Here is a 288358-nt window from a genome sequence, read left to right as displayed (position 1 = left end):
GGATGCTGGGAAAGGAGCCCTGCACACACAGCACTCCACATTCCATTCCCATGAAGCCATGGCACAGGGCCACCAGTTAACCCTGCGAGCGCTGGACGGGAGAGATAGAGGGGCAATACAGACAGTGGACGGCAGGAGTGTGGAGAGGCTGATCCCAGTAACCCTAATACAGTCATGCTTTTGTCTGAACAGATTAAATTCAAAACAACATTGACCGATTAATTGGGGCTTTCAAATGCCCTTGCCAGGAACGGAGAATAACTTTGATTATATTTATTACAAAGCTTTAAAGACTACAGATGTGCCTAAAGTGACTATAGAGGGCACACTTACATCATTTACATGTCTCAATGTCAAAACATAACAAATTTCATTAATCAGCTTTGACACTCATTTTGCTTCTTTTGCCGTGCTGTTACTATGCTATGACATCACCTGAATACGTTCTACTCTGGCAAGAGAGAGATAATGCTACCCATATTAGCTTAGATAATGAGCCATGATGCGTACAGTCACATGAACTGGAAACATTTCAGTTTTATTCTTCCTTCAACAATTTGGTAACTTCCAGAAAGGGTTATTTGTGGAATTTCAGTTACTATAATCACAATAAGTCTAGAGCAGCAGCAGCAGCAGCAGGAGAAGCAGTGGGCCGATGCCACTGTCATACAGTAGTTTGTGTGAAAACAATTGCACCCTTCTCCGGGTAACATGCTCCTTTATTCCTCTAATGAAAGCCTGTCTGTGGTGCTGTTAAAGAGTGATAACAAGGAAATATCACCGCTGTTTAGAGCCATAGGGCGTCCCAGAAACAGATCAAATTAGGTGCCTTCCAAATAAGAGCCGTACCATTTGAATAAAGGGAGGCTGGAGTGCAGACATGGGGGCTATGGATCGTGCCGTAAACTGTGGCACAGCAATAACGCCGGGCTGCAGAAAATGTGCTCTCTTCTGTACTTTGCCTTGACATGATTGAAAGACAATGGTCCCTTGGATAGGCCATTTCAACATCAAATGTGCATGCACATCACAGGGTAGGCCTGTGCTATCCATCACATTCAGAGAGCTGTCAGGGAGGCCTCTCTGCTCAGCCTCATCCACTCTGCAGCTGGATGGCACTGAAGATTAAACCGAGTGCATATTCCTCCACTGCACTCTGCACCCTGTATGCCTTATGAGTGTGAGGTTTTAGCCTCGCCTTGCTTTAATCCAGACAGCACATTTGCGCACACCTGCAACATTTGCTCATTTTAAGTATAAAATGTAGAAGACAATTGATGACAAACAACACACACGTAGGCACTTGTTTACTCATAGGAATTGAATCTGTGAATATGTTAAAATGTGAGAGTTAAAAGCAGCCGTTGGAAACAAATACAGGCTGCATTGGATGCCGTAAGAGAATGTGCAGATGGTTCTTTCCTTTGTAATGTAAATCTTTGCAACTCAGTGTTTTTTTTTTATACCTTTTGAATTAAAAAAAAAAAAAAAGAACCATCAGAATTGTATACATGCAAAGCTGTTTGAGGCCGCATCCAGCCCAAACAGACGCACTGACATTCAATATAATAGGCCTTTATCAAACCATTATTCAAATTACTCACAGATGATTTGTTGCCGTCACAAGCTGGTGATGGCAATGCAGAAAAGAATAATGTTTTGAGATTTACTTTGTCATTTGAAATAATTCTTCAAAACTAAATCACGTTTTCTCATGACATTCCCTGACAAATCTTGACCCGTGACGATTTGCCTGGACAAGGTTGTCCCTAACTGTAAAACGAGAGGTCTGTGAAGAGAGGGCATTGTGTGCCGTGGCCCGGGACACTGGGCTTTGCATGAGCAGGTGAAGTCTGCAGTGCACATGACATGTCCAGGTAAAGTCATGCAAATGTAAGGGCTGCAAAACACCCACTGTACACGCGCCTCCTCCCGCCTGCCCCGCCAGAAGAAGAAACCCAAATGGAGCCCTTTTTCTTTTTTCTTCTTCTTCTTTTTTTTTTTTTTTTTTTTACGATGCACTCTGATGGCAGCGGCTTCATAATGCGCAGCCGTGCACACCGCTACATTTGCAGCTAATCAGGAGCGCGCAGTTGCAGAAAGGAGAGTGGTTGCCAAGGCAGCCACCAATCTCCCCTCCCCCTTTCTCTGCCTCCGTTCCTCTCTCCCGTTTATTATCGGCAGAGGTCGCATGGCAGAGAGGGAAGTCCGCGCACTTCTGTACTGGAGCCAAGAGAATATGCAGGTCGTCACGGAGTTCTGAGTTCTTTGCGTTTATCCCGCGTAAACTACCAGGAAAACCTCGGGGACATCTATTTGGAAGGACGCTTTTGTTTGTTTTGGAGCCCGCGAGAGAGTTTGGCCAACACGTGTTTGTCCGAGCGTTTGTGTTGGGAGTGAGTGTTTGGCACTGTGGCATCCCGGTCTCGCATCTCCTTGAGTTTGGGGGGGGGGCTGGTTATCTGGAAGTTTATGAGAGTGGATGTGGAGGAGAGAGCGCGCACCGAGTAGAGCAGCACGTTTTTTTTTTCTTCTTCTGTTTGTCAAACTGTATTGAGTCCAGGACGCGCGGAAGAAGTGGTGGTTTCATGCCTTCAGTGTCGCTCCGCCTGCGATGGACGTGAGGTTTTACCCTGCACCCCCGGCTAATGTGGGTTCATGCGCTCTACCGACTGACCCGAGTTGCCTGAGCCCGTTGGACTATTACCACTCGAACAAGGTAAGGGTTAGGGACGAGCTGCCCCTGTATGGTCTCTCTCACCTGTCATTCCCACCCCCCACCCCCTCCGCGTTCCGTGCGAGCTGCTTTTACGCACCGTGCGCCTTTGACAGTTAGTCCAAATGAACACTTTAGTGAAAATTGTAAAAGTTAATGACTTTAATTAAGGATCTTTCATGTCTTTTGGTGATGATTCCGAGAGCGGCACTTTCTCACTCTTTCCCCCCCCTCTTAGAACTAATTGGACACTATAGCTTCCATAGCCTACAGTGTTTCTATACCACAAGATCTGTTTTGCGCATAACAGGTGACGTTTGTCCAAAGATCTACTCTCTAAACTCAAGCAAAGACATTCAATTCACCAGTAATTATGAAGTGTTCGACGAAAGCTGCATCTCCCACTGTAAACAACATCCCAAGTGCAAGTTCATTAATGTAGAGGAGAGGTCTTGCAATGAAAAAAAAACAATGCAGTCCCCTTGACAGCGGCTCATGCCCAATCAAGAGACTTAAATGTCAAACAATCTTTGGTGAAATATAAGCGGAGACAGGAATCAATACGCACTTTATGGGGAGATGCATTGTGAGGGGTAAAGCTATTAGTGGTTCAAAAAGATGTTGAAATAAATGGCATTAAAACATGTGGCTTTTTTATAGAAACTAATACGAGCCAAGTTATTGACTTTTATTGGAATCGAGGCTGACGACCGCTGCCCAGTCCAGCTTTAATCCTGAAACATGCCACAATTACTGTCCACCCCTCTGTTGTCTCTTATTTTTCCTTCTTTCCGAGCCTTTCCTCGTTCCCCTTGAACCTTTTTTTTACATGTCTGTCATTACTCCCCTTATGATTGCGCGCAGTTGTGTTGTGCACAAAGCTGGCATTAAGTGTCCCACCCGATGTGGAATACCAAGGGCTGTATAGAATCCATACTGCCCCTGTGTGCTCTGCTCTGCTCTCCTAACATTATCTCCCCTCTCAATGATTTCTTATGGCTTACATGCCTCTCCTCGGGGAGTTCAGCGATTAAATAGATGTGTGTCAGTAATGTAGCGTTAATTACTTTGTAACGAGAAACCGCGTACCCACACCGCGGCTTGGCGCAAGTCATGCTCCTTTCTCTGTCTCTCTTTTAAGTTCTGATACCCGTGAGGCTTTTTTGGCTTGTGCCGGTCCCATTTGAGGTGGCATTTATAACTCCATTGAAAGTGAATGGCTGTCCAATTACACTAATAACTGAGAGAGGAGAAAGAGCGGATTCTTGTAATCTTACTGTAAAGACCAAAAGGACTCTGACTTTGCTCAAAGGGCCGTCTAGTGTTGAATAAAAGTTTGTTGCAGATCGCACAAAGTTAGGCTGCACTCAATCAATTGCACACAAAAAAAGACTGATCTATAAGCATCATGTTCAACAGGTTTTGTCTACACTGATTGAATGAAGTACCTTTTTGCCTCAAAGAATGTCTGGCCTACGCACACCTGTTAAGGGTTTTATTTTTCTTCCTCCAATAATGTTAGAAAAATGGAAATGACTAAATTATGTATTTCAATTTCATCATGCAGTCTGAACAAAAGGATTCAATTAGTTAGCAATAGCGCTCAGTGTCTGTAGTCGTACGTTTGTTGCTGGTTTAGAACCAAAAGTTTGTAATGCTGTAGATCAGTGGTTTCCAACATGGTCCTGTGTGCCATCAGGGATAATCGGTGTGCCTTGAACAAAAAGTGAATAAATCCAAGCTCAATAACTGCTTCATTTACAGTCATTTATTTAAAAAAAAAAAAGCCATTGTGTCCAGAACAGTGACCAATAACAACTATTCCATCATCCAGTGAGTCTACACGGTGGAACTGAAAACAGAAGTCTTTCTTTAAACTAATGAGAAGAGATTGATTGAACCAGACAATAACAATTGCAGTGAACCGTCTAAAAACCCCCTAAAAACAATCGAAATGGAGGCCACATTATTTAGCGTTACTTCATACCCACAATGTCCTGCTCAGTCCATTATGTAGCGCCACAGTCATGTTCTCCGTTGCCGAATCAGATAGCAGCAGTGACTCACCTGAACAGGCTTGCGGATGAGAGGGGAAGCGTACCTCTTACGGTTTCTCAGATGAAATGGTTTGGAGTGCTTTGGCTGGTCCTTTCTGAGAACACGAAGAAGAGAAAATAAACCGTTGGGTATGTTTTCCTTTCATTGTGTGGGCAATGGAAAGTCTCTCTATCTGAAACGAATCATTCCACGACTCGACATCAAAACAGTCAGACCCGCTGTGCGTTTCCAGAGGAGTTCATTGCAAAGGGACGTTCACAAGGCGCATAGGTCAAGTACGAAGTTCATGAGCAATTACTTAAGTACTTAGTAAAGAAATTAGACTGAACATACTTGTATTGGTGTAGTTTTTGACCAGACGTGTATCTGTACTTTGCAAGCATTGTTCTCTTCCACTTGGGGGATGTCCCTTGAATTAGTTTTTATAGTCAGCGACTCCATGTTCGGTCAGTGACCAAAGAGCACTGTCTCTCTACATGACAATTGTTCACTTCAATTATTGACATGTTGGAATAAGTGGGACGAGTACAGGCAGTCACAAAAAGGGGGGGATAGTAACATGTAACATTACTCTGCACTCGAATTGCAAATGAGTAGGGGGCTATGGTGTCTCAGTGGGATTCGGTCGGCTGGTGTCCTGTTAACAAGGGTCAAGTCTAACTCCTGGACAGCCTTTCTTGTTGTATTAAAAGTCATGGTGTTGTACATTCACCCCGGGGGCATAAACGTCTTTGTACTAGTATTAGTGGTAGTAACAGTTGTAGAAGTAGATTCAGTTATTGTCCCTTATTTGTATAATTGTACCTTTGTCCAAAGTACTTTCAAATTCTATGTAATTGAAATGTAGCTTCCTGTAGCTTCTAATTTGCCAAAGATGATGTATTTTGGATAACTTAAATGCACAAACTAATGTGTTTGTATTGTAGATTTATGCTATTTTTCCAAACGCCTTTTTGTGGAGCTCTGAGTCACTGCGCCTCGCCACAAAGTATCCTTTCTAATTACCGACTCTGAGCTCCTTCAACTCTAAGCCTGTGCATTTCCCTCTATATACCATGCAAGTTAATTCACCCGTATTTGTCATTGGCTTCCTTATGTACAATCCCATTCCCTGCAGCCACGTGACCTTTACGGTAGTTGAAGTACTGCACCGTAAATCACAAAAAATGGTAAGAAAAAGATCTGGATGAAGCGAGAAAGAAGCGAGAAAGAAGAAAAAAACAAAACACCTTTCTGAAGGAAACTCAGATTGAGCCGATTTCCAAACAGCCATAAATAACCCTGAAGTCGTGTTTGATGGGTTGCGTTCAATGCGATTGTGTACGTGCAGTCCTTTTATTACTTACTCTAGGTGCTCTTCGGCAGCCAAGGAGAGATGATGATGCTTGATAATGATATTACAATGGCTTTGTGCTACTTAATGTTTACTCTAGGGCTGCCCGACGATATCACTGTAACATGCAATAACTACGTTTAATATTGTGATGTGATTATTGGTGATGTTTAGAGACACATGGGTTTGTTGAGGCCAAAGTAAATGTTCGATTTGATTTGAGTAAAGACACAAGGTGCTGAACTCATTGAGTCAAGAATAAAACTCGTTTGGACTTGAAAATAATCAGGAGGACTTCATTAATTACATATTTAAGTATATACATTACAACCAGATGCCTCTGTCTGATACTAAACCAGGCCAAGTCTCACCCAGGACCGACCAACCTCATTCATCTGAAATCTAGGGCTGATTTATTAAAACCAAGCCAAGAACTAAACTGGACAACAATAAACTGAATTTCAAAACCGATTTAGACCTGAATTATAAGACGATAAGATGAAGAATTTACTTGGTCCTACCTTACTTTATGGCCCAATAAAAACATGGTAATTGGATGGAAATATAGTGTGGCACCACTGGATAATGATCTATGCTGTAATAAAAAGAGTAACGGAGCAGGTGAAGCCACTGCACACAGTTCTTAAAGGGGCTAGACGCAAGTTAGCCATTTTATACTCACTGCTGCCACCTCAGGTCATACGTGTAACTGCACCTTCTATATTTAGCTCGTGCATGACGGCAATTCGGACCCGAAGTAACACCGTTTTCAGTGACAGTGCAGGATTTTAGAGGCAGTTGTGGTGAACAGGTCTGGGCTCATTCTACACATTAGGACATTGTTGGAACATGTAGGGGGAGGAAAATACTTAATTTTAGTATTTTTAAACTCTGTATAGTCCCTTTAATAAGTCCACAATGAAAGGAAACTAGTAATCGAGCGTGCATTCTCTTCAATGCATTTGCTATAGATTGCACACAGCCTTATTGCTCCACTCTGCACATATAGAGTGTATCAATTTGGGCCGTATTTAAAGCACTCCCTGTCATGTTCGGCTATAATTGCAGTGTGCCCAGGCTCTTGTCCGGGCGTCTCTGCGGGTTTGCTCTGTGAAATGGGAACGCTGTGTCTGCCTCCTTTATTTGAATACCTTAATCAAACAGACACACCGCCGCTGGCCAGTGCAGGGCAATACCATAGAGTAGTCCCTGTGTTTACCCGGCGTGCCCCACCCAGCTCATATGATCTCCCCCGACCGCTGATATGTGCCGCGATAGGCCAGGCCTGAAGAGTGCCTTTGTGGGATGGTGGTCTCTCTTTCTCTCTTTCTCTCTCCAGATAAGTGCAGAAAATGATGCGCTCCATTTGAATACCTTATCGGCCCTGTCGGTCTTTTATTACACCGCTGCATTTGTTTATGCCGAGCAGAGGGCTGATTACTTCATATTAACATCGAGACTGTTTCCGCACGTCAACATACTGTAGAGACGAAGCGGTGTAATAGATACGGAGAAACTTTTTACAGTGGGGAAAGTAGCAAGTAAGCAGGCTATGTATTTATTTCATTAGTTTCTGTATCTTTTGTCTCAGTTCAGGTTTGCCTTCATAATGTTTTGGGACTTTTTTATTTCGTTGTTGCTGCAAACTAAGGTTTCCTGACTGACTATAGCATTATAAAATAGGCCAGCAAATGTGCAGCAATGTAAAATGTAAAAAGAGCCATCTCTCTTCTCTGTCTTCTAAGGAGCACTGGTCTTTTCGCAGCAAAGAGAAAGCATGAAGGCTCATCGCTTCGTGGCACAAGCGGTTTATAGCCTGAAATTATCCAAAGAGGAGGCATGGATTAGCAATATTGAGTGTTGAAACATGTATGGGTTGAGGTTACAACAACTATCCTTCATCAGATAGAGTATTTATTATCAGATGCACAGCACACAAAGTCTTCTTTTACACTTAGATACTGAAGGACAGAATCATGTATTTTTCTATACTTTATTACTTTAGAAAATAATCAGGTACAGGGTATTCAAGGTGTATGTACAAAAACGTATTGTAGGATATATTCGAATGTGTGGTCTAAGCAACACTTTACATGCAATAAATTACTTGATGATATAAATGTATCATTGAATTTGAGGCTTAAAGCAGAACTAAGTAACTCATTCCCTTGGAGGCCATAAGCACCACTGCAAGTGTTGTAGCTTGTTTTTTTTTTTACACGTTGATTATCCGTGGGGGTAAATACTTCGCAGACAGAAAATACAACAGAAGAGAGGGATATTGTGCCACAACTCAATGACACAATGGGGATATTTATCACTCAAATACGGCTAAAGTGGCGCTAGCCCACAGTTAGCTTAGCCTGTTAGCCTGTTATCTTCTTCTTCGTGATTCCATTAGTGTGTATTGCACCTCCGACCCAGAGGCAGGGAAGTTGCAAGTGTGGCTTTCTGGACAGAGACACCAGGGGGAGATGAAAGACCCCCCAATCATCCCATTAACACTTGTATTACCCCCACAGGGACTACGAAAAGCATTTATTAAGACAAGCAAGTGACTTATTTCTTCTTTAAATGGCGCAGTTAACAAGCTGTTTGGTTCTTTAATCCCAGTTTTGTCTCATTTCTCATTTGAGCAGGAACAAAGCTTATTCCATCTCGTCTTATCCATCTTAAGTCCTTATATAAGGTTTAGCAGTGTGTTTGACCTGCTGCGTTATTATTTAATGAACTGTATGGTATTTGACAGCACAACACACAGGAGAATGAGAGGATGGAGTTGAAGTCAAAAGTTGTTGCAGTAATCAGTGTCCCAGTAGGACAGGGGGGCAGAGCCTGTGTGCATGTTAACTATTCAGGCGTTCTGCTGACTCTAGGTCCACGGTCACAAAAGCTTTCATAGACGTGTGCAGGGGAGGGCCATGCATTCCACAGCTCGACCAGTGGACACACACATGGGGTGGAAGCAGCCTGTAATGGTGCCCTCAACCACTTGAGTTCATCTCTGGGATCGGCTGAGTCACCCGGCTCACATGAGATTTTTCTATTTTGATCGGTTTGGATGACTGTAAAATTGAATGGATCTATTTGCAGAATTGTTTTGACAGTGCTCTGGAGGCAACAAAACAAAAGCATTAATCACTTGATCAGATAATCTAATACTGAAATGGGCGTCTAAGTCAGTCGGTCCCAAGCTTTTTTCTTGAAACCACCCATGTTGCATGTGTTGCGTCAAAATGTAAAAATAACGGCCAATGACTTTTTAAATACAACAAATAAACACATTGTGAATGTTTTCTGCACCTGTATCCCCTTCCCAGACTGCTTTACTACCACTTAATTTGCTCAAATGATATCTCCTATGACCTGACCCCCTGACCAGACAAGGCTCCAGGGACTTTAGACTATAGTTGCCAGAAATCCTACGTGCCCCCCAGTTTGGGAACCACTGGTTTAAACATAAAATAGCTAGCACTTACAGAGACTCAAAATTACATCAAACCTTTGTTGCAAAAAGACAGTTTCACCTACAGAGCAATATTATCAAACACACATATTTACACAAATAGGGGGCAGCAGAGGAAGGGCAGAGGAGAGTTCAGCTTTCTGGCTGCCTGTTGGATGAAGATGTTCTTCGGTCAATTAGACTTGGCACAGATCGAGAATCTACGGTACTCTCCATGAGGAATTGCCGTCATGCACAAGCTTAATATAGAAGGTGCAGTTACATGTATGACCTGAGGTGGCAGTAGTAAGTATAAAATGGCTAACTTGCATCTAGCCCCTTTAAAGAGGCTGTGAGGTGGGCGTGTTAATTCAGGGGATATCTCTGTCACTGCAGGAAAGCCACTCAAATGGGCCCTGTCCAGGTCATTGTTGTAAGATTGTGTATGACTCTTCTCAAGTCATACACGGTCCACTTGTGAAGATCTAGCTTGATATTCAAATTGGATTAACCTCGGATATGTCCATTGTTCACTTGTTTTTTATGTTGGACAATAAAAGTTTGGCCTGTTCTAGAGTTAGACGTGACTAATCATGCAATTTCGAGCCTTAGGGAGGGTGCATCATGGCCGGAGACCAATACTTGCTAACCACTCTGCCACTGTGCAACCCTGCAAGTTGTTTATCTTTACTGTTTGTTTAATGGAGCTTTTATGTGCGTATGCTTTTATTTAACCACCAGTAGTATTCGAGGGTGGGGGGCTTATCCACGTGCTAATTATTGGCAGCGGCAGTCCCGGGACGCTCGTACTGCGGTGGGCTCCAGTGCACCCCCCTCGGCGTCTGCTCCCGTAATTAAGAACAGCCGTCCCACTGCAGCACGCGCATTAGTCAGGCCTGGTGCTCCCATGGGGCGCTGTGGTGGCATTTTCATTCTCCCCTGAAAAAGCATCTGAAGAAGAGCAGAGGCGAACAGAGCACCTGCGCGCAGAGGGACCCATGGGTGCAGCTAAATGTTGATTATATTTGTTAATGGCTGTGAACTCTCAGAAGGGGCCTGGAAAGTTACAAGTAAAGCACTAATAATATGTGTATGGGGAGGAAGTAGTTATGCATGCAGTGCAAATAATGCAGGCCATGCAAGTTGCTGTTTTTCTTCGCTGAACTGAAATAGTGCAGTAAATGTGCGTGTAAGCTCTTAAGACATTCACAAGTTTCAGAAAGTTGTTTTTTTTAATTACATATAAGTTGTCTCTCATTTACATGTTTCATTTGAGTCGTTATTTCACCTGAGGGTTTCGTCTCACAGCAAGAAGGTCCTGTCTTTGACCATGTGTGACCTTTCTTTTTGGAGTCAGCGTGTTCTCCTTGTGCTTCCCCTAAAGAGATTTTGTAATTTCAGTGGGACTTTCCTGGTTTTCATAGTAGTCAAATATATAAATACATTAAACTATCTGGGCCGTAACCAACTGTGTAATAACACAATAGGAATTTGACTCTGTTTTGTCAACACTGTAACCTTAAAAAGGCTACCTATGAACACCAGCAGAGTGAGTGGTGCACCTGCCTGCAACTAAGAAGTCTGTGGCTGATTGTGCATCCTGTCCAAAGCCCACGCTGTAAATGATCAGTAATCTGATTCAAATCTACACTGTATGTAGGAGGTTGCAATTATTTTGTAAATGTAAAAATTATGGTACAGTGGAAACCTCAATTAACCCTATTGAACCTTTTTGCAAAAGAGCTGTACTTTCCATTCAAATCATTCCATTTCTCATTATTGCATGTACTGTAGCCTTCTATATAACTTGCGTTATTCACTAGTCCCCTCTGTGTGTGAAATATGTGTCTGTTTACAGTGCTGTATCCCTGTCTGTACAGCGTCTCCATACTGTGTGCATGTATGGCCGCGTGTTTGCATGCATGGAAGAGGCTGGAAGCTGGACAAACATTCCCAGTTGTCAGAGCTTCCTGAGGTATGTCCTGTGCAAACATGATGGGCCTGACTGAGCTTCTTACCAGGGATTCATTCTGGCTGCCTCCCCTTGTTCTCGCTGAATATCCTTTACAAATATTATGGGCTGCTATAGTGTCAGTGCCATGTTTGAGCAGCAGCCTGAGGGGACAGTGGGCAAATGAGCGCTCAATTAATGCGCTAAACCGTGGCCAAAGATGTGGCTGTGGAAGACAGAGAGGCACTAACAGTGTTAAGCACCAGCTAGACCCAATTGACACGATTACTATCAGTATTTATCCTTTCCTTTTCATATGAATTAAGATATTGGCTGTTTTTGCATCCCATATGCTTAACTAGAGAGGTGCTGTTGACATAGTCATGCGGCTATATGATCACACAGAGGGTATGCACTTGCATCATTCATACAGAACCCTCAATATCCCAGACGCAGTGTCGAAACAACACATTTTATAACTCATCATTCACTCATTTTGCTTCTGTTGCCATGCTGTGACATCATCCGCATACCCTCTATTTTGCTGCCATAGATATTACACATTAATTGCATGATGGGGGGAAAAAAAGATGTGTGTGAAAGCTCATGAATAGAACACAAAGCCCTTGCCATATAGCAGGGTCTTGTGATGCCAGAAGTAGATTCACAGTAAATGTTATTAGATTAACAAGAAATTGGAGGTTGTTTTGCAAAACCTTTTTTCTTTTTTTTACATGTTACAATGTTGTTTCTCTCATCAAAATCGTACCTGGAGCGGTGATTTGACCCACTTGCACATCTTTGAGTAATCTTTGAAGCTTTCCCAGGGGTTATTCTAGCTTATGGGGGGCTGACAGTGAGAATCAGTAATGAAATGAAATTAATGTTGCATTTCCTAAACAACAAAGTGTTAGATTACACTTTGTTGTTTAGGAAATGCAACACTCCCTCTTTAATACAAGTAGACTCTTAGTGGCTATGACCCCAAGACATTCCATAAGTTGAATTTCCTTTTAACAAAGTCGCTCCATCAGAAGTGCCAAAGAAAGACTGCAATTTGCCTCATCTCTGGACCTCTATTACACTTTATTATTTACTTTGCCTATTTAATCTTTGATCCATTCACCTTCACTGCGCATCTCCCCCCGCCATGACGCCCCTGATTAATCTACACACTCCTGACTCCGCTCTTTCCCTCTCCTCTGCCTCCTCATTCACGCCTTCTCTCCCTGGGCCTTGTCTGTCAGGAGCTTGTATTTATTACGTGTGACATATTTAGCAGGCAGATATAATTGCCCGTGCGAGGCTGTAATCGGCTGCAGTCAGCGGAGAGCGGAGGAGCTAACGGAGCGATCACACTGTGCCCTATTCATTCAGTCCGTGAGTTGATGATGGGATCGCTAACAGCGGGCCGGCGAGGGAATATGAAAACAAACAAAGCGATTATAGGAAGGTGTAAAGGTGTTAAAAGACCGGGCGCTGATTGATTTTTTTGATTTTTTTTTCAGTGGAAAGTTTGGTGATTGAAATAGGCATTAAAGCTGTCAAAAGCGCAGTAACAGTAGCCTCTGTCTGTGGTTATTTTTTTCGGCATATTTTTCAGTCAAGTGCGATCGAATGTCTCTAGAAGTCTCCCTGTGTAGACCATGTTCAGACCCTGATCCACAAACAATAGCCTGTCTCCTGCAGCAGCTCGATTTAAACATGTACTTCATTCATGCTCTTGTGTTCTCACTTCATGTAGAAATTGCGGGGGGTTGGAGTCTTTTCTGGCAACTATAGTCTATAGGCGGGGTGAGTCCTGGACAGTGGCCAGACTAAACCACTGAGTAGCATTTATTCCATTTTTGTGTTCGTTCTTTGTCATCCTAACATCAAAAATGGAAATTAACAAGCTTTGCAGGGTGCCTCTTTAAAACAAGGTTGAATTTTCACTTTTAAAATTCAAATAACAAAAATGAAAAGAGACTCGACCTCTGCTTCTCGCGTAGGCAATAAATTGAAAGCTGCATGGTTTTGGCCACGAGCCCCGATGATGACGGATGTCGCCAACAATAACAAACAAAGGGAAAGAAAAGTCGGATTTTTTGGAAACGATGACAAATGGTCCTGTGCTTCTGCGCTATCGAGAAACTCGTCCAAGTCGCTGTACGAGCACCGCGCTGCTGTTAACACCACAATTACACAGGAAAGGAAAACTTGAGTCGATCTTTTTATAGATTTGTTAATAACACGGTAGACAGTAGTGAAAACCCATAGCCTAAAGCGGCACTTACTGGCACAGCCCACACTAACCAACCAGAGAGCCTGCATTTGACTGTGTTTGAGTGGTGCCATTCTGTGTCTGCGCTTAAATAGACTATAGACATCAGAGCAGGAGGTACAGTACGCAAAAGATGAAGCCCAGACAATTTGAATAGTTTAAATAAAGGTCGAGCTTGACCGTTTCAGCAGCCTTTATTTCAAGATGATTTTAATGTAAAACAAATTATTTTTCATATTTCAGATGAAGAACTGCGTGGATTTAATTGCGAGGTATAGGAGCACTGCGGCGTACTTCAACAGCTTATTGCCTATATGTTTCTTTTTTCATGCGGCTTTGAATCTAAGGCTAGCGTGCAACAATTTGCATTTCTGTTTAGGGGAGTACAATAGTAAAACGAGACACTCTCTACATGGGATACATTTACAATTGCCTGACATGAAGAAGATGAGATTTTCATCCATCCAAGACATCTAGTACAAAAAAATGTTAAGAACAAAGACATCTGGGCACATCAAAGATAGGTCAATCCTGGATTGACAAAGTCCGTTGGATCAGAGGCCAAATGTCCTCCACCTCTAAAACGCTGTCTTTGTCCAGATGTCTTCTTTTTAGACATTTCATTAAAAAGAAATGTGTGTTGTATTGAGCTGCAATTTGCAACCAAAGCTCCGATACATGCAGGTAATTCTAGCTCCCTCTGTCATGTCATTTGCCCTTCATACTGACTTTGCTTTTTCATTGCCTATTACAAAAAAAAAGCATTAACGAATACAAAAATGCTTCAAAACAAACATTCCTTGAAAAGATTTTTAGTTGCAATCCAAATTGTAGCCTTAGCTCTCTTTTTTGTGCACCTCTGCTGCTTAGACATACAGTATCACACCTTGAATTGTGACAGAAAGAGCAAGTGCAATGAAGCTTTGTCACCTCACCATCTCCAGCATGAAGCCTGCCAAGTCATCCAGGAGATTAAACTTTTTGATTGTGCTTTAATCTCACTGTGAATCCAAATGAAATTGCAACATTAATAACATGTTCCACAACAGCTGCTTTATTGTGTCGCCCTTGAGGTGAAAAGTCTCTGTAAATGCTCTCATGTGGTTTGATAGTTAAGTGATAAACTATGTCCACTGGCCGTTTTCGACGCCTGATCCGTCCGTGTTGGCCTAATTACCCAGAGATCAGTGGGGCTTTGGGGACTCTACCTGTTGCTGGAGCTGTAGGCCACTTACAGCGAAAACAACAGTGTCGGTGTCAGAGCCGGAGCAACAGTTGGTGTGAGCGGCCAGAGAAAGGAGTGAAACTGAGAGACGCTCATGTTTTATTAAGCCCCGTAATGCAGCCTAATCTGTGGCTAGGGTTACACACGGCATTGTGAGTAATTAGAGATCATGTCAGAGGACTGGCCCTGTTGAAAAATTGCACTCCGCCCTAATCCCTACCCCCGTCTCCCTCCTCCCTGTTCCCCCTCACACAACTGTACACAAAGGGCAAACATATGCAGACACATTTCAGCTGTCGTAGAAAGTTATTCGACTTTGATTGGAGCGATTCAGTGCCGTCTGCAGTGTTTTCTTCAACATTTACTGTAATTTCAACTACTGATAATGTTACATCAGTTTGTTGTCGTTGGAGTAAGGTGAAACTCGGAAAATTAGAATATTGTTAAAAAGTGCATTCATTTCTAATATTCAACTTAACCTGTGAATCCAATATATGATAGACTCATTACATGCAAAGTAAGATATTTATAACCTTCATTTGTTATAATTTTGATTATTATGGCTCAACTTGTCAAAACCCCAAATTAAAAATCTCATAAACTAAGAATATTTTGAAAATGGACTGCAAGCCATAATCATCAAAATGATAGCAAACAAAGGCATGACATATGTCACATTGTAATGAGTCTATATCATATATTTGCTTCACATTTTAAGTTCAATGACAGAAATAAATTAACTTTTGAATATTCTAATTTTCCGAGTTTCACCTGGAGGCTATTCATCATGACAGACATGTTATAGTAGGAGAGAATAGAAGCTATGGTAGTAGTAGTATTAGTAGTTGCCATAATATGTTGTTGTGATGTGGCGGGTCAAGTACACTTGAGTTACTTGAGTAACTGTGCCTCTTTGTGTAGTTTTATCACACAGTACTTTTCCTTCCTATTACTTGAGTTGTGATTTGTCCATTAAAAGTTTGGACATAGGAACATTTTGAATAAAGTTTAATTGATCAAGTTATCAAGTGTATATAATGTGTTTGAATGTCCATGTTATTGGTACTTTGTGTTTGTCATATTATCAAAACTAACAATCCAGTTCTTCAATAGTACTTTCACCATTTAGTAGTTATTTAGTTCACTTTGTTTAACCTCTTCCTATAAGAAACATAACATTAATTAAGATTACTCTGCATGCACTCAAGTAATGTCACTTCCTCACTATAATGCAGTAAAGTGTTTTAAATGTGATCTTCCATATTTCATCTACTTCTTTTTTTTGTTCATTGACAGGAGTAGGTCTTTTACATGGAGGCACTTGTGGTTGTATTTGTGGAGCACGTTGGCTGAGTGGCTGAGGCTGCTGTCCTGGCGAGTGCTGCGGGTTTACTGTTTCACTAAAACAATGGTACTTGATCCGCGGCCGCGGTGTGCGCTCCTATAGTTTAACACAGACAGGAGCTCAGGCTGTTTGTCTTCTGTGGCCTAAACACTGCCCATTCACGCTCCAGTACAAAGGAAACTCTCATCTGACACTGCGCACTTGTTACCTCTTTCATGCCTCATTGTGCAGCATTTTTGTTCGTAGTATTCATCATTACACCGCCTGCATACATCACTTTGTGCTTTTAGTTTGACAGGAGATTCATCTAACTGTCTGTGTATCAGGAGAAAAGAAAGGGGAAAATGATGCAAGCATGTTCCATTTTAGGCGGCACAAATCAGCTGCCAGTGAGATGCCGAGGCAGACAGTAAAACAGGTTGGAAGAGTAACTAACAGTGTCCACAGGGCTTCCTTTACACCTTTGTCAAACCTGATGGTTTTACGCCTGAAATCCACTTTTGTTTACATGAAAACAGAGATAAAAGCAATTAGGTTATAGAAAGAATGTGTGTGTCTCATATTGGCATCTTTCTTTAAAAAATAAGCAGTATGTATTATAATGTTCTGCAGGAGAGCGTTAGCATTAGCACAGGTGAAATTTCAAACACCTGCGCACTGTCTCACGTAACCGCAGCTTTTAGATCTTGTGGCGGCTTTTAAGTAAAAATTATCTATTTGGTTCAATTCATTGGATTTAAACAATAATCAATCAATGAATCGACCCACATCTATTTATGAAGCCCTTTACAAAACTCAAGGTGACCAAAGTGCACATTCTACATTTCTGAGTTTACAGTAAAATCAGACAAAATGAGAATAAAAAACAATTAAGTGAACAATAATAAAATATGTAGGCTATCAACAATAAGATGATATAAAATGTCACCGCATTACTGACTATTAAAAGCCATTCTGAAAATAAATAGGTTTTAAGACATGCCAAAGTCAGTGAAGGTGCACATGTCAGGGGGCAGCTTGTTCCAGAGTCTGGGCCCAGCAACTGAAAAGACCCGATCACCCCAGTGTTTGTAGTTGACTCTGGAGACTTCCCGCAGGAGCTGGTTTGTGGACTTTAGCACCCTTAGTGTTTCGAACAGATAGAAGGTCTGACAAATAAGGAGGGACAGGGCTTGTTTTGAGTCTATGAAGACTATAAGGTCGACCTCATAGTGAAGGCCATGTTTATGAAATGTTTGTGAAATGTCAATCATACCTTTAATTTAGTGGAAAATATTCATTTTCTGTCTTTGAATGTCCAAATGAGATAAAACATATCCGTACCTATTTTAACGACAATTGCAGACAGTTGCATTTCTAACACTATTTGGTTGTAGTATTAATCCTTTGAAGCAAGTTTTAGGAAGTCATTGTTGTAGTCAGTTATTAATCGTTTTACCCACGGCTCCCCAGGCGTGCACATAAGGTTAGTTAAATTCTAACCAAAGCTGTGAAGGGCTGGACTATCGTGCTGCTTTCATGTAGCCCTGAAAAAGCTCATTTACGTAAGGCGCCACATTTGCATAAAACATATCAAAATGCAAAACCGTGTTGTGTTCAAAGTCCTGTGTGGAGAGGTAATTGCAGCGCTGCGGGACGTGTACATGTTGTGTGAGTGTGTAGGTGTGAGGTACTTCCATATTTAGGCCATTGTTGCTTTTCTTATAACACGGCATTTATTGGGCAGGCTAGTATTAGTCATTACACCTGGTATGTTATTATGGCACACACATTTTAAGGCACCGTAAGGAGTTTTTGCCTTTTGTATTTGACATTCAAGCTTACATTAATAGCCCTAGGAGAGAAATTTCTGTTGTTAAATGGTTTAAACCTGTTCCCGAATGATTTCTTTATTTTCATTTCAGTTTAAACATACCTCGGAGGTAAGCCTCAGGCTCATGATCTATTAAATTAAAAGCATTGCTCTGTGCTTGGTTTTAGAATAATGTCCCAGATATGGAAAATGTTTCTTTTTGCCTGTCTCGGGTATTTCACATCCTTTCAATGTTACATGTGTCCAAAGTCCTGTCTTTTGCATTCTTGGTAAATCAGATAAAGAGGGAAATAATTTGCAATAATGGGTCATTTGTTTTTTGTTTTGTTTTTCACAGCTTTAACTGTAATATTAGAATTCCAAAATGTAAAAGTCTTGTATGTTATACCCAATAGGAATAAATTCTTTGAGATACAACCAGGCAACTTTAACACCTCGCTGGAATACCCCTTTTCGTCACATATTGACTATTTGGGACAAATCATAATGTCTATTGCAAATTTTACGCGTTTTCCCACAAATTACTACTTTTACGGGGCAAAAATGCTGTTAACCTACAAAAAGAAAATCACGTATTGGGCCTTTAAGAATAATATATACTGCGAAAGCTGAATTACTCAATTTATCTGTTTTTTTTACCACCTCACGCAGCAATTTATGAAAAAATAAGTCACTGCACATAGACTGCATATGTAAATATTGTGCATTTTTATCAGTCGCTAACACGGATGATGTAAGAGTCTAAAATAGGCATCATTTATTTCTGTGCTGGTCTGCCCTATTTCACTTCACCATCAAATAATCAGGACGTAAGAGAAGTATTCTGAGAGCTAGAAACGAGCAGTTTATCTTCAATGACCTCCTTCTTCCATGGATTGAAAACAGGAACAATCTGGTGCCACAGCTCTACAACGTACAACGTGACAAGAAAATATCCCTATGTTTAATGATGTTATAAAATGCAGTCTTTCTAATGGCCAACAGAGGGCACACCTTCTCCTTCTGCACACCATTGACCGGTTCAGAACAGAAAAAAACAAAACTGAGAAAAAGATAGCGCGGGGGGGAAAGAACAAGCTTTGGTGAAGGTGACTCGACCCAGTTGCATCTCTGACGGTATCGGCGTGTGGGCTGGCGTTTTGAGCGCGGAAGAGGGAGACGGACTGAATAAGCAGGATTACCGAATCCAGCGAGACACATTTTCTCTGAAGCCCTATGATTTATAAGTGATCCATTGAATACCAGCGTAACAAGCCTGTCTTTTACGCCGCTGCTAACCCCACCCCCCTCCAGCCGCACAGAGCACATAGCTGCGAGCCATTTCATTTCCTCTCCTCCTATGACAACATCACAATATAATGGGACATGGATCACGTGACCGGAGCGAGTACACAGGGCGATCAAATCTCCCTGTGTCTCTCTGCTGAAGGGCACTGCGGTCAGCCGTTACATAAACTCCACTCGCACAATCACAGAAATATGCTTTGTGCCATTGTTACAGGGGAGTTAGTTGGCCCCCTGCACTGCTGAAGACTGATGACACGTTTCAAGTTAAGCATTTTATTCGTGCTACTGCGTCTTTGCATAATGAGATTTCAAAACCCGTTAAGAATCTAGTCCGGCAAAAGCAGGCCCTTGTTGTTGAAGCAGATGTGCTGAAGTGGTAGAGTATTTGTTAAAGAATAGAAGTAGTGTTTTGTAGTAGTATTAGCAGCATTTGAAGCAGTGGTAATGAATGTCCTTTGAGTTTTAGAAGTGCTTGTATTAATAGAAAAAAAAGCTCCGCTACACTGGTTGTTTTTGTTTAGTAGTGATAAAGATGTTTTGCCTCACACCTCGAAAGGCTCCATTAGCAACTTAAGAGCCTTTTCTCTGCAGGCTGGACTAAAAAGATCGTTAGTTTGCTGATGATCCCTCTTGAGGCCAGAGGTAGAACATTCATAATGTTATAACAGTCCAGTGCAGAGGACAGCTTGAGAGAAATCTAAAACTCCTGCAAGCTTACATGGTTATTACATGGTTATAGAGGAGGTGGCAAGTACTGTATGTTAGCTGTATGAAGCCTACTTATTCCTACATCCCAATCAATGCAGTAAGTTGTTAATAATAGTAAGTTTTTTATATGAATACGTTAAAAGATTGAGGGCACAAAGACCTATATTCTAAATTGTACATCTTTATCAGAATGTATGGTTTCAAATGATTTATAACATAAGAAAATGGCCTTATAGTCAGCTTCAATAACAACCTCATTGTTTTGCAAGTGTTATTTTGGTCTTTTGTCAGTTTCTGTGAACTGTGAAAACCACAGTTGGGTAACATGTTTAGAATGGGGGACAGTCCCGACTCCTTTCACCTGTTTCAGCTCTTTGCCTCCAGCCTCAGAGTTTCACATTTTCATGCAGAAAAACCCTCACCTTCATTTTCTCTATCATTTTCTATTTCTTGGTCATGATACCAAAAGACTTCTAAACCCCGCTACTGATTTAAAAGTAGTTTGTATTGACTAAAAAAAAATCCTTCATTGTCATTTTCAGGGTAACACTGTCATGAAAAGGGTCCATTGAGTGGCTTGGAGTCTCATGAGTATACAGTATTTTGCATATGGGTCTGTTAGTCTTTGGGTTAACACACACAACATAACTACTGGTATGTTTTTGATGAGGGAACTACACTGTAACATGGTAAACAGGCTTCAACGGCTTTGTGTATCAGCTAGTATGATATTTGTGTGATTTACAGTATATGACATCAATACCTAGGCTAAAATAAAGCATAAAATAGTACATTTGACGAGATTCATTATGTGCTTTGGGTCATGTGTATTTATTTGTGCGCCGACTCTCATCCACTGCCCAACGGCCATTGCTGTCGCTCTGTGGAGAATCCCTGTTCTCTCTTGAGCCTGTAATTAAGTCTTGAGAGATGCAGACTGTAGTTCGCCGAGCTGAGACCGATCGGGCGCTAATTGTCCTGGGTTTTAATTTCTAATGGAGTGAGGGCCGCGGGGAGCGTTGCCTAACGAGCTGCACTTAGTGTCTTCTTCTGTGTGAGGAGAGCTTTATCTGTTTACTGTAACCGCGCTGGTCCGGGCAAATACAGAAACAAGAGCAAAAAATGTCCCTAAAAGGGGATGTATGTCTGAATTATCTAGGAATACAAGCCTGGGTTTAAAGCAGTACTAAGTAACCTTAATAAATTTAATAATTCCGTAGTCCGTAATACAAGTGTTAATGGGATGATTGGGGGGTCTTTCATCTCCCCCTGGTGTCTCTGGCCAGAAAACAACACTTGCAACTTTCCCTGCTCCTAGTTGGAGGCGCAATACACACTAATAGAATCACGAAGAAGAAGCTAACAGGCTAATGGGCAAAGCTAACTGTGGGCTAGCGCCACTTAAACAGTATTTACAGCCAATTTTGAGTGAAAGAAATTATCTCCATTGTGTAATGGGATGTACAATATCCCTCTCTCCCTTTGTCTTTTCTGTCAGCGTAGTATTTACTCTCACCGACAAGTAATGAGTAAAAAAACGTAACATGCTACGACACCTGCAGTGGCACTTATGGCCTCTAGGGACATGAGTTACTTAGCACTGCTTTAAAAAGAAACATTTCCAGCCTACAGTGTGTCAGTATGGCTAAAAAACTTGATTTAAACCTGGAAAAGCTGTTTACATAGTTTTCAGTGTATGATAAGATTTAGATAAGAGTTCAACAGCCAAATATATCAGTTTGGACTTCTCAGGCAAGCAAATATATTGGAAGATATGAGGGCGTAGGAACGACAAGAAGCGTAAGCATACATTTAAAGGTGTGGACCACTTTTGTCAGCATTTTTATGATGACTTATGCAAAATCGACTTGTTTTTGTAAAGTTCGCGTAGGTGGAGTTGTATTTCTGCTTCAGTTTTGACAGTTGAATAATTCTGTTCACTTGACTGGTTTCTTCTGCTGAAGCGCTCCGATCTGAATTTACTGGATTTTGTTGCGTCATAGATGAAACACAAAACTGTCTCCCAAATGTTTAAATTCCATAATCCATCACCAGACACGTTCTGTGCTGTGTCTTCTCTACGGCGCCGCCTTTTTGTTGCCGTTAGGTGAAAGTAAATTCAAAATCCTTTAGGGAACCACACAGTTGTTATCTTTTTTAGAGTGGATTAGTTGCAAGTCTTGTTTATCTGTTAAGAAAACAAAGTTGGCTCTGATTAAGAGGAATACCGGCCACATTTCTGATAATTTGCTTGAAAAAAAAAAAAAGAAGTCACATTTCTACATACAGCCCCGGTGACTTGAGAGTAATCCGTTGCAGCTTATCTGTTTTGAGTGCAGTTTGCTTTTGCAGCGACTCAAGCCCTTTCCTCTTATTGTTTCAATATGTCAGAGCATTGTTTGAATGAGGTCACCCATTACCCATGTGGCTCGGGGCCAGTTCAACTTCAGCTCGTTTAATTGAATCTACAACATGAGTCAAACTAAACAGGCCCAGACCCTGCACTGACAGCCTCATTAGTTCACATTAAGAACTCATTCCACAATGCACTGTGACTTTGACCAACGCCGTGCAGGGAGAGCATCAAATAAAGCACCACTGCTGAAAATACAGAGGGTTCAGATGTTTTACGAACCTCTTTTATGTATTTCTGTTTCATTTTGTAGCAGTTTTTTTTTTCTTTCCCTTTTTGTATTGTGTTTCTTGTGACACTCCAAGTCAAGTGTCTTCCTCAGGAGACCAATAATGAACCTGAAACCATATAGAAATTCAAAACTTTTGGAGAAAAATATAATAAGTGAAACACTCTTGAGACATTTGTTAACCTTTTACTGAAGCTTCAAACTTATTCCATTGCTTTCTGTCGTTCTGCTGTTTGTGAACATTCATAAAAGTTCGGGCCGGTGGTAATTTTCCATCCACTGCCGGTTAAACAGAAAGGTACAGCCCCTATAGAAGCCTGAATGAATTAAAAAAGGTAATATGGTGAACATTTCAAGTATCAGACTTCAACATAACAGGAATAAATAAGGGTAAGTAAGCATACATACTGAACCCACTGTAGACTGGATTTTCAAGCACTGCTCTTGAAAATGCATTATATATAAGCCGCAAAGTCCCATTTTCCTTATTCTGTACAAGTTAATATGAATGCCTCTCGGGTTAAAGCATGCCTCTGTTTGCTGGGTGCTGTAATGGAGTGACATTTTCGTTTTTAAATGGGATTTTGTCAGAGCGTGATGAATCCAACCTGCCTGTCATTCACAGCAGACAGTCTCTAGTGCGCCGAAATATTCAAGTGAAACCTTTAGGAGAAATTTGACTGTAGCACACTAAATAATGAGGGCTTTATCAGAAGGCTGTGAAGCAAACAAAGGGGCCTTTTTATGTCACATACCACACTGCTGATATCAGAATGACTTAGGTTTTAATGCAGAAGCAGCATTTCTCCCATATATCTGCAATTTTCTAGCCGCATTTCGTACAAATTTCTCAATTAAGCACGCATTCTATAAGAGCCGCCGGCAGCTCGGACACGGTGCACATGGGGAATCGTGCTGCTGTGATACAATGTGGTGCAAAGGGGGGAAGGAAATGTACAGAGTGCTGCTGCAGAGTGGAGATAGGGCTGTTTGCTTAAGGCTAGGTATCGGGCACCAAAACAAACATGGCCGCTCGTAATGAGCCTGTTTGCCTGCCCAAGGTAAAGACAGCTGTTGTCTCTCAAAGGAACAAGCCCCGCTGCCATAGTAACACTCGCCCCTGTGGAGGCAAGAGGCAACTTACAGTATAGCACACTCCTGATTAACCTACATGATATAGGAAAAGATGTTATATATTGTGATAAAAGTTTGTAATGTTTTGATGTATAACCTTTTCCTGTGCAGCTCTTGCTTGTTTATAAAATGTGCTATAAAAATAAATTGGATTAGATTGAATTTACCTCCAAATAATCCTCTCGAAGGTCCATTATCTCAGTAATTGAATTATAATTTGTGTTAAATTAGATTTTCTGATCACTAGTGACTTGTAATGCACTGTACATGTTTCTAAAGCTGCTATTTCCTCAAACATAGCTATTTACTGTAAATAAATAACTACATTTGAGCTCCTGAAAACAATGATATTCACCATTGCTCTTAAATGTACAATCATGAAGCCCTCCTTTAATGCCTCACAGTGAAATAGTGTCCACCACAGTGTAAATGTGAGCCCATATGGCACATAAGGACTTAGCGAGAGATTTGTTCAGTCTTTAGTGCTGAAAGTGAAATAACTGGTGGGAGTGTGAACCGGCTGTGCGCATGTGGACATTTGACTTACTCTTAGCATTATCGAGTGTTTGTAAACCTTAGCTTTGTTTGCTTTTGAGAGCACATGTTAATGAAGTAGAGCAGTTTTATTAAGCATCTGCCACAAAACAAGAGATGTCTGTGCTTAAAAGTGTCTCTTTTTTTGAAGGGCACTATTACAGGGATGTATGTCGGAGTGACTGCAAAAGGCATGTCAACATTGTCTGTCTGAAGGACTGAGAAAACGGCATTGGATATAAAGGTATAGTAGCTTTTGAAAACATACAGTAAGCCTTTGTGTTTTCATTGCCATAGCAGTCCACAACCCCTGCTCTTTCCTGGCTTTGTTTATTTTCTCTTTCACTCGTTGTTCTAACAAAGTAGTTTTGATCAAGGCAATCGTTCAGAAAACTTGAATAGACATTGAGCTGAATCCTATATTGTTATATTAATAAAGTTCAATAAGCAATAATTTTGGTTTTACGGCCATTTCTAAGGGAAGTTGTGCAGCGGCTTCTGCGCTGAGCTAAAAAAAAAAGTCCTGACCACACGATTGACACCTCAGCCGACTGAACAGCGGATAAAGATCACCATAACCAGAAAGATCACAATAGTTCACACTGTAGGACATCATACTCCCTTTTTATTCAGTTCCCTTATGTAAATGTGTCAGAACAAAAGGATTAAAACACTTTTCTGAATGTGCAAATTAAATTCCTGATTAATTTAAGTTGTCCACACTTCTTTTTAGATTTTTTTTTTGATAAGTAATTTCTAATTTCTCGGTTGGTTTCTGAAAAATGTAGCCCATATATGTTCACAAAACATCCATGTTATGCCATATACTGTAAATAATGTATCATACCAATCTGCAGCAGGAATCCTAGAAATCCTAGCAGTTTTGATGACCCAATCCTCAGCTATATTCACCTTTGGACCAATCATTTTCTACAAAGCTGAGAAAGAAAAATAGCTTGCCTAAAAGAATGAACGTTTGTTGTGAGAATGCCATTTGTCCCAGGACCCCACTAAATCCCACCTCCTTGGCCTTCACATGTGTCATTTATTCTAAAGCAGCTCCACACGGTTTCCTAAAACAACACGGCCCTAGGTATGACTCTTGTGGGACCCCCCCCCGCAACCCCCCCTCCCCCCAGAGAAACAGAGGGGAAACATCTGTCCTCTGGAGACCCATTTTTCTTTTGTGCTTGTTCTTGCTGCGGCGGGAAGGGATGCCAATACCCATTTCCTCTGTGTAATGTGTTTGCTTTGCGCCCGATGCCAAGTGTCAACTTTATGGACTTATTTTTCATTTAGGGCTTTTGCCTAAACAACATCCATATTTCTCCTCCTCCCCTTTTTTTTATTGTTTTTGTTTTCAATTTTCGAACATGCTTAAGGTTAATAGTGGAAGATTATAGCTTAATAGCCTTGGCGGGTTGTTGATTGAGAATAAAAAGGCAATTATCTTAATAGGATATGGGACGTAATGGCAGAATTAAATGAGTGTGACAGACTGCACAATAGTCGCGGTCGCCTTAGCCCTTGTTATAATTAATCTGGTCTTATTAAAAATGCAAATGCGCAAAATCATTGATGGAGTTTGCATGTTTTGACTGATTCAATTACATGGAAAATGAAATGCTGGGATGTGCAAGAGATTTTTTTTTTCTTTCTTTCTTTTTTTTTTTTCTTTTTTTTTGAGAGAAATGAATATTCTCTCATGCCAGGAAGCGGTAATGAGATTAGCACTCCTTTCTTAGCAGGAGTGCACAGTTAGCCGCGCGGTTTCATTGTTCTAACAGAGACATTTTATCGGTGAGAGCACCTACTGTACTTGTGTGGGCTGCAGCTTCATAATGTTTAAAGAGTTTCCTCCTACAGCGGATCAGTCAGATGTTCGTTTGGAGATGGAAAAAAAAAAAAAAAAACATACTGAGCGGTTGCTTCCTGTTCAGGACATAGGCCTACACACAATGACCTAATTATGTAAGGAGCGGCCTTTTTAGATTTGGAAACAAGACTTTAATTGACAATAGACAGCTAGACAGATACTTTTCATTTGTAATCGCGTTAAAATGTTGCCGTAATCTGATTTCAAGAAACATCAGTGTGTTATTGCATGTGTCTTCGGTTGTAAAAGGGTGGACAACATTGCGTGATGGAGGAAATTGATTTGGTTTTGGTTTGCTCAGGACAGACAGGCGACATGCTCTGTTTGCACACATCTCCTTTGTTCTTTACAGATCGGACTGATGTGTTTATCTGTCAATATAGACATTTTACCTTTACAGCGGTTTTGACGATGTTTTATTCGTGACGCAGGTGGAATATGAATCACCGGAAGGACATAACGAAAGAGGCTGGTATTCATTTTGAGCCTCTTGTGTGAAAACGGTGCGCTCAAATGAATGACATGACTTCATTGCAGCTGGGTGAAGTCGCTTTTGTCAAACATAAATTGCTGTGTCGGAACTGAAGCCTAGACATTGATAGTTACAAACGACTGTAGCATTTTGTCCTCACGAGATAATGACCACAGCTCGTTTTGTTTTGTTTGTTTGTCTTCACAATCTGCCAATTAGGAGAGAGCGTGATAATGATTCAATTATTTGCACTACGCTCATTCTTGTCCAGTCAGCCTTGGTCACACACACATACACACACTTGAGTGACAGTTACAGCTAGGGCTGCTCGGTTATTGAAAAAATAATAATCACCATTATTTTAGTCATTATTGAAATCACGATTATTCAAACGATTATTTGTTGCCTTTAAAAAAAGAGTTAATTTAATTTGTATATTTATTGATAAAAAAAACTATGCTGAATATTTTCTGTTTTCTGAACAGTACAAATGAAAAGTACAAATGATTTCAAGTTTGCCTCGATTAAGGAGAGGTCTCTGTTTCACACCTGCCCCCTGCTGGCCAGCCCTCACACCTGCACAAGTAAGCTGAGCAGTGTGGCCTGATGACATCATCACACAGCACTGTTTGTTTTAATGTCAGGCAAAAGCATGAGCCATGGCACGTGAAATGCAAAGGGAAAATAATCCCAGCGCCATGAAATAATGCAAGTCTGCTTTGCAAAAAAAACATTTTTTGCGATTTTGCTAATTTTGTAATCGCTTAGTGTAATAATTGAAATTGTTGTCAAATTTCAATTAATTGCTCAGCCCTAGTTACAGCTCTTTAAAGTGTGAGCTCTCAGAGGAAGCAGATAGCCTTAGTCATCTCTGTAATTTAACACTTCTGAATGCAGATGAATTGTGATTAGCGTATTTTCCGGACGATAAGTCGTACCAGCCAAAAAATGCATAATGAAGGTGAAAAAAACATATATAAGTCGCTCCAGAGTATAAGTCTCACATGGAGGCGTAACTGTGGCATTCACAAGCCTCTCCCGGCAGCACGCTGTTAAAGCACCCGTTTGCGAACTCGTTCCTCCAGCTGTGGCCATCGAGCTTTTTTTTTGTTTTCTTCATTGCAGTAAGAGTAACCTCCGCTTTTCGCCAGTCCCTCACAAGTTTCTCGCTCCCTTCAATCTTTCTTTCTGCTGCTCGATTACCGTTTTTAAGTAGGTTTTTGTAAGTAAGTGCTTTATTCATTGTCTGACCGTACAGGAGTAGCAGAAACTGGTACACAAGCCTAGAGTTCCCTCTTGTGGGGCACTCTAACAAACGTGAAATTATATATTTTGATATATAAGTCGCACCTGTGTATATGTCGCACCCCCAGCCAAACAATGAAAAAAACTGTAACTTGTAGTCCGGAAAATACATTAAATTGTAATCAAGCCTCTTTTTCTCATTGTGCCCACCCGTTTAGGGAGAACATATAAAACTCTTCACAGAAAGGCCTCTGCTCCTTTGCACCGCCCAAGGAGATAATATGCCATAAACAATAGACATTAAATTGTATTCAGCTGTTTTGATCAGTCTGATAGAAGGTTTCTCTCTCAATACGATTCTCGCTTGCCTTTGACACCGTTTGCCTTCAAGCTGTTGCGTCTTCTCTCTCCCTTCACCGCCTCCGGTTATCGTGCCGCTAATACAGACATGTCAACGCGCCGCTGCCGAGGTGCTTAAACAAGCTCAGATGAAAGGGCCTTTTCATTGTAAAGAGCATTTATTTTGAGGGTAAAAAAGAAGACACAGCGCCGTAAAAGTTTGTGTTGACAGGAGGAGGATCAATCAGCTGAGCGCGTTGAAATGGAAAGTATGCTATTGATCGGCGTGCATTAGTGCTCTTCAGTAACATAAGCAGTAAGTGGCAGAACAAAAGCGCGTCTGTCTGAGCTACAGAGGGGGGGACAGTGGACTCCTGCAGTCTATTGGCATGTCATTGTTTATCGCGGGGTCCCGATGTATATTTTCATAAAGGAATTCCACGCGCTCAAATACATCTGGAAGCAATTTTGACATTGAAAAGTAGAGCCGTTTAAGTGTGTTGTGGGTCTGATCGAGCTAGACATGACAGAGAGTCAAAGCTGGGCTATATTAAGTATAGTTGTGGAAAACAGTTTCTCTTTATGGGCAAAGTCTTCCATGTAACAACCATTTCTCCTGAAAACCGTCATTGATATTTGATATATTCTTAATTCAGTGCAAACTTTCATAATAAACACCAAATCTAATCTTTCATTTATCTTCTACATACTGTTGTGGGAAAAGAGCATAGACCTCTGCCAAGGCATGAGCTCTGTCTTGCAAATATTTTGTGTCCAGACCTGTATAGAGATCATACTAGATCTTCCAGTTCAGGAATAAATGTTCATAATAGTGTTAGGCCTGTCACAATAATTACTATATCGACTTATCGTTTAATAAATAACAGATAAACAATCCATTTTCGGGCTCGATATTTATCGTGTGTACATTTATAAGCATTTTCCCCCTATTTTTTCTTGTAAAACTTTGATTTCTAACTGAAGCAAGTTGAGTAAAATTATATTTCATCTTTATTGCAGCTTGTGTGGTATTTTAGGACATGATACACTTTTAGAACAAAGGTTTACTGTCATTTTTATGCCAAGAGTTGACAGTATCCAGTATTGTTAGAGTCAATAATATTGTTTATCGCAATACTTTCCTGCCTCAATATATCGAACCTCAAATTTGTTATCGTGACAGGTATTTCAGTTCTTTCATGTTTGATTAACTGTTTATAGAGACCCTTCTTTTGCAGGATAAAATACTCTGGTTTTGGACTTCCTGTGTTAGCCATTTGTTGCCATTTTGCACTTAATTCACCTTTTGAAAATGAGCCTATTACAGTATAGGGTCTGATATATATTAATGAGAGAATGCTGCCTAAGGAAAAAATGTGCTCTGCCGCTGATCCACTTTTGCACATGCTACTTGTTTTGCACATGAGCAAACGCTTGGAAAATGACTCCCATGCATAGCGTGTTGTTAGCATGCCATTAGCTACAAAGTCAATCAATACTATGCAAGGTTAGTAATGTTAATAAAATACAGTATGTTGTTGCAACCAAGCTAAAGAAACCTATTTACTGTTACTATAATAAGCAATCAAGTTGTATATTTATGTCTGAGGGCTGGAAAAGTATACGCTCTCCAATGATATGTCTCCACTCCGTACTCTCATTCTCCCTGAAGGGACAAAACACAATTACTCTGTTGTGGCGCACTGTACTATATGACATTGTGCACATTTCAGATGGAGGGAGAGAGAGAGAGAGGGGCAGCATTGTGTCAGGGCATATACAGTAGTGATGAATATGCCCGGGCAGCAGAGGGTACAGGCTGGGCTGGGGGTCACTGACAGGGCATAAATCCAGTGAACTTTAGCGTGCTGATTGGATTAGCCTCCTGTAAACAAAAGGTTATTTCTGTAAATATCCAGATCCCAACGGGGCAGGATTAAAGCAAACAATGAGAGTAACATGAACCGAAAAAATGTGTCCAATATTTCAACACTGTGATTCAGTGTAATGGAAAGCACATATACAAGGTTACATAGTATAGAGCAGGACATACTTTGTAGAAGGGTGTCATAGTGGTAAATGCTGTTTTGATTGTGCTGCATACGCCTCAATTGTATAAAGTAAGGGTTCTATGCAAGTTATTATTGTTGTCCCTGCCCCTAAAAGTGCAATAAAACGGAATTAACTGTAGTTATGTAGTTACAAAACACATATTTGAACCAGCCATTACAGACTTTGCCGTTTGCCTAATGGTGTAACCAGCCAACGAGCAAACCTTTCCCGTGTAAAAAAAAAAAATACAGTTGAAGTAATAACTTGCTTGACTTGTACAGCAAAGATGTCAGGCCAGCATCATCCGCGTTGACAACATCTGTGACCACATCTGTGAGCCGAACACAGTAAACGTGTCAGTTACTGCTCTGTACAGTAAAAACAATGGTGACAGGAAGAGAGGTGGTGACAAGGAAAACCCAGGGGGGGGGGGGGGGGGGGGGGGGGGGGGGCCCAGAGAGATGAGATAAAGATCTGGACAGTTGTTGCATGTACAAGGTGATACTTTACAAATACTTCGAATGGTAGTTGTTGGTTTAGTTCTGCAGTGAGGAGGCTGTCAACATTCTTACACTAAATCCTCCTGTCTTTACTTGAATATGAGCTGGTTTATGCCACATATCTAACAAATACCAAAATAGAACATGTAGTAAATTAGTGGAATAGTGCACTGTTGTGGTTGATGCTTTTTTTTATACTATATGTACTGTATATATGCTCTTAAAGCCACACCGCGTAACATTTCACCCAATGAAATGAATAAAATAAAAGCTTTATTTTTAATACAGATGTTTTAATTGTTGAAAAACTCCTAGAAAATGACCTAACAAACCTGTGTCTTTGATTTGAGCGGCTCACCTCTCCTCAGACCGCAACTTTACTGGGAGCGGGACGTCTCCAGCTCGTCTCGATGGAGATGTTGACTAAAGGCAGCCACATACTAGATTTAAATAAGTTAGGTCCTCATCCAAATCCATTCTTTGATTACCCACGGCTAAAAATAGCATTTCCCTGTGTCGAGTTAATCATGGTGATTTTATAAAGCTGCCAACAAAATGTTACGCAGTGTTCCTTTAACTCAATTAAATAATCACTTTAATCAAGGTTGCCTTCGCCTAATCTCAGTAGATATGGAAATGTCATGCACCTGACTAAATTGGCTTTAGTCCCAATACATGATGGTCATTCTGCTTGATTGGGTTATAATATGCCAATATAAAGAGTTGTTTGATTATGAGAAATGTTTTTGTCATCAGTCAAATCAATGCTAGATTAGAAAGTGCAATACAAGGTTTGCATGAAATGATTGTGTTGCAAATTTCCTCATGATTCTCTTGAAAAACAGATATACTGTATCTTAATGGGACTTTGTTTCAAAATTGATATAGATATAGGTTTTTCCATGTTTGCTCCAACATTGTTAATGACATATTTAGAAACATTTCTGCAAAAGGAGGTGTGGTTCAGCTGGTGTCAAAGTGCATTGTCCTTTATACATTGGTGAAGATTTGGGTGATCAGAAATATCCCATGAAGTGAGTTACTCAAACAATCTGCCCTATAAACCGCCTGTGATTCCTCGTCCAATCAGAATGTCACTTCACGCCCGTAGTTCCCCCTTATGGTGGGAGTATACCACCCAGCAGGCCTTTAAGCCATTGATAAACGGTGTGTGCTCAGGCTGCCCTGCTCTGTGTATCAGCTCATTCATCTGCGGTGCTCGTTACAGGGTCATTACCTGTAATTAGTGAATCATGTCGCTTTAATGAACACGCTGGAAGCTGCTGGAGCAGAGGCCTGACCCTGAGAGTCGGAGAGTCGGAGTCAGAGTCAAATGTGGCTACAGACAGGAATCCAATAAACCACCTCCGCTTTATTTTGTGTCATACTTCGTTTATTCAAGTTTCGTGCATGACAGTGCTGAACATTGGCTATGTGTATCTGGATCACGCACACACACACACTAGACTAAACTTTTTACAAGGGAAAGAATTAGCGCGGAATCCCCATGAATCACTTTTGGAAAAACAGTTTATTTGGATTGTTGCTCAGTCTTGTAAATCAGTGGTTCCCAACCTTTCTTTCATTTCTACTCAAAAGTACCCCTTATCTCGAGGATGCCGACAATTATTCCTAAAAAGTGTTCAACTAAACTCAGATTTATTAGTATTTAGTAATGTGTTGGGTTCAAAATAAGGCTAAAACACTCAAAAGTGCAAACATTTTTACAGGAAAATATCACTAAGATTTTCTTTTAAATCACATGGAAATGCAATTCAGTTTCATCTTCTTTTTGAAAATCATTCCAAGGACCCCCAGCCAAATGCTCGCGTATCCCCTGTGGTCCCCGTATCCCTAGTTGGGAAACATTTTTGTAAATAACAACACAAAGTTACCCACGTCAAGTTTTAGCTATATATTTTATACTGTTTTTAGGCAATCCAGTAAAAAAAAATCCCACAGTCGTGATGTCAAAGCCAGGCTTAGATCCTAATAAATGCACTTGTCTTGTTAGCTGATATCTCCCATTAATTCTTGCTGTGTCAACACCTTGCTCTGGAGTGCGGTAACATCCTAATCGGCGCTCATGACCAGGCGCTGTCTCCCGTGTCGCTGCCTCTACTGTAAAAGCGTGTGTGCGTCTGCAGCAGTGACTGTGTGTCTCCCTGGCGGCGCCTGGTGAGTGTTTAATCTGGCCCGGTGGCGCGCTGTTGGCCCGGCTAATCACAGTTGTATCTGTGGGAGAGCGCGGAGCCAAGGGGAGCGCGGCGTCGCTAACAGTGCCTGACAGACTCATTAGAGAGACCTGGCATTGAGCTAGCACTACCACACACACACGGCGCACGCACACACGCACGCTCACACGCTCGCTCGCAGGCTCTCGCGGCAGCAGTGTGGGGAAGTCACACCAGTGTACGCCGCAGACAGTGGCTCGGATAAAAATGGCACGATCGTTGGTATTATCGCCGGGGATCCTCGTGTGAGAACAAGCAGGCGGTGACCCCTCGCAGACGCAGCCCAAACACTGACAAGGGCCCGAGGAGAGAGAGACAGGCGGGGGGGGGCAGGGAGGAGGGAGAGACAAGTGTATGACATAGCAATACAGGCTGGAGAGCAGATGCAGCAGAATTAGGAGTATAGGAATGGATTTAATGTAAAAAATGCTGCTTTTCTTTCCCCAAACATAGTACACAACACTTTATACAATACCATGCTGTAGTATTTGTTGGAAACCAAAGAATGACCTGCACTGAAATTGATCTGGACATTAAAAACACAGTTATGCAAAGAGGAAATGACAAGCTTTTATTTCCCCCAAGAGATACAGTGGGCCTGTTCAGGAACGCTCACAAAGCGTCACGTTCAATCTCGCCGTGAGGGAATACAAAGCATTATTTTTAATCCAGAAGAGCTGCTCTGTCATCTACAACTGCAGTAGCAAATGCAGAATTATTACTTAAACTCCACCAAATAGAGATACAGAAACATGGAGAGGAGCAAAGTGGTCCAACGTGAGAGATTTGTACTAATATGTAATACTTTAATACATAGGACTCAATATTAAATCCACTTTTTTGAGTCTGCTTAATTGTTTTAACGCCGTCTCCTTCAAGGGCACTTTGCTAAAGAACTAAAAAGAACAAAACACATCAATACATAGGCTCCAATTTTTGCTTTATATATGTATTATCCTAAAAAAAAACAAATTCTCGAGGTGACGTTTATCCAAGTCTGCCGCACTTCGTAGACAAATTGCCCCGGACAGGTTTTGCTGCCGCTGTGGCGAGGTTAATTGGCGCTCCGCTGCAGTGGAAGCATTAGGCATCGCTGAATAACAGGTGAATGTAAAGCAGGTCCGAGTGTAGTCAAGTGTAGGGGCTGCCAGCTGCTCCTGCTTCTGCTGCCACTGCACCACAGGGAACCATACATCAACACTTCAGACTCACGAAAGTAAACAAACCAGGCAACAAATCCCGATGTGTAGATCAGATCATGACCACCCGTGGAATCCTGTTCTACAGTTTTTGATAACTTTTCATTTTTAAGGTTGCTTTAAGAAAATCATCTGCACCCAAGTGGTCCATGCATGGATACATTAATTGGTCTTTGCATATGTCCAGGCTTGGGAGTTGTACTTCTTGGCTGCATAATCCAAATCCAGCAAATATATTCATTTGAAGCATAAAAAAAATCAAATTAGAAAAGTTGGGCTCAAAATGGCTCATACCTGTTCATTTGGGAATCACTATTTTCTCAAACTATGAACATATTAATCACATATAAATATAGTCAAGTCAAAATCGGGTCCTTTGGATGTTTTCTCACAGCCTATTGTCCAGTAGAAGTAAAAGAAAACTGCAATCTTAGCTAGCGTTAGCAAGTGGCATGAGGCTAAAGTTATCTTCATTGTTAGCATTATCCGTTTCTTCTGTATTTGTTTATTGGTTTATTTGGTAGGGAAAAATAAACCAGTGCGCTCTCTCAAACACACTCTCTTTTATCCTGGCCTATTGTACATGTTTTTAGTGGTAGGGGAAACCAGAGCACCCGGAGGAAACCTTCGCAGACACGGGGAGAACTCAACACAGAAAGGCCCCCGTCCCAGGTGGGAATCAAACCCGGACCTTCTCGGTGTGAACACGAGCGCTAACCGCGGCACCGTGGGGTGTTGAACCGCTTTGCTCCACCCCATGTCTCTGTCACTTTATCTGGTTGAAAAAAATATTCATAATTCAGCATTTATTGAAGTAGTTTTGGAGTGATGGGAGAAAGTTTATATATTTTCCCTCTTTGACGGCTTCGAACATGACCATATATGGGCGATTTCAGAGATGCCGTCTATTGTGAACTTAATGTATGTCGAAATCTTGATGATAATGCATCTTTTGAACCATTTTTGACAACCGCCATAAACCAAAACGAATGCCTTTACATGCATTCATAATTTAGTTGTAGTTTTTTTTCTCCATATAGATCGGCCATCATGATCCTTTTGAAAATGTAAGTAGTTGTAAGCAAGCACGTAGGTCCAAACTTTAACACCAGAGAGAGAGAAGACGTGCCAATGAAAGCTACAGCGCCATGTTTCTCATTACTTTGCCATTTCAATCCACTTTCTTCTGTGACTGTGCCAACCTTGTTACACCTGAAAGCCAAATCCAGCCCTCTGTAACTCCCCCTCTCTGTAGCCTAACCCTCTCCCTCTCTCTCTCCCTCTCTCTCTCTCTGCGTTTCGTCTGTGACATTGAGGGGATGTGATGTGATGTATTGTGGTGAATAATGTATTCTGTAGAGAGGAGCAGAGCAGATGGAAGCAGGTTGATCGCGAGGACTGTGTGTGTGTGTGTGTGTGTGTGTGTGTGTGTGTGCGTTTTATAATGATGATCATGTGTGTGACGTCCAACGCGCTGGGGGGAGGGGCATTTGAATATGTGGAGTATAGTGGGGGTGGTGCGTCTCTCTTTGTCAGATAAAACATGGGCGGATTATTATAATGCTTTTTTTTTTTTTCTTCTTCTTCGTCTACAGACCTAATGCTTAATCCTTAAAGCAGTGGAAATGAAAAATAGTATATGCGTTCGCTCAAACTTGACTCTTTCTGTTTTTATGAAGGAATTTACTACGACCAGCTGTCGAGGAATAGGCTTTAATTTGGCTGTGGTGGAGTTACAGCTGAGCACTCGTGATTACATTCTCACAGTGTGCAACGGAGAAGAGCTAGTCAATCCCAAACTGATCTGTTTTGCGTGAGGAAAATGCATGTGAAATTGTCTGCAGGGTTTTTAATCAAACACTGGGAATAGAGTGAGGTTATTGTACAAAATGGTAGATTGGAAGGCAAACCTGTAGAGCCCAATCTGTATAGACCAAGCCACTCAAAGGGCTGCACAGAACAAGGAAGTGTTGAAGTGCATGGCATTGAATTAACAAGGCAAACTAATGTTAGGAATATGGCAATGTTTGTGTGCTATACAGGCTTTATCAGGTCAATGTAAAAGTAACCTGTGACCTGGTTATGGAATCTGTATCTGTGTAATCTTATTGTAATAATACCGTTACTGCTTATTTGGGCAAATTGCACTTGTTTTGCAAAAAAAATGAAGCACTATTTACTTTGCTTTGATAGTTTGAACATGTACAGAGGAGGGATGACGAGAAGATTAAAACTATTATGCTTAAAACTGGAAGGTCTTCAAAAAAAAAAAAACCTGTATGGATGAAGAGAAAGTTAACCGCAGTGTTTTGTGTGAGAGAAGAGGATGATGCACAAGGGTAGAAGGAGGAAAATGTCAAAAAGGAAAAGACAGTGATACACCTGAGCATTTCTTGTGAACATTTCTTGAATTACTGTTATAGTTTGCTCCTCTCTCTCTCTCTCTCTCTCTTTCTCAGAAGCACTGAGAAAAAAACAGCCCCTATAGATCTATACTAACAGATGGTGGAATGTATTTACATTCACTTTGGTGATGAGTTTATACAGGCAAGGTTACTCTCTCTTTCTCCTCTCTCCCTTTTCCTTCTCTCTCCTTCTCTCTCTGTCTCTCACACTTATTGGACTCATGGTAGGAGCACATTATTTTGAGGAGTCTTTGCAATGATTCATTTTGTGACACTGAGAGATTGAATTATTGAGTTAACAAGTCTTGCAGGAGCACATGCAGTATAAAGCTAAATCTAACATGACCTCACTTTAAACATACAGAAGCCTATTTAAAGTATGACTTCCTGTTCAGCTTGTCCCGCCCCCCATCAAGAGCCTTTGATTTAAAGATAGAGGTGGTTTGAGGTGAGCAGGTGCAAAATAACATGTTAGTCTCTCCACACTTCCTACTGTTGTCTAACATCACTACATCATTGATTCTCAAAGGCATGGTTTACGTTGTAACTATCCATAAGTCTCACGTTCTCCATAGCAAGTGACACATTATAGCATTCATATATGTTGAAAGGTCAAAAATCCTGGGTGAATACATGCGACTGAAACCCATAGATACAGAGCTTATATTATTGTATGGATTCAATTCATCACTGCCACTCTTTTGGACTTGAGTCTTCGCCGTCATGTCTTCCTGTTATATAACGTCATGTGTCGGTGCTGCTTTTCTTTCCCCGCTCCAAAAGGCTCATTGTTGATGTGGAATTAGAGCAGTACTGGAAGTGGCATGTTTGGCGGCAAAGTGCAGAAGACAGGTGGATGCTTGGCAACTGGCACATGCTTTCCACTGTTAACCAGAGGCAAATGCGACCTATTATTCCCTCTCACACACACTGAGAACACAGTCAAGAGCCTTATTATGTTTTTGTTTTTTTCCCCCAGTGATGTAAATAATCTTGTGTAATATCAAGGCTATATCTACAACAGAGACACATGTGCTTGTACCAAACTGTGAGCATTTAGCGTAATCGACTGCCGATATTTAACCATTGGAATGCGCTGGGACGGTTTAGACGAGGGCTGCGCTGCTTTTCAGGACGAGAATCGGGCCCACAGCGATTCATTAGCGGTAAATAATTGAGAGGTGGAGATAGTGCCAAGGTGGAACGCTGTTATTATTTTATGGAGTTTGTTCTCGGGACTCTCCAGTTTAAGAATATTAAAAATGCACCAGGCTTCTTCGCACAAATTACTCACTCCACAGTTTCACAATGGGCCCTAATGACGAACCATCCATCTCCCTTTGTTTCCGTGCGCAGTGTAGCTCTATACACGCCATTATCGAGACTCTATTTCTGCTGCACTAATGTTCAGGCCCTTCATAAAGGACGTTATTGTATTCTAATGTATTCTTTTCCTCTAATGCACTTTTTGTGTGGAATAATTAACAGCATTACATAGATATCGAACGCTGACATTTAGTACATTTAAAAGTAAGGCAATGGGTGTATTTTAGCTAATATGAGATTACTTCAGAAGTCCTCCTTTGGGATCCACCTTCAACATATTATGACAAACCACGACCCAAATTAAAATATTAAATAGTAAGGCTGCGCAATGTATCGCCAAAAAATATCGTATTGCGATATTGGGTGATGCAATATAGTTTTGCAAGAAGCCACAATGTATCGCAACATCACTAACGTCTTCATCTGACTGAAATCAACACTTTTTTTTTGCAAACTCTGCCAATAAGTAAGTTAAGTTTCCTTTTGACACAATTTGCTGAAAAAAACAGTTGCTTACGATTTAGAACATATCATGCTGAAGCGTTTTAGTGAAATATCGCAATAATATCGATATCGTAATATTGCACACCCATATAGCAGATCGCAAGTTACCTCCATCTAGTTCAGCCCTATTGAATAGTTTAAAAAGATTCAACATGTTCTTTTTTAGTTATATCAAACAACAGTATTTCCTCACAGAGATCTATTGATTCAAGCATCAATCATAATCAAATCAAAAACAAAATAATGGACTAGTTTGGCAGAGTCCCTATGCAAATGGACTCTCATCCACCCGTCGAGTATCCCCGCACTACATTTGTTCCTTCTTCTTCTCAGTATTTTAAGTTTAGTTTCATTGTACGCGAGTAAAACAATAGGCCTATATGTAAATGTGTCATTTATGGTTTGCTATTTCATAAGCCGTATTCCCTTCTTCGTTACATTTTGAGCTGCATTTTCATACAACCCACATAAAGCGTGAGTATTTGCATATTTGCAGCTGTCTTCTTGGCCATGATACTATTAACATCAGATGTTAAAACGGTCAGCTTTATTGGGTTTACACTGATGCAACAGTGAGACCTCTGAGGTGTGGATGAAAGTCTCGACGCCCACATAACGCACGTGACAATCAAGAAACCGAGCGTTTCTCAGAGTGCATTTGCATTTCGCACCTCTGCAAGCGTTTTATTTTTACTTACTGGTCTATGGTTCGGGCACATTGGACCTTCACAGGACAGCTTGTATGGTGAGACGTTCGCACGTGGTAGGACTAGTTAAACCAGACTTCAAATCATACTCAAATCATATCCATTTGATTGTAAAGAAAACATCATTCAATTTATTTTTATTTATAATTTTTTTTTTGCAGATTCACAGTGAAGTGAAAGTAGGTATAATATTTTTGCTAATTTTATCCATTTTTAACTTCATTGTCCATGCAAAGACCTAAAAAAATGTTTCTTTATAAGACATAGAAGTCTATAATATCGTTTGCTCAGACTGATTAAGGCGAGTTATAAATACAAAGTTCGGTATTGTCTTATGCAATGAAACTTTTACTCATAAGCTGGTACTCAGTGGTTTCTAAAAATGATCCCGTACGAGGTTTAGAGGTTATTTCCAACACATTCTTATTTCCAACTTCACATTACGTTTATTTTTACATATTTATTTACACTTCTAATTAACGTCTGACTCCCACGCAACTGCTGGCTGCTGTATTTGTTTTTCCGCCATTTTTCCTTAAGTGGAGTTCACAGTGTTAGAGTGTATTGTTTACAGGTCATGCAGTATCTATAATAAGTAGATTAGATAGAGCACGGGGGGGTCACTGATTGTTGCACTTTTGCCGCGCCGGGCCGTGAGCCGTGATCCCAACGTAGCGGCTGTAAAACGTGGTCGTGATCCTGGTTTAGTCTCTGCTCCTCTGGCTCCACTCCAGTCTGTGCGTTTTGAGTCTATCTCTGTGCGAGTGTATGTATTGTAAATGTAAATGTGGACTAAACAATATTTATTCTACTGCACTGCCTGGAAATAACATGTCTAAGTCGGGGTAAGGGGGATAATGCATTATGTTTCTACATTATTATCGAGAAATTACTAATGTTTCCTCATTGGCTCTCCTTATCTTGGGTTAGATTTGCAATGAATCATTATACCGCAAAGAAGCAGTGAATAATTACTGTCAGGTACTGCGTTATTGTCATCATATTTCCACTCTACTGCTGTAAAGCACACATTGGAAATTGAAGAAAATGAATGACAAATACGGCTTTATCTTTAAATGTTAAATCGTGTACATTTATAGACACTTGTGTAAATGAAGGGATGGAGACGCGAGGGCTGAGGAGGCTGATGGTTCTGCTGCTACGGTGGAGATGAAGCAGAGCGGCGCGTTAAACAGCAAGATAGCGGCCGGGAAGAGAGAGTGTCATTATGTGGTTGGTTTGAAAGGTGGATGTTTGTCAAGGATAGGCCAAAGGTAGCAGTCACAGTGACTCACAATGGCAGGTTAAAGGAAATTAACCTTCAAAGATGATGCTAAATTATTTTGAGTAGACAGTAGCGTCCAGTTACTTTCCAGTGCTTTTCATTTGTCGTTTTAAATGTCTTAATTGAAGCAGTGAGAGCAGTCTGACTAAGCTGTCATGTGTGTGTGTGTGCGTGCGTGTGCGTGTGTGTGCGTGTGTGTGTGTGTGTGTGTGTGCTGTTGCGGCATGGAGGGGGTTGGCAACGGGGCGCTTGTACATGGGACGGGGGGGGCGTGTTCAGGGGTGGAGGGCTCTGTCAGCTCATTAACCTCCATTCTCCCCGTGGCTCCCAGTCACTGCATAAGCCTCATGTCATTACTCCGCCCCTGCACGCGTTCCTTGGGCATGATGGGAGGGAAAAAAAAGAAAAAAAAAAAAAAAAGAAGAAGAAGGAAAAAAAAACTGCGTGGGGAAAAATGATGCGGAGGGTGCGGGGGGGGCAACACCTTTGACATGTCTCTTTACAAATGCTCTGCTTGTTTTACCGCACACTAAAGTACCCAAATGTCTGGCTCTTCCCCGCCCCCCACTCCCTCCCCCCTCCTGTCTGTGTCTCTGTCTGGCTGTCCCTCTGACCACAGGCGCGGTACACTGCGAGGCTCCACTCTGACCCCACCTCTGCCATCAGCCCCGCTAGGAAAAGACTGCCCGCTGCCCTGGTGAGATACAGGAGCCCAGCATTTCATTCACTCACTCTGTATTTTTCAACCATGTCATTTGGAAAAAGCGTACTTCAAAGGGCTGAACTCTTGGCTCAAAAGAAAATTGGGATTTTTCTTCTTTTTTTGGGGGGGGGGGATGAAATTGCTAAATGCATGCTTTTAAATAGGTTTCGCGGAATAGTGGGTCAGGAATGGAGTCAGGTTTTTTTTCAGAATTTTGTGTTAGTTGCATTAAATGGTGAACATGCTTCATTCATCTGCAATTCTAGCTTTTATTCCTTTGAATTAGAGATTGTTTCTGTTTTTGAAATGCTTTTAAATTAGGTGGTTTAAACCGAAATGCTATTTTTGCAGCGGGTAATCAAAGAATGGATTTGGATGCGGACCTGTTTAAATCTCAAATTGACTCTGTGCATAACTTCAAATCATAACAACGCCGTCCAAGAAGTGACTTCCTGCTTCGATCCAGCACGCCAAAATAAAAGCACAATATTGTAATTAAATACACACATTATACGTGTTTTGTCTGTTAAGGACGAAAGTTGAACTGCTGAACTCATGAATAAGATGGTGCTTTTTTTGGTGTGCTTGATCGAAACAGGAAGTCACTTGAGTTGTGCATAACTTATGATTTGAAGTTATAAACAGGTGAATTCTGCTGCCTTTAGTCGACATCCCCACGGAGACGAGCTAGAGACGCACCCACTCCCGGTAAAGTTAAAGTCAGGTCTTAGGATGGATGAGCCGCTCACAGCAAAGGCACATGTTTGTTTGTACATTTATGAGCAATTTTTCAATGATGAAAATATCTGCGATAAAAAATAAATGCTTGTATCTCAACATTGTTTAGTGGGTAAACTTTTATGTGGTGTGGCTTTAATTTTTCCCCACAGTAGTGAATCTCGAAAGTCACATTTGCGATACTGTGTTTTGATTTGTGATAGTTATTAAAATACCAATGCTAAAATAGATTATATATTTGGTTCAAGGCTTGTCCTGATACGACGAAAATTGGTCTTGAAGCTACACCAGTTGAAAACCGCTGCTATGATTCGATAAACAAAAAGTAGAATCAACGTAATTAGGATGAGCTTGTGTATAAAACGTTTTCCAGCCACAACAACAAAAATAAGCAATTGGACTTTTTATGCCGTGCACTTAGAGATTGGAGCTTTATTTATTTTATTTGTTTTCTAATGCTGATGCACTTGGCTAAATCTAGCTGCTAAAAAGTCTCAATTTGCAGTAATTCACACTCAGCCATATATTTACCATAACAAAAGTCTGTGCACATGAAAGTTGCTGTTGCTTTAATTACATTTAACACAAAGCACTTCCCGGAATTCGCAGAGGATGTCAGAAGTTATGTTTCTTAATTTCGGCGACAAAAGTGTGAAAACTCTGAAAGGTGTGAAGTACGCCTCTGTGGCTGCTACATCAGGTCACACACGACGCCAAAGAAACGCTGAATCTGAACGTTAAGGAGTCAACAAGTACTTTTTCCTCTGGCTTTATCACACACATCTATTGAAGGGCATGAATGAAAAGAAAATGTTTCAGGTTAGATATTAGACTTTATACCATCAAGGCTATAGGTTATATGTTTACTGCATAACTTTTGCAATCCTTTGTCACTCAAACTGGAGTGCATGATTTTGAACTGAGTTAAATAATCTGCAAAGTGTCGACCAAAGTGCCGAGTCTTCTGTGGGACAAGTGTGACATTTAAGTCCATGTTTCTGCCGTTGGAATACAAGACTAACCAAAGTTTCAGCCACACACACCCCCTCCTGTGATGGTCTCTGTGGCGGCGCTCTTAACCAACACTGAGAAACAGCAGAGATCTTACGCAATACATTCAAAGTCAGGTCAAGACAGCTGCTTTTTGCACTAAAGGCCCTCTACCGGATTTTATTTCTTTGGCTAGAAGTGGAATAAAAATGTGTTTTGTCCTTGAGTACATTTTCAAAGCAGACTTCTGTGGTAAACATGTGCATCTAACTAAAAAGCTTTTTTTTTTAGCCTTCATGCACGAGATTAATATAGACGCTGTAGTTACATGTATGACCTGAGGTGGCAGTAGTGAGTATAGAATGGCCGAGTTGCATCTAGCCCCCGTAACCTCTTCACCCTTCACCTGAACCGAGCACGTTTTCTCCAGTTTGATGTTGCTGCTGCTGTTCGAATCCCAGCTCCCGCAAATGCGCACTGTTGTTGTGTCCTTGGGCAAGACACTTCACCCTACTTGCCTCCAGTGTCTGCGTACATTGGTGTATGACAGAGAGTTTGAATGGGTGACTGGTTCCTCACTGTAAAGCGCTTTGGACCTGATAAAGGTAGAAAAGCGCTATATAAGTTGAGTCCATTTACCATTTACCAAAATCTAAAAGCTTCTTCTTCCACAAAAAAATGATAGCAACAAAAATAAGAAACAAAAAAGTGACAAAAATGCGCCGGAAAAGCAACAATAACACAATAAAAAAGTGACAAAAACATGACTAAAGAGTGATGAAAAAGTCACAAAAAATGTGATGAAAAAATGACAAAAAAGCAAAGAAAAAATCCACAAAAGAGCGGCAAAAAAGGCGACAAAGCGCTTCAAAAATGTGACAAAAATGCAGCAATGTCTCAAAAAAGAATTTAGAGATCTTGGCTTTCAAATGAGGCGTTACACTAGCCTATAGGCTGTGAATGAACTCTTCAGTCGAGAAGCTTTTAGATTTAGCTAAAGCCGGAGTTAAAGTGGGGGGGTAAGCGGTTAACTTAACATTATTGTGACAGTAAAGCTCCACTAACTTCTGAAAGTTATGAAACACACTTATAAACTCATCCATGCGAAGAATCGGGATGTCAGGAGAGCATTAGGAAACTTTGTCATGAGTTTGAACCTAACAGGCTAAATTCGACTCGCCCTCTTCTTGTTTGTTACACAAAAACAATCAGACGCAGTGGTTTGAATAAGATTAAGGAAAGAGAAAAAGACTCGGCGCTCAAATACATCATCCTGCCGTGACATTATTTGCTAAACATAGAAAACAATAGGTAAAGTATGTGTGCTCGGTGAAGGTTACGCCCACCATACCAACTCCACAATGACCTATTTACAGTGTTTGTAAATGTGGTTTGACATTGTTATATCAAACTGTCAAACCTATGCTAAAGTGTTCATTTTATTTTTTGCTATGGCAGACAAGACAAATGATCAGTTTGTAAAATGTGTCCTGTTTTTGGAGTCATCCCAAACATTATCTTATTGTGCATCGAAATGGGCTTTGTTTGTCTGCTGTGCATCTAGCTGAGGCCGGAGAGGGCGCGACCACTTCTAACTGAGGTGAGCAGTGAGGAGAAAGATAAACGTGACATTACCGTGTGCCTGTTCACTGTACCATCTGATAACTGCAGCAGGAAGACTGAGAAAAAAAAAAAAAGAAGCATTTCCTCTTGCATAAAATTGCCTATCTTTGTGCAATCTACTGCTGCATTACTTCTATGCATAATAAAGAGCAATAAAGAGCAATGGAGTGTTTTGTGACTAAAATAATGAGCATTTAGAAAACAACTGATCTAGACTTGGATGCTATTGAACTGGAGATTGCATTTGTAAGGCTGTGTTCACATTTGGGCAACCAGAAGCGAATTCTGGTGCATTTGGGGAAAAAGGCAAACTAACTCTGGTGTTAAATAGCGTAGGAGACATAAAAACATACAGTACGCCCATCTAACTGGAGTGTGTTAGTGAAAGTTAGACTATAAACGTGCGGATGAAGTGCAAACATGTAAATGTACGCCAAGAGTAATCGCTGGCATCGCATCAATAATGTTTCAACACCAACAACTCAAATGTCAAATAAATCTCTGGAGAGTGTCGCCTCCAGTATCGCTGCTCTAAACTTTATATTAAGTTAATTCCTTAAGAAAGTTGGCAGTAATCTGGCTGTCATTTCAAGGTCCACTTCCTTGTTTCTAGCAAACATTGACATACTGCCCCCTGCTGGCAGTTGCTGTCATTGCGCCCTGTGGACTGACCCACAGACGTCACTGTGCCTTTAAGCTCTTAACCCTCACCTGAACTGAGCACATTTGATATTGCCAAAATCTAAAAGCTTCTGAAAAAAAAACGTCAACATAGCGACAAAAAGTTGGGATCAGAGTGCAACATAAAACATTTTAAAAAAAGGGGAGGGAGTGACAAAAAAGTGATGGAAAAAGATGCAAAAATGTGACAAAGTAGCAACAAAAGACTGACCAAAGAGTAAAAAAAAAGTGATTAAAAATCGACAACAACGCAAGGAAAAAGATCCTTTTAGATTCGTTTTGTTGGTCTTAGCTTTCAAGTGAGACATTACACGGGCCTATGCAGCTCTCCAGTCAAGAAACTTTTAGATTTGGGTAAGGCCGGGCCGAACTGGAGAGAATGCACTTGGTTCTGGGGGAGGTTAAGAGGTTAAACATGGCAACATTATGGAGCCTTAAACACAATTAACATCTACTGATATTAATATACTGTACTGTAAATCCACTAATCAGTAGCCATTCCCAAACTCCGGAGCTTACCCCCCCCCCCCCCTATCCATATGGGACTCCCAATAATAAGGATTCACTCAGTGCAAAACAATTTGTCATGCTTTACATCTTAAACTTACATATAAAATCACAAATAACACAAACCATGGAGGCAAAAACCTGGGATTTAAGTAGTACATTTAAAGACTCGTATTCATTCAAAGCCCCAGACCCCACTTTGGAAACCACTGAGTTACTACACTTTTGCATAGAAACCTGAAGCCCAGTTTTCCATTGTAGTTTGAGCGTTTAACCTGCTGCTAAAAGTGTCCTGGCCACCTCGAGAGTCTAGATCGTTATCCTGCTGTGAACTCCCAGCTCGCAGTCGAACCACCTTAGCCTCATTTAGCCCCACGGCCACCTGCCTCCTGCCCTCAGCCTGCGGGCTCTTCTTGTGGTTCAACAGACACAGATGAACGAGCCAAAGGTTTTGTGCTGTATTTTTACTTATGGGTTGATCGTCAGCGTGTGTGGAAGCCTGAAGCAGTTAAAACCGTATCTATAATCACCATGGGCATTTCCTGATGTAGCTCAAACTCTCAGATCAAATACGTGACATTTCTGGACAGACTGATAGTGTATGGACGGAAGGCATTGTGGGGCGGCTTTGTGTTGTTGAGTGTGTGGTTTGCATACACTAAAGTTGTATGGAGGGTTAGCCCTTGACAAACGTGGTTAGCCTCTATTGTGCTAAGAAGAGTACTAATCTACACTTAAAGTTGCTCTTTTGGGACATATTAAACAAACTAACTTACCAAAAGCCTATTTAAAGCAGTACTGAGTAACTTGTTTACCTTAATAAATTATTTTCATAGTCCCTCTGGGGGTAATACAAGTGTTGATGGGATGATTGGGGGATCTTTCATCTCCCCCGGTGTCTCTGGCCAGAAAGCCACCCTTGCAATTTTCCTTGCACCGGGTTGGAGGCGCAATACACACTAATGAATTACGAAGAAGAAGCTAACAGGCTAACAGGCAAAGCTAACTGCGGGCTAGCGCCACTTTAGCAGCATTTACAGCCAAGTTTGAGTGACAAAAATGATCTCTAATCGACAATTAATGAGTAAAAAAAAGACGCAACATGCTCCGACACCTGCAGTGGTGCTTATGGCCTCTAGGGGTATGAATTACTTAGTTCTGCTTTAAAGCAAAAAAAAACAAAAAACTTTTGACGATTAAGAATTATATCCAAATAAGAAATACTTTAAACATTCCGGTCTATTGTAGCACTTTACTCTACAGTGCAGTAATAACATTGTGAGTGGAAAAAGCATGATACCTAAGAGTGCAATAACATGGTCATTATGGTAATGAGATGGAAACAGGACCCACACCGATGTATTTCATTGCAATATGATTAACATTCCCCTAACCCGGGAGAAATTCTTTAAATTATTCAGTGTTTTCTTGTGGAAAATATGGAAACTGTGCTGCAAAATGTTTTACATTACGAGATAAGAACTTTATCTATTACCGTGCTATCACCGGGCTTTACACTAAAACCCGACCGACACTTTTATTTTGACTTCATCTGCATTGACAAGTTAGCTTTTGGCTTTACCTTACATTGTGTCAATAATGTTAATACATACTGTTTTAGTGTCCTGTCTTTATTTATATGTCACCAGGTGTAGCCAGCACTAACAGCCATTTCTCTATAGTATTGCATGCTGACACGCATTAACCAAGGTTGTCAAAAGAGTCATCATAAATCCGTTCATCCAGTGATTTTTTTTTCCACTTGCTAAATAGACTTAACACAATTCCCGTATAGATGAGTCTTCCTGAAATGTCAGAAAAATATCAACATCTGCTTCTTCGGTATCCTGGACAGTGTTACACAGACCATGAGCTTTGTGGTTTTGCATCGCGCATAAATGAGACTGCTGATAGTGGATTTGACCTGTGCTGAGCTCCCCTATAATGGACCGTAGAGGAGGAGGCCCCCGTCCCCTTATCTAACTCTACAGAGCCGTGTCGCCATGGCCACGGGCTGCACTGCTTTTTTATGGGATATATGTGTGTCAGAGCGAGAGGGAGAAAGAGTATGCCATCCTCATTGTTTGCCTGTGTTCATTGTTTGCTCGGGGCGTGGTGCAACTCCACAATTGTTACTGTACTCTCTCTCTCTCTCTCTCTCTTTCCGCCCCTCAACTAAAGTGAGCCCGCACACTGACCGATTCTGAAATGTGGCTTTCTCAACAAGAGGGCTTCCGAACTCACCACACTTATGCAACATGTGCAGTGCAGAGGTCAAGACACTGCAGTAAAAGTAGTTTGAAGAAATGTCTGACTGTTGTAGTGTTTTTCCCGGGCGATATACACTTAGCTCATCAGGGTGGTAGTGACAATATGTAGAGTCGGTGGGTCTATAAACGCACTGAACCTGCTACGCCTTAAAGATGTCATTGCTTTGTTATTCCACAACCGTGCCATCTTAACGTTTGCAGAATAAATATGTTGGCGGCTTTTATTCTATAGAAGCAAAGAAAGTAAAACGCCTAGTCTATTTTCCATTTGTCTTCCTTCATTATTTTCATTTATTGTATCCCATTCTCTTTTTTTTTTTTTTTTTTTTAAGTTATTTCCCTGTTTGTGGCCCCGGTCGATCCCTCTGTCTGTCTCTGCCTTTGAACCAGCGCTGACACTGTACACCATCAAAATTCAGCCGACTGTCTCGGGTTGAGCTTTGTTAGGCCGCTCCGACAGCTTAATTGAACAGAGGAGATGAACAGAGATGTAAAAAAATGCACTGGTAAAGAAGTGTGTGTGTGTGGGGGGGGGGGGGGGGTTGGGGGGGTATACATATTGCATGAGACCCCCAGCACACCCTCTCTTCAGCTGTGTACCATCGGCCTTATTAATTCTGCCTGGTGAGAGAATTATTTTTAGAGACTGGGTGTACCGGCAAAGGCTTTTAAAGTCACTGTGTTACAGTGGCTGCTTATGGATTCTCTTTTATGAAATAAAAAGTCAAAAAAGTTCAGGGTGGTTGTTTTTTAAACCGTGGCTTCCTATTTAAATTACACTCCCATTGCAGCCCGCTCTGCCTCATAGTAACAATGTGAGTAATGCTGTATAATAGGGCTGCACAATTTTGGGGGAGAACAAAAGGCGATTTCTTTCTGACAAGTATTGCATTTGCCATTCAATTTCAGACTAAAGATGCAGTTTACGTTTGAATCATTTCCGAAGCATTACATTTGTGTGACGACTGAAGTATGAACTGCTAAACTAATTCAAGTATATATACATTAAAATGCATTTAAACAGAAAATCCAGTCGATATTATGACAAAACAATGCAGTTCAGAACATTTGGTTGTCTAAACCACAGTGCTTTATGCAAGACAAATCCTTATGAAGACAGATTTCTTGCAGTTTTTGAACATATTGACACATATTACTTAAATAATTCAGTCTTGGCAGTTTTCAAACTCATGAAGCTTGAAGCTCGTCATATATTTCATCCTACATCTCAGGATCTCATCAATCAGGGTTGCTAAATTTGAAGCCCAATTGACTAAATTAGTTCTAAGACCTGCAACTCATTTTGTGCCAAATAGCAATTTGAACTATTTTGTTTTGTAGCAAAGGAGCTCTTGAACTTGACAGGCCTGGGAGCATTGCATTGAACGGTGACTCTATTGTCTTGTGATGAAAAGGAAATATAGTTAAAGATTCTGCCTGTTATACCCTATGACTGACGGGGCGCTGTCCTAGGATTAGAAGTGGTTGTGTCCCTAAGCAAAGCAAAGCAAAGGCTTACAGCTCTTTACATAAAACTAATCTCCACATTTTTTTTTCTACTATGAGCAACAATACAAGATTTTTGCAGAACAATAAAGAAGCATTTCAAATAGGGCTATAAACATCCGAAAAGTCATCTTCAGTTCTTCCGAGACAAGATTTATTGTTCGAAAACACCGACATGTTTTGGTTCATTTACCCGACTGAAAACACATTTATTTATATGACAGTTTTGGTCTTTGAAAAACATCTTTAAATACACACAGCTTTATAATGGCTCATGTCAATCACTTTTTCCCTTTGTTCTTTTGTTTGTTGGCAGCATAATGATTGTTCTGTTGATAATTGCAAACTCAAAATGTTTATGAGTTGCGTTTTTTTTCTTCTTCCAGATTGAGTTTTTATACCACTGTCAGGTCATTTTTCTCTTTAATTACCGGACATTTATGCCATCCCACACATGCTTAAGCACTGTGCCGGCCCCCTCCCTCTCTAACAGATGTTGCCTTCAAGGGCTTTATGAGGATCTGATGTGAATTGTCCATCAATCAAAGACAATCTTGCGTGGAGTGTGTGTGATTTCTCTTCGCGCCTCGCATCAGCCGCTGTGCTTTCGAATAAAACAATCGCACCGTCGAGTGGCACTGCAAACACTGTGTAATGCAGGAAGTTACTGTACACCATGTTTGACTCGTTATTCTAAGAGATGTGCAAAACGATGCCGCAAAACTGATCATTTCATTCATTTTAAGATGTTTGTCTTGAATGGATTTGCTTGATGGGTTGAGATGCCAAAAACACTTTGTGATGACAGCAAAATAAAATTGCTAATATGACAATTTCTCCTAATACCGTGTTGCTGGTATTAGTTAAATGATCTTGGTGTGGCTGAGGTTGATGTTTTGTCTTTGTGGCTTCTAAATCTAATTTATCTTGAGTGAAAGATTGTGAGAGCTTGTGTGTGCTTTAATATTATTTCTAGAAATGAGCTCTGTTCATAGGCTTGTTCCCACGTTCATTGCTGGGATATCAGTACAATTCAGTTAGCTTTATTGCCAAGTCTATCACACTTTATCATTATGCAAAGACCGGCCAAACCTCTAAAAGACAATATTTGATGCTATAGCAATAAAAAGGAGAGGCGTTGTTCCGTTCGTCCGTTAGCCTGCTCTATGTATTTTCCCTATAGCTGTTAGCATTAGCCATCAATCATCATAAACTATGAACGGTCCAGATGTTTTCAGCTGTAGTCAACCCATCGACCAGATACAACTGAGGTCAAAGACTACTTAGAAGTCATTAACGAATGTACTTAGGCCTTTTCAGATTTGACTGTAGATACAAATCATTATAAAAGTGTCCTGTGAGGTAAATGCAAACTTAAATTCCGTGAAGTGTTGTGGGGTAAACCGTCGTACCCGGAGGAAACCTGGCTGCCTGCCTACAGTCTCCTCTGATCCTCTGAAACGGCGCAGCGCCTCCTGGGTTTGTCCCTGTTTCAAAGCGTGGTGTCCTGCACTGGTCAGCTCCTCCTCCTTCCTCTTCTTCCTGTGCAGCTTCCTGTGCAGCTCCCTCCGCTCCACAACAGTCTTTCACCACCTTCTGGAAAGAGCTTAGCAGTTCATCTTATCTTATCTGTTTTATTCTCCAGTGAACTTCCATTAGCTGTGAGTCTTCCCCGGATACCTTCTCCTTTGTCCCTTTTTTGTTTCCTGTAGCGCCTCTTGTGACGCCTCCACTGTCTTGCAGGTGTGGGGGGCTCCTGGTACCTTTTCAGTGTTTCAGAGGAAGAAACGTGTAGGTCTCAAATGTCTTTAGCTCATAAGCTAGCTGTTTGTTTACTTTTAAAAAGCTGCTTTCTTCAGGACCATTATGGACTCTTTGCAGTAAAAAAATATATATACCGAACCGCAAAAAAACACGGCAAAGACTTACATCCAGCCAAACAATGTGAATCACAGAAACAACAAATGCAGTTCACAGAAAAAACAATTAAAAAAAAAAAAATGCAGCTGTACCACGGGAGAGGGAGGTTGCTGCTATGTTAATAACAAAGAAACTACAGAAATTCTAATATAAATGCCAGGAAAAGGACAAAGCATACCTTCCCATGCTAGTATTGCGCCTGTCTTCCCTATTTATTTTTATGAGGATCGATCATTGAATTTGTACGCATTTGTAGGAACAGGCTCACATAGCTAAAGGCATGTCTGTGATTTCTATGAGCAACACAACTGAGCAACTCCAACCACTATTTTCATAAAAGAGCTTTTACAATTTTAAGAAGTAACACAATGACTGCATATTTATCCGATGATTGAAATATTGCCTCACCCCTCAGATTTGCATTCATGATTTTCTGTTTTATTCCGTTTACAAAATCCCCTTTTTTTATGCATTTCTTTCCATGCATACCATCGATTTACTGCTAACCCTCTGGCATCGCTCATATTTTCTCATCGCTCCTTTTTTTTCCCCCTTGAACATCCTCTCTGTGTTTGGTTTCCCGCTGCATCACGTGTGTCACAGAGGGAAGCTTTGTGAGCAGTGGTCCCTGCTGAACAATTACCATGCAAAGCAATCCAAATAGAGATGTTTGCCGAAAACAACATGTGTGTAATTACTGCCTAATGAGGCCCTTGTCTGAGGCAGAATGCCCAATTAGACGAGCGATGAGACTCAGATGCCAAGGCCTGCACTCAAGAACAGGGGGAGCAAATATATGGAGAAATATGTGTAGAGTAGTTACAGAATGGAGTGATGCAAGCAAAAAAAAGCAAAAAAATGTGCGAACCAGAAGGAGGGGAATCACACTGCACTGGCGGAGAGCAAGAGGAGCTGATTTTCTGCTGTAAATGTGGAGTAATGGCAGAGCTGATAGCATTGAGCGCAGGATAAATTGGCATTTTAAGTGGGAGAGTGTGGCGGTGCAAAGAAGAGGGCCATTGAGAGGAGAGAGCTGCAAACGGCTTTATGTCGAAATATATGATGAGCAGCCATGTTGGAGCACAAAATGGCTGACCTTTCTGAACGTTTTTGGCATTTCGAGGCCGGGACATCGTCATGGGCGGCGCTGTGGTGGTGCTTGTTTTTGTTTATAGATTGAAAGGTGCACCGCGTCACATAGTCCTCGCCCCTTTGTTGAAATTTGCATTCATCTATCTTACAATGGAAAATAAAAGCAGACAATTAGATCTACAGCTCATTCACTTTACCATAGCATTTGCGGTGATGAGGATATTATTCGTTTTTGTTTTAGCTTGCAAATTTTTCAGTTGCATGTAAGTGTTAATGGGATGATTGGGGGGTCTTTCATCTCCCCCCGGTGTCTCTGGCCAGAAACCCACAATTGCAACTTCTCTGCCTCTGGGTCGGAGCCGCCAATACACACTATTGGAATCACGAAGAAGAAGCTTACAGGCTAACGGGCAAAGCTAACTCCGGGCCAGCGCCACTTAAACAGTATTTACAGCAATGTTTGAGTGAAAAAAATATCTCCATTGTGTAATTGGATGTACAATATCCCTTTCTCCCTTTGTCTTTTCTGTCAGCGTAGCATTTACTCTCACGTACAATTAATGAGTAAAAATCTGCAACAGTGGCGCTTTTGGCCTCTAGGGGCATGAATTACGTAGTTCTGCTTTAAATTAGATTTGTACTAAGCTCCTTGTTTTCAGTGATTTTCTGAAAGTAGTTCAAAGAAATTTCCTCTTGTCCTTAAATTTGTTTCCTGGCAACTTTTGTTTTATGATATTTTGGCTCGGCGCTGTGGCTCACCCGACCCACAAGCCAATCAGCTACAGAAACAAACCAAAGTGCCAGTAAAAACTGGTTACCTGTTTTCTAGCTCAAGTCTGAGTGCAATCTTTCACTCACCATCACTGTTTGCTTTGGTCGACTCGAGCTGGCATCGCTGCGACTGCCTTGGAAAAGCACTGTAACATAGCTCGATCGTGGCACAGCAAACCTTTTCACTTAATAGACCTAAGATGTACAAAATGAAACACATATTTAAAAAAAAAAAACATGAAAAAATAATTTACTCAGACTTTGTTTATTATGAATAGTTGGCATAGGGAATATGCCTAGGGCACTGAAATCACCTATTGCTCCCTTTTCTCCCACAGAAATCCCCTCAAATCATTTGTCTTATTCTTCAAAACCTCCTATTGGCCAACAACTACTAGTACAAGGCCTCCAAAAAATGACCTCATAGATCTTTACAAAATTACTTAGTTATATTGCATATTAAGACGTAATATCTATGCCACAAGAAGCCACAATATATCGCAAAGTCACTGAGGTTTTCCATCTGACTGAGATACTTTAACATGTGCAAATGTTTCACTTTCCTACTTTAGATCCATGGGAGCCTTTTTTTGTCCTGATTTAGTTTTTTTTTTAAGATTTTTTTTTTTTGCTGTAAAAACGAAACAAAACCCTAAAGATGTCTGTTTTAAATTTAATGGAAAGTTTTGTAAAATATTGCAGTGATAATGTTACTGCAATATCAGCAATTTTTTTCCTCACCATGCAGTCATGATGTTTTTCAATAAATTGAATGGAGAAATGTCTCTGAGGTCACTGCCATTTCATCCTCTTACGTCAGCGACATTGTCGTCTTTCCTAGCGTTGCAATGAGTAATTAGCACTCATTCAGGTTCAGCACTTAATCAGCGCCAAGACAGACGGTTGTGGAGTAAATAGACTTCAGAACGCTGTAACATGTTTGTCAATGTGCCTCACGGTAAATGTAATAATTACAATAACTAAGATCTTTCATGATATGCATCATTAGCCGAGCCATGCCTCGGGAAAACACTTATCTCCAGGCCTTTCTACCTCAATAATGTGCCGCCATTTCTCTTTCTCGCCACTCTCAGGATCATTTAGCCACTTCGACTTTTACAGTGGACATATTCTGTTACACCCAGAGGAGATAGAACCATTTCCGTCCATTAGTTTACCTCATCCAGTAATGTTTGCAGTAGGTTCATTTGTTTTATCCGCATGTGTTGTTATGTCATGGTGTTTGGTCAGGCTTTCAGTAGCAGCAGGCCACACTTAATGGAAAAATGCAACATTTGAGGATTGTGATCACGATTGTTATGAAATATATCAAGAAAGTGATCATCAGTAATGTGTAAGTAACAAAATCTCTGGGATGATAAGTAGAAGTTGTGTTTTATTTCAGAATTAGACATTTAATATCAGTTAACAATCCAGTATCTTTGAGTTTGACTTTGTCCTAACCTTGCAACAACATTATTTTGCCAGCAAGCTGAATTCTCGCAGTATTTGTGAGTTTACAAACACACACGAGAATCCTTCTTGAACTGTCCCCGCCTTCACCGGTCAAAAATCACTAATTAAAGACACTAACGCAGTGATCATAGGTTTGCTACAACACATACAGTAAGACAAACACACATATGTTTTCGCAAAACAGAACATTGAATGGATTTACGGTGTTCTTGATCCAATCAGCAGCAAAGGCTGCTCCAAACGTGTGACCTCTACCCGAACAATTCAAGCTGGCGCCGTCCCAGATTGATGTCAGTGCAAATGTTATTGGCACTGGAATATCAATCTGGCTCTTGCCAGGTTAGCAACGATAGCAATGTAAAAAAAAGCAAAGCAAATGGTGTCTGATACCGTCTAGAGTAGTGTTTCCCAACCAGGGGTACGGGTACTTGAGCAGGGGTACTTGGAATTGCATCAGATTTTTTTTTAAAAGAAGGTGAAACTGAGTAGAATTTCAATATTACTGAAAAAACGTTTTTCAGAAAAAGGTTTGACTTTTACAGTATTATAGCTGTTTTCAACATAACACTCTACTAAATACTGAATAAACTATGTTTAGTGGCTCACTTTGTTAACATTTTGAGTTGGGGGTACTCGGAGTAAATACTCGTATAAATTAATGCCTCAAGCAGTACGTGGGACTGATTGGGGAAGATTGGAAACCACTGCTATAGAGGACAGATCTGATAAGATTAGCAAACTCATCTTGAATGCGGAGTTTGTATGTTTTCGCCAGACCTGTGGGTGCTATGTTTCCCCTATTACTTAAAACATGTACAATAGAGTCTCCTCAGTGCCAGGATAAATCAGAGAGTGTTTGCGAACAACAATAAACAAATACAGAGTGCAAATTATTGAGTGAAAATCTGCATTCTTGATTGCTGAATACACTATTATTATCCATTGTTTGAAGTTGAAAATACTGTATGAGTGCGAACAGTATAAGCTACCAGAGATCTCCACTGTTTTCAAACCACTCCTAATTTATAAACCACCAGAGAAATCTTCACATCTGAGGAATCTGAGCCGGAATGCTGTCTAGTTTGATCATGTTACTGTATCTGCGCTGTATCTCACAAATGACCTCAGAAACTCCATTCGCTATTTGACATGTTGGGATTTCTCTGTGCGGTTTTCAATAGTGTTATTATCCAGTCCAGTCAGTATTCCCCGTAAGCTCGCTCTGACAAAGGCCGATTCTTATGAAAGCCAAGGGCGTTTCATTATACGGCCCCTCTCCGCTCCTCAGTCACCTTGACACTGGACAGGTTCAGTTACCGAGTGGTTTGTGAAGTCGAATCTCATTTTCTCCATAGAAATCACCCATATAAACTCTGAATTGACATGTGGGGCTGTAGACTGGGTTTATGGAGTTAGAAGTTATTACACAGCCTGACGAAAATGTGAAAATGCTGAGAATTACTATAGGCCTTTTTTATGGTCACTTTTTATTCCTGGGTATTTCAGTCTTTTGCTCGGCTTTCGTCGTTTAAAAGGATGCAATAGTGGTACAAGATGAGGGAAGTAGGTGGTTTGTGGTGAAAATTATGAAGTTTGTTCTTTGCTTTTGGTGGAACATTATTAAAGCTGTTGTATTGGTGAAAAACTCCAAATGATGTATTGTCAAAGTATGCCAGTTTTTCCAGTTGTGTGGTTGCCTGAGGGTGCTTGCAATTCCTTAGAAATGTCTTAATCTCTTACACATCTGGCCTCCAAATATCTAATATATAGGCAACTGTGGGCTGTAAACCGTCCGCAAGTAATGGCAACTTAGTCTCAGAGCATAGTTCTCATTTATAGTTGTGCAGCTGCCAAAATGTACTGAAGTTTCATATATTTGCCCACTCTTTTGCACATCTGTCAAAGAGCCTCCCTCTGGTTAAAGAGCCTAGATCCAAGTTCCAAGTTGGTAATTTTATGCTCACTACTGCCACCTCAGGTCTTACGTGTTCTGCAGTTTCTATACCTAAACCCGAAATAACAACTTTTTGAGTGACAGTGCAGTTGTGGTGAAAAGGCTCATTCTACACCTCAAGACATTGCTGGAACATGTAGGGCGAGGAAAACACATAATATTAACATTTTTGGTTTTAAAAAAAAGTCTGAGAAAAGACTACGTTACATTAAAGGTGCATTATGCAACTTTTTGTGTGGGGAAAAAAAAAGGCTGACATTTGTGCATATTTGACCTTGCAGTGACCCAGTTGTATGAGTGGTCAGAATGGCGCCTTTACTTTCCATCACAGTGGTCTCTAGAACGCTCTAATCATTTGTATGGTTTGCACTGCTGACGGACCCTCTCACCAGAAAGCCTACTAAACAAGTGATCTCGGAGCGTTGTAGAGACAAGTAAAGGCGCCATGCTGACCACTCATACAGCCGCTGAGTCACTACAAGGTCAAATACACACAAATATCAACTTTAATTTTCACCTAAAAAAGTTGCATAATGCACCTTTAAACACTCCAATTTCAGTGCATCTGTTTGAATTGAATACTTATTATTAGCGTACAATTTTGGACTGGGGGGGGGGGGGTGCGGAAAAAAGGTTGAGAACCGCTACAGTGGCACAGATGGTAGAGCGGGTCGTCTCATGATCGGAAGGTCGGGGGTTCGAATCCCACCTCCTGAAAGTGCACATTGTCGTTGTGTCCTTGGGCAAGACACTTCACCCACATTGCCCCCAGTGTCTGCGTACATTGGTGTATGAATGAGAGTATGAATGGGATCCTTGCTGTAAAGCGCTTTGAGTGCCTAATGTAGGTGGAAAAGCGCTATATAAGTTGAGACCATTTACCATTTACACTCGATCATCAATATTATTATTATCAAAGAATTTACTGCCCAATTGTCATGATTCAAAATACAAAGGACATGGAATAAAAGACCGAATAGAGGAATACTGTAGGTCTTGCCCTATAATGCGGCTGGGTTGCGTTGCCTTGGCCGGGACCCTTGGCTCTGCACATGACAGATCTGCACACAGCACATGCCACTTGTTCGCCGTGTTGCACTCCTCCTGCTAAAGGTCATGAGCTGCTCGCACGGGGCCTAACCTGGTGTTAAACTGTGCCCCGGCTCGTCATCACTCTCTGCCTGATTAGACAGAGCCACACACACGGCTCCGAGGCAGAATCCACTCAGACATCCGTTCACACTCCAGCCCACAGGGGAAGCCCGTCTCTCAGCCGTGTATTGCCTAATTACCGGCCCGCTGACGAACGGTAATTACCCGCTCTGCCGTGCCACACCGCGAGGCCTAACCAAAGTGACAAAATCATTACGCTCGTGCTTCACGCTGCCTTGAAAGAGTCCTCCACTTCTATTTCTAACGCTGTTTATTTTCTCCCTCCGCAGTTTGATGGTGACAACATGTACATGAATGACAATAACCAAGAGTTTCGGTCGCCAAACCAGGTAAGACGTCCATTTTTTCCCCCCCTCTCTGTGAAGGCCCACACACGCTTACAATAATAAACACATGGGCTGGCAGCCGTATTATTAGCCACAATATCCAAGGTGTCAGCGAAAAGTAGTTTATTAGGACTAGATGTCAGACTAATGCCGGGAAATATTGAATGCACTGTATGGCTCAGTATATTTTCCAGGAAAGGTGCTCATTAGAGAAGGGAGGAGCTGGTTGTAAATGATTGAGTCAAAAGTAAATTTGGAAAAGGCACAGTTATAGATTTATGGAAGTGGAAAGCATATGGCAGTGAGGTCTGCGCGGCCTTCTGGATGCTGTTAATTGTTGTGGATATTTTGAAATGATATGGTATACGGTCATTTGGACGTATGGGTTTGTTTTATGTTTGCATTTGCTGAATATTTTATGGGGAGTGCTTTTGGAAAAATCTTGAGAATGCAATTAAATAGTAGACCAGATGAGGGAAGTTGATAATGATGTGAATCAAAAGTTGTAAGACAGAAATAATCTTCTTTAAATGTCTCAAGGTTATGCTTTTGAAAACTTTTTTTTTTTCATTTACATCTAAATACCATGTAAACCATATGGCATTCCAGAGCTGTTGTTTATTGGATCGAGCCCTTGATAGTGTCACCAGAACCCCTATGATTTGTAGGATTCCTGCCGCACTTCATAATAATTAGCCATTGGGGACTTTCAAATGTAAAGAACACGAGTTATTGTTCACATTAAAGTAGGGATGCTCTGATCTGATGCTGGTAGGCCAGTCGGATATTGGAGCCTATACCAGAAAAAATACAATATTGGGTATCGGCTGCAAATATCCGATACTGAACCGATACCAGTTTTGGCTCTCACCGCTTTAAAAACACAACTTTAACCGACTAAATCTAAGTGAATATAGGCATGTTGTAGGTCATTTTGAAGGATCACGTTTTGATCGTCGCGCAAAATTCCACGGCTAGCAACAGTATGCTAAAGCTAGCAGCAACGTGCTAATGCTAACGTCAACTGATCAAGACTGGGACAGAAACTATGATTTGATCACCTAAAATAGCCAAATAAAAATAAAGTGTTCAGTGTTCAATCAGTGTTTGTATTTTAGTTCATGAAATGCTGTTAAGGAATAACTGATCAAGCATATTTGTTATGCACAAGTTGTAATGATCAGATTAATGTGAGTCAATGTTAATGTAGCCTAAATTGCTGGGTTGCAGGTGACATCACAGCATTCTAAAGGCCTATACTATTATATAGAGGAAAAATTATTTTGTTTTTGAGGACATTTTTGGTCTTGTCCAGAGAGATCATGGACCCATTGACTGATATTAATGATCATTTTTCTAATTCATACATTTTCTTTTTAGCTTTGACTTGTGAAAGTGTATTGCTGTTAATAGGAAACACTGGCTTTTGCCCCCCGTTGGGTCCGGTGACATTATCATATTCTAGAGCCTGCAACCCAGCAATAGCAGGTTATATCTTTAATGTATAGAAATATCCAGTTATTCCTGGTTAATGTTTTTCCATTACAGTTTGCTAATAGATAGCCTATAATTGATAACATCTTGTTTGCAAAAGAAAAACTGATTTTATTAATCTCACACTAGAGAAAAGAGGACCAATTTTTCCATTCACAGTAACTTTCAAGAAAGTTAATACCGGATATCAGCAGGTACTCAAACCCCCAGTATCGTATCGTAAGCAAAAAAGTTCGATAGGCACATCTCTATTAGACAGCAGTGACCCGGCAGGTTTATTACATGGCTCCTTCCTCTACTGTAGCTACATGTTTACTCAGATTTCTATGGTAATATTTGATTTGAAACATTCAACCCCAAACTCAATCAGTACAATTGTTCACGCATGGATCCAAAGTGATGGAACATGAGGACCGTTACCATGAAATATATATATTGTTCAATCTTTTTAATGGTGAAAAGTCATGTGATTGAAACCCATCCATACTGTAAATTCTCCACTGGTGTAGTTCAAAATAAGAACAAAAGGTTGGGTAAGTCCCAGGGTGACCCGATTTTCTATTACGAACATTTATTTTTGAATATGCCTGATATAAGTGCATTACCGAAGAGTTATGGTTATGTGCCTTTTGTGCTCTTCATAAGAATAAGTGCCGTCAGTTCTGCCATAGCCTGTGTGTAAATCTGTAGTAAAGCCTGTCTGCTCTCTGTCACGTCACACGGAGACAGCTCTGACACTACATCAGCGCATTATCCTGAACAGGCGAGGACTGGACCTCATGTCTCCATCGCAGACTGCAGCTGGGACCAATAAAGACCTGCCACTGCCCCGCTGCCATCTGAGCTACTCACTCCCAAGCTGATCACAGACACATGTTCGTGTTTTTAGCTCATGTAATGGGAACATAACAGGAAGTGTTGCCGGGACAGTTCTCAGTCCATAGTGAAGCAATACAAACTGACTATGCAGCTTCATTTTGGGCATAAAGTTGTCTTTTCAGTCCACACTGGATCCTGATTGAGGTGTTTCTAAATGTGGCAACTGAGGGGTTAACAGACTATAATATAATGATAGTCTTAGAATGGTATTGATTTTCCAACAACGCCACCCCAGACTTCCTGGGGAAAAGAGAGTACTACAGCTTAGAGGCTCGCAAGTAAGTATACTGAAGCAAAGGCACTGGTTCCATTTAGTTTACAAAGTTTATTTTGCATCAATAGGAAACATTTCATTTAATTTCAGTTGTGTTCAATGTGTTTACAATGGTTAATAAAATACCATGGGTTTAAAATGAGCTCACATTACTCAAATAAAAAGAGGTTCAGGCATTTAAAACCTCCTGCCTACCTGGCAAACAGAACCCAGGGCATAGGCAGTGGATGCACTTTAGCGGTCTGGAGTGCGGTGCCAATCTCCAGGCACACCAGAGATCTCAGCAGGACGTGTCCGCTTTAAGACACCAGTGCGTAATGCGCGAACAAGCGCACAACGGAGCAGAACAAATCAAAAACAAAACACAGAAAAGAAACAGCAAAGAAACAGCGGAGGCAACGTGCCAGTGCCACTGCAGACCACTGAGGACACCTACAAAAAATGAATTTGGATTACTAAACTAAACCTAAGTGGAAACAGGAGCTACAAAAACAACTAAAGGAAAAACATACCGCTGAGGATGCGTGGATGCGCACGGACCACGGCTGGTTGACGTGGAGAGCAGCGTGCTAAGCCGTCGGCTGGGCCTCCAGCGTGGCTATGACCAAAGCGCTGGTTAGTAGTGACTTAAGACTGTTTGAAGTCCGCATGGACGAGTGAATGGGCAGAGGTGATAGTTACCTGCACGAAGGCGTCACGCTGCGCGCACAGAAATGGTGCCAAGCGATAGAGCGCAGCGATGCGGAGCTCACGGCCAACAGCGGCACTACAAAGCGACACAAAGCAGCTGCTTAAAGAACGGATTTTGCTTCAAAAGCGTTATGTTAGGAATTTGGACATGGATTGGAAACTACCTGGAGCTGGAGGACAAGGCGGCCAACACAGAGAACCCGGAAGAGCGTGTGGGGCAAAGACGGAGCGAACGAGAATGGGAGCGCTTATATAGTCCACCAAGCCAGCGCGACGGGGCGACAGGTAAGAGCGCACCCAAACACAGGCCTCCAAAGCCCGTCTTACCACATTCTACCCCCCCGGTTTGCATCGTCGCCCCGACGATGGACATACTCACCTAACACCATGGCCTGAAGACTACACCCGCTGCGCTGGACGAAGAGGAAGCAGACTGTCCTCCCCTGGCCGGGTGGTGTGATGACCGTGGAAGATGATGAACGTTAGCATGATGTCCAGCTGTTGAGCGGGCGGATCTACGCAGGGTCACCTCATTAGGGTCAACCGCTGGTGCAGGTTGACGATTTGTCGCTCCAGAAGTAGAAGCCAAAGGTCCCGAAGCTGTCGGAACTGGGCATGAAAGCTGCAAGGGCTTTGGAGCGGTCCGAGTCACAGCAACATGTTGATTTGGAAGAACAGAGGGAGGTTCCTGAGAGGGCTGTGGCCTTAGACACAGGTCACCATCCAAGGACTCCAGAGAAGATTCATCACCTGTTGGTGGCTGCTCACCAGAACCACCAGATGAAGTCTCAACAACAAGGTCATGTCTGTCAAGGCTGACCAAGGCCTTAAGCAGAGAGCGATGCACCCGCTTAACCTTACTGTGATCATCGACAGGAGCCACCGTGTAGACAGGACCCTGTTCCTTCGGTGCCTGCATGACCCGATAGGTCACCGAACTCCACCAGTCCTGAGTCTTCTGGCGACCACGGAGAGCACAGTCACGCAAGAGAACAAGCTGACCTTCCTGCAGGGGTGCGTCCCGCACATGTTTGTCGTGGTTGGTCTTTCGACGATGGGCTGAAGCCCTCAAGCGCTCACGAGCCCCTTCGAAAGCTACTTCTAGTCGTGCTTGATGTTCTTGAACCCACTCGTGGACACTCCCTGCCACCGGTTCCTGCACCTGACCCAGAAAGAAATCAACCGGGAGCCGAGGTTCTTGCCCGAACATCAAGAAATAAGGCGATTCCCCTGTTGACTGGTGAGGGGTGGTGTTGTAAGCGAACAGAACCTCCGGTAAGCAGGAGCTCCAATCTCGTTTTCGCGAGGTGGGCAAAGCACGCAACAGATTGTGAAGCGTCCTGTTGAAGCGCTCGCACTGCCCGTTACCAGCCGGATGATAGGGCGTAGTGCGAGACTTCGTGACCCCATACAGACCGCACAACTGTTGAATCAAGGCACTTTCAAAGTTGCGGCCCTGGTCCGAGTGGATACGAGCAGGGACACCAAGCTTCGTAAACCACTCGGATACCAGAACCTGAGCTACGGTGGACGCACGTTGGTCCCTGGTGGGGATGGCCAAGGTATACTTACTAAAAACATCGGTCATCACCAGGACGTTTTCCAAGCCGGATGGAGTAGGCTCAAGCAGGGTGAAATCAATGGCAACGATTTCATTCGGCCGTGAGGCCAACAAGTGACCCAAGTAACTGTGAGTAGCAGGGTGGTTGTTCTTGGCGAACTGACAACGCTCACAGGCATGGCACCAATGAGCTACCTCTCGTGACATCCCGGGCCAGTAGCAGCGAGAGTGCAACAGGGCCAGGGTTCTGTCCACTCCTTGGTGCCCGTGTTCTTGGTGCACTTGTTTTAGGACATCCTGGATCAAGGCCCTTGGCAACAGAACTTGATAGATGGCTCCACCACCATCCGAACGGAACACCTGCCGGTACAGGAGCCCGTCCAGTTCCGCTAGACGGTCCCACTGTCCGAGCAGGGTGAGAGCAGATTGGGAAAGCCCTTTCCGCTCGTCAAGGGTGGGCCGTCGTTTCTGTCGCCAAAAGGCCATGACTTCCTGGATGACCGGGTCTCCCCGTTGGAGAACATGGAGGTCGGCAGGAGCACAGCGCGGGAAGACCGCTATCACGGACTGTGACGCCTGTGTCTGCTGACCCTGCAGGGCTTGCTGAAGTGGAGAAGGCAGAGAAGTACCTGGCGCCAGTGGTGCCAGTGCCTGCGAGGACCAGGGTTGCCGAGAAAGGGCATCAGCGTTCTTGTTGCTCTTCCCTGACCGGTACTTAAGCTCGAAGTCGAAGGAGGCAAGCTGAGCAGCCCAGCGCTGTTCTACGGCCCCTAGCTTCGCAGACAACAGGTGGCTCAATGGGTTGTTGTCTGTGTAGACAACGCACTTGTGCCCCAGCAGGTACTCCCTGAATTTCTCTGTAAGAGCCCACTTGAGACCCAACAGCTCCAACTTCATCGAACTGTAATTCGACATGTTCCGCTCAGTCGGTCTTAACCCACGACTGGCGTAAGCTATTGGTCTTATCCCGCCCTCGTGCTCTTGCGAAAGCACAGCACCCAATCCGCTGTGGCTAGCGTCGATCTCCAGGATGAAGGGATGGGAGAAATCGGCGTAAGCCAGGACTGGAGCCGAGGTGAGCTTGGCCTTAAGGGCTTCAAAGCTTTGTTGGCACTCCTCGGTCCAGTCCCCAGCAGTGATAGGGGCCGTCTTCTTTCCTTTAGAGGGCTTACCAGTGAGCCCTGCTACCCTGCGGTGCAGAGGAGCAGCCAACTTTGCAAATCCCTCCACAAATCGCCGGTAGTAGCTAGCAAATCCTAAGAACGATCGCAGCTCCGTGGCCGTGGTGGGCGTGGGCCAATCAGCTACTACCTCGATTTTGCGCGGGTCAGTGGCTACTCCTTGATCAGAGATGACATGCCCAAGGTAGTTCACCTCTGTCTGGAAAAAGCTGCACTTACTCATCTTTGCCTTCAGACCTTCCTTCTTCAGCCGACCCAGCACCACGGCCAGCCTCTCCAAATGTTGCTGGACGGTGGACGAGTACACCACAATGTCGTCCAGGTACAAGAGGAGAGACTGGCACTGTTGGTCCCCAAAGATGCGTTGCATCAGACGTTGGAAGGTGCTGGGGGCATTACAGAGCCCGAAAGGCATGCGATTCCACTCAAATAACCCGAACGGCGTACAAAACGCCGTTTTGTGCCGATCGCTCTTGGTGACGGGTACCTGGTTGTACCCACTGGCTAAATCCATGGTGGAAAACCAGCGGGCACCCGTCAGAGCATCAAGGGATTCCTCGATACGGGGTAGTGGAAACGCATCCTTTCGGGTCTTGTTGTTCAGTTGACGGTAGTCAACACACAGTCTGAGGCTTCCGTCCTTTTTCCGGACAAGAACGATGGGGGAGGCGTAGGGACTAGAACTTTCTGTAATCACCTGCGCCTCCAAGAGCTGATGGATGTGCTCTTTAACGAGCTCATACTCGGAGGGAGGTATCCGACGATACCGCTGCCGGACTGGCACATCATCCGTGAGAGGGATGTCGTGGGTGACCAAGTTGGTGCATCCCAAGTCCTGGTCATGGGCAGCGAACACGGACGTATACCTCCTTAAGAGAGAACGCACCTGGTCCTGCTCCTCACTGGACAAAAGAGACAGATCTAATCCCTCAAAAGCATCTGACACTGAGGTGGTGGCAGTCTGCGATGAGACGGACGCGGCTGCAGCTGACACCTCCGTCACACCCGCAGGCAAGCTCACCACGTTTACTAGATCCAGTGTACCTACAACGGTGCGAGGATGCAGCAGGACCTCAGTGGTCCCTACGTTAACGACTGGGACATAGGCAGTCCCACGATCCACCCGGACCAACGATGGAGAAACCAGCAGTCCAGCCGGTAAGCCAGACTCTGAAGGCTCGAAAAGCGCGGATGTACCACTATACTGCTCCGAACATGTAGTAGGCACTATCTTCATCATACCAGCCGGAATGCGGCACACTTGCTTTCTCCGCACCCTGACTCTACCTGGTTGTGTTGGGGTTGGCCTCTGATAAGCCGAATGACACTTCTGAAGGGCATCGACCAAAGAGTTGGGGGACGCAACTACGGGAGCTGTATCAAACAAGGAGGGCCCGTATTGCCCGAAAAGCTCTCTGTAGCACTTCTGGATGACATTCATACCAAGCACACCAGGAACCTGCACAGGCATACTGGGTGGATCTCTTACAACCAGTACACCGCACCGAGGCATTAACTTCCCACAAAGCTCAACGTCTAGCTCTAAATAGCCTAGATAGGGAATGGCCAAGCCATTGGCAGCTCTGAGCTGTAGCCAGTGACATGCCTGAAGACGCTCTTTACCCCAAGACTCAAAATGCTCTCGAAAGAACCCCTCTGTGATGGTGGAAACCATGGACCCGGTGTCAAGCAAACACTGAACCTTTATGCCAGCCATGTCTACGTCAATGTGTGGGCAGGAAGCTATAAGTTTGGGAACTGCAACAGAACTAGAGACACTTCCTGAGCCAGTAGGAACCCTACCCGAGCTGTGGCTCTGCAGCTCGGTGGGCGCTAGTTTTCCGACTGTTGTTCCAAACGGGGGTGACCCGGCAGAGAGGACTGTTGATGAGCAGGACCATGTGATCCTCGGCAATTCCTAGCAATATGTCCAGGTCGGCGGCACCGGTTACAGATGACAGGCGCTGAGTGACGAGGGGAGTGACTACGTGATGACTCAGTCTGCAGAAGGGCAATGCTCTGCGTGAGCCGATCAAGTTGTTCTTGCTGACGTTTCAGGAGCTCTTTCAGTTCACTTACCTCTGACTGGGAGGGGTAGGTGGCTCTTGGTGGTCCACTGTGCACAGCGTATTGGAGGCCATATGCTGAAGGCACTGAGTTACTCCGACCCCGCGCGCTGGCCGGAAGACCCTCGCGCTCCCATCTCATTGCTTCCTCTCTGGTCACAAGCAAGGTCGCTGTCGGGTTTTGACGAACGTGTTGTTTTAGCATACGACGCAAAGCACCATCGAGCACATGCTCGATAAATTGATCGCGCAACAATATTTCAGAATTGGGCATGTTGTTTGGAGCACGTGCTTTCACTTTTTCCATTAAGCTCAACAAGGCGAGGGAGAACTCTTGCAGCGTCTCCCCCTCCTGTTGCTTGCGAGAGAAGAAAGATTCCTGCAAAGCTACATAGGAATCGGAGCACCCGTATAAATCTTGCAAGATAGAGATCAATTTGTCTGGGTCCCTTTGCTCTTCACTAGAGCGATACCTAATTTCATTTCGGGCTTCTCCCTCCAAATGATCGTACATGAAGTAAGCCTGATCTGCTCGGGACAGGTGACGCGCTCTCGTGCAGGCCCCTACCTCCTCAACCCATTCACTCAAACCGATGCCTGTATGACCCCTGAACATAGGACATTTCCTGTCCCGGGGTATGTACATAAGCCTCTCTGTTACAGAGGCAGTTGACGCAGCAGGCCCAGCCGAAGACCCCGCACCGGAGCCTCCAGGGATAGCCCGGTCTGAACGCAGCCTGTCATTCTCAGCGGTTAACTGGGCCACCTGATCTTTAAGAACCTGAAGCTCTTCTGCCATTGGAAAACACGTAGGGGGGAAAACAAGGGGGGAAAAAAAGAAAAACCCTACACGTTGCCAACCACTGCTGCTTTGCCTGAAAACTGTGCGAGTGTAAACAATTGCAAATTTCACCTTGTAAAATAGGTGTCAACAACATACAAGGGATCCAGCTGTAGAGAAGTAGTAGTTTAGTTTAAGCTTTTCAGCTCCGCAGCAATACCAAACCAGTTAGCAGAGTACCAAATTCCACATAAATAATATGTACACAGCAAAAGAAAACAAATGGTTAAATCACAACAAACCACTACATGCAGAAATCAACAATATCTATAAAAATAATCATGCATTGAATTGGCACAACACAAAACCAGTAGGTTTAGCTTAGGTAGTGAGAAAACCTTTTTGGAACTACGGAACCTCCGTAGCTAGACATTCATTGCATTTTCTCAAAACGTAAATGGAAACCAGGCCTTTTTTTTTTTTTACTTCAATAATCCTGCCAACATACCGACAGAATGTGGCAACTGAGGGGTTAACAGACTATAATATAATGATAGTCTTAGAATGGTATTGATTTTCCAACAACGCCACCCCAGACTTCCTGGGGAAAAGAGAGTACTACAGCTTAGAGGCTCGCAAGTAAGTATACTGAAGCAAAGGCACTGGTTCCATTTAGTTTACAAAGTTTATTTTGCATCAATAGGAAACATTTCATTTAATTTCAGTTGTGTTCAATGTGTTTACAATGGTTAATAAAATACCATGGGTTTAAAATGAGCTCACATTACTCAAATAAAAAGAGGTTCAGGCATTTAAAACCTCCTGCCTACCTGGCAAACAGAACCCAGGGCATAGGCAGTGGATGCACTTTAGCGGTCTGGAGTGCGGTGCCAATCTCCAGGCACACCAGAGATCTCAGCAGGACGTGTCCGCTTTAAGACACCAGTGCGTAATGCGCGAACAAGCGCACAACGGAGCAGAACAAATCAAAAACAAAACACAGAAAAGAAACAGCAAAGAAACAGCGGAGGCAACGTGCCAGTGCCACTGCAGACCACTGAGGACACCTACAAAAAATGAATTTGGATTACTAAACTAAACCTAAGTGGAAACAGGAGCTACAAAAACAACTAAAGGAAAAACATACCGCTGAGGATGCGTGGATGCGCACGGACCACGGCTGGTTGACGTGGAGAGCAGCGTGCTAAGCCGTCGGCTGGGCCTCCAGCGTGGCTATGACCAAAGCGCTGGTTAGTAGTGACTTAAGACTGTTTGAAGTCCGCATGGACGAGTGAATGGGCAGAGGTGATAGTTACCTGCACGAAGGCGTCACGCTGCGCGCACAGAAATGGTGCCAAGCGATAGAGCGCAGCGATGCGGAGCTCACGGCCAACAGCGGCACTACAAAGCGACACAAAGCAGCTGCTTAAAGAACGGATTTTGCTTCAAAAGCGTTATGTTAGGAATTTGGACATGGATTGGAAACTACCTGGAGCTGGAGGACAAGGCGGCCAACACAGAGAACCCGGAAGAGCGTGTGGGGCAAAGACGGAGCGAACGAGAATGGGAGCGCTTATATAGTCCACCAAGCCAGCGCGACGGGGCGACAGGTAAGAGCGCACCCAAACACAGGCCTCCAAAGCCCGTCTTACCACATAAAGTAGAAGTCAGACATGTAATCATAACTAAAAGATTCTGTGTACTATGAATTGTTTAAGGTTTAAGTCTAGACCTACCATTATAAATAAAACAAAATAAAACACACAAAATGATACAACATCTGATCTTAGTCACCAGCAAATTTCCTGACCTTTTTGCAGGCCCCTTGTCAAGCTCTTATGTCTTTACAGAAACAAGCAAGAGTAGAAATGAAAGCTACAGTACATTATTGAGTCACTTATCCTTAGTTCAGGGGCGCCAACTATAAAGTTAATGCTTCCTCACACAAACTCCTCGATAACTTCTTTCTTCAGGCTCTGCCAAAATATGGATTTTAAACTCACTCCATATTTCATGAGCCGACCACTCTTGACCGGTTACAACATCAGAACTGGCATCCTCTAAAAAAGTGATCTAAAAGAGCATTAGCAAGTCTCTTTCACACAAAGCTGGGAACATATCTAATTCCTTTTAAGCCGAAAGATCCTTTTAACCCAGCAAAAACATGAGCAGTTTGATATTTTTATCCACAGTAATATATCTCGTATCTATAACACATGGGGATTAGGCCTTGCGGTATTACAGAACCATGTGAACTCCTTTGGGTTTTAGCGAAGTTTCGCTGTGAGGTGAGGAGCAGGATAGTCCCACCGAGGAACTGAGGTGGGCGTGTTTTAATGGGAGGCGGTCCAGCTGTTGGGTGCTGGCTCAGGGTGGGACATATGGTAGAGTCCAGAGCCTACAGGGCATGTTGATTTAGAAATGTGGGGGGATTCACATTACGAGAAAACATGTGGAGGTCCATATAAAATAGTAACTTAAATACTGGTAAGTAAAGATTAAATATATATGTAGAATGCTTTGTATGAAGTATGGAATATGAGGTATACAAGTAATACCATGATTTTTGTCTGTTGTTTGATTTGTTTTTTATGATAATAGTTACATATTCAGTAGTTTAATGTTGGCCTGTGCACCTGTGGAGCTAAACAGAGCTATTGTTGTCTTTGTTGATGATTTTATGTGCAGCTTTGGAAAAAATTTGGTGTTTGAGATTTGCTTTATAAGTAGGGTGGATAGATGTTTATGTTTTAAAGTCCAGATTCAGACCAGTAGTTTAATTCACTACTTTCCCTTCTGGGCTCTACTTGTACTGAAAGTAAATGGGAAAAATCCATTACACATACAGTATGTAAATGTGAAATGACTCTTTGTGAATTTACAGTATTCAGATGAATCACTGTCTGTGTTTTATAATCATAAATGTTCTTAATTTGACTTTACTTTTATTGTGGGCTGACAAGACCAAAGAGGAACCGCTGAATCACCGTGAGATATTTCTGAAACTGCGCCATCGCACCTTTTTCTTGTAACTTCACACAACATTCATTTGAGAAGCAGAACCATGCCAGGCTTTCGACCTATAAATACCTCTGCTCCATCACTGAGCACATGTTCTTTAAAGCATCATGTAAAATTCATCAGGCTGACCGCTCGCCGCGCACGTGACTCCGGCTACCTCCGACACCTAATCACATGCAGCAGTTTGTTCATGCACTTTATTAGACAAATCAGAGGTTAACACCCGCCTCATTTTCTGCACACGTTTGAGATTTGGCTTAATGAATATGCAGCGCTGTCTTAATGAATTCAGCGTATGTAAAATATTGAGCTAAATTTTAACTTCTCCAGCTGTGTTTACAAGAGGCAGGGATGTGAGAGGCAAAGCAGCGGCAACATGCGAGCTTCTTTATTAATTTAAGTGTAGAAAATTGTGTTGTCTTAAGACCGTACTGAGCTACAATACTGTGTCAAAATCAATGAGTGCGTATACTATACAAAGCATTTGAAATTAAGCACTGTATTATTTACAACAGCAGACTGCATTTCAATGTTTAACACCACAGAACTTATTGTTAAGTCAAAAAATAGTTACCAGGGGGCGTGGCCTAGCTGAGCGGGAAGAAAACCTCTCATGGGAATCACAATTTTTCTCTCTTTTTAGCGGTTTTCTAACGGACATTAAACATATCATCACACACAAAAGCCAAATCCAAATCAGGTCCATAGATGGACGGCATCGCATCATAGAAGGGGGCGTGGCTTCGCCCGAGGGGGAAAATAGAATTTTTTGGGAAACATGATTTTCCACTCTTTTTAGACATTTTCTGGTGGAATATGAATTATTTATTTTCCACAAATAAATAAAGTCAAGTGTAAATCGGGCCCATATGGATATTTTCTCACAGCAGATTGTTCAGTAGAAGTGAAAAAAACGGCAGTCGTAGCTAGCGCTAGCGAGTCGTTAGCATTAGCACGATGCTAACACAAAACATATTATTTATTTATTTATGAGCTGTTGAACCACTTTGCTCCTCTCCATGTCTTTGTATCTTTATTTAGTATAAAACTATATTCATAATTCAGCATTCGTTAAAGTAGTTTTTGAATAATTAAAGAAAGTTTAAATTTTTCTTTAAATTGTTTTCCCCTTAACTGTTTTCAAACATGACCATATATGGGCGATGGATGTTTTTCATTGAAAATTGAATGAAGCTAAAGTTAGCTTCCTGGTTAGCATTGTCTAATTTGTATGTACTTGGGCTGTTGAACAACTTTACTCCACTCCATGTCTCTGTATCTTTATTTAGTAATATATATATATATATATATATATATATATATATATATATATATATATATATATATATATATATATATATATATATATATATATATGCATTCATAAATCAGCATTTGTTAAAGTAATGGTGGAGAAATGGGAAAGCATTCATTGTTGTCTGTATCCATAGGCATCAGTCATTGGTGCATGAGTTAGCACTCTCGGCTTCTCCAAGCAAGAAGTTCCCCAGTGTCTTTATGTGGAGTTTACATGTTCACACCGTGACTATGTACAGTATGTAGGTTTTTCTTTGGGACGCTCCTGTCTTCCCCTACCACTTAAAACATGTTCATTAGGGTCATATCTGAGGCCAGGACACCCTTGAAGAGGAGATCATGATACTCAGTGGTGCTTTCTTGATTTACATTTTAGATGTATTTTATTTTGGTTCTAAACATGCTGAACAAAGTCTGCAAGCATTTGAGCGCTGTAGTAAAGTATATTTCCTGGGTATACTCAACCAACTCAAGATCCATTTTACACGAGTGTATGAGGAATTGGTATAGCTCTTCGACATTTTTGTTGCGTAAATGTAGCTCGCTGAGTAAAATGGGTTGGAGACCCCTGCCGTAGAACAATAGTCTTCCCATCCTTTCCTTCCAACAGGGGTCAAAAATGTTTCAACTGATTATGAACAAAGGTAAAAAAAATAAAAAAAACAATCAAACACTATTCTTCTCCAATACAGTTTTTGACACTTGGCATATGCCTACAAATAATGTCCTTACAACCTTTTATTGGTTGATTTACAGATAAACAATAAACCCATCCCCGTTATATACGTAGCTCCGGGTCTAGGTCTGTGTACGTGGTGTGGAGCGGCCTAAAAGGTGCATGTATCTGAACAGAAGGCTCTTTGTTCGAGCGTCTGGGGTCTTCCACTGTGGTAGCTCTCTGACACAGCCGGCAGATTGCATTACACATAACATCTCTGCTGCTTTTTATGAAGAGAAAACCGCTAATCAGAAGCAGGTTTACTGGGGCCGTGCGACTGTACCCTCCGAAATCAGTCTGCCCATTCAAAACAGGCTGTTCGGGGGCTCTGGATACTGTATGGTTTCTCTATGAAAGCTGCATATGGGTAATGAGAGAGATTTGAAGTCGTGTATATCTGAAGAGGTTCTGGCCTCAGCGCAAACATGTGGGTGGTTATTTTGTTGATCATCATTTCAGCTGCCCACGCCAAGTTTGGATTATAAAGTAACCACCACGGTGTCCCAAATTACTGCAGTTTTAAGAAGTATTTATATTGTAAAAGTATGCTGATTTATGGACGTAAAGTTTCAAGCATGTCTTGCCGTCTTCAAATACATGCTGTTTGTCACTTCTTATTCTCTTTATTATATTGATGGCCATTGATAGTGTAGCAAAGGTGTCATTTTCTAGCAATAGCTGCTGTTTGGCACTAAATTACAAAGAGCTTGCACATAAAGAATCGTAATGTGCACACCAATGGACAATTTGTATGAAGAGGCACCGGAAATATTCAAGTAATGGGCCCTCTATATAAATACACAAAACTAATAGCGACGTAGCATTTGTCAAAGAATATCAAGTTATATGTCTGAAATCCAATATGGTCGAAACAGCGTGTGTCTCATTCTTTAGTGTCAGAGAACGTTTTGATTGAAATTGCCAGTCAGAGATAGATAGAAAGATGTTAATGTTCCATGAAGCGTTTATTTTTCTGATCACATTGCACGAGTAATGTGTTCTGAGTCGAGGCAGCGTTCTGTGGTCTTGTTTGGAGCTTCTGGTGTCTTGCTGGGACCAAGTGTCTCTATTGATTTGTCCAACTGTGTGATCAGAATAGAAACCTGTCAACTTGTTTTTACCAGCTTTAGCACAGACGTCAGAGGTTTATTTTGGTCTGTCTCAGTGACTGCCCCTAATATTGTCACACATTATTTATCGGCTTCTGTAATAAACAGTGTTGGGTAAGGTTACTTGTAAAAGCATTGCGTAATGTTACCTCCTCCGGGAAACTAACTTGTTACGTTGCTGTGCTACTTTATTATGAAAGTCATGTCTTACCAATGATTAACATCAATACAGCCTTTATTTGCAGATCATGTGCTGAAACCTTCATCTTACAAGCGAAGGTGTAGAAGCAACCCAAAACTCACAAATAACAGCTCGATATCAGTAAATCTGCTTCTTTCAGCTATTATACTTATACTGTCAAATTACAGCAGCAAATTACGATAGGAGGCATCAACATGCTAGCATCCTTACAAAAACAATTACAAACAGGAGATAGATGGCTAAAGATGAACAAACGGGCCTTTCCAGGGAGTTTCCCAACAAACGCGATGAGTAAAGCAAACATATTCTAAGCAATATTATAAAGTGAAAAGTGAGTGGTTCCTCCTTTCAGCTGCCTGGGCATAAGCACAGGGAGCAGGGAAATGGTAAATGGAAACGTTGACAAAGTAACTAATACTAGATTACTTGGGAACAGAAAACAAAAGCATTGCGTTACTTTAACTACTAACAGTATTAACTAGCACTGACCTCAACATTGGTGAAAAAATATATCAAAATGTTGCATAGTGTTTCTCCTTTGTTAAGAGGTGGATTTAGCGGAGCAGACTGTATGTACTACGAATATCACTATTAATAATAAACACACATAATGCATTATTCAGACCAAGCTGGTGCAAGTGTCTTTACTTCACCCACTTTGCAGGTTGTTAAAAGTGCTTGGTTTCTTGACTTTTTATACTAATATTTCAGTCAATGCAATAAATCGACTCAAATCAGCTACTTCAAATAATTATGGAACCACTCAGAGTATCCGCAAACTAAACTAATCTGTCAACAACCTTTTATAACTTCAGTGATGCCCAACCTCCTCTTGCTATTACTTGTATAAGATGTTTAGATGGACATTAGTCAAATGGAAGAGAGATTTAATGTACTGGTATACAAAATGTGTTATTTTTCACATGCATATAAACATAAACAAAGCCATCTTATCAATAGCACATAAATAAAATAGCCTCACGTTTTCCATTACCAAAGCAAAGCTCTCAAAAAACGTATTTATACTTTGCACATATAAATGTAAAGTTTTATGTCAGTTGCCATGTAGCATTAGGTGCAGCAGAAAATGTGTTGCTGTCAAGAAATCTGCCAAAATACAAGCTTTCAGTGGAAAAAGAATAAATGTTCAGAGCGTAAAATTACAAAAGATGCAAAAAGATTCCCCAATGTGGTCGAGCCTGTACCAGCCGCTGTAGCCTCCATCTCCATTCTCCTCAGTACGCCCTGGCACCACATACACTGACTTAACAATGACTCAGTGCTGCCTGCAATACACCCCCACCACCACCTCGAACCTCCCTCCCCAGTCATTCAAGTGTAGTTTCAGCAAGCAACAAGAAAACTTACATATACTCTGGGAGAACAGGGATAAAAAAGAAAAAAAAAAAAAAAAAAAAATTGCTGGTCTGAATACGCCAACACACGTCTCTCCGTCTCTTTGAGGTGGAGCCGCTGGCAAGGTCGACTGAATGAAGGCTGATATTATACAGTGCTCTGTGTATTTAAATTTCATGTGTATTTCTGCATCAGGGAAATGGTTATAGTCAGTGGTGCCCCAAATAGGGAAACAATACTGGAGCTACATCTGAAGGGAAAAACCACACCCGCAATGAAGGCAAAAAAAAATAACAACGGTCGACCCACTTTCAAGGAATTTCACTGTATAATTCGGCAAATCCAGCCTATTTGGAATAATAACATAGAACTGCCAGGTAAAGTGGAAATTGAGCGCAAAAGTTGGCATTTTTAGTCTTGGCACACGTGTCGAGCGAGAGATGTGTAACGCAATATCGGACAAGAAAGGGAAAGACTAACACGATTTGATTAAACAAAGAAGTGACATGAAAGAAACGTTGCATTCTGGAGGTAAAGACACATGTTTTTTAGTACAGAACTTCAAGATCAGATTTATTTATCTACTTTTTACAACAGGTTTAAAACAATGTAAGTTAAAGGAGAACTAAGTAACTCATGCCCCTAACCCATAAGCACCACTCCAGGTGTCGTAGCATGTTGCGTTTTTTTTTTTTATTATTTGTCCGTGAGAGTAATACTACGCTGACAGAAAAGAAAAAGGGAGAGAGGGATATTGTACATTGTGCCGCAACCCAATTACACAATGGAGATATTTTCGCTCAAACCTTGCTGTAAAACTGTTTAAGTGGCGCTAGCTCGCAGTTAGCTTTGCCCGTTAGCCTGTTAGCTTTTTTTAATCAAGGTAAACCAAATAACGTTTACATAAAATGAAACTGTAGACTGAATACAGTCAGGAAATGCGAGCCAAAAGATATTTTGTAGGCAACTGAGAGCAGTGAGGGAGATGTTTTCCATTAGTGTGTATTGGGGCTGCCGGGTCGTAGGAGGGAAAGTTGCAAGTGTGGTTTTCTGGCCTGAGACACCAGGGGGAGATGAATCATCCCATTAACCCTCAGAGGGATAACACAAAGGATTTAATAAGGTAAACAAGATACTGTACTTAGTTCTGCTTAAACTTTTTCCTCTTTGTTCCGAGAGAATCCTCACAGCAGTATTTTGTGACAATCTGGATATAGCCGTGGCGAGCAGGGTTGAGCTGCTTCCCCAATGTACATCCTCTTGTTTACCTCGGTAGTGTACTTTCATATGAATTTAACAGGCCAATCTTTTGAGGACAAGGACGTGTGCCTGTTGGACAAAGAGCTGTGGTGGTTCGAGCGAGGGGTAAAGGATGAACGTATGAGAGATCGGCGCGCCCCGGCCCTCAACAAACATGGAGGACTCAGGTTCCAGATGTCGAGCACCTGGGACAGAGCTGTTCGGAGGATCTGACGTCACAGGAAGGTCACCAATGGCGCTCACCACAGCTGTATATCCCGTGGGTGCGATTGTCACAAAAAAACGACCATGAGGATGCGCGCTGGATAGAGAGTGGCATCTGTCCACGAAAACATAAGTACAGTTGCATCGTTTTAAACCTGCAGGATAGAGTTAATCACCTGGATGACTGATCATTTACACCGCCTTATAGAAACTAAGTGCCTAATTTGCTTATTGTTAGGCTTGGCATTACAATAGGTGTGCATGACAGCAGATGCACTGGGATAATGCTGCCTTTTTGTTTTCCATTATTTGTTACTCAATAGAAACAAAAAAAACATGCGAACAGCTCTAATAATCTACGTTATGGTCCAGTTTTCATTATTTATTTATTTTTCCAGCCGTGAATGAAATTATTGTCTTTTCGAGTAACCCACTGGCACCGCTGGGCATAAGAAAAAACGTTACCTTTGATGACCTACTTTCCCATGAAACCGCACAGTTCATAAATAGGCCTCCGGTGATGAATGCGTTACGGACTGACACTCCCCGCGTCGCCGTCGTTGTTGTTTTTTTGAGCGTAAACACAAACATTTGATTTGTGTGGTGCACATGCGAAGCTGCGGCTCTCTTTCTCGCCGGGATCGGGAGCGCGTTATGTAGGTCAGTGCATTGCAGCCAATAAGTCCAATTACCATCAGCCTCTGAAATAGAGCGGGCGTGACCTCTGCTTTGCTCGATCAAACCAATGGGATTCAAGCAGGATTTACTCGACACCCCAGCCGTGGAAATAGTACTGTACAGTAAAGGGTATTCAGTGTATACTACGGATGTGGAGGAGGTACTCACAAGTAAACCACAGTTTACCACAAGTAAAATGTATTGAGGATTTACTGTTGCTGCTGTGACAAAATCATTACTGCTACTATTGTTACTTCCTTATACCTGTACTACTACACCCTTCTAACCGTGAATATCGCAATCACTGTCAAACTCACCAACCTGCAAATATGCGCCATAAAACATTTAATATTCTTGGAGGTTTGTATGAAAATGCCCTTTACTGTACACAGCAATTGTTCCAAATACATGCCCTGCGGAAAGGTACCACCTACTCCAAAAAATACTTCAACTCCTCAGCAGCAGCAAGAGTGCACTCAATGATTCATACAGTCTTTTAACAGAACTCCGAGCCCTGCCTCTATTTCGGTCCCTCTCTCTCTCTCTCACCCTCTCTCCGCTGCACCGTAGAGCCGGGGATTTAGCGAAACTAAGTAGTCTGATATTTTTTTGTGATTTTTTTTTTCTTTCTTTTTTTTTTTACCTCCCCTTCAACAATGATCTTTCTCATCATATGGCGCGCCAAGGTCACGGCTGATTGAAATATAATAGAAGCGTAGACATCTGGCCTAATACTGTGGGAAGTTAAATCTATTTTAATGGGCTGGATTCTCTCGCGCTCCGCTGACAGTAAATCACAATGTTCTGTTATTACCCCGACTGGAATGAGGGCATAGAGCAAGAACAATGAGAGATGTGCATCATTTGTTCTGAAGCCCCGCCCCCCCCCCTCCAACTCTCTCTCCCTCTCTCTCTCTTTCCCTTTCTCTCTCGTAAACCAAAGGGGCTTTAAATGCACTGACATCATGAAAATAAAAATAAAGGGGGATTATATGGAGGAGCTATTGTGCCATGTGTTATTACCGGAGCGACCCTGTTCCCCTGGGGGCGGATGACTGACGACGACACTACACATTTTGTTTATGTAGATCGCTGTAATGAGTAAGAGTAGAAATGTGGATGTATAAAACAAGATCCTCAGGTAGATTTTTTTTCTTTTTTTTTTTATTGGGAGTATAATCAAGATTTAGAGCAGTGATTATGGGCGGATGATTTGAGCAATGATAGAAATTCTTTACACTGCGCATCAGGCATTTTAATTTGGTTTATTTTATTTATGGGCACAGTAAAGAAGCCTCGGGGCATTATCTTGGCAGAGAAAATATGATGGGAAACTAATGATATATAATAGGGCCTGAGCTAAAATTGCCCCTGTGCTATTACTCCATTTGAATGTATTTTTTCCCTTTTCACATCATTTAATGTTTTATATCTGTGTTATTTCTTCAAAGATGGTTGCACTATACTTAACAGCACAGTATTAGCATTGGTGTAGGATAGAAAGCATGTTAATATTTACATGGAAACAGATTGCACACCTAATTTATATCATGGAAATAGGATAGTATTTATTTGTAGTAATATGGAACTAGAGCTGCAAAATGCTTTATTTCTTATCGCTAAAAAGTGAGCAGAAAGAGAAAACTCCCCCAGGACACGATGTGCAGTTTTGGATTGTAGCAAAAGTTTTACTAAAAATAGTCATTGAGGTTGGGTTGCTAAGAATTGCAGTTGTTTTGTTTCTCATCCAAGAAGCTTCCTCAGAAATCTCTCTGTTTTGCAAATATTCATATAGATATTAGTTGGTTTTACAGGAGGGGGGTATTAAAGGAACAGGCCACAGATTTTCCATACTGAGATATGTTTTTACCTGATCTTAGACGAGTTGATGCTTACCTGTCTGGTCTCTGTGCGTGCCCGTGGAAGAACTTGGTCGCTTGTAACCTCACTCCTGTTTGGAGCTATAGGAATATAATGGGAGAAGCCAAATTCAAACTTTAGTCGTTTTGCGTGACTGAGCGCACGCACAAGACCAGGACAGGTACGCATTAACTCGTCTAAGCTCAGGTAAGAACATATCTCAGTATGGAAAAACGGTGGCCTGTTCCTTTAAAAAGCAACTCTTACAGTTTTTTTCCCGTGTTACAATGTTCTCATCAGAAAACATATCTGGAGCGGAGTTTTGATCAACTAGTTCATCTTTGAGTGATCTTTGAATCTTCTCCAGTGGCTTTATTGTGAGATCAATGAAGGATTATCTTATCTTATCTTATCTTATCTTATCATAGCTCCTCGTGAAGTCCTACGTACGGAAATGCTTTTCCTCACCTTTCAATCTCTTGCTAAGATTAGTCCTTTCATCACAAAGGAAAACACTTTTTTTCCTCTTTTTTGAAACAGCTAAACAGCAAAGGGGAGCGAGAAGAGAGGAGGTGGGAGGGGCTTATGGGGAGATAGTGAGAAAAATGTGTGACCAGACACCTGCAAAAAGCATAATACCCAGTCTTTAATAACTTAAGATGAAATAACAGTACTACCTTTCATTTCATTGATTATTATGCAAGATGTACCAAATGCGAAGAAAGCAATAAGGATTCAGAATTGTTAAAAGGTTAAAGCAGTATGTCATTAGCCCGGAGCCTATTTGTCAGCTGAGATGCGCATTTCACCTTTCGTCTCTAAATTGCCTCCGAATCAAACCTTTTACACGGCGGCTCCTCCCACATCAGCGGTGGAGGGGCCTTTTCTTCAGCCGCCTAAATGAGATCCATTCTGATGTGACATTTGAGAGAATTACCGGCGCGTGGAGGAGCTGCCGGAGGTTAGCCTGCCCCGCTCTGATTGGCTGAGGCCCACTGCAGCCCACCTGTCCTTTAGTGACGGACCGTACCTCTGACCCGGAGCCTTCGCGGGGCACCCTCCTCCACCTCCCCCTCGCTTCACTCATTTGCTTTGTGATGTGACGTTCATGAGCGACTTTCATCTTTCGAATGGCTATTTAGGGTGAGTGGTTCGAGCAGATCACATTAGTTGACAGAAAGAGTTTGTCTTTACATATTTCAATACGTTTTTAAGATTTGACAGAACAAACGCACAAAACTGCAATGGCTATTTGTCCTGCTCTGTGGATGCATCGCTCGCTCGCACTAAGCGTGAAGAAGGCCGGTTTGATTTCTGGCCAGTCCAAGGTTGATGTTTGAAGGTGAAAAGCGCAGATCTATATGTATAAGGTGTACTTTTGATGATACAAAGTGGTGATCCGTCCAAAGTGAATTCACCTTCCGGACAGGTAGCCCCATAAGTATGCACGGACAGCTGCTGTTTGTCACCAAAATGCACCTCATGACAGTTTCTTTATGAACCGGCATATGGTTCAATGACTTTCTATAGGACACACTCAGCTCACTCAAATACATGGGTTTTATGATGTACAGATAAAGTCGGTGCTCTTAAAATAGACAACAGAAATCCTTCGGTATGTTGGAAACTGAACAGATTCTTGGCAATTACACATTGGTCTTAATCTCTTTTCTCTAGGGGTGGGACTTTAATGGGTTAATTTTGATTCATTAATTAATTACAAAGATTTTAACGCAATTACACGTATTTCCCTAGATTTCCCCCAAGCTGGACCTTTCTATTTGCGTTGTTTCTGGTACGCCCTTATTTCTGACGCACATCCGCCCACAACAGCAATGGATGGAGACGCTTCACTCGGCCCGTTGGGGACTCAGTTTTGTTTGAACATCCTGATGGGACGATAGACAGCTGTACTGCTGAGTGCAGGTTTTGCTAAAAAGAGTCCGCCTTCCACCGTAGTTACTCAAGTCTAAAATACCATCTCAATGCAAAACATGTTGGGGCAAACACAGAGACGTCCTCGATGCTAATGTTAGCGTTCAGCCTCAAACAAATGTTCCACCAGCCCACTCTGAGCCACAATAACCCTAACCCTTGTCAGTATAAGAAATGGCTTAAAGGGGCTAGATGCAAGTTTGCCATGTTATACTCACTACTGCCATCTCAGGTCATATATGTAACTGCACCTTTTATATTAAGCTCATGCATGACGGCACTTCGGACCCGCAGTAACACCTTTTTGAGTGACAGTGCAGGATTTTAGAGGCAGTTGTGGTGAACAGGTCTGAGCTCATTCTACACATTAGGACATGGCTGGAACATGTAGGGGGAAGAAAATACATTATTTTAACAATTTTAAACTCTGTATAGTCCCGTTAAAGGCGCTGTTTTATGGCCCTTTTGCTTTATTTATTTTTTTACTTTACATAAATGTGGCATTATTATTACTGTTTAATGTACTCTACATGAGTGATCAGAGTTCCTAAAACAATTGAAAGCGAAATAGCTGTAAATGCACTTTGCCTGTTACTTGAATAACTATACAGATAAACAACAATAAATACATTTGTTGCTGAACTCATGTTTCTAATTATTTTCTAATAGTTTCTAATTATTGAGTTTTTGATTAACTGTGATTAACTAATTACAGAACTGTAATTTATCCACCACTACTTTTTTGTATTTCTACAAACACTATTGGTCATTTTGATTCAGCCCATCCAATGTATGCAGTAAGTTGAATAAACATTGGACTTACATTCATTAAAAAACTATTAAAAGTGGGGGAAAAAGACCCTTGAAACAACTCCAGTAGCTGCCGGGTCACTTCTGGTAAATCCATCTCACACACCAATGCTTTTATGTCAACGATAATGCCAGTATTTTACATTTTAAGATCACAATAGGTTTATTATCAAAGAATGCACCAGTAATCCCGAAAATATAGGATTTTGACAAAACACAATCTCTCTTAATGGTCACAAGCTGTACTTATGATTGCAGCACAACATTCGATTATGCTCATTTATAAGTAATCTTGGTTCCACCTAATCATTCTCGTGTGAAAAGTGCATTGATTGTAGCAAACTTATCGTAAGAACCAACCAAGTCGCGCCTAATCGTAATCAACCCTTATTCAAACAGCAACAATAATCGTCATTTTGCCTGTGTGTGTGTATAATAAACGGCATGAGATGAAGTTGTTCAGGGAAAAGAAAACACCGCTCTCTCGGATATTGATTGCTCCATTTCTTCACTTATACTAAACACATTGTACTGAAGTGCCTTGAAGCATTTTTTTTACAAAGATGAATTGCCAAGAAAACGGAAAAGTGCTCATAAATAGACCTCCTTCCATCCAGGTTTAGTCAATCATGTACAGTAAAAAAAAAAAACAGCATTACATTTTTCATGCAAAAATACCCTTTGTTAATTTAATTTTGTTACAGGTACTTTCTCTTCAAACCCCGCTGGTCGTTGCACTTCCGTCACCCGACTATTTTGAGTGTCAGTTAGTGTAGCCGTAAAAAAAAAAAGGTAAAAAAAACGGAGAAAGTGCTCATCTTTGGACAATTTGGCCTCGTTCAGCCATGACAGTCTGTGCCGCACTGTTATTCTCTCTCGTCTGCATTCGGGTCCATTTAATACGCCACATCAGTCTGTGCAAGGTAACAGTGGACACATCCAACCCGCCGAAGGTGAAACTACAGGCTTTTCCACTTCTACTTCGAGTTGTTTTATATGCAGGGTTAGCAATAGGAAAATTAGATGGTGTCTAAATAAAAGTCAGGCAATTAACAGTTTCAAGTATTGCTTTCCCATGAGGTTGATGCAAAGTGTATTTCTTCACAAAAAGCCTTCAGATCTCGCCGTGTTTAAATGTTTTATTTATTAGCGCTATTGTAAATAATTCAATTGAACTGTAGCCCGAAGGCAAACTATCAAGAAAACATGTTCTTTTTCCTTTGTAGATTAGGAGGCATATATTGTTTATTGTGTGTAAATAGACTTTCATGTTTTACAATATAAGAATGATTAAATCGTCCTTAATGAAAGAGTAGAGATGTTCTTCTTAATAACAGTTGTGTCTGAAATCTTCTATAGTTAGATAGTTGCCCATGTTGTTACACGTCAACTTAGAAGAACTAAGTAACTTGTTAATAAATCTATTTCGTCGTCCCTCTGGGGGTAATACTAGTGTTAATGGGATCATTGGTGGGTCTTTCATCTCGTTGAACAACGTCAAAAGTCACAGAAACTAATCTGTTCGTTTCTTGTTCAAATCTGTAACTTTACAAATCATGGATTGCATCAGAAAGAGCGTATATTAACTACAAAACTGATGATTTGACAAGAACAAGAAACAAGGTCTGAAAACAGGGAGAAACAACAGATCCAGAGTAATCTTATTTTGTGGATCCTAGAGTCCAGGCAGTTATTTGGACACATTTAGAGAATGGCCAACTTGGGGTGGGCCATATCGCATATTGTTGTCGTGCGCAATATATATATTTTTTTATATCATTGTAACTTTTGATATCGTTGTGGACATGATATAATTTATGTTACGCTCAGCTCCATCAGAGCAGCATAAACACTGACAGTAGAACATGGGGACAGGTGCTTAAAAAGTCATCATAGTTGTGAGGAAATTGGTATGCTGTTTGAAAAAATATATATATATATCACTGAATTCATCTTCCCAATAGGCGTAAGGCTTGGATTTTGAAGTAATTCGTCCATTGTCAATTATATCTACAAGCCAGTTCTGGTCAACTGAAGACCAGTGTCGTACACAAGGCCATCGGGAAGCTGAACTCCCTCTTCTCTCACCCCCCGCTCCACAATCAAGGATGCGAGAAATATAATTTCAAATCATTCACATGTTTTGACAAATAAAAGAATTTGAATTGAATATCTTCAAATATATCGTTATTGTGATATCGTGACATAGATTTCAGGCCACATCGCCCTGTTCTATGGCCAACATTACAAAGTGAAAGACGTAATACACATAATGGTAAATTTATGTAGAGCTTTTTCAGCTCCACTGCACTCTAATGCGTGGTCAATATGGTCAACATTAACAATGTCCAAGTAGTGAGTTCATTGAGTCTAGTACAGTTTGTCTCACTTGCTGGTTGGCTCAAGCCTCCGAGGCCTTCAAGGTCTGTCTGTATTTCCTCTGTTCTTTCTCTACCAAATGAAGGAATAGAAAATAAACCTGGCTGAAAAATAAGTCAAAAAGGTAAAAAAGCATGTAAACCCTTGTGACTCTGATTAAACTTGTTGCGTGAAATTTATAAGGTATATGTAATGTATGTATGTACATGTGTGTATGTATAACAACAACTCAATAGTAGCTGTTTATAAACCCAATTTGCCTGTGACCAAGAGTTTGTAAAGTCCTGGCGATATACAGTGCAATACAAAGCCAATGTATTGATAAATGCGCCATGGCTTTGATGTTATTATATCTATTCAAGCAAACGCACTGAATTGAAAGGCTACACCTGAGGTCCTGGAATTGCGAGATGGGGTCCCCTCTTGCTCTAACCCTGCTCTTTCATGTGTCTATGTCGAACAAGAAAAGTCCTACAGATCTCTCACTGCACAACAAGAAAAAGTATTCATCGTAGTTATTCCCGGGGGGCACATCATCTCCCTGTTTTTCAAAGAAGGGTGTGCCTCTTGTGCTGTAATAGTCAATATGCCCCGCAGCAAGCCTCGCATCGCACATCCATAAACTATGTTAAAGATTGTGTGCAATATGCTGTGTTGGTGTTGCGGCTCATGTGTGGATGCTGCTGCAACTTGTGAAAAATATATATTAGTTCAAAAGGTGTAGAGCGTTGTCCCTGTCTGGGGAAAAAAAAAAAAATGACAGATTTGCTTACATTTCACCTCTAGGGGGAGTGGGTGAAGGTTACGGGACAGGGTTGAATCAACATTTGGTGATTTTTTTTTCTGCGTTTTGACCCTGTCTTTTTATATCCCCCACGTTCCTGAAAGACAGTTTATTTATGAATTATTTATCTGCGTTTGAAAATATTCAACTTGTGCCGTCCTTGTCCCACGTCTTATCTTCAAGGGCATCAGAGAAAGCTGTAAAAAAAAAAAAGAAAAAAAGAAATAGGAAAAAAACAGATTCGCTTAGGTGTTGACAGTGTTTAAATCTCGCTACATGAAGATGACAGCGGCTGTGATTCATCATAAGAGCTGAGCAGTGCAGAAAGTTACATGCGTCTGGCTGTATCATTGGATTAGCACGCAGTTGACCATGTTTGAAGTTGTAAAGATAAAGCCACAATGCAGTATCACTGTGGAGCATATAGAGGAATAACAGTAGATTTATGGGAAATAATCCTCGTGGCAGGACTAAATATATTCCTACCCCAGCTACAAGTTACTGTAGGATGTGACATATATTTTCCAGCGTGTGAGCTACAAATGGGTTACTAGAAATGTCCTTTTCATTGCCTCGAGAGTCAGCGTGGATTGTCTCACCCGGTACATATTGTTCTTGTGTCCTTGGGCAAAACACTTCCGCCACTGTTTATGAGAGAAAAGGAGAAAAGCTGGCCGTGCATGTGTTATTGATCGGGTAGCCATTGAAAGAGATCGTACTCTGAAAGGCTGATTCTTTGATTACCAGCAATGAAAGAGGACTCATTCCTAACCTTCCGAACACATTTCATGCCTCCCAGAGCTCCATAGGGACAGGTTTGTTGGCACATTTCACATTTCGTAGGGTCACTTTTCAGGGTCGCTATCACAGAAACGCAAGAAAGAAATTGATACAAATGCTTCATATTAAGATGCACAGTGTTTTTTCCATCAAATGTTTGAGTTTACGATACACTAAAGGCGGACAAAGCAAATTTTAGTCCATCACAAGAAAAAACAAAATCAGGTATGGTCCCTTAACTTCTTAACCCCCACCTGAACAGAGTTTGGCTTTACCCTAATCTAAAAGCGTCTTGAAAAAGGCATCAAAATATTATCACTATTGAAAAGGCGACAAAAACAGGGCAAAATATCAACAAAAACAGGACTAAAGAGTGAGGAAGAAGAGAGGAAAACACTAGAAGAAGAAAAATGTGACAACAAAGGGACGACAATGCAACTGTTACGATCAGTATTGTAGGTCTTAGCTTTCAAATGAGGAGCTACACTGGCCTAGGCTGTGAGATCCAGTCGAGAAGCCTTTAGATTTGGGCAATGCTTGAAAAAATGTGCTTAGTTAAGGTGGCTAAAAGTGCTAATTGTTCAATCATTTCTTGGGTTCAGAGGGTTCTTTATCTCTTTATTATCATTATTGTTCTTTAATTAGTTGCTGATGAAGCCTCTGAAGGCGAGACGAGGTGAGACGCCTTCAACACTGTGCAGACGCCGTCACTATTAGTCTTTATTATAAATATTGTATCAATGCTTTTCGCTCCTCAACGCAGCCTTGATTATAAATTCACACCGTTTCATGTATTCTCATTTCTCTCGCGTTTGCACTGTTACATCTGAAGCAACTCTGGGATTCTTTTGAGAGGAAACACTCGGCAACACTCAATTCAACAAACACAGAGGAGAAATCGTCCCATTTTCCCACTGACAGTAAACACCCGGGCCCCTTTATTATTTTTATTACTATTACTATTACCGCGGCTCTAATGATGTGCGCACATTACGAGACTTTTATCCTTGCCTCTGCTCGTCGCGACATTGTAAGTGTTCCTCTGCATTCCTTTCCATTTGTTTGCTAAAAGTATTTGTTTGCGAGATGAATTGCCGCTCTGGCAGGCGAGATGACAGCCTACACGCCGATGATATTGAATTGATTTCTGAAATGTTGCAGAACGGACTAGTTGATGTGTACCACGAGACATGAATAATAAAAATTCTATTAAAAAGCTCTTGAATGGCTGACACTGGAATATTATTTGTGATGATTAATTTTCTTCAGTCATTATAAAGGGGAGTTGGCATCAGATTGCTGCTGACAAAATTGCTTTTCATTCCCCGGTGAATAGCCTCAGTGTGCTTTTGGAGAGCTCCCGAGCATATTTCTCAGCGCAGTATTCTGTCAAAGATAGGCAGCGGAAAGACAGGCACTAGTGGGATCATGTATCAGTGTGGTGCTGCCATAAAACCTCAAGCCTTTTTAGCAGTAAGGATAATTTATGCTCACTAAACCTATTAGTGATATCATACTGTATAATTCCAAATGGAGCTAATAGGAGAGAGAAAGCACACATTTATGTGAAGCAGAGGGAATTGGAAAAGAGAAATGCATGGGTCCTATAATGCAGGGGTTCCCAAAGCGGGGGTCGGGACGCTTATATGATTTCGAGTAGGGCTACATGATATTGGAGTGACTTGTGCGATACCACTGTGCAATATATCGCGATCACGATATTATAGCTATATTTCACTAAGCCATGTCAACACAATATGTTCCATTCTAATGAAACACAAATTGCTCAGTGAGTTTGAAAAAAAATGTGTTGATCTCAGTCCGATAAAAACTTAAGCGATGTTGCGATATATGCATCACCTAATATCGTGATCAGATATTTTTTGAGATATATTATGCAGCCCTGACAATATTTTTACATTTCGGACATTGAATTTGGTGTATTTTTGAGTTAAGACAGCATGTTTTAGTGACCTTAAGCCAAATATCAAAATACGGTATCCAAACTAACCAGATTTTAGAGGTCGCAGCCTGAGAAGTTTGCAGTGGTTCTAAACTGGAATGACGTCGGGACCCACGATCACCCTGTAATGACATACACTTGTAAACTATACGTTTTCCTCAAAAAATGTTTAAAGCATGAAATAAGCAAAGAAAGCTTCAATGATGCTATAAACAACGATCATTTCAACAGACTCAAGTAGTGGGTTGATACCTTTTCTATGCATTAATTATTAAAGAAATGTTTTCTGGGAAAGGCTCAAAACCCACTGAAAACGGTTTCTCGGCCCACCAGTTGAAAACCATTGCTATAATGCATAGACAGACCAGACCTGGACACAACACATAATAGTACATACTTGTTCAAAATGTATGGGATTTTGCTATTATGTGAAAGGTATAGTAATATAGTAATATAGAAATGGCAAATTATTACAGCAGTGGTTCTCCACTGGTGGGTCAACCCAAAAGTGCTTTACAGAACCATTTTCTGTGGGGCTTGGGCTTTTGAAAAGAAAAAATGGATGTAAATAGATTGTTTGGATGGTTTTTGATTGGACACCTATTGATCAAGGCTTGAGTGAACAGAACTCGGAAGAAAACACTGCAATATTGTGGCGTTAGGTGTGTTTTCAAATCAGTGAAAGTTTGTTCAACTGTGTAGCTTTTGTGAATTAGCCGACAGATCTGAGTATCTTTTACTAACTTCATGTGTGTGATCTTGAGCTGGAAGAATTATCTTTAAAATGATACCAAATACAATGGTGTAAATCATTATCTAATGGGCTGGAAATGGCCTAAACCAAAATATGGACCAGTGTCAAAAGTGACTTTTGACAGTTCTGAGGTTCTGAGTCTGTTGATCGCCAATTGGTATTGAAATCATCACAGATCCAATGATTTTTGTTGGATTTTTATCATTTTTTCTGTGGAATGTGTATACAGTCAGTCGAAAATAATGGCATATTGACTGATGCCATAACTGGGTGGAATAGTTGATTGCCAATGAAGTAAAGATAAAAATATTGGGGGGAAAAGTGAGAAAACGCCTAATTTTTTTGCATTAAATTGATGCAAAAATGTGTAGAAATGTGTTTTAAGAGCTACTTTTTCAGTAGATGTTATCAGCGCATGTGTTCAGTGTATCTGGAATGCATTTATTGACAGCCTACCCAACCCACTGAGGATTTGAGGGGAAAAAGTACAGGGTGCATACAGTAAAATGGCCACAATTTTTATTCGCGATATTTCCAGCAGAGCAGACCCTCCAACTATTGGTCCTTAAAGTCAAAGTTAAAAGAAAAAACACAAATCAAAAGTATAGCAGACCATGTCAGGTTCAACCCAATTTAAAGAGCTTTTGAGACTTTGGGTCCCTGACTACTTGCTGAGAAAGGCACAGAAAGGCTCCTCACATGGTTGGAGAATCAAACCTGCTGAGTGCATAACATATTCTAAAATTCTCCTCAAAATGCAACCTATAATTCTTACATTTTCTAAAATGCATAAGCCCAAAAATCCACTTGTGCATTTCCTTCCTACAGAATGTAATTAGCCGTATTTAAAAAGTGGCGCACTCACAGTTTCTCTGGAAATCTGTCAACATTTCGGCGCTTGTGTTGAGCAGCTGTCGGTAGCTAATTAATTCTCCATACATGTTTGTATTGAATAGTCTGTATACACTTTTTTGTCTTGAGCAGTTTGCTTTTTCTAATTATTCCGACTTCCTGAATGGAGCCGCAGCCTCTTATGTATAGACAGCGTAATCCAACAGGTGCGCGTAAAAGGCAATTATGAAGGATTTTAATTACCTCCAAACAGTCTTTGTTGGTGCATTGCTGCTCATGAGCTATTACCTTGGTTTACTGTGAAAATGTTGTTGATTAGTTTGAGGGTTCTTTGACGGACGTGCCAAAGCTGAAGCTAAATATGGCAGTGAAGGTTGTGTTGATGTAAAAACATGAGTTATTGCATATTAATGGTGTAAAAAGGTACTGGCTCGTCAATAACCAAGCTTTCAAACTGTCACAATATTGACACTAGCTGACATCTTATGAACAATGTGAGGATGCATTTGGCTTGCATTAAAACTGGGACTGTATAGAGTTTAGGAAATTCCACAGTTACCATGGAGATCCGCCATCTTTGCAACTGTTAGCATACATTTCCATTGACTAACATTAGCTAAAAACAGCATAAAAAGTGGAGAAAAAAGCCGTGGAACAACTCTGTCAGCTGCTGAGTTACTGCTGATAAATGCATTTAACTCACTGTGGTGTTTTAATGTGAACATATATGTAAACATATTTATCACACACAAATAAAGTCCAGTCTAAATTGGGTGCATATGGATGTTTTTTCACAGAAAATTGTTCAGGACAAGCAAAAAACAGCACTCGTTAGCTAACGTAGCATGAAGCTAGCGTTAGCTTTACTAGCATCCTGGTTAGCTTTCCCCTCTTTTTTCAGTATTGTTGGGCTGTTGAACCATTTTGCTCTCCACCATGACTTTATTTTTATTTAGTAGTGAGATATTAGTCAATCTCTTAACCCCCGCCTTAATTAAGTGTGTTTTCTCCAGTTTAGCTTTACCCAAATCTAAAGGTTTCTCGAAAAAAGTTTCAAAATAGCGACAAAAACGAGAAGAAAACAAGGATATAAATGCAACAAAAAGTGACCCAAAAAAGCCTCAAAAGAGCAACAATAAAACGTGGAAAAAATGTGACAAAAGGCGATGAATGTGCAGCAAAATGTGACAAAAACTCAACAAGAAAAGTCACAAAAACGCAATTAAAGGCCACAAAAAAATCAACAAAAGAGCAGCAAAAAAGTGTGAAAAAGTGACAAAAAACTATGAAAGTGCAGCAAAACAGTGATAAAAGAGAAAAAAGTGATGACAACACGGCAACAACGCAAGGAAAAAAACGTTAAGATCAGTTTTGTAGGTCTTAGCTTTCAAATGAGGCGTTACTCAGGCCTATAGGCAGTAAGCTCCAGTCTAGAAGCTTTTAGATTTGGGTAAAGCCAAAGTGGAAAAAAAGCGCTTGGTTAAGCCGTGTGGTAAGAGGTTAAAGTAATGGTGGAGTCTTTTTTTTTTTTTTTTACATTTTAATTGTCCACATTGTTTATTGTGCAGCACTTTGGAAACTATCTGAAATGGGAGAAAGCTCATTCTTTTCTTTTCTTTGTCTTCCCCCCTCTGGATGCTTCAAACAGGACCATATATGGGCAATTCAATTCTGTTACTGAACCCAAATGTCTCTTTTGTTCTCCAGAGTTACTCCAGTCAGGGCAGAGGCAGCGGCGGAGGAGGCGCAGGAGACGAAGACTACGAGATCCCCCCCATCACGCCCCCGAACCACGCCGACCCCTCCCTGCTGCACCTGATGGAGCACGAGGCCGGGTACCCTTTCCACTCTCTGCCCCACAACGGGCTCCTCAACTCCTACTCCTACCCCGAGCTCCCTGCCCTCATGATGTCCAACATGCTGGCCCAGGACACCCACCTCCTCTCAGGGCCCATGCACTCGGTGAGTAGTGCCTCTTAAACGCGTGGGTCGCCTTATTGTGGTCATGCACTGGGGTGAAGGGCTATTGGCGAGTGTAGTTAGGAGGCTGGAGGTCGGTCGGGAAGGCAGAGAGGCGCATGTACTGCAGGCTTGTTACGATTTGATTTGGCTTTGAAGGGAATTTGGCTAATGTTGGTTGTACGTTTCAGAATTCCAAGATAAAGGATACATAAAAGTGTACCTTGCAGTGTGATTTGATGCCCATACTATTAGGAACCTAGAGGCTGACCACAGACAAGTCAAGATGTACTTTATTTTTGAACATTTTTGTTTTAACATTTATAGAAAGAGATCCAGCAATAGCAGTGAGTGAGTACTAGCAGTAGCATTTTTCATGTGTTATATCACTCAGGCTGTCACAATAATTACTATATCGACTTATTGTTCAATAACAGATAAACAATGCTTTTTTGGGCTCGATATTTATCGTCTGTACATTTATTAGCATTCCACCCCTATTTTTTCTTAGTAAAACTTTGATTTCTAACTGAAGCAAATGAATGCACTAAAAATGCACTTTTAGGACAAAGGTTTGCTGTCATTTTTATGCCCGAGAGTTGACGGTGTCTATTATCGTTAGAGTCAATAATATCGTTTATCGCGATACTTTCCTGCCTCAATATATCGAACTTCACATTTGTTTTCGTGACAGGCCTATTATATATAACAAATTGCAGTAAAAGCTTAATAATATAGAAATATAAATATGTCAAACAATTACAGTTATGGTGAAGTAAAATCTTAATTGCTTCCATAACTAAAGAGAGTTAAAAGTCTGACTGTTCAGCCAAATCTCAGCGAGACTAATTTCTCAAAAAAATATCTTCTAATTTTTATAAATGCAGAAAGCTCCCACATCAGTCTGATAATTAGTCCGGTTAGAGGCCAAGGAAGCTTTAAGAATCTCTGTTATGAACAAGGTCGCTGCCTGCACATGCATTTTTCATCGTGCACTGAAACTCTCCTTAACACAAGACCTCTGCACGCTGCTCTTTTAGCATCAATTCAGCTCAACAACGCTACACTTTCACCGCCTCAAAGTAGAACCAAGGAGGCGGCGAGCGCGAAGCTGCAAATTTTGACTCATTGTGATTGGAGGGCGAAAGATTTTCAGATGTAGCGCGTTTGTGAACAAGAAAATCAGAGGCTGTGAATGGGGATATCCCTTGTCAGCTGTTTCCTCATTTCAAAGGGATGCTGAGGACCCCATTCCCCCTCTTTGGTGGAAGGACTTTCTTGTGTTAAACATGTTTCAGACTGCACATGTAAACACCGCTGCTGAACACGTTCATTTTGCTTTAATCATAGAATCGAACCAGATGAATTATAGATGCCCCGTGTGGTGAATTATTCAGCATTATATACTTTCATCTGACATAAATATGGTGCATTTTTTTTCTCTCACTCTGCCCCCTTCCATCATGAATATTTATGCCTTAATGTGAGCATCCATGGCATTTATCCTCCGTTAATCAGGTCTTATGTGATTTCAGAATCAAACTGCATAAGTTACAGCGGGATGTGTTTTTTTTTCTGTGGGTGGTTGCTAAGGCCTCCATTAGAGCAGGGCTTTGGGATTAGGCCACACAATCATCTGCCTCCCGCTGGTTCATATGAAGATGCCACTGAAAATATGGCTGTGTTACAGTATATAACAACCTCTTGCTATTACACCTGTATCTGTTTATCTCACGCCAACAAACTTTATTTCCTCTTTTACTGTCCATAAATTACTCACCACATACATAAATGGTCTTCCTGCTTGCTGTACCTCTTCAGGCACAAAGTTTACTCGTATTTGCACCAAAAGTGACCATTAGTTTGTTTCATAAATGTATAAATGTTCAGTTGGCTTCTGTATTTCAAAGACATTTGGCCTTTATATTATTACAACTGTAATCTTCTGTGTAGGCCCACATTATCAAGCTTTTATGAGACATGACATTTGGCTAACTATGATAAGAATAAGTTTGTCTTCATAAAGGCACAGTCTCAGTGCATACAGAGTGCACTCTGGTGTTACTCGGTGAAGTCGGGGGCAGCCCTCTGTGGCCAATAACACTGTAAAGTGAAACAGTGAGGGAGTGCTACTTTTAAACAGCTTTTGTTTCACCTCTGCAATTATTTATTTTCAAATAGCCCTTCAGGGTAATGTTCCATTTTCTTATTTCACTGCCCTGTTCTCATAAATGAAGCGTCATGGCCATAAATCAGCCCCAAACACAGACCTGCAGCCTGAAAGGTCCAGAGATTTATGTAACGCATTCATGTTCCTACTTCCACATTTTAGTACTACTCTACTGGAGCCCGGCTAATAATAGCTGCTATTAATATTTCCTGTTGCCTAGCAACCTCTGCAAGTAATAGCTTACTCTGGAAAAATAGATGACCGATAAGAAAAAGGAGGGGGGCGCGGGGCGAGAGATTCAATTCATTTATTATCTCCTGGGACAAGAGCGGCTTATTCTGGGGCCTGGAATTGGAGAGCAGGCTTATATTGAGAAATATTTTAAAGCAATTGGAAATTACATTATTTCAAATTCAGCTCCATTAGAAATGTTTCCAAATAAAGTCAATTTACTCTGTCCTCCTGAGACACTGAAGAGAAAAACCGTAATGAGGCTGATTGACAATGCACTGGAAAAAAACAAAACTGTTCCTTTATGGGACGCATGGACTAAAGCTTTGCTCTAAACCCCCCAAACTAAGGAGACATTTGAATAGCCATGACACTAATTGTTGAAAGTCTCTTCTGCTGTGCCGTCAGTAAAACACAGTGTTACCTGAAGTTACACCTCTCCTCAGTAAGAGCTCTCTCTCATGAAGCGCGGCCTCAGCTGGAGCTTGGTCCTCTCCGGGGAGCGGCTCCTGGTTTTTGTACAACATTTGGCCCGGGGCAGGAGCTGTGTAAACTGGAGCCTGCGCTGGGATCCTCTGCTTCAGCACATCGATCCTACAGTGCACAGTTAAATCATTACAGGAATGAGCAGCCCACTGACCAGCAGCAACAACATAGGTACAACATCTTACATCAGGACACATGTAGGTGTGAAGTTACAGTGGGGACTGGGACGGTTATAGGGAGCGGTAAACACAATAAATCTCTCCAGGAATTCAGATTTAGCTCTGATATTTAATACAGCTATTGATTGTTTGTGCAAGTATCATAGACATGGAAAATGATTTAGAAAGTAAATCTATTCTGTGATTAAATCTATTTGGCAAATCTCAATTATCAATGTGCTCAATAGGTCTGCAGCATAGATATAATATACAAGAGAAAGCCGGTTATCTCTTCAGCCCTATTCAGAGTAATGATCCCGAGTGCTCTGTGATATTAACATGGCTGCCGAGTCTCGTCCTACAAAGCCTGTTCCTTAAAAGGGCGGGCGGACCAGCCACAAGCCTCCACAGGGCTCCAGAGCCTCTACCAAGTGTCTTTTGGAGTCACCCATAGCCACAAGGGGGTGGTTTTTCAGCAATGTCAGCTCCCAGCCATCAGGACCAAAGAGAAGCGCTTTCCTCGCCCAATGGTCGACAGCCAAGCTTGTTTGGAGTTTGGACCATTTTGGAACAAAATAAAAACTTTTCTGTCTGTTAAATGGTGCGTTAAATGATATGAAAACAACAACTAGACTTTCTGGGACACTGTATAAGGAAGGAAGGGTTGGAATTGGTCTTGCTCACTGCGAAAATCAATGAGAAGGGAGACAGAGGGCGGCAGAGGACAGCATTCCTCCAGTGTATCACTGCCTGGACTGGAATGGACGCCATGCAAATGTTGAGACTGGCAAAGATGAGAGACGATTGGTATTCCATGGTCACCTACATCACTTGATATGGATAGAAACTGTGCTGGAGAGGAAATATTAGCAAAAGCAAAAATTAGAAAGACATAATAATAAAAAGTCAAGATAAATCAATGAGTAGAAATATTTGTGAGCCGTAGTGCTTTGGGAAAATCCTGGTCCGGACTCTGCTGGAGCTTGGGATGTTGCTGCCCATTCAATAATTTCTGGAAAAGGTTGAAAGCATAGGTATGTTCTTAGAGTATTGATTGTGGTTTGAATTTCGACGGTCTCATTGCATCCATGTGTCGAAATTGATGAAATGTGAAGAGCCTTCAATCCGAATGGTCCAACTGCCAATCTTACCCCAGGATCATTTACCCACCGACCGCCAAAGATCATAAAGGAGCAACCTTTAGCCTTACTAATTCATTCATGCTAAAAAAAAAAATGTTGTGCTATTGCTGAAAGTACAGAATGTAGTATTTTGCAAAATGCAGCTATTCAAAACCATCGTCCACTCCAGCCTAAAGCATCGTCTTATTTTCCGAGCGTCGGCTTTGTCTCTGATGTAGTCAAAGATCCCCCTGTGGCGCCTCAGAGCTGTCAGCGCCCGGTCCCACAGCGCTGAGGGACAGAGGTGGCACCCAAGGGTCTCATGTTCGACAAGCCCTGTGGTCTCTGATGCCACAGCGGGTCAGGCGCCTTTTACATCTCCAACATTAAAAAACATAGGAGTCGCACAGGGGGCAGTAATGAGGGCGTGTGGAGTTTTGTGAACAGTCCAGCTCAGAGCCTTGGGGGCGCGCCAGCGTGTTTAAATATTGAAACTGTGCAAACCCCGCGCCTCATTATGACTCCAATGAAAGGAGGCGGTGGAAGGAGCACAGTCAGCAAAAAGATTAAAAGTTTAGGAATTAGCATAGTGAAATATACGTGGCTGTACTGTAAATTTGATGAAGGACACTCCAGATTGGCAGCAACGCCTCTGTCAGTTTAATCCGGGGCATCTGTGGCTAGTATGGAGTGAGTGAATAATGTCATGTAATGTACAAAAAAAGTATAAGAATTATGCATTATGATTATTTAAAGCCTGACAAATGAACTGCTAAACTTACAACAATCACGTGCGCTTCAGGAACTGCAGGGTTAAGTAAAACCAATGCCAACAGGATATTTAGTCCTCGCTGAAGATTTATGCCCTACATAATGGCCCTACTTGCGATTACGGATTGCGACCGATAAAATTGCGCTTCATTGTGCAGCCCTAAAAATGTTTTCATCAAATTGTTTATTTCACTGCCAGATATAAGACCACTTTGCTGAGTGAGTAAAGTTCCCATTGGTGGCCTGTCAGATGCATTAGTTCACAAGAGCAGGCCCTGTCGATATGGATTTGCAGACTGGCTCTGATCTATTTCCAGTCATTGTCACACCCAGTGATTGCTACGAGGTTATGTGAGCTTGACTTCATTTGGCTTCATTTAATCTGCAAAAGAAAATTTCATTTGCATCAGTTGGTATATAGGACACGGACAGTGAAGGCTACAACCATAAATGTTTTAATGCACCAACAGAAATATAGACAGTAATGGACTGAGGACAGTTTGACTGTGAAATGCTTCACCAGAAAGACTTGCATGAGGAATGCAGCTATGTTAGAATTGTATTTGCATTTACAGTGGCACATAAGACTTCTGGCTAGATCAGCACTTCTTTTTAATGTGTAAAGGAGGAGTGTGTAATGCAGCTCCTTTTCACAGCTGACAACAGTGATTATATGTACATTTCTTTGGATATAAATTGATTTAATGAAAATGTAATTTCCGTCCATCTTTTTCATCTGTAGTGAGGGCATGGCAATTCAACCCCAACAATTGTGAACCAGAGGTGGATTGCTATTTTTAATTTTTTACCAACACATCCATGTACAGAAACGTGTTTTTCTTTTTTGTTTCATTTCTAATAACTACTATTTCCTCACTCACCCAGTCATCCAATCAGTTGAACACTGTTTTATGTCATTTGTGTGATAAATACTTCTCACTGTATGTGCAGCCGTGCCATTACACAGTATAAAACTGACTGTTCCCTTGTCATTTCTAGTGCTGATGTCGTAGCACCACACATCTAATGAGAGGCAGAAAAATAAACTTGTATCTCTCAGTGAAGTGAAAACTGCAGCTTGACTTGCTCTGCGCCGCTGGATTACTAGTGTTTTTAAATTGAAACAGCAATCTCTTTTTTCAGTGTGTAGGCTTTAGACATATCTCAAATGACCTGCCCGCTCCGCTGCCTTTCACTGGGATAGATATGACATCTGTGTGACGTTTCCCGATAAATCATTTTTGTAAAAGTCCAAATGTTTTCTGTTGCCGCTTTTCATTTTCCACCAAAAAGACAGATGCCCTTCAGTTGCTGCTCTCTCTGCAACGGGGCCAGGCGCGTGTCTCGTACTTGTCAAGAGAAATGACAGCGAGATAATTGGCGGGGGCGCACCCATTCCGTTTAAAGCGAAACAAATAGGCTTCTGAGGAGATTGAAAAAAATTGGGGGTAAAAAATAAATAAAAATAAAAATAAAAAAAGAGCGCGGCTTTGTTTTGCGCTGGTTTATTATGCAGGCTTCATAGCAAAGTAATGAAGAAGAGTATTAACGGATCACGCTTTAAAAACAAATCCATCGGCTTTATGAATATGCATGTCGCTAATTCAAATAACCTTAGGCGACGGTTACGACTGATGAATATTTAAAGCGGTTTGGTCACACAGATTTGAGCCTTGCGTTGTGACAGACTGTGGGATCGTCGTGTACAAGGGTAAACAATTAGCAATAGAAGAAGAAAAAAAAAAAAACACATTTGGGAGGTGATCAAAATACACGCGGAGACAATGTGTCATTTGTGACATTAGCGCCGCGCCGTTGGAGCGGTGACAGGCAGCAGGACGGCAAGGTGAAGAGCAGGCAATAACGGTAATTAGCGCCGAGCCAAAAGTGGATTAATCAATTAGTTAATCAACGGAGAGTCGACGCAAGGCAAATCGTTTTTGTTTTTTTTGTGCATCTGAGGGAATTTTGTTTAGACAAATGAGCTTTTTTGCGTAAATGGATTTATTGGATTTCAAATTTATGCCACGATGACATTTGATAAAGCGCATAATTGCAAACGTAATACAGCAGGCTCCCACCACATTTGTCACCGCGGAAAGCGCCAAGTGACACGTCTACAATGCAAGATAGCTGGCCGGAATGCGCCGGCAGGAATACTGTAGATAACCCCTATTTGCCGCGGGGCTGGCGTATGATTCTGAGGTGAAGGCGGAGTAGGATTGTGGGACGTGGCTGAAAAGGTTGGATGAAGAGTGGATTTAAATGAATGGTTGATTGGCTACATGCAAAGACAGGGCGTCGTGATTGGCTGACAGTGGAAAGAACTGGTCAGAACCAACAGCAGAGTCGTGGCCTTGAATATTTAAATTGTGATATTGTTATAAATCTTAAGTCAGATGCACGACGTTACAGAAAATCCAGATTATGATGATTTGGCGACGTCACTTAAAGCGATAGTCTGTAAGTTTTCAAAGTGAGGAGAGATAGAGTGAAATTTAACAGTATGATTATCAAATTCCTCCCCTCTTTAATCAGAAAGCCCTTCTTAGTTTGCAAAATGAGGAGAGCAGAAGCAGAATTTTCAAAAGTCAAGATCAAGCTCCTCCCCCTCCTCCTGATTGGACCTGACAGGAAAAGCTTGTCTCTCTTTGGTCAACCTGGGAGGATACAAGACTCTGATTAGTTGCTGAGATCTGGGAAGAATGGACCTTACATACAAATATTAAATATATATTATTACTTACTTTACATCAAAATGCAGGACCAGGTGGCTGATTTTGGACATTTTATAACATTTGTAAAACATGTAGACTTCGGGACTATCACTTTAATGGTTGTACTTATGCTCAAGCTTCACGGTGTGTGTCCTCAGAAGGCGACTAAACCAGTTTACGCTCATCATTACCCCAGCCTGACTTCAACACTCCGCCCGCACACGTCACCAGTCGTACGGTGCTGCGCGGTCCACCGAAGAGGTCCTGGGACGTTTCGTTTGAGGGGGATCAGTGCGTGCTCCTCAGTGGCCTCGCCGCGGTGCTAATTAGACCCTCCACAAAGGCAGCCTGTGGGGATAATGTCCCATTATTACAGTCATTTGTTTCAATTAAACGCTTGGCGGTTCTACAATAGCACCGTGCGGCCCAGCGCAAAGAGTCATCACTCTGTCGCACAAGGAGCCCATTTGGAACAGAGGCGGTTATGAAGGGGCCTCGCACTGTCCCGTCTTACAACTCTCAGTGTGTTGAGTCATTATGGGGTCAGAATCTGTTTCTTGTTTGACAGACTATAACTTTTACAGTCAACCCACATTTTCTACTTCTACATTGATACTTTTACACTCCTTTGCGTTGATTTTACTTATAAGTTTGTAGCTCACCATCATCTCAACATAAATATAACATTCTCTGCATTTGACCCATCCATCAATAGTGCCACATGTTCAGGCGACCGCAGTGTAATGCCCTGGAACCCATTTGCAGATCCTGACCCCACCTTGCAAGCGGGACTATCATGCTGTGAGGTATGAGTTTGAGCCTCTCAGCCTCCATGTCATTAATATCTATACCTATTACCTTCACACTAACTTTGATTCATTTCAAAACCACACAATGGAAAGTTAAATCATAATGTATCCACGAGAAGGGGAGATTGCATTCCTTTGAGTGTGCGTTGTCAAAGGGAGTCATTTCCTCGGCTAATCCCTGGCTTGTGTGCGGTGACAATTAGCTCCGAGCCTTAATATGTCCGACAGGTGCCTCTTGATAGTGTCTGTTTGTAGCGCGCTGTGCCTGCTGCCTCTCAGCTGGGCACCTCACAGGGATGAATGAAAGTAAGACGCTTCTGCTGTGATAACAGAATGGTTAAATAAAACACACACAGTCGGAGAGTGGATGTCTTGTTAGCCTTGGTGACGATTCTCAAGTGAAGTCTGAAAACGAAATCTTGATGCTCCCTTGAAAAAGAAATCATGGACGCTAAAACAAGTGGGAGAAAGCATTGTGTTGAATTTAGAGAGGATAGCAAGTAATTTAACCTTGTGCTGGGAGCTGGATTGACAAACTCATATTTCCCTCTTGCTTACAAATATCGGGGGGTTTTAATGGGTGTGTCTTCTAGGTGTATCACCATCTTGGCAATTATGAACAATGTAGGGTAGGATTAGCAAGTCTTCTTAGCCAAGCCTCCTCACAGTGGCACAAACTTAGGTTAGGGTTAGTTTGGATTAGTTTAAGATAGTTTTGTCCTTTGGAGGTGACGTCATCTACTGTGGAGCTCCACTGGTCATGTGCCCCCCCATCAGCTGCATCCTGACCCTTCTCTGAATACTTTTAATATTATTGAGTCATTTAAAGCCACCCTCAGCTTTTTCATTTGCCAGCCCAGAATTATTGCATTCCCACATCGTATCACTAGATGCGCTGCCTTTGAAACAACAAGCTCACTTTGTCCTGCAGAAGCAAAGACAAATGCTGCACCTCCCCTGCCTCACCCTCAACAACAACACCATGTCAACACAAACACGTGTAGGGATGTCAAATGTTTGAAGCATCAGAAGCAGTTCCAGTAAGCATGCTAACAAGATGGTATTTAGTGTTAGCATGCTTAGTTTAGCATTATGGCAGAAGTTTACAAAAGATAGTGAGCTGATAAATGTTCGGATTCAGCTGAAACCTCATGAAATGTCCATGTATATAAAGCACCGGGAAGTGTATGAGGCGTTCAAGGGTTGCAGAAAATAAAAGCTCTGCACTGTAAATTTAGTTCTAAATGCTAAATGGAACATTAATGTTCTAAATGCCAAAACACACAGACTTACATGACAGTTGAAGTTCAGCAAATGAATATAAGTCTCAAAATGTTTACTTTGCTACAAATCTGATTTATTCTGCTGTATGAATGTGGCTTTTACACAAGATTAATGATATTTCCCTTCTGTCTTTGAACGCATCATAAGGGCAGCGTGTGGAGGAGTTAGGGGCGTGGGTGAGAGGGGAGGGCCAGGTGAAAGGAGAGCAGGGTTCACTACTAGGTACTAACTAACTAAGGTATGAAAAAGAATTCCAGGAGTAAAGCTAAGGGCAGCTTTTACACGATAAGATGCTATTAAGTATGTGTTATAGACTAATGTTAAATGAGTTTTGCACTCTCTGTACAGTAGCTGTGCCCTGTGCACTGCTTCTCCCTCTCCCTCCCTCTCTCTGTCTCAGATGTTTACACACAGTAGCACCAGCTCCATTCAGCACATCACACGGGTTCAAGTCTCCCCTCGGGCTGTTGCCATGGAAATAACCCTGCCACTCGCTCATTCATGCTTGATTAATTGTATTTTTCCCTGTGTGTGCTTTGTGAGAGACCTCATCATGAGAACGTTTCATCTTCAAAACAAACAACGCGTTCGTGGCATTTTATTTCTATACTTTCATCTCCGTGCTGATGAAAGATTTATTCATTTCTATACAGCTACTCTCATAAAACAGTATTTCCATTCCCGTGTAGACTTACCTGGGCAGAAGATAAGCGTTTAGCCTATTTTTCCCTCCCCTCTCGCTAAATTGCGCTGTGTAACATTGAGCTACGGCAACCCACTGGGGCCAATTAGGATGCCAGCGGAGCCAGGAAGTGCAGTGCAGATGCTTTTGCCACAATTTATTAAAATCCAATCTGCGGGGGCCCCTCCAACAGCTCGTTAAACCGCCGTTAATCTAATTAGCCGCGCACTTGCCACTGTTTTCACCACATTACCAAATACAAGGGCCCCGACAACGCATTTTAGCCTGATTAAGTGGGGCCGGCGCGGAGCTGTCAGTCACGCAGGCAGTGGCTTTGGGCTGCAGCCTGTATTAAAATGCCCAGAGTTTAGTCAGTGGCATTATGTAATACAGTGATGATCGGGGAGTGGTGCTCGCTGCAGAGGCTAATAGTGGCATTTAGCCCCCCGTGAAGACGCTCTGATTGGGGAAGATGTACAGTATACAGGGGAGGAGACAATGGGGATGTTTTGTACAGTTAAGGCCTGATTTTCTGAGCCAGGCACTACATTCCAAGCACTCTTTAAGATTGCCATTTTAACAGCGCCTGATTCATCATTAGAAACTTTACAGATTATTAGCGTTGCAAATCTCTCAGACACAAATGAGTTTGCTCTGTGGTCTCTTTAACGTTTATGGAGACACAAATCTCAACTGCACCTGCTTTTGGCACTTCTTCAGCATGCGTTTATTTTGCACTTGTAAATCAGGCCCTCAGTGAGAAATGAATGCTACTAAAATATTAATAATAATCCATTAGACTTATACTATATAGTGCTTTTCCAGAAGACACTTTACAATTTCGTGCATTATTCATTCACAAACCTGGTGGTGGTAAGCTGCTATTGTAGCCACAGCTGCCCAGGGGAAGACTGACAGAAGCGAGGCTACTAATCAGAAATCAGAACTAGCAGTAAAATGACACCGTTAATGGGATTTTAAATATGTTTTGTATGATTATTACTTGGCTGTTTATTATTATTAGGATTATTATGATGATTATTATGATGATGATGATTTATGATTATTATGATTATGATTATTATGATTATTATTATCATCATTATTATTACTATTATTATTTAACATGAGAGAAAAAAAGCATTTCTGTTTCTACCTGTCTTTCTACAATAAAGTTGTATTTGTATTTAATTAGCTATATTTATTTGGTTGGGACAGTGCATGTTAATGAACATACATGAGACTCATGGGCTAATTTCCCAACTATGTGGACTCTCAAACACGCTCTCATTCCTCCTGGCCTATTCATGTTTTTAGTGGTAATAGAAATTGGAGTACCCGGAGGAAACCTACGCAGACACGGGGAGAACATGCAAACTCCACACAGAAAGGACCCGTCCAGGTGGGAATCGAACCTGGGACCTTATAGCTGTGAAGCACTAGCTCTAACTGCTGTGCCAAGACAATAGATGAAGAGTCTCTCAGTGAGAAGCTGTGGGTTCAGTTGTGCGTTAGGTGGCATAGTGGTTAGCAGCGCTCTTGCCTCAGGGTCCGTGGGTTCAACCTTTCTGTCTGAATTTGCGTTTTCTCCTCGTGTCTGTGTAGGTTTCCTGCTTGGACGTCCCCTTGCATTAAAAACTTAGACAATAGGTTCTCCTCAGGGGCCAAGACTCCCCTGAAACAGAGATGTTTGTGAGTGCCTTGAAATTCATAAAACCAGCAGTGATTCTAAGTATGCTTGCCGCCCACATCTTACAGATATTGTATATTTATCATTTTAACGATTGGGATTTGCTTTTATAGGCTTTTCCACAGATCCAAAAACACTGCCCGCTGCTTTCATCTCTGCTTTGCTTCCGGTTCATTATTGTTTGGGCAGGGCTGGGTTTTCATCTGTTGAGTGGTGCTTTCTTGTTGCACTCAGAGAGATCCTTGCGGTGACTTTGACATGTTGCCGCGCTCATTGCTTTCAGATGGCCGCTCTGACATGGGCTGAAATGATTTCCAGATGAACAGGAGAACAGTATATGTTTTTCAGGCGTACATTTCAAACAATCGGACGTCAACGTGAGCCGCGGGAAGGAAACGTTTTGAGACAGGGATAATACAGGACTTCATAAAATAGGGTTGGATGATTAGACCACAATTTTAATCGGATATTTGACGGATAGATTTATATGGCAACAAAATTATTTGGAATATCTTCTTTATTAAGCCCAATGTGTAATTATGATCATAGGAAAACGTGTTTGAGACGACTTTTTTCACTCTAAGATAAAGTTTCCAATGTTATTCTTTATTTTGCGTTTTTAAACTTCTTTGTACACATTAGCCTAAGTTTTCTTACAAAATTATGTAAGTTAGCAGCTTTGAAATGTAGCGCGACAAAATAAAATAGAGACCCTCATACATAACTCTGACTGTAAAACAAAAGTTGCTAAGTTGCTAATGTGGTTATAGTCACAGCGCAGGTAATTTGAGCACTGGCATGATAGAAAAATGTAGGTGTGTGTTGAAAGAGCCTTTTCACCTTTCACCTTTTTCACCTTTTCATTAATGTTTGGGGGAAATGGTTAAAAGTCAGGTTATCATTAACACCATGGCCTGACGCGTTATGTCAGGTCAAGATGGTTCATGTGGCACTAACAGAGATCTACTTTGTTGCCAGGCACACAACTTGTACACAAGGAGAGCTGTGCATGAAGTCTATCCTCTGAGCGACGGGAAGCCGGTGCAGAGACATGAGCTCTGGACTAATGTGGTCGTATTTCCTGGTTCCAGTCAGGACTGGAGCAGCAGCAGTACTGGATGTACTGCAGCTGTCTTACAGCTTGTTTAGAGAGGCCAGTGAGCAGGCCGGTACTGTAGTCTAACCTGCTGGAGACCAACGCATCAATAAGTCTCTCTAAGTCTGACTCAGAACCTATGTACTTTTGATTCTGCCGATATGTTTAGACGGTAAAAAGCTGCTGATGTCATTGATTTAACAAGGTTGTTTAAGTTTAGCTCTAATCCTGTTATAGAGTCCCCTAGATTTCTATCCTGATTTTAAGCTTTAAGAGAGAGAGACTTTCAGCAAGTTTGACAAATTCTAGTTCATGGTGCACCAGAGCACCTCCAAACTTGCGATAGTTAATGATCCATCTTAAGGAAAGTTGCTTGCTTGTGTGGTCATAATGTTATGGCTCATGTCGGAACAATAAATCAAGCATTTCTAAAAAGAGCAATCGCCTCAAAATTGATACCCACAGAGACAGAGACCTCAACATACAGATAAAGCTATGCATTACAACTCTAAGCCCCACAGTGAAACGTCTTATCTCCTGAATCTACAGCTGCCTCCGTTTACTTTGAGTCCCTCCCATCTCCAACAGCTTTGTTTACACGCCTCACGTCGCTGCCAACAATCCACTATGTCCACAGCATTATACAGGTGCTCCGACGCAAACCAGCATGCGTAAATCACTAAAAGCATGTTGTGTAAAGCGCAGTGTAAATCAGATTAATCCCAGACATACAGACGCAGCATGTTAGGGGAGAGAATGTATACAACAAGCTGAACATACATCTAATGTAATATGGTTCTGATCAGTTATGATAGGGGGTAGTAGTAGGGGGTTTCCACAAGTTTTACAGAAAGAGGTTTTTTGTGTGCGTGTGACAGTGGTACAGGTGATAGAAGGTGAACTTTTGAGGTAGTAGTAAAAGCTTAAAGTGTAATTTAACTGGCAAAAGAAAAGTACGTCAGTCCTTCAGATTCCTTGTTTAAGTCATTTTAAGCAGTGATAATGCCCCACGATTGTTATTGCTAAGCTGTTTCCAAACACTGGTCCATGTGGCACAGTAAGTGGAGAGATATTTCTGTTGCGGTGCTCAGCTGGGGATTTTGCTTAAGGCTGCGAGTTGAAGCTGCTGGTGAAAATGGCAGAAAAATTACATATGGCATCTTGAAATGACATTATTCTCCGTGCTGCAGCTCTAACCATAGCATTTATCTATTTATAAACCCACAAAGGCTGGAGTGAGTGCAGCTGCTTCTCCGCATAGAGGCTGCTGACTTCTAGGACTAAAGGAAGGATTTTTTTTTTTCTCTCGCTAAGATTATTATCATTAAGTGCTTTTATTGTGTTTGTCAAACTGTGCACAATTTAAAACACGCACAATACAGCGGAGACCACATGCGTTTGCAGGAGGTGGTCCATGTCTTACATCTTTGGTTTTCTATGGAGCTGCTCTTTCTTTAGCTGTTTTGTTTCCTCTTAGTTAAAGACAGATAACATCACTCCTAGTTTTTTTTTGTTTACATTATAGAAGCATTTGGGTATTTCTAAATGTAATGGAAACATTCAAACTTACATACATTACGCTTCCATCACTACAGTACCATTCCCTTTCTTTCACCAGATCTGTAACTTCCTAATTTCCACACTGTCAACATAATCTGTTTTAAATCCCTTTAATGTCCCCCTCTGAAGATTATCCTTAAAACATTTGAAAGGAAAATCATAACTGCAGTCCTGTTACAGAGACATTGTCTTGTTGAATCTATTTTTACTGCTTTTCCCCAGTTACTTTTTGATCAAAGATTTCATTCTGGTTAATTGAAGTCTTGTCTGTGACAAAGAACTTCAGAGTCGAGCTTGTTCCCTGTTTTTTAAGATTAGTGCTCAGCTAAAACTTCACTGTGCATTTGCGTTTTATCTCTGAAATGCATGACATGACGTGAGAATGAAGCCGGTGCAGCTTTGTATTTGAAATCAACTAATGATACACCAGGCTCTGTGCGGGCTTTAACGCTGAAATATGGTCAGAATGTCCTTATCGCACCGCAGATTGTGTACCCTTACTTCATTCAAAGGACTCATTTCAATTTGACATTTGCACAGTCGATTTGTAGATGGAAGTAGCTTATTTTTTTCTGTCAACACCTTATGTTTTACTGTCCATGGATTTGAAAACAGCAACATATTCCGTCTTCCCTTATATATTTTATTCCGTACTTATTAAACGGTCCTGATGTGATCTGTTTTCCTGTACAGTATGTCGTGTGTGACGGCTGTTGTCGTGGAGAAAAGTCTCCTCTCTCACAGATCTGTGCAGTGTCTGAGGTCCATTTTCTGATCCTGTCACTACAGCGATCCCTATCTGCTCCTTTGCCTGATGGATTTCTGATCTATGTCACAGAAGCAGCAGCGGGTATCTATGAAGTAGCACAGCTTTGATTTTCATGTACTGTAAAGAAGCCCTGCAGTTATCAGTTTGAGGCTAAGGACTTTATCTGCTGAGACTGTCCAGTGAAAATAGAGTGGAATAAATTCTGTGCGTTTCTGGGAAATATAAAGCAAAATAAAGGATTGTTAGAGATGTAACCTTTTTTTTTTTTAGGTCATTTATTCTGTCACTACCCAGTGTTGACCAGCTTTTCAGCATTTCGACATGGTGCTTCCTGGGCAGGTACTATTTTGGAACCATTTCCCCCCTGGGGCAAAGCCGGCGAAGCAGGTAGTAATTTAGCAACTGGAACTTCACCGAGTAAAGTGGCTTTAGAAGAAAGTTGAGCCAAGTAGAACTCATTCTGCAACGGAAAAATTGTCCAGTTGTCACATTAACCCTTACTTATCCATAGAATACTGTATTGCATATTCATACTATGTCCAAATACACTTGAACGATCAACATTTGCGACCCAGTGTCTCAATGTCAGATCTGCACAGTATGTTCTCTCAGTCTTGTTGTTGTTTCTATTCAGCAGAGCTTTTTTCCGTTGTTAAGGTTATATTATTTTCCAACACCAATATACCAAATGGGGACTGACTGCAGTTTCAACATTATCAAGACGGTTTTTGCTTTAATTATCCACAATGTCATGATCGTTTTGATGAGGGAGAAAGGTTTTATATCTCCAGTTCAACCTCTAAGTGTCACTTAAAGCCACACGGCGTAAAATTTTACCCAACAAATACAATTGCAATACAAGTTTTAATTTGATGACCGATATTATCATCATTGAAAAAATACCTCATAAATGCACAAACAAACATGTGCCTTTGCTGTGAGCGGCTCAGCTCTCCTAAGACATGACTGTAGCTTAACCGGGAGTGGGTGCGTCTCCAGCTCGTTCCATGGAAATGTCGACGTAAGTCAGCAGTATTTGAGACCTAAACAGGTTAGGGCCTCATCCCAATTCATTCTTTGATTACTCACTGCAGTAACATCATTTTTCTGTGTTGAGCTTGTCATTGGGAACTTGTTTTGTACTGATGGCAACAGTGTAGTCCAAAATGTTACACAATGTGCCTTTAAATACACTCTTTATTTGTCATCCGCGTTCTCTCTTCATTGATATAATTATACGTTTGGTTGGTGAAATGACATCTTATTGCTTTTAAGATCAACAACAGTATTTACAGATCACACTTATTGTACAATAATATGATTTTTTAACATTATGAGTGATTGAAATTAGCCCAGTTTTGTGTGAAAGCACCGATTTTAGCATGTGTTCATATAACTTGTGCCGTGTATAATGTTATTTCTATGTTCAAATAGATATGTTAAAACTTGTTACAGGTGAAATTGCATATTTAACTTTTAAAGATTCCTTTTTGCTGTTGCTAGGTAGGACTTCTCTCCGCTATAAAAAGGCCAGACTGTGCTGAATATATCTCGTCCTATATAGGATTTTCTAATGGAGTTACCCTGCAAAACGAATAAAGTACTGCCTCAGCCTGAGCTCAGCATCCAATCAGCAGTTCTGTTGTGTGCTGTGGAGAAGAGAGGGAGAGAGAGCAGAAAGAGAGGGATGCTGTATTTTTATTTATTTTTTTCTGAATGTACATCGCTGCACTGGCACGACAAGATTAGGATTGACAGGCTGATAACTGTGTCACCATTAAAATAACACAGAGGGGGAGAAAGTCAGGCAGATAAAATGAGTGGAGCTTTAGAGGGAAAGATATAAGACAATAAAAGCTGCGGACGTTGCCGGAGAACAATAAAAGTTCATCCAATCAGAGAGACCTGAATTTACGCATCATCATCATCATCATCACCGTGAAGAGCAAAGTGCTGCATCGTTTGAATGGGCTATAAAAGCAAAAAGGTTTCTCTTTGCACCGATGGTTCAAAGTAGGAGCCTATAGAGGAAGTTCAGGAAGTGGCCATAAGGTGCAGGAAAGTATAGGGGGGAACAAACAATGCAGTGATTGAATATGGATATAAAAGCTGGAGTGCCGTGCCAAAACAGATATCTCACTTATTTGCAGTTTGCTGGTAACGGTTTGTCTTTGCTGTTCAATGCAGATGGTTTTATTGTCGATTCTACCACATGTAAAACACAAAGATTATTCTCCAAACATAAAGTATTTCTGTAATTCTTAAATATGTGTACTCAATCAGGGGCAGCAGAGGGCAGAAACATATTACATTGTACTAAATTTGGCCGGTACAATGTATCAAGGGTAGTGTAACATGAAGTGTCACCGTATCTTATGAACTACTGAATTAGTATGTAAGTAGGTAGTAAGCAAGTAAGTACGTTTTTTGAGGTCAGAAAAACCGCAGTACCCGGGGGAAACCTGGCTGGCCGCCTTCAGTTCTCCTCTGAAACGGTGCACCGCCTCCTGGGTTTGTCCCTGTTTCAGAGCGTGGTGCCCTGCACTGGTCAATCTCCTCTTTCCTCTTGCTCCTGCACTGCTCCCTCCGCTCCACAACAGTCTCTTTCAACATCTTCTCTTCGTTTGTTCCTTTTTTGTTTCCTATAGCGCCTCTTGTGACGCCTCTACTGTTCTGCAGGTGTGGAGGCTCTAACACGCTTCAGTGTTTAGGAAGAAGTCATTTGTATCTTTAGCTCATAAGCTAGCTGTTTGTTTACTTGCTGCAGTAAAGAAAAATCTGCTGAACCCCACAAAAAACATGGCAAAGATATACAAAAGCATCCAGCAAAACAGTGTGGAGTACAGAAACTACAAATGCAGTTTACAGAAAAAAGACACAGCTGTACCAAGAGAGAGGGAAGTTGCTGCTTGTTTATGTGTCACCAATTGAAACAACCATAACATAATGTTTTGAGGGAAGTGACTATAAATGGATAGTACACAGATATAACCCCACCCTATAATGTCTACAAACACAAATCTTGTTTCTGTCTTCAAGTCTTGAAATTGTGTAATATAACACCAGATACTTCTGTCATACTGCATTTGCTTGTTCCTGAGCTTTTCCCTTCAGATGTTTCACTATCATTTGTCCCTGTTTCTACACGTTGTCATTTTATTGGCATCACCTTGGTTTGATTCTCTTCCCGCTTCAAAGCTGTGGGAGGAACAGATGCCACTGTGAATGCCTGTCTTGCGGCTCATTGCTCCGAACGTGAAGGATGATTATTTTTTAATGAAAGCGCGCACACAAAACGCATATTACCTGTAAGCCTCGCAATGACAACCCGCGCTCTCTCATCACGCCGAATAGGTTCATTGGCTCAATTTTCCCACAACACAATGGCCATTTTGAAGTTTTTCTTGAGCTGTCAAATGTGCTTGTGGACGTTGGATTTTGATTAGTTCATTTCATGCTACGTGGGGATACACTTTGTCATTTGCAGAAACAATACAATTTTCAAAGGCAGTGCTTTCTGTCTCCTAGGTTTTCAGATCGGCAGGAAAAGTGTGAGAAATTGTTGGGGCTTAAAACCGTCATAAGTGTGCATTGGGTGACTTTACATGTTGTTGATTTTTGCAAAGGGGCAGAAAGCTAAAGCGTACAAAACGGATACCAACTTTTTTTGTAGCGTTGTCGCCACATTTTTGTTTTCAAAGTTTTTTGTTGTTTGCTGCTTTTTCATCATTTGGTCCGTTGCAGTTTTGTCACTTTTTTGTTGCTCTTCTGTCGCTTTTTCGTTGTGTTTTCATCACGTTTGTCGCCTTTTTGTCGCTCTGAAGTCACTTCTTTGTTGTATTATTGCTGCTTTTCTGGCACGTTTTTGTCGCTCTTTCATTGCTTCTTTGTCACTTTATTTGCTGTGTTTTTGTCACTTTTTGTGGCCTTTTATCATTGCTTTTTTTGCTATCTTTTTGTTGCGTTTTCATCCGCCTTGCCATTGCTATATTGGCACTTTTTTTCCAAGAAGCTTTTAGATTCGGGTAAAGCCAAACTGGAGAAAATGTGTTCAGTTCACATGGGGGTTAAGAGGAGTTTAAGATTGTTGTCAGGCCACCCTCCATAATGTGTTGTGGTGGGCGGGTCACATCTCAGGACAGATTTTCTTCATTGCAATTTATATCCAGTTCAGTGACTTTCAACTTCATTCTGTTTTGTTATTGTGTTTTATTTCCAACCACACTGGCCTACTCCTAATACAAATAAATTGACTACTTTTTTTCCATCCCATTCTGTGCCTCTTATTATCTGCTCCCTTATATATCAAGTTGCTCATCTGTTCAACCTCTATTTCTCCAAGTTTATTTTAGTCCCGAGTCACATAACCATTCTTTTGATTCAATGCGTGCAGAGTCTAATGAAAAACAAAACTTGCCCTTTGAGTTTCTGTCCTCAAAAAGCCAAAACATACAGCTCCATTTACTCCGTGCTCCTTTCGACATTTGCGTAACCTTTTAACCGTAAATGTTGTGCGTAAACATCTCGCCGTACCACCTGTATATCACTGTATATTTACTATATCATTATATTTTCTATTACGGCTGCCTATAAGGGGCGGAAATTGGATTGTTTTCGGTGCCGTTACTGCAGCCATGAAATCAGGTTAAATGATGTTTCGCGGATGCTAATAGCTACATCAACATCAGTCCTTCTGCTTATCTGCCCCTCCCTTCGCGTTTACCCCCTCGCTCCATTTCTCCCTTGATGCCTTCTCTCTCCTCGGGAAAGGAGCCAATTTCCATACAGAGGCACAACCGGGATCAGGTGACCGGGAATTGACTCGGTGCCACAGGAAAATGGAAACCTATCTGTGTGTGTTGGGCACAGAAGCATAACGCGGTTTGGCTTTTTTTTTTGCCGCTCGTTGTTGTTGTCAAACCTAGATCTTTATGGAGAAAATACAGATTGAATCCTTCCAGACTGTATATCAGAGAAAGGGGGTTTGATTTGGTTGTGATACACGATGGAGGGGGGGAAAAAAGACTAGTGGAATAAGGAAAGTGTCTCCGGGTTGAGCGAGAGCTTGTGAGTTTTTGTGTGTATTTCTGTCTTTGATGGATCCTCTTGTACGTCATGGCCATGGGGTAGAGTTCACAGTTGTGTTTCACACTTTCTGAAAGTTGTTAAACCCACACTGTGTAACATTTCACCCTGTAAATAGAATATTATGTGAGTGGGCTCAACTCGTAAATTTGCTCGGAACGGGATTTCACTTATCTCTCTCCAAGCGTGAGGTTAAAACACATTAGGTTCATGTTGCTGATAGCCTCGTGGTTAAGGCTGCTGCAACACCGCTCCGTCCTCAGCGCCATGAGTTCGAGACTTATCGTTGCATCTGTGTCTGTGTTTCAGATAAGTGGCGATAAGCGGTCCTCCGAGATGATGAAGCCCAAGCCCAAACCTCAGAAGAAAAAGAAGAAGAAAGACCCGAACGAGCCGCAGAAGCCGGTGTCTGCGTACGCGCTGTTCTTCAGGGACACTCAGGCCGCCATCAAGGGACAGAACCCCAACGCCACATTCGGCGACGTGTCCAAGATCGTGGCCTCCATGTGGGACAGCCTCGGGGAGGAGCAGAAGCAGGTAAGATGGATGCAGGGCTAAAGACAATGAGAGGGTGTAGTCCCATGGGAACACTGGGGATTCAAGATGCATTATCTCAAAATGCCTGCTCCTCATAGCTGTTGTTTATTTGTTATTTCTGCCGCTTCATTCCCACCTAAGGTCCAGCTTTACAGTCTTCAGGTCTGTCTTACTAATTGCATTACAGCAAGCAATTGTGTATCATATCATTAAGATTCCTGTTAGAGGAGCTCCTCAGCCAATTGAGCCATGTTCCAAGCTTATATAAAAGGGTGAGTGTTAAAGTGATATTTCAGGATTTTTTACATAGGGCCAAATGTCCTAGTTATCCAGAGAGTTGGTGATTTCTGGAGATATATATATTTTTTTTTATTTATTTATTTATGCAGTCCTTATATTTGAAGAGTTTAGTGGTGCTAGGCTAGTGCTAGGCTAGCGCATGTCTATGGTAACTAGTAGCCTGCATTAAAAACAGTCTGACCCAAGCAGAGTGCACCCGAGGCAAATCACTTATAACACCAGACTACCCACATAAATGTCTGTGTTGACTGAATAATTTTTGAAATATAACCATTTTGCATTAAAAAGAACTTGAAGAATTTGAGCAGCATCAGCTTCCTTGTTGTTATGCAGCGGCGGAGTGATCTGCTAGGTTACCGGATCTACAGTAGTTTGTTTACCTGCGGCCGGCATTACTATTCACAAAGGAGATTTCTACAAATCAGATATGGCAAGGTTTGGAGGACTACCCGATGATTTGAAGAGTTTTTAATGCAGGCTACGAGTTACCATAGTTACCATAGACATGCGCTAGCCTAGCACTAGCCTAGCATCACTAAACGCTTCAAATATAAGGACTGCATGAATAAAAATCTAAAACATTTCCAGAAATCAACAACACTCTGGATAACTAGGAAATGAGGCCCTATGTCACAAATTGTGAAATATCCCTTTAACAGGAGACACTGCAGGCGAAACACTTTTTCTACTTAATTTTCACATTCTGGGCCAAATTGGTCCCTTAGAATATAACCTTTTAATTGGAAAATCTTCACAATAACGTTTAATTATTGCACTGATTCAATTTTTCTCCATTTGTAATTTGTATTGTAATTTCAAGGGCCATTTTTCTCACATTGGTTCGACAACATCTCCACTTAAGTAGCACCTACGGATTTCAAATGTTCTAGCCTGGGACTGAACAAAAAATAATATGACACAAACCTATACAACAGGACACTTTAATCCAGTTCCCTCACTTCCCTGTGGGTGGCGCTCGTGTTGCAGCGCTCTGTTCTCTTGCTTTGTGTATTGCGAACTGGCTGTGAGATACTGTGCTCACTCTAATGAGCTACTTCTTCTCTTCCTCCGGATAATCTGTCCGTTTATCCCCAATCCCTCGGCTCTCGTTAAAATCATTTTCTTTCTAAATTTAATTTGAGTGGATGGTAAGGTGGGGAAAGGTGTGGGAGAGATGCACTGAAACTATCCAGGATTATTGCGCTGAACAGACAAGAATAACCAGGACTTAAAATGAACGTTGCAGGCAGTTGATAAATATTTTAGGAGAAAGTGTGCAAACTTTCAGCACGAGTATTCTTTATTGCATTTGCCTATCTGAAGAAATCAATTCTCGCGACCATTTAAGAACACCTGCATTTACTTTTGGAGCGCGTTGTCTACTTAGTTATAACAAAACTGAAATATTTCTAAAGCGCCGAAAGCAAAGGCTGTGTTTTCATCATGCAATTGATTACCATAGATCAGTGCTTCTTTCTGAGTGCCGTCCTCTGATAGCGCTCAGGGCCATCTGCAAATTTGCTCTTCATAAGACACGATTTCTATTAGATTCAAGATTGGTCTTGTCCTCATTTAGACGACATTTTTATTCATGATTTACTTACTTAAGTTTAGGTCTTGATTCAGCTCCTTTTGATACCTGACTAAGTCTACTGCTGATTTGGTCCTAATTTAGTCCCTGTGGTGCTGTAAAAAGTCAAATATTTCATAAAGTGGCCCTCTGTGTGAAAGAAGATGAACTTACATCAGTAAAGTTGAATCCAAATCTGGCCACTACACTATAATATTATCCTTATGCTGTTCTATCGCATTGTCACCTTCCCCTTAAAGAAATAGGCCACCGTTTTGAAATATTGAGATAATGTTCTTACTTTAGCTTAGACGAGTTGATACGTAGCTGTCTGGTCTTTACACGTGTGCTCAGTCACGTAAACAGAGCACAGACAGCGTTAGCATTTAGCCTCTCCTCTTCTCCTCTATGGATCCGAATGGAGGTGAAGATAGAAGCGACCAAGCTCTTCCACGTTATCCCTATTTAAATATGGTTACTTGAGCCTTTACACGATCCAAGCAGTCACACAAATACTACTATACTACCTATACTACTATATTGCAAGGCCTAGTAATATTACTACACCTTGCAATATAGTTCCCCTTTTTATCCGCTTAGAAAATCTACATGTTTAATTTTGTGTGACTCTACTTGGATCGTGTAAAGCCTCATGTAACCATATTTAAATAGGGATAACGTGGAAGAGCTTGGTCGCTTCTAACTTCACCTCCATCGGGATCCATAGATGAGAAGAGGAGAAGCTAAATGCTAACGCTGTCTGCGCTCTGTTTACGTGACTGAGGGCACGCATAAAGACCAGACAGCTACGCATCAACTCCTCTAAGCTAAGGTAGGAACATATGTCAGTATTTAAAAACAGTGGCCTGTTCCTTTAAAGTCTCAAATCTACAGGGACCAAATGAATCACCTTGTTGTTTAAAAGTAAACTCACTGCCCTAGTTAACGATACTGGTTTTCATTTTCTTTGCATGAAAACTCTCTTAAAGTTAAGGTTCATCTTGTTTGCCAAACTCCAACTTGTCCACACCTCCTGTCTCTGCTGACAAAGTACTCTCTATATCATCCATCTGTATTGACCTTTGACAACCATAGCTTTTATTTATATCTCTGTTTTTTTTTCTATTTCGATGCTGCCCAGAATACTGAATGAGCACTGCCCCCAATCCGCGTCTCGTCCTTGGATTACGCTCAAGGGCATCGCGGCGCTCCAAGATCATCGCTGTATTGTTTTAGTTCTTATTTAATGGTATACTTTACATCTGTCGACTGCTGGCAGCTATAGCTGGAAAGTCTTAAATAATGAGTTGGGGAGTTGGTTGGAAGCTTTGCCTGGAAGCTAATTTGGCAACATGACAAAATGTACATTACATATAGAAACAACAAGTTTTGAGTTCGTATATGTTTTGATTGAGAATGTAAAATTAAAGTTTTAGTCAAAGTAGTGTGATTATATTGTAATGTGTGGTGTATTAAAAGTTCTGGTATATTTGTTTAACTTCTTAAGCACCGCCTTAACCAAGTGCATTTCCTCCAGTTTGGCTTTACAAAAATGTCAACGCTTCTTGTTTGCTGAGTTTAAAGCTTATAGTCCTGTATAACACCTCATTTGAAAGCTAAGACCTACAAAACTGATTTAAACAGATCTTTTTCCTTGAGTTTTTGCCACTTTTTGGTCACCTTTTCCTCCTCGTTTTCTTCTCGCTTTTAGATTTGGGTGATAAAAGTACATTTTACTTTATGAACAATATGAACTTCATCATCTGGGTTTTACATTGTTTTGTTTTCTACTTGTCTGCATTACACTATGGACTTATCCATGTTTAATTTAGTTAGTTCATCTCTAACTATCTTTCCCCTCAATGTGTGCTTTAGTAATAAAACCGCATTACGACAGTGCCATATCGTTCTTCTGAATATACGCAGTATCATGCACAAAAATATTGATATTAATATTGATATATGAATGTTGGCTAATTTTCAACCGAACAGCAGCACAATAGACATTAGGTGGAGGCTGTTATGACACACAACAGCGACAAAAGTGTGTTTTTATTTGTGTGGCTACAGAGCTAAAAGAAAAAAAGAGACAGAGAACATTTTATTACCAACTTGATGATTCCTTAAATTGCTGGGTATTTTTATAAATCATTATGTAAGAGCAAAATCTTTCTGTGACGCAGTTTATGTGTAATCTATGTGTTTCTGGATGAATGTGCCGCACTACTGTTGTTTATCAAATGCTGTAAAGATAGAGTGGACGGGAGTGGGATTATTTTGGGTCTAGTCTTTGCTCTGTGTGGATTGCTACGGGAACAAAGCTTTCAGGATCAAAACACAACCGCGCTGACCTCTGCCCCCGCCCTGTAGTCTAGTCTTGTGTGTTTGACGTCTCCTCCTGTCTTCTCAGGCCTACAAGAGGAAAACCGAGGCAGCCAAGAAGGAGTACCTGAAAGCCCTGGCCGCGTACCGAGCCAGTCTGGTTTCCAAGGTAACGCCCACGACACACGCACAGGCCCGGCTCAAACTGATGATTGATTGTTCGGAAAATCCTCACTAATGGGATGGGCGGAGCTTACACGGATGGGGGGGAGGTTGGGGGGGGGGGGGGGGACCATGCAAAAAGGTCCGTCGATATTTGGAACAATCTCTGATTTTCACAGGCTGCAGATGTGTGTGGGGTGCTGCTGGGAGGATGTATAGGGATGTATAGGTTGTGATTTAGGGCAGGGGGGAAGGGTCAACGACATCTATGAGTGTAAAACCATGAGCGTTTGTATTTTGAGTTACAGTATATTGGTGTAAAGATCCACAGGAAAGGCTGAAGCCGTACTTTTTGGTATATGGTTATGATCTGGGGTCATTGCAGTTGGTCAGGTCTACGTTCAGCAACACTATGGGCCCAAAGAATGAGATCAGCTGATGACCTGAATATCCTGAATGACCATCAGTGGATTTCTTCTTCCCTGATGGCACAGGCATATTCCAAAATGACAATGCCAGGATTCATCGTTTTCCTTGGGATGTGCTGGAGAAGACTTTGCACAGTGGTCACACTCTCCCGTCATCAAAACAAGATCTTGGGGAAAAGTAAATGCAACCCTGGATCTTTGATGTTACAGAAGCTTAGTGGAACAAAGCCGCAGCTGTAATCAAAGCTTAAAATGAAAAGCAATGATCCAAAGAAATACTCAATTAAAATTAAAAAAAAAAGTGTAAAAAATTAGAGGCAACTGTTTGAGTATAAATGTCTGATTAATGTTTAATTTGTGGCATAAATGATGAGAGACAAAACTTTGGATAATGTGAGAATCCAAATATTTCCAAGAAAATTTCCATAAAATGTATTGATTATGTATATTGCTGAAGGAAAAGGGCCACGAAACACAAGCTACATATATTTATCGACTTGTTTTTTTTACTCGATAAATTACTCACAATGGCACAAGTAAGAGCAAAGATACTTCATTGCAATCAAGTAGAAGAAAAAAGTACTGAATGACTAAGTACAGTTTCTTCAAAAAGTGACTCAAATACTTGAATACTTGAGTAAATGTAAATGAGTCCTACCTGCCTCAACTACGTTTCCTATTCTGTCCATTTTAAAGACAGGTTTGAGGTCCCTTCTCTCCCATCCTCAGTCCCATGTTCCCTCAATTTCAGTGGACTTTAGTTTTGTCTCCACTTCAGCACATGGCTTTAGACTCCGGTTCAGGCCCGTGTTGAACAGTGGAGGTTCTGCAGATTGCATTGTTTAGTGCCGTCTTGTATTACCAGCCGACTGTGTGGCGTGGGGAAGATCTCTTTTGTCATTCCATTTGTTCTGCAGCAAACAGCCTCATTTCTCCTCCGCCGTCGATGCTTATATGCGAGCGTACGTGCCAGCGCTTATGCCCTCCTCCTATCTATCTGTCAAGGAGCCGATTGATCATTGCCCCGGCCCCTCTTCTATTCATACAAATGCGCTCCATTACGGCCTAATCAACACTGATGGTTTGAGATGAGCGCTTTGACAGCTCATCATAGAGGCACACAGAATGATACAGGCAGAGGGGAGGGGCTTATTATTTCTCTGTGAAGGGTCCACCACCAAAACAATACATCGTAAGTTAAGGACAAGCATTTTCAGTAATCGAGTTAAGGTAAAGATGGACTGTGAGGCCGTTCAAATGAGAATCCGCTTATATCAAGTAATATGAGGATATTTATTTGTTGATTTAAAGCAGAACGAAGTAACTCATGCCCCTAGAGGCCATAAGCATCACTGCAGGTGTTGTAGCATTTTGCAGGTTTTTTTTTACTCATTAATTGTCCGTGAGAGTAGATACTACGCTGACAGAAAAGTCAAAGGGAGAGAGGGATATTGTTCATTGTGGAGATCATTTTTTTCACTCAAACCTGGCTGTAAATACTGCTAAAGTGGTGCTAGCCCACAGTTAGCTTTGCCCGTTAGCCTGTGAGCTTCTTCTTCGTGATTCTATTAGTGTGTATTGTGTCTCCGACCTGGTGCAGAGAAAGTTGCAAGGGAGGTTTTCTGGCCAGAGACACCAGGGGGTGATGAAAGACCCCCCAATCATCCCATTAACACTTGTATTATCCCCAGAAGGACTACGGAAATGATTTATTAAGCGTTTCTGTGTCAGGAGTCCACAAGACATTTTTGTCTTGATGGTACTGGATTTAAAGTTCTCCACAAAACGCTCGAACTGTGTTGCTCTGGGCACTACTTCGCTCAATGGGCTGGGCGTGATCTGCAGTCTGCGGTAATAGAAGTTTTTTAGAGCTTATGGAGGACCGTGCACTTTCTTCTATGTTTTACCCAACAGATGAAAGTAGATAGCTGAACTACTCTGTTGACTACAGGGTCACTGCCGCTGATATTTTCTGAGAACTACTCCAGTATTTCAGTCCAGAACTTGTGTCAGAGATACCAAGGATTTTCTTTTCAATCCAATACTGTGTGTGTCACGATATGGATCTGATGCTGAGACCAGTGTGTTTTTAAAGTGCACAAAAACTCTGTATTAAGCAAGGAAAAGTGGTTTCTTTGTGGTATAAAACCATTTAAACCATTTTGAATGTGATTGAAAATGTAATTATTTTAAATAAAGTGTTGTTCCACCGATCACTAGTTAAAGTAAATTCCCACTACAGGAGCTTTCCCGTTAGGCCTGTCACGATAACAAAATTTGAAGTCTGATAGATTGAGGATATCAAATATTGTGATAAACGATTATATTGGACCACTTCATGCCACAGAAACTAACCTAAAAAAAAATCTAATCTCAGTAATCCCTTGTTCTAAAAGAGAGCATATTCTTTACAACACAAAAGTTGCAATTAACATGAAATTAAATGAAACTCCATTTACTTCAGTAAAATAGTTAAAGTATTACAAAAATAGGATTTTTAAAAAAAAAAAGGAACATTTTTAATAAATGTACTGACGATAAATACCCTGATATTCTTTTTCTTTCAGTTTATTGGACAATAAGTCGATATAGTAATTATCGTGTATCCAGTTGTCAAAAAGTCACATTGGTTTGCACTTCTTAAAATGCCCATTGGTTTATTATTCTTGGCTTCAGCGTGTCACACTTAGTGCCACATAGTAAAAATACAAGGGAAACACACACAACATCTTCCTCAACCATGAATAAAACTGTTTTTGGAGGACAGCGCAGTTCAGCAGTTCATGACATGATGTTAAAAGTGCTTGAAAGTGTAACATAATGTCAAAGGTTCAAGTTCTGTCATTTGATATTGATTGATTGATTATTCCAAGTTTAATGTACATTACATATACTTTTTACATTATTATGTTAAGCTTTTGGTACATTTTACTGTCAAAATCAAAATAACATGGACATAAACCCACATTTAAGTTGTTGACCTGTAACTAGCTATGGTTCGTGCATCAGTGAAAATGCTAGAGCGCTCTCGTTCAAGTGTCGGCTTAGTCTTTCAGAGAAAATGAATCCAGTCAAAGCTGCCAGGCCAAGGAATGGGACAACATGAAATAGATTGGCTTGCTTTTCGGAGCCAGGGAGTGTCCGCTGTTGACTGATTTGGGTATCACTGCGCTGTTAAAACTCAATTGGACAGATGTTAATAATGCGTCAGATATGAAGCGGAGCAGACTGAACCCAAATGAATGGCGGAGTCAAGGGCAAATGGAGAGCACATGAAGGCAACACTCTCCAAATTTCTGTCATTTATGATTCTGCCTGTAAAACGGATTCCTCTTCAGAAAAGTGTGGCATGTAATTATTAAGATCGACAGTGATAAGAAATTTGGATCAAGTGGGTTCAAAAGTTAAAAGCTTTTAAAACTCAATTTTTTTTGACTGCATAATTATGAAGTACGTACTTAATGGTGGTCTCTCTTTGAAGGAGCTCACAGAAGCAACCTTTCTTTAATATTACTTTTTCACACAGTAGAGAAAACTGTCAATAGCTTTAGCTGTGGAGGGTTGAGGCAGTGGCGCCTCTGAAAGACACATTCAACACTGTTACTATAGAACCAGGATTCAGTACTGAAAAAGTTATTAAAATGAAATAGTTCAATTTCAAAAGTTCAAATGTAGAGCATTTGAAATGCAACTTAGGAAGCCATTATTTTTACACTTTAGCTCATTGGCTTTGGTTTCTGTCGTGTTTGAGATTTGATTGCTGCTGTTGGGGCAGAGTAGTGCTGTTGCCAAAGGACTTAGTTGAGGTGTTGCGTTGCTGTTTGAAAGGTAACATTAATTAAAGTCCTGTCTTTTTGTTCCTCCTCAGACCTACAATGACCCAGAACCAAAAAGTGCCCAGCAGACGAGCCAGTCGTCCCACCTGCTGCCCCCGAAGCAGCCCCTGTACAGTGTGCCCCCTCAGCCCTCCTCTCCGTACTTGGGACCTCCAGGCTCCTTCCCTCTGTCAGAGCTGCAGAGCTACGGCGGGCCCCGCCACAGCCTGGCCCCTGCCCTGAGCCAGTCCCAGATGCTGCCCCCTAGCATGAGTGCCTCTCCCCCCACCTCTTTCCAGATCAGCCCCCCTCTGCACCCCCACGCCCAGCTCTCCCTGCACCAGAGCTCCCTGCTCAACCAGCCAATCCGCATGCAGCAGTCACAGCCAATCATCTCGCACCAAATGGGCCTGCACTCGCCCCCCCTCAGTCAGCAGGTCAGTGCACACGCCCCATATTAGTGTTTACATTACGCTTGAAATCATGATGTTGGCAGCAGTCGGTAAATCCTGCTGTAAACAGCTGCTGCTGAATTAGTTCAACAGTGTAATGAGTAAAACGTGACAGAATATATGTCTGAACATACACATATAGAAACAGTGTGATGCCAATGAGCAAAGAAAGCTGCTCTTCAACAGGTGCAAGTTGACCATTTTTTTCTGGAGGGTTTGATATTAATGAGTTTTCCATCTTCTCTCTGCTCACAGGGATTCTCTCACCTCCCTCCGGATTACCCCAACAGTGTGGGGGGGCCGCAGTCTCCAGGAGCCCCCGCCCCGGGGCATGGCCCCAACCCGGACTGGGACGGAGAGTATTGCAACAGGGACTGCGGACCCAACCACTGCGGGTGAGATACTCTGCACATGGAGCACAGACTTGATAGCGTTTATGCTAGTCTTGTGAAATACGTTTGTTTTATGTGTGGCTAAAATTACATTAAAACTGTGTTATAAAGACTTAAAACATGTTCATAAACCCATTCAAACTCTACACAATAAATCCATTATTAAGCTGTATAATGCCTTAGTATCAAGTCACTCCATATTAGCCTCTTTAAACCCAGCCCAGGACAAATAACTGGTGTGAACACTGAGCAGCTGCTTAATTTCCAAATAACTCGCTTCAGACCACTTCACTTGTCCTCCCGGGAACTGTATTAATCATAAACTACAATTTGCCGACTAAAGCGCCAGCAAAGCATCTCCTTGAAATTGAAATGAGTAATGCACGAGGAGAACAATGCTATTACGGCGCTTGGTAAAAGTGTGACATCCAATTAAGTCCCTGTGTTTCTCTCTCTGTAAACTTGGCCTTATTGAATCAAATCCGCGGCGCCGCTACAAAGGCAGTTGTGTTGTGTTTTGGGGTTGTGACTATTCTGAGAAATCTCAAAAAACTAAACAAAACAAAAAACAGTGTCTCCTGCGTTTGGAGCCGATTCATGTCAAACGGGATCACGCCTGGGTCACATCATGTTTTGACGCCTCCTGAAGAAGATTGAGCGTTTCCTTAAGTCTCTCCTTCCAAGTGCGATCAGCGTGCGTTTGGTGATGCTGCACTCGTGTCAGTAGCGATAAGAGCGGAACACACTTCACGTTTGGCATTTCAAAAACCAAGTGATCTGCAAATTTTGACTTTTGTATTTTGCGCATCTTGGAGAGGGGGGGATGGGGGGGCGATTGATGCCTGTTGTTCACTCAGGGGCTTTCATGTTTGTTTTTGCAGCTTTTTTTTTGGAGTCAAACATCAGTCGAGCTGCTAATGTCACTGATATGTGTTTAGACTTTTCTAAAAACTGACAAATTTATTCCTGTGAAGCGGAGTTGCAGGGCCCGAAAAGTTGCTAAGAAGGTTGTGTCTTTGCTTTCACGCGGTTTGGTATTTGTTTCAATATTCAGCAGTGGATTTGAAATGTTGTGATAGCGGGGTCGGTTTCCAGTTTGCTCGTCTTGCCTCCGCTCAGCTCAGTTCTGGCGTCTTTTTCTGCTGCCTCAGTCGTTTTATATTGCATGAACCTCCAAACTTATTTTGCTGACTAAATCTGACTTTTATGTGTGCCCCAATAAAAAAGCTTAACATTTGAATTCATATAAAAATAGAGTGTGCTGGCAACAAAAACACCTTCATAAAGTCTAACAATATTTGCATGGGGCTTGCACTGTAACAACACTGTAGCCAAGATGACACTTCTCACTTTATTTACATCATTTGCACAGTGCACAACTACAAACGCTGCATCTTAATTGCGTCTCAGTCAGGGAAAAGTGAGCACATTAGCATATTGTTCAAAAGGAGTGCTCTTTTATGTACAACAAAACCACACGTGCATACTGTTGCCTGGTAGCATGATTGCAGAAGTTTTTTATATGGGCAAAACTGACATTTTTGCCTCAGTACATTATCCACATCTTAACCTCTTAATCCCCGCCTGAATCAAGCACATTTTTTCTCCAGTTTGGCTTTACTCGAATCTAAAAGCTTCAAGAAAAAAAGAAGGCAAAATAGCAACGAAAATGAGCCGAGGACGAGGATGAAAATGGGACAAAAGACTGACAATAACGCAACACAAAAAGCCAGCAGAAAAGTGACAATAACGCAACAAGAAAGCCACAAAAGACTAACAGAAAAGTGGCACAAATGAGTGATGAAAAAGCAATAAAATTGCCACAAAAGAGCAACAGAAAAGTGACAAAAACGGCACAAAAAAGCGATGAAGAAGTGACAAAACAAGCAACAAAAAAGCCACCGAAGACTATCAGAAAAGTGGCACAAATGTGTGACAAAAAAGCTCCAAAAATGCCACTAAAGAAAAAGAGAAAAGTGACAAATATACAACAAAAAAGCCACAAAAGAGTAACAGAAAAGTGGCACAAATGAGTGACGAAAAAGCGACAGAAATGCCACAAAAGAAAAAACTGAAAAGTGACAAAAATGCAACAAAAAAGTGATGAAGAACTGACAAAAAAAAAGCAAATATGCAACAAAAAAGCCACAAAAGAGAAACAGAAAAGTGATGAAAAATTGCCAAAAATGTGATGAAAAAGTGACAAAATGAGCAACAAAAAAAAACAATTAAAAGAAATGTCAAAAAAAGGTTGGACAACACGGCAACAACGCAAGGAAAAAGACTCGTTTAGATGAGTTTTGTAGGTCTTAGCTTTCAGATTACACTGGCCTATAGGCTGTAAACTTAGGGAGTTTGTTACAGCCCAAGACCTTTTGTCTAAGTCATTGTTGGAGATAAAGCAGTCAGAGAGAGAAAATTTGAATGAGACATATATTGTACAGTTTTATAATCTGTGCTCTTCTTACTCTTTTCTTCTGTAGATAAGGACGCTTATTTTCATATTTGACCTTATATCCTTGTCACTTGCTAGTATCGCTAATGTCCTTTTTCCTACCTGTTGAGCTGTTGCAACTGCACAAACAGATCAAGGTTTTCTTTAGGCATTGTGGCCATTTAAGTCTGGCGATGCTTCCACATGAAGAGGATTGTGCGTCACAAGGCCAAAGCATAAGGCCCCGAAGAGCCAAGATTACGGCTCTTACGCAGATTGTGATATCCAGTGTGAAATAGTAAATAAAATCTTTTTTTTTTTATGAAAACCTTGAAATCTGACTTACGCAATTATGCTGATGTGACATTGTGCGGGAAAAGAGAAGAACAACTGATATACAACTAAAATCAAATAAGACTTTTTTTTTTTTTTACAGAATGTTAAAGCCATGTCTCATGCATTCCCCTGACAGTGTTGTCTCTGTGTTGCAGCAGTGGCATGGGCGCCCGGGACAAGCCGCTCTACCTCACTTGAATTTGAAAGACCTCCAAATGTCAGACTCCAGGGAGCTTTCCAACATCATCGGCTTCGACACCAGTTTGTTTCTCTGTGTGTTTTTCTTTCTTATGGATTCAACAGGTCCCAAAGACTGACTACAGAACCTCCACCTATTTGCCAAGCACTTAGATCAGCCAGACGCCTGGGGCACCTCTCTTTTTTTTTTTTGCTTTATTTTACTTATCAGTGCACTCTCCTGTTTTCGCGAGGGCAGCGGGGCTCTAAGCTCATGCCAACATACTGGAAATGAAGACCAAAAAAAAAACGTCTTCTCATTCGGTTTTTGAATTTTTTTTTAAAGAAGCTTCTTTTTTTTTCCTCCTCCCGTTCACTCCGGCGCTCGATATTGCCATGGACTGCCCTCTTCGGGGAGATAAGATGCTCAGAGCAAATGCAATGTCAGAAGATTCTGTTACCTCTGCTGGGGTGGACATGCTTCGAATTGTCATTTCATGTAGTTACAAAATGCACAGAACATTTGTCGCCGTCTATAAGAATCTTCAATCGATATTTTTTTTGTCGTCACAAACTGTAAATATCACAGAAATCAATTCCTCTTACGTGTGTATTTACCTAAACCCCTTGCTTTAAATCATTTTTAAAAGAAAGCATTCTTCTCTTTTTTGTTGACGTGGTTTTGTGCCGGCGGATTCAGCGGGGAACAATACACACACTAAATTGAAGACTGTGTTCACTGACGATTTCTCTTCAAACTTAAAGACGGAGAAACGCAGAACTGTTTTGAGGGAGACGCGGCTCCACAGTCAGAGTCCTCTCTCATTATGACCTCAGGACTTGACTGAACTGCAGAGGTCCAAGTTCAAACCTCTCCTTTAGGCCACGCCCACCATGACCCCGCCCAGTCCCCCCGTTAGACCCCCCCCCACACTTGTACAGGTGAATAAAATAAGTTGATAAATGTGAAATGTTACTAAAGAAAAAAAAATAACAGTGGGTTTTAAAGTTTTTGACTAGTTTTATTAGGTGTTTTAGAGTTGTGTTGAACTCATACTTCTCATTTTTGTGACAAAAAAAAATTAATATTTTTTGTTTGTTTTTTCCACTGTAGCAGGATTTGAGTTTGAGACTGATGGGAGAGTAGATATTTTCAGTTTGTGTATAAACCTGCCAAATGTTGTTTTTAATTTGTAAAGTTCTAAGAAATCCTGTTTTGTTTTGATGAATATCTTGTTTTAAAATATGGTCAATCTATTTAAATTGGTTTCACACAGTATTTATGAATGAAATGAAGTAACATTTTGGCTTGAGTTAATCAGGGTGCATTATTATTATTATTATTATTATTATTATTATTATTATTATTATTATTATTATTATTATTATTATTATTATTATTATTAGCAAAATTGTTACTAGAATAATCAATATTTTTCCAGAAACTGCTGTTGGTGCAGAAACAGCATCAACGTTAAATCCATTTTGTGTCACAGATTTTTTTTTTTGGTTTTCTTTTGTCTGTAATAAAATGTTTAAAGTGGAAGTCTAAAGCCTGTTTATTCACACTCTATCTGCATCAAGATGATACATTATTGGGATGGCAACGATTTCAAAACAGTAGCTACAGGATTCCCCCAAAGCCAAGTTTATTTGCAGAGCACAATTCGTACACAAAGTAATTCAAAAGTGCTTTTCCCCTTGTGCAAAGCCTACAGGTCAGGACACTCTCACGATGGAACATAACATAATTCAGATTAACTTTTTGTCCTAAAACTGAAGAACAAGTACAATTCTGTGTACTCTGTGTAACAGCAGCCTACATGGACTGTAGATTGGATGCAAGTAAATGGGATTAACTGCTGCAAATAACACTGAGAGGTCACTGTTCTGGAATAATCATGATCATTCCTTTCACAGTGATTTATTTTTATGGTAACCTACTATCTTACTGGAATCACGGGTTACTTGAATTAGATTTTGCTTACTTTTATTATTTTTATTATCAAAGCTCCCCTCATTTTACTGGCACAAAATGAACTGCAAAACAATGTAAGCAAACAAATGCGGTCTTAGTTTTTGGTGTCGGTGTGGAAGTTCATTAAATGGTCAGGTGAAGCTTTTCCTCGAGGATTGCTCAGAGTTCATGATCTGCGTTTTGATCCAAATGAAATGATGATGGAGGACGTAAAGCCGCTGCCCACCGGCCACGACTTCAGCTCTGATGTGGTGATGAAACTCTTTTACAGAAAAATCTCGGGAAAATACTTAAATAAAAGAAACATGTTATGAATTTTACAGTTGCATTAAAGATGGAATAGAGATGGGCTCACTCCCCTCTTCCTGCATGCGTCACTGGTGGAAATACAGTGCCATCTACAGGAAGGGGAAGGGATTGTTTGCTTATAATATTGCTCTATTTTATTCTGGTTGTATAAACAGGTAAAATAAAACTAAAGCAATAGGAAGGACACGCGGATGTTTTGATTTGTGAATGAATACTATATGAAAACTGCATACTGAACAATAATGCGGTATGTTTTTTTCTCGAGGAAACCTTTCCATTAGGGTTAGGCTAAAGGGATATTTCAGGAATTTTGACTTTTTTTTTTTTTTAATTCATGCAGTCCTTATATTTGAAGAGTTTAGTGGTGCTAGGCTAGTGCTAGGCTAGCGCATGTCTATGGTAACTAGTAGCCTGCATTAAAAACAGTTGGACCCAAGCACAGTGCACCTGAGGCAAATCACTTATAACACCAGACTAACCATATAAATGTCTGTGTTGACTGAATAATTTTTGAAATATAACCATTTTGCATTTAAAATAACTTATATTTGGGGAGCATCAGCTTCCTGGTTGTAAGCTACGCGGCGGCGGAGTGATCTGCTAGGTTACTGGATCTACAGTGGTTTGTTTATCTGCCGGCATTACTACACGTGCAATTCACAAAGAAGCTTTCAGATATGGCAACGTTTGGAGGACTACACGATGATTTTGGAGAGGTTTTTAATTCAGGCTACTAGTTACCATAGATATGCACTAGCCTAGCACTAGCCTAGCACCACTAAACTCTTCAAATATAAAGACTTTCTTTAAAAAAAATATCTCCAGGAATCAACAACCCTCTGGATAACTAGGAAATGAGGCCCTATGTCAAAAATCCTGAAATATCCCTTTAAGGCTCCAGCCAGCTAAAATTAATACAAAAAATAGCAACTCGTTGAATGTAAAACATGCAGGTGAAACTGAACTGATGGGGAAATGTTGCTGCCGTGGCAGATGGCTGTTTAACAAGTCTCTTGTGAGCCTGCAGGGGGCGCAAATACAGGCGCCACTGCTGAGAAGGTCAACAGGCTGAAGGCGTCCGTTTGCTGTCCTTAAGCGCCATCTGTTGGTGAAACCGAGAATCCAAGACATGTGGCCGTTCTAATGTTCAATGTGTTATTGTCCGCTTTTGTGATCATTGGAGATGAGGCTTACAATGACTGACATGCAAAATGCAAAAACAGGCTTATTTTCACGCAATATCCAACTGTTCTTTGATGACAAATACTCTTTGTTGAAAAATACTAATAATGACAATATATAAACTACAGAGACATCTTATTTAAAGCCCCTTTGTGCTTTTTAACCTTGACGTCACCGGCTCATATTGAATCTGCCCAATCTCCCATCACTAATATTGTGCTGGAGGCTTTAATACTGCTTTTATCAGTGCACATCAGAGTGTCTCATATCCTCTTCAAACGGATATGAACTGGAAACATCAGCGCTGTCAGTGTCTGCGCTCAACAAACAACATGTGCATCTGCAAACAGCAGATAGAGCAGGCCTTAATGTCTTAGGGAGTGGACATATTAAAATGCAAAGATGGTTCCTCTGAACAAATATGCTTTTGTGAAAGATTGTGAAAACAAGTATTGGAGTGAATAAGACAGTGGTCCTGATACATTTCAAATCACATTTTATAAAATATTTGAACTTCCAAGTAACACCAGGCCTAGATGAACATCAGCTGTCAGAAAATCAGTTAAATAGATCTAAATTGAACTCATTTACTGTATGTCTAAACCAGAAAAAAAAACATTAAAATGCTTCACTAAAGCATAGATAAAATAATCTCAAATTATGAATGAACAAAGTCTTAACCTCTCAACTCCCGTGTGAATCGAGCACATTTTCTCCAGTTTGGCTTTAAATCTAAAAGCAAAAAAGTGGCAAAAGAACAATAATAATAGAAAAGCAACAACAACACACACAAAAAAACAAAACTAAAGCAACTAAAGAGTGTTGAAAAGGCCACGCAAAAAATCAACAAAAAAGCCACAAATGAGTGACAAAAATGACGACGAAAACGTGAAAGAAAGTGTTGAAAAGGCATTTAAAAAATCTGACAAAAGAGTGATGAGAAAGCATCATGAGGAATAATCTTAAAACAGTTGTGTAGGTCTTAGCTTTCAAATGAGGCATCACACTGGACTATAGTTTGTAAGCCCCAGTCAAGAAGCTTTTACATTTTGGGTAATGCCGATCTGGAGAAAATGTGCTCGGTTAAGGCGGGGGTTAAGAGATTAACTTGCTCATGACTCTACCGACACGTAACACAGTTTGCGATTTAACCAGCTGGACTTGTATTTGGAAATAATCACAAGATGTGACTTTTCAACTTTTCAACAAAAATATTTATTTGTGTACCAGCTATTATCACATACAGCAGTTTCACCAAGGTGCCTTCAGTAAATAAAAAAAAATAAAAAACGCTTTTACTTTTGACCATCGCATTTCAAGGACATACACTAATACTTTGAACACGGCACACATTAAGAGAAGGGTCGGTTTGCAAAGGCAGCTCCCTGTGAAATGACTGAACACAGTGTAGACCTGTGTGTTTAAATGCAGCATCAGTGTTTTGTCAAAGGTAGTGGGGGAGCAGTGTTCTTTGCAAAGGATCTTCTCAAATGTAACGCACAACTTACAGTAAAGCACACAGTAAGATAAGATGAGCAAGCCGGACAAAAACACTATATGCTTATTGGCCAAATGATTAGGTACACCACAAGATTTGTGCATTTTATGTTGAAGGGCCTTTGACAAAAAACAGTTGAAACAAACAAATTAGTCTGAGTTACTTTGAAAACCTTTGATTTGCTCCTTAGGAGAGACACTACAGGCAAAACCTTTTTTTGTTTTTTCCAGTTTTCAGGATTTGAACATATCTCTGAACATATAATCTTTCACCTGTAAACCAAAAATATACCTAATCTTCACGATAGCAGGTTTAAATATTGCGCTGATTCAATGTTTAATAGACTTATATGGGACAACGCAATTTCAAGGGCCTTTTTCTCAAAACACATTTTTCTATCATTGTGGCGACACTATCTCCACGTCAGTAGCTCCTAAAGACTTCAAATTTTCCAGCCTTGGACTGAAATATTTTGAAGATTTTTTCAGAGGGATTTTTTAATATCTAATTCCTAGCCTGATTTATTGAGTCTTCAATGTCAAAAAATAAGGCGAAAATTTATTTTTTACACATTTTTCCACTAAAAAACAACTAAACAAGAGATCCAAAATCCCCTCTGAAAAAGTCTTGGTAATTCATTCATCAATAAAATGAAACCATAAATTTGAATGCTGAAAAATCTTTAAATTTGGGGCATTTTTAGGAATAAAACAAAACTTGCGATGTATTTTTTTCTCACATTAATGCCAGTAATCTACAGCAAAAGTTTCAAATTGATATCTGTAAATTATTATTTTTTCCCTATTCACCTGCAGCGTCTCGCCTTAAGCATTTATTCCACGAGGTGTACCTAATAATATGGCCAGTTAGAATACGACATGTCTTATTTTCATCTCAAAAGCCTCACGATACGAAGCACTATGCCAACTTCAGCAACGCCGCTCACTCTCTCTCCACAACCCAATCGCTGCAGTTGATGGAAAAGGGTTTAGCATTTCACGGGGTGTAATTGATTTTGCTTTAATAACGTTAAGTAATAAGTAACGCGATCGTGTTTCAGGAGCAGATGAGATGAAGCCGTTAACGCCGATTAAAGATAGAACCGATGCGATTTTGATTTGAGGAATTGCTCACTGTGTTGATAAGCTTGGACCAATTTGCTAAGCCGGCGTTGGAAATTGTAGCTGCTTCTTTTATCATTAGCCTGTGCTTTTCTTACTGGACTTTAAAACTAGAGCTGCACAACATGAAATGACAATAGTGCTATTTCAGTATTAGCAATATCCAAATCCAAACAATGCTTAATGACTGACTTCTGAAGTTCATTTTTAGTCATGTTTAATATATTACTTTTGTATTGTGCAGCCCTAATTAATCACTATAGTAAACATCATATCGAGCACTTCGAGTTCCTTTCAAATCCCACCCCCTTTTAAGAGCTTGATTTCCATTTCGATGTGCAATAAATTTAAATAATTCACCCCAGCGACATTCATTGTGGTCAGAAAATGAAGTAACAATAGAGGACACTGCCGGCACACGATATGTACAATACAAAACACTAACACTATGACTGAGTACAATAGTGACATCTACACAAGAAACAAAATCCTAATGGCATGAATGTTTTCATCACATGTTTTGGGAATGGACTGATAAATGTACGCCACTTCACAGCAAAACAGCGTTTCCTATTGTCTGACCTCATCTTGTGCGTTAAGGCAGTACTGTTCTCTCCAAACCTCGAAAATAATACAAAAGTTAAACTATACACTATAAATTATCATATTAGTAGAAGGTAAGTGCTGAGCTAGTTGTTGTCATTACCACCCTGATTCTGACCGATTGCTCTCAGTCTTATTTATTATTATTTTTATTTGTTTTACTCAAAATTAACCTAAAGTGGTAAGAATTGTCAAATTATCTAGTGCTTGGTACATATTTGTTAATATTCATAGTAGTCAGTTTGTTAGTAGTCATCTCTTTTACCCCTGTGTACTAAACTGTGTGTAATCAGACACTGTGCTATTGACAAACATTATAATACAAAGACATTTTTATACATGCATACGTAAGCATGTTGAGAGTTTTAAACTCTATAGTAAAAAGTTGGTTCATTGTTCTACACTGTCTGCCCCCGCCGAAAATAAAGATGCCACCAAAAATAAAGCCACGCTGATATTTTTGTTGGACCACACTCTGTCAATGTGGCATAAACTTCTGTAAAGATGTTTTTTTTTTTTTTTTTTTTTAACAAGACTGGTGGTAAAGTGTGACCCCTGTGCTAAGCCTTCTCCAGCACATCTCAAAGATGCTCAACGGGTCTGATATCTGGCCAATCCATGTGTGAAATGATGTCACATGACTCCCAAACCACTCTTTCACAATTTGAAGAAACGATTATTATTACGTGGAAAAATCGGGTCATTCGATGTATTCAGTAGGTCCTTATTTTTTGGCCACATGACGTTCAAATAGATCTGAGTGACTGCAGCAAACGTAGATCCTGGTGGGAGCAGACAGTGTATATTACAGTGATATGTGTTGTAGCTTATACAATAGTACTGCATACATTCATTTATCACTTCTGATTGATTCTAAAGCTGGCAAATCTCTACCAAAGAGAGGTCAGAAGAAAACTGAAATAAACGTATAAATATGATCAAATGTAATTCAAAAACATAGTATGTGGTGAATTTCTTTCCACTGCTTTTTGATTTCAACCAATAGGATAAGCTTTAAATTTATTTACCTGACAGACTCTTAGTTTAATTTCACACTGAATCACATTATTATAATGTTCCATACTTGAGCAGACACCAGCTTTTAATGTGTAAACAAACAAAAAATATTGACTCAGTCCTGGTTTAGTCCTGGTTTGATCCTCTACTTCTCCTTCTCCTCTGGGACAGCCATGAAGATCTTCTGACAGAACGTGGTGAAGATTTCTGAGGAGACAACATCACACACTGTCACTGTGTATATAAATGAAAGAGTGCATTGTGGGTTTTTAATAGGGCTGGGAAATTTCAGCGATTTTGCTGTCTCTACTTTGGTCGATCTCATCGTCACGGACTTTGACATCGTCAGGTTTACAGCCATTTCTTTGGCAGAAACAGCTCAGAGTTTGGATGAAAAGCTTTGTGTGTGTTAAATGATACTGGAGGGAATAAACTTTTGTTTGCGCAGAGGCTTGTATAAACGTTATATCTAAGTTCATGAATCAGCTACATTGATTATTGATGGAAAATCTAGATCAATCAAAATCAATGTTTTGCCATATGTGTCTTGCCCTGGTTTTCAAGTTTCTCAAATTATGACTTGATTTTCATCGGACAGTGATGAGTATTCATCATAGTTATTTACCAGAGTAACTCAAGAAAAAGAGTTGAGTTACGTCAGCACTTCTGCATTTTTAGGTGTCATTGCCAGTCAAGTAAAAGCCTTGTTACAACCAGCAAGAACATCTTTCTCTCTTTAACCTCTCTTTAACCTCTTACTCTCTGCCTTAAAGGTGCATTATGCAACTTTTTATGCAAAAACAAAAAGTTGATATTTGTGTGTATGTTACTCTGTGGTGACCCAGCGGCTGTATGAGTGGTCAGCCTGGCGCCTTTATTTTCCATCCCAGTGGTCTCTTGGAGGCTCCAAGATCTATTGTTTTGTAGGTTTTGTGGTGAGAGGGTCCGTCTCCTCCCAAACAATTGATCCTGGAGCGTCCTAGAGCCCACTGTGATGGAAAATAAAGGCACCATGCTGACCTCTTAAACAGTCACTGGGTCACTACAAGGTCAAATACCCACAAATATATATATATTTTTTCCACATCAAAAGTTGCATTATGCACCTTTAACCGAGCACATTTTCTCCAGTTCTGCTTTACCCAAATCCAAAAGCTAATCTCAGACCTACAGAACTGACCTAGGATTTCTCACTCTCACTTTTTCAACACTCTTTTCACTTTTTTGATGCTTCTTTATCAAATATTTGTTGCTTTTATGTTGCCTTTTTGAAACTTTTTTGAACTTGTTTTTTGTTGTGTTTTTGTCTTTTTTTTTTGGTTACGCTTTCGTTGCTTCTTTATCCCGTTTCTGTAACTATGGTGATGCTTTTTTTTCAAGAAGCTTTTAGATTTGGGTCAAAACAAACTCAAAACAAACGTCACCGGGATGAACAGATACACCTGAGCAAACCCAAGCCGAACTGGAGAAAATTTGCACGATTAAGGTGGGGGTTAAAGAGTTAAGTCATCTCTATGAGGATTCCAAAGTCTTTTTTTCATATATACAGTATTCCCAAAACAATTAAAAAATATGACTGGCAATTAGGAGGCCGACAGTTATTACGATTGACAATTAGAGACACTGGGAGCAGGGGCTTATTGGGGCCCTGGAATATACCATGAGACTTGAGGCACCGCTGGCCCTTTACGACCTATGATTGCTTTGCCTCCCATGAGCGTTTTTCTTTTTACTGACAGAGGCGGCCACTGACACATCTACAGCAGTCAGCATATCTACAGCATCGCTTGGTTATTTATCCAGTTCTTACGTTTATCGAACAAAGCGTCTTTCAACAACGTACAATGTTAATGGCAACAATGAAGATATTACAATACATAAATTACACAATTCTAAAACTTCTCAATACGACACACAGAGACTTTGAGGCATCTTTTGACAGTTCCTTCTTTGCTGCTCACTCAAGTTCAAGTCTAACGCCTCAGATCACATGCCTCATCACTTCAATAACAATCATCACATTGACACCATCTTTTCAAATTCCGTGAATGTATCCGTTTCCATAACAAAACAGTGAGATACGCTCCTCCTGCTTCTCCAAAGCAAACACTCTGTCCCGTACTCACCCAGCATCTTCCGCACCACGCGAGGCTTCTTCCACTTGTACCCCAGCAGGTAGGCAGGGAACCCCGGGAGGATGATGCTGCTGCCCACCAGGCACTCGAAGGGAGCGGCCCAGAATGACACCACAATCATGAACACGCAGCTCAAAACAAACGTCACCGGGATGAACAGATACACCTGAGAACAGCACAGGACATTTCAGAGAGGTTCACTCTGCGTGCAAGTGAAGATATCAGCTCTCTGCATGGAAGGCATCATAATAATAGTACAATTACAGTTTGTTAGGGCTGGGATGATATATATATGGTTAAGTGTCTTCCCAAGGACATGATGATGATGATGATGATGATGGTGATGATGGTGATGATGGTGATGATGATAATAGTATAATAATAATGTGTAGTGTTGATTATAAAAAAAAATATGACAAATGTAATACTTAATAAGTATATACATAGAATGGTGACTAGTATTTATAAATATAAATAATGATTTGATTTGGTATTATGTTAATGAGAAGGAAAAAAAAGATTTACAACAGTTAGTAACAACATACATTTCTATTTTTGTTCTACAGATTTTCATCTTGTGAAATGTAAAAGCTTTTCATCAATGCTGCTAATTTTAAGGATGCACATGCACGCTCTGGCTGTGCACGTGCCTGGGTAAGTGTTTTGTGCCTGGATAACTTAGTAAGTTATAATGTAATGTCAAACTGTTTGAACACGAGATGCACCGTTATTATTACCTGCAGCTGGACACATGTGTTTCAGCCATGCATATTCTCAGTGCTATGGAGCCTTTTGAGGATCTTTTTCTTTTGTAAGGATATACTACTACGTTTTGTATTCAGTTGCATTATTCTGAAACGCATGAAAGTAAATCACTTTTAGATACGGGGTAGGCACTTATAAGCTGTCTTGCTTCGGCCTACTCCTTTTGAGTTGTCATTACTGTGTAATGATGTGAGGATGTAAATTAAGAATGTATATTGCTCACATAAACTGCTACAACATTACTGTAATGAATTTGCTTATTTCTTTCTTTGACATTATATAACTGTAACTAAAACAGTTAAAAAAAAAAAAAAGTATGCCCTACACCCATTTGTAAATTGATTTTTTCAGTATTTCTCTTATGTGACATTACATGAAGGAAAAAATACAAATAAAGAAGCAATGTCCTGAATTATATTCAACCTATCCTGTCTGACAGGGTAACGTTAATTTTTTAACATACTTTAACAATACTTGGTTTAGAAAACCTGAACAACACTTTTTTCGATACCTATACGAAAATATTTGTCATCTAGAAAGCATTAACAGAACAATAATGTTCATTTCTTCCATAAAACACAATTTCTTTTAAATGTGTATCATTTATAGTTGAAACAACCAAGTAACTTCCTTTAATGCTGTCCCTGAACCAACAGGCATCAAAACTAGGATCAAAAGATACATATTGTTGGTACTTTTATTTTTTCGATACCTGTAGTCCCTTAACTTTACCATACTGATATCATTTAATTGTACCCATATTAAAAACACGACAATGTTTGACCTGACCAGGAGCTTAGGGCCTGGTCATTAATTTCCCTAACTTCGTCTGCCCTGTGTGACTGTACAAATGTAACTAAAGGAACACCGTGTTATCCACAAGTGCTCCATTGTGAGGGCAGATCAGAGGTACTGACTGAGCTCTATTACGCACAGTCAAAGCCGCGTAAGAGGCTCCTTTAAAACAAATGGACGGAGAGTGCTCACACTGAGGAGAGATGAAAGACTGTGGCCAGAATCTCTCACGATCAAACAGAAACAAAACACTCTATTCATGGACGCACTGTCTTCTCTTATCCTGAAAGCCAGTGTGGGGCTGCAATAATAAAGAAGCTAAAACCCAATGGGGCATCTTTAAACAAACCGAACACTGCAGTGGTGCAATAACAGCACACAGTATATAACAGTGATTCATCTGCCTTCATCTACCCACATGTCCAGCAAAGAATCTCAACATCAATGTCTTTTTTCCCCTCATCCTTCAACAAAACAAATCAGTACCACTTTATCAATATTTGTGTATGCGCTCAGTCGTTCAGGATTTGAATTTTCCCTCCCCCGAAAAGTATTGGAATTGCAATCCATTTTTGCAGTTTTATCGTTAGGATTCAGGACTGAGTTTGAAGGGACACTAACATCGGAGAGACATTTGGGAAAGGCTCAGCTCATACAGGAATCACATGCATTTCAGAACATGTTTGTCGAGGTCTAAACTACAGGGTAATGAGCTAATCCCCATTACACTCTAATGGGGATAGGTGTTTTGTTGTATTGTATTACCTATAGAAAAAAAAAATACCGTATTTTCCAGACTATAAATCGCTCCAGATTATAAATTGCACGAGCCAAAAAATGCATAATGAAGAAGGAAAAAACATAAATAAGTCACTCCGGAGTATAAGTCACACCAGCCTTGGCTGCACTCCCTGTGCTTGGAGGTGTAACGCAGGTGTCGAATTCATTCATTTGCCCTTCTCCAACTCTATGGTTGCCTCCGCGCTATCGCGAGAATAGGGTCATGTGACCGCGTCCCGCCAATCACGTCTCTTTAATAACTGGGTATCCGGAAGTTACCGGTAGACACGAGGGAAGCCCAAACATTTGCTGCTGCAGGTATGTTGTTCGCTCGGTTTTCTTTAAAATAATATCCGTTTACTGTAACTGCACTGCACTTACAAGCCTTGTTCCTCGAGCTGTGGCGATCTAGCTTTTTCTGTTTTCTTCATTGCAGTAAGAGTAACCTCCGCTTTTTGCCAGTCCATCACAAGTTTCTCCCTCATTCCAAACTTTTTTTCTGCTGCTCAATTACCGTTTTCTTAAATCTCAGTGGAACAGGAGAAGCAGATACTGGTAAACAAGCCTAGAGCGCCCTTTAGCGGCTGTCTGTGTGAAAATAACATGTGAAATTATATATTTTGATATATAAGTCGCACGACCTGAGTATAAGTCGCACCACCAGCAAACTATGAAAAAAAAGTGCGACTTATAGTCAGGAAAATATGGTAAGTCAGATTTTGCCAAAGTGCAGAGTATTCAGTGAAAGTAAACAGTCTTATGTAAAGCACTTTGAGGCCATGTCTGTGAAAGGCGCTGTATAAATAAAGTCCTTTCTTTTCCTTTCCAAAGTGTAATTAAATCTTTGGTCAATCTCAGTTTTTGGCATGGTGCTTTTTAATCAACAGATCTACAGCCAATCCTGTGCCAATAACAGCCCATTGTCTAGAGTGGAGTTTGGACTTTGGAGGAATAAAACTATTTTTGTGTGAAATAGTACTAGTGGAAAGCATTCACTATAGTTTAGGGCAGTGGTTCTCAACCACTGAAGAAACTGGGGTCGCCAGATAAATTTGGGTGGTCGCCATATCATTTAGATAAAATATACATATTTTCATTAGCATATAAGCTAATGTTTTATTGTAGCATGTGTTTGCTATTTTACCAGAGTGCCATTATTCGCCATTATTATTATTCGTAGTTTAATGAATTTAATTTCAGCTATTTGTTTTTATCTTTGTTTTTTAAAGGGAATAGACGCAAGTTAGCCATTTTATACTCACTACTGCTACCTCTGGTCTTATTCGTAACTGCAGCTTCTATATTAAGCTCGTGCATGACGGCACTTCAGACCGAAGTAACAACATTTTTAGTGCCAGTGCAGGATTTTAGAGGCAGTTGTGGTGAACAGGTCTGGGCTCATTCTACACATTAGGACATGGCTGGAACATGTAGGGGGAGGAAAATACTTAATTTTAACATTTTTAAACTCCGTATAGTCCCTTTAAGAATTATAGAATAGAATAGAATAGAATAGAATAGAATAGAATAGAATAGAATAGAATAGAATAGAACTTTATTGTCTGTTCCAAAGAGCAGAAATTTGTCTTTCAGCATGGCTCATTGAAAATCCAATATGTAGGCTAATGTAGGCTAATGTAGGCGGGGGTCACGAACCCCTTTACCTGTTATAATGGGGGTCGCGGCTCCAAAAGGTTGAGAACCACTAGTTTAGGGCTGGGTACCGTTAAAAAAAATTTGATACTAGTACGTACTTTAACAATACTTGGTTTTCGATACCAATGCCTGAACGATACTTTTTTCGATGCCTATACTGAAATATTTGTCGTCTAGAACCAGAACAATGATGTGTGATTTGCAAATTTACAATATCAGGTTCATCGCCAATGTCAAGAAATGTGGGGGAACAACAAAATGAAATAGGGAGAAAATATGGCAAAAATAAGGTACAAATTTGAGTAAATTGGGTGGAAATAGGGAAAATATTAATAACAAAATGGGGGAACAAATTGGAAAAACAAACTGTCCCTAGACCAACAGCATCAAAACATGGATATAAAGAGGTGCGATATTTTTTTCTGTACCTGCTTTCGATACTCTTTTTTCGAAACCTGTATTACCCAAAAAAGATTTCCGATATCAGACTAGTATCGTTTAACTGTATCCAGCCCTACTATTGTGGAATGTCTATCTACCTGATCAGTATGAAAGGGAAAAATAACAACATGCACAGGAGCGACACGTGATTTCCGTGTGAATTCTCAGGAGGCCGCTGCTCTTCCCTTTAGGCTGGTCGCAGTGCCTTGTCCACATAAAGTAAAAGCTCAAGATTTACATGGCAGGCAGTGAGTTAATGGTGGACAGTCATAGCATCATGTTACAAACATCACATCGGGGGCAAAGACTTTATCATTCAATCTACTGTACCACGTTTTCTTGGGCGAGTGTTGGAAGTACCTTGATGGGCCTCCTGAGGTCAGGCTTTTTGATCCGCAGCCAAAGCAACCCTGCGATCGCCATGCCCACCCATATCCAGGTGAAGAAGCTGAAGAGGTTGATGACGGAGAAGATGTCTTGAGAAACGGCGTACATCATGGACAGGCAGCACTGCGAACACAGGAGCAACATGTCAGGTCTTTTCAGGAACCTTTTGTCAGCCTCCGAGCAAAACAAACTGCCTAAGAACATTTCTTCTGTAAACACTGCTGGAACTTTAGGTATCACTGACTATGCCCTTAGAAAATCACAAGGCCTGTAACACCCCCATTGTTTTTCAAATTTTACCAAAAACCTTAAAACATGAATAACGCAATAATGCAAAGAGCCTTAAGGTCAAGCCTACCTTAATGAACCCATAGGCCTCGGGGCTTAAACAGAATTGTAGGCCCCACCCCCCGTCAGCGCAAACCCTAACGCTAACCTATAACCCTTACCCTAAATCTCACAAAAACCCTAACCCTGCTACTCTTATGTATCCCTCCGGGCCAGGTAGGGCGGGCCGATCATCAGATACGGTTAGTCATGCCGCAAAGTAAAGTGATTGACATGAAAATCAACAAATCACCTTTTCCTTAATTCTGATAGGCCCTTGACTATGGTAGGCCCCTGGGCTCCAGCCCCTGCTAGCCCATTGGATAAAGTGGCTCTGCTTAAGGTTTGTTGTTGTGTCTGGTTTTAACACATCAAAGCAAAAAAAACAGCAGACTTATGTTTGCTGTATTGCTAGGTTGTAACATTTAAAGCTGCTGTACTTGAATATTGTTGTTTTCTTTTTAAGTAGAAAAGGAGTTTGAACAGTTAGCCAAACTATTAACTTGTTTCTAGCTCTCGATACATTCTGCTCATTCACATAAATTAATCATAGCAATGCACAAAATTGTGAGACGCCTTCCAGGCTAGGGCTCTGTAATTAGATTCAGTGTGTGGTGGTTTGTCTTTTATGAGGGTTAAAGTTAAAAACAAAATCTTAATATTCTCTCTTCCGCTTTCTTTGCTCATACAGGCCAGTGATCGGTAACAGGGTACAATACAAACATTTCTGCTTGTTATTAGTATGTGTGAGAAACCTTACAGTGAAGATGAGGGAGGGCACTGGTGTGAACAGATCGGTGTGGACCAGCCCCAGAGCAGCAGGGAGCTGCCCCTCTCTGGCTCCAGCATAAAACAACCTGAAACATCAAACACATCAAACATAAATACATTCCAGGTTTGTGTAATGTCAAGAATTTGCAGTGAGGGTGTAACTATATCCAGATCACATGGTTCTGTAATGTTTTGGTTTTAACAATAACAGTAAGGTATTTACTGCAATCTTGAGGGTATATGCTCAGGGTATTGGAGAAATGCTGTTAGTTTTTTCTCCAGAAATACAGTATAAAGTCTTATTTTTAGATGAAGATTTAAAAAAAATATTTGTAAACAGCATGTAAATACAAAAAGATATTTAGTTCTGTGCTGTTGCGTCTTTCGTATTACCAGATCACTGTAACAACACAATGAGACTTGTTAACGTCTTACCACCCGCCTAAACCAAATGCATTCTGTCCTCTTTGGTTATTATATTATAGGCCTGTGTAACACCTCATTTGAAAGCTAAGACCCACAAAACTGATCTTTTTCCTCGCGTTGTTGCTGTGTTGTGACACCTTTTGTATGTTTCCTTTCTTTTTTTTTTTCATTTTTGTTGAATTTTTGTCACATTTTTGTTGAATTTTTGCCACATTTTTGTTGAATTTTTGTTGAATTTTTTTGAATTTTTGTTGAATTTTTGTTGAATTTTTGTCACATTTTTGTTGAATTTTCGTCACGTTTGTTGCGTTTACATCCTTGTTTTTGTTCTCATTTTTTGTGGCTATTTTGGTGCTTTTTTCCCAAGAAGCGTTTTGATTAGGTTCAAAGCCAAACTGGAGAAAATGGGATCCGTTCAGGTGGGAGTTAAGAGGTTAAGAGCTTGGAGTCCATATAGTTTAAAGTGTGGATTTACCATGCAATATTATAAAACTGCCATGATCTGTAAGTGCTGTTAATCGACAAACCGTGCTGAAGTGAAGAGAGATCCGTTGACGGCTCCAAAGCAGGAAAGTCCGACGAACACTGGAATGAGCCAGGACATAACCCCCAGATGGTACTCTCCAAAACTCTGTCAGATGGCATAGAAGCGATTATGGAGAGTGAAATATCTGTCACATGTTGGATTGTGTTCAAATTTAGCAAGTTTGTTTTAATTTGTTCTTGCTTTATGATTACACTTCGAAAGCAGTCGACTATGTTCCCCTCCTGTCGTATTATTTGTTCTGTGCTGCTTTTGTTGTCATCGTCAGAACATTGATTCTTTTTTCTTTTTTTCTTTATTTAACCAGAAAACTTCCACTGAGATTTCAGAATTGCTTTTTCAGGGGAGTCTTTGCCCAGAGAAGAGACACATGTGTTGTACATGTTTTAGTGGCTGGAGATACTGGAGCACCCAAAGGAAACTTACTCACAGTGAGAGCACACTGCACAGAAAGAAACCCAAGAAACCCAAACCCACCTGGCTCAAGGGTCGACCAGGACCTTCTTGCGGTGAGGCAAGAGCACTACCTGCTGCACCACCATTCTGCCACCATCATGAATCTGCTTTTGAGCACCTCAGCATTGATTTTTCACATCTAAAATAAGGCGTGTAGGGAATTTACACTTCATCAGCAGGGACTGTGTTGTTTTACAAGCCCCCTCTACAGGCAACAGGGAGAATTACGTTAAAAAATGTTTAAAAGATATTTAATCTTTGCTAAAGGCATGTTAGAAATGGACAACACCAGAATAAATATAGTCTGAGTTCAGAATTCACGGTATCGGCTCACGGAACCGTTATCGTGAGCCTTTCCTAGAAAACAAAATATTTGATGTACAGAAAAGGTTTAGTTGGTTAAAATGACTGTTATCGGGTTGTTTGATAAATTAAGCTTTTCTTCTTTACTTAAGGTTTCTTCAACAGTTAATTTTTTTTTAGAAAAGACAATATTTGACATGATATTTTTCAAGTCTAAGTCGTATTTCGGTCACAGCTTGTCTCCGGTTTAAAGGCTTAAAAAAGTGCAGAGAAAACCTCCACATTCTCCCTCAAACTAAACATAATCCATTAAATACAAAACAAAGCATAGCAGAAGTATTAGTAACAGTACTATTCTACCCTCGTTAATTAAGTAAAATGCTACTACATTCCTGTTTTTGATGAAGAAACATTATAGCATGGTGAAAAATGTATATGTCTCCTTTAATACAACTATCAAATGATAAACCTAAATAATAACCATATGTTTAGAAAATAATTTGATACGATCTGTCTACTACATTTATAGACAGTTGGGTCTTACTTACACGACATAACATTAAGCTTCAATTAAGCAAGTGTGTACAAAGCCCTTGAGTCATTAATCCAATGTAGCTGACAAAGATATCTACTTACTACCTTTATCCACTGCCATTGAGCGCCACGCTGTGTTGTGAAAGGAGATGGAGAGATTGCTTTTGTACTTACCACAGCGACGGCCTCAGACTCGATCATGGCTTCGGGCGAGATAGTGGTGAAGTACGCGAGGTTGGTCAGCACGTACACTATGGTGACTATCGGCATGGAGATGATGATGGACAGGGGCAGATTCCTACAGAGCAAAGGACAATCCTGCTCAAAGGAGGTGTAAAAGCTTCAATAAATGTGTAAACTCCATGCAGCTGGTCTTGTAATGTTTTGGGAAGTGTCCAGGGAAAATATGTGATACATTACATGTTGAGTAATTGTAGCCGTTTTAAAAGTCAATGTCCATGCAAAAATTATAAACTTGTCATGTCATGCATATTAATTGTTGAGTGCGTGTCCGTGCATTGATCAAGTCTTCATGCCAAAGTCAGAGATGAGTCTCGTCTCGACACAACCTTTATCGCATTTAAGTCACCTCTCTGGATTGATCATCTCCTCGGTCACATAGTTCAGGTAGTTCCTGGACACAACAAAGATGGTAGAAAGAAGTAAAAAGAATTAGTTGCTTGGTCAAGTCTTCCCGATTTTCTACTTGCATCCATTCAAACTGTGTTTTTTGAGAGGAGTGTGTGAGGACCATCCAACACAAGCCGTCTTTTGAACAGTAAGGGTCAGATTTTTGCTCATGATTGAAGGAAAACCGGTCGTCAGCAAAGGGAATTAGGAGGTTGACTGACATTTACAGTAAGTGCCTTTGCAGACAAACTATTTACATTTCATGCTAATTTAATTTCAGCCTTACCAGCCTCCGAAAGCGTACAGCCCACTGTACAGAGCCAGCACAATGTGGTTCACGCCCCATTTGCTCCCTTCAAACGCCTTATCTGGAGTGAGGTACGGCACATCACCTGCACATAGAAAATCAGTTATTTTCATACTGGCTGGTCAGTTATGCAGAGGTCCAGCTTTCCACTGTTGACAGACGTGACATTTTCAGGAAGCGGTGGTGAACTGTGCGGGTGAAACCAGGCTCTTCTGAAGTGCAGGGAACATGATGAGGTCCTGCTCATTTGGCATTTAAAAAAGTCAGAGGTGCATTTTTTTCATCTACAACTTCTCACCACACTAAGTTATTCCAAAGGTTACATTTATTATATATTTAAATGGTTCAAAGACAGATAGTGTGCAGGCTTCAACCAATACATTACTAGTTTAACATTTATATACAAGGATTACAAATGGCTTCTTACTGATTTTTTTTTTGTACCTACAGCAAGATTTTAAAACATTTCCATTGTGCCAGTAAATTAACATGAGTTCAATCGCATTTTTAAGCCTGTAACCTCAGCCCTGTCTTCTACCTGCCACTTTCACATGGTAATGACTGCTGTATTGTGGAGGCTTTTTTATTCGAGCTCTGTCCGTTTGCCTCTTTCTCCCAAAGACCGAGGCGCGGCGACAGACGGCGAGGCCTTGACACCCCGTTGCCATGGCGACGGTGTGGAGTACAGCAGTGGGCGGGGCCTCAACATAAAGGGGCAGCAGATGTAGTACAGGGGCTACGCCAATCCCACCGCAAAGTCTTCCCGCTAAAGTCATTCGAGCAGTAATTCCGGCGGCATGTTCGGGTGGGTGTTAGGGGACAAACGTGAATTGGTATGAGGTTACATATAATTTGTTTTTAAAAAAAACAATAGATGAAGAAAATCACAAAATGACAATTCTGGGATGAGTCCAAGATGTCGATCGAGAAGCAGAAGCATTTGCTACAAGATAAACGAATCAAACTGAGTCAGTGAACTAATCTTATCTGTAATTGTCACTGATGGTAAATATTTATATTAGCGAACACATGACAGTGTAAGAACATCTTTGGATGCACTAACTCACTTTTTTTTTTCATTCACAGTGTCTGTCCAAGAATGCTTTGCAACTCTTAACAAAATTTCTGAATAAAATCACCAGGGAGAGATACTAGCGAGAAGAAATAACACTAAAGAGATGACATGTCTGCAAACTGCTTGAGTCATGCGTTAATTTGTGAGTTTAAACTCAGAGCCACAGTGTCTGGTAAAGGCTTTAGCCATCATTACTCCAAACTGCACAAATACAACAATATATTTTGCCGTTTGTAGTTTCATCTCTTTATAGGAGGTTAAGGTTAAGGTACATTGTCCCTGTTGGGAAATTTGTCCTCTGCATTTTACCCATCCTTCGACGCCGCTGGGGCAACACGTAAGGAGCAGTGGGCGACCGCAATGTCCGGGGACCCATCTCCAGATGCCGAGTCAGGCTGATGGTCAGAATCATCTGGCTGGAGGATTAACCTATTGTGCATGTTTTTTGTTGATGGGGGAAACCGGAGGAAACCCATTCAGACATGGGAGAAGAAACATGCAAACTGCACACAGAAAGGCCCGCATGGTCCAGGAATCAAACCTGGGACCTTCTTGCAGTGAGGCGAGAGCGCTAACAGCTCAGCCACTGTGCCGATGATTTTGTCTTACTATTGTCTTTTCAATGTTATCACAGACTGTTTTCTCAGTGCCTTGTGAGCTGATCTCTGTGAAAGGCGCTCCTCAAATAAACTTGCTTTCTTATATCATGTTACATCTTTCATTATTCATCAGATTAACGCTGGTTTCATAACTTCAGACAACTGGACTTTAGCTTACTTTTTCATACATTTAAGCTTAAGTATTGCAATTGTTGTAATTCGAGTCGCACTACATCAACCCCTGTGTATCGTGACCTGCATCTTATATCTATATTCCTGCTCATCTGTGAACGAAATTAATCAAATGAACGCCGCTGATGTATGGAGAGTCCTCTAAATGAATAGGTCTAAGTTGACATGCTCAGGCCGCACACTAAGGACGCATTGGCACCACAGCAGACAGACCAGCCCTGTGTTTGGACTCTGCGTCTAAAAGGAGGGCAGTCTGCTTGGGTGAGCCCATTAGCCCTGGTCAACAATTTGTGCATCATTAGAGACAAAAGGAACAGACGTCAGCGTCAACAGCAGCGAGATGAATGAGCCATGAGGCACACCGAGTTTCCACAAGCTTTTTGGACGGCACTTTGAACTGTCAAATCAATCACCATCCAACTACTCCCACAAGATGTTAAGTGTGACCGATCAATAAATGTCTATTCTTGTCTCATCTTTTGAAGTCAGCCGGCAAAGAGAGTTATTTTAGGAGAGCTACGGTATATCGAAAGATTATAGTATGATATTTTTGATGCATGTAAAGACTTACAATGGTAGACTTTGGGCTTTCCTTGAGAAACATGTTACATATGGGTCAAAGGACATCAATCAAATAAGAAATATATCTAAATTGGATGAATGGGTGGCAAAAGTTGTTGCATCAAGGACCACATTCTGAAATGATCTGAAGCAGAGAGCCATTCAGTAATTGGGGAGGTACTCACCTTATCAGATAGTTACATTTGTTTTGGCTCTTTATAATAGTTCTTGTTTGTCTACAGGGCTAAAGAGTAACTTTTGTCAGTTACATTTGCGGGGACTCGCACACACCAAATTAAACACGAGGACAAAGGCACAAAGGCCTCACCTGTGAAGATCTGAATGAATCCGAAGAGGATGATAATGATGAGAGCCAGCAGCTTGGAGGCAGTGAACAGGTCCTGGACTTTGGTGGCTGCTCTTACACTGATGCAGTTCACAAATGTCAGAGAGGCTGGGGGGGGGAAAAAAGGACAAACATTCAAAGCAAAGATTTGTCTGGACAACCTTCCTGTTTTGTTTCCGTCTGGGGGAAGGATCAGGATTTTCAGATTTTATTCAAAATCTACAATGGAATTCAACTGAATGGCAAAACACATAATCAGATTACACGCAATTTGGATGAAGAACATGTCTGGAAAAGTGTGAAATGAGGCATTGTGAATTAAGCTTGCCTTGTTATACAGTAGATACTAATATAATTGGTTGGTAGGACGCAAATGTCAAATTGCAATGTAAAAAAAGCACCAAAGTGTACAAGAAATCTGAACATTTCTGGCTAACTGAGCAGCAAAATTAAAGCCAGCACTTACTCAGACAGAGGCAGGCGATGACTTTAGCAGCACTGTCGGGCACGGGGCAGCTGGGGTAGAGCGGCTTGAGCAGGTAAGTGGCAAACACCAGCGACACCACGTACTGAGAGGACGGCCGGATAATCAGCATCTCCACCCAGAGCTTCAGGAAGGCCGCCAGTTCTCCGTACACCTCCAAGATGTATGTGTAGTCGCCCCCGGATTTAGCAATAGTGGTGCCCAGCTCAGCGTAGCACAGAGCCCCCATAGTGGATATCACCCCACACACAGTCCACACCACCAGGGAGAGGCCCGTGGACCCAACCTCTTTCACCACACCGGTCGGAGAGACGAAAATACCCGAGCCGATGATGGTGCCGATGATCATGCCCACACCGTTGAACAGGGTGATGCTACGTTTCAGTACGATCTTCTCCCCTTTGGCCGGACAGTCCGCAGTCGGGGTGCCGGCAGTGGGAGCTGTCTGGGGAGATGGCGATCGCTCCACTATGAGACCATCCTGCTCTGGTTCTCCTGCTTCCGCTGCTGGAGAAGAGAAGAAATTAATAGGAGTTATTCTTTTTCTATCAATGGATGCCAAGATGAATGATGTCTGTCTGAGTACAGGAATGAAGAGTGGTGGTAGGAGGTAGGGCTGTGTAATTAATCTAAATTCGATTACGATTTCGATTACAACAGTAAACGATTACAAAATTAGCATAATCGCAAAAAATCGATTATAATTTGTTTTTTTTTGTTTTTTTTTAATTAATTTTATATATATATATATATATATAAAAAAAAAAAAAAACTCTTCCTCACCCTCCGCGGGCGGTCTCTTTCTCCTCCTGCTCGGGTCCTCTACCAGAGGCCTGGGAGCTTGAGGGTTCTGCGCAGTATCTTTGCTGTTCCTAGAACTGCACTGTTCTGGACCGAGATGTCTGATGTATTTCCTGGGATCTGCTGGAGCCACTCCTCCAGTTTGGGGGTCACTGCCCCGAGTGCCCCAACGACCACGGGCACCACTGATGCCTTCACCCTCCAGGTTTTCTCCAGCTCTTCTCTGAGCCCCTGGTATTTCTCTAGTTTCTCGTGTTCCTTTTTCCTGATGTTGAAGTCGCTTGGTATTGCTATGTCGACCACAATGGCTTTCCTCTGCTCTTTGTCCACCACCACAATGTCCGGTTGGTTCGCCATTACCATTTTGTCCGTCTGTATCTGGAAGTCCCACAGGATCTTGGCTCGGTCATTCTCGACCACCTTTGGAGGTGTTTCCCACTTTGACCTTGGGGTTTCCAGCCCATACTCTGCACAGATGTTCCTGTACACTATACCAGCCACTTGGTTATGGCGCTCCATGTAAGCTTTCCCTGCCAGCATCTTACACCCTGCAGTTATGTGCTGGATTGTCTCATTGGCCTCTTTGCACAGTCTACACCTGGGGTCTTGTCTGGTGTGGTAGATCTGGGCCTCTATTGCTCTGGTGCTCAAGGCCTGCTCCTGTGCAGCCATGATGAGTGCCTCTGTGCTGTCCTTTAGTCCGGCTCTGTCTAGCCATTGGTAGGATTTCTGTATATCCGCCACTTCAGTTATGTTTCGGTGGTACATGCCGTGTAGGTTATGTTTCGGTGGTACATGCCGTATATATATATATATATATATATATATATATATATATATATATATTTTATTTTTTTTATTTTATTTTATTTATTTTTTTTGCAAAGCAGACTTATGTTATTTCAGGCCGCTGGGATTATTTTCCCTTCACATTTCACGTGCCATGGCTCATGCTTTTGTCATGACATAAAAACAAACGGCGCTGTGTGATGATGTCATCAGGCCGCGCTGCTCAGTTTACTTGCGCAAGTGTGAGAGCTGGCCAGCAGGGGGCAGGTGTGAAACAGGGACCTCTCTTTAATCAAGGCGTACTTGAAATCATTTGTACTTTTATGACTGTACAGAAAACATAAAGTGTAGTGTAGTGTTTTGATTAATAAATAAATAAAATAAAGATTTTTTTAAAGGCAACAAATAATCGTTTGAATAATCGTGATTTCAATCATGCCAAAAATAATTGTGATTATTATTTTTTCAATAATCGAGCAGCCCTAGTAGGAGGGTCCGTTGGCGCGGAAAGGGCCCCAGAGGGCAGACGTGGCTACGTAGCTTACACCATGTGTGGAGACAAGCAATAAAATCTCCTCTGAAGTGTGAAGCGCTCGGTGAATTGTGTCAAAAAAGTGCTATACAAATACAATTCCATTCCATATGGGAGAGTCTAAAGATAATGCAGGACCCTTTTTCTCGTTTTTCTTATGTTTATTGTCAAATTATATTATGAAAAAGGAGGCTAGGTTATAGAAGATGAGTCAAAATAGTTGAAAACAGATGGTAAAATGTTTTGTTGTAAATGTGTTGTTATTGTCATTGAACCCTGCTTTGAGGAGCTGCTTTCAAGGCATTTCTATAATGGTGCCTCTCCCACCCAAAATGTGGAGTCCAGATCGCTGCACGGTGATGAAATATGAAATTCTGAATGGTGCCTGTAACAGCCCAAAAATATTATGACCAGAACCCATCTTTACGCAAATTCCTGGTTCAAGAACAAGGTAAACATATAGTGTAACTAAAGCTAATCATTTGAGAAGTTATTTGTTTGTTTGTTTTAGAAATTATAGCTGAATTTATTAAGAAAAATATTGTAATAACAATACTACAGGCTGCATGAAATCTCTGAGGTTGCTATAGTAAGTCATATTTTAGATATTCCCCTGGTCTCTGTTCACGGTCCAGCATACGCATCTTTTCCCTAGAGAGGCATCACTATAGCAACCGGCTCCACATCTCGCAACGTTACATCAGTGCGCGCGGCGGAAAAAGGCGCAACCATGAACCATGTGGTAGCCAAATAGAGGGGTGTGAGTCGGAAGGGAGCGTGCGTCCGGGCGGGTACCTACCTCGTGTCTTCTCCAGGCTCTTGGCCAGGCTCTCCCGGCTGCCCCGAGATTTCAGCTCCGGTTCGGCCATCTTCGCTCTTAATCTGGTCCCCCCCCTTGCTTGCTATTCTTGCCTCCTATCCCCCCCTGTATCCTTCCTGACTTTGCCTCCCTTTCCTTCCTCTGGTAATTTTTGGCCTAAGTGTTTTTCTACTTATTCCCCAAACCCAAAAAATAGTAGACACTTCTCTCCCTCCCAAAATTTAAAACCCCCAAAATGACCAGTCTGTTCACGAGACAGCACGCGCTCTGTGTTCATTTGGTCTCATCTAGCCCTGATCCTCTGTCTGCTACCTCCCCTCTCCGTCAGCAGGGAGGAGTCCAAACCTTTGTGATGCTGCCGTTTCGTGCGCGCACACACCCTCTCCCACCAATGTCTCACACGGGGGGGAAGTAGGTTACTCCGAGGCATGGAGGCACCATTTGGAGTGGCCATGTGACGACATAATCTCTTTGTTGCCCATAATCCCGTGCAGTAAAGTCTACGCAAATTACAAAGGTTTATAGAAGGATGCGCAAGGTTGGCGGCGCCCTCTAGTGGCGTCAGCGTGTGACTCCCCAGTTTGTTATCGTGTGAAGAAAGGGGACACCACATGGGAAACAGATACCCAATAACCCAGTTCAGGAGACTTAGTGCACATTATCAGAGAGAGGACAAAATTAGAAAAGCACATCTGATAATAGGAATTATGCCAATTTAATGAAGGGAGGTTTTAAAATAAATTCAATGTCAAAGCGGAAAGAAATAAAAAATGTAATATGCTATTAAATGGGCCCTCAGTCCTACAAGCAAACTATAGCATAAGAGATAAGATAAGATGGTACTTTATTGATCTCACAGATGGAGAAATTGCATAATAGTTATTAATAATAATAATAATAATAATAATAGTTGTCCAGTTGTCGATTAGGAAACTTTTAATGACACAAAATGAAAAGTGCTATTACTTCGCTGCTGACATTTTTCTAACTTTTTTTCTTACACAATATTGTTATTGTAGGCCTATTATGCCATTCGTGTCATTGGGCGTATACATATGCCCTGATACATGTATTAGGGCATATGAGGACATGATGCTGGGCATAAGCACATTAGGAGTCACCTCTAGTATCATGTTTTTGCTGACTGTTGTGGTTGCATGAGGAGCTAAATGCTTAATTAGGCTTAACAGATAAAGGCTGCATGGCCCCTCTCTGTGATGGGCTGACACAAGAACCTGCAGTTGGTCGCGGCAGGCATTATTTATTTGAAATTGTATAATAATTCTGTTGTACGACAAAAGGAGTAGAAAAAAGCAGGCATTCAGAGAATGAGCCCCGTTGTGTTTGGCGGTGTAGCCGCGCACTTGCATGACTATCGCTGCTGACAAAGTCGGTCGGATACCGTCCAGCTCTGCTCACACACGAGCGTCTCCGCTGAAGGTGACGATGAACTCCGACCGACGTTGGATTTACCCAGAGCACTTTCTGCCTCATGTCCGGGGACTTTCCCCTGGGCGAGGAGAGGAACCAGGTCCTCCGCGTGTAGCCCAGACTACAAGTCTTCTGAATGCCCGGATGTAATAAGGCGGAGGGAAGTACATATAGGCTGAAAACCGCCGGTGCTCCTCGGTCATGGTGCCGTAGATTCGCTCTTATTGTAACGTAGGCTCTGTGAAACGAGGAAACAGTAGGCTTAACAATGCTGGCTACGTTTTGAAGTAGGCTTATCTTTCGCACAATTTCAAATTCTAAGTTTGCTGCTCAACGCAAAGTTACACCATTATATATTGAATGAAGCTTGGGTTTTTATCAAGTCTTTTCTAATGTTATTTCATCTGCTCGTTGCTATTAGTCGAGATATTTTTTAAAGACATGCAAATGTGTTGGGAGAAACAAAAAAGTAACATAGAGGCCGTTTTTCCCAGCATGCCTTGCTCGTAATTTGCTTTTACAATAAATGTTTAGTTTGCCTTTCTGTCACAGCGGCTTCACATAGGCCTAATGGACAAAGTGTTCAATAAATTAATTTAGACTTCCTTGTGTTCATTGTACTAAACCACTGAAGTAAAATAACACTGAAAAATAACATCAACGCCATGACCGAGGCTCCTCCTCCTTCTTCTTCTTTGGCTGCTTAACGGCGGATGCGGGCGACAAGCGCACGAGCGCCACCCTCCAGATGAGTTTACATCTTTGGGAATAACGTGCAAGCTACAGAACAAACAAACAAACAAAAACGATAGGCCTCTATCAATGTGTCCGGTGTGCTTTAAAACAAATCAAACATAGGCTCTCTGTGGTCTGAAGCTTTAGATAAATATTTTTAAGATAAAAATTCCTTTTTATTAAAACTCTTTCTCGATTAATTCCCTACACACCATAAATATATACTCTGTTGTTTCTGGCACGTTACAAATCTTGTGGTTTCCTGAATTATGTTTTCCTAGTAGATGTAGGCTAATGTTTGTTAATTCTCATTTTTAGCCTAATTCTAATTTTGCTAATTCTAATTCTTGTAAAAATTGCCTCTTTTCGAAACCTTTTGAATGAGGTAGTTTTGCATTTGCTCAACTCCAGTTATTCAATCTCTTAGACATGGTTTAAGAGTCGAAATTGTGTGTTTTGAGGAAAAAATAAGCGTCTCCATTTTCCCAGCATGCCTTGCTCGTGATCGGCTGTCAATTTGACAGTGAGTCGGCTTTTTTATTATACAACAGCTTCATCACAGACATGATTGAAAGGAGCACGGTGTTCAATTATGTAGCTATATATATATATAGGCCTATATATAGCCTTATATCTGGCTTATTATGGTGTTAGACTCTAAAAGACACCGACACCATGACCGAGGCTCCTCTGTTCGGCGCAGTGCTATAAAACCTCTTCTTCCGCCTTTACTTCCTTGTGGGCGGAAGCTCATCGCAGAGGTCACATGCTGAGTGCTCGTCACTCCACCAATCACCTCGGGGAAGGTCTGAGACAGGAGCCAATAGTCGCCCTCGCAGGGTGTCACCTGATGCAGGTGAGCGGGAGAACCAGAAAATGGGCCTGGTGTGCTGTTCCTCACAGGAGACGCTGGATGGCGCACTTGAGCGCCTCCAGTTGATGTGAAGCGCACTGGCTTGTAATCTCCCGCGGCTGGCGTATGAGTGCGATGGATGAGGTGGTACATGCTCCAGAACCCAATTCAGACTACTCTCCGCCCACTTTTTTCCCCCTCTCTCTTTATAATTTATGTTATTGGACAGACTGTTTCTGTTCATCTTGATCCATGATCAAAAAGCCATAAACTGCACCGGTTCATTCCTCCTCGTCCTCCTCATCATCACAGCAGCTCTTTTCTTTTCAAAAGTTTCAAAACAGTTTTTATACTGCACTCATGCCAGGCTTCATCAAAACCATCAAAACATAGCCTAATCTTCCTTCTGAAAGTGTCACAATGTATAGCCTAATCTTCCTTCTGAAAGTGTCACAATGTATAACTTGACCACTGTATCACACATTGAGTTACACATGCTTATATCCATCCGCTTTACTCAGCAGGACACATACTTTGGCTATATTCTGCATTAGAGAAGACAAAAAGAGCTTTAGAAGTTTACCTCATGTGGTATATGGCCTTGCAAACGATTCTGTCAGACATTACAAGCACTTTTTGTTTTTTTGTCTGCGTCTAATAGAATCTGACAGATTTTCCTGAACTTTACACTCTCAGTTTCAACAGAATCCTCAAATTCCCCATTTGCTGCTACTGAGTGTAATTAGTCATTTCTCGGGTGAAAACTCATGGACGACTGAGAGCTTGTTGTTAAGCCTTCAGGACTATTGTGGCTGCTTATACTTTCACTCAGCCTGTCTAAAGCGTTCTGTCTCACGATGCAAGGGTGATTCAGTGACTCATTTTGCTGCGGTTTATGAACTGTCAGACATTCAGTGATTCCATGTAATTTAGGATAAGCATTCCCTGTTCTCAAGTCACGGATTAAAGCGTGGGGTTGATAAATGCTGCAGGGATAATGTTCATTTTGCATCACCATGGTAACGGAGGTATTTGAGACATAAAAATAAATGAAATGGCCTTCGGGCGTGCACCAAAATCTAAGTGTCCCATGCCAGAACAATAATAGCCGGTGTGGAAAATTTGTCATTCCATGTGTTTACTGGCACAAAAATATAGGCTGTGTAAAAAATATTGATGGTATTTTGACATAGTGTTTCCGGATGTTTCGTCAAATGGACAAATGTTCATCAACACCCACCATTTCACATTTCAGTCATGTTTTGTGCCTTGGGGTACACAAGGCTATATATACTGGAGAAAATGCCATCTTAAGGGGAGACACTACAGGCAAAACTAATTTTTTTCAGTTTTCAGGTTTTGGGCCAAATTGGTCTCTGAACATATAAGCTTTCACCCGGAAACCAAAAATATACCTAATCTTCACAATAACATGTTTAAATATTGCGCTGATTCAATGTTCCCCCATAGACTTATATGGGAGAACGCAATTTCAAGGGCCTTTTTCTCAAAACACATTTTTCTGTCATTGTGGCGACACTATGTCCACATCAGTCGGACCTAAAGACTTCAAAATTTCCAGCCTTGGACTGAACAATATTTGGAAGATTTTTTCAGAGGGATTTTTTATTATTTAATCCCTAGCCCCATTTATTGAGTTTTGAATGTCAAAAAATAAGGCGAGAATACATTTTTTTACACATTTTTCCACTAAAAAACAGCTTATTTTAAAACTAAACAAGACATCCAAAATCCCCTCTGAGAAACTCTTGGTATCTCATTTATCAATAAAATGAAACCATAAATTTGAACGTAGCTCCATCCATTATTCAGATTTCGTCGCCGAAACGATGGGAAATTTGGGGCATATTTAGGCATAAAACAACTTGTTCTTATATGAAAAGATAAAAAGACAGAAAACTTGCAATGTAGTTTTTTCTCACATTTATGCCAGTGATCTACAGCAAAAGTTTCAAATTGATATCTGTAAATATACATTTTTTCCCAATTCACCTGCAGTGTCTCGCCTTAAATGAAATAAATAACTTCATGCTTGAATAAAGGTTCTTTATGTTGAATTTTAGTCAGTTTGAACTAATATCTGATACGATAAAACAATCTTTTTCACTTGAAATAATACAAAATAATCTGAATTAAGAAAACATGTACTTTTAGCAATGAGAGGTTTATCGCATGACCAGACCAAATCTTCTCAAATTTTAGATGAAATCTCTTAATTCATGTCATCGCTCAAATTCATAACACCATCACTAACGGTGATTTACCCGAGATAATACATCCGATAAAAAGCACTTGTGATCAAAATCTATCAAAACATGACAATACATGACACGTTTGAGTAGTGTTCTTTTATAACAAACTGTGTCATGTCTAATAAAATGAAAGAAACGCTATCATGAGAGGACCAGATAAAAATGCTCCAACATTACTGGAAAATTAGGAATTTGGGAACAAAAAATTCTAAAAAAAAAAAAATAATGATGAAGATGGAAACTTGGTTTTTGGTCCATCCATTTGGTCCCACCCACCCATCTCTGGTGAAGGCTTTGTGTCCTTGGCACATGAACAGCCGCAGGAGAGAGAAACAAAATATGTCATATTTTGAATGAGTAGAAATGACCAGCTGGCTGAAATAGGAGCAAAGCTGTAATTGAAGTCGGCAAAATAAATGTGGCAGTCTGAATGTCAACCTGAAAGGGAGCAAGATTGCCTGATTAAATACATTAACCCTTTGCTACCTTCTATCACTATGTAACATGTGCCTGTGGGAAAAAAGTGTGTTTTGCATTAGGAAAACACCCAGGCCATCAAAGACAATGCTGAAGCCCAGAGACCCAGGACACTCAGATAAACCATCATAATGAAAATCACATCAATGTATTTGCTCGAGGGAAAAACACCCGGCAATAGTAGTGTAGTCTAGTTCAGAAAGTTTTCAAGCCAATTTTAACCACATCCATTTTATAATGTAGGCTATAGCAGTCTGATGCTAAATCATGCAAGTACAAAAGTTATTTGTTTCTTTTTTCTTTCATTATGAAAACAGGATAAATGAAAATGTCCCACACTGGCTGCAGATCCATTTTATAAGTGTAAATTTGCTCTTTATTCAGAATCTCTTTCAGTGTCAGACTAAAGCATAAGGAAAACGCTGCATTTTACTTCTAGAACCCACTGTATATCTGAAATCCTTGTGAATCTTCCAGCCCTGGTCGATCTGTCTTTAGTGGACAGAAAATCATAGCCATGTTGCATCCACTCGTTTCGCTCCGAATGCCTCCTGACAGCTGACCCCGATTTGCTGCTGCCGCTGTCATCCTGTTGCCTCACCATTCTCCTCACCGCATCTTCAAAACAGAACCATAAAACCAAGCGGCTTCTTTTTAATGTCAGAGCTCATCGAGGTTATGAGAATGAGAACAATTGTTTCATCACTCTGTAAGACTGTAAATATGCAAAACCCGGACACAAAAGGAAAAACAAAGTGAATATCAGTGAATATGAAATGGGGCAACACACAATACATTATGAATTTGAGACGTCGTTCGAAGTTTCTTAAATTAACACAACAAGGAGCAGAATTAGTCTTCAAGGGAGGTAACAACTCGAGCAATGGATTCATCACTGCTAATGAGATGAAACTTGCTTTACTCATTCGACATTTTTATTGAACTTCTATCAATATTTTAGGAAACAGAACAAGCAACAACAAACAGCACATATCTCAGATCACCAACAACCAACATGCTCATAACAAATGATTGATTAGTACAGAAATATTCATAACTGGGAACCACAGTTAAACATTCAAATAGATCCCGTCTGACCGCTCTAAAGAGAAATATTTGGCTCCGCGCCCCTTGTGTCTGCATCTCTGGGACCATAACTTTCGCATACAAATACTGACAGGCATATTTTTCACCTCTCCATGTTCAGTGGACTCCCAGCAACAAATTCACCCGCTCCAATTTCAAATCAACAGATCCCAGCTCAAACAGCAAGCCACAATATGTCAATTCGTCATAATTCGTAATAAATGCTATTGTGTAATGTTTTTGAAAAATGGTGTTCATTTTTAGACAGGGAATACCATTTTGTGACCCGATATGTCCTTATGGCTAAAATATTTATTTTCTGCAAAAAAGAAAAAAAATGTCTTTTTTTTTTAAAATTTGGCACAATTTGGCACAGTTAGATTCTGCCTGGACTTTTTTTTTTTTTTAAATAAAGCATGTATAACTTTAGTGTTTTGGCCTATGGTATTTTGTTGACTACAGGGAGCACACATTATTTTGATTTTTTTTCCATTTCTGTTCTTATTTGCTTCATCACAGACAGAGAAAGAGCATTTTGTGCAAATATGTGTTTTTCATTCAGGCGGAATTTTGATTTTTCTGTTTCAAACAAATGTTTGCTTATGAACTGTAACTTTTAATTATTTTTCACTTCAACAAAAAGTCCCAAGGATAAACTTTATTTTGGTACCAAGATTATCCATCTACCCCTTGGAGAGGCTGAGTTAAACCCAAATAAACACATGTATACCATTCTGGGGAAAAGGGCCCTAAACAAGAAAGGTTTTTGTGTATATATGTTTATATGTATTTATGTTTTTCTGGATATATACCAAACTAAATCGCTTTGGGTCTAATGTTACAACTCTTATCTCACTCCAGAGCAATACAGGTTGTAACACCCAATGAACCAGTGTTACTCTGCATTCTGAATCAATCTTTTTTTTTTTTCCATTAATCCTGTTGAGATTGCTTTATTCATTCTATTATGAGTATACTTATAAAACAGTAAACAGTAAAACAAGACAATAAAACAACAAAAAACAAACAAAACAATAAATAGATAAATACCGGTAGCCTAATAACACTTATGCTCATGATTGGTCATTAAAGGGCTGGGCGATATTGATAATGAAGATCAAGCAGTGGGTGCAAATGATCAGAAATATACTAAAAATGGGCTGTGTTGCTCAAAATGATAATTCAACACCATCTGCATCCCTGAGTTCATCTGTCCTGGCGAATTGGATTGGCATTTTCCATTTTCCATGAGCTAATATAAACCTAAAAAGCCTATGTGTGTTTATCAACCAGTGACCTGGGACGTTACAGAGTTGCCCAACGGCACTTTTCTTTACTGTTTGTATATTTTCTTTATGGTAATCGATGGACAATGTTTGCTAGAACCCAGAAACATGGCAGATACTGTATCCACGGTAACAGTGAATTGACGACATCTGCCACAAACTCTATAGGCTGAAAGACAATGTAGACTATGCTGTTTATTATGTGTTATTTCCCCCAATTAAACCTATCCTAAGTTGTATTATTGCCTGTGTTATTGGCCTCTAAACAATCCAAATGGCACCGCTGCTTCTGTCTAAATGTAGAAGCAGCTGACCTTTTCCGTGCAGGCCCGGGAGGACGAGTCGATGACTGTTTGCTGAGTAATTTGGGAAAGAAAACTCTCAGAAAACTGGATAATTGGGTCAGCGCGTTGTGTTACATAACCGTGTCTGGATGGGTTTCCTTCAGGCACACTCGAGTTCACCGCATTAGTCTAAAAGTGGCACAAACCAATCAAGGCACTCCCGAGCCTGACTCAGGTCCTGGAAAAGGGTCTAAATAATGAGATGGACACCTAAACATGGACCGCAGAACCATTATGAGTGGTCTTTGCTAAAAAAAAAAAAAAAAAAAAGACCACTGATACATTTTTGATTCTATGACAGTGTGAACAAATGAAAGTGGTTGGAGTTGAAAGTAGCATATATTTTTACTTGGGTTATGGCTTGTCATGAGGATGAAAGGTGGGCCCTGCAGCTGCACCATTACACTGAAGTAGAGTAAACTATTTTGAAATACATTTTGGCTCGCGCGGTACATCCACAAGAGCAGCAGGGAGAGGATCCTGAGTGTGACTTTTGATGATGACAAAACATTAGTGTGAGTCTGAAGAAGCCTCCTGCTCCTCGCCTCCCGCTGCTCCAATCACAGCACAGCGTTTCTGTGGATATCTGCCTCTGTCGGGGGCGAGGGGGGGGGGGGGGGGGGGGGGGGGGACGCTGGACCAGTTATTTCACCGAACAACACAAGAAAGCTGTGTCATTGTCAAACACAAAACATGTCCTTTTTCATTATATCGAACACTTTGAAGTTTTAGGTTCACACACAAAAAAAGAAATGTTTTGCTGAGTACTTTGGTATTTGAGCAGCACTAGCAGGATTTAGCCTAAGCTCACAACATTACATTTTCCACCGCCTAAAGACTCACAGCCTTTTAGATTTATTTAAGGCAGACATTTCTGAGGATTTAAAAAGCAGCAAAGTCACAGATTAAGCTCTTCTTTATTGTTCTCCTTTTGAAGAGTGAAAAGGCTGATATCTCAAAAGGCCAAGCCGGATATAATTATTAATTTGTTCATCGTAGTTTAAATGTGTATGGTATAAAAGGGAATTGGCAACTACAAAGGAAAGAGGCGGATCGTTATTTTCAAATGAAATCAACACAGGGGATCATGTAACTGACTTTATTCCATGCCAGAAAACAAATACAGCATTCACGTGTAATATTTTTGTCAAAAATAACAGGAAATAAAAATAATTCCATGGTATTTCTTCATCACAAAGACCTCATGATCGAACTGTACTGTCACCAAACAACATGAACATGGCTCTCACTAACTGTGCACTTCTGTCTGTATTATGTACCTTGTATTTTCTTTAATTTCTCAAAATATACATTTCTATGTGTGTACACTGTGCCTTTAAACCTTCCTGAATACACAGATATAACGATGGTTACTTTCTACTTTTGACTATTCTGACTATAGCTCACTAAGATCCTTACATTTACATAATACATTTTCAATAGACAATCTACAATCTCTTCCTTAAATCTACTTTCTAAATAGGTCCACTGTATCTGTTTCTCTAAAGTGCGGGAGTGAAATACATAGAAATAAACTTTTATTTTTCACGTTTACCCTGACAGTCATTTGATACAGGTCCCATATTTTACTGAAATGACTCCTTGAGCTGATGTTAATTAAGTTTGCTTTCGAATTATAAACATATCTGTTTCATTTATGTACATTTAGTCAGTTTCTTTGCCAAGAGCTCAAAAAGTCACCTTCACCTGCTGAAGTGAAGAAGTAGTGCTCCACTGTGTCCTAAAAGTCCGAAAACACTTTCATCACTAGCCTCTTTTCAGGTACATTATTTTAAACATTGCGAAGGTCCAAAGCAGATCAAAAAGCCTGAATAGTGCATTATATTGGACCTTTAAACAAAACACTACATGTGGAAAAAAACAAAAAGATTTGACAAGCACAATATCACAAGAGAACAAGAGAAATGCACGTCTTTTTCTTTTACCTCTATAAACAGTAAGTAATGAATGGACATGTTGTTGCAATATATACACAAAGTAACTAGCCTTGAGAAACCATGCATTTAGAAAGTTGCTTATTGGGAAAATGTGTGCGCTCTCAAACTAAAAAACAATAGTCGTGCTTTCATATTTATGCCATTCATCTGAAATTCAACATCAGGTTGTAGGACATAAAGGATCTCTCCAATGTAACAAACTTAAAGCAATGTTTTCCTTTGATTGTTTGTACTGATATTAAAGTTTACTTACAGTAGAACTAAGTTACTCATAGAGGCCAAACACGCCACTGCAGGTGTCGTAGCCTGTTGCGTTTTTTTTTTTACTCATTAATTGTCCGTGAGAGTAAATACTACGCTGACAGAAAAGACAAAGGGAGGGAGGGATATTGTACATCCAATTACACAATGGAGATATTTTTTTTCAATCAAACTTGGCTGTAAATACTGCTAAAGTGGTGCTATCCCACAGTTAGCTTTCCCCATTCCCCGTGTGTATTGCGCCTCCAACCCGGAGGTAGGGCAGTTGCAATGGTGGTTTTCTGGCCAGAGACACCAGGGGGAGATGAAGGGATTACGAAAAGCTTTTATTAAGGTAAACAAGTTACTTAGTTCTTCTTTAAGTTAAACAAACTTTCCAATTCACATCACTCCATCCGAATTATTGGGGACATTACTATATCCTGTTAAAGATCTCCTCATATTTCATGGAAACACGACTATAGCGCATCCCGAGAGCTAGTATTGCATTACCTCTTCTCTTTTAACTGCATTACCTCTTCTCTTTTAACTGTCCTTCTGCTGATTTATCCGAGCAGCGTCTTGTTTTATCACCCACTTCCAGTCATGCCAGGAGGGGAATGGGGTCTCAAAGAACAAAAATACAATAGAAAGGAGGAGCACAAGTCTCCTGTTGGTTTTCAGAGGTGCCCAGGTGCGACTTCAGATTGGTGCTTGGTCAGTTGTTGTTGTTCATGATCCACCAAGAGGCTGTAAATGAAAAATTAAAAAGCAGGCATTAATGTTTCATGCACTTTCCCACGCGGGGGTTTGTTTGTTTTCAGAGGCAAGCCTTTTCTCGATGGGTGCGGATTTTATTTGTGCTGTTTGGAAGAGAACCGCATTGATTAACACTGAGATCACGCAGTAAACTTTTCTGGCCAACTGCACCAACAAGCATAAACCCTTTTGCACTTCAGTAAGTTTAAAGGGGCTAGATGCAAGTTAGCCATTTTATACTCACTACTGCCACCTCAGGTCATATGCTTAACTGCACCTTCTATGTTAAGCTTGTGCATGACGGCAATTCGGACCCGAATAAACACCTTTTTGAGTGACAGTGCAGGATTTTAGAGACCGTTGTGGTGAATATGTCTGGGCTCATTCTACACTTTAGGACATTGTTGAAACATGTAGGGGGAGGAAAATACTTCATTTTAACATTTTGAAACTCCGTGTAGTCCCTTTAAATAAAAATTGTAAGCCTTTTTTCCCCACACAATTCTGAAAACAAGACAAAGCAGGTCCAAAAAAATCCAGATGAAATGAAACTGATAACCAAATGTCCCCACTCTAAAGAGAGATTGTTCTGCTCTTCCACAGCTCAAAGTTAGTAAACTGGATAATCTTTGAAGAGTTTTCTCTCATTTTTGTGTTCTCCCTGACTGACCCGCGTTTGTACAAAAGGCCAAGATTACGAAAAACACAAAAGCTTCAAAGATACCACCCACGCATGATCCTGCCTGAGACTATAGGCTATATATATGCAAACTTGTTGGAGAAGGAGAAAACAACCACAAACTACAGCACAAAAACACAGCCAAAGTAATAGCACTGTGGATGGTAATAACTTATTCTAGTATTTAGTAGTTAGCTCGTGTTTTGGAGAAGCAACATTCATTTGCACACAAGGTCAATGGCCAATGCAGCTTAGGACACAAGCTTCCTGTTGAATTAAATATAAGATGCTGCTTCAGTTAACTAGCATTTGGCAGTCAATGCAATAAAGTTTGGACACTAAACCAGACAAAGTTTGACAACCATCCACTTTTACATTCTGAACACTAAGGTCAATGTAATTTAGGCCTAGAGCTGCCCCTCTTCCTCACCCTCCGCACACACTGGCCAGTCCCTGTTCTAGCAATGCTATTTAAGCAATAGAGTCTGGTTAGTAAAGTTTTCAGTTAACCTCTTAACTCCCACCTGAACCAAGCACATTTTCTCCAGTTTGGCTTTACCCAAATAAAAGCTACATGAAAAAAGGGTCAAAATAGTGAGGAGATAACATTTCAGTCATTTTGTGTATAACCTTGTTTAAGAATGCTAAGGTTAAAGGGATATTTCAGGATTTTTCACATAGGGCCTCATTTCGTAGTTATCCAGAGTGTTTCTGGTACCTGGAGATATTTGTTTTGTAATTCATGCAGTTCTTATGTTTTTTAATTTTAACCATTTTGCATTTAAAAGAACTTATACTTGAGCAGCATCAGCTTCGTGGTTGTATAAGCTACGCAGTGGCGGAGTGATCTGCTAGAAAATAGTCCCTCAAAATGCATCATTCATGTGATGCAAGGTCAGTTGTATTCCAAAAATTATTCTATCGACACAGACATTTATATGGTTAGTCTGATGTTAGAAGTGAGAGAGGTGCACTGTGGAGCGGGTCAGACTGTTTGTTAATGCAGGCTAGCTGACATCGTAGAAATGCACTAGCCTTGCATTAGCCTAGCGCCATGAAACTCTTCAAACATAAGAGCTGCATGAATTACAAAAAAAAATATCTCCAGGTATCAGCAACACTCTGGATAACTAGGAAATGAGGCCCTGTGTCAAAAATCCTGAAATATCCCTTTAAAGTGACCCCAGACGCTAAACTATGTACAATTTGTTATGAGAGCCAAGCACAGCAATGGAGCTGCCTGAGAATCTGTTTTGCCTATGTATACAGGGCTGTAACAACAATATAATTCTGTGTGAATCTCTGTGGCTTCCTTAACGTTGTGTGAGTGTGTATGGGAAAGTGCTCTGAATGAAGCATGTCGTCTCTCTGATTTTGTTATTCTTCTAATTGTTGCTCTTGTTAATAAATCTGGCTCTGGACACGATCCGCTACTTTCTGGGAGTTTTTGTTACATTTTCAACTTTCACAATAGCGACGAAAATGAGGATGAAAACGCAACAAAAGAGCGACAGAAAACATGACAAAAAAGCAATTAAAAAGAGATGAAAATGTGACTAAAACAACAAAAAATGCAATAAAAAAGCCATAAAACAACAGCAAAAAGGTGACAAAAAAGTGACAAAAAAAACAATGGAGAAAAAAAAGTTAAAAAGTGAGGACAAGGCGGCAAAAACGTGAGGAAAAAGATCTATTTAGATGAGTTTTGTAGATCTTAGCTTTCAAACGAGGCGTTACTCTGGCCTATAGGCTGTGACCTTTTAGATCTGGGTAAAGGAGAAAATGTGCTTGGTTAAGGCTGGGGGGCAAGAGGTTAAGAAATGTTCGTGTTTGCACCTGGGAGCAGCATCGTAGACACCATCTCTGGCTCCTCCAGCGAGTCGATAATGCAGCGCTGGAAGGTCTTACTGATGGGGGACTGCAGGTAGCTGAGGGCACACAGGCGCACAATCATTACAGCTCCTATTGGATCCCGACACAACAGCAGCCACTTCACACTGCACAACAAAATGAAAATCTATTTTGGGACAAAGCCCTGTTGATCCCACCTCATCCAGGAGAGACGGTCTTGCCAAAACTCGTACATGATGAAGCAGGATCTGTCGGGCAGATTCTGGATAGAGACACTGAGAGACAGAGAGGGAGAGAAGAGACAGAGGAGTCGGCAAATGCGGTTTTGTTTTGCTTTTATTTGTGGAAATTGCAGGGATTTGAAGAGGCAGCTGTGAGTTTGTATTACATCTGTGGATAAGAACTCCTCCATATCGTGTCAATTAATCTATCTTGGAAATTGGAAATAATTGTGTTTTTGTAGCTTTTAGGTGGCCATAATTTCCACTCCCAAAATGCCAAGATTTGGAGTCAATGAGTGTAAGCAAAATCTAATATATTCTAATCACAGTAACACAAGGAAATAAATAAATAAGGAGCTGGAGGGAAAACTGGAGCACAGATGGCCTACGTATCTCATTATTTTTAAAACTTATTTCTGATATTGTTGCATGTGGCTGCCTGTGGTTATGTCTGGTGTTTTCGGATTGTGGATGTTTGTGTTGATGTTGTTTTGAGTGACTCCCATGGGAAACTAACAAGTTTAATGAATATATATAAAATATATATATATATATTATATGTGCAGCTAAACAAATCTATTCAAGTGTCCTAAAAATAGAATATACGTCTGTGTGTGACATATATTTTAAGTCTTAGCAGATAGGTATATCAGCGGCTTTCAGTACACAGTTCCTATGCTCCCAGTCAGTAATCAGAACATAAGTACTAGGAAGTATAGCAATCTACACATTCATACAACCGATATGTAAGTACCGTATTTTATACTATAAGTCGCTCCGGAGTATAAGTCGCACCAGCCTTGGCAACTACGTGGGGATGGAGGCGTAACTGCGCCATTGACAAGCCTCTCCCGGCAGCACGTTGTTCAAGCAAACTCATTCCTCTAGCTGTGGCCTTCTAACTTTCAGTCCGTGATTAACTTTCTTGTTTTCTTCACTGCAGTAAGAGTAACCTCCACCTTTCGCCAGTTCCCCGCTAGTTTCACGCTCACTCCACACTTTCTTTCTGATGCTCGATTACCGTTTTTATATCTTCAGTGGTACAAGAGTAGCAGATACTGGTACATAAGCCCAGAGCGAACTATCAGTGGGAAAATATCAAACATGTGCAATTATATATTTTGATATATAATATATATCGCACCTCCAGCCAAACTATGACAAAAAAAAGCAACTTATAGTCCGGAAAATACAGTACCTATAGTACATTTAGCCTCCAGTGACGACAGCTATTAACCCTAATCTTAACCCTAGTGAATAGGTACCATGTGAGGAACAAACAGAGAATTTAAATTGCGTTACTCCCAAACAGTGGCTTGAACTCCAATAATGTATGTACTACATAGAGCATTATCAAAATACTGTCTGCTCAGTGCAATAGTGTCAATAAGGGGTCAGACGATGAACATGTAGCAGTGTGTAACATCAAAAGTATAGTGTACATACTGCAGGTTTTCTGGTTGGTTGCTGGAGGCTTCTGTGTAGATTTTAAGAGCTTCCTGAAACTGGTCCACGTCTCTCTCCTTCACTGACATCTGTCTCTGAACCAACAGGATGTTCTGAGCAAATACACAAAAAGAAAAAAATCTGCTCACATGCACCTAAAGTTAAATCTGTTAAGAGTCAAAAATACAGGCAATGTACTTACTGATTTGTATGTCCCCGCTAATGTGTCTTCTTGCAGAGGTTCAAGTTGTGGAGTCTGCAAAAAGGAAATATTTGTTTTCAACAAAAACAACAACACTTGACAAGTGGCTGCACTGTCCACGGAGCACATTTTAAACTCGCCCGGGAGCTTCAACATTCCATGACATTGTGTTGCCGTTTATAATCCTAGAATCCTGCTACATTTTACAGCCGCCAAGGACACAGGGTTTCAGGGATTGTCAGACAAAATGCTTGAGAACTCAGACTTAAGAAGCAGAGTTTATGTAGCGCCCGAGGCAAATATGAGCGAGGCAAACACTGGAGTAATCGCAGCAAAACAAACAGTTTGACAGAGCTGAACATTTGGGATCAACATCTCATTTGAGCATGTAAAACCTCTGCCATCAAACCACTTGTTTCCACTTGTGAAGGCTATAAAACATCACTGTTAACTTAGTTTTTCCCAATCAGGGGTACAGGGACCCCAGGGACTCCAGAGTAGTGTTTCTATTATTTTCAAAGGAAAGTTAATTTTAGTGATAATCACAGTGACAGTCGCAACACAAGGCTTGATTTGAGCTTAATTTTGCACACAACACTCAAAAAAATAGTTTAGTTGACCACAGGATCCTCAGGTAAGGAGTACTCAGAGTTTGCAGTGGCCATAAGCGCCACTGCAGTGTGACTGGCGTAATAATAATACCAGTAGTTCAGTGTCCGCACAGTAAAGTGAAGATATTTCTGCGCGGTACAAAAGAACTTGTCTAAGCTACAGTAAGAATATATCTCAGTATGTAAAAACGGTGGCCTATTCCTTTAAGGGTTTTGGTCTCTTTTTTGTTTTTGTTTATGTCGCATTTTTGCCATGTTTTTCTGCAACTGACTTAGACAAAGGGCAAACACATTTGAAGGTGGCACAAACTAGACTAATTATATATAGTGTTATGATTGAAAAAGTATCGTGAATAAAATGATAATTAAAATCATATTATGCAGTGTGGATATACATTGAATCCAAAAGCATAAAAGAACACACCTCAAAGTCCAGTTTGTCCACGAGATGCTCGAGCCTGTTCATCTGAGAGCCCCATGGGTTTTCTGGCTCCACACTCACACCTGTCCAGAGAGAAACAGTGAAGTCAAACCATTCATAGACCAGCGCAACAATAAAAACATAAACAAGAATAAGAATGGTAATTTACTCAGGTTCAATAAGACGACCACTATATTAGTCTGAATAAGTTTAATTACTGCCATATTTCCGCCTGTTCAGTACCTGTGGTGAGCATGCCAGAGTAGGGGTCAGTGGGGGAGAGACACATGTTCTTCTGGACCCGTCTCCCGGGGCGTTTGGTGCTCCTCTGGATGGGCAGGTCCTCGGGTTTCTTCACCACCCTCCGTCCCGAGCCGCTCTGGTCCAGAACCCCGTCCATGGCGCAGTCCAGGGACGACTGCAGCGACTGCAGCTGAGTGGACGTCTCTCTGAGCAGGAAGCGGGTCACGAACTGTCCCAGCACCGAGGAACCCTGGTACTCCTGATGAGATGTAATGATAGAATGAAAGAATGTGAAAGAATGTTATGTTTTTCAAAATATGCTGGACAAGGTAGACTCCTAGAGCAGCATGTATAATACAGTAGATAGTTATTTTACTAAAAGAACAATCTACAATAGTTAAAACTAAAACAGTATGAACATCTAAACAAAATATAGATGCGGACATAAACACTGAGCTTGCAATACCAAACACGTACGACAATGTTAACAGTAAAATCCAAATACGCTTAATTTAAAAGCCATAAATGTCTAAAACCCTTTCTTACACATTTGCTTTATTCACGAGTCTTTAAACAGCATTATAATAACCTAGTGTTCCCCAGCTGTAGGAAAATACCTGGTGCTAAAATGCCACTACCTCTGGAGATAATAAAATCCAGGCACAAAAAGATAATAAGAACGTTTGCCTCCAGTGAGATGTGGTATTATGCATGAATGTCTGGCACTGTTTGCACACACTTTAAGGAGGAAATAATGATTTAAGAATAAAAACAGCATTTTGATGGTCTTATTTATTGCAAAACTCAGGGGGTAATTTACCAGGTGTTTGCTCATGTGCAAAACGAGTTGTACGTGTCTCAGGAGCAAAGTCATTTGCGCATTATTTACTCACGCAGCTTTCTCTCATTTACATAGGCTATCTGATCTGGGACCCTAATACAGTAACAAACACAATTTCAAATGCAATGTATAAATTGAAAATTTAATCACAGTTGCAAAACCTGTCCAGAAAAAATATCTATCACAATGATCAGCCCTATATGAAGAGGCAGGCACAGAGAGGACGATCTTTGTGTCATTTTTTGCAGATGGCAAACTCTACGTCCCTCTGTGAGAAATAGATTTGTGGACGAAGTGACACGCGGTGTTTGAAAAATAGCAGCGGTGTTTGATGGCAACCTGATTTCTTCTTTTGGAGGCTGTTTTTGTCGTCAGCAGAGACACGCAGCGCTACATGAGTAATGAACCCGGGTGCTATCGACTATTTGTCCTCTGCACTTTCCCTCCACTCCAAAGACGTGCAGCAAAAATAGTGTCTTCTTCTTCTTCTAGCATAAACATCAAATTACAAAGATAATAAACTGGATCAATCCTCAGTTTGTACATTTTAAAATGTGCATTCTTTGCAATGTGTTTGTGAGGGCTCGCATTTATCCAGGGAGTATCTATCATAGTAAAGCTAGTTGTTTTGCAAAATGGGTGGCAATTTTGAGAAATTTAAAATGTGAAACGTATTTTGAGTTATTTGACCGGTAGCGTTAGTGTATAATCTGCAGGTGGAGTCATCCTTTTATAGGTCACTCTAATTTTCATAAATTATAACGAATTGCAATGACAGTGATTACCTTGTTACCATGGCAGCGCTCAGGAGGAAAAAGTACAGTGTTCGTCCATGGTTTTGAAAGAGGAGGTAATCCAACATGCGACATGGAAGTTATTTTGAACTTATCTATGAACACTCTTAGTAGTGTCTTGGAATGTTATACAGACTCATATACTTTGGTCACAACTGTGTGAAACAAGAAAGCAGAAAGAGAGCAGCAATGAGCAAAAGAGCTTTTCTCAGCCTTAGTAGATTCCGATGTCGCAACGTCTGTAATTGACAAATAACTGTTGCTTTTTTGGAGTCAAGGTTATCCACTCATTTCCTGATTATCTCACTTCGAATGCATGTCAAACACTGAAATTAAACTCCTAGAGATGAACGATATTGACTTGACTTCATGGGCTTTGCAGAAATTTGGGAAAAAAGTAGAACACATTTTTCTATCTTTCAAAAGGCAGCGATTGTGTTATAAAATGCCCCATTGCAATCTTTATGATCCAAATCCCCATGTTCTCCTCTCCTCCTCCATCATGCTTTTCTATATGATACACTGCACAAACCAATGCCCTTTTCATCACCAGTTCTCCCCACTGATTTGAAAGCCTCCCTACATAAAGTCGATGTACTGCTGGGTTTAAAAATGTCATATACACCGATGAATATTGAATCATAAAACACTGATGCTGCTGTACAAGATGATGTAATAAATACTGTATACTGGAACGGGTGAAAGAGGCACTTCGTACTTTCTGCTATTCTGGTCGTGTTCCGCCCACATTGTCGACGTAAGAAAATTGTTATGAACCCAGCTACCTATAGGTCTGCATGACTGAAGCCTGCTGTTGCCCTGGAGCCCAGCACGTTCGCTTATGGCCCCAGAACACGGCTTTATCTTCGACTCAGCGATAAGATCTCTGTATGGGCACGGCGCAGCGCAGAAAGCAAAGCAGCCTCTTCCCTGGACTAATAGCAACATCAAAAATGCATGAGAACTCGCGTAAGGATGGAATACGGCAGTTATATAAAAAGGAATAAAGGAGACAGTACACGAGGCAAGGCAATAGAGAAGCATAAATTCCAGGATGTGCATCATTTTTGTAATCTGCAAACTATTATTCTGTGTTAGATGGCATTAGCTCAGCTGGGAGAGCTTTCAGCCGATACCTCCAAGTTTGTTAGCTCAATTCCTGTTCTCCCCAGTCAATGAGTCCTAGGCCTAGGCACTTTACAGGGATATTTCAGGATTTTTGACATAGGGCCTTATTTCCTATATTTTCCAATATTGGCAAATGCCGTGCTGTAGTTAGCTAACAAGTCATATTTAGAGTGGTAAAAAACCTGCAAACACAAATAGCTTATATTTAAAGGGACTAGATGCGAGTTGGTCATTTTTATACTCACTACTGCCACCTTAGGTCTTACGCGTAAGTGCAGGTTCTATGTAAAGCTTGTTCATGACCCGAATTAACACCTTTTTGAGTGACAGTGCAGGATTTTAGAGACAGTTGTGGTGAATAGGTCTGGGCTCATTCTACACATTAGGACATTGCTGGAACATGTAGGGGGAGGAAAATACTTATTATTAACATTTTTAAACTCTGTATAGTCCCTTTAAGTGCTCTAGAAAACAATTTTGTGTAAATATGTCCCTGTTTTTCCCAGCTGAGGTGCTCAGCTCTGCTCTGCAATATTGTTCTCTTGGGTTAAGACTGACAAGCCAATCGACACCACACTTCTACAGGTCACACCCCACGGCGGCTGGTCATTCACCTGCTGCTTCTTGATTAATGGCTTGTCTGGACTGATTTACATAAATACCTTTTGCCAGAAATAGATCATGCTTTTAAGAGGCAATTAAACATCAGTAAGAATGTTTCCATGTGCTGTAAATAATGTCTGTAGCGGGTTTCTGTCGGCCTCAGGGGTAGGTGAGACAAGAATGTTCAGAACCACGTAGCTTAATCGGTCATGACGAATACTAATAATTAACTGCTGATAGAAGAGCGCTTTGTGTTCCTACTGTGGGTGGGAAAGCGCTATATATAAATCAAGACCATTTACCATTCTTATCACTTACAAGTTTACAAGGTTTTCTTCAGTTGATGATGCCACTTTTGAGGATAGTTCATGATCATTGCTCAAAAAGGTCTTGTTTAAATAAAATGCAAAATATAATAATGTTAAGCCAGTGACAAACAGTTAATTGACAATCATTTGCAACCAGTTTATACAGTCCATCCCTAAAACGGTATACATGCTCATTTGTAAACGCTCTTTTCTGTCTTTACATCCGAGCCTCTCTCCCCCGCAGTCCGTCTGAGGTGGATTAAGCTTGTTTTACGAGCTGTTCGATAAAGAGAGAGAGGATCTATTGATAAAGTCTTAGCGGAGCTTCACAGGCGTCGATCTCGAATGTTTAAGACACCGTGATTAAAGCTCGTCTGCGTCATGTGCAGCGTCTCGTTGAGAGCCATCCTCCTGATCCTGTCAAAACACTGGAGCATCAATGAGGCTTCTCAACACGATTTACAATGCTCTAATTAGCACGTTTCATAACAACGCAACGCTGAGGGTGGGAAAGTGTGCTTCATTAGGCAGAAAACTGTAGAAACTGGGCTCGGATTCTCTTTGAACCGTGCATCTGTGGCATTGCTTCAAAGATTTTCATCGTTCCCTTAGATTGAGTTGGAAGTTGTCTCTGCAAATGAATATAAGACTGAGAATTAAAAATGTATGTAAAAGTTTTGAGTGGAATTTAGGTATCGGAAGTATAAGCAGCTTTCTAGTCATCTTTGAAATATTACTTATGTATAAACAAGCCAGCAATAAATAGTGCATCATCTAAAATATACTGTATGTGCGCAGTGGGGAAGTGCAATCGGATTCTGCTCATAAACCCTGGATGACAAGGCGTTATCCTGCATATCCTTTCAGTGTAATTCTCTTATGCAGTTGCTGGCAGAGGGAAAGACCAGCACTGTCATGCATTAGTCTGATTTTGCAGCACAGCCGCTCCGAAAGGTTTAGTGGGTTTGAGCTTGTCAGTGCGGTGTCAGAGCTGGAGTCACTCAGGGGCAGGTCTGCTTTATTCTGATGCTGCACTGAGCTCTCTCAAATGTCGAACGGTGCATCAGGCTGACAGCTGAGCCACAAACAAGCGCCTCGGTGCACGCTTCAGGGGACAAAACGCTCTTACAAATGATCAGAAAGATGTCGGAAAGTTCAAAAAGAAACAGGCGAATGAGAGGAGGCGACACACTGAACGCTACATGTAACAACTACCAAGTCTCATGAAAGGGGAGGGTTTTGGGGAGGGTTTTATCCTGGCATTGAAGACCGTAGGTGACAGTGGCTCAGTGGTTAGAGCCTTGATTGAAAAGTCAGCAGTTCGAAACGAGCTTTACACTGTTTCTGTGTCCTTGGGCAAGACACTTCCCCCACCATGCCTATGTATGAATGTGGTGTGTCAAACAATGCTCTCTCACACACAGTGCTCACCTCTTTAGTTTTGTCCATGGCTCGTAAAATGGCCACATTGAGCTTCTCCAGTGCTGAGAGGACATTGACATATTCACCCAGATGTGGACTGAAGTACTCTGCAGAGAGAGAACATCAGTAACTTCCGTTATTTGCAATTTGTAGGAACTAAATGTTTGACAAGAGCTAGAGCTACAACAGCTTGAGGCAATAAGATGAGGATTCGGAAAAAGTAAACGAAAAAGTCTGCTTGAATCGTATCACAATAAAAAAATTATGTTTACAGTGATCTTTTACTTTTTTTCATATTTCTGTGAAGCACTATCTAATTTTCTCCAACAATCATGTTTGTACACTTTTGCTTTTTATTGTACAATTGTAAAATTACAAACACAGCACTTTTACTTTACCCTAGTGGCAAATGGGATGGTAAATAGTAGAATAGTTCAAATCCATCATTACCTGAGAGCTGGTCAATGTCCAGGTTCCTTAAAAGAGACAAAAATGGAGTCAATACTGTTGTGTATGCTGCGCAGACAATGTGACACAATAGGATCTGGTATCTTCACGGCCCCTTCGCTCCTCCGGCAGGGGTCTCCTTGTTCTTACTACAGTCAAGACTCATGGCGAGGCGTCTTTCCAATATTACGGCCCTCGCCTCTGGAACGACCTGCCGGAGGAGCTCAGGGCTGCAGAGAACGTTCATGTTTTTAAGAGCAGGCTCAAGACCCACCTTTTTAGCTTAGCTTTTAACTGACATCTATTTATTTAGTCCTAATATGAAATACACATGGGAGGTTGTGCCAGGCGTATTGTTTTAAATGTTGTAATCTGTAAAGCACTTTGTGATACCTTTCGGTATGAAAAGCGCTTTATAAATAAAGTTTGATTGATTGATTGATTGATGCCCTTGCTATAGGATTTGGCATATAGGCTTTGTTATTGTTTCTATTCACTTGCTGTGGTACCAGACTGATACTCGGTATTGGCGACTACTCTGAAACCAGGTATCGGTATCGGATCAGAAAAAACTGGTATCGGAACAACACTAAAATCTAACCAATAACAAATACTGGCATTGTGACAACTTGAATCCCAGTGTATGAATGAGAGTGTGAATGGATGACGGGTTCCTTTCTGTAAACCTCTTTGACCTAATGACGGTAGAAAAGTGCTAGATGAGTTGAAACCTTTTACCATTTTGCTATGAGCTAATGTGCCTTTATATAATTTGCATCACTTCACTTCACAGCACAGAAATAGTGATATGATTGAAAGAGCATTGTAGCTAATAATATCAGTATGGTAAATACACAGGAAAAACAGTGGTTCTACTTTGTTTTATTGTAAAGATGAATAAACGTGTCAGAAGACAATTCATTATCTAGAAACATGGTTAGTATGTCTCGTCAGTATAATTTTTGTGATTGTGGCAAAATGATCCAGATTGAAATGTTTTTCAAATGCACGAGGGGCTCACAAATTGTTTACACTTCGTTTATGGGCCAATATTTGCTCCGTAACGAATTCTAATAAATGGAGTTTGTTTTGTTATGATACCATCGATACAGCCTAATTTTACATTCAGCACTTTATCGGTGTTTATCCATTTACAAACCACGGATCGCAAACGCCGGGGGCTGTTGATGCGGGATAAATTCTCTGGGCTGAATATGGGCATAATCTTTATTGAAGCGCAACAGCGGCGAGTGGAGCTATGCGGGAGCAGCCGGAGCGCGCAGATGGCATCAGCGTTTGGGACATATCCACGAGAGAGAAGGGGGCTTACTCTGAACGCTGTCGGTCGATGGAGTTGTACAGCTCCTGCATCTGCTCTTTGGTCAGGATACCATCAGTGAAGTAGGAATGAAACTCCTCCGAGGACAGCTTACCGTCGTCTGCAAGAAAAAGAAGGGAAAAAAGTTTTAATTGGAAAAAGTATGTCCCCTGACTACAGGAAAGAAAGTTCATTATTATTATGACCTGCATGAACTTGTAATCAGTATGAGTTAGATGATAAGAAAAAAAAAAGACAATCAATAAAAAAACTAAGAAGTTCCCTGGGTTGACAAAGGTAAAAGGTTAAAAGAACAGCCACGCCTCAGTCACACATCATATTTTCTGAGCCCTAATTAACCTGGCAAAGCTTCTTCAAATATCAGCAAGCTTGATAAACTTGGTGGTTTGGGAGACCAGTGAAAGATGTAGCAGGGTGATGCCATGGACAGAAGAGGCGTTGAAGAGGTGGAGGTGGGTCGCAGCACAGCTAGGAAGCTGACGAGCCATGAACGGTGGAGCTTAAACGCAGGGCCAGGGGCGAATATTAGAGCCACACCGTCAATGGCCCTCGCAGACAAGATCATTAGCACGAGGTAGATGACCCTAAAAATTAGTTTTCCAGGTTGAATTTACGCCTAGGCTTTATACCACATTCAAATGCATGTTTTGCTGAAATCATCTACACAATATTTGTCCATTTTACATTTTTTTCCCCTTAAAAGTGGCCCAATCTGTCTATTCAAAATATCAAAATTTCAATTCTGTCCACTGTTTGCTGTAATTCTGCTTGCAGTTCTTTAGAATTTATAAATGCGTAGATTTGTTGCGCTTGTGGCGTTAGAAATATAACATTGCACATTAAAAACATTAAATAAAAAATTGTGCCCCAAAAATGTATAGTTTATCTGTCATTTATTGAATGATAACTCGATATAGTAATATCATGACCACCCTAGGTTACCCTCTGGAAATGGTTTTGCAACCTGTCAGCGATTAGCATAGAAGGGCACTACCTTGAACCACTCTGTATCTCCCCATGACAGTACCGAACCACCAGTAATGACACTGTACGAGCGGTTCAAACTGCTTATTCATTAGTTCAGCAGTTCATTAATTCAATTTTCTTTCTGCCTAACTATTAACAGACAAAACACTTAAAATGTGTATGTAATTATTTTCTTGTAATGTTTCAAGTACCTGCTGAACTAATCAATGAGACGAGCTGTGTGCTTTTATTTTGGCGTTTTGGCTGGATCGAAACAGGAAGTCACTTCTCAGGCAGCGTTGTTATGATTTGAAGTTATGCACAGAGTCAATTACCTGCATTTTCACAGAGACAATCTCAATAAAAGATAAAGCCAGGTTTAAAATGTGAGGGTTTATGTCGTTTGACTAATTCACATATTTGCTGTGTAGATATATTTGTTTCAAGGTGAAGGCACATCTTAAGGGAGCAAACTAACCGGATTTCTGTTGTTGTTTACAAAGTATTAACCCGAGAATCCGAGAAATTGATGGTCAGCCAGTACAAAAATAAAGATGACTGCTTATGTAAGTACAAAGAATAAAAAGAAAAGAAAAAGATCAAATGCAGTGGACAAATGACTGTCCATTTTTAACACCAAAAAACATTTGACCTTGTGCCGGGTCAAAAAGTTCAATCATTTGGACTAAATTATGGCTAAACTGGATGTAAACCATGTCTAATGCACATAAACACCCAAATAACATGCATTATGAAAGCATAAATGAACTTATCCCTATTAATATGAATAAAATCTGAAATTGCAGGCGTCTCTCTCTCTACAGATTAACTACTGACTAATGCCTTCTCCAGGACTCCAGCATCCGAGGTGTGGGATAAGGTATACACCACTCGTCCCGGTTCATCCGCTGAAAGTAAGAAGTATCAGTGATTTGGTCTATTCAGCCCATTACTATGAGCGCACAACGGGTTTAATGACCATTGTGCGAATTATCACTTTCTGCCACCGCTACTTTTTTTTCAGGACACTGATGAGCTGTAGCGCAATTAGCATATTCTTTTTGATTACCTGCAAAACAATGGCATGACTCATTTTTGCCTAAATTTGCTTTTCACAGCAGTGCAGGGAATACGAAAGCTCAGAAAGAACAAAGGTGGGTGTGTGATAAGCAGGTTCGGTAAAATGTTAGCGATGGCTTGTGCAGCTTTGGTAATAAGATCTGGCTGGCAGCTTTTCACATGAAGTCTTTGGAGATCTGAAGACTTACGATTTTGCGCACGCTGATGGGCCGTAGCCAACACGCAAATCAAATCATCTGCCAGTTTATAAGAGCAATTCTGACACATTTCCAGCCGAAAGGACGACTCAAGGAGAAGCGCTGACTGGAAAGAATAAACTTTAAGGGATAGCGGTTCATGTTGCAGTCATTTCAAGTGCCAGTGGGCTACTTGAATAGAATATTGCAGTTTGTATGGTCTCAAGTTGTCACATAAGCAGCCATTATTGGGATAATAAACAACATCCCGTCTCCATGAGGTCTTATTATGTAAAACCTGTGAACCCTTACGTTTAGATTATTATTCTGAAATGCATGGGTTTCGTTTTTCATATCCAGTCTTATCTCAAAGGTAATAATGCGCCTGTAAGTATTTAAAATTTGCACTGAGATCATCTTGATTTTCAACTATTAGTCATATAAAGTTATCGCCAGCCTCTTAAGGGACTAGACGGAGTTTAAAAATATGTATTTTCCTCCCCCTACATGTTCCAGCAATGTCCCAATGTGTAGAATGAGCCCAGACCTATTCACCACTGCCACTAAATATAGAAACTGCAGCTACGCGTGAGGCCTGAGGTGGCAGTAGTGAGTATAAAAATTATAACTTGCATCTAGTCCCTTTAAAGTAGTACTAAATAATTTGTTTACTTTAATAAATCCTTTTCGCAGCCCCTCTGGGGGTAATACAAGTGTTAATGGGATGATAGGAACCACAACTGCAACTTCGCTGCCTACGGGTCGGAGGCCCCAATACACACTAATGGAGTTACGAAGAAGAAGCTAACAGGCTAACGGGCAAAGCTAACTGCGGGCTAGCGCCACTTAAACAGTATTTACAGCCAATTTTGAGTGAAAAGGAAAAGGTCTCCATTGTGTAATTGTAATAACAATAAAAAAAACATCTTCCGTCTAAGTCATACCTATTGGGGCTCGGAAGTGACTTTGGGCAATTATGCTAGAGAGAAAATGAACAGAATTTTAAGCACAACTAAACTTCTGCAGGACACAATAATTGACTGTTGTCCAAGTTAAAAATAGCAATGCTGATTCTTGACCCAAAGCTTCTTTTCATTATCTAAAGTAGCCTTGGGCAACCTCAGACCTAACACCTGTGTCACCATGGAAACCAACATGAAAACACATTCCCTGTACTTGCCACATCTGCGTTTTAACAAAGGCAACCCTGGAATAAAACAAAGAGGGAATTTTAGCCACTTGTCATTCATTGTTAATCATGTGTCGCCACAATGCATCAGTAGGGAGTTTTTTTTCATGTTTTTTGCCAGTCATGAACCATTTTCCCTTTGGTTATGAGTCAAACTCTCTCTACTCACAGCGCCACGTTCTGATGATTTGTAAGGTACTCCAATACCAATTTCTAATCCCCAAAAAAGCTCAACTTAGTCTGTATTTACAATAGACAAAACTAAGTGCTAAAAAAAAACATTTTTTTCCACTCGATGTAGGAGGAAACACAATCTGCTACACCTCTGACTTTCTCCTTGGGCTCCTTCGTTAAAAGCAGATTTTTTTCACACTGACACCCAATTATGTGCTTGGCATACAAGTTACCAAGCAGCTCAGACGGCACGTTATGCAAGTGCTTTTCTCAGGAGATGGAGCCGCACTAGTCAAATGGTTTCTGGCATTTTACTATTTTTAACCCTGAAGAACATGCAGGCAGACAGCTGCAGCGGTGTGGTCTTAGAGAGAGTCCCATTGGTATTGAAGGGATGAGCTACTAATGGAGGATAGGGGTGCATCCACATCTGAAAAATATACAGCATATGTCATTGCACTGGCCACTTTGAACAATGAGTTTGTGTACAATAGACCAGGATGAATGATGTGTGTGCATGAATGTGTGAATGCTCTAATGAACAGCTGGACAATGTTTTATATCTTAATATCACACAAACAATACTAGATTACAACAGTTGAATGCTTTGGCCATGTGCCCATAAAGCCAATAAGCTTGGTGTTTGTGAGATTTCTCATTTTGATTTGTCTTCAGGTGACATTTATTTATATGATAACCATCAAGAGCTTGTACATGGTTATCTAAAATTGAAACCTAGGCAGTGTTGTTTCTGCAATAATTATCAGCTCTAAGAATATAACAAAATTGCACCTCGACAGTGTCCAGATTTAGCCCCTCTGGCGACAATAGGCCCTACAGGGAAATCCATGTGTCTATAAGATGGATAGTAATCGTTACCTCTTGACTGAAAACGAATTGTTTTTAATGAGCCAATGCAGTGACCTCAATAAAATACCACAAATGAGAAGACATGAATCTTTTCAGAAAAACAGTCTGCTTCCTCGAGAAAACTCCGAACCTAAACATCTGAAGTTATTTATAAGCCTTATGAATAGAGGAATAGAGGACCATTGATTTCTGAGCATCTGTTTTGCACTTCATCAATTCTGTGAAGTTAAATTAAAAAGGGCATTTCTAATCATACATTTTCTCTCAATACATTTCACGCTGCCAAAAATACCGAGGCACTGAATCCCCGATCATTTTACAGCTGAAATTGTAGGAAGTAATTGACGTCCCGGGACATTATTTTGTGATGTAGCGCTCTGCTGTCAGCTCAGCCCCATCCTGCAGCCATTCTGTTCCACTCTCCAATAAGTGAATTCTGCTGCGCCGCACAAAGCAGTTTAATTAAAATCTGAGGAGTGCAGTTACTGTGTCTGAGGAAAGTTCAAAGTGGTTTACAGCGTCGGCAAAACAAGAAATTACATGTCTAAACCGCAGCGCAGAAGATCAAGAAATGTCCTTGCAACAGTCCCAAGCCCGGATACAACACTGTGCTAGAGCAGTGCTTCCCAACCAGGGGTACGGTGACCCCACGGGGTACGTGAGAACAACGCGAGGACTTAGGAGGGACTTGGAAAGATGGCAGGTCAGAAAAGAAGGTGCAACTGAACAGTATTTCAATATTATTTCAAAAATCAAAACAAAAAACTTATTTTCAATGATAATTAGTAGTAAAAGGTTTGAATTTCATAGTGTTTTGGCTTTATTTTTAATACACAAGCAGATCATTTTCGAAATAATTGGATGCACCTAAAAGTTTAATGGTACATTAAGTAGAAATGAAAGGCTCAAGGGGTACGGGAGACAACAAAAATTGGGAACCACTGTGTTAGAGGACTCGCACAGTTGTGGATCAACGACTCGCACTCATGTACACTTAAAGAAGAAGTAACTTATTCACCTTAATATGTCTTTTTCGTAGTCCCTTTGGGGGTAATACAAGTATTATAATGGGATGATTGGAGGGTCCTTCATCTCCCCTGGTGTCTCTGGCCAGAAAACCACCCTTGCAACTTTCCTGCACCGGGTTGAAGGCGCAATACACACTAATGGAATCACGAAGAAGAAGCTAACAGGCTAACGGGCAAAGCTAACTGTGGGCTAGCGCACTTTAGCAAATTTACAGCCAAGTTTGAGTGAAAAAAATATCTCAATTGTGTAATTGTGTTGTGGCACAATGTACAATATCCCTCTCTTTCTGTCAGCGTAGTGTTTACTCTCAGGAACAATTAATGAGTAAAAAACCGCAACATGCTACGAGGTCTGCTTTAAATTGTTTTCGGTGATAGTGGCTTGGACTTGGAACGATTAGGACTCAAGGCTTGGACTCGTGTGAATTCTGACTCCAATACAACTCTGGTCGGTACAGCATTACAAAATAAATGAGATACTAAAGACAGACTCATTAGTTTGTACAAGCAGCTTGCTTATTTGAAGAAAGTATAAGGTACCACATTTTTACTGTAAATAACTGTTTTCCATTGAGACATGACACACATAAATCAAAAGTTAAATGTTACATCTTTAAATTTTAGGTGTTATGTCTAGCACTTGGGGGTGTCTATCCTTCATTTGTCACTGAATTAATGAGGACATATTTATACAAGACAGTGATGAAGGGAATAGTACAGACAGGTGTGATAAGGATGGTGCAAGTTAGTATCAAGACATTTTCGTATATTTTTGTGAATTTGTAAATATGATATGGTATTTTGTTATATTTCATATTACACTGACTGTATCGTGGAGTGTTATTTCAATCCGTGGTTCCAAAACTTTTTCACACCAAGTATACCTGGTGCGCCTAAGAGTTAAAGGACCTTCCAAAACAGGACTTGTGGCTTAAACACATTTAATGATGAAGATCAAAAGCCACAACAACTAATATGGCAGGTCAAATGTAATGCTTTTTTATGCTGTTTTTAAGCCACTAATGCAATATAATCAACGCATTTGAGCTATGTTTCCATTACAATTAGGAGTTATGGAAAATGTGGATATTTAGAAGGAAATTGAACACATCATAAACTTATGAGCAAAAAGTGATACAAAAAAGTCCAGATACATCAGCAAAAATAATGTGTTTTGGGACATTTAAGACTCCATCAAACAGAAATATAAGGGGACATTTCAATTCAATTCATGGCTAATGAATTCTTCAATACCTTTTGCTGTTTCATTTAACATGAAGAAACTAACACATGCTTTTGATTCCACTAAAGACTAAATTAGGTTAACCTATCCCACTCTATTCCATCAAATCCATTCACTTTGTTTTGTAATTATTACTGCACATTGTTATTTCTTTTATTGCCAGAGAAGAAAAACATGAGCAGCTGTTCCCATGGGACCAATTTGAACATTTAAATAAATAATTTTCCCTCACTTTTGCTTATTTTTTTCCAACCATCTTATGTCCTGCAGTAGCCTGGAGGAGCTCATTACGTGCTAACTGTATTGCTTGTGTTGCAGCAGCCCACTCTGTGCCGATGGTAGGAGGCACCTTCCTCTCTCTGCACGACTCCACACTCACGCTGCGCTCCTGCAAACTGGAGATAACTCGCACAAACACTCGAAACATGACTTCTCTACAATGTCTGTATAGGAAACACAGCCTGAGGTGGATACATATAACATGAAAGAGATGGCGCCATGAAAGCGATGTGGCTATGTTTCATAATATAACATTCAATCAAATTATGAACAAATTAAAAAATCAAGATGCAGTAAAGGCTTCTGTATTGTGATATCTTGTGCCTTATTGGAAACAGATGGTTTGAAGATACTGCAGGGCTGCAGGATATGAGAAAATCTTACTTAAATCATTCAAACACAGTACGCTCCTATAAATACTGAAAGAAAAAGATTGATTATTTTGTGTTTCATTTGTCAAAACAACACTTACACAATACTAGACCTGAATTAAAATAAGGCTAAAATGGAACTAAATGAGGAAAATCATGACTAAAACTGTCACTGTGCATTTTTGTATTACTCTATTAGCAAAGAAATGAGTACCGACCTCAGTGATAATTTACTATGAACAAAAGCCCTACAATCAAAAATCACGGGACTGAGATTAAAGATAAGATACAGTAGGACTTAACATAGTTTAATTTAGGCAACTGTTTTTATGTTTATGAAAGTAAATGCATCTAAATTAGAAATACTGTACTGTACATTTAAAGCAGAACTAAGCAACTTTGTTACCTGAATAACTTGGGGGTAATAAAGTGCTAATGGGATGATTGGAGGGTCTTTCATCTCCCCCGGTGTCTCTGGCCAGAAAACCACACTTGCAGTTTTCCCTGCTCCGACCCGGCAGCCCCAATACACACTAATGGAAAACATCTCCTTTGATGCTCTCAGTGGCTTTTCTGAGGTTTTTGACATGCCGTACAGATACGTCCTGACTGTATTCTGTCTACAGCTTTCCTTTAGTTGATGAACATTTTGCAAAACGTTGTTATTTGGTTTATTACGATCAGAAGAAGCTAACAGGCTAACGGGCAAAGCTAACTGTGGGCTAACACCACTTAAGCAGAATTTACAGCTAAGTTTGTCTTCTCTGTCAGCGTAGTATTTACTCTCACAGACAATTAATGAGTGAAAAAAACAATGCAACATGCCACAGCACCTGCAGTTGTGCTTGTGGCCTCTAGAGGCAAAAGTTACTTAGTTTCCTTTAAAGCACCGTACCACAGACTTGCTGCTAAAAAAAATAAGCATACATAACACCAAGCCACTATGGAGATGGCCAAGTTTGCAAGCATTATCACAAAAAAATGCCATCCAAGGAAACTGAAGAAGTGGTCACTAGAGATAATTTTTTTCACTCAAACTTGGCTGTAAATACTGCTAAAATGGCGCAAGCCCGCAGCTAGCTTTCTCGTTAGCCTGTTAGCTTCTTCTTCGTGATTCTATTAGTGTGTATTGCGGCCTCCAACCCGGGGAACCAGCAGGGAAAGTTGCAATTGTGGTTCTCTGGCCAGAGACACCAGGGGGAGATGAAAGACCCCCCCACTCATCTCATTAACACTTGTATTACCACCAGAGGGACTACAAAAAGCATTTATTAGGTTAAACAAGTTACTTAGTTCTGCTTTAAGGTCTAAAGCAAATTTTGAAATGGGTCAAATGGTTTGTTTAAGTCAATATCTGGCCAGGCATATGGCGGATGTGGACAAGGTTTGGCATGTGGCCCTGCTGTTATCAAAACTACAAAGAACTTCAGATGTAAGGTCTCTGAATCAATTTTTGTTCAAACTGGTTTTACTTCTGAATGCCTCCGTCGACCACCTCAGACAACCCCGCCTCGTGGCTTTCATCATTAATGAACGGGTTACATCACAACTCTCATAAGACGTCCAACTGACTTAGCTACTGCATAAAGGGATTTTAGTGAAACTGTGTAAACGAGCCGACGCGTTAGCTATTCATATTTCTGTAAACGACGCGTCTGAATAAGAAATGTGTTTGCAGCAAGGACAGTTTTCGCACATGAATACTGATGTTTCCCCTGAAGACCTAGATTTCTTTGAAGAAAGCGGAGCATTTAGCCGTAGCAAGGACGTGCATTAATCAAAGGCAGAGCTGACATGTTTGTAGGCAAAAAAAGACATTATGTTCACATTATATGGAAGATCTCAGATGAATTCTTCTTAGCATCACAGCACCGAGTCATTTGCAATTTATATTTGTCAGTGTATGGATATAGGTACGATGCATATCATAACAGGCCCTTGGCGTATAGCAGAAAATCATATTAGGCTCTTTAAGTGGACCTGAAAGAGGTTTTGTCTGTAAAGCAGATAACTCAAATAGGCTTGAAATTATTTGAAATGGAACAAATCTTTCATGCTTTTATTTTAAAAACGTCTGTTCGTTTATGCATCGCCTCTAAGTCTCGTCTAGATAGATGTATCTCTTTTCACTGCAAGTTCCTTTGGTTTACAAAAAACATAAGACACACCCATGCAATCACACAAAAATGTCTTCAAAGTACTCCGGTAAGCGTAAAAGGTCAGACTGCTTGCTTATTGTGTTTATATTACGTCATATATAATAAAACAACACAATAAAAGGAGTAATCTTGACTGGAGTGGGCAATATATCAAAAATTGTGTCCCCCACAAATGCATCAAACATGAAAATAATCGTTTAGAATTTCAAACAAATAAACTGAAATTTAATGCACGTGCAGTCTTTCTTCAGTCATATTTGATCATTTTAACCATATACTTTACTCAAATAATATAATTTAGGACCTGGCCCTCTGACCAGGCAAAACTTCAATCGGGGAAAGTGTCTTATCTTTCTGAGCCACAAAGCGATGTAAATTTAGATATTTGCAGTACATTTCTGCATATTTCTGATGGTTTACAAAAATATCGCTTCATCCTCGTTATGCCCAAGTCGATTTACCAGTCCTCCCTAGCACTGCCTCTGTTGTGCTTGACTCCCTCTATAGCTGCCTTTCAGATATTAAACAATGGCTCGCGCAGAATTTTTCTCCACCTGAACGAAACTAAATCCGAATTCATTATTTTTGGCTCTGGGGATGTTCCTCAGATTCAGTCCAGGGTCGTGCGTCCAGTCTGTGATGACGTCAGGAACCTGGGCGTTGTCCGAGAACTGACCTTCAAACAACAAATAAATGCTGTTTTCAAAGCCAGCTTTTTCCAGCTGTGCCTTTTGACCAAAGTGAAGCCCTTTCTCTCGTGCCAAGACCGTTAAGAAGACGGTTCATCCAGACACAGCCACATCACTCCCGTCCTCTCCACCCTACACTGGCTCCCGGTTCATTTTTGGATTGATTTTAAGCAGAGCTCTCCAGTCTGCCAATCAAATGGTTTTGGACGTGCCCAGGTCCCGGTACAAACAGTGGGGCGATCGTTCCTTTAGGGTGTCCACGCCTACACTTTGGAACAGCCTGCCCTTCAGTCTGCGTGATTTTGTGTTTTTAAATTGTTTTTTTACTTTCTGTGAAGCATATTGGTCCCTCTGGTGTTGTTGTAAAGTGCTATATAAATAACTTTGATTGATTGATTGGTTATCGAGAGAGTCTCCAAAAAATAGTGAGATATTCATTTTTTGTCAATATTGGCCAACCCTAATCTAATCCTGACCCATTTTCTGCTACAGAAGCCGCATGGATGACACAGCATTGATCTTTATACATCCCCTCATTCCTGTCTAACTGTGAAGACAGTGAATACAGTTTCATATCATTATTATATAGATATTCGGCCTGTTTATTTTACAGTGGAAAAAACGGCACGTACACACCACGCAAATGCGCCGCAAGTGTGTTATGCTGCTCGCTTGACCTTGGATATTTATATCACAACCACACAGAGTGAGGGAGATAAGTGCGGTTCCAAATCCCTTCAGACAGAAAGCGGAGATGACATTGCCACAATGTGCTTTCAACAGCTCATTCTTAAACCAGCGCTTCCTTCAGAAAGGCACTAATTGAGTTTTAATTTAGCATAAATTTCAATTAGCGACATATTGTGCAGCTTACTCACCATTTTTGTCCGCCCGCCGAAAAATCTGCGAAAAGACAACAAAAAAAAGGGTTGTGTTTAGGCTCGTCTTCATGTTATTGGGGCCTTGGTGATTTATGGACATGTACAGTTGTGCTCATATGTGACAGACAGTGATGGATTCTGGTATGTGATGCGGAACATATGGCGATTCATCTGTGAGAGCTGAAGACACACGCGGGACGAGCTGGAGTTTGATTTGCGTTTCAATAAAGGAACATTTTGACAGGAAATGAAGAAGAAAAGGACTCTTGGCTCACTTTGATTAAAAGCCTCATCAAATAGAAATGTACCCTTAGTCCTCCATAAAAAAGATGCTAATTAGAACCAAAAGGAGTCGATAATGACAGCAGTAGCTGTTTAATCCCAGCTCTAACCAGTGCCCACAGTCACGACCGCAAGTACAAGTCTGGTGTGTGTGGTTGGTGGTTTGAAGGGGGTTAGGCACAGAATGGCAGCCCTGCATCTGTCAGTCTACCCCTGGGCAGCCGTGGCTACATTACCACCACCAAGTATGGAGGGTGAAAGAAAGTGCATGAAATTGTAGGGTGACTGTGGTTAAGACAGTGGTTCACAAACTCTTACCATCTCGTGAAATGTTTGACCTTCCAAGGACCATCAGCTAGGCCTCAATCTAGATCAAACTGGGACTAAAGCTGGTCTAAAAAGAGGACTAAAAATAGACTAAATTAAGTCTAAACTGGGTTCAAACAATATCTAAATCAAAATAAACGCCTAGCTTTAATGCATTACTAAAGTAAAAATGATATTCTCTCAAATTAAAATTAATAAAAATGATTAATAGTCAAAGAAATAAGTCTAAAATTGCAGATGACGCTGAGTATCACCTGATTGATGCATTAACATTATATTATGAGATGATTAATTGGAGACACTGGCAAATAATTAATTCATAATTAACAGCAGGTCAATGTAAAAGGAAAGTCTTCAGCTAACCTTAGCCAGCATTACATCAATTACTCAAATGCAAAGGTCTTTGTGTATTGTGGAAAATGGATGTTGTTTTCAAGGCATTTTACCGATACACATCAGAAATAGAGACATACTGCACAAGTGGGAGGTCGTAGGTCCCAAACGCGGTCATAAAATCATGGCCGTATCAAATTAGGTCTGAGTTGACTGTGTCACAGAGGCAGTGGAGTGGGTTTCCTTGCTTGAGCAGCGGAGGAGGGAAGAGAGCGCACAGCTCTTCAATGGAGTCTTTTATCAAATTGGACAAAATGGAGTTGGAGCTACATCGACAGACAGCTGCTCCGTTTCACCAGAGTTAAGGCTTTAACGCTCAGGTGGCACTGCATTGTGAAACCACATGAGGGTTTAAATCTATGTTTGCAGAGGCTTTGAGAAAGTACATCCAAGCAGTAAACAAATGATGAAAAGTGTTTTTATAAATGTATATACTTCCCGCAAAATGACAACAATATGACATGAGTTTGCTGTAAAAACATTAAAATATTTTTTTACTTAATAGCATAAATTCAGGTATGTTGATTTATATGATAATTTTAAAAAGATATTTGATAATTGTCTTAACTATTATATCAATATTATATATTGTGTCATCTAATGTTATATTGTGTCATCTCATGTTATAACTTGGTTGGCGCTATGTTGTGCAGCGCTGATTTGAATAATTCAATTATTGATTATTGCCTTTCTGGACAATCCAAGGCTGCTTGTGGTCATTTCACGACCATAATCTAAAATAAATCACCCAGCACTGATGGTCAAACAAGAGAAGATAAATAAAATGCAAAAAAAGAGAGAGAAGAAAATCACATGTAACAGACTGGAGAAGCTGACCCAGCTTCATAACAATGTCCTCTCACAAAGCTGCCGACGAGCCAATATAAAAAAAGGAGTGAAAACAAAGCACAACACAGGCCTGGGGTCAGGAGGTCATTTTCTCCAGTGGTCTCCTGTTACACCAAGCACAAAATTCACCAAAGGGTCTCTTCTGTACAGTGCACACTCCCAGCCCAAAACAATAAGAATATAGACCTCCTGGAGGTTTTGAAGTGTTATCTAATTGTTATTCAATTTACAAGTCATGATCAAATATAATATACCAGATGTTGCCAAAAAGCCATTATTCAAGTGACGGCAATTAAAGACAGACTTTCACAGACAGAAAAATCCTTATCAAGAAGAGAAAAGAAACAACCTGACAACGACTTTGCTTTACAAAGTATAGGTGAAAATTACAGAAAGGATTATGTAGACTTCAGAAAACTCCATAACTTGCTTTTTGTGGGGGATTATTGTGTATGTAGAAACAGATAGAAACAGGACACACCAGGCCAGGAAACTACAAAATAGATAAAACAGACAATTTGGAATATGGAGTTGTATAAAGGCTAATGATACAATAATCCCACTTACATGAATGTCTTTAAAACTCAAAATTAAAATGTACACAGCCCTATGGAGAGCGCTTCTTTGTTGAAACACTGCTCTAAACTAACAACACTGACTATACTGCCAAGACAATACTAGCTTAAACCTGCGGTGCTCCGTGTCAATTGTCTCCAAAGCTGTGAAATGTCAGTGTAAGCATCTGTGGACACTGAGGGGCTCTGAGGAAGCAGCAGCATAATGGCCGTAATACCACGCTCTGAATGTCACAGAATGGGCTCTGTGCCGCAGTCAGGGAGAAGGAGGTGAGCATTGGAGAGGTCTGCAATCATGGTGTATTTTCTAAAAGTTGTGTGGGCCTATAATTTGGTTTGATGTTAAGACGTTTCAAGCAACAGTCAAAACTTCCAAATAGCCTAGACCTTCCTTTTTGATTTGTGATGAATTTGAATTTTTGCTTCCCCATAAAATCTATTGTATTGTAAAGTCGGAATGCAAGTGGCCATTTCTTTACATGTTATTACGTTATTACATGTTGTTATTAAGTCTTTTTTCTTGCCAAGATACAACCGCATACCAATCTACTCTCAGATTTAGCAGACTGGAAGTCCCGAAATGAAAGCTTTTGTCCCGGATCCTGAAACTAACCCAAACTGTCCTGAAGATGATCCTAATCCCAGATCAGCAGAAGTAACTGCCTGATAAAAGACAAGAACCCATTGAGAATTTTAGTCATCTGGTCACCCGTATTTGCTTACGTTTCACATGGATTTGGCTAAAACAGGATTTCAGTCAAGTTGAAATAATATGAAGTGGATCCCTGCATGACAATGTACAGACATACAGCCTAAAAAGCCTATATATTTTATAATAAAGGCTATGGAAGCAGATACACATAAATGATGGACACAGAGGTTAGATTATGTGCCATTTACAGCTAACCTCAAAACCATCAGTGACTTGGAGCGTCTACACTGTACAGCTTCACAAGCATTAAATGCATTCTCCGTCAGCCATTGAAACTATTTATCCACACAAAAAGAGCAGGAAAAAGCTGTGAAGGTAGAAGCAGCTGAGAGCCCTGCGTCTATTAAATCAAACAATGATCCTCAGCAGACTATAAATAGAGTGCTTTTAGAGAAGGAGGCAGACAAATGCACAAAAGCACCTTGAGTCAGTCTGAAGTGTTAGCTGCACGCTGCTGAGAAAAGGCACAACAGGAGGTCTGCTGTCCTGGATGGTGGTGGATAATGGGCTACATTTCCGCACATTCTCTACATTTTAAGCATTTTGCTGATATCGTATCAAACTAATAATGCATGGTCAGCACGATGAAGATGAAGAAGTACAAGCCAGATCTCCAATGAACACATTTTTCTGGCGGTACCTGGCACCTGGTTGAACTCAAAGTTCACTTTTATCCTTTTTTAGAACGGATGATATAAGTGTGCGCCTGGTTTAGTTTGGGTGGCACTGAAAAGGCCAAGTAGTTTCTTGTGTGATACGAGAACTACTGCACCGTATCATATTCGATGCACAATTAATTGCTATGAATGTCTTTATTAGGTCTTAAAATTATTCGGATTCCTTTACTAGCTCAGCAGTTTATATTTCTGTCTTCTCTTCAATGTTATATGCTTCAGGATGTGTTTAACCTTCAATGTGATCTGAAACAAACATTAATAATAATTTCCCAATCAGCGCTTAGTTTAACAAATGACACCCTACTGCAATCAAACTCTTTATCTGCACCGCACTAAACCAAGAAATTACTCCCATTAACACACAGAGGAAAGCCCAGGGCAGCATGGGAAATGGATGCTAACTGCTTTAAACTGCTCGGTCTGCAGTAATGCTCAGTCACTTCACTGGGCCGTGACGTGCCTTGTAGAAACTGAGGGACTTTATTTACAGCCAGCCGCGGCCGACGTCAGGCACAGGAGATGACGCGGCTAATACAGAGTTTTAGTTTGTGTCAACATCTCAAGCACAGCCGATCTGCAACGATCTGTGTGCAATATCACTTCTGAACATTTTTTATATTTGTTACCATGTGGGGTGAAAGCATGCAGCATAGTCAGTGATTACTCATCCTAATGGTGCCTTAAAGGAACAGGCCACCGTTTTTCCATACTGAGATATGTTCTTACCTGAGCTTAGACGAGTGGATGCGTACCTGTCCGGTCTTTGTGCGTGCCCCCAGTCACGCAAAACGACCAAAGATGTTGATAGCATTTGGCCTCTCCCAACATAATCCTATAGCTCCAAACGGGGGTGAAGTTGGAAGCTACCATGCTCTTCCACGGGCACGCACAAAGACCAGACAGGTGCGTATCAACTTTTCTAAGCTCAGGTAAGAACATATCACAGCATGGAAGAACTGTGTGCCCTGAGTCACGCAAAGAGACCAAAGATGTTGTTCGCATTTGGCCTCTCCCAGCATATTCCTATAGCTCCAAACGGTGTGAAGTTGGAAGCGACCGAGCTCTTCATCGGGCACTCACATAGACCAGACAGGTACGCATCAACTTGTCTAAGCTCAGGTAAGAACAAATCACAGTATGGAAAAACTGTGTGCCCTAAGTCACGCAAAGAGACCAAAGATGTTGTTCGCATTTGGCCTCTCCCAGCATATTCCTATAGCTCCAAACGGTGTGAAGTTGGAAGCGACCGAGCTCTTCATCGGGCACTCACATAGACCGGACAGGTACGCATCAACTCGTCTAAGCTCAGGTAAGAACATATCTCAGTATGGAAAAAACGGTGGCTTGTTCCTTTAAGATTTGCGCATCCTCATCAGACAGCGGAGTCAATCAACCTGATGGGATTTTCCACATGCAAGTACATTGACGAGACCAACCCATCAAAGGGAAAATAATCTGCTGCAAAACAAATAAATGTGATGCTTTTTGCACAATACTGAAATTCTATCATTCAGATCTGATACTCTAGCCTACAACCTATTAAGGGCTTACCGATCCATTTTGAAGTAAAATGAGCATTATGTTGACCTTCATAATCGAACATGATCAAAGCTCTGAATGACTTGGCTCACTTTGCTTCGTCAATTGATGTTTAAAAGAAAGGTATTTGTGTTGCAGGCATAGGTACCCATTGAGCCTATATGAAAATAATGTTTACATTTTCAATGCAGCATCCCTATAACATGTGCATGACTTTTAACAGAAATAAATGCCTAAAAATCAATAACATTGCCTACAGAATTACCGCAAGAGTTTTGGCTTTCCATAATGCCAAGTGCACCCCTCACAGTAAAGAATGTGCATAATCCATAGGGTGCTGCCATTGTCCTCTGTTTCACTTCAACAATCCAATATATTTTTACCTCAGACTGGGACACAGCACTGTGGGTTCTGTCAGCTGAGAGAGCATTTTTTCCTTTGTCATTCACGAGCTGATGCCCATGCACTCACCGTTCTTACATAATCAGCGAATGTTGAATGAACGAAACCCGGGACCTTTACGAGCAAAGGAGGACCCATTCATAATTTTCAGCAAGGTTATTGTGGATAGTGGTCCAATTTAAACTCATGAATCGCCATGCTAGATGTAAACGCATTCGCTTATTAGTAGATGGGTATGTATTGTGAAAAATAATGAAATTGCACTTACATCCTGGAAAATAGCGGTGCCTTGGTTATGGTTGTGGTCCAGCTGCTGTTTCCGTAAATGTTCGTGTTTGGCAGACTGGAGACACATGGTGATCAGCTCAGTGCACGCCAGCATTTTGAACGCCTTTTTTGTGATGCTACTTTTCCCTGATTTTATGAAGATGTCCGTCCCGCTGCGTGCCCTTCTCAGCTCTGGATGTGGGAAGAGGATGGTCCTGTCACGAGCGCTCAGTCGATTTTTTTCTTTCTTTTTTTTTACACGGACTTCGCTGCTGCCTCCGCTACGACAGCGCGCAAACCCCGCCTCTCCGTAAGTGCCGCGGCTACTGGACCTGCGTGCGCTGCGCCACCTGCTGTTGACAAAACCTAACGCGCGTCAAAAGAAGCTGCCTACACTTCGCCATCTAAAAATATTTGAGCTGAAAAACCCTTGGAGGAAACTTTAGATTTGATTAGATTTATATTCTCACAAATAAAAATCAATTGTGTTGTACAATAATTTGCTATTTCCCCATTACAGCTTTGGGCTTGCCTCTGCTGCTGGATCAAAAAACAAGACACTGAAAAACAAGAAAAAAAGCAGCACAACTACAGTTCGCTACTGATTTATTTCATTTTATATATTTCTTTGCTTCAGCACTCCCATAAGTTACAATTTGGCCAGTCTCAAATCTTTCCCGGGTCCTTTATTCCGAAAAATTGAGAGATGCGATAGGTTAATTCCCCCAAAATCCATGTTGGGTCAATTTGACAATGGCATCGTTCTCTTTTAGCTAATAACAAAATTCTTCTTTAAAATAACATAATAAATTGTGGTAGGCCTGCAACAATTCCAATTCAATTCAAGTCCATATAAGAAAATGACTGAAAAGTAGACAACTAGTAATAAGTGCAGTAAAAGTGGCGCAGAGAGAGAGGGACGTCTTGTGAGGGGCCAGTATAATCCTGTGGTTCCCTTGAAGTGCTTTGAGCCTATGTGCATAGAAATGTGCGATATACATGTTAGCCAATTAAAAACATGCAATATGAAATAAAAGATTTGAAACTACTGCACGAAAAAGTTCTATGAATTATATTATGTCGACCTACGAATCCAACTGAATTGTCTCAAGGAGGTTTAACTGAATCAAAGTTCTTATATTGTGATCATTTATAACTGTGAGTTTAATCAACTTCAAGATGAGATCAATGTAAAATTGCTCAAATAAATGTGTGCACGCATGTTGCGTAGGCTACAGAACGCTTTAAAGTCAGCTAAAGTTTCTCTGAAAGTCTAGGAGGAAAAAGCAGGCATTCAGAGAATGAGCCCCGTTGTGTTTGGCGGTGTAGCCGCGCACTTGCATGACTATCGCTGCTAACAAAGTCGGCCGGATACCGTCCAGCTCTGCTCACACATGAGCGTCTCCGCTGAAGGTGACGATGAACTCCGACCGACGCTGGTTTTACCCAGAGCACTTTCGGCCTCGTGTCCGGGGACTTTCCCCTGGGCGAGGAGAGAAACCAGGTCCTCCGCGTGTAGCCCAGACTGCAAATCTTCTGAATACTCTGTTCTACGAAAGGCGGAGAGAGGTACATATAGGGTGCAAACTGTTGGTGCTCCTCGATCATGGTGCCGTTGCGTGGTGAGTAAAAAAACAGGCTATCTTCAGATTCTTCTCATTGTTTTATTTTCAAGGTTTGCCACCCAATGCGATGTTACATTGTATAATTGAATGAGTTTTGCTCAACTCCTTTTCTCCAGTTATCCCAAATTTTGTGTGATAAGGAGCTTCTTAATTTTCCCAGCATGCCTTGCTCGTGGTCGGCTATGTCAATTTTACAGTGACAGTGAGTCGGCTTTTTTATGCAACAGCTTAACAAAAGACATGATTAAAAGGAAGGCGTGTTCAATAATGTTGCTTATTATTGTGCTACTCTAAAAGACAGCGACACCATGACCGAGGCTCCTCTGTTCGGCGCAGTGATATAAAACCTCTTCTTCCGCCTGTACTTCCTTGTGGGCGGAAGCTCATCGCAGAGGTCACATGCTGAGTGCTCGTCACTCCACCAATCACCTCGGGGAAGGTCTGAGACAGGAGCCAATAGTCGCCCTCGCAGGGTGTCACCTGATGCAGGTGAGCGGGAGAACCAGAAAATGGGCCTAGTGTGCTGTTCCTCACAGGAGACGCTGGATGGCGCACTTGAGCGCCTCCAGTTGTTGTGAAGCGCACTGGCTTGTAATCTCCCGCGGCTGGCGTATGAGTGCGATGGATGAGGTGGAAAATGCTCCAGAACCCAATTCAGACTACTCTCCGCCCACTTTTACTTTTAATTGTTGTGTTTGATTAATTTCGATGCGCGCTAAAAAAGAAGGAAAAAGCCAAACAAGTGTAAATGTTGATACAAATGATATATATCATATGAACTTGATGATTTTCTACCTGAAGTTTCCCTTCCCATCTTTTTCATTTGTTATTACACAATAAATTTAGAACGTCTTATGACCAGACAAAAAAATATTTTTCCAAAATGGAATTGGACAGTAAAAATCATAATTGGTCAACACAATTCTAACATCCCTGAGCAATTAATTTAAGCTCCAGTTCTCCTTGTGGCCTCCAGTATACTTTTGTAATTTTGGTCATCATTGATATCATTGTTACAAAAGGATTCCTTTTATTTTCTGCCGTCATCACCACAGTAGACCACTCTGCTCTCGACTCTGGAGCGCTCGGCTTCAAACACCAGTAGATGACTGTGCAGTGTCTCCTCTGGACCCGAGCGAATGAAAGATGGATCATTGTTCTGCAACACACACGCACACATACATAACGGGTCATTTTAAATACTTAAAATGCTTTGAGAAACTTAGTAATACAGGCTTGTACAGTGCAATACAAGTATAAGTCATCATTATTATTATTAGCTTGTGTATTTCAGATGACCAGACACGTCACAGCAACACCACGTGACAACCTCTGAGGAAGGCCACAGTTGGAGCCGAAACCATCAGGTCATCAACACAAAGGTCTGGTTATAAGAACAAAAAAATAGCGGTTGTAGATGATACAAATTCTAATCACACCAAACAAGATTGCTGAAATTGCCAAGAAGTTATGCAGGGACAATTTGATATTCCTACTTGTATGCACAACAGTGCATAATCTATTATTGTCGGAATCATTCCTACACTGAGATACTTTGAGAACTAAAAGCTATGGTATTTTAAGTGTAAACAATATATAAAAGAACAAATGCTTTTCAGCCATTGTACTCACAGCTACAGCAGAAATGAATGCGTCCATGAGGTGGTAGTCTGCTCCTCCGTGACCGTTCATCCCAGAATGTGAGCCATCATTTTGTGGGTTGTATTCAGTTGATCTTTGGGTCAGGAAGTCAAACACTCGCACACCTTTACCGTCATATGAGAGCTCTCCCTTTGAGGCAGTGGCATGACACGTGTTAACATGATGATAGAGATCACATTGTATTGCACATTTTAACAGCATTTAAACCTTGCTTCCGTAGATAGTTGTCTGTCTTTGGCAAAGCTTCTCTGTAAAAGCCACCATAGAAAAAGCTGCAGTCACTCCACCCTCAAACTCCATGTTCACAACCTGTATAGGATAAACAGAAAAATAGATAGATAGAAATCCTGCCCCAAAGGAAACGCCAGTGGTTGTAAGGTTGGAGCTTTTATCTTGCGATCTAACGGCTAGTGTTAAATAATGATAATATGACATGTAAACAACTCGATTCTAACAGGCCGAGTCTTTTTTGTGCAATGCTTTTAACCTGCTCCAGTCACATCCGAACTTTTACTCGCTGTCCTTTACCAAATCTTGATAATGGCGTCATTTGTTAGGGACTCTGCTAATTGTGAATGTAAGCGATAGGAGACTACTTTTCAGTTATGGAGAATACAATGTATTAGAAAAACATTGCATGGATAAAAAATAAATAAACAACCATTTACCTGGTTAGTGCACACATCGTTGTCACACTCGTACACACAGCGTCCGTATGGTCCAGTCTTCAGAGCCTCTGTCATCGCCTCGATGTCTGGAAACGAGTCTGGGCAAATGGCTGACACAGGGAAGCCAATTCTACCCTAGAGACAGTAGAGACAGACATTACAAGCTGTTATTTATATTCATTTTTTTTGCCTTTCCAAGCCTGGACTTTCAGCCTGGACTTTAACATCATCAGAGTTGAGGCCTGTCTCACGTTCTCATGGAGACTGTTCCCTGACTTGCTGCACAAAACTTAAACGCATCTTCAATGTGTTTACTCAATGTGTTAACCACCAAGAGACCTCTTCCCGAGGTTCTCAGAGCCTGAGGTGGTTCACATGGCTCTGAGGTCAGCTATACTATGAAAAGACGTGTAGATAAGCAAAGATATTTTAAAGTCTATTCTCTGAGCCAATGGAAGCCAATGCAGTGACCTGAGCACTGGACTAATGTGGTCATATATTATTAATCTAAACTGTAAATTAGTCCTGGAAGACTACACTTTCTACCTTGTTCCTACCTCTGATCATCGGTCATTTGCCTCACAAACACTCACGTCAAGCAGCTCAGATTAATACTTGATTTCAAATATTTTTTTGATTGGGACATTGCATATTTATGAACAATGAAAGTAATAATGAATGCAAACATAGACACTGTCCAAAGTGCTGTATATGTTTCAAATAAGAGACAAAAATATATATACAATGTACAAAAAAGCTAAAAAAGTATTTAGAATGTTCAACTCTGCTTGTGTTGAAAGCCAATGCATAAAGGCGCGTTTATAAGAGTAGCTTAAAACTCTCAATGGATGAGGCTGATCGAATGCTCAAAGGGAGCTCGTTCCAAACGCCCTGTCACCTCATGCTTCACAGCTAGAAGGTCCTGGGTTTGATTCCCACCAGTGATGGAGCCATATTCTCCACCGTGTCTGGTCAGTACTGTAACAATTACTGTTTTGCTCTTATTTAGGTTGAGGAAGTTTAGCCTCAGCCAGTCTTTCACTTCCTCGAGGCATCTCTGCAAAGCCTGCATTGAACTGCTTTCTGACTGATCTAATGCATAGTGGTACTGTGATAAAGACACAATTAAACTAAATTAAAATGTGTTGCTCATTATTTTGTGTTTACTTGTCCCCAGATGTTTCATCTGTATCAACACCGAAAAGGGCTCCAAGGCAGGTCGAGGGAATGTCATTTTGAAGAAAAAAGGGGAAAACAGTGACTCAATCAATCCCAGTGTGGCAACACTGATTAAAAAACTTATTGACTATAGAAGGGGATTTACCTAACTGGTGGAAAAGATAAAACCTTTCCACTTTCTCTAAACATGTGTTACTCACTTTCTTTTTAAAACAGACACATTTGGTAATGTTGGAACATATTGTTCTCCAAAATGTAGTTAAACTGCTCTGGATAATATGTTTTGATATACTGCACTACATTTGATCTGTGTTCATTTGAAAATGTTCAATAAAGCACTGATCCTAGGAATTGCATTTGAAGTCTTATTTTGAAAAGCCCAGTTACTTCTATCAGTATTGGTAATTAATATTGTAGTTTACCGTTGAATATGAATACAGTGGTTCACCATCAAATTAAGCCAGAACATCTTACGGTAACCCGACGTTAAAATAGAAATATTAATGGTTGAATACTGTAACATATATGTTTCCAAGCTGTTATTTTAAGGACTTAAGCAATATTGTAAATTTACAGTAAAGAAAAATGTACACGCATTTTTCTTACAATGTAGATTTCAGGTGCAGAATAAGGACACTGTGGTTCTATGGCACAATCAAAGCAGCGGTCCCCGGCTCCTGTTGGCTGAAAAAGCACATCAGATTTTACAGGCTAATAGCTGAACAATATTAACAAGGCCCTATACCCGATTTTATTGCACACAAATGAAAGAAGAAGTTACAAAATGAAAATGTTAGTGGTGGTCGAAACTCATTCTTAACATTTGTAGAATCCAAATTTGTCACAGGGACAAGTTTACAGGCAAATTTCACAACTTGCAGGGTCATTTTTCAGGGTTACTTTCAGATAAATGCTACAAAAATAGTGAAATTGATCTAAATGTTTTATAATTAAATGCACAGCGTTTTATCCCTACAAATGTTTGAGTTTACATTATGCTAAAGAAGGAAACATGTATTTAGTTCAATTTCTCAAAATAAAATCAGGTATCTAAGTTTTATGAGTTATTTAGCAAGATCCAACATGCATTTTGAGTGTGCCTCTACTTCCTTATTTATATTTAACGTTGTTCAGTGTCTTACCTTGTCAGCCTTTTTGAAATGACTAACAGACCCAAATGATGACACTTTGACACACCTGGCAGAGCAAGCATGACAGTAAATGTTTTATCCCTGTCAATGTGTGACATGCAGGAGAAACAGGAAACAGCTTTAAATCTTAAAGGCCAAATGCTTCAGTTATTCATGCAGCTATTTTCTATCTTTATCTTGCTTTAACATCTTTGTTTTACCTCCGCGCTCCAGCCCAGTGTTGAATAAGGTCGATGTCATGGCACGATTTAGCCAAAAGAGAGAATGAGCTCTCTGCCTCATTTCTCCAGTTTCCACGGACATATGAATGTGCAAAGTGATAAAAGCCAACCTACAATACAAAACACAATCTAATATGTGAATAGTATTTCATAATACTACCAAGTTCACAAGACGGCACAGTATACAAGAAGAAAGATAAAGTGCAGCCAGACCAATGATCAGCCTATGGTATCATTCATCGTTGTATGTCAATAACTGATATGATATTAGTCCTGTTTACCGGTTCAAAGTGCTGTATATGTATCACATCCCCAATAGCTCCTTCATCTATGAGCTCCTGCGTACAATACAACAAAAACACCTTTATTTAGCTACAATAAGAAATATCAGCCATTGAAGATGAAGAGAAATGTTCATGTTTTGCTTCAGTGATAATGGAACTCAGACCTTAATTTTGTGGATGGTGGGATCGTAGCGGAGAACATGACCCACAGAAAGCATCACACCTTTCTGTGTACATGCTTCTACAATCGCTGTGCAGTCTTCAGCGGTGGTCTGATGGTTACATACAAAAGGGTTGAGCAAGACACTACTGCATTCTTCTTTTGATAAAAACGACATTCACTGACACTCACTGCCATTGGTTTTTCTAAAAGGATGTGATAACCCTTCTTTGCAAAGGCCACCGCGGGATCCTGAAAGAAAAAGAAAAAAAAATGACAGAATGGTAATGGAGAACCAACTAGACATTGTGGTGGTGGACAAAGATCAGAGGGAAGCTGTTGTGGTTGACATAGCAACACCAAGTGATGGAAACACCGGGAAAAGGAACCTGAGAAAGTAGAGAAATACCAGGGGCTCAGAGAAAAGTTGGAGAAGGCCTGGATGGTGAAGGCATCAGCACCAGCACAAACTGGAGGAGTGGCTACAGCAGATCCGAGGAAAAACATCAGACATCTCAGTCCAGAAAAGTGCAGCTCCCAGGCCTCCCAGGGTCAAGGACCAGAGCTTGAAGGAGGGTGAAGAAGAGTTTTTAAATATATACATAGTATTGACTTTACCTTGTGTAGGCGGTCTGGAGTGCAAATGAAGACAGCATCAGCAAACTTCTCTCTTTCAGCCATGCTCTCCCAGTCTAATCAAAAGACACATGATGCTGTTTTATCAATGAAGAAGTCAGCTGCTGTCAGATGGACCAGGTGCACTAAGGCAATTTGACAATACAGTTTCATAATTGTGTGTCTGACACCAACCTTCAAATACATTTTCCTTGATAATAATATGTTTTTCCTGAAGTTTTGTTCGGGCAAATTTCCTTGGATCTGCAACTCCCACAACCTGAGTAAAATCAAACCAACAAACTATGTGTAAAAGTTAATTGTTTCAGAGTTTTTAATAACATTGTATTTCATCAAATACCTTCATGCGATCAGGGTGGATAAATGCAAAGTTGGAGTAGCCGTCTCCTCGGCAGCCAGCCCCCACCACAATAACACTGACCAGAGTCATTTTGGAGCCCTGTGAACTTGACATATCAAGTAAAAGGTTTAATGTCAACACTGTTTGATTAAAGTTATTTATTTATTTTATTTATGTATGGTTTATGACCATTTCCCCTTAAAATAGGTATATTTATTAAAGCTCATGGAAGTTTATTTAATCACAACATTTGTTTTTATGTTATATTTGGGCCTATGCATTTTTATATAAATGTGTTGCACAGACCAGAGAGCAAATTTTCATCTGTAGGCCCTGGGCAGAGGCAGAGTGACAGCAGGCTTATACAGTGCACAACTAATATCGCCATAAATGAATGTGAATAAACAGACATTTTCAGTCTATAATACATTTTAATTCTCATGTGTCAACTTTCACAATGTTACATAACAGATAGAAATATGACCAAGTGTGACATAAGAAAATATACAAACAAAAGAACTTGTTGTGTATGAAATATTTCAGTTATTTTGTTTATAACCTTGTTATGTTTAAAGAGGGGGTATTATGCTTTTTTCAATCACATAGCACCAGTCTATAGCACACTACAATGATGACCAAACCTTCTGTTAGTCTGTTAATGCAGTAAATTAGAATAACTGCCTTGTATAAAATTGCTCTCTCAAAATGGCTGTAGTGAATGTCTTGAAATAGGCCTCTGTCTCTTTAGAACCTCTGACCCTTTCCGACACGCCCCCTCCACACGCTGTCTGTGGCATCAGTGGGGAGGGGGTTCTGCTGAGGAGCAGTGGTTGGTTACTCGGCTGGTGACGAAAGCTCGGAGGCGTCTCCAGGAGGTGGGGGCGTTCCTAGGAGGACTCAGGCAAACCTATCCCTAAAATTGCTGCCATCAGAGTTTTTACAGATTACTCAAAAATACGTGAATGTGCCAAGGCAACACTTCAGGCATGTTTTTAATGAGGGAATGACATAATAACATGATGTAAAGCTTGAAAAAGTCGATTTTGCATAATACCCCCCCTTTAAGAATGCTATGGTTAATTTGACCCAGACACTAAACTATGTAGGGGAGAACCGGTAATGTGGGACAGCGGGCAATGTGACCCCCTGTATTTAGGCAAAGGAACACAAATTTGGTCATGTGACCACTATATTTTCAAGCACCTCCCAATTCCACACTTGCCAGGTCGGAGAGGTATGTATGTATAAGTATGTTTTTCCACAAAAATCAAGTGTTGTGTCAAAACAAATTGTCTCAGGTAGAAAAACATATATCACACATGTTGATGAACTTCCAACATGTAAACCCATGTGCTTGATGCTAGCTAAAGATTAGCCTGAATTGCTAGAGATGTAGTTCTTTCTAAAATGGTGGCTGTGGAGTAAAGTGAGACAATAATCAAGCCTACTTTGGATCACTAAAGTGTTTAAAAAAATGCTTATTTGACTGTTCTGAGCCCCACACTGTGATTGTTAATTAAACATTTTTGAATGAATTATGTTGTATTTGATTGACTTTTAAAGTAGCCTACTTTTGATCACTTTCAAACATGAAAAAAATGCTTATTTAACCAATCCCCATAATTCTGATACTAGTCCAACATTAGTTTGGGAATGTGTGGTTGTCAGTCTAGCTTTTATTGTTACAACACGTCTCATTATGGTATTTCTAAAGTGGTTCACCTCTGTCCCAGTTTACCCTGCGGGTGGGGTCAACTGAGACACATGACCACTTTTTTTTAAAAACATCACATCATCATATTTTCATTGCCCTTTGTCCTGAAGACATACAAACCATTTCCATAGCTGGACAACATCCTGAATTAATGGGAAATGTGTTAATTGTACTGATATATAATTTTAGCTCAGCTCAAGGGGAGCAAATGTAAAAACTGTATCACATAACCCCACTCTCCCCTACACTTTGATATGAGCTCAAGGACAGCAGTGCAGCTGAGAAAGAATGACACCTATCAATTATTACATCCCAAATAGTTCATGTAAGGTAATACGTAATAACTAAGTATAAATTCTGAACGTATTTGATTATAGTTACCTGTTTTGTCCCATATGTCAGTCCAGTTCTTGAGCCTTCCGACCCGTCTGCCTTCTGGGTCGCTCCTTTTGCTCATGAAAAGCCATAAAATAATGTATTTTTATAAAGAAACAGTAAAGAGCCAATAAAGCCAAGCCTGTAGTCACTTCCTTGAGGCGTGCAGAGATACATATAAATACTTCCTCCCTGTGGTAAAGAAGGAGCATTGCATGGATAAAATTGATACAACAAAGAAATTAATAACATTTGTCTAGATTTCTTTTATAATAACTTATCTAGCCTCTAGTTTTTTTTTCATCGCCTGGTACCTAGCCTCTCCAGGCAAGTGAATCTGTTTCATTGAATTATATCCTCCTGAGTACCAGCAATGCAAATTTGTCCTCTACATTTCTAAACCTGAATATCTCCCACCCAATACATACGACTGAATCAACTACTTTTGACATCTACAGAGGTCATTTAGAGCTTTTCAAAGATACCAAATGTGAAGGGATGAGGCTTTGGTAACTTTTTTTTTTTCATCAAAGAAAATGCTGGCCCGAGCACATTGTACGGGAAGTACTAAGTTTTTATGGAGCAAATTTTGGATTGAAATGTTGTTTGCATAAGTGTCCTAACATTAATACACAGTAGGACTTAATATTCTAACTGCATTTTACCATAGTATTTAAGTGGTTAAAAGAATGTCCTCTGTAATGGACATTTGTAGTTATTTTGTCCATTTTGATGGAGGAAATACATACAAACAAGAAAATAACTACACAGCCCCAGATCAAAAGTGGAAACCTCAGCCAAATGCAGCTCTGAGACACTTTGGTGCCATCCATCTTTTAGAGATGGTGAACGAAACATACATCAAGGTGTCGCAGATCAAGATCAAGTGCAGGTCATTCCTCTGTGTTTCCAAGAAGAGGAACTGCTTTTTGAATTATCATTCCAACAAAGCAACACATAAGTGATGATGGACAGTTCTTTGGATGTTAAACTCATTCTAATATTGACTTTTTGGCATTTTATTTGGGACTAACTTTGCCACCATGGTTCAGTTTCACAAGTAAGGCAAGGCAAGTGTATTCATACACAAGGCAATTCAAAGCGCTTCACAGTTGCAAGGTAAGGATGGCCCTATGATGTCCACTGTAGTGAACACATGATATCTTAAAACTTGTATTATTATTTTTTGTCTCCAAAATTGTTTTTCAGTCTTCTTACAAAGATTGGGGATTTTGATTTTTTCCTGGTAGTCCGGTGGATATAGATGTCCCAGCTCCTATCTCTATCTCTTTCTCTCTTTGGTTGTGCTCAGTGGCAGAACCCAATTCAAACTACTCTCTGCCCACTTTTGTTTTTAACTTCTCAGTACACATTTGAGTAAAAAATAAATAAAAGATGTTAATTCAGCAAAATGTGTCATAGTTCGGTCTGTTTGTGTCCATGTTTGGGTTTTGTTTTGACATGTCTGTTCTGTCCTTGTGGTTTTGCTTTGCTTCCCCTTTGTTGATTACTTGCCCCGTCCTAGTGTGTCACCTGTTCCCTGCTCCTTGTGTATCTAGACCAGTGATTCTCAACCTGGGGGTCGGGACCCCCAAGGGGGTCGCGAGACAAATTTGGGGGGTCGCCAGATCATTTAGAGAAAATAGACATATTTTCATTAGCATATAATCTAATGTTTTATTGTAGCATGTGTGTGCTATTTTACCAGAGTGCCATTATTTGTTCGTAGTTTGATGAATTTTATTTCAGCCTTTTGTTTTTTTTCTTTATTTTTTAAGAATTATGTAGGCTAATGTTCCTATTTCCTATTGTGTGACCCGGGCGGGGGGGTCACGAACCTCTTTACCTGTTATAATGGGGGTCGCGGCTCCAAAAGGTTGAGAACCACTGATCTAGACCCCTCTGTTTTCCCTTGTCTTTGTTTCTGTTTGTATGTGTCCGTATCAGCTCCTGGTCTTGCTGAGTTTTTGATTTTCGCCTTTGTGCTTGGATTTTTTTCCATTAAATTTACTTTGTGTCAGTTTTTGCATTTGGATCTTATTTCCACCTCCAATTCCTGACAAAGTCTGTCAGACGGCTATGGTTTGAAAACAAAAGATGAATCATATGAATTTGCTGATTTTCTACCTGCAATTTTCCCTCTCCCAACTTTCTCAGTTGTTATTACACAGTAAATTAAAAACATTTTATGATCAGACAATAATTTATTTTTTCAAAATGGCATCGTATATTAACAATTATATCAACACAATTCTAACATCCCTGAGTAATTAATTTAAGCCCCCGTTCTCCTTGTGGCCTCCATTACTTTTGTTATTTTGGTCATCATTGATATTATTGTTACAAACTCTTAAAAGGATTCTAGGGCTGAAAACTAACTAATCGATTATTGAAATAGTCGACAACTAGTAGTCGAGTAATCGTTTTCTGGTTCACATAGACTTAAATGGAGCAAAATGTAGTATTATATTTATTATTATTTCCTTATTGTTATAATTCCGCCTCCTAAGATTTTTGCTTTACTTATTGTACATAAGATACCTCGTTTTTCTACTATTTAACTGCACATTTCCTGTCTGTTTTTGCACACTGAGAGATCTTATTGAATGCCGATTGTAACAAGTGAATTTCTCCGTTGTGAGATCAATAAAGGATTATCTTATCTTATTTTTGATGAAAACCTACTTTTTATAGTTAAGGTCTGTAGTGTTTTGTACATACAGTAGTAGATTTCATGAATAGAGCCTCCAACAAACAATTCCCTTCAGTTTACTCCATCAACCTCAAGCAGCGCCACTTAAGCTATAATGTGATTAAAAAAATTGAAAAAATACAATTTTCCTACACCATTTACAGCCAAGCGATTAATCGATTAATCGTAAAAAATAATCAATAGATTAATCGATTACAAAATAATCATTAGTTGCAGCCCTAAAGGATTCCTTTTATTTTCTGCCGTCATCACCACAGAAGACCACTCTGCTCTCGACTCTGGAGCGCTCGGCTTCAAACACCAGTAGATGACTGTGCAGTGTCTCCTCTGGACCCGAGCGAATGAAAGATGGATCATTGTTCTGCAAAACACACATGCACATAGTATAATGGGTCATTTTAAATGCTTGCCAACAACAACATCTCACTGTACTGCGGTTGACGTAAGGTAACACAGTAAAATCCACAGTGTGAGGAGCTACAAATGTCAGAGAGAGAGGTTATAATTATTTTCTATTAAAAATTAATTTGATAAGACAGTGCTGAGATGTTATCCTTGAGAATGATTGTATAACTTGTTTAGTTGAAAAAAATTTCCAATCACACCAATACAAGATGGCTGAAATAGCCAAGAAGTCATGCAATTTGATATTCCTACTTGTATGCACAATAGCTGTGCATAATCTATTATTGCCGGAACCATTCCTACACTGAGGCACATTGAGAACTAAAAGCTATGGTATTTTCAGTCTCTTGGATTACAAAAGGATTAATTAATGCCTGTAAAAAGAAAAACAATCTCTACGAATTGTTTATCAAAGTAAAAACAAAAAAAGGAGCGCAAAGATACTGTATAAGAAGTACAAAACTGGCTGCTTTCCAAGTAAAATGAAAATTGCTAAAGTAATTCCGCTCTTCAAAAATGAAAACAAACACGCTTTTACAAACTACAGACCAATCTCTCTTTTGCCTCAGTTCTCCAATAATTTAGAGAAGGTTTTCAATTCTCCACTTGAAAAGTTTCTTGAAAAACATCATATAATTAATGAAGGTCAGCACGGTTGTAGGTCCAAAAGAATTACTTCAATGGCAATAACTGAAGCTATTGAAGAAATTACTAATGCACTGGAGCAAAAAAAGTATGCAGTTGGCATCTTCAATGATCTAAAAAAAGCCATCGATACAATGAATCACTCAATCCTACTAAATAAGATGGACAGATACGGAAATAGGGGGCTGGCTGGGGATTGGTTAAAAAGTTGTTTAACAGGGAGAGTTCAGTTTGTAAAAATGGGACAGTATTTATCAGATACTCTTGGTGTTGCTTGTGTAGTCCCCCAGGGGTCAGTGTTGGGACCAAAAACTGTTTAATGTGTATACAAATGATATTTTTAATACAGCCAAAGTACTGAAACTCATACTATATGCTGACGACACAAATATATTCTACTGTAGTGATGATTATAATGAGCTCGTAAATACGGTAAACAGGGAACTAAATATAACTACAAAGTGGATGGACACAAATGAATTATCCTTGAATATAAATAAAACTAAGATAATGATGTTTGGTAATAGCAATATAATGTTTGAACAAAAAATAAGTATTGATTGTGTCCAGATTGAAATAGTAAGTGAGAACACATTTTTCGGAGTAATAATTGATAGGAAATTGTCATGGAAACCCCATGTCAGACAAAAATCTCCAAAAGCCTCTCAATTATAAATAAAGCAAAACTATACCTTGATGAAAATGCTCTATACTTCGTACTCTATACTGCACCTTGGTGCTACCATACCTTACGTATTGTGTTGAAGTGTGGGGGAATACTTACCAGAACACAATTAATCCCCTGATCATATTACAGAAAAGAGCAGTGCGGATCATCATTCACAAGGTTGTTTTTCTTGAACATACTCATAATCTGTTTACGCAGTCAAAGTTGCTAATACAAAGCATTCAACAAATTATTACCGCCTAACCTACAACGTTTTTATAAAACTCCAGTGCGAGCTCATAACTTGAGAGGTTTTGGATATTTTACATTGCCGAGAGCTCAAAACTCACGTAAATGTTTTTGTGTGTCTGTATGCGGAGTGAAACTGGACTTACAACTCAAGCAATGCAAAACTGTCCATTGATTTAAACTGTTATATAAACATCAGGTCTGGTCAGAATATAGAGATGAGGGTCTTTCATTTAAATTTATGTTGTACTCTGTCTCATAGTGTGAACAAGTGCTCAATGTTTCTTTACCATCGTTGGTATATTGTCCATTACCATCGTTGGTATTGTTCATTCTCCTTACATTGTTAGTAAACTTTTTTGTTACAATATCATAATTATTGCTACCTGTGGTAATGCCACCATGATATACCATTTATATAATAATCCTTGAACAAAGTAACAGTGAAGCTGAATGTATTAATCTCTGAATGGGGAACTGTGGGTGGGATTAAATAAGTTATCTTCTTCCCACTCCCTTTCAGGTAGAAATGGATCATCATGTTTGCATACTGTATACTGTACTTTCTGTGCCCTTGCCTGAAATAAATTAATACATTTCAGTTATTTTACTCACAGCTACAGCAGAAATGAATGCGTCCATGAGGTGGTAGTCTGCTCCTCCGTGACCGTTCATCCCAAAATGCGGGGCATTATTTTGTGGGTTGTATTTAGTTGATCTCTGGGTCAGGAAGTCAAACACTCGCACACCTTTACCATCATATGAGAGCTCTCCCTTTGAGGTAGTGGCATGACACGTGTTAACATGATGATAGAGATCACATTGTATTGCACATTTTAACGGCATTTAAACCTTGCTTCCGTAGATAGTTGTCTGTCTTTGGCAAAGCTTCTCTGTAAAAGCCACCATAGAAAAAGCTGCAGTCACTCCACCCTCAAACTCCATGTTCACAACCTGTATAGGATAAACAGAAATATAGAGGAAGCCAAGGGTTATGGGCCATACGCACGATGTTCCCACGTGATTTCTTCCTGGACAATAGGATTGGCGCTGTACTCCCTGTCCCGTATCTTTTACATTCATGAGAAGCATGGTCCCAAAACAAATACAGTAATGTGATAGTTCAGGATTTGGTAAAGGACAACAAGTTACTGATGGACAGTCGTACATATGTATTGAAAACATCATGTTCGCTAAATCCTGCCGCAAAGGAAACGCCAGTGTTTGTAAGGTAGGAGCTTTTATCTTGCGATCTAACGGCCAGTGTTAAATAATGATAATATACCATGTAAACAACTCAATAACTTTAAACTTCTAACAGGCCGAGACTTTTTTGCACAGGCTCGCTCAAAACTTTGCACTCGTTTTTATTTTTGTTTTGTGTTAGCTGTCAGCCTCAAGACAGAAACACCCAGCGTTATCAACACGGAGGTTCCCTCAGTGAAGTTGTTACGTCTCACATAATGTTTTTAACCTGCTCCAGTCACATCCTAACTTTTACTCGCTGACCTTTACCAAATATTGAGCAATTGTGAATGTAAGCGATAGGGGACAGGAAGGACAGCGCCGATGTTACTGTCCAGGAGGAAGTCTTGTGGAGTCACTGTTCCCATTAACATAATCAAAATCAGTGGGACATTGACTTTTAAATGCTTTTTTTGTGTGTGCAAATGTATACAATGCTTGTACGCACATTTTGTGTTTGCTATTGATGTTTGCTTCTTATTGTTGACATTTACAACTATTCTCTACTCAGTGAAGTGGTTCTTAATGGTTTACAATTAACACATAAGATATGCAGTTCTAGCCCTACTTTATGGATAATACAATGTAATAGAAATACATTGCATGGATTAAAAAGAAAAAGAAAAAAACGTTTACCTGGTTAGTGCACACATCGTTGTCACACTCGTACACACAGCGTCCGTATGGTCCATTCTTCAGAGCCTCTGTCACCGACTCGATGTCTGGATACGAGTCTGGGCAAATCACCGACACAGGCCAGCCAGTGTTACCCTAGGGACAGACATTACATGCTTTTATTTATATTTGGAAAGGCAATTTTTTTTACAAGTGTTTTCAGCCTGGACTTTTACATAGTCAGAGTTGCACATCCTCATGAAGACTGTTCTGGACTTGCTGCACAAAACTTAAAATCTTCAATGTGTTTACTCAATGTGTTAACCGCCAAGAGACCCCTTCCCGAGGTTCTCAGAGCCTGAGGTGGTTCACATGACTCTGAGGTCAGCTATACTATGAAAAGACATGTAGATAAGCTATTTTAAAGTCTATTCTCTGAGCAATAGGAAACCAATGCAGCACTGGACCAATGTGGTCATATTTCCTTGTTCATCTAAACTTGTTCCTACCTCTGATCATCTGTCTGTTAATCAATAATTTGCATTTGGCATTTTCCCCTCAAACACTCAAATCAAGCAGCTCAAATTAATACCTGATTTCAAATCATGTTTTTGATTGAGACATTGCATAATAAATGTAATCTAATTTTCTCCCTGCACAAAATACAATCTTCCAGCACTTGCTAGGACAAAACGGCAAGTTTATTTCATTCACTTTATCCCTTTGTACTTTTGTTTCACTGTCTGTTTAGGCCTCTGCAAGGAAAATGACAATATAAAATGTATTCAACCTGCTTGACGGAGCTCAGGTAGAGTTTAGATGCAGAATAAGGACAGTGTGGCTCTATGGCACAATCGAGGCAGCAGTCCCCGGCTCCTGTTGGCTGAAAAAGCACATCAGATTTTATAGGCCAATAGCTGAATATTAGGGAGGGGTCTCCAAGTAAATTTCACTAGGGCCTAAAATATATTGGTAGTGTATCGCCAGGGTCCATAAACAAAAGCTCCAGTAAAATATGTTTTGATTGGAAATATACTATTGAGGAAACTTTTTTCAATAAATGAATAATAATGAGCCTGACAGGACTGTAACCTCGGCTTCCACTTAACAAGCCTGTGTACACTACACTCTGCTAAACTCTGCAACACTATAGTCATTATTCATTCACTCAGCAGCATTTGGTGGTGGTAAGGTACTATTGTAACCACAGTAGCCCAGGGGCAGACTATCCACTTATGTCAGTGCCCTCTGCTGGACACATGTGGAATTATTTCCTTTCTTTATTTAAGCTGGCCTGAGTGGCTGGAGTGAGCATTCTGGTATTTTCTTTAAAAATTCTTAACTCCGCACATGGAGGCTAGAGACTTTTGACATACTCGGGAATGTGTGCTCTACAAGTCAAGGACAGAATCATCCAGCCTGCAGACCGCCTTTTGGAGACCCCTGCCCTACAGTACAACTGATTTTTCTTTATTGCACACAAATGAAAGAGGAAGTTACAAAATTAAAATGTTAGTGGTGGTCCAAACTCATTCTTAGCATATTTGTAGCATCAAAATTCACAGTCACAGTGAAAAGTTTACAGGCAAATTTCACAACATGCAGGGTCACTTTTACAAAAATGCTACAGAAATAATGAAATTGATTCAAATGTTTTCAAATTAAATACACAGTGTTTTATCCCCACAAATGTTTGAGTTTACAATATGCTTAAGAAGGAAAAACGAATTTAGTTAAATTTAAAGAGCTAAAATCAAGTATTGCGCCTCAAATCTTCTTTATCTAAGAGTTATTTATCAAGATCCAACATGCTTTTTGAGTGTGCCTCTACATCCTTATCTATATTTAACGTTGTTCAATGTCTTACCTTGTCGGCCTTTTTGAAATGACTAACAGACCCAAATGATGACACTTTGACACACCTGGCAGAGCAAGCATGAGAGTAAATGTTTTATCCCTGTCAATGTGTGACATGCAGGAGAAACAGGAAACAGCTTTAAATCTTAAAGGCCAAATGCTTCAGTTATTCATGCATCTATTTTCTATCTTTATCTTGCTTTAACGTCTTTGTTTTACCTCCGCGCTCCGGCCCAGTGGTGAATCAGGTCAATGTCATGGCACGATTTAGCCAAAAGAGCGAATGAGCTCTCTGCCTCATTTCTCCAGTTTCCACGGACAAATGAATGTGCAAAGTGATAAAAGCCAACCTACAATACAAAATACAATGTCAATAGTATTTCATAATACTACCAAGTTCACAAGACGGCACAGTATACAAGAAGAAAGATAAAGTGCAGCCAGACCAACGATGGCCTATGGTATCATTCATCTTTTTATGGCAATAACTGATATGATATTAGTCCTGTTTACCGGTTCAAAGTGCTGTATATGTATCACATCCCCAATAGCTCCTTCATCTATGAGCTCCTGCGTAACATACAACAATAACACCTTAATTTAGCTACAATAAGAAATATCAGCCATTGAAGATGATGAGAAATGTTTATGTTTTACTTGAGTGATAATGGAACTCAGACCTTAATTTTGTGGATGGTGGGATCGTAGCGGAGAACATGACCCACAGAAAGCATCACACCTTTCTGTGTACATGCTTCTACAATCGCTGTGCAGTCTTCAGCCGTGGTCTGATGGTTACATACAAAAGGATTGAGCAAGACACTACTGCATTCTTCTTTTGATAAAAACAACATTCACTGACACTCACTGCCATTGGTTTTTCTAAAAGGATGTGATAACCCTTCTTTGCAAAGGCCACTGCAGGATCCTGAAAAAAAATAAAAATATTTTTGACAGAATGGTAATTGAGAACCAACTGGACATTGTGATAGTGGACAAAGATCAGAGGGAAGCTGTTGTGGTTGACAAGTGATGGAAACATCAGGAAAAAGGAACATGAGAAACTATAGAAATATCAGGGGCTCCCAGGACATCTCAGTCCATAAAAGTGCAGTTCTAAGAACAGCAAAGACACTGCGCAGAACATTCAACCTCCCAGGGTCAAGGACCAGAGCTTGAAGGAGGGTTTAAAAAAATAAATAAAATATAGTATTGACTTTACCTTGTGTAGGCGGTCTGGGGTGCAAATGAAGACAGCATCAGCAAACTTCTCTCTTTCAGCCATGCTCTCCCAGTCTAATCAAAAGACACATGATGCTGTTTTATCAATAAAGAAGTCAGCTGCTGTCAGATGGACCAGGTGCACTAAGGCAATTTGACAATACAGTTTCATAATTGTGTGTCTGACACCAACCTTCAAATACATTTTCTTCGATAATATTGTGTTTTTTCTGAAGTTTTGTACGGGCAAATTTCCTTGGATCTGCAACTCCCACAACCTGAGTAAAATCAAATCAACAAACTATGAGTAAAAGTTTATCGTTTTCAGAGTTTTTAATAACATTGTATTTCATCAAATACCTTCATGCGATCAGGGTGGATAGATGCAAAGTTGGAGTAGCCGTCCCCTCGGCAGCCAGCCCCCACCACAATAACACTGACCAGAGTCATTTTGGAGCCCTGTGAACTTGACATATCAGGTAAAAGGTTTAATGTCAACACTGTTTGATTTCTTTATTTTTTCATGGGTTATGACAATTGCCCATTAAAAATCGGTTTATGTATAAAAGCGTGTGGAAGTTTTTTTAATCGATCAAAATGTTCATTTTGTATTCATGCAGTTATTTATTTATTTGTTTATATAAATGTGTTGCACAGACCAGAGATAGCTAATTTTTAGAGTGACAGCGGGTTTATGCAGTGCACAACTAACATGACGCAATAAATGAATGTGAATAAACAGACGGTGTGTTTCAGAATAACTGCAATACTATATAATTGTCATGTGTCAACTTTCATAATGGTATATAACAGATACAAATATGACAGGAAACAAACAAAACAACATCCTAATTTACAAACAAAGTAAATAAGATAATAGGCTAGACAACTACTAGTTATTTGAGGTAGTTGTGTGTGACAGAAATGTCTTCGCCCGGTGTAGTTCATGTAAGGTAATATATACAGTCTATGAAGGTATAATATCAATGGAAATGCGGAAATCCTTTGTATAAATGCTGTATTTGATTATATTATAGCTACCTGTTTTGTCCCATATATCAGTCCAGTTCTTGAGTCTGCCTTCCGGGTCGCTCCTTTAAGGAAAAGTAATGAAGTAAAGAAAGGATAAAGAGCAGCAAATGTTGCAAAGCCTGTAGTCACTTCCTTGAGGCCTGCAGAGATACTGAATAGGAACACTGCCTCCCTATGGTAAAGAAGGAGCATTGCATGATTTTTTCAAAAATGTATACAACAAATAAATACATAAGTAAATGACATTTGTCTAGTTGTCTTTATGATTACGTATCCAGCCTCTGTTTTTTTTGGCATCGCTTTGTACCGCAGTGCGTCTCGTCTTTGTTGTTTCTATAGTTGCTTTTGTACGCGCAGTCACGTGACGCATGTAGCTCCTCCAGGCGTGAGTAGCTTGTTCGTTTGTTTCGTGAGTTGCTAACATTTGCATCTCTTGAAGAATCCATTTGTTTTATTTTTTACTTCAAACTAGTGATCTTATATGCTGTTTAACTCTCCGTAGACTGTTGTTGTGGAAGCTAAACACCACGGAATAGTATTTTTACTTTCTTGGTTTATATTTGCTCGTTAGCTAAGGTTAGCTCATAGGCTAACTTTGTTGCCCCCTTTAGGACTGCTTGGCTGCAAAGAAACAACATTTATATAATCATGGAAAACCAGTCTGCCACAACAGGGGTGTCATCTACAACCTCTTCGACCTCAAGTAATTGCATCGCAAATGATAATGCCAATGACAACAGCATCACAAGTAATGGTAATGTTGTCATCACGATATTAATATTGTGTCTTTCATATTGTTTATTTGTTACTGTCTTTTCGAACACTGTTATTTGTTTATAGCTGACAGGCAGGATTGTCAATGCACATTTGTTATATGCATTCATTACAACGTCTCAAACAACAGCGTAGCATAAAACTAAGCAATATCCAAATTCAGTGCTGATTTATGTGTGGAAACTGTTGTCAACAGTTACCCTCATTTTTCCTTTAAAGAAAGAAAGAAATGCATTTAAAAAGTAAAATAAAAAAGCTTTCTATTTAATCAATTATTATTATTTTTTTATGACATAAGAAGCGCCTCCATTAATCCCCCGCTTGTGTCTTGTGTTGCAGCTTCAGCCTCAGCAGCCATGACCACTCCATCAGCGGACACATCTGTCTCCAATGGTGTTTATGTTCCTGGGGGCATCACGAATGGAGATGTGAAACCAGCCATATCCACAACTCCTCTGTCAGATTTTCTCATGCAACTAGAGGATTACACACCCACAGTATGTAAACCCATATTTTTGTAATTTTGAAACTAAAACAATTTAAATCTGATCGGCTTATTCATATGATTAAAGACAACTTTGGTTTTGACCATATACTGTATATGACAAGAGAAAATGTGCATCTTGACTCTTTACTGAGGTGTTCTCTTAAAGAGTAAAGACTTGATTTTATTTTTAATTTTATCTGTGTCTTTCAGATTCCGGATGCAGTAACTGGCTACTACCTCAACAGGGCTGGATTTGAAGCTTCGGATCCAAGAATGTGAGTAAAAAGATGACTTGATTCTTGTTTTACAAGTTCAAGTCAAGTCTCAAGTCAGTCAGTAGCTTCTTTGTTTGAAAATATATGGCAAAAAATAAGTACTATACACCAAGTACTATACACAGGGATATAGATTTCATTATGTTACTGTATATTGTGTATATTTTAGAGTCTGATAATCTGATTTTATTATTTTACCCCAGAATCCGTCTCATCTCTCTTGCCTCTCAAAAGTTCATCTCAGACATTGCTAATGATGCCCTGCAGTATTGTAAAATGAAAGGCACGGCTTCAGGAAGTTCAAGAAGCAAAACAAAGGTTAGTATGATTTCCAAAATTTCAAAGACCAAGTAATTACTATGGTAGTTGTATAATAAACAGAGGGGAATGTTTATAACACTTGTATGTTTATCTGTTTCAGGATAAGAAGTATACTCTCACAATGGAGGACTTACAACCGGCTCTTTCTGAATATGGTGTGAATGTCAAGAAACCATATTACTTCACATAGAATATTCTAATCTTATCATTTTTTGCTTTTGATAGTTTTAGTTTCTTTGTCACACAATGGAGCTCAACAGTCCTCCCCATACCGGTTGAAAAAATCTCCATAAGCTTTTTGAAAAAATAAACTATCAAGTCTTTAAAGACCTGACAGAGGCTAATCAGCTATGTATAACCACTGTCCATAGCACAGATATTTAAGAAGAAAAATACAGCAAAAAACGTTTTGTTTTGTAAAGTTTCAGATAAATCTGGTTATTTAAATTGTGTTCTTAAGGTATATAATCGTTTTTCCCCCAAAATGAATTAAAAAATGTACTTTTGGCACTGGGAGGAGGATTGTTAAGCTCCATTGAGACAGTTTGATTTTTGGTGCTTTATGGATTGACATAAAAATCTTTTGCCATGTTTCAAACATTTCTTCATTTTGTTCAACTGTAAAACATGTATGTTTGTTCAATCATAAAATAAATTGTTTAAAATGTTTATAATCTTTCCCCTATGCAAAGTTCCTTTCACTTTTACATTAAATATTTTATTTGTTGTAGCAGTGTCACTCACTCACTCACTCACTCACTCACTCACTCACTCACTCACTCACTCACCCAGAACTAGAACTTATCACCCAGTGTAAGAATTAACACTTTGAATAAAACCTTTAAAATATTAAGGACAGCTACTAGGAGTGTGCTGATAAATAACCAAAACCTGGACTAACCACATTGTGTGTATTATATATTTCTTACTTCGATGATATTAACCAAAAGTGTGCCTCGGACCATACTAGTTTGTCCCACTCTGTTTCCCGTAGAAACTCAGAGCCACCGTAGCCTTCCGTTCAAAATATCAGCGTGCGAAATCTGGTCGTTGCTCGCTTAAATTTTCGTCTGTGTTAGCTACCAAACCTGTTTTTGAAATGTCTGTTCAACCTTCAAACCCCAGCAACCCAGTTGTCTTCTTCGACATCACAATCGGCGGCCAGGTGAGTAAAACACAAAACGGAGCTAACACCGGCTAATGCTATTATCTATGGCTAAACTCCACGACACACATCAAACAGCACTTCTGTCATTTATCCAATGGCGAATGAACTTCACGTACACTTTTCTATTCAGTAGGAATATACAGGTTAAGAACAATCTATATCTCGGTTAAACTGCGCCATCCAAAATGTGTATTTCTATGCACACGATGATGACAGTCAACCAGCAGAGGGCGTTGTTCTATGACCTATTCAAAGTACAGGCATGTTACCAACGTATCTTGTAGGTTTGTTTGTGTGTTCATGCTTGAAATGTGTAAATTACAGACACTCCAGACAATATGCAAGAGAAAGAGATATAAATCACAATTTATTGAATGTCAACATGTCATAGTACAATAATTACTATTCTTGTAAGAACGTATAATTTCGTTTACGGATAAGAAAAGTATATATAAAAAAACATCCTTCAGAAACAACCCTTTGGTGTTTAACTTCAAGTCACGATAGGTTTAATGGCATTTCGCTTTTTATTTTTTTTCACCTCTAGCAGTCTCTTTGAACGGTAGTGAACAGCAATCATGACCCAGCCCCAGTGTTGGGTTAGTTCCATGTAACAATCAATCACCTGGAAGCTCCATCATCTTTATGTGTGTTTATTTTCAACATAAGGTCAGGTCAGGTGAGGTTTCAGAAAGATTGAAACACATTGAGAACATCCCCTGTGATTCCTGGAAAACAGTGTGTATGGCAAATCAAAAATAATAAATTTTTGTATAAGCTTCCAAGTTTATCATTTGATTTGCCATAAGTAATGCTTTTCTTCAAATGTAAAATGGCGTACTTCTCTTTCCCTTTGAAGGGTTAAACACTGTTACTGGCAGCAGCAGGTTTACCTCAGTGCCTCTGCTCAAGTGCCAGTAGGCTTGCCATAAGCAAACATTATCAGGTAAGGTACAGTAGGGCCCAACAGTGTCGCTTTCCAGCCAGAACACTGTCCCTGCCAGTAGACTATTGAGGCACTGCACCCAAAGGAGGTTCACGCTGATATAAGCTGGGATTCCAAACTCAAGCACTATACAAAGCATGGTTACAGCGAGGTATGGAATCCAAAATACTCCAAAACCAAGGATTAGGCTGATGTGCATTGACGGACGTGGCATTGCGAAATCTTCTTTTGTGCATGTAATATCTTCTGCCAGTAGGTCACTTGTTTTTGCCTCAGTCCTCTCTTCTCTTGCTTTGCAAATACGGTCGGCCTCGTTCACCCATTGTGGAATCCATGGCAAATAGGGCAGCAATGCAAAAAACACGAGAGTGGTCAGCGCAAATACTGAATATGCAACAACTTGTGATTCCTGGATTTCACAAACGAGATATCTCGCACTCCTTTCTAGTTCTTGCAGTTTGGAGTTTACCGTTGCATGGGCGTAAATTCCAGCGATTGCCCACATCAGCAAAATCAAGACAGTATTTCTGACCAACTTAAAGCATTTCCTACCAGCCCACTGGAGGTAGTAATCCAAAATACCTAAGAAAAACATGGGCACAGGGAGAGCGGAATAGGCTGCAGAGAAGTGTGCCATGATAAAGCATAGGGCCATGTGGGACGTGTGGACATCCAGCCAAAGTGTTGCACTCATGAAAACGAGCAATATTAGGTCGACCAAGACAATTGAAACACTGCACATATTGAGAAAAGACTGCAGTGGCTTGAGGTAGCACAGGTACACTGCTCCAACGTCGAGGCACCCTTTGAGAAGTATCAACATGACGAATTGTGCAGTATTGTTCATGTAACAGTCGTGCTCCACGTCTGTCTGCTCAATGATGGCCAGCATGTTTGATTTGCAGGCTTGCATGCGTTTTAAGATTTCAGTTTCCTGTAAAAAAGAAAAACAAGCAATGTGACCTGTCATAATACAGTCACAAATCAAAAGTATGGGACAGTGGGACTGTCAAACCTGAATGTACATGCAACACACTTTGATTTCATTCAGTGTTGTTCTAATGTCTTTCAAAGAAGATTGTTTCAAAAGTCAACTTGCGTAACAATATGTATGTTTGTGTATATATAAGGCCTGGGACGATCCACTTTTGTCCAAACACAAGTATCGAAAGTATTGTGATGCTTGATGAAGTATCGATATTTAGTATAGCAGCACAAAGTATTGTGAAGCACTAGTTCATGACAAGCGCTTCAACTATATAACTATACCAGTTTGGTGGGCACTGGCACACTCTGTTATGCAGTCAGAGGTGTGTAGAGTTAGACCTGCCAAAATATTTACTCAACTAAGAGTAATATTACTTTGAAATTAAAAAGTAGTGACACAAATAAATGTAAAGGTAAAAATGTACTTGGAGAATGTTACTTGAGTACTGTGAGTACTCTGTTCGAGCGTAAAAGTCTAATTAATATATGTGAAACAAATCTAATAATGTGAAAATATTAATATTAATAATATATTAATATAAAAATAAAATAAAAATAAAATATAGAAAAAGGGAAGCGAAACACAAACTACAAATATTTTAGGTCGACTTGAAGCTTTTGTACGGTTGCTTCGAAATTTACTTAGTGGCACAACTAACTATGTGTTTACTCAAGTGAGAGTAAAGATACTTCATTAGAGTATAATAATAGTATTATAACTACTCTAATAAGTACAAATTCTTCAAAAGGAAAAAATATACAATTAAGTCATTGAAGTCTGCTTTGCAGAATGAATGATGATACTATGTAAAAGAGAAAAAAGTAATAGGCTTGTGTTTTTTTTTATTATTAGCCACTGGGACTACTGACACTAACCTTTGGTGCTGTTTCATGATTCACCTCTTATCAGAACTTAATATGTAAAGAAACATTTTTCTTTACATATATGTTGTTATTTATTATCAGTAAGTTAACGTTTTTGGGACACGTAACACTTGTTAATGGCACCCAGCCTACCTTTTGGTTAAATGTTGTAATAAGTTTGAAATGCCAGTACCTGTGTTTTGCTTGGTCTCTCGAGATCCCCTGCAAATGTATCTTTACTCAGAGCAGGCGCATGCTTCTCCTTAACAGATATGTGAGTCTCTTTCCTGGTGCACCGACTGCCAACCTCTGGCCCCTATATGAGCCACACCCATGTACTCAAAGTAACTTTTGCTTGTTGCTGTCCAATGACGAGTGTTTAAAAGCTGTAGGGGGGAAAAAAACGGTGGCGACTTGATGCACTGGAAGGACAAGTTCTTAAAATACAAATATGTGCTGAAGGTGGTTCTGCCCGTTCATTGGGTTTATTACTGATGATGATTTGTTCTTGTACCCAGGTGTGTTCCTTCATACCTGAGTGTTTCAGCTAGTACCGCAGCCTTCCTCAGAGGTGTCACTTGATGTAGCTGTGACTTGTCTGTTCAGCTTATCTTAAACAGTTTTGGTCTTCCTGCCTTGTAGTAGCGGGCTGACATCTGCAGCCTCACACTGGATGTTTTTCTTGTTTAGACATAATTTGAAACATACAGTTGAAACATAATTTTTAAACAAAATTAGGTCTACTATGATTTTATCTTGATCTAGGCTGGTGCTGCTTGGAAAGTGAACTATTTTATATTGTATGTTTTAAGGTGGAATATTCTGTAAGGTGCTACTCTGAAAGATTTGATAACAATTGTTTTAGAGCCATGCTATTGTTGTCCACCAAAGTTATCCAGAATAGAACACATGGTGGCACTGCAGCTGCATTTGTGTTCGGTGATGTTTACATCTACAGCATAGCTTCGTTATGCTGAAACTTGCTGGTCTTTTGTCTGTGGTCAGATATGCCCAGAATGTGTGTAAATCTTAAATGAAAACATAAACAATAATGTAATGTTGAGCTTAATGAGGAAATATTGAAATAAATGGACAGCATTTTAACCTCAAATGACTGTGGCTTTGCACTTGAAACTGGTTTGACCAGATTCAAGTAGTCAACTGCAACAAACGAAATATTCAACAGCACAGCCTTTTGTATCAAAGCAAAAGTTTGTTTCCTTGTTGTATTGTTTTTGCATGTAACACTGCAACCATCTTGTTGTGGGTCCAATGTAAAATCATTTAGTCATTGACATAGGTTAATACTAGCGAAAGTCTCTAAATGTGAAGAATTTGGGGTTATACTAAACACACAAAGTGTTTTTTTTGTCATATTAATTCATGCTACTGCTTGAATTAACTGAATTCAGTTATTTTTCAAAAATAATAATACATTTGCTGTTGACTGTTATTCTTTGCAACTCCAGCAATTCCATTGGTATAGAGATTGTGAAGTTGAGCCTCCTAACATATGAGTATAATCAAGAAATGTTTCAAAGATTGAGAGTCCTACCTGTTTCAAACGGAGGAGACTTGAAGAGATGCTGAATATCCTTCACATGTGACTGTCTCTGAGCTGTGATGACAGACGAACAAACCATTCACACAAGTGACCATTGTTAGAGTTTGCAAATGTACGACTGTACTTTGTAGGGGGGTTTATGCATATTTAGGCCGTTTTACATAAGCCTTTATAGATATAATAATTATACAGCTCTTTGCACAATGTGCTGTATTATGGTTTCAACCCTTTTACAAGTTTTCAAACAATGTATACTTTGACCGCTGGCTATCTGCAGCCAGACAAAGGCGCCCATATCGAGTGATAATGTAAATGGTGCCAACTGTGAATGGTGGCAACTGAGATGTGGAAGAAGGAGAACACTGATATTGTGCCCAGAGAGCATAGCACGCACACACTGCAGACAAAGGGAGGGAAGGTAAAGGTTTGGTTGGCCCGCAATGCACCCTGACTTTTCCACGTACCACACTAAATAGGACAGGTCAGTGGTAATTCAACATGAGCTTACTCCCTGTAGGCCTGATGAACACTTTATTCTATCTATCTATCTATCTATCTATCTATCTATCTATCTATCTATCTATCTATCTATCTATCTATCTATCTATCTATCTTATCTATCTTATCTATCTTATCTATCTTATCTATCTTATCTATCTTATCTATCTTATCTATCTTATCTATCTTATCTATCCTATCTATCCTATCTATCCTATCTATCCTATCTATCCTATCTATCCTATCTATCCTATCTATCCTATCTATCCTATCTATCCTATCTATCCTATCTATCCTATCTATCCTATCTATCCTATCTATCCTATCCTATCCTATCCTATCCTATCCTATCTGTGGTGGTTTAACACATAACATATTAAGAATACATATTATTAGAAAGAGACATTGATCTATTTGTGTTGTCATGGTTTAGATAATGTTCTGTAAGTTACATCAGCTTGTGATATTTTTCCAGGATGTCGGGCGGATGAAGATTGAGCTGTTTGCAGATGTGGTCCCGAAGACTGCAGAAAATTTTAGGTGAGGAGCACAGCCTTATCAGCACACCTGTGACATGGTCATCTACACACTGCTCGACCTGGCTGTTCCTGTGTTCAAACTAAAGTTTTTTTCCTTTGTAAGGCTCCATGGGCCTTTGCATAACTGTCAGAATTTTCATACAGGATATAACAACCCGCTTTACAATGAAAACACACCAAAAATATGATTCTTAAAGAGCCAACTTAAAATTTGATCACCAGGCAACCAAAACACATCAGGTTTAGTGGAATCAAAATAAAGTGGACAATATAAAACAAACTGAAACTCATCCTCCACCACATTAATCACAGAGGGAACAAAGTCTGTCCTCTTCAGGGAGGCCTTTGAAGCTTCCCACCAGTAACGGTTACTTAAGCATATATTCCTTGTTTAGGCTAGGGAAATGGGTTGCCTTGAGAGTTTCAGTCTCTTATCGTGAGAGCATTTTTATTTTGTCACTCCTTGATGTTTGGAGGAATTACTTCTATATTCGGTTTCAACTGGCTAATGTTGGTGTGGCCTGGTAATCTGAATGCTGCGCCATTAGATATTTCAGGTCTTCTGTTTCAGGCGCCTGTAGTCCTCCAGAGTAAAATCTGCCGCAGGAACAGTCAAACCTGTAAACTACATGAGTTGAATTGCAGTTAGTGAAAGGTTTTTAAAAACATGAATACGCTGGATTTGATGATGTAGCTGCAATGGTCAAGGAATTTACTGGTTTAGGGGAAAAATAGCTTCTTTTGAACTGAGAGATTAACGGCACACGTGACACCGATTTACAAAAACAAGGGCAACAGGTCAGATCCGCAAAATTATCGACCAATTTCAATAACATCAAATGTGGGGAAGATACTAGAGTCGGTCATCAACAAAAAACTGTTGGAGTTTTTGTGTACAAACAACTTAATATCAGCTTCGCAATTTGGATTTCTACCACGTCATTCCACCACTGACCAGTTGAGCTATCTCTACCACAAATGTCTATCACTAATGGAGAAAAGATTCTCATGCTGTGCTGTTTTTTTGGACTTAGCAGCTGCATTCGATTCTGTACCGCATCCTGCAATAATTCAAAAACTTCCATCATATGGAATCCGTGGAAATCTCTTTCGTTGGATTGTAAATTACCTCACGGACAGACAGCAGGCTGTCAAAATCAACAATATTCTGTCAGAAATGCGTTCTGTCCACTCAGGCGTGCCTCAAGGAAGCACCCTGGCTCCCACTCTGTTTGTGCTGTTCATGAATGATCTCTCACATCTGATTCCTGGTGAAATCCAATCATCAAGCAAGCCTGGGACTGTAAACGATTGTCTTCTCTATGCTGACGACACTACACTGTTTGTTGCATCCCAACAGCTCCCTCTAATGGTGGAGAAAGTAAATGAAGATCTCCTGGACATTGCTAAGTGGGCTGAAACGTGGGGTATGCAATTTAATCCAAGCAAAACCAAAGCAATGTTTCTCTCCAAAATGCAAAATGCAAACATCGACATCAAGTTCATGGGCTGTCCAGTCGAAATGGTTAATGAACATCTCCATCTAGGATTTTGGATTACAAGCAATCTCAAATTTGACAAACAAGTGGACTACGCCTGCCGAAAGGCGGCATCTCAAATGTTCCTCCTTCGTAGACTCTCCCTCTCTGTTAATGACAAGAATCTATTAACAAGACTGTATAAATGTTATATTCTACCTCATTTTGAATATGCATCACCTGTCTGGGCCGCTTTGAATGTCACACAAACTAACCGCTTGGAAAAACTCCAACGCCGAGCCATTAGGATTATACTACACTACTCCTACACGCAACCAGTTACAGATGGGGACTATGAAGAACTCAAACTGACTCCTTTAAAACACAGGAGAAACTTTGCAGTTATGTGCTATGGCTACAAGCTGTTACGAGGATCACTTCCAAAGGCTCTCCAGTCCCTATGTCCAACTGTTAAAAGAACTCCTGTTGAAACACGGAATAAAACACTTGTCCATCTGGGCATCGAGTTCCCCACGAGTCGAGCACTGGACCGATCTCCATTTCTATTCGCAACAAAGCTACTAAACAAAATTCCAGAACTGTGGGACTGTCCTACTTTGGACTGTTTTAAAAACAAATTATGGGACACTGATAAGAGGCTCATCTTTGATGTTATGTTTGAATATTCATGAACCAGCCGTCAATGCCCTTGGGCACGACGTTTTTACGTTAAAGTTGTAATAAAAATAAAATAAAATTAAAAAAAAGATACAGTAGTTTTAACAATTTGGTGGACATTGTACAGCGCGGAGGCTGTGTCAAGTAGTGATACAAATAATGATGGTAATGATGCATGCGGCTCATTTTGTTTGCATCACTGTATCATTCAGTGACATGCTGTTGCATATTGAGCGTATTGTGTTGTTGGCTTTGGTTCTTGCCCTCTTTTTGAAAAGGTGTTTTCTTTCTATTGATTTTTCTTATGCCTTTGATATGGCTTGAGTTCTTTTTCCCTGCCGATGTTTCATTTAAAATGTGAAAAATATAATAATATGTTAATAACAAAGTTCTGTGATGATGATAATAATTGTCTTGTCATGTGCTTTCACAGACAGTTCTGCACCGGAGAGTTCAGGTAAGAGTGGTATTTTCATTTCATACAGATGAGTTACTTTTTATTATGAGAACAGAATCTGCACCACAGCTTTCTTATGAAGTTACAAGGAAGATGCATAAAAATGGCAATCCACATTATTGAATTCAGTTTGGATGTGACTCCTGTGCTGTTGGGGACTGGGTCATACTGTTAAAAAACTTCTGTCTAATCTTCATAAATTGAGCAGAAAAAGACTCAACTTTTATTTATGTAGCCCTTTCCAACACACAAGTTAACCGAAGTGCCTTCCATTAAAATCTACAGTATAGTATATAATCAGAATAAAAGAAACCCCTGCAAAAAGTGTTGATATAGGAATAGTTAAGTAATGTAATCTTGCATCACTCTGTTGTTGTTCTCTGGCGCAGGAAAGACGGCGTTCCTATCGGTTTTAAAGGATGTACATTTCACAGGTAAAGAGGTACTTTTTTCACCAGTAATTGTAAATATTTATATATAGCCTAATCAGTTTCTCTTCTGCATTGTAGCTTTTATTTATTCCTTTTTATAATTTTTTTTCAGTCTAATTTTATGTTTTGCTACTTTTGATAAATTTCCTTTTCACTTGTGTTTTAACTGGTACATTTCTCCACCATGAGAGCCATTAAATCCCGTGCTTGCTTTTTCAGAGTCATCAAAGATTTTATGATCCAAGGTGGCGACTTTGTAAATGTAAGTGACCTTGTATGTAGTTTTAAGTCCATCCAACTTTTTGGTTTTGAAACGAACTTAAACCATTTTCCACATTTACCTGTAACTGTAAATTGATACGCCTATATATTTTATTATGAAACTCTGAGACATAGTTATAGAAACAGTTATGCTGATTTCCCTATTTGCAAACTGTGCGACGGACCTTCGTACCTTTGTACTGTAGCTAAATTTTTTACATAAACAACAGCCACTCCCATTAATCACAGTGGCTCCACCAATCCATTTGTGGATATGTACAAAAATCGGATGTATTTGTATTTATAATAACTGATGCTCTAAATAAACATACTACATTGAGGAAAAAGCACAGGGGGAAAAAAAGTGCAGTAGCTTGTAAATCTGCTTTTGTCACTCTGTTTAGTTTACTTTAGCAACATTAAAAGATGCGTACAGGTATAGTATACATATGGAAAAAACGTAGAAATATTTAGTACAGTGCTGTTCAAAGGGCATAGGAGATGGTTAATTAATAGCTTATTCACCTTATCCGGAAGTTTGCGTGGGTGCTGCCATGAATTGTACCCGCCCTTTTCTCCTATCTGTTAACATGGGACTGGAGAACTTTGATCGGAGAATATTTTCCCTCGTTTTCCGTTTAAATGAACGAGCTTTGTGCTTGACCGGAAGTGTCTGTACAACAGAAGCGCAGAGACAAAGCAAAAAGAGGCAAAAGTGGGCGGGGCGGAATAAGGTGAATAAGGCCCTTCCCTCCATATACTGTAAAATTAACAATGGACTGAGTGGCTTCCCCCATAGCGTTCAGTTAGGGCTAACTAAAGCTTGTTCATGCTCGCTGTTTTGGAGCCAGCTCCCTTATTTAGAATATGAGAAAAAATAAAGCGAAAAGGATAAAATTAGGAAGATGTTGTGCATGTTAAGAAAACACGAGGTACGGATGACGAGCCTGTGTTCAATAATGACTTAGAGAGGGGCAAAAAGGCCATAGGAACCGAAAACTTCCGGAGCAAGCCACTATTTCCTTACGGTTTCAGGAAGAACTAGTTCACATATAGTCCATTCTTAATTTTACAGTCTATGCTCTGGCCTCAAATGAACGCTTTACTCTTGCCCTCTAGTGGTGATGGCTTGAATAACAGCTGTCATTTTGTTATAAAGGGAGATGGGACGGGCATCTGCAGTATCTACAGAGGGCCTTTTGCAGATGAAAACTTCAAGCTGAAGCACTCTGCGCCGGGTCTGCTGGCCATGGTGAGTAGCTGCAAAATTATAGTTTTCACTGTGATGGATTTAGCAAGAATCTCTGGACTCTGAAACACTTAATGTTCAAGTTTATTCAAATACTAGTTGACTTTAAATTTGGTTATAAAAAATGGAAACTGTTTTTAAGTTATTTAACTGCTACACTACCTGGCCTAAATAAATGGATTTAACAAAGCAGAAAGGTAAGGGCCTCCTATTGCATAATTACAGAATGTTGTGTGCTCAAAGAGGACAGTGAATGACCAGTGTGCTCCATCAATGTTTTTTTTTCTTCCCTGATGGCACGGCATATTCCAAGATGACAATGCCAATTGGGCTCAAATTGTGACAGAGTGGTTCAGAGAGCATGAGACATCATTTTCACACATGGATTGGCCTGAACCATATTGAGAATCATTAGGATTTGCCGAGCAGTGGCAGACTCCCATCATCAATACAAGATCTTTATGAAAAATGAGTGCACTGGACGGGAAATATATCTTGTAACCGTGCTGAAGCTTATCGAAACGATGCCAGAGCAAATGTGCGCCATAATCGAAGCTAAAGGGCAAGTCTAGCAAAATATTGTGAATGTGTGACCTTTTTTTGTTGGTGGCAACTTCTTTTTTTGGCCTGGGCGGTGTTGATGACATTAGCTGACGACGTTGACGTACATTTAAAATCAATAGACCATTCATGTACACAATAGGAAGTGGTTGATTGATTGAGGAGGAGGAGGAGGAGGTACACAGATTTTACGTGTAATCCTGTTATAACTGATGAGGCCTATTTGCCGTGTTTTGTCTTGCAGGCCAACAGTGGTCCAGGAACAAATGGCTGCCAGTTCTTCATCACTTGCGCCAAATGTGACTGGTTAGACAGTAAACATGTTGTATTTGGTAAGATTTATGTTTTATATTGACTTTATACATTTTTAAATCATGTTAGCGTGTTATAAATGTAGCTCTTGTTTTTGCCTCTTGCAGGGAAATTGGTTGATGGTCTTCTAATAATGAGAAAAATTGAGGTAAGACTTATGGTGTGTTATGGAGATTAAAAGTGTCCGTCCACCTCAAAACCTGCTCTGGTTCCTGAAGTCAGTAATAATAGTACATTAGCTGCACCGCTGATCATCTCCCATTCTGCCTTTAAACTCTCAATATTGATTTCTTTTTGAGGAAAAGTCTATGGGTTAAATGAATGGGAGTTTGGTTACTGAACCAGGGCAGTTTATGAGGTGCATCAACAACAGTGTTTAATACTCATTAACGTTAATCTGTTCCTTTACAGAACGCACCTACCGGTCCAAACAACAAGCCCAAGCTACCCATAGTCATCTCTCAGTGTGGAGAGATGTGAGTCAAGTCACCGGTCAACACCGATTCCATCTTCAATCTCACACATTATACTTAGAACTGAATTTGACATTAGTTTCAAATAAGCCCTATACCTGATTTGTTTTTGTTTAGACACTAAAAGGTGCGTGTCAATTTTGAAAAATTGGTAGCTGTGGTCCAAACTTATTCCCTAAGCATTTCTAACACCGCAATTCTTCACAGGGATGAGTTTGCAAACACGTTTTCAGGAAGTGATACTGTCACGTTAATGCAAACCAACAACCAGACTATTTGTCCACACATTTTTTTTATTACAAAATTATCGACAAAACATCTTATTGGACCTCTATAAATATATTCATATTCATATAAGTCGGGTATAGGGTCCTTTTAAATACCAATGTCACACTGCAAGATTGTGAAAACGTATAATTTTTTTCAGTTGTCTATATATTGCTTATAAATAAATACTTTTGCATTTTCTTTTTAAATCATTCAAATGTGTTTTCTTTTTACATTGCTATAGGAGGCAAACTCCTGGTAAACTCCTAGAGCAATTTACCAAGTAAATTACATACAGTATTATAAAGTTATCACTGTAAAGCACCTGAATCTTATTGAATATCTATAAGAATTCTGAAAAACTATTTTTATTTTAATAGAACAGCGTGTTCTTTGCGTAATATCGCTTTTCAGTCTGCTGCTGCCATTACTTAAGCTCTATACACTTCCTTTACAGTCTCACAATAAAAGAACATGGTGTTCCCAGAGCAATGGCAAGGCCTTGGCAGATGATTACAGCTTAGAAATGAGGCTGAAGAGATTGGATATATCATTTAGGATTGCCGCAGATGTACAGTGGATGTCATGGTGGATAATTTTTACGTCTGCCCCTTCAGTGCGGTGCAATGTGAGCAAACTCTCCTCTCAATGGCACGGGAGTCCTAACCGCACACATTCGGTGCCAGGCAATCCTCTGCTGAACTTATGGCTGCCTCTTCTTATCCCGGCCATCCAGACCCCCTCCCCCACCACCACGCTCTCCTCGTTCTCGTTCCCCGGCCACAAAAAGCTCCTTTCAAATGGAGACTGTTCTTATGGAAGCAGGAAGAGGGTTTTCACTTGTTTTTTTCTCTCTCATGAAATAAGGAGGGGGTCACTTCGCGGGGAGGCTTTCTTGGGTCAATGCTAAAGCCCATCTTTGTTTGGGAGAACAGGTTTGGCCATTTACAGCGAGTGTTCACACATCAGCCTGTGGGCATTACCATGACAATAGGTGGGGGCTGTGGGGGGTTTGTCTCAGTCTGGGGCTGTCTGTTCTCTCTGCTACTACGGCTGGAGTTTCTCACTTCACACATTAGTGGCTTCATTTACCACTTCACAACTTGGTGACAATTTCAATAAAGCAGGTTACCCTTTATTCCAAATGATATACAATGTGACAAAGTTTTTGAAATGTGATTTTATAAACACACTCAATTTAGATTAAAATTGAATTGTCAGAAAAATCTTAACCTGCAAGTTTTTAACTGCAAGATAAAATAGTACTTAAAGAAATTAATTAACTCTGTAAACCACAAGCTTGCTACTAGCCTTTGCATCAAGAAAAACATGGAAAGTTTACTTGTATATAGGTCAATGGTATTTCACATGTAGTCTCATATATGCATTGCAAAATATGAAGTTTAAATCTAATACAAATAAATCTAATAAATCTAATTATGGGCATTTTTAAACTGTTGGACAAGTTCATAGTCAAAACCAGCTAATGTTGTTTAAAGGGTCAAAGGAGCACAGAAACAAGCAAACTGTGTTAAACAGACCTAGTTATCAGTCTGGCTCGTCTGGCTTTGACATCACTCCTGGGCGGATACAAAGAGCAGGTATAGTGAACATCGGCCAATCATCTTCCATGAACTAGTGCCAAAGAGAGAATGACAAACGTATCAACCAATAACAAAGCATTTAAGTTTCCGTTGCGGAATCCAACCAATCAGAGGGTGCGGTGGGCGGGCTCTCCGCTGGGATCACTCTCCGACACAGCAGCGTATTCTGCCCAGTTCGATCGGCAACGGGAGCGGAAAGAGGAAAGCAGAGAGCCCGAAGGCAGTAGCCCCCACCACCGCCGGCCCAGGTTACCATCTAGCACCGGGAAACACAGCAGAGAGCCGCCGCCGGCAGAGAAGCCATTTCCAACTAAGTAGTAACTATGAGCAGCAGTGAGGCCGAGACACAGCAGGCACCACCGCCGCCTGCTGCCGATGCGGAGCGCCCATCCAGCCCGGCAGCCGCAGCTTCCGCGGGGGATAAGAAGGTCATCGGTAAGGCTGCTGGAGATGTGCTAGTTAGCCCACGAAGCTAACGTAGTGTGGGTTTGGGACGTGTAGTCGATATGCGGTCATTATTCCCGCAGACCAGAGTTAACTCCCATTGATTAACGAATAACCGTTAACGTTAATCTCCCAAATTACATTTCATCTGAGTTCAACCGTTGATCCAGAGAAAATATATGCATTTGTCTTTTGTGTATTCTTCCTCTTTTATAACAAGTAACCATTCACTAAGACATGCCATTTGTCCAGGTACTTTCGTGACATTAAAACATTTTAGGCGAAATGGATGAGTAATTAATACCAATGTTCTGAAAAATATAGTTTGAATATCATTTCGGACAGTTGGTCAAAGGATTACAGTTCCAGTGTTTGTAGTGTCCTGGGCTTCTCTTTTCTACAGAAATCAGAAGTGAGATATTCATTTTGTGAAGTAGGTTATTACAGTAATGACCACAGTCGTTTGAAATGTGTTGGCCTTATAATGGTTATACTAGTCTCAGTCGTCCAGAAATTTAAAGTTGGCACATTGGCCCAACTAATCGTTCAGTTGACTGCGATGAAATGAGGCATGTGCATTTACATTTATAATTATAATTTGTGTTTTTTTTTACTCGGTTGTTACAGTTAAGGTCTCTACTGAGGCAAGCACTGCCAGCTAGCATTAGCATCGGATCTAGTCTTTGTTCACTCTTAAGAGCCTGACTTGATTATTTGAGGAGTATTGTGTACATATTACAAGTACGCTACTAGGTTGCTACTCAAAATCACACTGCGGATATACTGGATGGGATATGAAAATATCTCTTATACCAAGTGATTTTGATAGAAATCAAGAACTAGCCTTTCGTGATGGCCTAGATGTCTCAGCCATGCCAGTTTGTTGCCTAAAGTAGCTATGTAGCTTAGCCGGCTAATATGGGCTATTTACATGGCTTCATAGGCAGGGAAGGCCAACCAAAATGTCCGCCGTGTGGCTCCAACACTGTCGTTTAGGATAACTTTTAATAAAGCTGAGTCATGAAAACACGCACCACATATCCAGTTCATTTGTCAGATATTACAATACGAACCACGTCAGTTGCGAATGTTAACTCTTGGCGTAAATCCAACCACATGGCTCTCACAGCTAGCCGCCTAGCCATGCTACCTATCAGCTGGTTTTACAGCTTTAGCGCATCCGGGTGCGACCACGTGTGACCGCGAGCCAGCAGCTGAAATGGGGCAGTGTGTCTGTAGTAAACCGGCATGTTTTCACTGGACACTTGGTGTCATGTCGTATCAGTGTGCAGTTAATCATATTTCAGTAACTTCAGGGTACTGAGGACAATGACAGGATGCTTCATACACATCTAATAAATTATGTTTGACTAATAAAATACCTGATCTAAGCCCTTTCAGTGCAGCTGGCACTGGCCTAACAAGCATAAGTCTATTAAAAGAGCAACAGTTGGGAGTTAATTTTAACTTGACACAAACTGGCCTGGTTACATTTTCAGCATCTGTTGGTCCAAGATTTGTATTACACCCAACATTTGTGTCCTGAACATATTATTGACCATAATTGTTTTTGTTTTGTTTTGCAGCAACAAAAGTCTTGGGTACAGTCAAATGGTTCAACGTCAGGAATGGCTATGGTTTCATCAATAGGTGAGTTGATAGTAGACTGCTATAGCCTCCTAAAGACCCTGATGTCATCTGTGTGCTAGGAACACCAATCCTATTATGACACTGATTTGCTTACAAAGCTGGCCACATGATTTGTCCATGTTGTTGTTGCTTATAGTACTTAATTATTCTGATCCCTCTCTGCCTTAGATCAGTCTGTCCATAGTTTGAACAGAACCGTAGCTACAAAACAATGACGTATGCTTTTTTTCTTTTGTTTATAGAAATGACACAAAGGAGGATGTATTTGTACACCAGGTGAGCATTGTACGGTAACAGTGGTTTTATAATTTTAAAGCATATACTAATGTACTTTGTCAATTTCAGACAGCCATTAAAAAGAACAACCCAAGGAAATACCTCCGCAGTGTAGGGGATGGAGAAACTGTGGAATTTGATGTAGTCGAGGGCGAGAAGGCAAGTCTGGAGAAGGTTGTCTTTATTTTAGTGTTAATGTGTGTAGACTCAGCATTTAAAACTTTTTCCTTCATCCACAGGGAGCAGAGGCAGCAAATGTCACCGGCCCTGGAGGTGTCGCTGTCCAGGGAAGCAAGTATGCGGCAGACAGGAACCGCTACAGACGCTATCCCAGAAGGAGAGGCCCACCACGCGGAGGGGACTACCCTGAGAACTACCAGAGTGACGGGGAAGGAGAGCCTGGCAACGGAGGTCGTGACAAGAGAGAGGGTGGAGACGCCCAGGAAGGAGATGTTCAGCAACGGCAGCGAAGGCCCACATACCCTGGCAGACGGCGCTACCCACCTTATTTTGTACGTAGACGATATGGCCATGTACACAATTCACCGCGTGGAGTTGAGCACCCACATGAGAAATCATTCTGTTTGGTTTCAGGGCGGTGAAGGTGACGAGAACCAGGGTGGTGCAGACCAGGGCAACAAGCCAGTGAGGAACAACTACTACAGAGGCTTCCGACCAAGGTACAGACCAAGGTTTGCATGTCGGTGTGGGGGTGAACCAATAAGTCGCTCGCATGTTCATAAATCATTTAGAAAACCATTTGAGAGTGGTTGTTTTGCATGCTACTATATATAATTAGTGTAGCTGTTTTCCCCTTTAATCAAATGGTGCTTATAGCATGTGTGTGGTACCATATGTCTGCTTTGCATGGCTGCCATGATGGTCACTCTGCGTTGTTATGCTTCTCAGGGGTCCACCTCGTCCCAGACCAGTGCGAGACGGTGAGGAGGATAAAGAGAACCAGGGTGAAGGTGGTCAAGACCCGCAACGCCAACAAAGGCGCTACCGCCGCAATGTCAACTATCGCCGCAGACGCCCACAGACCGGAGGCAAACCCGGCCCAGAAAACAAAGAGGCCAAGACAGGAGGTGACCCATCTGCAGAGAAGACGTCCGCTCCCGAGGCCCAGGGTGGGGAAGAGTAGGAACAATCTGCCACCGGCACCTACCATCTTTTACCATCGTCCGGGTACGTCATAGTCGATCAATTAAATGCCTTTTGGTGAACAGTTCAATGACTTTTGTCTCCCCACAGTTTTTTTGTCAACAAGAGGAAACATCAACAAGATCTGAGCAATAAAAGAATTGACTTGACAACGTCACAAGCTTGCACCATGCATTCGACCAGATTACACTGATTGCCTGCAGAATCTATGCAGACCTGCTTTTTTTCTCCATTATTTTTATGTGGCAGTTATAAATGTTTTGGGGAAACGGCAAATGTTTTTCTAAATCTGTCCTAAGTTTTTACACCAAATGGTTTTTAAAGAAAAAAAATGGGATTTGATATCTGGTCAGTTTGACATTTTTAAATAACTTTTTATGTATTCAAACATTTTAACAAAATGCAAGCTCAAATAAAAGTCCAGAAACCAGAAAAATGTCTGTTTGGTTTTTATTAAAGTACGTCTTAAATGCACAATGAAAATGTACAGTTCTCAAAAATCCCAAAGTAGCAAAAAAAAAGCAAACTACTGTATGCTACTTGTCACTTAGCAGTGACAATGTAATTACATTACACAAATGTATGTGTTTAAATCCACTTTATTCACAAATGGGTGACGTGGAAGTATTCACACAGCAGGTGTTCAGTGAGGTCTGGTACAAACAAAAGCAAATGCTCAACAAGGACACAGTGAACCATTCGAATATAATTCAAATTGAAGCCAAATGTTATACTAATAACTTGGCTTTTCAGCTTAAAATGACCTTATATACACATTAGAATTCTCTCCTTTAGATGCTAGTAATGTGTAGTCATCTTGGCTGCAAATGTGCCACATTCTGTATGTCATTTACAGTTCAAACATTGGTCTCTTTGCGTAGTCTCTTCATACGCTGCACATTGTTCTCTATGGCGTTGGGATCCGTGATTTCTGTGGCACAGCTGGCAGGAAACCACCCTCTTTCTCCGTCTCGCATTCTCTCTCCATAACACCAACCTAGTATCATACATTTCATAAAAATATAGAGAAAAAAAGCAAGAAAATTATGCAGAATTGTTGAAGATCCTTACCGTCCTCTTTTTGGAGGAGGATTACAATTTCAGCTAGCTGCAGTCCCACTTCATCAGGCTCCCTAGGCATATAGGCTTTGGTGGCTTCACATTGAGGGAGGCCTGCACAAACAGAAAAGCACTTTTGATAAAATATACAGAGTAAAAATACGAAGAACATTCAGTGTTGCTAATGTATTCTATTCCATTAAAGCAGTTTATTATTGGTGTATGTACAGTTCATAGCCTCGGTGCTGAGTCTAATTTGCTTGTGAAACATAAATCTTTTAACTCCAGGTCATAAATTTGTGAAAAAAGGGACAGCTCCAAGTTGCATGTCAAGCAGTAAATAGACTTAATTTGAATTGGAAAATGACCACCATCTGCTTTGTGCGGTACACTGTGTTCCGAGCGCTCTTGATACATTGATTAGGAACTGCTGTTAATGATCTGACATCTGGTGGATTTAGGTTCATTGTTCGAAATGCACACCCACCATCTTTACAAGTGAAGATGCCGGCGTGTTTATGCTGGGTTAAGGCAACTATCCATCGAGCACGATCCGCCCTGGAGAAACAGGAGACAAACGAAATGTGCGTTACTTCATGTGCAACCAAAATGTCTGCCGGTAGAGGGAGACATAATCAAACGTGGGGTGGCCTTAGTTGACACCGAGGGATTTTAAAGAGACAGAGTAATGGGGTTGTGTGAGGTTAGTTGTGCGAGGCAAAAGGGGTAAACAACACCATTTACAAAACCAGACTGCTGAAATCCCCTGTATATTGAATTGCTCTGAACAAGTCTTGCAGATTTAAGCACGAAATGGACCAGGGGGGGGTAATTTAATTGTAAAACGCAACACACTGGTCTTCAAGGATCGTCAAACTGTGTGTGTGGATTATTGCTGCAATTCAAAGGCAAACAAAACTAAACTACAACATATCAGCCATTGCTCTATGGCCATCATCAATCATCAATCTTGAAAAGGATATGGTTAGTATCAACGCTTTGTTGGTCCAACTATCTATGAAAATAAAGATATGACTAGTGCCAAATGGAGAAGTGAGACCTAACAAAGCAATGTTGCAGTTTTTGCCCAACCGATTGTCAACTTGACATCTTGTAAAAAATAAACTTGAGGCGAATTTGATTCTCCCAAATCTCCCTTTGTTTCTCTCTCTCTTTCTCTCTTTTTTTTTTAATGTCAATCAGCTTTTACAGTTGAACTTTTATAGTATGTGACCATTATGTTTTTATTCTGTTTTTAATACATGCAAAGATTCAGATCTACTCGTGCATTGATCTCACGGTACAGTATATTGGGATAAAGTGGGATAATACTGTACTTGGATAATTCCTCTCTAATTTCCTCTCAAAAATAGTATTTTGTAATTAGTCTGGCCAGGCTAATCACTGCCAAAACGTGCGTAAGAATTGAAAGGAGAAAGTGTAATTTCTTCATGTGTGCTGCCACCGCACATGTTGTGGAATCGCTTTCACTACAGTTGATATAGGAATCAAATCCTGGTTGCTTTGTTCTTTGTAAAAGTTGGGCCCAAGCAGAACTTTTCTAGATGATTAATACTGTTTTTGCTTTAAGCACCAAAGCACAACATTCAGGCTGAGGAGCTGCAGTTTGATATATTGTGACAGTCCACAATACTAATAGTGAGACTTCTGCTATTACAATTCAGTGGCATTGTGGGGTCTAATACAGTTGTAGCGTCTTAAAAACTGCTACTAGCTGTATTTAACCCACATTATAAGAAAACAATGTTAAAGACATGCCACTGTCTCTGTCAAACCACCAAATAAAAAATGTAACTAGGTTGCGTAATATGTGTAATACCTAGAGTCGGCCACAAGATGGATGTGTTCAGCCTTGCCATCGCTGTTCTTGCTCATGAGCAGTTTGAAGGACAGAAAGTGGCTGTTTTTTGGAGGCGGTGACCCAGTCCGTCCCTCTACATCCTCGGGCACCTCCACCTCTAGATTCTCCAGAGTGGCATAATCCGTCACCACGAAACTCTCCTCACTGCACAAAAAAACAAAGCAGTATATAACAACAACAGGCTGATATTGTCAACAAAACAGCTGGAATCCATGTTCTGCTGTTTCCGAATTCCGATACGGCTTTTAGGATTAATTGTCGTTGTAAAACCTGACGTTGTGACAAAGTTGCTAATAGCATTTCCCAGATAATTTACCTAATGGCCGTGTCACTAAACAGTCACATACTACTCCTGTGTTGTGCATAGCTCCTCTCTGTAAGCTGGCATTGTTTGGTTTCTCCCTAACTCAAAACAGAACACTCCAGTCTGTTGAGTGGACATGCTGAACGCGAGATTTTGAAGAATCTCAAGCACGCATGCACAATACCCGTCCTCTACTCGTCTGTCCCATGTGGAGTGCTCCTGTCGCAAAATGTTCTGGACTTTGCATAGGTTCTGATTCCGGAAAAAAGCAAAGCAAAACCGATTTACAATAAATTTTGGGTTCATCTTCATGGAATGGTCTTAAAGGGATATTTCAGGATTTTTGACGTAGGGCCTCATTTCCTAGTTATCCAGAGTGTTGCTGATTTCTGGAGATTTTTTTTTTTTTTAATTCATGCAGTTCTTATATTTGAAGAGTTTCGTGGGGCTAGGCTAATGCAAGGCTAGCGCATTTCTATGGTATCAGCTAGCCTGCATTAAAAACAGTCTGACCCGCTCCACAGTGCACCTGAGGCAACTCACTTATAACGCCAGACTAACCATATAAATGTCTGTGTCGATAGAATCATTTTTGGAATACAACTGACCTTGCATCACATGAATGATCGCATTTTGAGGGACTATTTTCTAGCAGATCACTCCGCCGCCGCGTAGCTTATACAACCACGGAGCTGATGCTGCTCAAATATAAGTTATTTTAAATGAAAAATTGTTAAAATTATTCGATTGACAGACATTTATCTGGTTAGTCTGGCGTTATAAGTGATTTGCCTCAGGTGCACTGTGGAGCGGGTCAGACTGTTTTTAATGCAGGCTAGCTGATACTGTAGAAATGCGCTAGCCTTGCACTAGCCTAACGCTACGTAACTCTTCAAACATAAGAACTGCATGAATTATATCTCCAGAAATTAGCAACACTCTGGATAACTAGGAAATGAGGCCCTATGTCAAAAATCCTGAAATATCCCTTTACATCTTCTACATGTGGTCTTGTCCAGTAACGCCGGGCAAGTAAGACCTTAACTGTATCTTACAATGTGTCCATTTTGTCTGTATATTATTCACCGACTTGATGGTTGACTAATTTATAGTTGCTACAGAAAACAAGCACTGTTTTACATGCCAGCTCATCTGTGACCCTTCCCCTCAAAAAATTGGATATGCATGTGTTTTAGGTTTGAAGGTGAGTTGAAGTGGAGCGTTACTAATGCAAACAACATTCTGCTGCCTTGTCAAGGATGTCCTGTGATGGAGAGAAGACATTTTACAGTACGTATGGGCCTAGACTCTCCAGTCTAGTATGGCCGTTTGAGACTCCTCACCTCTTTCTCTTGGTGACAATGAGGACGTCGTTGAACAGAAACAGGTAGTAGCTCCTCTGGCTGAAGGCTCTCCAGATGCTGAGCTCCTCGGAGGAAATGGTCAGCTCTCCACGCTTCCTGAGCCACCGCGAGGACGAGATCAGGGGGAACGGCTGTACACGCAAAAATCACAGAAAACTTAGTAGTACATACAGTATATACCTGTAACAACAACGCACGATGAGATAAAGGGACACATCAAGACACTGTAATGGTTGACTGAGATGGGAACAGGAAGTCTGGGTGCTGTTGAAGTTTATTTTCAGCACTACAAATTGAATGATATCAGTCCCTGGTTCTTAAACTCCAGTAATTATCTTTTAGAATCCTAAAAAATGAATCATAATGTTCATCCATGAACTCCATCAACCAGTAACAGACTTGCGGCAAGAATTTGAGGGTTTTGTGGGAACTTTCACAAAGAGAAGATACAGAAGAAGAAGATACGGAGGGTATTATACAGGCTTCTTTCTTAAAATACAAATCAACAATTAAATACATTTTCATTTCTGCTTTTACCTTGATTTTCCCGAAGTCCATTTGTTTCTGTATCGTGTACATCTGCTCAGTTTTCTCCATCTGCCTCGCGCGCTCGTTGCAGCTCGTGACCAACTGTCGGTGTGACATTTAAAATGAAAATGACTACTTCATAATTAATGCTGAGATCATCCATACTTCTGTGTGTTTATGGGCTTTCTGTGTTCAGACCTTGCTCATGGCGTGGAAAGACCAGACTGCTGCAAAGTACTCGGCCGTTTTGTCTGGAGTTTTCTGACAAATTGTCTGTGGAGGGAGAACAGGAGAAATATAGCATTTTTGCCTCTCAGAATACGAATATGCTAACTTCGCATTGTTAACATGCATATGCCCAGATTTCACATAAAGTCGCTTATTTTGTGTATTCCATTCACTTGATAGTTAGTCATTGTTACTGACATCGAGGAGCAGGGGCAGTCTGGTGACTCGCTGCATGGGAAGGATGAGGAAGGATATCATGGGAAGGCCTCCACAGTCGCTGCTCAGTTCAATTTGCTTCAGGGTGTCTTTAAAGGCTGTGTTGCTGCCCCTACAATTCAGAAAAACAGTAGGTTCAGAAAGTTTTCAGACCAGATTTAATTATGTAGTAGTATGTACATTTTCCAATAAATTACCTGCACATGCCATCACAACATTCAAAAGAGCCTATAGTTTAAAACTGAGGTGGAGGGCAGAGCTATGGTAACTGTTAAAATGCTGGTTTCTAGTCTTAGTTTATTGCTTATTTTCCTGGGGCAATTCATATGAAACAGAAACTGTCAAAAAGTCCTCTCTTCCAGCTGACACTTTCAAAAAAGTGCTGACAATATTCAAAAACCTGATGTGGGTCAGTAGAAAGGACTTTCAGCCACAAGAGTAATGTGGCAGGTTTGTGAATCCAATCATTGTCAAATAATGATAGTGATGATAGTAATGATGACTGATCAATCATGATTTCCCTGATAATGATCAGGGAAAACATTTGGGCATTTTCCTTTAGGAAATTTCTCTCCCATTGAGTTGCATTGGCACCTGCCCTCCAACTGAAATACAATTGTAAATACTGATAGTCCAGTGCTCTATTACCCACAACAATGCACTTGAAATAGAAAAGTTTAGCTAAATTAAAATAATAGTAATCATCACCATGAAAATAAAATTTCAAAAGGGCCCAAAAATCCAGTTCCTATACCACAACTGTAGGCCATAGCTGTCAACTCCCCAGTTTTGGCTGTGAAACTACCTTATTTTTCCCCTTCTTTCCCACCGTCCTCCCACATTCGTCTTATACCATAAATCTCCTGTATTATAAGAATAATAGTAATTCAATAAAAACATTCCTCTGCCTCTCCAAACTGCTCTTCGTCACTAGACTCGCAAAAGAACTGCCACCTGCAGTGGCGGTTGTCGCGAGGTTAGCATATCTGTCAAGTGTCCCATATTTTACCCCTCTTGGAGCTTGGTTGGAGTGGTGGGACGGCTCACAGCGGGTGCCATAAAATTGCCCTTAATTTTCAAATCCAAATCTTTGACAGGTGTGATCATAGCAGTGTCGTTTTTCATTCAGGGTTTATGAAAGTGTTGGTCTGTGGTAAAGCCCATTTGTCTGCTGGATACAAACAGCGCGGTCTCTACTCAAGCTGCTGAGTGTGGCTTTTTAAGAATGAAATGAACAAATAAATATAAATACAAGAGAACAATATGAGTACTAGACTTAGGGATAGGGATAAATAGATGGGTAAGCTTTTCTTCAGGTTACACGTGTGTGAGCTCACAGTAGTCTCTGTAGTGTCCTCTGTTGAAAGGTCTCATTGGCGCAGTAAACGATGTAGGGCTCAAAATGGTGGGCTGCGTGGTTCTGGACAATGTCGCTGATGTCCCGGATCACAGGGTTGTCATAGTGACGCCTTTCCAAATCCTCAAAAAATCTGTAAAATAAAAGAGACACACGAGGACAAAGGTAAACAGGAGTGAATGGAGGGGCTAATTTACACAACAGACAGATCACATGAATGGCAATCAAATGCAAAAAAAAAAAAAAACAAGATGCATTTTAGCTTTGAATTCTATTATTGTTGCTTTTTATTCAATTTCCGTGGGACACAAAATAATATAAAACAATAGGCTACTGTAGACTGAGGGAATAGTCCATTAGTTGCCATGGAAACCTGTCCTAAGTGGCTCCGCAAAATGGAGACTCATCAATTGTATTAAAGTGCATGAGGCAAGTTTCTGTGTTTTTCAAATTATTACTTTGTGTGATGGGATGACGTCTATGGTAAGTATTACTCAGAGTTTAACATCAGTGAAGCGGAAATTTCATGAAGCAAAGTATGAAAGTATACATTTTTATGTTAAACATGGCCCGTATGTACAGTATGGTTGTACACCAACAATTAAGGAATTCAACTTCGGCTAATGCAAGATAGTGGGCTCAGAAGGGACGGTCTAATGTGAAAAATGACAAAAATTAGGAACAGGGATATGTTTAAGGTTAGGGCTAGGATTAAGGTTAAAAAACACAACAGAAAGTCCCTCCCGAACAGAGTATCTAGCACTAAGCTTCACCCTCCTTGTGTGTCACATCCTGTGCAATAAGGAAGTAAGCAAAACCTTTAATCTCATAGTGTTACCTATTGAACAGTTAGCCTGAATGTTCATTTTTACTTTAGGTTTATACCTAATTTTGCTCATTCTGTTTGGGAACAGATACAAACAATTATTGGGGAAGACAAAGGCCAGCTAGTCTCATGGCATAGTGAAAAGTCAACACAATACATTTTAGGAAACTACTGTTCTCACTTGTGCCAGAAAAAAAGAAAGATGAACTCAACTTTAACAAAATATAACCTGGCAAAGAGATAAGCGTGTTATATTTTGGTTCAATCTAATCTATAACCTATAACCTCAACCAATAAACAACAGCTACTATCCTTAGCTGTACTGAAAAGACACGTTCACATGACAGAACATACTTGTAATGCCACCTTTGCAAACTGCTAGATTAAAATCAGTGCCTTCCCACAGGCACAAAGTGAACTGCAGAGTGGCAGTAACATGATAACAGAAACATGCTCCTTGGACAATGACTAATGCGGTATAAACGGGACATTGAGTATTTTTAAATCTTTAAAGTCACTCAAATTCCTGTTACTACTTTGGATGGGAACAGACTATGGTTGTACTATTATACCCAAAAGTACAGAAGATAGATACATATTCTAGAAGCTATTATTTGACCAATAAGAAATGGTTCATTCATGAGGGTTTTTGTGCTGTATGCTGCCTTCAGCACCTGAAGGCAGCATAACTAAAAGTGCCTTATGTGAAGCACAAGTTAGAAATATGTTGAAGTATTTCGATGTTTCCATGCATACTACAGACATGTGCTCCTTTCTGCTTCAACAAAAAGTGTTACCTTTTCTACTGGCCTCATCCTTCACTGTATCTGTCTCATTCTTGTTGAGAGCCACTCCTATGCATACACCAGGTATTTCCACAAAAAAGCTGTAAATTGAAACCAAATGCCAGCCCAGTCTCAATGGATACAAGTCACGCTGAAACTATAAGGAACAAGTACCAGATTACAAGCGGCTACACCCAGTTTTCTGAAAAGATTTAAAACCTTTTCCTATTTTTATGCAAAATCCTCTGGCAGCAAACGCATTTCTCGAGAGTATTAGCATCTTAAAAAGAGGGAATACATGTGGCGAGGTGACCCAACCAGTTTGACGAGCGAGTACGAACATGTTGTGGGACCTACAGGATACTGACGATACATTCTCAAAAGGAAAATACTCCTGCAGCAGCCAGACACTCAACACTCGATACCAAATCCGAGTGGGAAAACACCACGACAAGGCCCACCGACACACAATGGGTGACAGAGAATACAATAGCTTTAGTTTTTGCTAGGGAAAATCTCCAAAAGAAAGGTGATTACACATTGGGTTGAAGTCCATTCATCTTCCTGAACATTTCTTTTGTAACGTAATCTGCACTTTGGGTTTGTGGAGTGCCCCTCAAAGGCACTTCACTTATTCATTAAAACCATGAAACTTTAGTGACTGAGGCTATAAATGTCATGCCATTGTTGGTTTCGAGAGCTTCCAGGCTTGAGAATAGTTTAATAGATATGAATTTGTCCTATCATTGAAGAATTACAGCTAATGATTCAGATTTAGTCCTGGTTAAGCCCCGGGTTTTCTCGATACCACATGTTTTTTTTCCCCGTGGCTATAATACTAATATATCTAAAAAATGTACATACTGAGGGAGGAAAATCTGCTGTTTTGTGATAAGTGTTGTCCTAATCAATTGATGGTGTAGATCAGACCTGGGCAAAGTACGGCCCGCGGGCCACATCCGGCCCGCGAGATGATTCAGTCCGGCCCATAACTTGTAGGGCATAAATTCATAAGCATGTCAAAAAAAAAAGTAAGTCTCTAGCTCATTCCTGTGCGGAGTTATGATTTTTTATTTTTTATTACCAGAATGCTCACTCCAGCCACTAGGGGGCAGATTAAATAAGAATAAAAGTAAAGAATTCCACAGGTGTCCAGCAAAAGGCACTGGCATAATAAGATATAAGGATATAAACAACACATTGTAGACAAGTGGGAAATGGACAGTCTGCCCCTGGGCAGCTGTGGCTACAATCCGCGGAGTGCGGAGTGAATGAATATTGACTACAATGTAGGAGAGACTTGTGACACAGGCTTGTCAAGTGCAATAAGTGTAAGCCGTTTTTATGAGGCCACAGTCCTGCCAGGCTCATCATTATAGATTTATTGAAAAAAAGTCCTCAATGTATTTTCCCAATCAAAACATTTTTATTTTTTTTGGAGCTTTTGTTTATGGACCCCGGCGATACACTCCCAATATATTTATATCCCGATATAAGTTTGAGTTATTGTTGGTGCGGCCCTCCGACTCAATTCAGGCTCCTCATGTGGCCCCTTATGAAAATGAATTGCCCACCCCTGGTGTAGATGCTATGAAAAAAAAAAAAAAACAGAGAGGCTTTGGAGGCTTGTGCAATCATGCTTCTAAAAGCATGGGGAGAGGGGCCTTTGTGGATAATGCCCCCCAAATTCTAATAATAATGCTAATGGTTGGCTTAGAAATAGGGACATTTTTGGATACCTTGTCAATTAGTCCACTTTGGATATCGTAGAACATTACAGTACATCCAAAAAGTATCTACTATATGATCCACATATATTATATGATAAGACTCAATATGTATTTTTATCCCTTCAGTTTATTGTATGTAACTTTCTACCAGATTCTACGTTTTGTCCTTGTTTGTGCCTTGTTTTAGTGCAATGAGATTTTAGTCCTTTATTTAGTTTTTTAGTCACCCTGCTGCCAAAAAGCCTTTATGTTAGGATGATCAGTTTTATTTTCCTCACCGTTTGCTGACTTCGTGAATGACCGAGATGTTGGAGAACAGGTGATGATGCTCTGTCGCCGTCATAGTCTTCCTGAGGGCTTCGTCGTTTTTGAAATGTTTCACCAGGATCCCCAAGCTGTGCAAGTACGAGTGCTCTGAGGTGATGATCTCAAAAATGGCCTGTCAATATCAACACACAAACAGAAAACATATAAATGAAATGGGTTCACCAAAAAAGCCAGATCAGCCGATGAGCTTGACAATAATGCCGACATCACTGCCTACAGTTCCGTGGTAATATTGGCACACCATGATTTAGATTTGGATGTAAAAAAAAAAGATCAAAATAGCAAACAGTAAATGGTGAATGCATTGTTCTCTGCTTGTGTTTATGAGACATTTCTTAAGTGGTATGTCCCAGTGCAACGGTGCAACCAACCCAAAATGTTAGTCTGGAGCCCAAGGCAAGAGCCAGTTACCCCTGTTGATTACATGAGGAACTATTCAAAAAGAAAATCCTAAATGCCAAACTGGAATATTTATGCGAGTGACCTTGCTACTACATTGGAGGAATTGAGCCATGAGATTTCCAGATTAAATTAAAGATTAAAGAATGATGTGATGCCATCTGTTCATGGAAATCTTTTAAGGTGACAGCAAGGCCAATGTTACTGCGACTTGCCGTGTCTGGACTTGCCGCCAGAACATGAATGGATAATTTACAGCAGCAGCCAACACCAAACAAGAGTGTAACAAATGACTAGATTTGAGTCTTGAATGCTTTAATTACAGTGGTGTGTGTTCAGGTACTGCTGCTGACACACCTGCCCCCTCTCACTTCCTGGGTGTCAAGAGAAAGACCAAAGTGCAGCAAAAGTAAACTTGGACTAGGCCTAGTCATGCTATCATGGCCAACGCAGAGGCCAAGACAGATAAGAAAAACACTACTCTACCAAACACGTCTCAGGATAGAAATCTTGACAAACTTCTTGAAATTATAGTAGTTGACTGATGAATGATGTTCTGTGGTACGTGTTACAGTTAATACGCCTCAATAGAAACTTCTTTATGCAGTTCCAGATTATGAATGTGCTGAAAACTCATTATGGAACAAAAGGCCACAAAACAAACAGTTGCATGTGGGAGACTTTGTGATTGCACTGACAGGGAGTGGCAGTTCTCATGTCCTATCGAGCACACAGTTACGGATCCACTGCTATTGACACAGCATCGGCTCATAAACACCACAAAGAACAAGTTGGGCCCGGATAGAGTTACACCGTCTCCCAGACTTGAAACTGAAACTACTTTATAGGCTCTTGAATTATGGCCCCAAGCCCCCCTGCAATGCTCTATTAAATTGGTATATTTATCCTAAAAGTCATGGGGGGGTCATTTATAAAGCGCTTGTTCATGTGCAATAACAAGTGGCCCACACAAAAGTGGATCATCTGAGTCTGAGCTATTTTTTTTAACTTGCACAACATTCTCTCATTGTTATATCAGAGTTGAGGCACTATTACATGCATTTACAAATTGCAATATGCCCACAAATAGCCTGATGCTAATTTCCAGCATGCACACATTTAGCACCCGTCTCGATACATGACTTAAAGTGTTTTGTGCCATTTTAGCCCACCACATTCAGCAATTTAGGTGTCCCAGCAGAATTGAAGGGTGGTTGAAATGCAGAGGACAGATTTCTCGCTAAAGTAACAATAAGTAAGGTGTATCTTGATTCTTAACCCTAATATCAGGTCATGCAAAAATTCTGCCCTTAAAGTAAGACATGTTTACTTATACATCCTCCTGGGACTATGTAAGTCGGCCATGTTGAAATATATAACTTGATTAAAACACACACAAGAAATAGATTATTCCAACCTTTTAGTGTCTATAGTAAAGGTAGATCCATGTCATTTGTGTGTATATAGTACCTCTTGTCTCTTCCGTTCCTGGGGCGTGATCAAGGACAGGATTCCTGCTTCTTTCACCTTTGAGGAAGAAAACAAACACAAGTTCAGCACGTATTGTATAATGGACACAAAGAGATAAAACGATAAACAGGAAATTCCTACGTCTCAGCATGTCAGACAAAAGACAAATCAGTACTTCATGTATTATGATAATAACTAAATGACTTTGTAGCCAAGAAAGATAAAATATGTTTGTGTTTGATATCTGTTGTATGTATATATTACGTATGTGTTGATAATATGGTGAATTTGAAACACAATGTCTGCAAATATTTTAGCCTCTTCCTACTTTAAGTAAACAAGTCAAAAGCAGCCACTTTCATCAGGCCCATATTGTGTGACCTCAGATCATCAGGCCTACATTGGTATATTCCTCTCAGCCTAATGTCTCTTCTTTCCAGTGTAGCACCTGTGGCAGCTGGCTCCATGTGAGCTGAACCGGCCTGTAGTTGCGGACCACAATGCCCTGGTCTTCCTCCTCCACCGGGTGCTCCACCACCACGAAGTCCTCCAGCAACTCGTCCTGGTTTGTCGAGTGCAGCCCCCGCTCCCGCACATCCTGGTACAGCCTTGGGGTGGCTACATCAACAACATGTATTTTCAATGAATATTTAGTTAGAGCAGGAAAAAAATAATAATCTAGTTTTGCTTTTTGCTCATTAGTTTTAGTTTTGTTTTTATGCTATGAAATGAATTTACATTTTCATACTTGACAGTAGTATTTCTTCAGTGGTTTATTTTTTTTGTGTATATCTCGAAAATCAAGCCAGATATAAATAATGTGACTTGTTATTATGCTTCTTACATTTCCATAATAGCCTAAACACATGAACACAATACGGTAAAGTAGAGTGAGATCTCTGAACAAGCAGTAATTTGCAGTGGGACATTTATTATTCATAAGTACTAAATGCACAGCCAAAAGCCATGGCTCTGCTGGGCATTGATATAACCACAGGTCAAAGTGAGTGGGAGGAGAGAAATAATCTGCTTTAACAACTCAAAAACCCTGTTTTTTGCCTCAAGCTTTCATATCAATTAGAAACTGGGGGCGTTGTACAGTGCGACACCCTACCTAATGTAAATGTTACAGATTTGAAACTTGAAAGCCACTGAAAAGTCTATAATACTGAAGTAAAAGCAAAAGCAGAGTCCAACACTAAGATCATGGTTATTCGGTGGAGAACTTGAAATTGAAATTATTATTAGCAACACTTACAAATAGGCCTGATAAATTCATCTCTATTTCTTTTGTATGACATAACACAGAAATAACACGAATATGAATAACATCTCTATTGACAATCATAAAAATATGTTGAGCAATTTTAGATAATCAATAAATCAATCAATTATTACCTCACAAATATAACATGTAACACGTGAGTGCAGCACGTTATCACTCTGACTTATGGAGAGACTGGTTAGATTTCCTGTTTAAAATTACTATTTTATGAATTGAAATACAAATATGAATGGGTTATAATCGTTTGTCCTTTTTAAACGGACCACAGAATAAAGATCAATTAAATTGAATCGTCCCAAGTAACGAGTACAACAGTTTATATTTATACAACCAAGGTTTCTGTATACTTTGGATCTGCCTGAGGCTACTATGACGGCTGCTCCAGTCACACACATTAACGGTTTTGCTGTTGTGAAAATCTGCTCCAACACAATACGCAAAGGTCATTGTGATTTTCCAGTTGTGTGTCGCTGGAGGCTAAATTTAGAGACGCACCGTTCTTGAAGGATCCGCGCTGCTTCTGGTTCCTCTTTCGCCCCAGTGTCCGCTGCACAGACATAATTGGTTTAGTTTCATCAAAACATTTAAAATCTTCTATTTACTACTGTATCATGCAGCATTAAAATAATGTTAAACATGTGTTGTATATGTCCGTTTATGATCTTCCTCAACAGATCAGGGGTGAGCACAAGGAAATGGGAATCAACGCATCATCTGTATGACTAAGGGAGGGGGAGTTTGCAATTGGTACGTTGACAATAACGTGAAATAAGACCATAAACATGTAATACTAGAAGTCACGTCCTCACACTATTCGGACTTTAATTAAAGATTATTCAGTTCCAACCCTGTGGTGTTATGATTGCAATCTAAATGACTCATATTCATGAGCAATCTTTGTGTTACTAATTGGTACATAAGTGGTTTGTTCAAGTGAAAGTACAACAAGAACTGCGTAATATCCAAGAGGTTTCTGTGGAACTAAGTCCAAACTCTTGTATGGTGCTTTATATGTTTGCTTTTATAATAATGACCAAACCTCCTTATGCAATAAAATAATAGAAAATACAGTTCACAATTTGTTTGATGAAAAGCTAAGGCTAAAGCTGTGTTTGTTGAATGTAAACACAAAGGAAAATGGATAGGTATAAATATAACACTCTAAGACCTTACTTACAGTTTTTATTTATATGTTTATTTGATAGGGACAGAACAAGAAGCATTGTTACAATAACCGATGCCATGTTCATAGGCCGTATAGCTAAAAGCTAGTTCGCAGACGTGGTCCCTAAAGTAGTAGTTAATAAGTTTCTTGTAAAAAAAAACAAATATGAGGTTAATTGGTTAGAGGTTACATTTCCTCCTTGACCCTCCCTCTTACCTTGCGGCCTGGACTCCTGGACGGACTTGGACTGGCCGCTCTCCGCTCCTTCACCGGCTCCAGTCTGTTTGAGTTGTCTTTTGATGCAAATCCCACGTCGAGGCTGGTCACCGCCGCTCTGTACGACTTGTTCCTGCGATTCCTCCTCAAAGTGAGCCCGTCTCCGTCGCTGTCATACTCCTCCCAGGACACCTCGGGGCCCTGCGCCGAGTGCCTGCTCTTTGACCCGAGTTTGGACAGCTCTAGCCCCACCGGAAATGTCACCACTGTGGTATGGTGCCGGTTCTTAGGGCGACTCGACGTGGCTAAGTTCTTTGGGATGAGTTGCTGGGTGCCAACTTTTCGAGACACTGGGCTTTGTGTGCTCAAAACGGCTTTCTTTGGCACCACTAACTTGTCCACCACATCGCCCACTTCCTCCTTCACTTCTTCTTCTTCTTCTTCTTTTGGTGGGGAGATTTCGATTTGGGGCGAGGTTGGGTGTTGTTCATATTCTTCATCTCCTGGTTCGGATATATGGAGGACAGTGGAGAAGCAGCTTTCTGTAATAAGACGGGCCTGGTCACCCACCGGGCTTCCTGATTGGGACATGTCTTGACTCCTGTATCGTCTTGTATAGTCCTAACAGTGACCTCTGACTGGTCCAGGCAATAATCCAGGGTCTAGCACATCACTGAAGCTGGAAAAACATATTCAAAAGGACAATTCTTTAAAACAAGTCAATCATTACTGCTGTCACCCGTCCCCGTAGCCTGTTAATCATAATTTACATTGTAGCTTCAGTTTCAGTTTTTATTACGTTTTACAATCTTATACATAACTGAGCTACAATTCAATACATTTAATAACAAATGATGGTTCAGTGGATTACACGTCAACCGTTCTACACTTCAGGAAATCAATAATCAGAAGTATTGATTACCTGATGATTCAAAGATATAATGAAATAATGAAATTAAAGCTCATCATTTATTCTTTTTTTTGGGTGAAATGTTACACATGGAGGGGTGACCGAGAGGAGACTGGGCGCTCGTGTCTGTTACACCGAGGATGTGGACTGACGCTCCCTAAGAACTGCAGAGTTTTTATAATGAGCAACATCCTTGTACTATTATTGCATACAGCAATTTATTGCAGTTTAAGCAAGCAATTGTCATTGTTAACATCATTGTGTCTTTTTAATCTGTGTGAAGCACCTTGGGCCTTGCTCTGTGAAAGGCGCTCTTCAAAATAATGTTCACTTACTTCCTTCCTCACCCACACACGCACACACTGAGTGTGGTTTGGAAGAAGTTAAGGTTAGGACTTTAGACTACTCTATAGTTCCTGTAAGGCAATTTGTACCCCAGCATTAGACTCAGCCCTCAAAGACAGTGGGGGACTGCAGAGGAACACCCAGTCCCACCCTCAGGTAGGTTTGGCCAGGATTATTCAGATGGAAGCTGGAGATTTCAGCCTATTTTGCATGTTTTTAGATCGACAGGTGAAACTGCAGTGCCCGGACGAAACCAGGGAGAGGAAGCAAGGAAGAAAAGCTCACATTATGTGAAAATTGCGCCCCTGACATGCTTCATGCTGTGAGGGAAGAGTGCAAACCACTCAACCACTGTGCCACCAGCTCCAAATGAATGGTCTGTTGTGCTCAGAATGGTTAAGCCACCACCTGACATTGTTGTGACTATCCCTGAGTCTCTGTTTAAACTCAATTGTCCAGATACAGCTGCATAGAAGGTCACACGTTAACTATCGATGCTCAAAACTCAAGACATTTAACAAAAAAAGTTGTGCATCAAGGAACACTTTGCTCTGTATTAAAAAGTAACACTTTTGTTGTTAGCCTTTTTAACAGATGTAAAAAGGTAAAAACACTCACAATGCCTCCTCTTATGTAATAAGGTGGCCCATAAAATATACATAATTTGAATATTTTGCATCTTGTACTATACTTCTCACTGTCAGTCTGGATAATGTTTTTTAAAGGTAAACGGTGACCACCAGTGGCACAGACCTGTAGGAAAAGCTTTGGCATTTGGTCAAAGGATACTCCAGACTAAGTAGAGCATGAAAAGTACCTTAAATGGGACAGATTAGTACAGTAGATAATATCAAACTGCCTCCTTTTGACCTGCACATACCAGAAGTGACCTAATGAGAAGCTCCAAGTGTACTTCCATTGAACAACATTATCCCATAATAACCCGTGCTGTAATTCCCTTCTGAGGAGCAGTGAGTTGTCAGTCCTCCAGCTCCTATCAACCAGGGACTAAACCTGTGAGTCACCGCTCACTCCCACAGCGCACTTGCCCACACTAACCCTGAAGAGCTGCTACTGCAAATCTGTGAACCAAACAACAGGTAAACAAACTCATTAAGCATACATAGTGTGCGCAAATGGTTTATGACGATGTTACAAAGCAGAGCCATGCTTTACAAAGATATAAATGAAGCTGAATAAAATACTGGCCTTTTCCAACAAAACTTAACACTTCCACTGGACTTGCCTTACCTTTCCTCTCTATACCTGGATGGCACAAATCATGTCGACGAGTTGTATGTCATGTCATAGGTATTTCTAAGTTGCCAAAAGCATGAATGACAAAAACAAACTCTTAACAAGTATAAGCCAGACTCTCGGGTGCAGTTTTAAAGTTTCATGCACGTTCCCAGCATTCCCAATAACTTTGTGGAAGTCGGATTAGGGTGGGAAAAAAATGTCCGCCGTACATGCATTCCCATGGTTCATAAAAGCAGTTCAACACAGCACAATAACTATGACAGCATGTAATCTTACCTGTACCTGCCAGCTTTACGCACGAGACTGCCTGAATCTAATCGATAGGATAGGAAGCCCGGTGCCGTGGGTCTCTGGGGCGGCGGTGTCCAGTGCGTCTTGGCGGCTCCTCAGTGCTCCCTTCAGTCTGTCAGACACATATTTCTCTGCACTCACTTCCTCCTCTGTCCCAGGCGCCCATTAACGCGGGGCTGCGCACGTCACTACAGGTGAGTCTGTCAACCATCTCAGACTCAGTGTGACTTCATTACGGCTGATAACAAAATGATAACAACTATATAGCACAGATCAATAATTATTTTTCTACATTAAAGGAGATTTTATGACGTAGCAAATAACTAGACCCATAACTGCTGGGCTTTTATGAAACATTTTGAATTGTTAATTTGCATTCAGTAAAAAAAAAGTTTTCTATTATTCTTATTCTTCTTATTGTTTTATTTGTTTAATTTTATTTCTCAATTTCTGTTGCTGCCTTGATCAACAGATTGATTAATGTGTGGTTCTATGTCGACATCTGGTGGCCACTTACAGATATTACACTTTCCTTATAAACACTTGGCTTCAGAATGGCACAGCACACATACCTAAATGACAGATTAACAATACAACTTTCCATGTTTTTTGCATTTTGTCCCCACTTTTCTCATGTGATATTATATTTTTTACCCAGATTAAGATGAACAAAGCTTTACAGTACTTTTGAAGCTTTAGAGTGCATTAAAAGGTCACCAGTTATATCGTTTATTGCAATATTTTGTTATTGAGATATATTGAACTTGAAACTGTATTATCGTGACAGGTCCAACGCACACTTTTTAAATGGTAATTTCTACTGAGAGCGAGCAAGAAATAAACAGTTTGGAGCCACAGATATTTGATGCATGTAATATTGATAATAAAAAAACACATTTCACGGGACAGCAACACAAAAAACGGGACACAATTTAAACATGTGCATATGACACATAGACACAATTTTTGCTAAAACATAGTTAACACAATTATATTTAGGATGTTGCGAAAGATTGTGCCCAGCTTTCTTTTTGTGATGTTTATAGTTTCACTTCCTTATTGACACTGACAGGAAGTGACGTAGATGAAGGCAAATAATTTTAAACTGTTGCCGTGCCAATCATGTTAAGTCAATGGGAAATGAGTGAGTCGAACTGCTGTGGATCTTTACCTTTAACTACGTCACTTCCTGTTAGGAAAAACAACTTTTCTGCTCAACCTTTCTTCATTAAAATTGCTGCTTCACTGAAATAAAATGACAATTATGCAAGTGATGTTATCCCTCTAAATAAGTCATATTTTCAAAAGCATTAAAACCTGTCATGTGCACTTTAACCCCTTCCTGAACCAAGCACGTTTTCTCCAGTTCGGCTTTACCCAAAGCTAAAAGCTTTTTGGAAAAAGTGTCAAAAATAGAAACAAAAAAGAGATGAAAACGAGGATGAAAATGCAACAAAAGAATGACGAAAATGGGGGGAAAAAAGCGATGAAAAAGCACGAAAACACAACAAATAGGCACAATAGGGCAAAATAAAAAAGTGACACCAAAAAAGCGATGAAAATGCAACAAAACCAGCACAAAAGAGTAACAGACAAGTGACGAAAAAGTGACGGTAAAAAAAAGCAGAAAAGAGCAATAAAAAAAAGAAACAAAAAGTGATAAAAATGTGGCAAAAATGTGAAGAAAACACAACAAAAAAACAATGGAGAAAAAAAGTCAGAAAGGTGACAACAACGCAAGGAAAAAGATCAGGCCAGATTAGTTTTGTAGGTCTTAGCTTTCAAATGAGGCATTACAATGGCCAACAGGCTATAACCTATTAGATTTGGGTAAAGCTGAACTGGAAAAAATGCAAGGTGGGGGTTAAGAGGTTAAAGAACATACAACGCCACAATAGTCTTAAAGCATTTCATTGTGTACCTACTTCAATGTCTCTTTTGTTATTTGTTAATCAATTCACACAATTACCACTTTCACATTAACACATTTCTACAGAACGACTCTCACCACAGTTTAATGATTAAAGATTTATTTATCATCTTCATATAACAATCTGAAAATATATAGAATTAGTCCATATTCTATTGAAAAGCAAAGGCTGAGACGTAACAACGCAATAAAGAAACAATTAAACTGTGGGTCCCTATGTACACAATATATTCCTAGAAAATCAAATGGCAATGACGTTAGCATTACTTAATTTCAACATCATATGGCATCCGATAAATAATAATAATCAAATGGTTCTGATGAGGAGCACATTCTTTTCTGATTTGACGAACATTTGAAACTACATAGCTCAAAGAAATGGCAAAATGGAGATGAATGATCATTGTCCGTTAGCAAAGCAAAATGACCAAGATAAGAACAGCTTTAAAGCCACACTGCGGAACATTATCCCCGAAGAATTCAAATAAAACACAGGCATGAATTCCATTACGCGTGTTTTTGTTGGTAAAGCAAAATACCAGTCATGTTAAGCTGCAAGAAGGGCTGTCACGATTATTACTGATAAACAATACATTTTTGGGCTCAATATTAATCGTCTCTTCATTTATTTGCATGTTTCCCCCATTTTTCTAATGTGATACTTTATGTTTTACCCTAAGTAAGTGGTGTCTCATTGTATTTCATGTCCATTGGATCTTTTAAGATTAAGAGCTTTTTTTGGTCATTTTTAAGCTTTAGAGACAGTTTCTGTGGCATTGCAAGGCCCATTATAATGTATAGTTTATCGCAATAGCTTCCTGCCTCAATATATTGAACTGTAGATTTGTCATAGACCTAGCTGAGAATGTCTCCCTCTCAGCTGATCTGACTTGTTGCATTGCTCAGAGGCCAACGTGTCTCCAGGCAGATGTTGCAAGTTCAACTTTTACTTTAGGTCCTCCTCCGAGTGCTTAATTTCACTCTTTGCAAAAACAGCCTTGTGTGTCTGGCTGAGCATTAGGAGCACGTTTGATCACACCGACCTGTTTATTCATCGTGCCAGTGATGTAGCAACATGAAACCTGCAATGATCCGCAGTGTGGCTTTAAAGTAGATTTTGAAAAAGATAATAACATCTACAGTACGTGCACACTATCATCTGACTTTATATGGAACATCTATTGGGTAAGCTCTTGAATCATTCTCATTCTAAAACAGAATCCTCAGCGATCCAGAGTGTCAAAACAAATGTTCTACCTCGAAGTTGATACTCGTTTGGCTCCTGTTGCCATGCTGTGACATCATCGGCATACTCCCTATTAGAGTTTCATGCTACAGACATTATAAAAATAAATGGTTGAACTTGTAGCATATATACACAGTAAATAACAACCTGTTTGCTTTTTTGTCTCAGTATTTGTGATAATTAAGAATTTTTGTTTAATTTATAGACGTCTTTATACATGTTAAAAGGCTGGTCTGAACCAATGTCAATTAGTAGCTACGGGTGATAAGCAACATAATAAACCACGTACAATGCGTATTGGACTGATGGACAATTACGATGACTAAAACACAGCAGTGTCGGGGGACAGTAAATGTTTGATGTTACGCCTTTCTCTGTCGTACAATGGCAGCTGCACGTTGCAACCAGATCTGTTCATCCAATATTGATGCTGCCGGTCACTGGAGCAAAGGCTGACACTGGACGCAGGGTTCGAGATGCTTTTCCTGCTCCACAGTTAAACACAGAGGTGGGTAGAGTATCCAAAAACAGCACTCACTTAAAAGCTCCTTCGAAATACTCAAGTAACAGTCGTAAATAGGTAACTCACGGGTAAGAATGTTTTGTTGTAAATGTTACTCACGTGAAATGAACAAAATTTACTGAATGTTAATTATTAAGAAAAGGCAAAATGATTAAACTTATGATGTAAGAAATCCAAAGGTACATAATGGGAAGATTAGCCTGAATCTCAAATTTACTGTTGGTGCCTTTTATGACCCACCTCTGGTTACACATTCACAATTAAAACATACGATAAACACGTTATTCGACACATGCAACGACACTTTACATTCATGACCACCGTAGCTTAATATTGAGTCCATAAATAGACTGAATTGGGGACAACTTTCTTTCAATGTAGTATTGTTTTAGCCATAAACCTAAACCTATACCTTTATTCCCAATCTCAACACTCTGTGTCACGTACTTGAACAAGCAACTATAAGCCTGTTACAGCAATGTGCCTTTGTACAGATGACATCCTGTCCAAAAGAGTATGGCTTTTCTCTTGTATCTGTGAGATGGCCACATTATTTGTGCCACTAATCAAAAATACATATAAATACGCATCTAAACACCAGTCTAGAACAGTATCTTCCTGACTTTTTCATGCACCGTGCAGCTAAATGCCTTGCCTAGCTTAGTTATTGAAGTATTCTGTATACATGTATACAGTCCTCTGAGCACACACTGGGCTATCCAGTTATTCGACTCCAGTTAGGTAAATTTACATGACAACTTCCCAATCAGGTTCTGGTTTCCATGCAATTTAGAAATCCTGCTGTGATTTTAGGAATGCAGTAATTCACTTTTCTCGTACTGCACGTCCACATTTCTACAGGATTTAAGGATTTGTGAGAAAGTAGCAAGTGGTTAAGGTTAAGGTACACTACTAGCCTAAAAGAAGCCAAGCAGAGAGATCAGTGCATGTCATTAGAAATATTAGTACCGTAAACACTAACGTCCACCTCGAGTGGAATATCTCATTGTTGCCTTTGGACCAAACCTTTTGGAGAGCTGAATCCATCTCTTGAATCTGAGATATGCTTTTTATCCAGTTATTGGAACAGGAGATGCATGAAGTCAAGGCCTTGGGGCAGGAGCAGCGGAGCAGTTCTTGGGACAGTTCACTATTTGGCTAAGTCCCCTTTCTTCAGAATGATCTGCCGCTGCCATGGGGCCAGCTTGGTCTCGTCATAACCCATGGTGCGCAAGCGCTCCAACTCCGATTTCTCCTCCAGCTCTTTGGCCTGTTTGGCCTGCTCCTCCACCTTTCTGCAAATCAATACAGTTCAAACTAAAACACTATCAAGGCACCCCTCTATAAGTAAAGCTAAATAAGTAGCAAACGTTTATTCTTACCTTTTTTGTTCCCTGTCACATCAGGAAAAAAGAAAAGAAAAGGATAAGAGTAAATATCTAAGTGTTGAGAAAAATGTGTCTAATAATAAACCAATCAGGGTTAGTAATAATAAACTTAGTTTTAATCATATAGTGTTTTACAAATGTACTAAAGGACTGTAAAATATATCGCCAATTTATTGTTTTGCAATATTAGGAAACACAATATCCATATAGCAAGAAAACAAGAGATATCAAACAAAGATTCAGTTTTAGTCCTTGATTTCTCAATTAAGTTGGGACCATAAACACTGCTGTGTTACTCACCTCTCCTCATCCATCTTCTTCTTCATTATGTCTCTCCTCCAGGCCGGCATCGATGCCAGACGGGCAGCCTCCTCATTGTCCTGTACATAGTCACAGAGGAAGAAAGAGGGATTGGGAGAGATGGGGGTCCAAAACAGTTAGCAGATGTTCATTTTATCATAATTAATATCGCCACGAGTCAAAAACTCTTTCTGATACATATAACCATCTCATGGGTAGAAAACAAACTGCAAATGTTAAAAGCTGTTAAATCAAAAGTTGAAATGAAGCCATTTTAACAATCCTTTCCCGATAAAAATTGATCTGCATTTGGTGTTTTTTTTTTTCTTCAACACACAAATATCATACACCACAAATATCAGTTCACACCAGTACACACATGTAAAAGTGGACTTGATATGTTTCCTTACGCTGTATTAATGTGGTTGTCAAGAAGACGGCCATCTTGAATTTCTGTTGCATTCCTCTTTCTAAGCCAGTTCATTGTAACAACAAACATGAAGATAAAATGACTAAACATTTAACATTCAATGGATCCCATGGGAATTACACTGTAAGTTGTCATTTTGAGCAAACTGTAAAATATGAACATAAACCCTTAATGATATTTATCACAGCAGTTCTTTTTTTTTTTTACTGCAGTACCAAAAATGACGCCTAGATGGCAGACTAAGAGTTGTTGACATTACATTATTATGCAGTGGAAATGTGTGTAAATTTTAGAATAAAATACAGTTAAATCAAGTCAAAGCCTGTATTATTATTATTATTATTATTATTATTATTATTATTATTATTATTATTATTATTATTATTATTATCATATTTTAAACTAAAATCTTTGCTTTAAACTTTTATACAATGTTTCAAATTTGATGCTCTTCAATATCATCAGAAATTCTTGATGTTGGTGTCAAACTAAATAAGTCATCATTACAGCTGTCTAGTGCATTAGGCGTGTGTTAAAGTGCAGTAAAGGTGTAATGTACAGTATTGTATTGCCTCCCAGTGAAATGTGAACACTGGCTAAATCCACACATAAACTTTGGTTCATGGTCTGACCTTTCCTTTTTCAGTCGATCACAGGCTGCAATGACCTCGTTCTGGCTCTATAAGCCAAAGCATGACAGCGGGTGGTGCTAATAGGGTTATTTAACGCTAATCTTAACTCGGGGGAAATACTGTGGTGTGGCAAACATTGGCTCATTTCACTGTCTTCTTTTACCTTAACATTGAAAGAAAAACATTAATACATTTTTGTCATTATTGTAATAACTTATAATAATTTATTTCATGCCTCAAATATAAAAATAGGTAAATAACAGGATCATCAAACTTTATTAGCAATAATGGTAACGGAACCAACTTTTGAAAGCAGGATGCAAATACGTACAAATGTAAGCCTTGTAGCCCTTTGATATGTTGGATTTTTATACTATAGTGTGAGTACTTGTCAAAGTAAGTGAATTGTACACAGACATAGATTTCTGTAATGGACAGTGCTCTGAAAGTATTTAACATATTAGAATTTTTGCCCTGTCATGTTCACTTTCCATACAGGTCAGTAATATCATCCTTATAGACCTTGAAGTGTGCTCTTAAAAACTAGGGATATCAAATAAGTATAAAATAAAATGCACACATTTTATGGCATGTCAGATACTTTCAAAAAAGTACACCATGGCATAAGGATTATGATTCAAAAACTAAAAAAGCTTTAGCCTTGTTTGAAAAAAAAAAAGAAAACTTTGAAGAATGCAAATCAATGGGTGTGTTTGTGAACCCAAGCAGATCCTTGTTTGCTGCTTGTGTGACGTGGCCTGAAAGCTACCTCCAGATTAGTTTCCTTTCTTTTCCTCTCAGCCTGCCAGTTTCCTTCAGTGGTTTCAACTAAACCTTTTGAGCTCTACTAGGTTTCCAGTGTTCCATAGTAATCCTTAAATATCAAAAAGCTCGGCCTCCTTCTCTTTCCAAAAGGCAAAGCTCCGGTCGATGTATCTGATAATTTCTTCATTGCTGAACTCCTTGAGCTCATAAATAGTCTTAATGGAGTCAGAACCAGTTCTCGGAGGCGGTTTATCGACATCCTCCTTTCCTTTAACACTATCAGGAGACACATCTTCCTTTGCTTTGGATACCTGCTTGTTCTCGACCTGTGCCTCCTCTTTACATATTACATCACTGTTTAGTGTGGTGTCAGTTGTCTGTCCCGAGTCCTGCACAGAGCAGCTTCCATTGGCAACCGCCGTCCCATCCGATGACGTTTGCGCCGCGGTTTCTGGATCGCGCCGGACACTATCACCCAATGCCTCCTTTCCCTGAACGTTATCAGATACTCCACTGTTGACGGAAGGAGGTTGGGGTGACGGGGTAACATCTGATTGCCGCGTTGGCCTCTCACTATGAGCCGGTTCAGGCTCATTATTGGGAAGCGGAGGTGCTGGGTGAGAGGGCGGGGGAGGAGGGGGGTGTGAAGGCGGAGGGGGCAGTGGATCGGGCACAAGTGCAAGCTCAGGAGACATGGAATTAAAAGAAGCCGTCATGACGCCACCCGCACTTTCATTGTCCCCGAAATATTTCTGTTTTATGTCCTCGAAACCGTCCACCCAGTCTCTTTGGCCTTTTTCAATCTCCACCATGACGTCCTTGTGAAAATCTCGAATCACCTCCCATTTGTGGCTGCCGAGACGGTCGAACATCTCGTAGCACAACAGGTGGCGAAATTTGCGTTCATTACGGGACATGTTCATTTCCAGGAGTTGAAAGTATCCCAGCATGAACAGGTCCAGTGTGAGGCTCTCGTAGCTGACAGGAGACCCGTTCACATGTGGAAGGAAGTGCTCCGGCCAGTATATCATTTGAGCACGGCTAAGTCTCCGGATTTGCCTTGTGGGAACTTGGCTCATGATTAATCGCCAGTGGCCGATTAGATTCCCCACCACATGCTTGGACTTCATGAAAAGGAGGAGCTTGTCATCCTCATTATGAACGCCCTCCCCGAGCCCCTCACTAAACTGGTTGTAGTCTTCCCAGCAAACATCTAAATGTGATCCCTTTCTCCCGTTGGGTTTGAGTCGGAAAGATTCAGACATTGTGTATTTCCGCCAATGTTCGAGGAAAAGAAAGACTATTCTTTCTTTCCTCATTTCAATGCATTCTTGCACATAACTAAAGTCAGTCTGGACCTCTAAGCTTCTGGTGAATTGGTCATTATTTAAAATGGGGTCAGTGGACAGAACCTGGTTGAACTGCTCTAAGTTATTTGGTGCCATTGCCTCAGATGGGGCATATGTCTTTGGGGCATGTGAGGCCACTATCATGGGTTCTTCCACTAAAACCACTGGGGACTCCACAGGAGCCAGGTGTCCATTGGTTTGGGACTGAGGCCCATTGGCAGAAGGGTCCTCCTCACTCACCACAGGCAGGGACCTTTTCCGTTTGTACACTCGTTTGTCATTTGCAGTCTGTGTTTGACCCTGTACTTCATAATTGGCCTTAAGGTTCTTCACTGAAACTCCACATTGTCTTATTTCATTCTCCACATCTTCTCTAGTGGAGAAAGACAGGGAGCGGCTAATACATCCACTGTTAGGCCCTCCTGACTGAGCAAGAGCCACGCTTCGTGCCTCTTCCTGAGCGTAAATAAGTTCCAAGATGTCGATTTGCTTGCCCCCGAGAGTAGCAAGAAGTAGGGCCATACTTTTAAGAAGAGTGGAGATCTTGTTGCACCAGGCAGGAAGGTCCTCGGCCTGGCCATGCACCTGTTTTGGGTTGACAGAGAAGCGTCCCTGGTTGAGGGCAGCGGACACAGGGAGGAGTTGGTGCAGCTCTCGCTCCAGAGCCTCCAGCTCCTTCTCTACCTCTGAGACCTTGTTCATCAGCTGCAGGTTTTCTATCTGCTTCTCGATCCGGTTGAGGTCTGCCTCTGTCATCAGTTCTCCAAAAGGTCCCAAAAAGGCATTGTGGGCACGGGAGTAGTGCCAGTCTTGAGATTGGTAGTTTCCACTAGAAAACTGTATTAGTTTAGAGATGGACAGACAGAAAGGGGAGAAGGGGAGTCCTTCAGCTTGTGTTTCTGTTGTTGAATACTCTTCAGTGCAAATCCTCCACACACAGGACTTACATGGATTTAGTGGTGCAATGGCACTGCCTCAAAGCAAGCTTCCAAACTACTTATAGTCTTCCACAACACAGAGCTTTAGTCTCTGATGTAATTTCTGAATTGAGATTTGTTTAATGTCTATAGTTTTCTTAAGCTAAAACTCGCTATGTGTCCCTATTTAGTCTGTATTTTATCAAACAGTTATTGCAAATACTTGTCATTACACCACAGTTTGCATCTGAGTTTGGTTGGAGTCGTGTCTCCCTGAAGTTTAGATTCAGAGAATAATGAACATGTCTTCTATTGTATATAGCGTGAGCATTAAAGGCCTTTTTTATCGTTATCACTGGTTGACATGTAGTGTGAATAGGTCTGGCATCACACCACTGAATCAGCATGTAACAACTTGGAATCGCAAAACTCCATCAGTTTGTTTGAGATGGATGTTGTCACCAAGTGCTTCACTGCAAATCATCAAACCGTAGAACACACACATGCTAAATAATGGCTAATGACTGAATTAAGCAATCGTTTGTCACATAGTTTGTGTTTTTATAAACATGACATATTAAACAAAACTGTGTTTAAAATAGAATAACTGTTAAACAGCTCAATTTTCAATAAACTGTATATTCTGAAATAACACCATATCAAAAAAAGACAACTGAAGGAAGTGGGAAAACACAAAATCACGCTTCAATTCAACATGCAGCAATCCCCATGTGTGTGTATGCAACATTATTTAACTGTAAGAATGATGGACAAAAGCCACATTAACATTTTTTGATAATGAACAAAATTAACAAAAGACAATAATACTCCTAAAAAGATATAGGAAATATTTATCTTGTGATTAAAGACACATTTTATTGGCTTGCAGGAAGGTCATCTACTACTGTCTATTGTTCTTTCATTTTTTTAAATTTTATATTAAGTATGCACTTGTCCACATACCACAAATGGGAAAGCCACAAGAATCACACATCAGCAGAACAACTTCAAACCTTACCTTGCGCTTGCTTTCCTCCTCCTCTTGCATCTTGACCTGCAGTTTCCGGACCATCACCTGCCGTTTCCACTCAGGTATGGCCTTTCCTTGTTCATCGTGAGTGGGCACCAGGGCCTCCACATCAGCCAGACTCATCTTCCTCACAGTCTCTCCTGCTGCTGTGCTGTTGCTGCTACTGTTCCCATTGATCACAGCGCTGGATGGTAGGTGCCCGTTGCTGGTGGAGTTTGACATGGTTTTGGTGGATCGGGTGCTTGTTGGGCTCGGGCTGGGACTCGGGGTGGACCGTGGCGAAGTGACTGCTATGTTGTTGTTGGAAGGCGGAGGAGATGGAGGCTTGGCAGCTGGCGGGCTGGGTGGACGCGTCTCTGGAGGTGATGTGGTACTTCCCTAAAAAAAAAAGTAAACATATGGCATTATCTATCTATCTATCTATCTATCTATCTATCTATCTATCTATCTATCTATCTATCTATCTATCTATCTATCTATCTATCTATCTATCTATCTATCTATCTATCTAAAGATCAACAGTGTTTTTTGAATGCCTGTTGTCTAGTTTGTCTAGTTTTATTGTCAGACATACTGAACTTACATTGCTGCCCGTGGGTCCGCTGTTGGAGTAGACTGTGGTGTAGCCTTTATTGTGGGGCGTGGGCTTCAGGGGTTTCCCGGCTTTGATCTCTGCCAGCAGCTCAGAGTTGTCTCCGGTGGGGGACATCATGTTGAAGGATTTTGCGCCTGCAAATAAACGGATGAGCGGGAAAAGTGAAACCAATACAAATACAACTGAGACAGGCAAATGGCAGAAGTGAGAGACACAGGCACACAGAGGCTGGGTGGCATTTCACTGTTAAATATTTGATCACATTAGTCAGGCTTCACAATACAGGACTAGGACCTGTTGTTCTGTAGGTGGTCAATACATTCTACCTTAATTTACATAGATAATACAGACCTACAACATATTCGTCTGCTACAAGTTACTATACTGTGCGCACTCTAATGTGAGTGTATTAAAAGTAATGATAGAAAGCGTGGTTGAATAATACATGTTTTCAATACAATGAATGAATTCAAAGCAAGCCGCCCTGAGTGCCCTCATTATTCTCAGCTAAGCTGCTGCAGACATATCAGATCATGAAAGTCGGTCTTTGGTGAAATGTATACATTCAGTTCACTCATAGCCCTAATCTGCTTATAATGAACATGCTCAGCTTTCAACAGAATCTTCAACAGTACCCTTCGGAAATTACAGAATAGACTCGGCACATAATATAATCATGATTTTAAAGACACACTTCAAACAAGACACACTTAAAAGATAAAATGTTAAAATGCTGACTTATATTTTAGGTCAATGCAACACATATTAAGCTTGTCTATGGTGACTCCTGAATCACAGTTAAAATTGTCACGCTATTCATGATAAAGTACATTTTAAATTAAACATGTAATTTAAAGTCACACAGGTTAGGTCACTACACACTTTCAGTGACATAATTAAATCATTCAAAACCAACTAAATCTAACAGACAAAGCACGACTAGGACAAACCATGAATCATCCAACTTGAGTCCCTCACCTGAAGAAACGGCTGTAAACTCCAGTGATCTGCCTTTAATCCCTCATCGATCTCTCATTTTCTACATCACAGATGAATGAAGCGTCCCATAAAATACTGTATTGAGGCAAGTGCAGAGGTACAGCCCGACACACAGTCTGTGGCCCCTCCTCACTCCGCCTCTGAGCAGGACTCTCTCTCGTGCACCACTTTCTACTCAAACTCCATCATCACAGTTGGGGGAATCTAAAGGAATCATCAGTAACTCAAAGTGACAGCAAGCCATTGGCAAGCCGGCCACGCATTAACACACCCATCCGTGCACATGCACACACAAACAGCACAGCCACCTGTCAATCCTGTTAGCGCTCTGCAGTGGACCAAGCCTCAGCGCCACACAAGTGGCACGCACCATGTAAGTGACACGCATATGACAAACAGCCTCATTCACTGCCTCTGTCCCCAGACTCACTGGATTAAACCCTCGAACAGAAACAAGGGGTTCAATACATGTACAATAGTTTTATTAAACTTTCACTGAAGTCTGTCCATTCTTACTGAAGCTGTTAGCATTATTGTAAAAGTATTTTCAGGAAAGTGGTCGAGAAAAATAATTACGGTGAGCTACTTTTGCGTGACAAAAACGGCAAAGAGCAACTTAAGCTTCGATAGCACATAAATATGCAACATCATAGGGCTAAGCGATATATCGATATTTAAGATATATCGATATATTTTTAAAGGAGATGTGGAATTAGACCATATCGCGTCTATATCGGGATATTTCAAATTCACATAAGCTATTAAGTTAGCAAAAAGAAACAGGTAATCTCAAGCTGATTTTTAAAAAGCTTATCTTATCTCTTTATATATAAATGCTGCCCTCAGAAAAAGATTGACCTATTTTATTTTATAGGCTTTTTTATTTGAAGATATTTTTTTATTTAAATGTGCACCTTACGGAGCTTTGTTATACAGTGTTTATGTTTACATTTTATAGTGAGTTTTCAATACCACTATTCCAATATGGCTTTATCTTTGACTATGCATTTCATTTCACAGCTCTCACTTTTGCAGAAAAGATATCGGGATATATCGTATATCGATATTCAACCAAAATATATCGGGATATGACTTTTTGTCCATATCACCCAGCCCTACAACATCAGATGATTTTTTAACACGATTAAAGGAAATAAGTGAATGAGTTTACGGTTCATTATTTACCTAACTGTTTGCCGTCTGTGCTCAATATGTTTAGAACAAACAGAAACTTATCTAAATGTGGCTCATCAAGCCAATGCAGAAATGTAGAAAACCTTTGAGGAGCTATTTGGAAAAGGCTACTGGTTAGAGACCCCTGCCTTAAGCCTTATTGCAAATACCAAAGTAAAATCACTTGATGACATTGTTATCTTTAGGGTGCCATGAGAGCTTTGACTGAGGATGTGTAGGAGGAAAAAGGGCGGGACTGTGACTGGCAGACAACAGCTAATAAAGAGTATTTAGCCAACAAGAAGATGGCGATGTTTTATTAGTGAATGTATCGCAGTTAGGTCTTTATGTTGTAATTGGACACTGAAACAAAACCGTTCAGGATGTGTTTTCTGTGCGCAACAATTGATGCAAAGTTTGCCATTCAATTAATGTCAATCAGTAGGAAACCACAGGACACTAAAACATTAGAGCAGCCACCTGTTTTATGGTGTGTTCTGTGACCAATAAAATAATCTGTATTTTCTATCAATTAGTTTTATGACTCGCCGCCGCTGTTTACTGCTGTGGGACAATAGTCAATTTTTACTACTATTCCTTTCATTGTTTATCGCTTTCCTGTCATTTTGCAGCTAATGAACCAAAAGTAAATCTGACAATTGAGAACATGTCATCAAGGCTGTTGTAAAAGATCCCCAAAGGATAAAAAAAAAAAAACATTAACCCTTAAACCCTCTTTTAAGGTGATAAAGGAACCCCAAACCGACTTTCACTTCTATTCCTAGCTATGAATACAACTGCAATGTATTATTTGTAAGCATTATTTGTAAGCACAACTTCTACAGCCACTAGAAGCTTCTGCATCTACTTTTTTTGGCACACATATACTGACTACGGTATATGTGTACATGATATTAGTACAGCATGAGCTACACTTAAGCTCGTACTTACTCTTTTTTTTCTGTTTACGCTTTCCTCCCTCTGTCTGAGAGGCAGAACAATCCTCACCTTCACAGCACAGTGACAGAAGCATGAGACAAACATGACAAACATGACAAACAGACAGAGGAAGAAACGGGGAAGACACAGGCAGGCCCAGACCAAGACGAAGCAACGATGATTAGTAGTGATCAATTTTAAAGCTTAAAGGGATATTTCAGGATTTTTGACATAGGGCCTCATTTCCTAGTTACCCAGAGTGTTGTTGATTTCTGGAGATTTTTTTTTATTTTTTTTATTCATGCAGTCCATATATTTGAAGTGTTTAGCGGTGCGAGGCTAGTGCTAGGCTAGTGCATGTCTATGGTAACTAGTAGCCTGCATTAAAAACAGTCTGACCCAAGCACAGTGCACCTGAGGCAAATCACTTATAACACCAGACTACCGATATAAATGTCTGTGTTGACTGAATAATTTTAAATATAACCAATTTACATTTAAAATAACTTATATTTGAAGAGCATCAGCTTCCTGGTTGTAAGCCATGCAGCGGTGGAGTGATCTGCTAGGTTCCTGGATCTACAGTAGTTTGTTTACCTGCGGCCGGCATTACTCCACGTGGAATTCACAAAGGAGCTTTCTACAAAGCAGATATGGCAACATTTCATGATTTTGAAGAGGTTTTTAATTCAGGCTACTAGTTACTATAGACATGCGCTAGCCTAGCACTAGCCTAGCACCACTAAACTCTTCAAATATAAGGACTGCATGAATAAAAAATAAAAAACATATCTCCAGAAATCAACATCACTCTGGATAACTAGGACATGAGGCCCTATGTCAAAAATCCTGAAATATCCCTTTAATTTAACCTTTATTTGATGACACAGATGCATGGACCTCAGAAACACTGAAACGTATGTGTATACTTCAGCGTTATTTATAGTAGTGCACGTGAAATACACAATGGAATGTAGCACGGCATTGGGCCACTTAAGGAAATGGATAAACACTAAACCAGAGCTCTGAGTAATGCATCTGCTTCATCCATTTGTAATGAGTTATTTAGGAAGCCGGGGTCAGGCCCAACTCATCTTCACCAACTGGGATTACTCCATTCCCCTTTATACAGGACTGGTGCTTTCGAGGGAAAAATGACCACAGAGTCTACAGATGGAGAGAGAGAGGAGACACTGGCAAAGTCACATTTCTGAACCAAAAAAAACGTCCTGTGTGGGTGGGGAAATAGTAGCAGGTTCATCTTCTGTTGTAGTAGATTGACATTGATATGAAGCGCAGCTAAGAATTCTATGATAAGTTTTCCTTAAGATTTAAGGTGTTAAGAGACGAGAATGGAACAAACATCTCAATCTGGCCAACAAGAGGGCTTTACCCGAAGACATTGAAAGTAATATTGCTCATTTGTAACTCCAGTCACAAACTAATAATGAGAAGGTTCTACACTAACGGATTAGTAAAACGCCCCTACAGTTGTATGTGAGATTGTCATTGTCCTAGAACATGGACACTACCTATTGAGAAGAGGGTTCTGTGGTCAAAGAATTAGGAGAGGCTTACTTCCTGCTGCGGAGGATGGGCGGCGCGTGTCAGTGGCGGCAGACTCCTGGGGCAGGGGTGGAGGAGGGGGCGGTGCAGGTGCAGCGTTGTTCGGTGGGAGAGGAGGCGGTGGAGGTGGAGCGGGCGCCATCTCCTCAGCCGGGCCGTTCTCCGCGCCCTCTGCACCCTCTGTGCTCGGGGCGGTGGTGTCACTGGGCTCCTCCAGTAACACAGAGCCCTGCACCGGACGACCCAAAAACAGTCACTTTACATCATCTTTATCATTGTGTCTTTTGTTTTTTATTGGATCCTGACCAAAACCTGTAAATAGGATCATTATAGTCCAGTGCTCAGGTCTCAGAACTGGCTTCCGGAGGCTCAGAGAATAACAGCTCCATGGTCTAGCACAGTGGTTCTCAAACTTTGCAGCCCGAGTACCCACCTCAAAAGATTTTGGGGTCTTGAAATACCACTAGTGTAACAGACAAGTCTGTGTGAAAGCAAAGAATATTTGGAAATATTGGTAAAAACCTGCCACATCCCAGAGTCAGGACTAAACATGGCTGCCTCTCAGTTTTACACAACTAAATCTGGAATAGTCTTCATGAAGATGGGAGACACAATCAACTCTTAACAATCCCCAGAACCCAGAAAGTCTTCCATCAAGTTTACAAAATATATCGTCTTGAATTCTGAATCCTCCTTTGAGTAGTTTGATAGACTTTGATTGATTTTTTTATAGACTTTTTGACTAATTATACTTATACTTGTTGCATGGTATTAATGACTGTTTTAGTGCAATATATTTTGTGTATATTTTCTTTTAAGCTAAATTATCTGCAGCAGTACAGGGTTAGGTAAGAACATACAAAAGAGAAGCAACAGAGACCTTTTGCTTGAGAAATACATGTTTGAAGACCATACATATAATACGTATAACAAAATGATAACACTGCAATCCCTAAATTTAAGCCAGGGGAATGTCTAAGGGGTGACCAGGAATAGATTAGGCCACCCTCAAAATCTCGCACAATATGCGCCATCGCAGCAGCATAAGGGTCAAATCCATCTATGACCAAACAAGAAATAGTAAATTAGTAAATGATCTCAAATCCATGCAAATGAATCAAAATGCCTTTAAGTGCCACCACTGGGCCAACTCAGTGCTAAAAGTCTGAACCCTCCCCTGCCGTAAGCTGCACTTACAAAATCAGACCCGACTGTGAAGGCATCTGCTGAGGTGCCTGTTGCTCTGTGGAAGTATTCAATTCACTGTGACAGATGTAAGCAGCCTTGTGTCGAGTGCCCACCCTCTTCCCCCGCTGCGTTTAATCAACTCTCAAAGACACACTGCCACGTCGCTAATAACACGGCTAATATGTCCTAATCTCTGGGGAAAACTTCAAGGGGGGGATATAGAGGAAGACACCATCTGCCGTTGCAAGTGATAGCCCCTTACCCCTCCCTTTTTCGCATGCGTCCGGCACACTCTCGGCACGTGCCATAACTGAATTAATAGGCCGTGACAGTGCGCGCCCACCACGCCCAGTGCTTTGTTCCCGGAGCGCGTGCTGCTCATTGTTTGCCCCTCTGCGGTTCTTGCCCCCCGGGGAGTAAAGGGGGGGCCCCAGTCCAGATGGGTCCTGGCCGCACGTGCCGATTTGGGCCGTGATTAGCCTGTACATCTGTCGGGACGCCTCTGAGACCAGCACTGGCCCCACTGCGGCTCTAATTGGCTCAATGTGGATTATGTCCCGTGTCGCCCTCGCACCCCCCCTGCTGACATGTTTTTTACTGATAAGAACAAGTCCCCAGAGATGCTGGCACAAACAGGCTGTCCGTTCAGTGTGTAGCTATGTAAGCAGCAAAACAAGGCATCATAATATCATCATTTTATACCATGGTCTGGGTGAATACTCATTCTGATTGGCTGGTGGGTGTTGGTTAAAAAGCGATATATACACATAGTATACAACAGGTCACTCCACTGTAGCCATTTCCATAGAAACAATAAACAATTGAGCTGGAACTAGCATCAGGTAAAAGCAAACAGGCCCCAATGAACAGTTTCAGTTTGTGGGACCATGGTATAAGCGGGATAATGCACTCCGAGGTGTCCATTGGACTTGCGTCGGACGCTTCACGCCACCGTGTCGTCCAGTTATTTCTGATAATGGACACATCGTCATGCATTATCCCTTACTTACATTGAACTCAACATGGGTTTCAATCATAGGACCTTTGCCTGTTATGGGTGACGTTTTCGAAAATTTCAATCAATATTTAAAGGGATTATATATAATGACAAATGTTAAAATCCTGTATTTTCCTCCCCTACATGTTCCAGCAATGTCCTAAGGTGTAGAGACCTATTCACCACAACTGCCTCTAAAATCCTGCACTGTCACTCAAAAAGTTGTTACTTCGGGTCCGAATTGGCATCATGCACGAGCTTAATATAGAAGGTGCAGTTACACGTATGACCTGAGATGGCAGTAGTGAGTATAAAATGGCCAACTTGCATGTAGGCCCTTTAATTTGGTTGGGGCCTAATATAATTGATTTTCTAAATTGCAATAACTTCCTAATTTTAGCAGCACACGCCAATTTATAGCATTTTGCACTTTTCTCATCATTAGAAATCATTCATCTCCTCCATAAATGAGCGTAAATTTAATCTTTATGAGGCACAAAAATCTAACCTGCATGTTCTTTTTGCACCACTTTAGCACATGCTACCAATTTGCGCTTAGTAAATCAGTCCCTAAAAGTAGTCAGGGATTGTTTAATCAATAACAGATGGAAAATGCTTTGAAATTAAGGTGAATATGTACCATACTCTATAAACAAATGAAACTATCATTTACTGACTCCTTGTGGCTGTGTTGAGGCAGTAACAAGGTTTCAGTGCACACAACAAAGGTCTAAAAACAAACACCAAATATTATAAATTACAAAAGAGACAAATCCAGCACTTCAATTGAAATAAGAAAACAGGCAGAGATTCACTTCTGAAGAATGCTCTCAACTTCTCAATGGGGCTGATCATCATTTGGTGGAGCTATTTAATCATAATTTTAGTTGTATGTTGTTTGACCAGCCGTCCGTGCAATTTACGAAGTCACACAAGGAGTGAGCACAGTCAATTGAGAACATGTAAATGAGATAATACTTTGCATCAGGTGGCACACAAAAGCTCGCCCGGGATGTGTGTGTGTATGTAGCTTGCGCGAAGGACAGCAGAAGACATAGGCAAATGCTGAAGACTGACCGGACAGATACCTCAAACTGTCACACACAGAACCTTACAGTGACCTTATAAGGAGCTTCTGCTTCACTGCCCTATTATGTGACCATGAGGGCATCAGCAGGGCAACATGGCACAAAGGAAGCCTGTTACCCTAAATATTAGCAGATCACCAACCAGTCACCAAGTATCACAAGGTGTAAACGATAATGGAATAAACACATCAAATTAATATAATATCCCTCAGTGGGTCAGTGCTCGTAACGTAGCAATATGAACCATCGATTCATGTGCAGATTAGCTAATAGAAACTAAAATATAATGCATATTTGTTTACATAAATGGAATGTGTTTCAGAGTCAGTATAATAGATTTGTAGATTTATAGTTCACATTCAAATGTTCTGCTCTCAACTACGTTTTAATTTGCATTTTTATATCGTTCTATGTGGGCACATCTGAATACATAAATCTGTATCGTTTGATTGTTGTCTGCCATTTTGTTTCTCAGGGAGCCCTGAAACTAACTCTGTCGAGGGTGTAGCAAATCCAAGGAACCTGAGTTTAATGAATGAAAAGACTGGGATTATGTAGGTAGTGTAATCTGAATCCTGTACCTCCTCGTTGGGGGCCATCTCTCTGCCTCCACGGGGCTCGGCCGTGTCGCCCAGACTCTTGTAATAGTCCCCAGTGCTGGGCTGTTTGCTGAAGCTCCTCGATCTCCGGTTTGAATCCACACGCCGTAGTTTATCGTGGCCTTCTCCGACTGTAAGCTAAGGACAAAAGCAGAAAAATAAGATTTTAAATGACTGGTTTAATTACATGTATTGACCACTGGCAGAAAAGCAATATTTAATTGTTTTGGTGATTTACAAGAAAATCATTCATAAATTGAAACAAAGGGTCATTTGTGGGCCAGTTCTGCAGATTATCCACATTGTGTGACCGGAGTTAATGCGGCTTTACTATTTGTATGATACAAAATGGCCACTGTTGTGCTTTAAAATGAACAAATGTGTGTCAGTTTGAGATGACCCACTGTTAAGGAGACCCTTTAGCTCTGGGGTCAGTCGGTCGGACACTCTTACTTTCCTATGACGCATGTGTGTGTGGGCTCTGAATGCACCACAGAGTCACACTTTGCGTGTGATCCTTAAAAGTAATCTGTGGTACATTTTCTTAATGCAACAACAATTTGCATTTTCACAAATGAAAGGTGTTTTTGCTTTTGAATCAACCTAGTCTACAGTACATATAAGACCCAGGTCTACATGTTAGCAACAATGGCAGGACTTAAAGCCACTTTGCCTTTCAAATCCGCCTCAAACGTCCTTCATTTCCTTATTTACATCTCTACAATATGTTTTCGTCACGAAATGTCAAACCGATGCACGAGCTGGAAATCATCAAGCATTGACCCCTGGCCCCTGGCTTTGTGGTGTCATGTTGGAGTTAAGATAAGCCTTGTATGGCTTTGTTGACTCTTGTCCCTGTGTGGAGCTCTCATCGGGTGGAAGTGTAACGTGAGCAGGGAAGAGCTACAGATGGTTTGATTGTCGTGCTCCGGGGAGGTGGCAAAACAATGACAAAAACGTTCAATGCCTTTCAGCCCCCCCTCCATTCATCACTTAGGCAAATATACTACACCTTTCAGCCTGTTAGCATATGGTCATTGTTGTTGCAATGTATTTGCTTTACAGTCTGATTATTTTGTATGAACTATCAAAGCTGGACAGACAGGAGTGCCACGGCGCTGGTTGCAACAATTGCATGTGGTCTCCACCAGTGGTTCTCAAATGGTGGGTCAGGACACAAAAGTGGGTCGCGGAACCGTTTTCAGAGGGTCATGGGCCTTTCAGAGAACATTGCCTTGAATATTTATCTACTAAAGAAGTATAGAGACTGAGCAAATGAATGTTAATGGGTTGTTTTGATCATATCTTCATGGGCTTGTTTAAAGCAATAATATGTGGGGAAAATACTGTATTTCACATTGTATATAACAAATTAAATTCTTTAGTTGGATCACGGCTTGTCATCCTTGGATTATGGTGGGTGCTGACACCATAACAGTTGAGAACCACTGGTCTACGCTATGAATCAGTGAAAAGCTGCTTCCATTTGAAACCAGAGAGACACATCAATCCAGAATAAAACATCTTACAAACCAATAAGGCCACTGAAGAAGAAAGCAGCGCCCGGACACCTCAATAACAAAAACATCTTAGAGCTTCTTCGTCCAATCCAAACGCATTTCATGATAACTATTAACCCCTTACCTGGCCAGCGGCGATCTTCGCATGTACCCTCAGTAGCAGCTCATCCACAGAGCTCCACAGAAAGTAGCTGTCATCAGATCCAGCGTCCACGCAGCACTACACCTGTCACTCTACCTGCCCTCTCATTTTACTCTGGCCTCATCAGTTACCTCTGTTCAGCCGCACCAGGCACAGTGATGTCACCTCCACCCACACTCGGCCACTCCCCGCCTCCTATGCAAAGCGCCAAGACCACTTCGCCACCACAGACAACGCTCTCTCACTCTTTCTATGGCGGAAATACGAGAAATACTAAAAAGACCCATATTTTGCATTTTGGTTTGTTTTGGACACTAGCATTTCCGGGATAGTTTGTTTGTGCAAATGTTCTTGAAAGCGGAAATCACAAGCAAACACTACAACAGAACTAAGAGATTTATGAACTGACATAATGACATTCATCTATCCCTTGTAGTAGGGGATGCTACTTCATTGGATCTTTTCAGTTGCTTCGGCACACAGGAGAGAGTGTTTTTTTCCGGAATATAGGTTGCACACACATCTTTATTGTATGTGTGCTCTGAGCAGAGGCTTTTTGTTGAATAGTTAATGAGGGCTCGCCCAGGGCCCGTCACCTGGATGCAGGGAAGAGAAAAGGGGCGGCACTAATTAAAAAGTATCCCCCACATGGCCGACGGAGCATGCGCGCTGTTCATGAGCACTATCCTGGAGGGAACCTATAGCAACCTGACACGAGCTGTGTGGGTTGACTTTGCATAAAAGACCAAGACAGTGCAAACACAGCCCCTTGAACAAACTGACTATACATGGACTCTGTGGATAGAACTATTACCGGTGCCTCATATAGCTGTAAAGGCTTGTATCACAAAAACTTTAATTTATGATATAAACACGACCCTAACAAAATTGTATGGTAACACATTTTACTCTCAGTTGTTATTTACATATGATTTTGAGACTTTAGTGATCTGATATGCCACTACCAATGGTCAGTCATGTGTATCTTGTTCTTTGAGACAAGCAAAGAAACAGGTAAATACTTCATGAGGTGAAAGTGATCTCGGAGGCTGATTATCTTGTTCGTAATTAAAGTCTTCAGTAAGCGAGCCTCATTGGGTTGATATGAATTCTGCGAGCCAGCTTTTCATGTGTGCACCTTTTACACTGTCTCCGTGTTTTGAAGCCTCGGTGAACAATCCTCTTTAATTAGTGGAATTATCATCAAACCCGTTTCCCTGTCACCGTGTTTACCAACCCGAGATTGGCCCCGTAATGAGGATCTCGTTAGCAGTAAACAATAGCATCACTGTGGGCGCTTGGACAGAACACTTTGTTACAAGCTTGCTGGTCAGACTCAAGAGCGGAGCCGATTTAAAAGACGGCCCTTTTTTTTTATCATTTCAAAACAAGCATCCTTTTAGCCAACACTATCCACTCACTTGTTTCTTGCCTCCATTGCTCTCCACGTGCCGCAGGTTGCTTTTGACTTTGAGGAACTCGGCTGAGGTTTGATCCTGTTTGGGGGCTTGCGGGGCGGGGTAGCTGGGTGGCGGTGGGGGAACAGGGGGGCCCGGCGGAGGAGGGGGCGGGGGATAGCCCGGAGGAGGAGGTGGAGGAGGAGGAGGGGGGTTTTGTGTCTCTGTCTTTTTCTGATCGGCGCCAGTGTCCGGGTTTAACATGTCCATATAGGCCTGCATGTCCGAGATGGCCGCATCGGAAGAACCTGAAACAACGAGGACACACGGTTTAAAATGAGGGAAAACAACAAACTCTGACTAGTTTCAAGCCCTCTGTCAACTGCTGTCACTTGGCTAAATACTGATGACATGTTGACCACTAGGGCGCAGCACTAGACACATTGTTTTCGAACATTCCAAACCTGTGGAAAAAGTCTCTGTGCGTTCTATCAGGCTTCAACCACATGACTAAATAAAATGACCATGACTAAAATAGCTTTAACAAAGGACAAACACAAAGGAGAACACAAACCTGAATCCAATTATCTCTAAATGAAAGTCTAAAATTTCGGATGACTTTGAGTATCGCCTGAATCAACCCACATCCCACCAGAGATATCCGTGCCATAGTTTGTGAATCCCTCTTCAGCATGCATGTCAATTACTGAAATCAACAAAAAGTTACTACTATTCTCTGGCTAAACATTGAGAGACACTAAATTATGAATCAATAAACAATATAATCAAAACACAATAGAAGCCATTTTCTGTTCATAGTCATGAATCTTTCCATCCTTTAAATCATAACATTACTTTTTTTGCTTGACTGGCCCCACAGCTTATGTGGCCTGTACCTGTGGTTGTGACCGAGTTGAGCGGAGGGGGTGGCCCGTGTGCATTGGTGAGGCTGCTCCTCTTCTCCCCCGTGCTGGACTGGCTGGAGTTGGCAGAGTCGTAGTTGGACAGAGAGCTGGAGGGGGAGCCGATGCCAAAGTGTGAGTTCTGGTTCGCCGGCGGCATCGTGGTGTTCGGAGACGACAGGCCGGAGTCTGGCTGCTTGTACTCCAGCTCTGTAGAGGGGTCCCGCGACAAGACACGGTGCTCCACACTCTGCAGGGGAGATAGTTAGTTATAGTTTATGTTCAATTATAAGATCACAAGGTCTAATGGATAAGGTGACATGTATGTCGGCCATTGTTGCTGAATAAACATTGGGAGATCACGTGAAGAAAGAAGAAGGCTTATGCACGTAGTACTCTACTTCTGTGGGTTCTGTTCACATCATGACAACGGCCTACAGCAGGTGTTTCTATCTTTATTTTGCTACATGAGCTACTTTTACATAACAAAAATGGAAGATACTTAAGCTTCAAAGACCTTTGTATCTAAAATATATCATGTAAAAATGTAGAATGTCTTTAAAGGGGCTAGATGCAAGTTTGCCATTTCATACTCACTACTGCCATCTCAGGTCATATGTGTAACTGCACCTTCTATAATAAGCACGTGCATGAGGCACTTCCGACCCGAATTAACACCTTTTTGAGTGACAGTGCAGGATTTTAGAGGCAGTTGTGGTGAACAGGTCTGAGCTCATTCTACACATTAGGACATGGGTGGAACATGTAGGGGGAGGAAAATACATAATTTTAACATTTTTAAACTCTGTATAGTCCCTTTAAAAAATGGCTACTGAGCTACAAGACGGAGACCCTTGGCGTATAGTTTACAATTGATTTGCTGACCAACAACATCATAATAGAAAGTACTTGTGTCAGTGGTTCAGAGTTCAGCATTCAGCCGCAAACCAAAAGGCTCTGACCAGTTCATGCTCTCGTTGTGTCCTTGGACATGGCACCTTCTTGCCTGTGTTTGTGTGGCTGCTTAACATTGATTGACTTTGAATGTGAAATAATTGTCTGGGAAATTAGCTGATCCACTCTTGAGAAAACATGATGAGCAATACAAGAGGAAGACTGTTCTTCAGAGCGTTTCCCTACACACACTCTGCACCTCGGTCCAAACAAGAATAGTTGCATTATAGAGATAATTACTGCACACTAATGGCAGTTATGCCAAAGGAGGCTCAGGGGACTCATGCTTTTCCCACAGCCCAGGACTCTCTTGGCAGAGGTCGCCATGGGCAGCATCACAGCACGGCCAAATGGAGGAGTTATTATTTCTTTGGCCACTGGAGGTTTGAAGCCATGGGAGACAGTTCAGCCAGTGTATCAGCCCTTTTAATTAGCCAAGAGAAACAACAAGTGTTCATTCACGCAAATGCTTTCACATGATCCAACTCTGATACAACTTTGACTCACTTTTCTTGCAAGTGTGGTAAAACAGACGTTGACTTTGCAGTGAGACACAGTCCCTATGTAAAAGCTGGACATACATGTGTTGATGTGATTAACGATGTTTGTATTACCATGTTCTCCACAGTGCGTAGATATTTGGCACTCTGGGGGTGACCATTGTACTCGGCCAGTTCTGCTGCAGTGAAGCCGTCCTGGTCCCTGATGCCGAGGTCAACCCCATTCACAACAAGGACCTGACAGCACTGAGCACACGAGCAAAGCAGAGAGACAGTGAGCAAACTGGATCAATACAATAGAATTTACTCTTATGTTTCTAAGTTGAAGTCTGATACTGAAAGCGTTCAAATGATTATGTTTTATAAATATTCAAAAGAAAAGCAATGGAAAGGGTCTGCCGTCATCGCATTGGGTAGGGTTTTCTTAAGTTTTTTTGCCACATAAAAAGAGTAAGAAATGTCACATATAAAGCAGAAATTTTCATGCACATTTTTAACCCAATTGAAATAAAAGACACACCTCCAGTTCACCATTTTCGGCTGCATCGTGTAACGGGGTCCCGCCCCAGTTGTCAGTGACGATCTCCCCTCCGTGTAGCAGCAGCCAGCTCAGCACTTTAGCATGGCCCCGACTCGCTGCAAAATGCATCGCAGTGGCTCCATCTCCATCTCTGTCAGACAGGCTGATCTCTGTAAAACTCACCTAAGGTAGAGAGAGAGATGGACGACAAAATGTTTATCACTCAGACAATATTGATTCTTTCCGACATTAGGGTTAGGGTTAGGATTAGGGTTAACAATTATTTACATCCAAATCTCAAAGTGTATTGACTGGAGAGCTTACAGCCTATATGCCAGTGTGATACTTCATTTGAGACCTTCTAGTTTCTAAAAATATGTGTGAGACCTGTGTGAGTGAAACACAACTTACGCTACATTTGCCGTTCTTAATCTTAACCCTAATTAAATCCTGATTAACTAACCCTAAGAAGTTAAGACAATGAATATGACTCATTCATACCAATAGATGTTTCTATTGTTTTAACATCTGCATCTGTCCTTGTAACAAACTGCAACGCTAATCTCTGACTGCGTAGCCACTAACCTGTGCTGCACTGCTGCTTCATTGCCTACAGGTGTACGTGTTTACATGGTGTGGCGTGTGTTGGGGGTGAGGCGACAGACGACTCAGACGACATTGCAGCGATGTGTGGTCCGATTTCTTTCACTGAGACTGAGGCAAATGCTGAGTTAATAGGCAGATTTTATAGAGTGGTTAAATGAAAAGGGTGGGATTTATGGATTTTGTACACAAGGCAACTCAACGTGCCTGTTGAGAAATCTAAATGGGACTTTACTAGATAACAAAAAGTCAAATGATGATGAGGGCACGGGCGTAAATACCATACTATCCGCCGCTATTAGCATTTCTGTTAGGGATATACAGTAGTTCACACTTCACTTTCAGTATTAACATGAACTCATATCTTAAAATCTCATGATCCATAGAAATCTTGGGTTTTTAATATATTCTATCAACATAATATTTTGCGGTTAATAGCATTGTCTATATTTTGTATGAACCTGTCTTAAAAAATATGGTAACTGCTCAATATACATCATGACTGCAAATGAAAAATAGGCTTGTGGCTAAATCTGGCACATTAACAGACGTGAATTTAATAAGCAAGTCTCTGCCAAACGAACAAAGAAGAAGAAAAAAGTGATCAATCTAAGTGTCATCTGCAGGCGTGACATCAGCAGATTCTGCGACTTTGGCAGGACATACCAGCCAGACTATGACAGTGTTGTGGCCCATCTGAGCAGCAGCGTGAAGCGGCGTCATCCCGTCGTTGGCCCTGATGCTGGGATCTGCTCCACAGTCCTTCACCAGGTATTGGACAACCTCCAGGTGACCCTCCTGACAGGCCAGGTAGAGCGGTGTGGCACCATTTTTAGTTTGCACGTTGACAACACTGCGAAGAAAAGTCAAACCCATTAAGCACCTCTCAGTCATTTGAAGGTAAAACGTTTAACTTAAGACTTGGCCAGACATAGTGCCAGCTCAGTGTAAAACCCTGTACACAGAATTCCATACGGTATAATACTGACATACCGATATAATAACCTTTGTTTTTGGTGTGCAGTCAAGTCGTGTGTCCAAAAGCTGCAGTCTTCTTGTAGGCAGCTGTGGTTTCAATTTACATTAAAAATTCAAAGTGCATTTAAATTTGATGTAAATCACACATTGATGAATCATTGTCTGTCTTTAATTGGAAAATGTGGTTTCAACCTTTTGTACAGACTTTATATGTAATAACTTTTTAATCTAATATTTTAAATGCATTATTGTTGGGTAATCCGTGTAGAAATAATAGAATACAAAACATTAAAATAAGCCACTATATCTACTCTGAGCATCGTCAACACTGGTGATGTTCCAGTTTCCCTTTGCTTCAATGGAAAGTGGCTCAGTCTGTGTGTCCTCTTGTCCCTCATTCACAGTAGGAGGTCAGGGAGTGAACAAGCGCCTTGCAGATAAACCCCATAAGGTCAAGCTTTATTTGGATACTGACAAACGAGCAATGAGTCTCATAAGCGGATTATGCCTTGGCAGGCTGCAGCTTAGTGACAGTTTCCTCGTGGTGAGGGAGGTCTAAAGGAAGCGCGAAAACTGGGCAGGGCTTAAGAGGATAAAAAAAAAAAAAACCTAGACAAACAGCTTTTATGATTTTTATTTTCCTCATTTATGTCTGAATATGTGTATGTCCAAGAAATGGTGAAACTATGAGTCTATCATCAGATCATCCTGGACCTAACTCCTAATTCATGAACTGTATATGAGGTTAAATAACTCAATCAATGAACAAGACAGGATGGGCCTTAACACAAGTGAAACTCAGCTGCCTCCTATTGTTGAGAATTTTGAACTGGCAGATGGTCGAGGAAACCAGTGGACCTGAAGACCTGTCAGTGCGGACAAGACTTGTGAACCTACTAGCTGAATAGCCAGTTCAACTCCCAAACCCAGTGGTTCTCAACGGGTAGGTCGGGATGCAAAAGTGGGTCACGGAACCGTTTTCCATATTTATTTTAATATTTATGCACAGAAAAAGCATGGAATCACTTTTTGAGTCTGTTAAAATGACTGTTACGGGTTCGTTTTTTTTCATCATAATTTCATAAAATAAGATAAGATTAGATAGGACCTCACTGATCTCTCAATGGAGAAATTCACTTGTTGCATCAGTTCTCAACACTCAGGGGGTGCAAAATAGACAGGAAAATTTGCAATCGATTTCCCTGTTTGGCTTATTTAATGCTTATTCAGCAAAATGTGTTGAGGAATAGACAATATTTGACATTCGACAGTCGTCTTTGGGTCACGGCTTGTCATCCCAGGATGATTGTGAGTCCCAATGTCAGTCCTGTTGAGAACCACTGCCCTATAGCTGACATACATATGTTTTTATGGACTTTGCTTGCTCAACTATATCCCTATGTTCACCTTAACAACAACACTTTGTCACAACCACCAAACTGAATAAGGTCGGAAGCATTTTTAAAACCAGAGTATTTGGTATTTATGTGACTATACCATGGAGAAATGGAACAGAAGAGATGGGTCTTAGAAATACAAAAATACTTATTGTCAGGAGTTCCAGGAAGACAATCGATTTCACATGTTTCCCTTTGAAGGACAATGAAGACCTTTATTCAAGAAATGCTTACTCTTTGCTTATGCTTTGTTAGAATAGGCGAGGACTCGATTTGAATCATCAACAAGGTAACTGAGTGTTGTTACCTCTTCCACATAATCAAAATGCACGGGAAGCCCTTTGTGCTTGTCCAATCAGTAAGTGGCCAGGCAGGTAGAGTACATTATTAATCCAAACATGAAGTTGGATGTTGACTATGAGACAGAGCAATCTATGGAGGAGCATTGTCAGGCCTCTCTAGACTGAAGTGACTTGAGCACTCGTCTAAGAACTGCTTTTGAGGATCAGGTATACATTACAGCAGCTAAAGAAAGAGCCTAGCCTTGTGTGACCAAACAAGCGAGCAAACAGAACAACTAATCGCCACACGTCAACCACTCAAAAGTCAAAAAAGGCTTCCGATATTCACCACATATTTCCATTTTAGTCCCACTGTGTAATTTAGCGTGGTGATTACATTAGGCTCTTCTTCAATTAACACATAGTGATCTTCATTACTTGCAGCCTAATTGCCTTAATAGTCGTATTGTCTGACAAAAACCTCCCAATAGCTTTCCTGCCTGTAATGAATGCGCTGTAACGTAATAGCGCGCTAATTACCTTTTGGAATTAAGAAAGCTAAATTTAGAGCAGACAAAAATAGACAGGTTCACAAGTGCATAGACTAGACAAATAAGCTGACTACTCGCCAGAAGAATTTAAAACAATGATGGTGCCTAATCAGCTATTGTGGTGCTTCATGATCATAAGACACATTTAATTATATTCTCTGAAAGGCTCTATCAAATGTCCTACTGTTCACCATTCAATGAGTTTCTTTAGTCGAGCTGGGATGACTCTAAACAAAGCCCTTTAGTTTTTGAGTGGACTTTTTAATGTACTGTATTTTACCCTTAAAGGTGCATACTGTAACTTTTAATGCTGAAAATGAAGGTGCTACGCTATCCACCCATACAGCTGCTGGGTCAAATACGCACTATTACAACATTTTTCTTCCACGATAAAATATTACATAATGCACCTTTAAGCATTTTAGGAGGCATTTGTTTGTAATGTCCTTGTAGATGTAGACAGTGCACTTTGAGCTCCTTGCACATTTTTTTTTCAATGTGTTTATACTACAAATGGCAAAAAAAAAACTGAACAGGTATTTCTGCACAGAAGGCAGCCTTTATTCTACCTCTGGTCAGCTGACTATACACCACAATGGGATGAATTGCCCCTGTTGCCTCCTGGGTGCTAATTGTGTCTATGAAAAGTGCTATACAAACTAACTTTCAAATTGCACCATTTACCACCGGCCTTTATACCAAAACATGTCATTTCTGCCCTAAAAATGTGTAGCTGATATAATACAGCGATTCAGCTCAGAGCCACCTCATATTGGTTCACATTTTTAACACTAAACCTCTTATTCTCCAAAGAAGGGATTTGTACCCGGTCTGTACCAAGTATGTAGCTAATAAGATTAGTAACACAGGGAGCCTGATCTTTGGCATCATGAAAAACATACTGTGCCTTTTTCTCTACATTCTAAGTGCTATTACAAGAGGATTTTTTTTATTCATTTGCATTCATTCACATTCATTTCTGCTTATGGCCTCTAGGGTGCACAAGTTATTCAGTACTGCTTTAAAAATCAAAATAGCTACAAGATTTTAAACGAGCCTGCTCAAAACATAATCGGCCTGTCTTTAGTATAAATACTTTTTAGACGTTTAATTATTGTTGCGTTGTTTTTTAAAACTAGCCGTTAGCTCTGAGATAAGTCTCTGTCAGTGATGTTTTCTTGAACTATTCCTCATAGGGAAATAACGGAGACAGGATACGCAAGCACCGAGTTAGAATCCAAATGGAAGTCACGTGTCATTTGCCTATGGGTTAAAGACATCTCAGTGGATACGAGCTGGTGATGTCCCGCTCCCAGCAAAGTTACGAGTCAGGTCTGAGGAGATACAGCAAAAACATAATAATAATTACATAAGTGCTTGCATTTTCCTTGATATATAGCGTGAAATGTTACACAGCGTGGCTTTAAGTGTTCAGACAGACAGATTCCTGGTTCTGTGACAACCTTCTTGCAGCCATTGGGTCAGTGGTCTCTTAGTGTCAGGGCCTAATGCCAAAGGCCAGTGGTGCTAATCGGGTCACATAAGCTGCCTGTCTGAGGCCTGTCTCTGCCGGTCGTTCATTCACTTCTTTGTGTGCGCTGGTTATCAGTGGACACACAGCACTGAGCCTGACGGATCCGAGTCAAGGTTAATGGGCTGCTGAACACGCCATCAATTTACATTTGTCTCCCAGGGTTCACAGACAAAATGAGCGGGCCACAAAGAGACATGTTTGCTATTCCATTTGCAGAACCAGATAATTGTTATTATTAATTGCAGAGTATTACATCAGCGCTTTAGACCGAGGTCTGTCGCGACTATCTGTTTGCTGAGACTTGACAAAAGACGAAACAAAAAAAGCAGAACTAATGAAAAGCAGTGTAGCGTATCACAGCTATCATCGTCAAATATTAGCAGCATATTAGCAAAGAAAAACTAGCACAGAACATAACGATTACAATATTTACACACAATAGAAAGAGTGATGATTTCACCAGGACTGAACTTGAGTACAAAGTCTCTCATTTAGCAATATTTAGCCCCAAACAACTTCAGTCAAACCTTTTAATCTGTCACTCTAGGGCAGAGGTGTGCAAATTGTAAGAAAATTGCCAAGTTAATGCAGTTTGAGTGAAAAGGAGCAGAGAGACCTTTTGTTAACCGTTTACAATCACTTTACATCAGTCTGTTATTTTGTCTTTTTTTTTGGTAATACTTACAATTACCATCACGCGAGTTATGCAGTATAGCAGTATAATATTGTGCATTTTTCAAAGGGAGAAACCTGAGCAGAATTAAGTTAAAGTCAGGCCCTGGAACTCACTTCAGGTGAGTTCTCGGTGAGTTCTAGGGTGTAGTGTTACTTCTGAGTGTGTTTCGTCATTAGATCATTACTCAGAAGAAAAAACAATACTCATACTCATTTTTATGGAAATGAGTTAACTAGAAATGAGCTTTGAGAACGGCAATCTCATACTGGCTCATACTGTGCGTGCAAACAGCTAATGAGGCGGCTATTTCCCACCTCATATAAAGTTTACTACTGTTTGTTAACACTGGCGATCACACATTGTAATTGCGCTGACAATGCATGCTGAAGCCTCCAGTTAAATTATAGCGTTATGTAATAAATCTCAAAGCTACTGTATCTCTCGACATTTACTGAAAAACATCACTGGGAACTTTAAAAAACACATATTCAGTATGTCTGGTTGGAAAAATGTGGACATAAAAGCTCTTTTTTCCCCGTTTTTGACTCTGTGCATAGTTTCAAATCATAACAACGCCGCCCAAGAAGTGACTTCCTGTTTCGATCTCGCACACCAAAATAAAAGCACCATCTTATTCATTAGTTCAGCAGTTCATTAGTTCAGCGTTCTTTCTTCCTAACTATTAACAGACAAAACGCTTAAAATGTGTGTATTTAATTATAGTGTTGTAGTGTTGCAAGTACCTGCTGAACTTATCAATGAGATGAGCTGTGTGCTTTTATTTTAGCGTGCTGGATCGAAACAGGAAGTCACTTCTTGGGTGGCGTTGTTGTGATTTGAAGTTATGCACAGAGTCAATTACGCTACTCTTTTTCACTCCTTCAATCGTTAAGGGGGGATGAAAGACCGAGAGCTCATCATCTCACCCGAAACCCCAAAACAGCAATTGTCACATCATTCGCTTTCAGTTGTCACCTTTGCTTGTTTGATACAGTTTATTTCACTCCATTTTGACGTTGCAGTCCTGGTGAGTGAATGTGACAAAAGCTTTATGAATTTTTTAATGATTTAATGAAAAATGATTGCCTTTAACTATTGATCTTTATCTTTTTAGGAAATTTCATATTAGGTTTTATGTCAACACTAACACTCAGACAGGTGCTCGATATTTCATAGTATTTTCATTGAGTACTTTTAAACTTTTAAATGTTACAAGTTATCATTTTGAGTCACTACTGTTTACTCCTACTTGAGTGAATTAATTTGACCTCTTAACCCCCGCCTAAACCGAGCACGTGTTCTCCAGTTTGGCATTACCCAAATCTAAAAGCATCTTGAAAAATGTGTCAAATGAGCAACAAAAATTAGCCAACAAAAAGACAAAAATGCAAAAAAAAGAAGCCAAAAAATAGCAACAGAAAAGTGACGAAAAAGTACGTGTGACAAAAACAAAATAAAAAAAGCCACAAAACGGCAACAGAAAAAACAAACAAAAAACACCACACAAAGCAATTTAGGAAATGCTGAACTGGAGAAAATACAGTTGGTTAAGGCGGGGGTTAAGAGGTTAAAGTACTGTAAGGTTGCTCTCCACAAAAAAAAAAAAACATATCCCTTAAAAAAACAATGGCACAGGCAGCTCTCCATTCAAATCGGTTGTTCCCCTCATTATCTTATCTGCAGTTGGCGCTACCGTGCGTCGCTGTGGAGACGGGAGTAAACAGCAGCGGTGGGAGGAGCCGCGGAGGACGGTGAATGGGCCTCGGCTATCAACAAGGCGCTGGGTCTGTGAAGCTCATTAAACTTTCAGGAGAAACGCGCCTGACTGCAGCAAAGGCAAAATAAAGGAGCTAACAAGCAGCTAAACATGTATGTTCATGAAAACGCTGTTCAGATACCATGAGATAATACAAACTGCTCATCCTGTCTGAGAATATTTCCACTCTCCCTCGACCAAAAGAGTTCAGAATCAGATTATATAATTTGAACGTGAAGGGGAAAATACACCATCCACCTGTGCGCAGCGAGCAACAGCCCTAGATTTACATTAGCGGAAAAGAATATAACACAGTAAACAATAGAGCACAGTAAACAATAGAGCCAGGAATAAATTAAGTCTAAAATATGACTAAACTATCAGCGAAGTAAGACAAAATTGTAAAGAAAATGATCTCTAAATTATACAAGAAGAACTTTATTTATATAGCGCCTTTCACAGACATAGTCACAAAGCGCTTTACATGAGTCAATCTTTCATTCACTCCATACTCACTGGTGTTCAATTTCCCCTGGGGGAGACTGATAGAAGTGCTGTGCCAACGGTCCCTCTGACCACCGCCATACATTCACGCACACACATCATTCATGTTTTTAGTGGTAGGGGAAACCGGAGTACCCGGAGGAAACCTACCTAAACACAGGGATAACATGCAAACTCCACACAGCCCCGTCCAGATGGGAATCGAGCCCGGACCTTCTAGCTGTGAAGCACAAGTGCTAACTGCTCCATGCTACTGTGCCGCCCAATACAATACACAACCTGCACTGGGGCACAGGAGTATAAGGAAGTCAAGGGAAACTATAGTACGTGTTTTTAGATGTAGGGGAAGCACCCGAAGGAGGGAAACACATGAAGAGGACATGCAAGTTCCAAACAGAGAGGCCCAGGGGTGAGAGTGCTAACCACTGCGCCAAAAGCACCAGCCAAAATTGAAGTGAGAAGCCACTGTATATTTGTGTAAACCACTGCACTATGCATTCTAATGATAAAGAAAAACAGGATAATGTGATGAATATGTGTTATTCAAAATAATGAGTCTCATTTAAACTAATTTAAAGGGGGGGGTATTATGCAAAATCGACGTTTTCAAGCTTCACATCATGTTATTATGTCATTCCCTCATTAAAAACATGTCTGAAGTAATCTGTAAAATCTGTAAAAACTCTGATGGCGGCCATTTTGGGATAGGTTTGCCCGAGTCCTCCTAGGAACGCCCCCACATCCTGGAGACGCCTCCGAGCTTTCGTCACCAGCCGAGTAACCAACCATTTTGAGAGAGCAATTTTATACAAGGCAGTTATTCCAATTTACTGCATTTACAGACCAACAGAAGGTTTCTTCATCATTATAGTGTGCTATAGACTGGTGCTATGTGATTAAAAAAAGCATAATACCCCCTCTTTAAAAGCTCTAATTTCATATAAGACAGCATAGAGGTCACACCTTGTTTAACAAAGTGCACGCTCTTTGGTTGGTTTGGTCAGTTCAGAATTCATCATATGTCAAAAATATTTGCTCTCATAGTGTCATAAATTTCACTTACTTTTCCCATTTATTGGCTTTGTTTTGTTTCATGCGTGACAATTGGTGCAGTGGCTCTTATCCTGACCTGCACATATACCCAGCTTGTTGTATCAGCCCTGCCTCCCCATAGAAAACCATCTGAAGGGTTTGACTTTTTTAACGACTTGTGCTCGGTGTACAATGGTCCGACTTATCTCTAAAGCCAGGGGAGCGTCTGCGTTTTACACTGCACTGATTAGCAGCACATACACTGGACAGAGGCATGAAATCATGTCTTATATGGGCTTACACAGATGCTGCTTTAAATGTGTAGCACACTTTGTTTCTTTGAACCCTCCAGTGGCACGCGCTTATGTCAACTTTATGAAAATCTCACTGAATCCTTTACGTAAGCAACATGAGCCGGCACACGCCCTGCATGAGAGACAGAAACCACACAATGAGTCTATGAGATTGACAAAGTATTAGTTTGTTTTCGAAAAAAATAATCTATAATTCATTATGTTGAACAGCATTTATCATCCTTAATGTTATTGCCCTTCAAACTGTAGAGATCTTCTCGCAATGTCAGACGTCTAAAGTATCTTTTAAAAGCGATCCAGTGGAACCTGCTTGGGTTACAAACGGCTGCTTAATGAGAAATAATGACAACAATTACGAAAAGCTTCTGCTTCTGCTTTCTTGTTAGAGCCGTCTTTCAATCACATAAGTCAGACTTTGAAATGTTTCTACGTTTTTGCTTATTTTCATCAATATTAAAGCCAGTTTTTGTACATCAATCTGTATACAGAAATGCAACAAAAACGAGGTGTACCCTTTGTAAATATCTCATTGTGCCCAAAATAAGAATTAAATATCATGAAACTCAACTGGCCACAGTGGCTATTGAGAGTAAAAGAGTTATCAGTCGAATTAGTTATCAGTGTTTAGTGGCTACTGTCGAGCCCCGATCACTTGTGGGATTTGCAGCCAGTTATAAAACTGCAATGAGGAACTTCATATAATACATTTCCAAAAAGTAAACAGGAATTGCAATGAATGTTTGGCGCCAGTCTCTGCTGTCTAATAATAAATCTTATTGTTATCAAATGCATCGATGGCAGCGTTACCCGTGTATTTATAGATAAGGCATTTCTGTTACTGGACAACAGCAGTACAACCTAAACACTGGAACCAACCAGGGACACCATGACCCCACTTCCATGGCTTCTGCTTGTCAACATAAATGACTGCTTTTGCAAATAAGACTCAAACTTAACACGTCGGTGCGAGAATAAATGTTGCCATAATGTCATTATCGCAGTGTGAGCTGAGGTGACATCCATACTGTAAGAAGCCAAGATATATCTCAATATTACTGAGGTCTTCCACCTGACTGAGAGAGACTTAGAGACGCCTAAATAAAAGCTTGACTTCGGTTTCAATCATGATTTTCCTATTTTAATCTTCTTGATGATCCATATCGTGACCCCGTTTGAGCGTGCTCCGTGGTCTTACTTTGGGCTGTGTCCCAGCAGAAGGCGGAGCGAGGGCAGGTCTCCCTTGGCAGCGGCGTAGTGCAGTGGCAGTGCCCCCGTGTCTGTGGTGGCCCCGGGGTCCCCATCCCCGCTCTTCAGCAGCCACTCCGTGATCTCGGGGTGACTGAAGCGGGCCGCCAGGTGTAGGACAGTCGCCCCGGAACTGTCTTTGCCCTGTCAACCACACAGCCCCCATCGTCATCATCATTACTGAACATTATCTGCCCCGTTAATGTAGTCGAGCCCTTGTGTTTCAAATGTAGGAGCTCCTTATCAGATCCAAGTCGCCGTGGGGCGCTTGTCACTCTTCGTGCAGCTATCAAAAGTAATGGAGACAGTAAGGACATGAACAAGCTCTTATTACAAACTTGTCTTAAATTTAGACTTACCATATCGAGTGGCTTATTGACTTGGGCTATAGACAATTCTGTAATTTATTCGTTGTAGCTGTAAGAGTTTAAGTTAAAAAATAATGCAATTCAGTTCATGTTTTGTTTAAATAGCTTGGGCAACCGTTTTTCTTTGATTTGACTTTTCTGAGTCAAAGTGAACGGTTGAACACTGTGTCAGTTCTTTGTCCCAAATGGGAATGGTGTGTTTAAAGGTGCATTCTGACAAACAACATTTTATGTCATAAGTGCATGTTGCAAAAAGGCCTGTTACATGAACATCTACTGTTATTACTGCATATACAGTAGTATTTCCACACTTATCCCTATTGAACTACTTTTGTCAAAATAGGCTTATGGGTCTCTTTAAACATGCACTTCCTTCATCACTTGACACGTGGTTCAAACCTCCAAATAACCCATTTTACAGTTGGCTTTATGTCATGTAGCATGCATAGGTTATATATTATTATGGTGGTTAGGCCATTTGCATAAGCTATTGGAGGTGCTGGATTAGGCCTACATGACTGTCATAAACTCGGGACACGGTGGCGCTAGGAAACAGTCGTGTCAGAGGATGGAGGATTATGGCTCCTCTGCCCCACACCTGCGAGATGACTCACCTCTGGCGGGCATCCTCCCTGGGTCAGCAGCCACTGGAGACAGGCTAAGTGTCCAGTGGCCGCCGCGTCGTGCGCAGGGCTGGCTCCGTTGTTGGCCAAAGAGTTCCCGGGCAGCCCTGCCTCCTCCACCAGGAAGCGCAGGCAGCTCAGCTTCCCAGAGCGCGCTGCGTGATGGACCGGTGTGGCCCCGAGAGAGTCTTTCACTTCGGCCGTGAGCTCTTTAGCCGCGAGGTGCGTCTTTAGCGCCTGCACGTCCCCCTGCCGCGCGGCGAACAGTGTCTTGTCGCTCTCCGCCACCATGACCCCGGGACACGGACACTTTGCTCCAAAGACTGCACTCACCGGGACGCGTGTCCCATCGCCCGGCTGTAGATTCAGATAACCGTGAGCCTATGCCAGGTGTGGGAGCTCAAGCATAAACATCTCCACGAGCCGCTTCAGTTTGTAACTTATGGCCAAGTCTTACATGTTGAAATAATTGTCCCCTCTGTTTCTCTCTCGCTCTCCCTCTCTGAAAGACCAACTACCTCTTGAGTGAAAGAACTCCTCTGAGGCTCAGTTGACGCTCCTTCACGCTTGTAAACAGCGAGATGCTTGGCGCCTGTGACGCTATTCTTCTTTAGGCAAATTAGACTTCGGTCCTCCTCTTTCGGTTTTAGTTTTAAACATTTCTCAATGGTTAAAAAAAAAAGTATTTTCAACGTATTTAGTGCTTCAGAAATATTGCTCTGACAGATGGCGACATAGGACTCAGTCTGTTAAATAATCCATGGAGGGGAGGATCACTGGGCTGCAGCAGGTTGTTGCTTTCTTGAAATCGGCTCACAGTTAAAGGGGTAGTACCGTCCCGTAGCGCGCAAGCGCCTCCCCTTTTACAGCAACCTCAAACTTGAACTTTTAACTTTATATTTTGACAGAGAGGAGGGTCCTTATAGTAGGGGGTAAGTGATTGTGAGTGTCTGAACTGCAGTGTTACATGCAGCCTCTTAATCGTTATTACTGTAGGCCAATGGTTCCCAAAGTGGGGTCCGGGCCGCCCGTGGGCCTCAGAGGCACTGCAAGGGGGCCCCCGAAGCTTTTCCATAAAGCAAGTTTATTGATCAAATGGGATTTTAAAAGGAAATGTATATGTATTTGCTAAAATGTACTGCTTTAAGACAGTTTTTGGCTCACCTATGTATCTATTCATTCTTATTTAATATGTAATTTTGGCCGTAAAATAATGAGCAATTCCTTTAAATAGAGTAAATTATTCATATTAGGGGCGGCCTGAGAGATTTTCAAATTGATGAGGGGCCGTGACGTCCCGGACTTTGGGAATGGCTGCTGTAGGCTTTTGAGCTGTGTAGGCTCTCAGTCGTACAGGAGTTGTCCATCTTCAATGAAGGTTCTTGAGTCATCTTCTGTACTCTGTAGTTGAAGTGTAGAACGTTTCACCTCTCATCCAAAAGGCTTCGTCAGCGACACAAAGTTCAAGCTCAGCCTGCAGACTAGTGAAAGTGGTCTATATCTAGTTTGTGGGCTGAGCTTAAACTTTG

The 288358-nt window shown here is 40.6% G+C and overlaps 11 protein-coding genes across 20 annotated transcripts; 4 read left to right on the top strand and 7 right to left on the bottom strand.

Moving 5' to 3' along the window:
- Positions 1 to 2116: 2116 nt before the first annotated feature.
- On the top strand, positions 2117 to 126145 carry LOC306964553 (TOX high mobility group box family member 2-like). Of its 3 annotated transcripts, none has more exons than XM_079558609.1 (9): positions 2119 to 2719; positions 41218 to 41295; positions 58272 to 58331; positions 90944 to 91198; positions 112134 to 112361; positions 116642 to 116722; positions 121012 to 121395; positions 121666 to 121805; positions 124728 to 126143. In XM_079558609.1, the coding sequence occupies exons 1-9, from the start codon at positions 2615 to 2617 to the stop codon at positions 124768 to 124770; spliced, it is 1374 nt and encodes a 457-aa protein (XP_079414735.1). In that variant the 5' UTR covers positions 2119 to 2614; the 3' UTR covers positions 124771 to 126143. The 3 variants fall into 3 exon arrangements, with proteins under 3 accessions (XP_079414736.1, XP_079414735.1, XP_079414737.1); XM_079558611.1 differs by lacking the exon at positions 2119 to 2719 and adding an exon at positions 39295 to 39351 and having other exon boundaries at positions 124728 to 126144; XM_079558610.1 differs by lacking the exon at positions 41218 to 41295 and having other exon boundaries at positions 2117 to 2719; positions 124728 to 126145.
- Positions 126146 to 132126: 5981 nt separating this feature from the next.
- LOC306964550 (large neutral amino acids transporter small subunit 1-like) lies at positions 132127 to 150452 on the bottom strand. Of its 2 annotated transcripts, none has more exons than XM_079558606.1 (11): positions 149893 to 150452; positions 146954 to 147475; positions 146470 to 146595; positions 143694 to 143799; positions 143367 to 143411; positions 142952 to 143075; positions 141468 to 141571; positions 140504 to 140600; positions 139390 to 139539; positions 134584 to 134758; positions 132127 to 132664 (listed from the first exon to the last, which is right to left on the bottom strand). In XM_079558606.1, exons 1-11 carry the CDS (start codon positions 149960 to 149962, stop codon positions 132603 to 132605), a joined length of 1581 nt encoding a protein of 526 aa, XP_079414732.1. In that variant the 5' UTR covers positions 149963 to 150452; the 3' UTR covers positions 132127 to 132602. The 2 variants fall into 2 exon arrangements, with proteins under 2 accessions (XP_079414732.1, XP_079414731.1); XM_079558605.1 differs by having other exon boundaries at positions 146954 to 147478; positions 149893 to 150450.
- A 10680-nt stretch (positions 150453 to 161132) lies between these two features.
- Positions 161133 to 191308, bottom strand: LOC306964562 (N-terminal EF-hand calcium-binding protein 1-like). Its single transcript, XM_079558627.1, has 12 exons — positions 191041 to 191308; positions 185014 to 185038; positions 173903 to 174011; positions 172576 to 172601; positions 172135 to 172232; positions 167030 to 167288; positions 166790 to 166869; positions 165755 to 165808; positions 165553 to 165665; positions 164083 to 164160; positions 163871 to 163962; positions 161133 to 161346 (listed from the first exon to the last, which is right to left on the bottom strand). Exons 1-12 carry the CDS (start codon positions 191152 to 191154, stop codon positions 161315 to 161317), a joined length of 1080 nt encoding a protein of 359 aa, XP_079414753.1. The 5' UTR covers positions 191155 to 191308; the 3' UTR covers positions 161133 to 161314.
- Positions 191309 to 193686: 2378 nt separating this feature from the next.
- Positions 193687 to 211769, bottom strand: LOC306964554 (putative oxidoreductase YteT). 3 transcript variants are annotated; one of them, XM_079558613.1, is made up of 14 exons: positions 211713 to 211769; positions 198966 to 199071; positions 198800 to 198884; positions 198608 to 198681; positions 198182 to 198241; positions 197994 to 198101; positions 197827 to 197883; positions 197525 to 197655; positions 197316 to 197370; positions 196780 to 196857; positions 194995 to 195129; positions 194534 to 194635; positions 194297 to 194455; positions 193687 to 193823 (listed from the first exon to the last, which is right to left on the bottom strand). In XM_079558613.1, exons 1-14 carry the CDS (start codon positions 211724 to 211726, stop codon positions 193695 to 193697), a joined length of 1293 nt encoding a protein of 430 aa, XP_079414739.1. In that variant the 5' UTR covers positions 211727 to 211769; the 3' UTR covers positions 193687 to 193694. The 3 variants fall into 3 exon arrangements, with proteins under 3 accessions (XP_079414739.1, XP_079414738.1, XP_079414740.1); XM_079558612.1 differs by lacking the exons at positions 193687 to 193823; positions 194297 to 194455; positions 194534 to 194635; ... (8 more) ...; positions 198800 to 198884; positions 198966 to 199071 and adding exons at positions 203994 to 204128; positions 206349 to 206507; positions 206586 to 206687; ... (8 more) ...; positions 210865 to 210949; positions 211032 to 211137; XM_079558614.1 differs by lacking the exons at positions 193687 to 193823; positions 194297 to 194455; positions 194534 to 194635; ... (8 more) ...; positions 198800 to 198884; positions 198966 to 199071 and adding exons at positions 203994 to 204128; positions 206349 to 206507; positions 206586 to 206687; ... (8 more) ...; positions 210865 to 210949; positions 211032 to 211130 and having other exon boundaries at positions 211713 to 211762.
- Positions 211770 to 212071: 302 nt separating this feature from the next.
- Positions 212072 to 214021, top strand: taf10 (TAF10 RNA polymerase II, TATA box binding protein (TBP)-associated factor). 3 transcript variants are annotated; one of them, XM_079557520.1, is made up of 6 exons: positions 212072 to 212088; positions 212315 to 212457; positions 212823 to 212974; positions 213175 to 213239; positions 213443 to 213557; positions 213661 to 214021. In XM_079557520.1, the coding sequence occupies exons 2-6, from the start codon at positions 212352 to 212354 to the stop codon at positions 213748 to 213750; spliced, it is 528 nt and encodes a 175-aa protein (XP_079413646.1). In that variant the 5' UTR covers positions 212072 to 212088; positions 212315 to 212351; the 3' UTR covers positions 213751 to 214021. The 3 variants fall into 3 exon arrangements, with proteins under 3 accessions (XP_079413646.1, XP_079413647.1, XP_079413645.1); XM_079557521.1 differs by lacking the exon at positions 212072 to 212088 and having other exon boundaries at positions 212099 to 212406; XM_079557519.1 differs by lacking the exon at positions 212072 to 212088 and having other exon boundaries at positions 212099 to 212457.
- Positions 214022 to 214541: 520 nt separating this feature from the next.
- ppih (peptidylprolyl isomerase H (cyclophilin H)) lies at positions 214542 to 226210 on the top strand. Its single transcript, XM_079558624.1, has 9 exons — positions 214542 to 214725; positions 220063 to 220127; positions 222716 to 222739; positions 223129 to 223173; positions 223390 to 223432; positions 224591 to 224683; positions 225486 to 225573; positions 225661 to 225701; positions 225965 to 226210. Exons 1-9 carry the CDS (start codon positions 214660 to 214662, stop codon positions 226031 to 226033), a joined length of 534 nt encoding a protein of 177 aa, XP_079414750.1. The 5' UTR covers positions 214542 to 214659; the 3' UTR covers positions 226034 to 226210.
- On the bottom strand, positions 215524 to 219181 carry LOC306964078 (putative G-protein coupled receptor 160). Its single transcript, XM_079557929.1, has 2 exons — positions 219081 to 219181; positions 215524 to 216608 (listed from the first exon to the last, which is right to left on the bottom strand). The coding sequence occupies exon 2, from the start codon at positions 216585 to 216587 to the stop codon at positions 215550 to 215552; it is 1038 nt and encodes a 345-aa protein (XP_079414055.1). The 5' UTR covers positions 216588 to 216608; positions 219081 to 219181; the 3' UTR covers positions 215524 to 215549.
- A 1866-nt stretch (positions 226211 to 228076) lies between the features above and the next one.
- On the top strand, positions 228077 to 231831 carry ybx1 (Y box binding protein 1). The gene is made up of 8 exons (XM_079557949.1): positions 228077 to 228332; positions 229928 to 229991; positions 230234 to 230267; positions 230337 to 230430; positions 230511 to 230779; positions 230862 to 230947; positions 231177 to 231455; positions 231522 to 231831. Exons 1-7 carry the CDS (start codon positions 228221 to 228223, stop codon positions 231409 to 231411), a joined length of 894 nt encoding a protein of 297 aa, XP_079414075.1. The 5' UTR covers positions 228077 to 228220; the 3' UTR covers positions 231412 to 231455; positions 231522 to 231831.
- A 95-nt stretch (positions 231832 to 231926) lies between these two features.
- arhgef16 (Rho guanine nucleotide exchange factor (GEF) 16) lies at positions 231927 to 249468 on the bottom strand. Its single transcript, XM_079557907.1, has 15 exons — positions 249364 to 249468; positions 246573 to 247251; positions 245687 to 245738; positions 244355 to 244524; positions 243907 to 243963; positions 241989 to 242149; positions 238350 to 238502; positions 236995 to 237124; positions 236767 to 236841; positions 236578 to 236670; positions 236020 to 236171; positions 234331 to 234516; positions 232978 to 233048; positions 232503 to 232604; positions 231927 to 232428 (listed from the first exon to the last, which is right to left on the bottom strand). Exons 2-15 carry the CDS (start codon positions 247161 to 247163, stop codon positions 232289 to 232291), a joined length of 2133 nt encoding a protein of 710 aa, XP_079414033.1. The 5' UTR covers positions 247164 to 247251; positions 249364 to 249468; the 3' UTR covers positions 231927 to 232288.
- Positions 249469 to 253264: 3796 nt separating this feature from the next.
- Positions 253265 to 287633, bottom strand: espn (espin). Of its 3 annotated transcripts, XM_079558595.1 has the most exons (15): positions 286821 to 287633; positions 285789 to 285982; positions 276237 to 276423; positions 274968 to 275150; positions 274562 to 274693; positions 272988 to 273243; positions 272116 to 272399; positions 269015 to 269170; positions 265173 to 265389; positions 263607 to 263663; positions 260472 to 260617; positions 259877 to 260266; positions 254767 to 254845; positions 254460 to 254481; positions 253265 to 254372 (listed from the first exon to the last, which is right to left on the bottom strand). In XM_079558595.1, the coding sequence occupies exons 1-15, from the start codon at positions 287118 to 287120 to the stop codon at positions 254228 to 254230; spliced, it is 2748 nt and encodes a 915-aa protein (XP_079414721.1). In that variant the 5' UTR covers positions 287121 to 287633; the 3' UTR covers positions 253265 to 254227. The 3 variants fall into 3 exon arrangements, with proteins under 3 accessions (XP_079414721.1, XP_079414722.1, XP_079414723.1); XM_079558596.1 differs by lacking the exon at positions 254460 to 254481 and having other exon boundaries at positions 253265 to 254394; positions 254766 to 254845; XM_079558597.1 differs by lacking the exon at positions 263607 to 263663.
- On the bottom strand, positions 256703 to 258697 carry LOC306964289 (espin-like protein; the record flags this gene model as incomplete). The annotated part of the gene is made up of 1 exon (XM_079558282.1): positions 256703 to 258697. The coding sequence occupies one exon, from the start codon at positions 258695 to 258697 to the stop codon at positions 256703 to 256705; it is 1995 nt and encodes a 664-aa protein (XP_079414408.1).
- Positions 287634 to 288358: the final 725 nt, after the last annotated feature.

The sequence above is a fragment of the Gobius niger genome, assembly GCF_951799975.1.
Source record: "Gobius niger genome assembly, chromosome: 6".
Lineage (NCBI taxonomy): Eukaryota > Metazoa > Chordata > Actinopteri > Gobiiformes > Gobiidae > Gobius > Gobius niger.
Note: the sequence above shows the minus strand (reverse complement) of the source record. Positions and strands in the feature narration are given on the sequence as shown.

Bases quoted from the DNA above. Each gene is read 5' to 3' on its own strand.
- LOC306964553 (XM_079558609.1), top strand. From the start codon at position 2,615: ATGGACGTGAGGTTTTACCCTGCACCCCCGGCTAATGTGGGTTCATGC. The intron at 112,362-116,641 runs GTAAGATGGATG...CTGTCTTCTCAG, and splicing joins TCGGGGAGGAGCAGAAGCAG to GCCTACAAGAGGAAAACCGA. The intron at 121,396-121,665 runs GTCAGTGCACAC...CTCTGCTCACAG, and splicing joins CGCCCCCCCTCAGTCAGCAG to GGATTCTCTCACCTCCCTCC.
- LOC306964550 (XM_079558605.1), bottom strand. From the start codon at position 149,962: ATGGCCGAACCGGAGCTGAAATCTCGGGGCAGCCGGGAGAGCCTGGCC. The intron at 141,572-142,951 runs GTAAGTACAAAA...GCCATCTGACAG, and splicing joins AGTCTGAGGCCGTCGCTGTG to AGTTTTGGAGAGTACCATCT. The intron at 132,665-134,583 runs GTGAGTACGGGA...TTGTCTCCTCAG, and splicing joins CGTGGTGCGGAAGATGCTGG to AAATCTTCACCACGTTCTGT.
- LOC306964562 (XM_079558627.1), bottom strand. From the start codon at position 191,154: ATGCTGGCGTGCACTGAGCTGATCACCATGTGTCTCCAGTCTGCCAAA. The intron at 166,870-167,029 runs GTACTGAACAGG...CTCTCTGGACAG, and splicing joins CTCTGGCATGCTCACCACAG to GTGTGAGTGTGGAGCCAGAA. The intron at 165,666-165,754 runs GTAAGTACATTG...GTATTTGCTCAG, and splicing joins TAGCGGGGACATACAAATCA to AACATCCTGTTGGTTCAGAG.
- LOC306964554 (XM_079558612.1), bottom strand. The intron at 210,379-210,672 runs GTAAAGTCAATA...ATTTTTTTTCAG, and splicing joins CCCCAGACCGCCTACACAAG to GATCCTGCAGTGGCCTTTGC. The intron at 207,750-208,383 runs GTTGAATACATT...GTCTGTCCCTAG, and splicing joins ACCTGAGCTCCGTCAAGCAG to GGTAACACTGGCTGGCCTGT.
- taf10 (XM_079557520.1), top strand. From the start codon at position 212,352: ATGGAAAACCAGTCTGCCACAACAGGGGTGTCATCTACAACCTCTTCG. The intron at 212,458-212,822 runs GTAATGTTGTCA...TTGCAGCTTCAG, and splicing joins CAACAGCATCACAAGTAATG to CCTCAGCAGCCATGACCACT. The intron at 212,975-213,174 runs GTATGTAAACCC...TGTGTCTTTCAG, and splicing joins TAGAGGATTACACACCCACA to ATTCCGGATGCAGTAACTGG.
- ppih (XM_079558624.1), top strand. From the start codon at position 214,660: ATGTCTGTTCAACCTTCAAACCCCAGCAACCCAGTTGTCTTCTTCGAC. The intron at 224,684-225,485 runs GTGAGTAGCTGC...TTTGTCTTGCAG, and splicing joins CGCCGGGTCTGCTGGCCATG to GCCAACAGTGGTCCAGGAAC. The intron at 225,574-225,660 runs GTAAGATTTATG...TGCCTCTTGCAG, and splicing joins CAGTAAACATGTTGTATTTG to GGAAATTGGTTGATGGTCTT.
- LOC306964078 (XM_079557929.1), bottom strand. From the start codon at position 216,587: ATGCAAGCCTGCAAATCAAACATGCTGGCCATCATTGAGCAGACAGAC.
- ybx1 (XM_079557949.1), top strand. From the start codon at position 228,221: ATGAGCAGCAGTGAGGCCGAGACACAGCAGGCACCACCGCCGCCTGCT. The intron at 229,992-230,233 runs GTGAGTTGATAG...TTTTGTTTATAG, and splicing joins GGCTATGGTTTCATCAATAG to AAATGACACAAAGGAGGATG. The intron at 230,780-230,861 runs GTACGTAGACGA...GTTTGGTTTCAG, and splicing joins GGCGCTACCCACCTTATTTT to GGCGGTGAAGGTGACGAGAA.
- arhgef16 (XM_079557907.1), bottom strand. From the start codon at position 247,163: ATGTCCCAATCAGGAAGCCCGGTGGGTGACCAGGCCCGTCTTATTACA. The intron at 243,964-244,354 runs GTGCTACACTGG...TCTTCCTCAAAG, and splicing joins CATGGAGCCAGCTGCCACAG to GTGAAAGAAGCAGGAATCCT. The intron at 234,517-236,019 runs GTGAGGAGTCTC...TTTTTTGTGCAG, and splicing joins ATTGTCACCAAGAGAAAGAG to TGAGGAGAGTTTCGTGGTGA.
- espn (XM_079558595.1), bottom strand. From the start codon at position 287,120: ATGGTGGCGGAGAGCGACAAGACACTGTTCGCCGCGCGGCAGGGGGAC. The intron at 265,390-269,014 runs GTACAGGATTCA...CGTCCGGTGCAG, and splicing joins AGATGGCCCCCAACGAGGAG to GGCTCTGTGTTACTGGAGGA. The intron at 254,373-254,459 runs GTAAGAATAAAC...ATTGATTTGCAG, and splicing joins TGTGACAGGGAACAAAAAAG to AAAGGTGGAGGAGCAGGCCA.